This window comes from Ahaetulla prasina, chromosome 1 (genome assembly GCF_028640845.1).
Source record: "Ahaetulla prasina isolate Xishuangbanna chromosome 1, ASM2864084v1, whole genome shotgun sequence".
Lineage (NCBI taxonomy): Eukaryota > Metazoa > Chordata > Lepidosauria > Squamata > Colubridae > Ahaetulla > Ahaetulla prasina.
The window spans coordinates 374871706-375097672 of NC_080539.1; the positions used below are offsets into that span (position 1 = coordinate 374871706).

The 225967-nt window shown below is 41.9% G+C and overlaps 6 protein-coding genes and 1 long non-coding RNA gene across 7 annotated transcripts; 5 read left to right on the forward strand and 2 right to left on the reverse strand.

The window, feature by feature from the left end:
- The first annotated feature begins 69137 nt into the window (after positions 1-69137).
- Positions 69138-85676, forward strand: LOC131188316 (vomeronasal type-2 receptor 26-like). The gene is made up of 5 exons (XM_058163520.1): positions 69138-69157; positions 70196-70487; positions 74668-74778; positions 79254-79383; positions 84775-85676. Exons 1-5 carry the CDS (start codon positions 69138-69140, stop codon positions 85674-85676), a joined length of 1455 nt encoding a protein of 484 aa, XP_058019503.1.
- A 4367-nt stretch (positions 85677-90043) lies between these two features.
- LOC131188405 (uncharacterized) lies at positions 90044-95238 on the reverse strand. Its single transcript, XR_009152775.1, has 3 exons — positions 95058-95238; positions 92108-92222; positions 90044-90240 (listed from the first exon to the last, which is right to left on the reverse strand). It is a non-coding gene; the product is annotated as an uncharacterized LOC131188405 (long non-coding RNA).
- A 9495-nt stretch (positions 95239-104733) lies between these two features.
- Positions 104734-127048, reverse strand: LOC131188324 (vomeronasal type-2 receptor 26-like). The gene is made up of 7 exons (XM_058163532.1): positions 126813-127048; positions 124443-124737; positions 116732-116989; positions 115048-115305; positions 111149-111367; positions 110499-110628; positions 104734-105638 (listed from the first exon to the last, which is right to left on the reverse strand). Exons 1-7 carry the CDS (start codon positions 127046-127048, stop codon positions 104734-104736), a joined length of 2301 nt encoding a protein of 766 aa, XP_058019515.1.
- An 8521-nt stretch (positions 127049-135569) lies between these two features.
- On the forward strand, positions 135570-143771 carry LOC131188328 (vomeronasal type-2 receptor 26-like). Its single transcript, XM_058163544.1, has 6 exons — positions 135570-135730; positions 138624-138915; positions 139839-140696; positions 141013-141231; positions 141408-141545; positions 142890-143771. The coding sequence occupies exons 1-6, from the start codon at positions 135570-135572 to the stop codon at positions 143769-143771; spliced, it is 2550 nt and encodes an 849-aa protein (XP_058019527.1).
- A 4026-nt stretch (positions 143772-147797) lies between these two features.
- LOC131188336 (vomeronasal type-2 receptor 26-like) lies at positions 147798-158296 on the forward strand. Its single transcript, XM_058163555.1, has 5 exons — positions 147798-147817; positions 151362-151653; positions 153040-153222; positions 156819-156948; positions 157392-158296. The coding sequence occupies exons 1-5, from the start codon at positions 147798-147800 to the stop codon at positions 158294-158296; spliced, it is 1530 nt and encodes a 509-aa protein (XP_058019538.1).
- Positions 158297-169360: 11064 nt separating this feature from the next.
- LOC131188344 (vomeronasal type-2 receptor 26-like) lies at positions 169361-180460 on the forward strand. The gene is made up of 6 exons (XM_058163568.1): positions 169361-169521; positions 171976-172267; positions 175822-176682; positions 178586-178804; positions 178981-179107; positions 179568-180460. Exons 1-6 carry the CDS (start codon positions 169361-169363, stop codon positions 180458-180460), a joined length of 2553 nt encoding a protein of 850 aa, XP_058019551.1.
- Positions 180461-185119: 4659 nt separating this feature from the next.
- Positions 185120-219736, forward strand: LOC131188352 (vomeronasal type-2 receptor 26-like). The gene is made up of 6 exons (XM_058163580.1): positions 185120-185385; positions 191209-191500; positions 194507-194974; positions 201873-202091; positions 202260-202386; positions 218715-219736. Exons 1-6 carry the CDS (start codon positions 185120-185122, stop codon positions 219617-219619), a joined length of 2277 nt encoding a protein of 758 aa, XP_058019563.1. The 3' UTR covers positions 219620-219736.
- Positions 219737-225967: the final 6231 nt, after the last annotated feature.

Sequence of the window (225967 nt, forward strand, 5' to 3'; positions counted from 1 at the left end):
TTATCTGACTATAAATCCATTATTTTGGTCTCAGCATTATTTCCTTTCTATATAAAGTTTCCGTGGCTCATATTGTCAGCGTTTCAGAAAACCCTTCTTGCAGAAAAGACTACGAAGCAAACATCTTTCAAAGTTCTTTTACTAGCATAGGTAATTTGGCACAGTTGGTTGAAATCCGAATCTGGGGTTCCGGGTTCCTCCCTCAGTAATACAAACTCCAAAATCCCCACCCTAATGACCCCTTTTCTGGTCACATGCTCCGATCTTCAACCGTCCCATCTCGAGACATCACTCCGGCCACTCCTTCTCCAGATGTGAGCCCAGCCTGACCTTAACCGCCAGGAAGAATGTTGTTATGTCTAATAAACCCTTGTACCAACACCCCCCTCCTACTTTCCCAGACAGGAGAAAGTGGCAGCGTGTGGAAGCCTTTGGCCTAGTATGGCTTCTGTTGCGACCCAGGTTCCCGGATTCGGACTCCTGGAGGAGGAGGATTCAGAGAGTGAGGAGGAGGAGCTGGCAAGGCCTACTTCCCCTGTGCCCTCTCTCTCCCTGGCACCGATCCAGGAGGAGGAGGAGGGGCTGGCAAGGCCTGATTCCCCCGGGCCTTCTTCTGATTTGGCAGTGCCCCAAGAACAATCTTGGCTCGATGCGAGACTGCGCAGATATGACCGGTGCACGCAGCAGAGGAAGCTTTGGGATAAAGTCAAAGAATGATGAGTCACAGAGTGACACCCACAGGGGATAAAAGCAAGAGGCGGAGCTCCTTGGCTTTTTGTGTTGGACAAAGAAGTGAATTTGCACAGGCAAACTGTTTCATGGATAGAAGAATCTGTTCGTGAATGACTCTTGCTTTATCTATAATTTCCTAGTTATCTTCAGAGATTTTGGCAGGCACATGGGAAGACGTGGCCAGAACATCTCTGTGCCAGAAGGAATCCAGCCAAGTGTAAATAAATTTGAAGAAGGCCTTTGACTGACCTTTTGCTGGGAGTATTGGGAGGGGAAACAGAACAGCTTCCAAAGCTGACATATATCTTATTTTGACGGGCCACCCAGTCATTCACCCAGATCAAACAACAAGCATCAAAATATGGTTTTAAACCTGGCTACTCAAACCTTCCTCTTTCTTTAGCATCTTGCAACAATTCATATTCCATATTTTTATGGCCTTTGCCATGTAAACTTAGAAATAGCCTTTTGCCATTGTTTCAAGGAAATATCAGTAGTGTCTGGAATAAAAAACATCTTTGGTAAAACCTTCGTCATAATTACACTCGAAAATGTGCAAATGTTGCCATTGTAAGAGTCACTTCCAGGTATTTGACCTTTGACCTTTTACGTCACCTTAAAATATGATGCCCTTATCAAAATTTCATAATCTTTAGTCATATTTTAAACCAGCGTTATTTTCTGTTCATTTATTTTAAAACTGGCTCAGTTCTAATATTGGGAGGAACAAGCATCTACAGGTCTTTTGTTTTGGTTTTTGCTAGGATTAAATATGGGAGTTTCTTCATATCCAACAACCTTCGGGCACTGGGACAAAATTTCTTTATCAGCAAAAAATAGCAGAACACATTTTCTGGCTCTGGCTACTTTAAATTAGTGTAACATCTTGTGAGATCTTGCTACCCATTTTTAACTTCTATGGGAGAAATTAATTTCTAATTTTAGAATAGAAGAATAGAATAGAATAGAATTTATTGGCCAAGTGTGATTGGACACACAAGGAATTTGTCTTGGTGCATATGCTCTCAGTGTACATAAAAGAAAAGATACGTTCATCAAGGTACAACATTTACAACACAATTGATGATCAATATATCAATATAAATCATAAAGATTGCCAGCAACAAAACAAAAACAACTTTGCTAGAGTCTTTGAGGAGGGTATTTTTGAACATGGAATAAAATGGACTTGTTTGGAGAAAAGGTCAGTCACTACCCATATAACAGTATTGCCGGAACTTTCAGGTAATTCCACTATGAAATCCATGGATATTTCTTTCCATGGGGTTCCTGGTCTGGCTACCGTTTGTAGTAGTCCAGGAGGTTTTCCCGGAGGTCTTTTGGATGATGCACAGACCGGGCAACTTGCGACATATGCTTGAATGTCTTTTTTAAGACTTGGCCACCAAAATTGTCTTTTAAGAAGATGCAAAGTTTTCACAAATCCAAAATGCCCCGCCATCTTGGCATCATGGCATCGTTGTAGGATGGTTTCTCTGAGTGATAGAGGAACATATAGTTTTGTTCCAATCCAAGCTAGTCCATCACGGAGTGTGCATTCATGGGAATGCGTTAAGTACCAGTCATCGGTGTTTAAAGCTTCTTTAAACGATTTGGTTAGTTCATCTGGGAGTGAGGGGTCAGCTTTGGAGTGGCTTCTAGTTATTGCTGGGGCCGCCAACTGTTGCACGGGAAGTATTGGTTGAACCACCTCGGAGCGAGTGCAATTGTATTGGGGTAAACGTGAAAGAGCATCTGCTAAGAAGTTTTCCTCCAGGAATATACTGTAAAGTAAAATTAAAGCGGTTAAAATATTGAGTCCAACGGGCTTGTTTAGGAAAGTTTTCTAGGAGTCTTTAGCTTCTAGATTTTTGTGATCAGTCCAAACTTCAAAAGGATGATTTGAACCTTCTAAGAATTGTCTCCATGTCCGTAGAGCCCAATGAACTGCAAACGCTTCTTTTCCCAAATAGCCCATCGTCTTTCGGTTTCAGTCAATTTTCGAGAAGTGAAAGCACAGGGTTGTAAATTACCATCAGCATTGTTTTGGAGCAAGACGGCTCCGACTGCTACATCACTTGCATCAGCTTGTATTACAAAAGGAACATCCATGTCAGGGTGCTTTAAAATAGGTTCGGCAAAGAGTCGTTTCAATTTTTCAAATGCTGCTTGACATTCCATTGTCCATTCGAGGGGTAATGATGGTTTGGGTTTCGTGTCTCCTTTAGTTTTTAAGAGGTTAGTGATTGGTAAAGCAATTTGAGCAAAGGAGGGGATGAATTGACGATAGAAATTTGCAAATCCCAAAAAACTTTGGAGCTGTTTGCGTGTGCGTGGGGGGGCCCATTCCAAAACAGCTTTCACTTTTCCTGGATCCATTTCTAACCCATCAGCCGAGATGCGATATCCTAGGTAGTCTATTTTGGTTTGATGGAAATCACATTTGGATAGCTTGCAATACAGTTCAGCAGATAATAGCTTTTGAGAACTGCTCTTACTAGTTTAATGTGTTCTTCCATAGTTTCTGTATAGATGAGTATGTCGTCAAGGTAGACAAGAACTCCTTTGAACAAATGCTGATGGAGTATTTCATTTATCAGTTGCATAAAAACTGCAGGCGCCCCCTGCAGACCAAAAGGCAGTACTCGAAACTGGAAACACCCTAGTGGACAGTTGAAAGCGGTTTTCCATTCATCCCCCTCCTTTATACGGACTCTGTAATAAGCTTCATGAGGTCCAATTTGGTGAAGAACTTCCTTCGCTAAGTGTGCTAACATATCTTTCATGAGTGGCATGGGGTATATGTTTTCGGCGCACACTGCGTTCAAATTTCTATAGTCAACTATAAGACGAAATGAGCCATCTTTCTTTTCCCGGAACATCACAGGCGCGCCACGCGAGGCCTAGCTGGTTGGATAAAGCCCGCTCTAGGTTTTTGTCTATGAATTTCGTAGCTCTCCCAATTCTTTTGGGTCATGGGGTAAGCTTTTGGTTTTGGAAGTTTTCCCCGGTAGGATGTCGATGGCACAATCAATAGGCCTATGGGAGGTAGAACGTCTGATGCTTTCTCACTAAAGACTTCCGCAGGTCCCAGTACTCCTTAGGTATCCTTTCCTCCCATCTATCCGTTCAACCATTGCCCCCATTTATCTTGGAGCATGGCCATAGTCTGACTCTTCTTGAACCCCTTTTCCTCCTTTTAACGCTCTTGAGCGGAACCGTAAGACTCCCGTTCTCCAGTTAATATGGGGGTTCCATTTCCGCAACCATGACAGTCCTAGTACCAAAGGTTGGTCCATTCCAGGGGCTACTATGAAGTTTAAAATCTCGCGATGGTCTCCAATTTCCATTTCTATGGGTTCTGTCACGAAATGGGCGGGTCCTCCCCCTGCCACAGAGCCATCCAACTGGGCAAATGCTATGGGCCTGCTTAGGGTTCTCAACCTTAGTTCCATTTTTTCTACTAGTTCGGGACTGATCATGCATCTAGTACATCCCGAATCTAATAATGCTAACATTTCCCCCTTGTTGCCCGAGGAGGGAACATGCAGGTTAACTGGAATGTCCAAGGGGCCCCGTGCCCAACTCACCAGAAAGTCTTCGTCGGACTCCGATGTGGTTTTGCTGTCATCAGTGTCGGTCGACGCTTCGCGGTCCTCTTGGATGGGCGTGCCCTTCTTGGCAATGCCGTCCTCCACTTTTGCCGGTTTTCGCGCCTTAGCAGTTGGTTTCACTGCTTCCTTCCCACCACCAGGGGTCGTGCTTGGAACCAACTTCACTCGACAGTCGGCTGCCCGATGGCCCTCTTTTCCGCATCTGTAGCACGCAGTCGATCGTTGTCTCCCTCCCTCTGGTCTAGGCATGTCCCTTGAGGGCCACCCAGGAGAATGGGCCGGGTAAGGTCTTCCAGTGCGCTGCTTTCTGCTATGGTCCTTCGCTAGTTCAATTTCCATCTCTGCTGCCAGGGTATACCAGCCATACAATGTGGTTGGAGACGCTCGTGCCCGGCACAGTTCATAGAGATCTCCATTCAGGCCCTCTTTGTAAAAGTCGACCAGGATCACCTCCGACCACCCTCTCATCAAGGGGACTAGATCACTGAATTCCTGGGTATAATCAGCCACCGGTCTCCTCCCTTGCCTGATGGTTTTCATTCGACCTTTGGCCTTTGCTCTGCCAGGGGTCCTCAAACCTCCTCCTTAGTGCCGTAATAAAATGCTCGTAATTTTGCAGTAGGGGGGAGTGGTTTTTATACAGCGACACAAACCATGCAGCTGCTCTTCCGGTCAAATTGTGGGTCACAGCTCTAACTTGTGCTGCCTGTGACCAATAATCTCCCCCCCAGTCTAACATGTGGTCATTCACTATCGCCAGGAACAATTCCAGCTCCTTCGCATCTCCATCAAATTTTTCTAATATGGGAGGAATTTTTGGCCTTTTCCTTCCCCTGCGCGGCCTTGCATGGTCAGCAGGTGGCGCCGGGCCCCATCCAATTCAGCTTCCTCTGGGGAGAGAGTTTCCGTCTCTTCAGGAATCTCACCACCCTGGAAATCACCTCTAACGGGCCTCTTTGTAATTTCTTCTTCCTCTTCCCCTCCCCCCTTGGAGGACTGAACAGGGGATTCATACCTTTGGCGAACAGCTAGCCTTACTTTCACCTCACGGAAAAGACGAAAGGCTTCCTCCAGCTGGCGTCTGTCTCTTATCTCTCTCTCTCTCCTTGCCAATCCGAAAGGCTCACCGTCCTTTTTTTTCTCTTTTGTTACTCCAGGCTGAAACTCTTGGCACTTGGTTCCCACCTTCCTCTTCCAGCTTTAATTGCCCAATCCACCGAGCCCTGCAAACTTCCAGCTCGGGGTTAAAAGTGTCAGCAAAAATTCCTCCGGACGCCTCCCCCAGCTCAGCCGGCGGCAGTCCTTCCATCACATTTGGGTTTTCTTCCCCCCCGGTATTGCGCTTGCCACCCTGGTTGCTAGACATGATGGGGGTTCCAACTTAATGTCAGGCTACCCCGACGGCAAATAGGAAAGAATTCACCTTGACTCCATTTGGAATGAAACAAGTACTTTTACTTTTACAGTCTGGTTAGCAGCCAAGCAAAGCTGGAACTGAGACAAAATATGGCAAACATATCATATCCCCCCAATTGTCCCTCCTCCTCCAGGAGGTCAGGCTGGTCTGGTCCAATGCCAACTCCTTCACGGCCCCTCGTGGTAATCTTCTTCCACAAGTCTCTGGATGTCAGTCAACTCAGGAATGCAGTGTCGGTTAGGAAAGCGCGCGCTGATAACACTCAATCATTAATCACCCCTCCTCCCAGTTATGTCAGCCGACACTAATAATAAGCTCTTTTCCCTTACCCCGGATGGTGGTATGATTCATCTCATGATCCTAAGAGTTTATAATACAGAAATAAACATTTTACATTCTATCTACTGATATAATCATTTAAAAGTAAATGAAGAGTGGAGTGGAGGCTGACATATAGTCATACAGTCATAAGTAGAAAGAGATTGGTGATGGGAACTATGAAACGATTAATAGTAGTGCAGATTCAGTAAATAGTCTGACAGTGTTGAGGGAATTATTTGTTTAGCAGAGTGATGGCCTTCGGGAAAAAACTGTTCTTGTGTCTAGTTGTTCTGGTGTGCAGTGCTCTATAGCGTCGTTTTGAGGGTAGGAGTTGAAACAGTTTATGTCCAGGATGCGAGGGATCTGCAAATATTTTCACGGCCCTCTTCTTGATTCGTGCAGTATACAGGTCCTCAATGGAAGGCAAGTTGGTAGCAATTATTTTTTCTGCAGTTCTAATTATCCTCTGAAGTCTGTGTTTTTCTTGTTGGGTTGCAGAACCGAACCAGACAGTTATAGAGGTGCAAATGACAGACTCAATAATTCCTCTGTAGAATTGGATCAGCAGCTCCTTGGGCAGTTTGAGCTTACTTATACTCTTTACCCGTAAAGAGTATAAGTAAACCAGATATTTGGTTTAAATTTTGGAATGATTGTTCAAATTTACTAGAATACCACTGATTGTCCTCAGCCACTATGCCCCATTAGCACTCAATACTATCCAAAAAACTGTGGCTCAGACCAAACTCCATCTTGTTTTCAAGGGTTCAATTTCATGTAGGTCAAAAACCCAACTTCACCTTGACTCCCAAGTCTACCTGCACTAAGGATTAACAACAAGAGACACAAACATGTTTTTCCTCATTCTGGTGTTTAAATAAAATCTATTTCTAAGTGGATAGGAGGATTCCTTTCCTTTGCAATTATCAGAAGACTCGTTCTTAATGTATCCCTCTGGATTTCTGTCCCCCAAGTTATTCCAGGATAAAACCTGCTTTGAAAACATGTTCCAAAGTCTTCCACTAGGGGCAGGATATGTCATCTTGTCTTGAAAAGAGTTATTCTTTTCTCTTTGTTCATTCATGCAATTCAGCTTCTGCACGAAGCTCGATTTCTGATTTAGGAGGGACAAGAATGGCTGGATGGCCTCTCCTGCTGCTGCTCTTCTGCCTCTTTCCTCCAACCTCTGCTAAGAGGAAGCAAACCGTATGTGTGTTGAGGAATTTGTTCAAGCCTTACGGAAGATGGACCTATTACAGGCCTGGTGATCTCATGATTGGTGGGAACTTACCCTTGGCAACTCTTATGTCTTCCAGAGTCCCATATTTTCAGACGGAACCATTCCGGCTTCCTATTAATATTTTGTAAGTTTCACTTGGCAGGGTGAAAAATGCATGATTTTTTTTGTTGTGTTCTGGATTCAGGGATTTCTTTCAGAAATCCTTGTTCTAGCGTTCTAATGTCCAAGTGTAGTTCTTGACTTTGATCACAAAACACGCTACAATACTCAATCATTCTAGAACTCTATATCAGGAAGATGCTAGACCTCGTAAAAAGTGAGGAAGGTACAACACATTTGAAACTGTGCTGGCCTAAAAAAAAAGTTGACATAATGTTAATTTGGACAGAAAAGCATAATAGAAAACTCAAAGGGAAGTTTATTCATTTTTCATTGCATGGTACTGTAATAAGATCAATTTTGTATTGTGGTGAGCAGTCTCAAAAAGATTTTGAGACTCGGGAAAGCCTGCAGAGAAGAGCCACAAAGATGATTACGGGACTGAAGGCTAACACGTACAAAGAACAGTTACAGGAATTGGGTTATGTCTAGTCTAATGAAAAGAAGGAGTAGGGGGGGACATGCTAGCACTGCTCCAATATTTGAAGGGCTTCTACAAAGACAAAGGGCTCAAACTGTTTTCCAAAGCACCAAGATAAAAAACAATGGTTGGAAACTAACAAGGAGAGAAACAACTTAGAACTAAAGAAAAATTACCTAATTAAATAATGGAACAGCTTGCCTATCTCCTGTGTCACTAAGCCATACAATTTTAATCAAATGGCATCTATGAAAAAAACACAACTCAATGAAATCTGGGAATTGCTCCTTGAAACAACATTAAAAATTTTGACTAGGCAAATTTTAGCAGCACACACATTTTCCCCTGTAATGTTCTCAATGTTTTCTTTACTATAGACCCATACTCAAGAAATACCAGCAGTTCCTGGCTTTAGTGTTTGCAGTCACACAGATCAACAAAGAGTTGGCTCTCCTCCCCAATATCACCCTTGGCTTCCAGATTTGTGACAATGTTCGGATGGAGAGGAAGATTTCTTTAATCAGCCTCTCCTTTCTCTCCACACGAGGCCAAATGGTTCCAGGTTATAAATGCGACAGGCAGGACCGTCTGCTCTCTGTCATTGGAGGTGACAACCCCAAATCCTCAAGGCTGATGGCCTCCATCTTCAACATCTACAAGGTCCCACAGGTATGGGGGATCCATTGGATACAATATGGTGTAGACCAGTGATGGGTTTCAAATTTGTTTACTACCGGTTCTGTGGGTGTGGCTTGGTGGGCATGGCGTGGCTTGGTGGGCGTGGCAGGGGAAGGATAAAATCTCCATTTCCACCCCCTCCAGGGGAAAGATACTGTAAAACCTCCATTCCCTCCCCAATCCAGGGGAAGGTTACTGCAAAATCCCCATTTCCTCCCGATCAGCTGGGACTTGGGAGGCAGAGAATAGATGGCGGGTAGGGCCAGTCAGAATTTTTACTACCAGTTCTCCAGTCTACTCAAAATTTCCACTACTGGTTCTCCAGAACTGGTCAGAACCTGCTGAAACCCACCTCTGGTGTAGACAAAGAAGAGAAACACACAGAGAAGACAAGGATGAAGGTGAAGTTGTTGAGGGGGATATTCTATAGTTGAATTCATTTCTGTATTTTTTGTGTTTCAAGTTCTATAATCCTAGCAGACCAATAATGAAAAAATTCTGAAATGCTGTACTTTTTTTTTTATTATTTGTATTTATATCCCGCCCTTCTCCGAAGACTCAGGGCGGCTTACACTATGTTAGCAATAGTCTTCATCCTATTTGTATATTTATATACAAAGTCAACTTATTGCCCCCAACAATCTGGGTCCTCATTTTACCTACCTTATAAAGGATGGAAGGCTGAGTCAACCTTGGGCCTGGTGGGACTAGAACCTGCAGTAATTGCAAGCAGCTGTGTTAATAACAGACTGCATTAGTCTTTTGAGCCACAAGAGGCTGAGAAGAATTAATTTCTAACTTTCATAAAAGCTTATTTCATTTCAAAACCGTTTCATTTGCAATTTATTACCTGTATCAGGTTAACAATTTCTTGGCTTCTGACATGTTACAACCAGACAAAGTATGTAACTAGCAGCTCTTCCTAGGAAGAGAAGCAGCTTAAACTTACTTTAATCAAAAGTAAGTCTGCTTGACTGGTAGGCAAAAAAGCAGGCAATAGAGACCCCTAAAGTAAGCACAAATCTGTAGTATGTCTTTGAAAGAGGAATCTCTGTCTCTCCAGCTCGGTGTTGGCTTTGAGTTCCCTCAGGAATATAGACCAGTTTATCCTTCCTTTTTCTGGATTAATCCCAGTGACTTTCCTGAATGTGTGGGTTTAGTTCAGCTGCTCCTGCATTTCCAGTGGAACTGGGTTGGGCTGGTGGCCTCTGAAGATGACAGTGGAGAACGTTTCATCTCGACTCTGGTGCCAATGCTGAAGGAGAAGGAGATCTGCCTGGCCTTCACTGAAAAGTGGAAATCCGATGAATTTACTCTTTTGCTAAATGAATTAAGGTTCAACGTTTTGTTTAAAGCTGAAGTCATGATTCTGTTTGGAGACTCCACTGATATTGCAAATTTTTTGACAGTTCTGAAACTTTGTGTAAAATATAGAAAGGTCGAGAACGTTTGGATCCTAACATCTCATTGGAAATTTACTCTGGTTGGAGATGTTTTTCAAGGTGTAAAGGTCTTGCATGGGGCTTTGCAGTTTAGGGACCAGACTGGCGATGTCTCAGAATTCAGCCACTTCCTTCTGTCTTTAGAACATTTGATCAAAGAAGGGGACGTCTTTCTCCTGCATTGGTGGGAAATGCTCTTTGACTGCATTATTCCAAAACCAGGCAAGGTCCTTCCAAAAGGGGAACAACCATGTACAGGAAAGGAAAATTTACAGGATCTTCCAGATTTAATTTTTGAAATGAGCATGACAGGTGAAAGTTACAATATCTACAACGCCATTTATGCTGTGGCACATGCGTTGCATACAATTTATGGCTCAGGAGCGCAACCAGCTATGCGGAAGCTTGGAAAGAGGATCTCAAATGTCCAGCCATGGCAGGTAATCTCTGCAACATTTTATCCAGTCCAATGATCCATAGAGAAGGAAGCTTCTCATATGCATTTCTTGATATCGTATCAAAGGGTATCATATCATTGCAACTCTGAACAGATTAAAACAGCCATTAAATTAAAAAAACAATAATATGAATTAAATATAATGTTTTGTTGAAAGAGAGGGTTAACAGGTTTAATTAAAAAGATTTAATTAACAGAGGTGTTAATGCCTGGAATGCACTACCTGACTCTGTGGTCTCTTCCCAAAATCCCCAAAGCTTTAACCAAAAACTATCTACTTTTGACCTCACCCCATTCCTAAGAGGTCTGTAAGGGGCGTGCATAAGAGCACCCACGTGCCTACCATTCCTGTCCTAATGTTCCCTTTGATTGTATCAAATTCGTATAGTTATTTCATGCTTATGCTTATATATATGCTTTGTATAGTATAAAGGTAAAGGTTTCCCTTGCACTTAGTGCTAGTTGTTGCCGACTCTAGGGGGCGGTGCTCATCTCCGTTTCAAAGCCGAAGAGCCAGCGCTGTCCGAAGACGTCTCCATGGTCATGTGGCTGGCATGACTCAATGCTTTAAGACTGAAGCTTAATGTGAACCGCTCCAATCTCAATTGCAGAAAATATGACTTCAGCAGCAGAGTTGTTAATGCCTGGAATGCACTACCAGACTCTGTGGTCTCTTCCCAAAATCCCCAAAACTTTAACCAAAGACTATATACTATTGACCTCACCCCATTCCTAAGAGGTCTGTAAGGGGCGTGCATAAGAGCACCAATGTTCCTACCGTCCCTGTCCTAATGTTCCCTTTGATTGTATCAAATTCGTATAGTTATTTCATGCTTATGCTTATATATACTGTTGTGACAAAATAAATAAATAAAAGAAAAGAAATAAAAGAAATATATAAAAGAAAAGTCACATAAACCATTTGTCCATCAAGGAAAGCTTCTCATATATGGTTCTGAAAGGTTTTCTTTCTTTCTTTATTATTTATAATTTAATTTTTATACCGCCCTTCTCCTGAAGGACTCAGGGCGGTTTACATCCATATTAAAAACACAGAATATACAAAATATAAATAACAAAAACGAATTTAAAACGAAATATTTAATAGGCCTAATTAGCTGAAATGGTCATAGACTGATATAAAACCCTTTAAAATTTAAAATTATAAATAAATTAATTAAAACACACTTAGGCTAGTCCTGCACGATTAAATAATAGAGTCTTCAATTCCCGCTTGAAGGTTCGGAGGTTGGGGAGTTGGCGTAACCCCGGAGGTAACTCGTTCCAAAGGGCCGGTGCTGCCACAGAGAAGGCTCTCCCCCTGGGGGCCACCAACCAACATTTTTTGGATGATGGCACCCGGAGCAGGCCCACTCTGTGGGAGCGCACAGGTCGTTGGGAGGCTATCGGTGGCAGAAGGCGGTTTCGTAGGTATCCCGGTCTTGAACTTCAAGGGTGACCAGGGAGGAGGTGCTGCAGATCTTCCTATTAGGACTTCAATTATCCTGCTGAAGAATTTTGCACAAACGCATGAAGTCCTAACAGGCATTAACTGCAGCACCTCCTCAGTTTCCCTCAGTATGTACCTGAATCCAACCTGTCAAAAGATAATTCAACTCAATTCATTTCAACCTTGATTTATGTTTCTATTAGTTATTATCCTGTGTGACTCCGCCCCAAATGCTATTTTTTTGTAGCGTTCAAATTCTTAAAAGAACAAGAGAATTGGACAGGACCTTGGAGGTCTTCTAGTCCAACCCCCTACTCAAGCAGCAAGCTTTATACCATTTCAGACAAAAGTTGCCCAATCTCTTCTTAAAAATTTGCAGTGATGGAGTACCCACAACTTCTGGAAGCAAGTTGTTCCTGTAAGTCTGTCATTTGATTAAAACTGGAGTTGTGGAAGCCAAAATACAGATGCCCAGTGATAAAGAAAATATTTTATATTGTTGAGAATTGAGTCAAATATTGGATGTTACTCCTGGTTTGTTCTGTCCCCCCGCAACTCTCCTAAGAAAACACGCCAGCCGAAGGCCGTCTGCCAGCAATTTATTTACAATTGGCCGGGTTTTCTTTGGCAGAGAAAAGTTCTGGCAACGTTTCTCCACATGCCTGCCAAGTCTCTTACCAAGTAGCAGCATGCTGACAGTCCGTTGCTGGAGCAACCAGGAGTCTGCAGGATTATCAAAAGTTACTCATGAAGAAATCCCAGCCTTCAATCCAAAAGTTGTCTGAAGCTCACACGAAGCAGTTCACCCTAGTAGCTTGTAGCTTTGTCCGACACAAGAGCCTACAGAGCAACTCCACCTGCTTTTTTCCCCTGTGGGTTGTGGCTCCATGACTCAGCACTTCCTGGGCCTGCCCCACCTCTTCTTCTGCTGCGCACGCCTATCTCGGCATCGCTGTCTCGGATCGAGCCAAGATTGATCCTCAGCAGCTGGCACTTGGGGCATTGCCATGGAGGAGGAGGAGGGGTCGGGGGAAAGAGGCCTTGTCAGCTCCTCCTCCTCCTGGCCTGCAGCTGGCACCTGGGACAGTGCCAGGGTGGGGGAAAGCCCAGGAGAAGGAGGCCTTGTCTGCTCCTCCTCCTCCTCACTCCCCGAGTCATCCTGCTCCAGGAGGCCAAGCTCAAGGGCTGGAGTCACAATATGGTTGCTCATATCTCAACCAAGGTGCCAACTCTACCTTCTCAGATATACAGCTGTTTACTAAGATGATGATCATCACAAAATGATAGTAGCCACGATATAGAGGGAACTGCTCATGGCTCCCTTATAACACCAATCCTGCGCAAGCTGCACTGGCTGCCTGTGGTCTTCTGGGTGCACTTCAAGGTGTTGGTTACCACCTTTAAAGCGCTCCATGGCTTAGGACCGGGTTATTTACGGGACCGCCTACTGCCACCGTTTCCCTCCCAGCGACCCGTGCGCTCTCACAGAAAGGGACTCCTTAGGATGCTGTCAGCCAAGCAATGTCGGTTGGCAGCCCCCAGGGGAAGGGCCTTCTCTGTGGGGGCTCCCACCCTGTGGAACGAGCTTCCCTCTGAATTCCGACAACTCCCTGACCTTCGGACCTTCCGCCGCGAGCTGAAGACGTACCTATTTTTCCGCGCAGGACTGGCATAGAATTTTTAGATGTTATTATTGGGTTTTTAATTTTTAATTGGGTTTTATGGTTTTTTTAAAATGTATTTTAAATTGGGGCCAAATTTGAATAAGTTTTTTAGTTATTGTTTTATTTGTATTGTGTTATTGATTGTTGTTTTTACTTGGCTGTAAACTGCCCTGAGTCCTTCGGGAGAAGGTCGGTATAAAAATTAAATAATAATAATAATAATAATAATAATAATAATAATAATAATAATAATAATAATAATAATAATAATAATAATTAATATAATAATTAATTAATTAATATTATAATAATATAATAATAATAATTATTATTATTATTATTATTATTATTATTATTATTATTATTATTATTATTATATGATTTCTGAATTTCATCCTATTGCTCCGATTTCTGAAGATCTCTTTTTCTTTCAGATACTTGCCAATTTGAGGAATCTGCACTTCAACAACAGTGCCGGAGATCTTGTCTCCTTCTCACAAAATGGACTGAGAATTGCTCGTTACGATATCTTCAACTGGGTTGCCCACCCCAATAAGTCTTTATTCTCTGTGAAAGTTGGGCAAAAAGATCCCAGGGCTGCCCCAGGCCAGGATTTCACCATTAACTCTGATGCGATCATCTGGGCCTCAAAGGTGAGCTGGGAAGAAAAGTTGTAAATTCAGAAAAAGCATCACTGTCTCTTGGGGATGCTGAACATCTTTGGAACTGAAAACAGTTCTATAGCTTTAGAAAATACTAAAATTTTAATCCCAAATGTTGGGAATGTGGACAAAAGATAGGTACCTTCTTTCATATATGGTGGTTATGCTCCGAAACTAAAAAAAATATTGGATGAGGACTTCCGGTATGGCTCCGCTGCGTTGAAAAGCAGTCTTTTTTAGACTTCTAACGCCGTAGTCTGTAGAGCTGTCAGGACCTTTTAAAAGCATTTTTTTTAAAAAACCTCTTTGGCCAAAGCGGTTGCAGAAAAAATGCTTTTAAAAGGCTCTGGCGATCCCAGCTGAGTTGCCTGATCGTCAGAGGCTTTTAAAAGCATTTTTTACAACCTCTTCGGCCGAAGAGGTTGTAGAAAAAATGGTTTTAAAAGTAAAAAAAAAAACTTGGCCACACCCACAGAACCGGTAGCAACAAATTTTACCTTTCACCCCCGTTAGCATCCTTTGGTGAGTCACTAGTGCCACTGGCCTAATTCTCCCAGGAGCTTTTCCTTTTCCTTCTTTTTCTATGAGACCGTGATGAACAATTTCTTATGCAGACATTCTCAAGAGGTAAATGGGAATGTGGAAATAAATAAATGAAGAATGTTATGGTCACCTCAAATATTTCTCTTTTCTCTCTTAGAAGGTGCCCTTTGCCAGGTGTGGCAAGAAGAGGTGCCAGGCAGGAGAGAGGAGAAGAGTTCCAGAGGGTGAGCCGGTTTGCTGCTACCAATGTGTTCCTTGTCCAGAAGGAACCATCTCAAATCAGACAGGTAGAACACTTTTCAAATGCAGATCTTGGAGGAGCTAGGATGAACCTTTGATGGTGAACCTTTGACGTTCCTGCGTGCCGGCCTGCATGCCAGAAGTGTCACACGAAACCATCCCGTGAGGTATGCATGGCCCCGATGACCTTTGCGCGCAGAGAAGCACCAGTACCCGGAAGGGCAGCGATCGGTTATGCATGCGTGATCCAGCACCCAAACACCCAGATACCGGCATGGAAGCACGCCCAATGAACAGCTGGTCTTCGCCCATGCACGCAATGTCTACTGGGAAGGTCGTGTGCTGGCCTGCACATGTGTGCTGGAGCGCCGGTTTTCCAGGTTCCGCCGCTCCCCACGCGATGGACCGCCGGCCTTTTGGGTATTGGCGCTCCCATACACTCATGTGATCACAGGAACGCAGAAGAGGAACCAGCAAGGCCACACATTCTTTGCGGGATGGTTTCGCATGCTGCTTCCGGCATGTGTACCATGGATTCACTGATCTAAGAAGTCATTGAGTAGATAAAGATATTTTGTCATTGCTGTTAGGATTGAACTATATCAGAGTAGTTTTACTTTTGCGCAGAAACTGTGTTGTGCCTCGCCTGTCCTCCTCTCCTCAGCCGGGCCCCTCCCATCTCCTGCTATCTGAGTCAGAGTCTGATAATGAAGAGGAACGGCCTGGCATGCCTCCAGCCCCCAGCCCTGGCACCATGCCCAGACAGAATGTCGGGAATGAGCAAACAAACCTCCCTCCTACAGCGTGTGAGCACGAAGCCAGCCACGTGCTAAAATTGCCAGCAGCAGATCAGGAGGACGGAAAGTCACAGTGGACGGATCCCCGCTTCCGGAGATCTGAGAGGCGACGTCAGCAAAAGGAAGGGAGGGGCAGGCCTGGATAAGTGCTGAGTCATGGAGCCACACCCCATGGCCTATATAAAGGATCTGCTTTTTGGCATTCCTTGAGTCAAGCAAAGTCTCATCTGGTTTGCTGAAGTCACACCTTGGATTCCTGCCTGTCCTGAGAACTCTGAAAGGAATTTGGCAATGCTGCAGAGGCTTTGTGGCCACGCTTGATACGGACTTCCCAGACCCGGCTGTCGGAGGGGGAGGGGGACATGACAAACTGTCAGTTTATGGTTCTGAGCTATCCTGCCCCGGCAGGCCACTTTTCTGCTCCTCCATAATGTTATGTAGGACAGTTTTAGGGCAGACAGTATGGCTCCCCTACTAATCATATCTACTGTCATATCCCATCAGAATAACTATCATCGTTTGTGGGTTGGCCAGAGGAGAAAAAGGATAGTCATGTCACCCTTGGGGATGGAGAATGCTCATGGCAGACGTCCCTACAATCCTGACACAAATATTCTTAATTTCAGATGCAGCTCGCTGTGACCTTTGCCCAGAAGACCAATATCCCAATAAGGAGAAGGACCACTGCATTTCCAAGAAGATCCACTTCCTTTCCTATCAAGAGACTCTGGGATACACTTTAGCTTCTTTAGCTCTTTTCCTTTCGCTGATTGCAACTGGTGTCCTGGTGATTGTCCGTAAACATCATGACACACCAATTGTCAAGGCCAACAACCGAGATCTCACCTACATCCTCCTGACTTCCCTCCTGCTCTGCTTCCTCTGCTCCTTCCTCTTCATTGGTCAACCTGGGAAGCTCACCTGTCTCTTCCGACAAACTACCTTTGCCATTCTCTTTTCCCTGGCAGTTTCCTCTGTTTTGGCAAAAACAGTCATGGTGGTTCTGGCCTTCATGGCCACCAAGCCAGGGAACAAGACAAGGAAACTCTTGGGAAAACCACTGACCAACTCCATTGTCTTATCCTGTCCTCTGGTCCAAGCAGTTCTTTGTGCCACCTGGCTGGGAACCTCTCCCCCATTTCCCAACATGGACTTCCACTCCTTGGTAGGAGAGGCCATCTTGGAATGCAAGGAAGGTTCAGCTTTAATGTTCTACATTGTCCTTGCCTATCTGGGTTTCCTGGCTCTCATCAGTTTCATGGTAGCCTTTCTAGCTAGGAAATTGCCTGACAGCTTTAATGAAGCCAAGTTCATTACATTTAGCATGCTGGTCTTTTCCTGTGTTTGGGTCACCTTCCTTCCTGCCTACCTGAGCACCAAAGGGAAGTCCATGGTGGCTGTGGAGATCTTCTCCATCTTGGCTTCTGGAGCTGCTCTCCTGGCCTGTATTTTTTTCCCCAAGTGTTACATTATTCTACTAAGACCAAATCTGAATTGTAGAGAGAATATAATGAGGAACAAGAATCTCTGATTTATTTTGCAGAATTGAGAACTTTTATTTTGGTTTTGGGAATCCCCTGCCTTTTTCACCTAATTCCAGATTTTCCCACTGAGGTCCCAGTGATTAACTTGGAAAATGCGCATAGATATTAAAGAGATGGCTATTTACATCTCTTTCCACCTGGGCAGTTTCACACTTTTAAGAGAGAAGATCACAAGAATGACTGGGCTGCTAATGTACAGGCTAAATGTTGGAGATGCGATTGTGAAGATGCCACTTATTACCATATATGGTGGACTTGTAAAAAAGTTAAAGCATTTTGGATTAAAGTATGGTGGATCATGCAGAATATTTTGAAAAAGAAGATTAAGTTTACCCCGCAGTTCTTTTTACTAGGAATAATTATGGATTGTACAGCTATAGAGACTAAATTGATTTTGAACTTAATAACAGCCGCAAGACTTTTGATTGCTCAATATTGGAAGAAAGAAGAATTACCTACAATTGAAGAATGGACACTTAAAGTATCAAATCTGGCAGAAATGGCAAAAATCTCTGCTTACTTGAAAGACTATACACAAGAAAAATATATTTTAGAATGGAAAATGTGGATTGATTATATTCAAAATAAGTATCAGATAAAAAAATATCGAATAGCATATGAGTAAATTTAGGAAATATTTTGTATTAGATATATTTCTGAAGGAGAGGGGAATTGAGAGTGTGATTAAGTGTGGAGAGACTAGAGATTATAATTTAGGAATTATTTTAGATTATGATTGTTAGTTTTGATACCCTGCATTTTGTTCTGGGAAGTCGGGGTGGGGGGTGGGGGGTAAGGGGGAGGGGAATTGGGGGGTTGAGGCTAGAGATGGAGTGATGGTTAATGTACAGGGATTATTGAAGATGTATAAATATAATTAATGTAGGGTCGGGTCTGCCCAGTTACCATTTTAGAATGGTGGGGAGGGAGAAAAGAGAGAGTAGGAGGTAGGAAAGAGGAGAAGAGGAAGGAAGAGGGGTAGAAGAGGGAGAAGGAAGGTGTAGGGTGGAGGGAGGAGAGGATGTAGATAAGAGAAGGAAAGGAAGGTCTGGAAAGTAGAAGGTAGAAGAGGGAAGAGTGTTAAAAAGGGGGGTGGTGACTGGGCAGGCCCGACTAATTGTATATAACTGTACATTGAATGAGTTGTTTGACATGATTGTAAAAATAAAACTTTTTTATGGTGAAAAAAAAAAAAAAGAATGACTGGGCTGCCTCCCCTGGGCTGCTGCTCTGCTGGGACCTGCTAACCACTAAATGGATAAAAGCTGCATGTGTGTTGAGGGGCCCCTATGGAAGAGCCCCTCACTTTTCCTACCTCCAGAGGTGGGTTTCAGCAGGTTCTGACCAGTTCTGGAGAACTGGTAGTGGAAATTTTGAGTAGTTCGGAGAACCGGTAGTAAAAATTCTGATTGACTCCGCCCCCATCTATTCTCTGCCTCCCAAGTCCCAGCTGATCGGGAGGAAATGGAGATTTTGCAGTAACCTTCCCTCGGAGTGGGGTAGGAATGGAGATTTTACAGTATTCTTCCCTGCCACGCCCACCAAACCACACCTACAGAACGGGTAGTAAAAATATTTGAAACCCACCACTCCCTATCTCCCATGTCTCTGCCGTTATGTCAACCGGCAAGGTAGACCAGACTAGGAAACCAGAGTTAGGAATGATAATTCTGATTTTATTGCAAGGTTTTATCGTCACAATTTTCCAAGTTTAAATATAGTTCCCCTTCCCTCCTTTCCTTTTTCTTCATAAGAACTAGAGGGTAAAAATAAGTATTCAATCTAGTCAATACAAGAAGCTATGGATGGAAACTGAACAAAGAGAGAAGCGACCTAGAACTAAGGAGAAATTTCCTGATAGTGAGAACAATTAATCAGTGGAACAACTTGCCCAGAAGTTGTGGAAAGTTTTTTAAGAAGAAATTGGACATCCCATTTGTCCAGAAAGGTAACAAGGCCTCCTGCTGAGCAGAGGGGTTGGACTAAAATAGAGGTCTCCAACCTTGGCAACTTTAAGCCTGGAGGACTTCAACTCCCAGAATACTGGGACAGCTTTGCTGGCTGGGGATTTCTGGAAGTTGAAGTCCACCAGGCTTAAAGTTGATAAGTTTGAGGACCCCTGGACTAGAAGACTTCCAAAGTCCCTTCCAGCTCTATCATTCTGTTCTGATAAATGAGCTGGCATTGAGGCTGAGTTCCAGACATAAATATGGAACCAGTTATTTCATCCAAAATGAGACATTGCCCACATTTACTGATTTTCATGTGCCACTAGGTGCTTATACTATCTGAGCAGGGGGTTAGACTAGAAGACCTCCAAGGTCCCTTCCCATTCTGCTATTCTGAACAAACTAGGGCACCGGCTAAATGTCCTGTCGCATGCTTCCTGTAGTCCACCTACCAAGCTTCACCTTGACTTTCACGTCCATTGTTCTGTGGATTAACAACAAGAGACACAAACATGTTTTTCAGCTTCTGGTAAAGGAAGAAAAGCCAGTGTCCTAACTAGATTAGGGCAATTGCTTTTCCTTGCAATTATCAGAAGAACAATAATTCTCAAGGTATTGTTCTTCTTCCCCAAGTCACAGGCTCTATTTGGCACTTATATAGACCCTTCATGAGTTAAGCTTGCATCAATTCTCATTTCTCCATGGTGAAATGATCCTTCCCTAGAACAAAGAGTTGGTCAACCACATTACAGGTACCATGCAGAAAGTTAAAGACCATGAGCTTAGTAATGTCCACTCACCTCTCAAGTCTCTTGAGAGATTTGGAAACCACTTCTTGGTTTGTTTTTGTTTTCTGTCACCTGATGAATTTTCCTGCTGTGGTTCAGTTATATTAGATACGTCCACTATCACTAAAATGGACATGAAAATGTTTAAAGATAAATCAGCTAAATGTTGGAAATGTCACAAGTTACCAGGATCTTACTATCACATGTGGTGGACATGCCCAGAAGCTAAAAACTATTGGAATAAAATTAAGATATGGCTAGAAGAAATGATACCACAACATGTTGATTTAAAACCGGAGCTGTTCCTATTGGGTATCCTCCCAGAAAAAAATTAGTAAAGGAAATATTTATTTGATTATATGTGTTATAACAGCTGCAAGGATTATTTTTGCACAAAATTGGAAAGTAGAGAAAATACCTTTAGAAGAAGAAGTAATTTAAAAAAAGCTTAGAACGTGCAGAAATGGATAGATTGATAATTAAAGAAAGAGGGAATTCAGAATATTTTAAAATATGGGTTCAATTTTACCATTGGCTGGAAAAGAGATATAGATAAACAAATTAATAGTTATGTAAGAGAATGGTATAATTAGAATAGTGTATTTTTGGAGAAATGTTGTAATAGATTAAGTGTGAATGAAGACAGAATAAAACAACAAAAAGTCGAAGATATGGAGAAAACACCAAGATGTCACATGGAAGGAATGACTGATTTATTATGTGTTTGTTTGTGTATAAAATAAAATTTTAAAAAATTCCCCCAAAAAATGGACATGAAAACCAAAAACAATACTATTTGTCACATGAATATCCAAGAAGCATTGTGATTCAAGTTATCTTTTCTAGTTTTTTGTTGTTGTTTTAATTGCTCATAAGTTTTATTAAACACCAGGACACCTCAAACGTCAAGCCAACCAAGTTTGGAGAATGTTTTCTTTTAAAACAAACCCTCCTTTCGCCTTCTACAAAAAAGTTCTTAAAATAAGAACCCCCGACTATGATTCCCCACTCTGATTTTATTCAAGAAACCTCAATGCCAGGCGTGTGACTATGGATTTACTCAGAGAAAACATTTCTCATAGTTTATAAACTCTTCAGAGGTGGTATTCAGCCGGTTCAAACCAGTTCAGGTCAGCAGTCACCAACTGGTGGTCCACGAGAAAATTTTGGTGGTCCGCAGAAAAATTATTTGCATTTTTTTATATTGCACTAAACCAGGGGTCCTCAAACCCGGCCCCTGGGACAGATACGTGCAATGAATGTTTGTGTTGCTGCAGAGAGTCTCCCACTTTTTGTGGGAGGTGAGAGGGGGACAGTAATTCCGACTTCGGCCTCCTGGTTCAGGGCTTTGGGCAAAGGCTGGAGGGAAGCGCTGCTGGTAGCGAAGACCCAGTTCAAGTGGGACTACCTCAGTGGTGGGATTCAGCCAGTTCGCACCCCTTCGGGAGAACCGGTTGTTAACTTTCTGAGCAGTTTGGTGAACTGGTGGTTGGAAGAAATCATTAGGGCAGAGAACCGGTTGTTAAATTAATTGAATCCCACCACTGGACTGCCTCATGGTCTGGAACTGGCTGACCATCTCAGCCCGCTGAGCCTCCAGGCGCCAGTATCTGGCCTTGCACTCTCGCAGGTCTTCCCTCTGCTTGGAAAGCCTATGCTCCTAGTCCTCAGTGAGGTGCTTCTGCTGAGCCTCCTTCTTGGTCAGATCCAATCTGAACTGAGCTGTTTTGCCAACTCTTTCTCATGGTGGCTGCTTAGCTCCAGCAACTGCTTCCTGTTTATTTATTTATTTTATTTATTTATTTTATCACATTTATATACCGCCCTATCTCCCTAGGGACTCAGGGCGGTTCACAGGCAAGTAAAAAGCACATATAAATACAGACTAAAATAACAGTTAAAAAACTTATTCTACATGGCCGAATTATTAAAAAGCAATATAAATAATAAAACCCATTTAAAACTAGTATAAATTTAAAATCTAATCCAGTCCTGCGCAGATGAATAAATGCGTTTTAAGCTCGCGACGGAAGGTTGGGACCCTAAGGAGCCCAGGCGGGCAGGAGAGGAGGGGCTGGGAGGGGAGGGGTGAGTAGAGGCTGGCAAAGTGCCCCTCAATGTGACATTGAGCTGGCCCTGCCCACCCAGTCCCATGACTACCTAGCCACGCCCGCCCAGGCGGTCATTAGGCAGATCGTATTAGTGGTCCGCGGGATTTAAAATTATGAATTTAGTGGTCCCTGAGGTCCGAAAGGTTGGTGACCCCTGGAATAGACGACCTCTAAGGTCTCATCCAACTCTGTTATTCTGTTATCCTTGGGGGAATATTTTATTTTGGGTAGGATATTTTATTCTGGGGAGGGGGGTTCTCTTTACACCTGTATCTGAGCAAACTCTGGCACAGGACAGACTCCATCTTGAGTGCAGGTGCTCAGTTTCAGGTAGGCCAAGTGCCACCTCTACCGTGACCTCGAGTCCATCTGCTTCAAAAGACATAGACTTTCCCCCACTTCTGATGTGTAAAGATAACCTATTACTAAATGTGTACGATGGTACTGTTCCTTGCAATTATCAGAAGAACAGTAATTCTTCATGTATCCCCCATAGATTTCTACCCACAAAAGTCTTTCGAGATACAACCTGCTTAAATGAAGGAAGGTCTAAGCCCTCCCAAGAGGAGCGGGACATGTCACCTTAGGTTCCTTTGCAAAGCAATAGTTTCTTGCAATCAACGAAACTTAAGTGGCTTCAATTTTCTCTTCAGTGACAAGTGAAGCCAGGTAAGAGAAAGCACACTTGATATTAATTTTTTTCTTCCTCCCAAGCCCATCCCAGGTGAAGGAACGTCCTCCTTCTGTGCCAAAGCTTTGTTGAAATTGCATGAGAGACACTGGAGTTCAACTTCTAACTAAGCCTTGGTTTTTGGTCTCGGAAGGAAGGTGAGAATAATGAATGGGCTGCCTCTCCTGATGCTTCTCTTTTGGATCCTGCCTTCAACATCTCATAAGATAACACAAACTGTGTGTGTACCGAGGAATCATTTGCAAATGGTGGAAGTTTACAATAGGTCTGGTGATCTCATTATTGGAGGGAATTTGCTCCTGGAAGAATTTTGGGAGTTTGCAGTGTTGAAATTTGACCGTGAGCCATCAAAAGGGTTAATTTCACTAAGGTACGATTCACCTGGAAGGGACAGTGGCTAGAGGATTGCCTGCTGTGTTTGAGATATATGTTTATATGTGTATATACTATATAATCTTTTTGTATGATGTTGTGACAAAATAAATAAAATAAAAATAAAGATCCTGAAACTCCTTTCAGAAATTCTCAGGATACTTGCAGGTTCTCCTGCAGTTCGGATGCTTTGGTGCTTTCCTAGCTAAAGGGCTCTAAAATAGCCCAGAATTTTCCAGTTTCATCAGGAATGGAATAGGAATAGGATAGAATAATAGAATAATGGAACAGAACAGAACAGAATGCAGAACAGAACAAAACGCAGAACAGAACAGAATGCAGAATAGAATAGAATAGAATAGAATAGAATAGAATAGAATAGAATGGAATGGAATGGAATGGAATGGAATAGAATGCAGAACAGAATAGAATGCAGAATAGAATAAAAGGGAATAGAATAGAACACAATGCAGAATAGAATAGAATAGAATAGAATAGAATAGAATACAATACAATACAATGCAATACAATACAATACAATACAATGCAGAATAGAATAGAATAGAATAGAATAGAATAGAATAGAATGCAGAACAGAACAGAATGCAGAATAGAATAGAATAGAATAGAATGCAGAACAGAATAGAATGCAGAATAGAATAGAATGGAATAGAATAGAATAGAACAGAATGCAGAATAGAATAGAATAGAACAGAATGCAGAACAGAATAGAATAGAATAGAATAGAATAGAATAGAATAGAATAGAATAGAATGCAGAATATAATTTTTTTTGGTCAAATGTGATCGGACACACAAGGAATTTGTCTCTGGTGCATAAGCCCACAGTGTATATATAAACATCAAGTCATAGGTCATAGCTCATAAGCATAGTCTCAATGATTTAGCATAAGTCTCAATGATTTAGCATAAGTTACAAACAACAATTAATAAATCATAAGAAACGAAAAGGAGAAGATGAGAGGATGTGAAAAAATTAGAAATGAGACAGTGTTGTTCGGGATTAGTGTTCAGCAGAGTGATGGCAGGGGAGAAAATAAACAGCATACAAAGTGAGGAAGGTGGGGAAACATGTTAGAAACTGTGGTCCTAGCAAAGAAGACAATAATAATATTAATTAGGACCGAAAACCAGAGTGTGACACTCCAGGAAAAGGTCCAATCCATTTACAATGTGGAAGTATTGCAAAAGAAAAAACACACAAACTCAGTTTTGGAGTCATTGCTGGGCTTTTGTAATGGTCTTTTAGCAAATCTCATGGCTTCCAGGGTTGCATTCTGAACAACAATGATTCCCAGAGTTGAAATAGTTTTCAAAAGGACAATCAGAGTGCACAAAAACTCACAAAGGAAATACAAGAAAAAGAGGAAGCAGAATATTATATAGTGTGGGAGAAATGGTATCAGGGGTTAGAGGAGAGATATAAAAGGCAAGGACAGATCAAATAAGAAAGATATAGGAGTAGAAATGTAACAACAAATAAGAGGAAACAGAAAAAAATGAAGATTATAGAAATGAAATTGTGTACACTGTTATTTATATGTAAATATGTAAATAAATTAATATTAGAATTATATGTGTAAAGGATACATTGAAATAAGGGAGAAAAAATGGATCAATAAATGTTTTACCGATGCGAAATTGTTGGAAAGAAAAAAATTGTTAAAGATTCTTTTTTGTTTTTAAAAAATGTTTAATTTTTTTTTTTAAAAGAACAATCAAAGTGCAAAAGCTACTTTGGATATTTCTCCCATGGATGAGCCATGACTGATTGCCAATGTGGTACTTCCCAGTCCCTCTCTACATTGACTATGGTTTCAGTACCATCCACATAATCTTTTTAATCATATTTCCTTGTCCAGTGGCTCACAGCAATAGATTCACCATCTCAAAGTCCAGGCGAACACACACACACAGAGAGAAAGACACTCAAGGAAAAGCAAACTTCACAGCGCACAATAGCTTTCCTATAATATTCCCAAATGTGTTTTTCATTATAGTGTTGCACTCAAGAATTACCACCTGTTTCTTGCCTTGGTACATGCAGTAACTAACATCAACAAGGATCTGGTTCTGCTTCCCAACATCACCCTCGGCTTCCACATTTATGACAATAAAAACTCTGTTAGGAGGACTTCCTGGAACAGCCTCTCTCTTCTGTCTACACGGGGTCAAATGGTTCCAGTTTACAAATGTGACCAGCAGGACACTCTGCTGTCGGTCATTGGAGGTCTCAGCTCCCAATCCTCAAGGCAGATGGCCTCCATCTTCAGCATCTTCAAGGTCCCACAGGTAAGGGGGTTCCATAGGATAGTGGTATGGAGCAGACACAAATCATAATCACACACACACAGAGAAGTGAAAAATGAAGCCAGAGTTAACTGGGCAAAATCAGGAGTACATGATTTGGAGAATTCGTGCTACAGTTGAATTCTTTGCGGGTTATGATAATTTTCTTTGCACCCACATTGCAAAGAGATAATAAAGTATTTCTGAAAAGCTTTTTCTGGATGAATTGGTTCCTAACTGATTCTGTTGCAGTCTGTTATTAACAGCAGCTGCCTGCAATTACTGCAGGTTCAAGTGCCACCAGGCCCAAGGTTGACTCAGCCTTCCATCCTTTATAAGGTAGGTAAAATGAGGACCCAGATTGTTGGGGGCAATAAAGTTGACTTTGTATGTAATATACAAAATGGATGAAGACTATTGCTTAACACAATGTAAGCCGCCCTGAGTCTTCGGAGAAGGGCGGGGTATAAATGCAAATAAAAAAAATATATAACCACACTTCAGTGTGGTTTACTGTGTGAATCAGGGTGAAATCCAGCAGGTTCTGGAGAACCGGTAGCAGAAATTTTGAGTAGTTCAGAGAACCGGCAAATACCACCTCTGGCTGGCCCCAGAATGGAGTGGGAATGGAGATTTTGCAGTAACCTTCCCCTGCCATGCCCACCAAGCCACACCTACCATTCCACACCCCGCCCACCAAGCCACACCCACAGAACCGGTAGCAAAAAAAAATTGGATTTCACCACTGGTTTATTCCCTTGATTTCTCACATGCCAGTCCCATTCAAACTATGTCAGCTGTGCTCTTCATAAGGAGGAAGGAAAATTGTCTTTGCCACATTTGGAAGGAAAGACTTGGAGCTGCTGGTGTGAGTTTTCCTTTCTTGTGGATTACTGTCTTGGGACATTAAGAGACCAAAAGATCACACCTATAGTCATCAACCTCTTTTAATGACTCCATAATCCCTCGTGGGGTAGAGTCTGGGTAACTGAATGGAGCTGAGTGTTTACTGGCCAGATCCCCTTCCTGTCGCCAATGCAGAGTTTTATTCAGCAGATATATTCGCACTGTGCCCAGAGAGAGAAATATCTGCTTCTACCTAGGATCGAACTCCCAGCCTCCTGGTTGTGAGGCGAGAGCTCCACCTTTAGGCCACCACACCACGGACGGAAGGAAGGAAGGAAGGAAGGAAGGAAGGAAGGAAGGAAGGAAGGAAGGAAGGAAGGAAGGAAGGAAAGAAGGGGCAATAGGCTGACTCCGTAAACAGAGAGGGTTGTAAAGCACTGTGAAGCGGTATCTAAGTCTAAGTGCTGTTGCTATTACACACAGATAAACAGAAATGTAAGGATTAGTTGTCAGAATGTTCATGACTGGAAAGACATGGTAACAAGGTCACCCAGTTGGGAGCTGAGACAGACTGGAGCCAGGGCGTGTCTTAGTCTGTAGCTTCTGATTCTGTGTAGAGAATTGAAACTGAAACTATTTAGTGTGTGTGTGTGTGTTAAGGTCTCTCTGTTGTATTCTGTGAGTGAACATGTCTGCTGATCTGAGCTGAAGAATCAACTGTTGGTATTGTAAATATACTTCATGTGTTATTATGTATATAAAGAAGTTAATGAATTCAGCGGATTCAGTTATCTGTGTGCGCTTCTGGATTTGATTTTTGCCAGAAACTCTGACATGAGCACATTCGGAGAGTACATTTTGTAGAATAAACCAATTTTGTTTATGCAGCACATAGCTAAGTAAAAAAAACATTCAAATGCTCGGTCTTCGGTTTGTACCGTAATGTAACCGGAAGCCTCTCACTCTACTCAGTGAATCGGTGTGAGTGGCAGGGCAAAAAGCCACAGGATGGTGACCCATAGCATCAGCATAAAATATGACCTTGTTATGAAAAAAAAACATTTGTAAAACAAGATTCTCCCTTTCGGCAGCTCGGTTTTGACTACCTCAAGCTCACTCAGGGAGACAGAATTGTTTTTCCTTCCTTCTTCCGGATCAGCCCCAATGAATTTCCTCAGTATGTGGGTTTAGTCCGGCTGCTCCTGTATTTCCAGTGGAATTGGGTTGGTCTGGTGGCCCCTGAAAGTGACAACGGAGAACTTTTCGTCTCAACCCTGATGCCGATGCTCCAGGAGAAGGAGATCTGCCTGGCCTTCACTCACCTGTTGGAATCTGTATCTGCTGCCTTTTCAGTGAATAAATGTCTTTCTTTAATCCCAACGTGGGATAAAGCTGAGGTGATTATTGTGTTTGGAGAATCCAAATGTATTAAAACTATATATATGTCTCTCTATCATTTGGAAACCAAAAGTAATTTTGCAGTTAAAATTGTTTGGATCCTGACTTCCCATTGGGAGATAAGCGCATCTCACAAAACATTGAAATTTCTAAAGCCCTTCCATGGTGCTTTGCATTTCAGGGATCATAGCTACGATATCCCAAAATTCAGGCACTTACTTCTGTCTTTAGACCCCTTGAAACCCCAAGGAGATATCTTTCTCCCTATATGGTGGGAAAGGCTCTTTGGCTGCAAGATCTACAAACCAGGAATGATCCTTCAAAAGGGGGAAAAACAATGTACCGGACAAGAGAATTTACAGAGCCTGCCATCTTACATGTTTGAAACTGGCATGACAGGTGAAAGTTACAATATCTACAATGCCATTTATGCTGTGGCCCACGCATTGCATACCATGCATGGATCAGGAGCACGACCAGCTGTGATGAGGCTTGGAGAGTGGATCTCCACTATACAGTCATGGCGGGTAATTCTGGAATTTTCTTTGCAGTTTTATCCTTACACGTTCCCATGGGTGTTGAGACTGGACAATCATTTATCTAAAAAGGTATAGGGTCTCCTGCCCAATTTGTCATTTATAATACCTGGGGGCTAAGGGAAACATTTGTAAAAGTAGCCAAGAATTAGAAGCATCCAAGCTAAACAATAATATTGGAAGAGTGGCATGAGAGTTGACTTCGCCAACTCTCGGACCTTAGAACCTTCCGTCGTGAACTTAAAACACACTTATTCAGGTGCGCAGGACTGGATTAGATTTTTTAGCTTTTAAATTTTAAATTTTATACTGATTTTAATTGGTTTTATTATTTTTAGTTCAATTGGCCGGCTAAATATTTCATTTTAAAATTATTTTAAATTCATTGTCTATCTATGTATTTTAATATGGCTGTACACCGCCCTGAGTCCTTCGGGAGAAGGGCGGTCTAGAAATTTGATTAATAAATAAATAAATAAATAAATAATCTGTGTAAGGATTATTCTACAGAATGTTGTGTCTGCGCCCCCCGAGCCGGGCCCCCTGCCAGAAAGTGACTCGGAAAGTGAGGGGGAAGGGCCATCAGGACTTACCTCTGGAGCACCGGCTTCCCTGGCTCAACTGCAGGAGCCAGAGGCAGACCAGGTGGAGGATATAACAAGACCTCCATCCCCTGACTCTCCCCCCACAGGCCATGCCTCCAGACCCGGCTGATGGCAACTAGGCTTGGCTAGATCCCAGGTTTCGGAGATATGAAAGGCGGCTACAACAAAGGAAGGGGTGGGGCAGGCCTAGAGAGTGCTGAGTCACCGAGCCACACCCCACAGAGTATAAAAGCAGCCCTGGCTGCTCTTCTGCTCTGTGACGATCAAAAATTGAGCTGAACTCTTTGACTCGTGGGGAATTGAGCTGAACATTCGACCTGGATTGCTGACTTCCTGGCTGCCCGGCAACCCCAAGATAAGGGAGATTTTGGCAGGCAGCTGCAGATTCCCTGCCAGGACTGATAGCAGCCGTGAACTCAATTACTGGCTCATTTAGCCAGCTCACGTGGCTGAGGCCGGGAGGGGACAGAACACAGAAATTGAAATTGAAGAAACCAAGATACTCTTTTTTTGCAGTGGGGGTGACTCTGTCATGCCCCATGAAACTTCCTTGTGATTTGATGCTGCTCCTAATCACTCAGATATCCACGAATTTAACATATCTAGATTTACAGACTTGCAACTATCTCCTAAAACAATGGTTACCATAAAATGCTAGAAGCCATGTTTCTCATTTCTAATTACCACAGTTATTAAGGATCTATTTTTCTTTCAGATTCTTGCCTATTTGAAGACTGTCCAATTCAACAACAGTGCTGGGGAGGAAGTCTCCTTCTCAGATAATGGACTGGGATCTGCTCGTTATGATCTTCTCAACTGGGTTTTCCTCCCCAATAAATCTTTTATCCTTGTGAAAGTTGGGCAAATGGATCACTGCTTTTCCACAGGCCAGGATTTTACCATCAACGCCGATTCAATCATCTGGGCCAAAAAGGTGGGCTAGAAGAAAAGGTTCTGAATTCAGAGCAAGATTCATTTTCTCCTGGGGATGGAGAATTCCCTTCACACTAGAACAGGGGTCTGCAAACTTGGCTCTTTTAAGACTTGTGGACTTCAGGAAGGACTAGGGGAGACTTGATAGCAGTGTTCCAATATCTCAGAGGTTGTCATGAACAAGAGGAAATCAAGCTATTCTCCAAAGCACCTGAGGGTAGAACAAGAAGCAATGGGTGGAAACTGATCAAGGAGAAAAGCAACTTAGAACTAAGGAGAAATTTCCTGACAGTGAGAACAATTAATCAGAGGAAAAACTTGCCTCTAGAAGTTGTGAATGCTCCAACACTGGAGGTTTTTAAGAAGAGATTGGACAATCATTTATCTGAAATGAATATGTTGTGGCTCCAGCCCCCCCACCCGGGCCTGGCCCCCTGCCAAAGAGTGACTCAGAGAGTCAGGGGGAAGGGCCATCAGGGCTCCCTTCTGCAGGGCCGGCTTCCTTGGCTCAGCTTCAGGAGCCAGAGGCAGGCCAGGTGGAAGAAATAACGAGGCCTTTGTCTCCTGTATCTCCCCCCACCCAGGCAATGCTCCCAGACCCAGCTGAGGACAATCAGTCCTGTTTGGACCCTAGGTTTCATAGACAGGAGAGGCGGGAACAACAGAAGCAGGGGTGGGGCAGGCCTAGGAAGTGCTGAATCATGGAGCCACACCCCACAGGGTATAAAAGCAGCAGGGGCTGCTAAACTACTCCATGGCAAACAAAACAACTGCTTAGAGAGAACTTGAGCTGAAGTACTGTTTGTTCCTGGTTTCCTGGTTGACTCGCCGGCATCAAGAAAAGATAACAGAGAAACTTGGCATACGCTCGCTAGTTTGCTGCCAGAGCTGATAGCTGCCATGGACTGAATTGCCAGCTAATTAAGTCATCATTCGTGCCTCCCGGATTGAGGTGGGGGGGAGGACAGAACAGTATAGGGTTTCCTACCTGAGCAGAGGGTCAGACTAGAAGACCTCCAAGATCCCTTCCAATGATTCTATTCTATTCTATTCTATTCTATTCTATTCTATTCTATTCTATCCTATCCTATCCTATCCTATCCTATCCTATCCTATCCTATCCTATCCTATCCTATCCTATTCTTTCTATTCCTCTACTAACGCAACCTAGGCTTTTGGGGATGCTGCTGCACATTGTTGGCTCATATTTAGATGGTTGTCCACCAGGATCCCAAGATCCCTCTTGCAATTTACCATGGAATTCTTGGTGCCAATTTGGGTTGTTGAATGACGACTACCTATGACTGCCTTAGCATAACATAACATAACATAACATAACATAACATAACATAACATAACATAACATAACATAACATAACATAACATAACATAACATAACATAACATAACATAACATAACAACAGAGTTGGAAGGGACCTTGGAGGCCTTCTAGTCCAACCTCCTGCCCAGGCAGGAAACCCTACACCATCTCAGTCAGATGGTTATCCAACATTTTCTTAAAAATTTCCAGTGTTGGAGCATTCACAACTTCTGCAGGCAAGTCATTCCACTTATTAATTGTTTCTGACTGCCAGGAAATTTCTCCTTAGTTCTAAGTTGCTTCTTTCCTTGATCAGTTTCCACCCATTGCTTCTTGTTCTACCCTCAGGTGCTTTGGAGAACAGCCCGACTCCCTCTTCTCTGTGGCAACCCCTGAGATATTGGAAGACTGTCTCCCCTAGTCCTTCTTTTCATTAAACTAGGCATACCGAGTTCCTGCAACCATTCTTCATATGTTTTATCCTCCAGTCCCCTAATCATCTTTGTTGCTCTTCTCTGCACTCTTTCTAGAGTCTCAACATCTTTTTTTACATCGTGGCGACCAAAACTGAATGCAGTATTCCAAGTATGGCCTTACCAAGGCATTATAAAGTCCTTCGGAGAAGGGCGGTATAAAAATCTAAATAATACATAAATAAATAAATAAATAAAGTGGCACTAACACTTCACGTGATCTTGATTCTATCCCTCTGTTGATGCAGCCCAGAACTGTGTTGGCTTTTTAATTTTTTTACATAAGGAAAGCGCCAACCTCCAGCATGAATTAGCTAGCTGGCAATACCACTGGTCTTAATTCCCCAGAAACTGTTCCCAGTTGACATTGCACAATGGTGAACCAGCTTTTCTCCAAAGACCTTTTGTAGAAGGCAACCTCAGTGTGGAAATTAAATGATCGGTCAACTCGCAAAAGCATTTCTAGTCTGCTCTTGAGTTGCCATTAGAAGCAAGGGGGGGACCACATTCCACGCAGGCCTTCTTCCAACGGTGAATCTCAGATTACCAAAGATAGGGTTTGAGGCATGTCTCTCTACAGCCCACGGGAGTGCCTCGTTGGAGAATGTGATTTATGACACAGACTGAAAGGAGGGGGGAGAACAGGGTCAAAGGCAGGGGTGAAATCCAGCAGGTTCGGACAGGTTCTGGAGAACTGGTAGTGGAATTTTTGAGCAGTTGGGAGAACTGGTAGCAAAAATTTTGAGTAGTTTGGAGAACTGGAAAATACCACCTCTGGCTGGTCCCAGGGTTGGGTGGGAATGGAGATTTTGCAATATCCTTCCCCCAGGAGTGGGGTGGGAATGGAGATTTTGCAATATCCTTCCCCCAGGAGTGGGGTGGGAATGGGGATTTTGCAATATCCTTCCCCCCAGGAGTGGGGTGGGAATGGGGATTTTGCAATATCCTTCTCCTAGGAGTGGGGAGGGAATGGAGATTTTGCAATATCCTTCCCCCAGGAGTGGGGTGGGAATGGAGATTTTGCAATACCCTTCCCCAGGAGTGGGGAGGGAATGGGGATTTTCCAATATCCTTCCCCTGCCACATCTACCAAGTCTCACCACACCCACCAAGCCACAGAACCGGTAGTAAAAAAAATTTGGATTTCACCAATGGTTTATTCCCTTGATTTCTCACATGCCAGGCCCATTCAGACTATGTCAGCTGTGCTCTTCATAAGGAGGAAGGAATATTGTCATTAGAGAATGTAATTTATGAAAACAGACTGAAAGGAGGGGGGAGAACAGGGTCAAAGATGGGCCTTAACTTACGTGTGGCAGAGCAAACCTCACTCGAGTAGATGCCAACATGTGCTCTTAATAAATCATTGGATTCCTTTTTCAAACTTGGCTTGAGACTCATGAGTTAATTAGGGCATCTGGTCGGAACCTTCACATGATGCATGATCATTAAATAGACCTTCTTGAGTGTTTCTTTTTTCTCTTTCAGAAGGTGCCCTTTGCCAGGTGTGGCATGAAGAGGTGCCAGGCAGGAGAGAGGAGAAGAGTTCCAGAGGGTGAGCCGGTTTGCTGCTACCAATGTGACCCTTGTCCAGAAGGGACCATTTCTAATCACACAGGTAGAACACACTTCAAATGTAGATCTTTCAGGATCAAGGAGGTTTTCTGCTATCAATGTGGCCCTTGTCTAGAAGGGAGCATTTCTAATCAGACAGGTAGAACCACCTTCGAATGTAGATTATCCAGGATCAAGGACACAGGTGAGTTTCAGCAGATTCTGACCAGTTCTGGAGAACAGGTAGAGGAAATTTTGAGTAGTTCGGACAACCAGTAAATACCACCTCTGACTGGCCCCACCCCCTGTCTATTCTCTGCCTCCTGAGTCCCAGCTGATCAGCAGGAAGTGGGGATTTTGCAGTAACCTTCCCCTGGAGTGAGGTGGAAATGGGGATTTTGTAGTAACCGTCCCCTGGAGTGGGGACGGAATGGAGATTTTACAGTATCCTTTTCCTGGCATGCCCATCAAGCCATGCCCACAGAACCGGTAGTAAAAAAAATTGAAACCCACCATTGATCAAGGACACTATTCAGTAGAGAATAGAATAGAATAGAATAGAATTTTTATTGGCCAAGTGTGATTGGACACACAAGGAATTTGTCTTGGTGCATATGCTCTCAGTGTACATAAAAGAAAAGATACGTTCATCAAGGTACAACATTTACAACACAATTGATGGTCAATATATCAATATAAATCATAAGGATTGCCAGCAACAAGTTATAGTCATACAGTCATAAATGGAAAGATTTAGTAAATAGTTTGACAGTGTTGAGGGAATTATTTGTTTAGCAGGGTGATGGCCTTCGGGAAAAAACTGTTCTTGTGTCTGGGGTTCTTTTGAAAAGAAATCTTATGAATTCTTTTGAATTTGAATTCTTTTGAAAAGAAATCTTATTGGCAAGTGCAACATTTTAGAATTATCCATCCATTTGGGGTTGAAGTAGACCCCCTAAAGTTAAGGGTACCCCTATACCCTATATCCTCAATGGAAGGCAGGTTGGTAGCAATTATTTAGATCAAAATAGTAATAGATTTTTGGTAATTTGTGGTAGTTTTGACATGCTTCATGATACAAATGCAAATTGTCCTGCCCCACCCCACCCCAATCTAACTTTCCAACTCTGAGGAATGAGGGTGGACAAGATTGCTCTCCTCACAAAATACATTGTAAGCCGCCCTGAGTCTTCGGAGAAGGGCGGGGTATAAATGTAAACAAAAAAAAAAATCTGCCACATGGGGCATTCCAGGCAGCAGTTTGCAGATTTCTTGCTGTTACCTTTCCATTTCTCTTAACACATACCAATGGGAAAACATGTTACTTGTAATGTGCTACTTCTGTCAAGATTATTAGTCTCCCTTGACACTTACAGGCCTGTCAGAGAAGTAGATAAATGTACCCATGTCTTCTATTTACTCCCTGCAGAAAAGCCTGACCAGATGATGGGAGATACTGATTTGAAATAAGAATTTCAAATAGAGGGAAGAATAGAAGAATTCCCCTCTCCCACCTCCCATTGCATATTTGTGTGTCAGTGTGTTTGTGTGTAAGTGTGTGTATCAGCTTATGATCTCATAACACCCCAAATGCTAACATAATTAAAGCAGAATTTCTAACTGAGAGATCCATCAATTGCCTTTGGCTTTCATTATAAACTAAAAAGAAAAAAGAAAGGGAAAGAGAGAGAGAAGAGAGGGAGGGAGGGAGGAAGGAAAGAAGGGGTGAGGGTGGGAGGGAGAAAAAAAGACAAAGAAAGAGAAAAGGAAGGAGAAAAGGAAGGAAGGAAGGAAGGAACAAAGGAAGGAAGGAAGGGGTGAGGGAGGGAGGGAGAAAGAAAGAAAGACAAAGAAAGAGAAAAAGAGGGAGAAGAAAGAAAGGAAGGAAGGAAGGAAGGAAGGAAGGAAGGAAGGAAGGAAGGAAAGAAGGAAGGGGGAGGGAAGGAGGGAGGGAGGGAGAAAGACAAAGAAAGAGAAAAAGAGGGGGAAAGAAAGAAAGATACAAAGAAAGAGGAAGGAAGGAAGGAAGCAGAAAGAGTCAAAATAATTATGTAAGTGCCCAGCGATTGGAAAGGGAGAGATCCCAATCACTGAGCAAATGATCCCCAGGCTCATTTAAAACTTTTTGGAAAGAAGTCACAGCTGAAATCTAAGGCAGGAGGGATAATTCTTATTGTGGATCCCCATTAATTACTTACTGTTCATTTCAGATGCAGCTCTCTGTGATTCCTGCCCAGAAGACCAATATCCCAACAAGGACAAGGACCAATGCATTGCCAAGAAACTCCACTTCCTTTCCTATCAAGACACCCTGGGATACATTTTAGCATCTCTTACTCTTGCTCTCTCTTTGATCACATTGGCAGTCCTGGCAATTTTCCATAAGCATTGTGACACACCGATTGTCAAGGCCAACAACCGCGATCTCACCTACATCCTCCTGGTCTCCCTCCTGCTCTGCTTCCTCTGCTCCTTCCTTTTCATTGGTCAACCTGGGAAGATCACCTGCCTCTTGCAACAATCGGCCTTTGCCATTCTCTTTTCCCTGGCGGTTTCCTCTGTGTTGGCAAAAACTGTCATGGTGGTTCTGGCCTTCATGGCCAGCAAGCCAGGGAACAAGTCAAGGAAACTCTTAGGAAAACCACTCACCAACTCCATTGTTATAGCCTGTCCCCTGGTCCAAGTGGTTCTTTGTGTCATCTGGCTGGCAACCTCTCCCCCATTTCTCAACTTAGACTTCCACTCCATGGTAGGAGAGACCATCTTGGAATGTAATGAAGGCTCAGCTTCAATGTTTTATGCTGCCCTTGCCTACCTGGGTTTCCTGGCCCTTGTGAGTTTTATCATTGCCTTTCTGGCTAGGAAATTGCCTGACAGCTTTAATGAAGCCAAGTTCATTACTTTTAGCATGTTGGTCTTTTGCAGTGTTTGGATCACCTTCCTCCCCTCCTACCTGAGCACCAAAGGGAAGTCCATGGTGGCCGTGGAGATCTTCTCCATCTTGGCCTCTGGAGCTTCTCTCTTGGCTTGCATCTTTTTCCCAAAATGCTACATTATCATATTAAGGCCCCATCTTAATAGTAGAGAAAATTTGATAAGGAACAAACATCTCTAATTCATGCACGTTTGGGAAACATTTATATTCATCTTTGAGGCATATTTACTACCTTATATTTTGAAATCATGATGACAGAGAAGAAGTCTGGTCCATTAAATAATGCCTTTTCAAGGGCAATAACCGATTACAGTAAGATTTTCTTGCTTGAGGTGGGCAGATATAGAAATTATATGAAAGGAAGGAAGGAAGGAAGGAAGGAAGGAAGGAAGGAAGGAAGGAAGGAAGGAAGGAAGGAAGGACCTTTTGTCAGCAACAATTATGCAGTCATTCTCATTCCATCTCTTCCAGTTGTCCCCAGTGAAGCCCAGTGCCCTAAGTGCTGTCAAAAATGTTCATTATTTCAAGAAGGATATTTTCTAATTTTATTCCTTTTAATTAGATATTTTACTATTTTACTGTTTTAAAGTGTTAGGTTCCATCTCAGGTTAAGTATATATGTTTGTTTCCATAATCTCCTGAGGTTTTATAGAATTTCCTGCTTCTGTTCCTTTCTTTTATGGCAGAGATTAAATTCTCAACTTTCTACTCATTTCTGCTGTGTGGCCTCATCAATGTGGTGGAATTTCATGGTTAGGATTAGAAGATAGTATCACTATGCGCACATTGCTTTAACTATCCCTTGTGCCACATCATATCTCGGAATATCTTAGTAAAACCATGTTGCTCCAAACACAGCTAGGGGATCTATAAATGATCTTCAGTTCATTCAGGATCATTCAGTTCACAGGAATTCATTTCAGATAATCATTACTTTTTTGTGCAGCAGCTGCTAAAAAAGCCAACACAGTTTTGGGCTGCATAAACAGAGGGATAGAACACATGAAGGGTTAATACCACTTTATAAGGCCTTGGTAAGGCCACACTTGGAATATTGCATTCAGTTTTGGTCACCACGATGTAAAAAAGATGCTGAGACTCTAGAAAGAGTGCAGAGAAGAGCAACAAAGATGATTAGGGGACTGGAGGATAAAACATATGAAGAACGGTTGCAGGAACTGGGTATGTCTAGTTTAATGAAAAGAAGGACTAGGGGAGACATGATAGCAGTGTTCCAATATCTCAGGGGCTGCCACAAAGAAGAGGGAGTCAAACTATTCTCCAAAGCACCTGAGGGTAGAACAAGAAGCAATGGGTGGAAACTGATCAAGGAAAGAAGCAACTTAGAACTAAGGAGAAATTTCCTGACAGTTAGAACAATCAATAAGTGGAACGACTTGCCTGCAGAAGTTGTGAATGCTCCAACACTGGAAGTTTTTAAGAAAATGTTGGATAACCATTTGTCTGAGATGGTATAGGGTTTCCTGCCTGGGCAGGGGATTGGACTAGAAGATCTCCAAGGTCCCTTCCAACTCTGTTATTATGAATATCTTAGAGTATCTTAGTAAACCAAACACATAAATGTAAACCAAACACAAATGTTAGTAAACCAAACACAAATGTTGCTCCAAACACAGCTAGGGGATCTATAAATGATCTTCAGTTCATTCAGGATCATTCAGTTCACATAAATTCATTTCAGAGATTATAATCATTACCTATATGCTGAACTTAATGTTGGGAAAAAAACCTTTTACACAGGGGTGGGTTCTACTTACCTTTACTACTGGTTCACAACAGGAGCGTGTGTGCACATGGGCAGAAGCTTCTGCGCATGCACAGTTCGTCCATGATGACATCTAGGTAGGTGGGCGGAGTGTCCCGCCGGTTTTACTACCGGTTTGCAAGAACCGGACCGGACTGGGAGCAACCCATCACTGCCTTTGCATTCAGTTTCACAGATTATAATTGTCAGAACTGCTACCTCACTGCCAGTCTGCCATGAACCATGGAGGGAAGCGGGAAGGGAAGGTGAGGGCAGCGGTGGGTTTTTGAACTGTCAAATTGCAGGCAGCCAGCAGGCAGCAGAAGTAGCCTACAATATTTATTTATTTATTTATTTAATCACATTTATATACTGCCCTATCTCCCAGGGGACTCAGGGCGGTTTACAGCCTAATAAAATATGCATATAAATACAGAATAAAACACCAATTTAAAAAACTTATTAAATAAGACCAAATGTTAAAAATTGCAATAAAAATATAAAACCCCATTAAAACCAAATTAAAATTTAAAATTCTAGTCCAGTCCTGCACAAATAAATAGATGTGTCTTAAGCTCGCGGAGAAAGGTTTGAAGGTCGGAAAGTTGACGAAGACCTGGGGTAAGTTCGTTCCAGAGGGTGGGAGCCCCCACAGAAAAGGCTCTCACTCTGGGCGTCGCCAGTCGGCACTGCCTGGCTGACGGCACCCTAAGGAGTCCCTCCCTGTGAGAGTGCATGGGTCGGTGGGAGGCAATCGGTGGCAGTAGATGGTCCCGTAGATAGCCCGGCCCTATGCCATGGAGTGCTTTGAAGATAGTTACCAAAACCTTGAAGCGCACCCGAAAGGCCACAGGTAGCCAGTGCAGTCTGCGCAGGAGAGGTGTCACATGGGAGCCACGAGGGGCTCCCTCTATCACCCACGTAGCCGCATTCTGGACTAACTGGAGCCTCCGGGTGCTCTTCAGGGGGAGCCCCATGTAGAGAGCATTGCAGTAATCCAGACGAGATGTCACAAGAGCATGAGTGACCGTGCATAGGGCATCCCGGTCTAGAAAGGGGCGCAACTGGCGAACCAGGCGAACCTGATAAAAAGCTCTCCTGGAGATGGCTGTCAAATGGTCTTCAAAAGACAGCCGTCCATCCAGGAGAACGCCCAAGTTGCGCACCCTACAGTACTGCACTCTAACCACTGCGCCACTGAGGCTCTATAGCATGTAAGTAACCAGAGCTATGGGGGCGCAGTGGTTAGAATGCAGTAAAAAGGTAAAGGTTCCCCTCGCACGTATGTGCAAGTCGTTCCCGACTCTAGGGGGCAGTGCTTATCTCCGTTTCAAAGCCGAAGAGCCAGTGCTGTCCGAAGACATCTCCGTGGTCATGTGGCCGGTATGACTAAATGCCAAAGGCGCACGGAATGCTGTTACCTTCCCACCAAAGGTGGTCCCTATTTTTCTGCTTGCATTTTTTACGTGCTTTTGAACTGCTAGGTTGGCAGAAGCTGAAACAAGGAACAGGGGCTCACCCCGTTATGTGGCACTAGGGATTCGAACCGCTGAACTGCCAACCTTTCAATCGACAAGCTTTCAACTGACAAGCTTCTTAGCCACTGAGCAACCACGTCCCTAGAATGCAGTACTGCAGACTAACTCTGCTCACTGCCAGGAGTTCAATTCCTTCAGTTCTGAATGGCTCAAGGTCGACTCATCCATCCATCCTTCGGAGGTCAGTTAAAAAAAAAGCACCCAGATTTACAATGTAAATAATTAATTAATTAATATATATAATTAATAATAATAATTAATAATATAATTAATAATGAAAAAGGGAAATAACCTGTATGTACATAGGAGATATACTGATACCGAAGTGCGGTAAAGATGAAAATTGTGATAGAAAACGGAAAAATTGTTTAATAAAAAATATTTTTTTTATTTAAAATTTTTTTTAAAAAAAATTATGTAGGTCAACTATCTAGGTTCACCTTGACTCTCGAGTCCATCTGCTCTGTGGATTAGTGGCAAGAGGCACAAACATATTTTTCTCTTCCAAAGCAATATTATAAGATATGGGATATATTTTATCAATGGCTAGAAGGAAAGTTATGTTTGTAAAGATTAGAGAAAGAATATTATTAATTGAAACATTAAATTGAATAGTTTAGAATGATAGAATGAATGATGTTACCAGATAAAATATTTACTAGTGGATGGATAAACCATATGGAATGAGAGAAATAAAGGCTGTAGCCATTGATTAATTAAAAGTCTAGATACTAGATGGAGATAATATAACTCTAGATAAATTAAGGATATATTTAAGTTGAAGGTGCACAAGAGATATGTAACCACCCCACCGACATACAATAATTGGATTGAAAATATGTTTATGTTTATGTGTTTTGTTTTAAAGGGAAATTAAAAAAAATATATGCAAAAAAACCAACATGTTTTTCTCTTCCGATGTATGAAGAGCAACTATTGCTAACTAGATGGAACAATTGCTTTCCTTTGCAATTATCGAAAGAAGAGCCACTCTCGATGTATCCTCTATGGATTTCTAGCCACAAATATCTTCCAAGATAAAATCTGCTTCAAACAATATATTGAGTTTGTCATTTGCACCTCTATAACTGTCTGGTTCGGTTCTGCAACCCAACAAGAAAGACACAGACTTCAGAGGATAATTAGAACTGCAGAAAAAATAATTGCTAACAACCTGCCTTCCATTGAGGACCTGTATACTGCATGAATCAAGAAGAGGGCCGTGAAAATATTTGCAGATCCTTCGCATCCTGGACATAAACTGTTTCAACGCCTACCCTCAAAACGACGCTATAGAGCACTGCACACCAGAACAACTAGACACAAGAACAGTTTTTCCCCGAAGGCCATCACTCTGCTAAACAAATAATTCCCTCAACACTGTCAGACTATTTACTGAATCTGCACTACTATTAATCTTTCATCGTTCCTATCACCAATCTCTTTCCACTTATGTCTGTATGACTGTAACTTTGTTGATGGCAATCCTTATGATTTATATTGATATATTGATCATCAATTGGTTTTGTAAATGTTGTACCTTGATGAACGTATCTTTTCTTTTATGTACACTGAGAGCATATGCACCAAGACAAATTCCTTGTGTGTCTAATCACACTTGGCCAATAAAAATTCTATTCTATTCTATTCTATTCTATTCTATTCTATTCTATTCTATTCTATTTACGTTTGGTTCTCAAAGTGAAGGCAGGACATGTCACCTCAGAATGTATTGCAAAGAATTGCATTAATTCCTGGCTTTGCTGAGACCCAGCTGGCCTTAATTTTCTCCTTGGTCACAGATCACACGCAGGTAAGAAGCATGGTTGATATACTGTAAATTTGCCCTGGGGCCACCCAGGTGACACAGTTTCTCTCTATGGTTCTAAAGCTCTAGTGACATTTTAAGTGCTACCTGCAATTCAGTTTCTGCACAACCAGTGGTGGGATTCAGCCAGTTCGCACCACTTTGATGAAGACTATTGCTTGACATAGTGTAAGCCGCCCTGAGTCTTCGGACAAGGGCGGGATATAAATGCAAATAATAAAAAAATAGAATAGAATAGAATAGAATTTTATTGGCCAAGTGTGATTGGACACACAAGGAATTTGTCTTGTGAAGGCAGGCAAGCGGAAGGCCATGTGGAAGGCAGAAACCGAAAAAAGCATGGCAGGGCTGCAGGGAGAGGATCTATAAGGTAAGCCAATGCTGGCAGTGGGATGGGGAGAGGCAGACCCACTGTGCTCAGCCTCAGGGGGCACCTGCAAGGCTTGCTTGCCTTTTGGGCGTGGCGTGCTTGGCTTTTGCGCTTGGCTTCTGCGGAGCCTTTGGCCGACTGCTGCCCACTTGCCTTCGCCCCCGCACCCCCCACCCCGCATCCAGCCCATGATGGAGAACGCGCTGCTTCTGGGCCAGGCCACCCACCTTCGGGTCCCTGAAGGGCAGGGTGTGCTCTGCCACCACCATTGGCACTGTGGCCGTACAGGAAAACTCCACGGCGTGGCGCAGTTCTGGGATTGTGGGGGGGAGCCCAGGCAAGCTCTGCTGCTGCCGCCGCTGCCACTGTTGCTGCTGCCAGGAGCGCCCCGGCAGGAAAACTCCCCGGGAAGGGCTCTGTTTAGACCAGGTTTTGTGTGTGTGTGTGTGTGTGTGTGTGCATGTGTGTGTGTTTGCGTGTGTGTGAGAGAGTGAGAGACAGACAGAAAGAGAAGGAAAGAGGAAGGGAGAGAGAGAGAGAGAGAGAGAGAGAGAGAGAGAGAGAGAAAGAAAGAATAGAATAGAATAGAATAGAATAGAATAGAATAGAATAGAATAGAATAGAATAGAATAGAATAGAATAGAATAGAATAGAATAGAATAGAATTTTATTGGCCAAGTGTGATTGGACACACAAGGAATTTGTCTTGGTGCATATGCTCTCAGTGTACATAAAAGAAAAGATACGTTCATCAAGGTACAACATTTACAACACAATTGATGATCAATATATCAATATAAATCATAAGGATTGCCAGCAACAAGTTATAGTCATACAGTCATAAGTGGAAAGAGATTGGTGATGGGAACTATGAAACGATTAATAGTAGTGCAGATTCAGTAAATAGTTTGACAGTGTTGAGGGAATTATTTGTTTAGCAGAGTGATGGCCTTCGGGAAAAAACTGTTCTTGTGTCTAGTTGTTCTGGTGTGCAGTGCTCTATAGCGTCGTTTGAGGGTAGGAGTTGAAACAGTTTATGTCCAGGATGGGAGGGATCTGCAAATATTTTCATGGCCCTCTTCTTGATTCGTGCAGTATGCAGGTCCTCAATGGAAGGCAAGTTGGTAGCAATTATTTTTTCTGCAGTTCTAATTATCATCTGAAGTCTGTGTTTTTCTTGTTGGGTTGCAGAACCGAACCAGACAGTTCTAGAGGTGCAAATGACAGAAAGAGGAAGAAAGGAAAGAAATGAAATGAAAGAGGAAAGAAAGGAAAGAAAGAGGAAGAAGGAAGGAAGGAAGGAAGGAAGGAAGGAAGGAAGGAAGGAAGGAAGGAAAGAAGGAAGAAAGAAAGAAAGAAAGAAAGAAAGAAAGAAAGCTTATGACCACAATTGTGCCCCAAATTTTGGTTGCTAAGCAAGTTTCACCACATTTTACAAGTTGGCCACACCTACCCTGTCACATGACCACCAGGCCACGCCACCAGGCCATGCCCACCAGACCGGTAACAAAAGAAATTAGATTTCATCCTGGAAATCATGGAGCCACACCCCACAGGATATAAAAGGCAGCGAGAGCTGCTGTGTCCCTTTGTAACACTGATTGACTAAGAGCTGAAGTTTGTTCTTGGGTGACTCACCAGCATCGTGGAAGATAACAGAAGCTCTTGGCAGATGCTGGCTCTTCTGCTGCCAGAGCTGATAGTGCCGGCTAATTAAGCCATCACTCGGATGGAAGCGAAGGAGGACAGGACAGGCCCGGTCTTTCTTAATGGGCACAAAATATCTGCTGGGGGCTGGGAGCTGGAGTTCTGAGCTTCTGTCTCCCTTAAGATTTTTATTTCTCTTTTAGGGGAAATATTTTATCGTGCATTTTTAAATATTTCTCAAAATATTTCATTCTTCTAGGAGAGGAGTGGCATTGGAGAAGTTAGAAACAAACTTTTCATCCCTTGCCATGTGCATTGGGTTTTCAGGCCTTCCAAATTTCCTACTGTGGGAAACTGGGAGGAGGGATTGTATGGAGCCAGGGTGATATGTAGTCATACTAACATTCCTTTCTCAGAGAGTCAAGGACATCTTGCCCTGCACCTGGAGGGCTGGTACTGGAAAGCATCTCAAGATGGGATGGTGATTGATTGGATTATGTGATGGACATTTTTTTAAATTTGCATTTATATCCCGCCCTTCTCCGAAGACTCAGGGTGGCTTACACTATGTTAGCAATAGTCTTCATCCTATTTGTATATTTATATACAAAGTCAACTTATTGCCCCCAACAATCTGGGTCCTCATTTTACCTACCTTATAAAGGATGAAAGGCTGAGTCAACCTTGGGCCTGGTGGGACTAGAACCTGCAGTAATTGCAGGCAGCTGTGTTAATAACAGACTGTTTTACCAGTCTGAGCCACAGAGGCCCATGGATCATGTGATGGACATGTGGGTGTTGGGCCAGAATTTGGACTTTCCTTTGGCTGGGGAAAACCTGGAAGCTTTCAGATTCGGGTTTTCCCAGATGTGCCAATAGGACATCTCTAATAAAATGGATCTTTGAGGAAACTCAAGCCTCAGAGTCTCCTTTCATTGGGGGTGTTACTTGGAACCCTGACACACACTTACAAAAGTACAACTGACTCCCATGATTAGCTGACCATGATTAGCACTACCTGAAGAAACTATGGAACAGGCCAAACTTCACCTTTATTTATTTATTTATTTATTTTGTCACAACAATATATGTAACTATCGTACAGAAAGGTTATATAGTATATAAAGGTATAGAAGAAAAGAAAAACAATAGGACAGGAACGGTAGGCACGTTTGTGCTCTTATGCACGCCCCTTATGGTCCTCTTAGGAATGGGGTGAGGTCAATAGTAGAAAGTTTTTGGTTAAAGCTTTTAGGATTATGAGAAGAGACCACAGAGTCAGGTAAAGTATTCCAAGTACTGATGATTCTGCTACAGAAGTCATATTTTCTGCAATCTAGATTAAAGCGGTTGACATTAAGTTTAAATCTATTGGTTGCTCTTGTATTATTGCAATTAAAGCTGAAGTAGTCTTTGACAGGAAGGACATTACAATAGATGATTCTATGAGTTAAACTTAGGTCTTGTCAAAGGCGATGGAGTTCCAAGTTTTCCAAGCCCAGGATTTCAAGTCTAGTGGGATAAGGTATTTTGTTGTTTACAGAGGACTGGAGAACTCTTCTTGTAAAATATTTCTGGACTCGCTCAATTGTATTGATGTCAGAGATATAGTGAGGGTTCCAAACAGGTGAGCTGTATTCTAGAATTGGTCTAGCAAATGTGTTAGTAGTGTAGTGTTTTTGGAAAAGAAGCTACGCAAGCTACCTTGAGTGCAGGTGTTCAGTTTCATTTAAGAGAATTACTCATTTAAGATAATTCTTAAGAGAATTGCTCCTGTTGACTCTCAAGTCCAGCTGCTTTGTGGATTGGCAGCAAAAGACACAAACATGTTTTCTTTTTTCTGGTGCACAAGCAAAATGGAGTACTAAGTAAGTGGAACAATCACTTTTCCTTGCAATTATCAGGAGAACATTAGTTGTTAATATATCCACTGTGGATTTCAAGCCACAACAATCTTCCAAGATAAAACCTACTTTAAAAAAATATGTTTGGAGTTGTCCAGATGGGGGCAGGCAATGCCACATCACCTTGTCTGCAAAGAGCTAATTCTTGGGTTTGAAGAGACTCAGATGCTCTTAATTTTCTCTTTGCTCACAGCCCAAACACAGGTAAGTGGAAGCATATCTGATATATTTCCCCCCCCCCCCAATCCATCCAGGTGGCAGGTCCTGGGTTTATCTGTTAAAATTTAAAGTGATGCCTGCAATTCAGCTTCTGCACAATCTTTATTTTCTGATCTAGGAGGGAAAGTGCCAAGAATGATTTGGCTGCCTCTCCTGCTACTGCTGTTCTTCTGGCTCCTGCCTCCAATTATAGCTAAGAAGACGCAAACCCTTTGTGTGTTGCCACAACATTACAAGATTGAGGAGCACTATTACAGGCCTGGTGATCTCATTATTGGTGGGAATTTGCACTTGGGGAACTATTGGGACCCTTACTTAGACTTTAACAAAGACCCATATCCATTTTCTCTCCCATATTTGTAAGTTTTACCTGGAGCACAAATATCTAGGGGATTATTTGCCGTGTTTTCTCAGAAATATTTCTTCTTGTGCTATTTGAACTTCCCACTGTAGTTGGAACATCTTTGATGAACGTATCTTTTCTTTTATGTACACTGAGAGCATATGCACCAAGACAAATTCCTTGTGTGTCCAATCACACTTGGCCAATAAAATTCTATTCTATTCTATTCTATTCCTCTCTAAAGAGCCAAACTGATAACATCAGTTAGATTTTTGATCTTTCCAAAACTCTTCATCAGGAAGACAATAATCCACATAAAGGGTGAGGAGGGACAACACTTTAAGAAGGTCTTCACCTTTGTGAAGAAGTTGAGTTACAATGTTAATCTGGGCAGAAAGTCATGAATATGTGTATCAAATAAAAGGTGGTAAACGTTGAATATGATGGCACAAAATTTTGTACTCAGATGACACATTGATTGGATAATGATGTCCTGGTTGTTTAAAAATAAAAACCTTTTTTTTTAAAAAAGTAAATATTTTCTGTGTTTCCCACTGGAGTCTTGTGTTCAGCAATGGTTGCTAGATGTGAAGAAGCTGCTCTTAAGACAACAAAATTAGCATAGTTTACTAGAGGAGAAATTGGATAGAATTGCAAACACTGAAACAAAGTGAAGGAGTGGGTAACGACAGAGGGATATAAAATGATCCATTATATGAATAGATGGACTTTTCTTCTTTCGCACAAAGCTATTCAGGTTTAATCAAGAAATTAAAAAAGCCATTAATATTTGGGTCTTTCTGCTCCAAACAAAACCCACAAAGAACCCAACCCCCCCCACGAGCTTAGGTTTAATGTTTCACAATGTTTCTCTAACTAAAAAGAAATTTCCTGACAGGACAATTAATCAGTGGAACAACTTGCCTGCAGAAGTTGTGAATGCTCCAACACTGGAAGTTTTTAAGAAGATGTTGGATAACCATTTGTCTGAAGTGGAGTAGGGTTTCCTGCCTGAGCAGGGGGTTGGACTAGAAGACCTCCAAGGTCCCTTCCAACTCTGTTATTCTATTCTATTTGGAATTTCTTGCTTCAAAAACAACCCACAAAGAAAGAAAACAAGGCAAACTTCTCCAGGACACACAAGCTTTGCGTTAATATTTTATTCATTTTTATTTATTTATTTTTTGTCATAACAGTATATATAAGCATAAGCATGAAATAACTATGCGATATATAAGCATATATATAAGCATAAGTATGTAATAACTATACGAAATTTGGATACAATTAAAGGGAGCATTAGGACAGGAACGGTAGGCACGTTGGTGCTCTTATGCACGATGTTTCTCTCACTGTAGACCCACACCCAACAACTACCAGCAGTTCATGGCCTTAGTATTTGCAGTGACAGAGATCAACAAGGATCTGGTTCTCCTCCCCAACATCACCCTTGGTTTCAACATGTATGACAATGCCAACTGGAACAAGAGAGTTTCTTTGATCAATATTTTTCTCCTCTCCACGCGTGACCGAATGGTTCTAGGTTATAAATGTGACCAGCGGGACACTCTCTTCTCTGTCATTGGAGGTGACGACCCCAAATTCTCAATGCCGATGGCCTCCATCCTCAGCATCTTCAAGGTCCCACAGGTAAGGGAGCTCCTTCAGATACAGATATGGAATAGACAAGCTACAGAAGCAAACACAGATATCCAAGATGACACCAAAAGGAGGGGGACATGAATACCATACGACTTACAGAATTAATGCTACAGTTGCATACATTTTATATTTTAGGTGTCAATATTTTTTATAAAATCCCTAAGTGATTGATTGATTGATTGATTGATTGATTGATTGATTTATTTATTTATTTATTTATTTATTTATTTATTTATTTATTTATTTAATAAAAATTTTATACCGCCCTTCTCCCGAAGGACTCAGGGCGGTTTACAGCCAGATAAAAACAGAACAACAAAATAAATACAGAATAAAACAATATTTAAATACTTGTCCAATTTGGCCCAGATTAAAATATCTTTAAAACAATAAAACCCACTAAAATTAAAACCAGATAAAATCTAAAATCCTATGCCAGTCCTGCGCGGATGAATAAATATGTCTTCAGCTCACGGCGAAAGGTTCGAAGGTCCGGAAGTTGGCGAAGTCCTGGGGGAAGTTCATTCCAGAGGGTGGGAGCCCCCACAGAGAAGGCCCTTCCCCTGGGGGCCGCCAGCTGACATTGTTTGGCGGACGGCATCCTGAGGAGTCCCTCTCTGTGAGAGCACACGGGTCTTTGAGTGGCAATCGGTAGTAGTAGGCAGTCCCGTAAGTAACCCGGTCCTAAGCCATGGAGCGCTTTAAAGGTAGTAACCAGCACCTTGAAGTGCACCCGGAAGACCACCGGAAGCCAGTGCAGCCTGCGCAGGAGTGGTGTCACATGGGAGCCACGAGCGGCTCCCTCTATCACCCGCGCAGCTGCATTCTGAACCAACTGGAGCCTCCGGGTGCTCTTCAAGGGGAGCATATAATGTAATATTTCAAGAGGAATTCCTTCCTAAACTATTATTCACAGAAGTGTAGGTGCTCTTTCATTGCAGTTTATTCCCTGTACCAGATTTATGGTTTGTTTCCTTGAATTCTGACATCACAACCACGGAAAATATGTTAATTGCTGGCTCTTCCTAAGAAAAGAAGAAACTTACCAGTATCTCTCAAAATGACTCATCTCGGGGTCGGTAAAATACACTATGGGGACCCCTAAAGTCACCACTGATCTTTACTTTTGTCTTTTGAAGAAGATTCTCACTTTTTTCAGCTCAGTATTGGCTTTGAGTTCATTCAGGGAGACCGAAGAGTTTACCCTTCCTCCTTCCGGATTAATCCCAAGGAATTTCCTCAGTATGTGGGTTTAGTCCGGATGCTCCTGCATTTCCAGTGGAATTGGATTGGATTCATTGTCTCTGAAAATGAGAACGGAGAACGTTTCCTCTCAACTCTGAGGCCAATGCTCATGGAGAAGGAGATCTGCCTGGCCTTCACTCAACTGGTGAAACATGATTTTTCTCACGCAGACGTGTTCAAATTCACTTTACATTAGAAAATATGGGCTAATGTTGAAGTTATTCTTTCCTTTGCAGAACCTGACACTTTTGAAATGTTTCTTTTGACTCTGAACTATTATTTAATTGGTCAAAGACCACGTCCAAAAGTTTGGATTCTTACTTCGTACTGGAAGCCATACACAAGCCATCTTCACGATAGATGGAAAGCTTTAAAGCATTTGCATGGTTCTCTGCATTTTAGGGACCACAGCAGAAATATTTCCAAATTCAGCAATTTCCTCTTCTCTTTAGACCCTTTGAACCCTCAAGGAGATATGATCCTCCCCTTATGGTGGGAAAAGGTCTTTGACTGTGAATTCCACAAACCAGGTCACTCTTTTATAAAATGGAATAATTACTGTACAGGAAAAGAGAATTTACAGAATCTGTCCACCTATAAGTTTCAAACAAAGATGACAGGTGAAAGTTACAATGTCTACAATGCCATATATGCTCTGGCACATGCTTTACATGCAATGCATGGATCTGGATCACAACCGGTTCTTGGAAAGAGAATATCAACTGTTCAATCCTGGCAGGCAATTTGTGTCACTTTTTAAAAAAAATTTGCATTTATATCCTGCCCTTCTCCGAAGACTCAGGGCGGCTTACACTATGTTAGCAATAGTCTTCATCCTATTTGTATATTTAATAATAATAATAATAATAATAATAATAATAATAATAATAATAATAATAATAATAATAATAATAATAATAATAACAGTATTTATATAGTCTCCTGAAGGACTCAGGGTGGTGAACAGGCAGATAAAATACAAACAGAAACATACACCATAATTAAAATAACCCTTAAAAAACTGATTCAAATTCGCCAGAAATTTAAAAGAACATTACACCCCATAAAAAAATTACAGAAATTTAAAACCCACAATTAAAATTTAAAATTTAAAATCAGGCCAGTCAACTTATTTATTTATTTATATATATATATATATATATATATATATATATATATATATATATATATATATATATATATATAGGTCTTTGGTTGTTCGGGTTTTCTCCCGTGTAAAATTGTAAGTGTCTTGACGTTTTCGATAAGTCTCATTCGTCATCTTCAGGCTTCAGCTAGTTTCTGGAGCAATGTGTGATCGCAGCTGTTTCTTCCTTTTAACTGCTAGTGGGGTTTGAACTGATTGGGTGGGAGCTTGGCTGTGCTCTGATTGGATGGGGTTTTCTGTGCTCTGATTGGCTGCGGGTGTGTCCTGTGTTGGTGGGGGCTTGGTTGTGCTCAGTCTAATCTGTGCTGCAGGGGGATTTGAGCTGGTGAGCTGCACTGCTGCTGTTTGGCTTCGTGGTCGTGCTACATCTTCGTAGTGGGTGTCAGTCTGCTGCATGTATGGATTGGAGGGGTTTGAAGTGGCTAATGTTGCAGCTGCGGTCTGGCTTCTGGTCCTTGGTCGTGCTTCCTGATCAGTGTGGGTTTGGGTGTGCTTTCTGGGTGGATGTGGTGGTGACATCCTGTGTGGACCTCGTGAGTGGGTCTGGTGTCATTCCTCGTGTTAGGGACACGTTTGTCAATAAGGGCAGGTTTCCAAATGGCTGGTAGGCGGAGGTATCATCTCGCTTTGTTCATGCTGTGTGGGCGTCTATCTCGATGGCTTCTCTGATTATTCTGTTGTTAAAGTGTTCAGTTTTGGCGATAGTTCTGGTCTTTTAAAGTCAATATCGTGTCCTGTGACTTTAAAGTGTTGGACCAGGGAAGAAGTTGGTTCCTCTTTTTTGAATGAGTTCTTGTGTTCTTCAATGCGTGCACTTATTCTTCTGTTGGTTTGTCCAATGTATGTGGTGGGGCAGGCGGTGCATGGGATTTCATATACTCCTTGATTTTCTAACTCAATTTTGTCTTTGGGGTTTCTTAGGATGGTGGATATTTTTGGTTTGTGCAGAATGCTGTCTTGATGTTATGTTTGTGGAGGATCTTGCTGATTCTGTCTGTGGTGCCTTTTATATATGGGAGGAGGCCTGTGCCATTTTCTTGCTCTCTGTCTTGGGTTTTAGTGGGGGGTTCTTTTTGGATTAGTTTGGTAATCTTATTTCTCTGGAATCCATTGGATGTTAAATGCGTTTGTGAGAGTGTAGTTCTTTTTAGGTGTTGTTCAGCTAAGCATTTTGTTCTAGAGATGAGTGTCTTGGCCACTGGAGTTGATCTGTGCTGGGTGGTGGTGTGAGAGTGCATGCAGATAGCGGTTTGTGTGTGTTTTCTTCTGGTAGATGGTGTGTCCTAGGGAGCCATTGGGTTTCTTGTAGACTAAGACATCTAGGAAGGAAGTTGGTTGTTAACTTCTGTTTCCATGGTGAACTGTATTTTGGGGTGTAGGCTATTGAGGTGTGTGAGGAAGTTTTCAAGTTTTCTTTCCGTGTGGCCAGATTATGAAGGTGTCGTCTCATATCTGAGCCAGAGTTTGGGTTTGTGATCAGATTTTTCTAGTGCTTGGGTTTCAAAGTGTTCCATGTAGAGGTTGGCAATGACAGGTGAGAGGGTGATCCATGGTGCGCCTTCTATTTGTTGTATTTTTGTCCGTTATAGATGAAGTATGTGTTGGATAGGCAGTGGTTGGTCAGATCTAGTATGTGCTTGGGGGTTATATTTGTTTTGGATAGCTGTCAAGGCTTCTTTGATTGGCACTTGGGTGAAGAGGATATGACATCAAAGCTCACGGGTGTCGCTGGGCTGTAAGTTTTGTTTCTTTATGATCTCTATGAACTGGAATGAGTTTTTCGTGTGAGCGATGGATTCTGCATAGGGCTGTAGTTGTTTGGCGAGAAATTTGGCTAGGTTTTGTAGAGGTGAGCCTATGGAGCTGACTATGGGTCTGAGTGGGGGTTCCTTCTTTGTGTATCTTGGGAGGCCGTAGAGCTTAGGGCATCTGGATGATTTCTCTCTGGGAATGATTCTTTGTTGGATTTCTTCGCTGATGGGGAGGCTTTTATTTTGGATCTAGTGGTTTTTCTAGGTAGGTGGTGGGGTCTGTTTTAGGGCTTGTATGCAGGGTCTTGGAGTAGGTTGGTTAATTTGGTTTGGTAGTCAGATGTGTTCATAACCACCGTGGCGTTGCCCTTGTCTGCTGGTAGGATTATTATGCTGGTATCTTTTTCAGGTTAAGTAGTGCTGTCTGTTCCTCTTTGGGTAAGTTGCTTTTGGGTGGCTTGCTGCTGCAGAGGATGTTGGTGATTTGAGTCTGATTTTGTTAGCGTCATGGGGTTGATTTTGGTCAGGCTGGTTTCAACTCCATATAATGGTCTCAGTGGGGATGTATTTGGGAGTGACTGCAAAGTTGAATCCTTTGGAAAGGACATCGGTTTCAGCTTTGGTGAGGATCCTATCTGAGATGTTATGCACTGTTTGTTTCATGTGTTGCTGTGAGGGTGGAGGGTTTGTTTCTGGCGTTCTTGTAGTCTTGAGTTTGTTGGTGTGTGTCTGTCTTGAGGGTGGTCTGTGTTTGGCTCTCAGGCAAGTTGTTTGGTTGTCCCAAAGTGCGGGTGCATCTTGTTGCTGAGTTTGAGGTGAAGTGTGAGGAGATCTTTGTTGATTTGATCTAGGAGGAATCTTTTGTGTGAAGTTCATTTCTGATTAAGGCCAATTCTGTTCTTTTTAGGATCGTTTGGTGGCTGCAGAGTTGGAGTGGAATTTCAATTGGAAGCATTTGGGATTAAATTTTCATCAGCAGTTTCTAAAGATCAGAGGTCACATAAAATGGAAGCTCTTTGGACTTCTAGTTTTCATAGGTCCTGGTCAGATGGTGGATTTCCTCCCGTAGAGGTGCAATATTTGTTTTCTGAGGTTTTCACGGTGTTTGTATATAGGTCTTTGGTTGTTGGGTTTTCTCCGTGTAAAATTGGAAGTGTCTTGGCGTGACATTAAGTCATCTTCAGGCTTCAGCTTGCTTCTGGGAGCAATGTGTGATAGCTGTTTCTTCCTTTTAACTGCTAGTGGGGTTTGAACTGATTGGGTGGGAGCTTGGCTGTGCTCTGATTGGATGGGGGTTTTTTGTCTGATTGGCTGGGGTGTGTCCTGTGTTGGTGGGGGCTTGGTTGTGCTCAGTCTAATCTGTGCTGCAGGGGATTTGAGCTGGTGAGCTGCACTGTCTGTTTGGCTTCGTGGTGGTGCTACATCTTCATAGTGGTGTCAGTCTGCTGCATGTATGGATTGGAGGGTTTGAAATGGCTAATGTTGCAGCTGCGGTCTGGCTTCTGGTCCTTGGTCGTTCCTGGTGTGGGTTTTGCTTTCTGGGTGGATGTGTGGTGGTGACATCCTGTGTGGACCTCGTGAGTGTGGGTCTGGTGTCATTCCTCGTGTTAGGTTTGTCAATAAGGGCAGAAATAAGATTACCAAACTAATCCAAAAGAACCCCCACTAAAACCCAAGACAGAGACAAGAAAATGGCACAGCCCTCCTCCCATATATAAAGGCACCACAGACAGAATCAGCAAGATCCTCCACAAACATAACATCAAGACAGCATTCTGCACAAACCAAAAATATCCACCATCCTAAGAAACCCCAAAGACAAAATTGAGTTAGAAAATCAAGGAGTATATGAAATCATGCACCGCCTGCCCCACCACATACATTGGACAAACCAACAGAAGAATAAGTGCACGCATTGAAGAACACAAGAACTCATTCAAAAGAGGAACCAACTTCTTCCCTGGTCCAACACTTTAAAGTCACAGGACACGATATTGACTTTAAAAGACCAGAACTATCGCCAAAACTGAACACTTTAACAACAGAATAATCAGAGAAGCCATCGAGATAGAAAACGCCCACACAGCATGAACAAACGAGATGATACCTCGCCTACCAGCCATTTGGAAACCTGCCTTATTGACAAACGTGTCCCTAACACGAGGAATGACACCAGACCCACACTCACGAGGTCCACACAGGATGTCACCACCACATCCACCCAGAAAGCAGACCCAAACCCACACTGATCAGGAAGCACGACCAAGGACCAGAAGCCAGACCGCAGCTGCAACATTAGCCATTTCAAACCCTCCAATCCATACATGCAGCAGACTGACACCCACTATGAAGATGTAACCACGACACAAGCCAAACAACAGCTATGCAGCTCACCAGCTCAAATCCCCTGCAACACAGACTAGACTGAGCACAACCAAGCCCCCACCAACACAGGACACACCCCAGCCAATCAGAGCACAAAAACCCCATCCAATCAGAGCACAGCCAAGCTCCCACCCAATCAGTTCAAACCCCACTAGCAGTTAAAAGGAAGAAACAGCTGCATCACACATTGCTCCCAGAAGCACAAGCTGAAGCCTGAAGATGACGAATGAGACTTCAAACGTCGCCAAGACACTTCCAATTTTACGGAGAAAACCCGAATAACCAAAGACCTATATACAAACATATCAGAATATATATATATATATATATATATATATATATATATATATATATATATATATATACATATATATATATACATATATATATATATATATATATATATATATATATATATATATACACAAACACATACATACATACATACATACATACATACATACATACATACATATATATGTATATATATAACCAAAGACCTACATATATATATATATATATATATATATAAATTTATATACAAAGTCAACTTATTGCCCCCAACAATCTGGGTCCTCATTTTACCTACCTTATAAAGGATGGAAGGCTGAGTCAACCTTGGGCCTGGTGGGACTAGAACCTGCAGTAATTGCAAGCAGCTGTGTTAATAACAAACTGTCTTAGCAGTCTGAGCCACAGAGGCCCCTCCTTTTATTCAGTCCATAGATCTTAGAGTGGAAACTTCCCATATGTATTACCTGAAATATTCATGAAATATCTGTATGCTACTTTATCAGTGTTCTTCAGAACAAATTGCAATAATAAATGAAAGAAAATCTGAATTTAGTATAATCGGTTGAAAATGGGCAGAGGGGGGGAAACGAGAACTGCAAAGCAGTTGTCTCTAAAGATCCATTGAAGAAATATCTTTATACAACATCCTGAAAGACCTTCAAAGGTTGCCTGAGTTTCATTGAGAAGATGTCACCCTGTCACCTCAGAACAAGATGACAATCTGGGATTTGTTGGTGCAAGATGCTTCAGAGAGGCAATTGAAGTCCTAGGGGGCAAATTTCCAGAACTGTCTCAGTTTCCGAATCCAATGTTTGAAGGTCTCTTTTGTTTCAGCTTCTTCCTTACTTGAGGAATGTCCAGTTCAACAATGGTGTTGGAGAAGAACTCTCCTTCTCAGAAAAAGGATTAGGATCTGCTCGTTATGACCTTCTCAGTTGGGCTCGCCTCCCCAATCGATCGGTTGTCCTTCTGAAAGTTGGGCAAATAAATCCCGAGGCTCCCCCAGGTCAGGATGTCACCATTCACGTTTTAGTGGGGGTTCTTTTGGATTAGTTTGGTAATCTTATTTCTCTGGAATCCATTGGATGTTAGTACGTTTGTGAGAGTGTAGTCGGTTTTAGGTGTTGTTGTCAGCTAAGCATTTTGTTCTAGAGATGAGTGTCTTGGCTACGGAGTTGATCTGTGCTGGGTGGTGGTGTGAGAGTGCATGCAGATAGCGGTTTGTGTGTGTTTTCTGGTAGATGGTGTGTCCTAGGGAGCCATTGGGTTTCTTGTAGACTAAGACATCTAGGAAGGAAGTTGGTTGTTAACTTCTGTTTCCATGGTGAACTGTATTTTGGGGTGTAGGCTATTGAGGTGTGTGAGGAAGTTTTCAAGTTTTCTTTCCGTGTGGCCAGATTATGAAGGTGTCGTCACGTATCTGAGCCAGAGTTTGGGTTTGTGATCAGATTTTTCTAGTGCTTGGGTTTCAAAGTGTTCCATGTAGAGGTTGGCAATGACAGGTGAGAGGGGTGATCCCATGGGTGCGCCTTCTATTTGTTTGTATTTTTGTCCGTTATAGATGAAGTATGTGTTGGATAGGCAGTGGTTGGTCAGATCTAGTATGTGCTTGGGGGTTATATTTGTTTTGGATAGCTGTCAAGGCTTCTTTGATTGGCACTTGGGTGAAGAGGATATGACATCAAAGCTCACGAGTAGGTCGCTGGGCTGTAATGTTTGTTTCTTTATGATCTCTATGAACTGGAATGAGTTTTTTACGTGTGAGGCGATGGATTCTGCATAGGGCTGTAGTTGTTTGGCAGAAATTTGGCTAGGTTTTGTAGAGGTGAGCCTATGGAGCTGACTATGGGTCTGAGTGGGGTTCCTTCTTTGTGTATCTTGGGAGGCCGAGAGCTTAGGGCATCTGGATGATTTCTCTCTGGGAATGATTCTTTGTTGGATTTCTTCGCTGATGGGGAGGCTTTTATTTTGGATCTAGTGGTTTTTCTAGGTAGGTGGTGGGGTCTGTTTTAGGGGCTTGTATGCAGGGTCTTGGAGTAGGTTGGTTAATTTGGTTTGGTAGTCAGATGTGTTATAACCACCGTGGCGTTGCCCTTGTCTGCTGGTAGGATTATTATGCTGGTATCTTTTTCAGGTTAAGTAGTGCTGTCTGTTCCTCTTTGGGTAAGTTGCTTTTGGGTGGCTTGCTGCAGAGGATGTTGGTGATTTCGAGTCTGATTTTGTTAGCGCATCGGGGTTGATTTTGGTCAGGCTGGTTTCAACTCCGCATATAATGGTCTCAGTGGGGATGTATTTGGGAGTGACTGCAAAGTTGAACTTTGGAAAGGACATCGGTTTCAGCTTTGGTGAGGATCCTATCTGAGATGTTATGCACTGTTTGTTTCATGTGTTGCTGTGAGGGTGGAGGGGTTTGTTTCTGGCATTCTTGTAGTCTTCGGAGTTTGTTGGTGTGCGTGTCTGTCTTGAGGGTGGTCTGTGTTTCGCCTCCAGACGGCAAGTTGTTTTGGATTTGTCCCAAAGTGCAGGGCATCTTGTTGCTGAGTTTGAGGTGAAGTGTGAGGAGATCTTTGTTGATTTGATCTAGGAGGAATCTTTTTGTGTGAAGTTCATTTCTGATTAAGGCCAATTCTGTTCTTTTTAGGATGCGTTTGGTGGCTGCAGAGTTGGAGTGGAATTTCAATTGGAAGCATTTGGGGATTAAATTTTCATCGCGGCAGTTTCAGAGAATGCGAGGTCACATAAAATGGAAGCTCTTTGGACTTCTAGTTTTCATAGGTCCTGGTCAGATGGTGGATTTCTCCCGTAGAGGTGCAATATTTGTTTTCTGAGGTTTTCACGGGTGTTTGTATATAGGTCTTTGGTTGTTCGGGTTTTCTCCGTGTAAAATTGAAGTGTCTTGGCGACGTTTCGTGAAGTCTCATTCGTCATCTTCAGGCTTCAGCTTGTGCTTCTGGGAGCAATGTGTGATCGCAGCTGTTTCTTCCTTTAACTGCTAGTGGGGTTTGAACTGATTGGGTGGGAGCTTGGCTGTGCTCTGATTGGATGGGGGTTTTTCTGTGCTCTGATTGGCTGGGGGTGTGTCCTGTGTTGGTGGGGGCTTGGTTGTGCTCAGTCTAATCTGTGCTGCAGGGGGATTTGAGCTGGTGAGCTGCACTGCTGCTGTTTGGCTTCGTGGTGGTCGTGCTACATCTTCGTAGTGGGTGTCAGTCTGCTGCATGTATGGATTGGAGGGTTTGAAGTGGCTAATGTTGCAGCTGCGGTCTGGCTTCTGGTCCTTGGTCGTGCTTCCTGATCAGTGTGGGTTTGGGTGTGCTTTCTGGGTGGATGTGTGGTGGTGACATCCTGTGTGGACCTCGTGAGTGTGGGTCTGGTGTCATTCCTCGTGTTAGGGACACGTTTGTCAATAAGGGCAGGTTTCCAAATGGCTGGTAGGCGGGAGGTATCATCTCGTTTGTTCATGCTGTGTGGGCGTTTTTCTATCTCGATGGCTTCTCTGATTATTCTGTTGTTAAAGTGTTCAGTTTTGGCGATAGTTCTGGTCTTTTTAAAGTCAATATCGTGTCCTGTGACTTTAAAGTGTTGGACCAGGGAAGAAGTTGGTTCCTCTTTTTTGAATGAGTTCTTGTGTTCTTCAATGCGTGCACTTATTCTTCTGTTGGTTTGTCCAATGTATGTGGTGGGGCAGGCGGTGCATGGGATTTCATATACTCCTTGATTTTCTAACTCAATTTTGTCTTTGGGGTTTCTTAGGATGGTGGATATTTTTTGGTTTGTGCAGATATATATATATATATATATATTTGTTTTCTGAGGTTTTCACGGGTGTTTGTATATAGGTCTTTGGTTGTTTGGGTTTTCTCCCGTGTAAAATTGGAAGTGTCTTGGCGACGTTTCGACGAAGTCTCATTCGTCATCTTCAGGCTTCAACGTGCTTCTAGCAATGTGTGATCGCAGCTGTTTCTTCCTTTAACTGCTAGTGGGGTTTGAACTGATTGGGTGGGAGCTTGGCTGTGCTCTGATTGGATGGGGGTTTCTGTGCTCTGATTGGCTGGGGTGTGTCCTGTGTTGGTGGGCTGTGCTCAGTTTAGTCTGTGTTGCAGGGGATTTGAGCTGGTGAGCTGCACTGCTGCTGTTTGGCTTCGTGGTCGTGCTACATCTTCAAGATCTGAAGATGTAGCACGACCACAAAGCCACAACCACAAAGCCACGACCACAAAGCCACGACCACAAAGCCAAACAACAGCTATGCAGCTCACCAGCTCAAATCCCCCTGCAACACAGACTAAACTGAGCACAAACAAGCCCCACCAACACAGGACACACCCCAGCCAATCAGAGCACAAACCCATCCTGTTGATCACGTACCTGGCTCCTTGCTGCGTGACTACAGCCCTGCCTGAGCTGTTGGAGTTGCTGGCGGGTTGGCAGTTGAAACCCCAGACTGTTGGTCATGGGGATTTCAATTTGCCATCAGCGGCGTAGCATCTTCGGCAGCTCAGGAGTTCATGGCTTCCATGACGGCCATGGACCTGATTCAGTTAATTGACGGCCCTACCCACGCCGGGGAGGTACCCTAGATCTGATTTTTATCTCTGGCCAGTGGTCTAATGATCTGGTTTTAAATGATTTAGTTGTTGAACCTTTGTCATGGTCAGATCATTTTCTCCTTCGTCTAGACTTTCTGACCGCTACCCACCACCGCGGGAGGCGGAACCAATGCGCTGGTTCCGTCCCAGGCGCCTGATGGACCCGGAGAGGTTCCTGACGGAGCTTGGGCGTTCCCGAGCACCTGGCCCACGACTCGACTGAAGAGCTAGTTGCGGCCTGGGAGCGGGCGCGGCTGGGCTTTGGACCGTGTCGTGCCTTTGCGGCCTCTGACCCGGCGTCGGTCTCAACCAGCTCCTTGGTTCTCCGAGGCTGAGGAGATGAAGTGCCGGAGAAGACGCCTAGAGTGCCTGGAGATCCAGCCGCTCTGAGGCTGACGGACACTAGTTAGGTCCTATAGTAGGACCTACCTAGTGGCAATGAGGGTGTGGCGTTCCTCGTTCCTCCCTCATTGCGTCGGCAGATAACCGCCCGGCCGCCCTGTTTGGTGACCGCTCTCTCCTTCAACAGGAGGGGCGGAGGACCCCTACAGGCGTGCCGAGGAGTTCTTGATTATCTATCGACAAAATCGTTCAACCGGACGGATTGGATCAAAATTGGGTAGATCCAGGCGAGGTTCTGAGGCCCGTCTTGTTGAGGTGGTTTGGGATGACTTTGATCCTGTGACTCCCGAGGACATGGACAGGTTGCTGGGTAGGCTGAACGCCACCACATGTTTACTGGATCCGTGCCCCTCCTGGTTAGTACTGGCTACTCAGGAGGTGACGAGGCTGGCTCAGGGATTACAAATGCTTCTTTGCGGGAGGGGTCTTTCCGCGGCCTTGAAAGAGGCAGTGGTGAGACCCTCCTCAAAGCCTTCCCTGGACCCAGCTGTTTTAGGGAACTACCGGCCAGTCTCCAATCTTCGCTTCACGGCGAAGGTTGTTGAGAGTGTGGTGGCATGTCAGCTACCCCAGTACCTGGATGAAGCTGTCTATCTAGACCCGTTCCAGTCCGGCTTCCGGCCCGGATACAATCTGGAGACAGCTTTGGTCGCACTGGTGGATGATCTCTGGAGGGCCAGGGATGGGGTTATTCCTCTGCCCTGGTCCTATTAGACCTCTCAGCGGCTTTTGATACCATCGACCATGGTATCCTGCTGCGCCGGTTGGAGGGTTGGGAGTGGAGGCACCGTTTATCGGTGGTTCTCCTCCTACCTCTCTGATCGGCATGAGCGGTGTTGACAGGGGGCAGAGATCGACTCAAGGTGCCTCATGTGTGGGGTGCCGCGGTCGATTCTCTCACCCTCCTGTTCAACATCTATGAAACCGCTGGGTGAGATCATCAGTGGCTTTGGGGTGAGATATCAACTGTACGCTGATGATACCCAGCTGTACTTTTCCACCCCGGGCCACCCCAGTGAAGCTGTCGAAGTGCTGTCCCGGTGTCTGGAGGCCGTATGGGTCTGGATGGGGAGGAACAGGCTCAAACTTAATCCCTCCAAGACGGAGTGGCTGTGGATGCCGGCACCTCGGTACAGTCAGCTGCAGATGCGGCTGTCTGTCGGGGTGAATCATTGGCCCGATGGAGAAGGTACGCAACTTGGGCGTGCTCCTGGATGGTCGGTTGTCCTTTGAAGACCATTTGGCGACCGTCTCCAGGAGAGCATTTTACCAGGTTCGCCTGATCCGCCAGTTCGTCCTTCCTGGACCGGGATGCCTTATGCACAGTCACTCATGCTCTCGTTACCTCTCGCCTGGACTACTGCAATGCTCTCTACATGGGGCTCCCTTGAAGAGCACCCAGAGACTTCAGCTAGTTCAGAACGCTGCGCGCTGGTTATTGAGGAGCGCCTCGAGCTCCCATATAACACCTATCCCGCGCAGACTGCACTGGCTACCTGTTGTTTTCCGGTGCGCTTCAAGGTATTGGTTACCACCTTTAAAGCGCCCATGGCTTAGGACCGGCTATCTACGGGACCGTCTACTGCCGGCTTCTATCTCCCATCGTCCGCACGCTCCCACAGAGAGGGACTCCTCAGGTGCCGCCAGCCAAACAGTGTCGACTGGCCCCAGGGGAGGGCCTTCTGTGGGGCTCACCCTGTGGAACGAACTTCCCTCGGACTTCGACAATTACCTGACCTTAGGACCTTTCACGAACTTAAAACTTATTTATTCCGTATGGCTGGACTAGCCTGATTCTTATTTTTATTGGATGGGTTTTAAAATTCTGTGATTTTATGGGAAATCGTTTTTAATATTTTGGGCATTTAAATTAGTTTTTTAAGGGATGTTTTTTAATTATTGTGTGTATGTATATTTTATTTGCCTGTTCACCGCCCTGAGTCCTTCGGGAGAAGGGCGGTATACAAATTAAAATATTATTATTATTATTATTATTATTATTATTATTATTATTATTATTATTATTATTATTATTATTATTATTATTATTATTATTATTATTAACTCCCAGAGTTCCTCAGCCAGCTTTGTTGAAGCTTTGTTGAAGGAGTTGAAGTCTAGGAGTTGAAGTCCACAAGTCTTAAAGGAACCAAGGTTGGAGAGCCTTGCTTTGGATCAATAAAAGAGACCATTCCCTCCCGTGATATTCAATGCACTTTTTTATGTCTTCCTTTGTTGCATTATGGACATTCTCAGCACACACGACAACATAATGGATACACAAACACAAAATAAGAGCAAGATTTCTGGCTGATAGATATATTAGTCTTTTTGTAGTTCCAGTATGAAGTGGTTTACTATAGTCATGCAAGTGTCCAGTGAATAGACAGGGCCTTTTTTCCACAGCAAACTGTCCAGACCAACTGGAGATGAATAGATTCATGTCTCTGACTAAACTAACATAGCATCATTAATAAAGAAGGAGGGTTGGCCTTTGTTTGATCCACGATGAAATTCATAGTAGGTCATTCCATCACTTCTTTGGGGATTGACCATAACATAAAGGGGACAGTCATGACACCCCTGAGAGTGAGATAATGCTCATGGCAGAGGGTTCTTAAATCCTTACATAATAACTCTTGATTTCAGATGCAGCTCAATGTGATCCTTGCCCAGAAGACCAATACCCCAACAAGCACAAGGACCAATGCATTGCCAAGAAGATCCACTTCCTTGCCTATCAAGATCCCCTGGGATATGCTTTAGCTTCTCTAGCACTTTTACTTTCTCTGATCACATCTTCAGTTCTGATGATTTTCCATAAACATCACAACACACCGATTGTCAAGGCCAACAACCGAGATCTCACCTACATCCTCTTGGTCTCCCTCCTGCTCTGCTTCCTCTGCTCCTTCCTCTTCATTGGAAAACCCGGAAAGTTCACCTGTCTCTTCCGACAAACTGCCTTTGCCATTCTGTTTTCCCTGGCAGTTTCCTCTGTTTTGGCAAAAACTGTCATGGTGGTTCTGGCCTTCATGGCCACCAAACCAGGAAACAAAACAAGGAAACTTAGGAAAACCACTGACTATCTCCATTGTCTTAGCCTGTCCTCTGGTCCAAGCAATTTTGTGTGTCACATGGCTGGCAGCCTCCCCCCCATTTCTGAACATGGATTTCCATTCCTTGTTTGAAGAGGCCATCATAGAATGTAAGGAAGGTTCAAATTCAATGTTTTATGCTGTCCTTGCCTACCTGGGTTTCCTGGCTCTTATGAGTTTCACGGTGGCCTTTATGGCCAGGAAATTGCCTGACAGCTTTAATGAAGCCAAGTTCATTACTTTCAGCATGCTGGTCTTTTGCAGTGTTTGGATCACCTTCCTCCCCACCTACCTGAGCACCAAAGGGAAGTCCATGGTGGCCGTGGAGATCTTCTCCATCTTGGCCTCAGGAGCTGCTCTCTTGGCTTGTATCTTTTTCCCCAAATGCTTCATTATCTTATTTAAGCCAATCTAAATCGTAAAGAGAATATAATGAGGCAGAAGAATTGCTGATTTATGTGGAGATTGGGCGCTGTGATTTTGGGATACTTTTGTATTTGATCTGATTTTTAAAATAAATCATGAAATGCAAGAAAATGTTGCCCAATAAATAATAAGAAATAACTTTATGTGACTAATCACAAAATATTTTTTTAATCAGCAACAATCACCCATCCTTTTATTCTTCATTCTTTCTTGTCGTATCCAGTGAGACCCCAGTAATCAAGGTAGAAGTAAAAAAATTTATGAACTCACATGAGGATATTAGCTCCCAACTGGACTGTTCCTCACTTCATTTATTTTAATCCAAAGAGTCTTTAAAATTTTGCTGGTTGTGTTCATCATCCATGTTTATAAGCATGTTCCCTAGGGATGTTCTGAATAAAACACTGAACTGAATTGATTAATTGATTGATTGATTGATTGATTGATTGAATGAATGAATGAATATAGCATACAAAGTTCAAGTGGGAGGAAAGGAAAAGGGTAGAACTACCTGGAAACTTAACTGAATGTTAGCAAACAAAACATTTATATTTTGCCCATTTCAGCAAGAGAAAATCAAAATTATTTTATTTTGTATTTTATTTTCTCATATACACTGTATTCCAAAAATCACTCCCCTTATAAAATTTGTCATGTAATTTACGTAACAAATTATCTACGGGGCCTGACTTTGGAACTGCACACACAGAATTGCATACACATAAAGACACACTGTATGTGTGGCATTCTAAATTTCTATTCTGTTTATATTCTCCCCTTCCTTTCAATACATCAAGTTCACCCTGTTTGTTCCTGAAACTTTGAGCATTACATTATAAGTATTGGAGTCCTTTATGGCTGATCCTGCCTGTGCTTCCTGTATCTCTTATTTTATATCAGGGTTTTATTTCCTTCTCATCACTTTATACCTCATTGTATGATTGATTGTCTTGGAGTTTGTGCTTGGAATTAAATCCTAAAGATTTTAAAAATTAATCACCCTTGTATTCATTTTTAGTTTTAAAGACATCCTGACGAGTTGAACCAGTCACTTTTTGAAAACATTCTGCCTGGTTCTTGTGAGGTGCAGCCCATCCTTTGCCAAAAATCCTTCATGTAGTTAATGTCGACCTTTTTCATTTTTCTGAAGCTCAGGTGAGACTAACCTGACTGCATCTGTGTTTGGAGATAGAGGCCAAGGGAGGCCACTGAAATTGTGTATCTCTTATGTGGCAAAATCCATTCCAACTTGAGTGCAATCAATCAAATCAAACTGAATGTCAGCTTTGGAAGCCATACTAGGCCGAAGGATTCAGCGCTGCCACTTTCCAATGTGTGGGAAAGTAGGAAACGGGGGAGGGGGTGTTTAGTAGAAGGGACTATAGTTAGTAGACATAATGGTTTCAGATTTTTAAATTTCAAATATTGTGTTTTAATTTTTGTATATGTCTCTTTAACTTGGCTGTAAACTGCCCTGAGTCTTCGGAGAAGGGCGGTATAGAAATGTAAATAATAAATAAATAAATAATAACATTCTTCCTGCCAGTCAAGGTCAGGCCGAGCCTACATCTGGAGAAGGAGTGACCGGAGTGATGTCTCGAGATGGGACGGTTGGAGATTGGAGCATGTGATTGGCAGAGGGATCATGATGGTTGGGATTTTGGAGTTTGTCTTACTGAGGGAGAAACCCGGATCCCCAGATTTGCCAATTTACCTATGCTAGTAAAAGATCTTTGAAAGATGGTTGCTTCGGAGTCTTTTCTGCAGGAGGGGGTTTTCTGGAACACTGACACTGAAATGTAGAGACATAATGCCACAGACTCTTATCTTAGTACAATAGTCCCATGGATATGCAATTGATTTTTTGAAACAACTTTTGGTGTCTGGCATTCTGCTTCCTCCTCTTGATTTATGGAAGATGATTTTTCTCCCTGCCCTATTGTTGTTGTTTTTATTTATTTATTTATTCCTCACTTTGGGCTTCTGAAGGAAAACTGGCACAGGAAGTAAGCTGAGCTCCAATAGTTATATTCAAAATGACTGACCTATGAATATGTATGCTTACACCTTCTGTTGCATAGTCTCTCCTGCCTTTCTTAAATGTATAAATATGAGCACTTAGTTTGGTGGGATCTTTCTCAGTGCTTGGAATGAGCCCTGCCAGCACATGCTGGTTAATAAACACTTGATTATTTGGGTTATCTATTTGATTCCACACTACTAGTTACCCTCCCAGTCCAGAGTTTTATGAGGAGTGATGGTAAATTTCCCACAACAGTCAACAATGAAGAAAGCCCACTTCATAAGAAATGCACAGCAAACAAACTTTTCTAGCTCTAACTAGTTGTTAGACAATATTCCTGTGGAATTTAAGGTAGCCTAACATCTTGAGAAATGTTCCTTTCTATTGTTAAGAACCATTGGAGAAGTTGGGAAGTAACTTTTGATCCCCTGCCACGTGGGGACAAATAAACCAGCTATTCTATCCAAACATTCACGCTTACTAAAGTACAACTGACTGTCATTGCCACCATGACCTGTTAGCACTCATACTACCTGAACAAACTATGGAACAGGACAAACTCCACCTTGTGTGTAGGTACTCAATTTCATTTAAGTGAATCACTCACTTTCCCTTGACTCTCAAGTTCATCTGCTCTCTAGCAACAAGAGACACAAATGTGTTTTTCCCTTTCTGGTGCGCAAACAAAATGGAATGCTAAGCAGGTGAGACAATTGCTTTTCCTTGTAATTATCAGAAGAACAGTAATTAATATATCCCCTGTGGATTTCAAGCCACAAAAATCTTCCAAGATAAAAGAATAGAATAGAATTCCTTATTGTGTGATTGGACACACAAGGAATTTGTCTTGGTGCATACGCTCTCAGAATACATAAAAGAAAAGATACCTTCATCAAGAATCATAAGGTACAACATTTTATGATAGTGATAGGGAACAGTCAATATAAATCTTAAGGATACCAGCAACAAAGTTACAGTCATACAGTCATAAGTGGAAACAGATTGGTGATGGGAACGATGAGAAGATTAATAGTAATGCAGACTTAGTAACTAGTTTGACAGTGTTGAGGGAAATATTTGTTTAGCAGAGTGATGGCCTTCGGGGAAAAACTGTTCTTGTGTCTAGTTGTTCTGTTGTGCAGGGCTCTATAGCATCATTTTGAGGGTAGGAGTTGAAAGAGTTTATGTCCAGGATGTGAGGGATCTGTAAATATTTTCACGGCCCTCTTCTTGATTCGTGCAGTATACAGGTCCTCAATGGAAGGCAGGTTGGTAGCAATTATTTTTTCTGCAGTTCTAATTATCCTCTGAAGTCTGTGTTTTTCTTGTTGGGTTGCAGAACCGAACCAGACAGTTATAGAGGTGCAAATGACAGACTCAATAATTCCTCTGTAGAATTGGATCAGCAGCTCCTTGGGCAGTTTGAACTTACTGAGTTGGCACAGAAAGAACATTCTTCGTTGTGCTTTTTTGATGATGTTTTTGATGTTGGGTGTCCATTTTAGGTCTTGAGATATGATAGAACCTAGAAATTTGAAGGTATCTACTGTTGATACTGTGTTGTCTAGTATTGTGAGAGGTGATAGTAAACAGTAAAACCGTTCTCCAGGTGGGGGCAAGCAATGCCACCTCACCTTGTCTTGCAAAGAGGTAACCTCAGTGGTGGGATTCAGCCGGTTCGCACCACTTCGGGAGAACCGGTTGTTAACATTCTGAACAGTTTGGTGAACTGGTTGTTGGAAGAAATCATTAGGGCAGAGAACCAGTTGTTAAAATTATTTGAATCCCACCACTGGGTAACCTCCTGTGTTTGAAGAGACTCAGCTGCCCTAAATTTTCTCTTTGGTCACAGCCCAAATGCAGGTAAAATGTTTCAATCAGAATAGAGCTGGAAGGGACCTTGGAGATCTTTTAGATCAACCCTCTGCTCAAGCAGGAGACCCTATACCGTTTCAGATAGGTGGCTGTCCAGTTTTCTTTTTAAAGCATCCAGTGATGAAGTGTCCATAATCTCCTGTGGCCTGCTGTTCCACTGGTTAATTGTTCTCACTGTTAGGAAGTTTCTCCTCCAGATTGCTTCTCTACTTGATTAGTTTCCATCCATTGTTATTTGTCTTGCCTTATGGTGCTTTGGAGAATAAGTTGAGCCCCTCTTCTTTGTCGTAGCCCCTCAATTACTAGAATAATGCTATTATGTCACCCCTAGTCCTTTTTTCCCTAGATTGGCATAACCAATTGATGCAACCGTTCTTCATAAGTTCTTGTCTCTAGGCCTTTAATCATCTTAGTTGTACTTCTTTGTACTTTGTCCAAAGTTTCAACATCTTTTTTTTGTTTTTTGTAATATGGTGAGCAAAACTGGATGCAGTATTCCAGGTGCAGCTTTATTAAGGCTTTATAAAGTGGTACCAATACTCCATGTGATTTTGATATTATGCCTCTGTTTATACAAACAAGGATTGTATTAGCTTTTTGTTTGGTGCCACGCCAAACATGATTCATGTTTAAGTGATCGTCCACAAAGACTCCCAAGGTCCCTCTCACAGTTACTGTTTCTGAGCCACGTTTCACATACTCTGTACCTGTGCCTTTGGTTTTTTTCCCTGCCCAAGTGAAAACCTTGCTTTTCTCCACATTAAATCCCATATTATCAGATACGGCCCATTGTTCAAGTTTGTCAAGATCTTTTTGGATCCTGAGCTTGTCTTCTGCGGTGTTGGCTATTCCTGCCAGCTTAGTGTCATCTACAAATTTGATGAGTTCCCCATCCATTCACTCAACTAATTCATTGATGAAGATGTTGAAGAATACTGGCCCTAAGATGGAACCTTGCAGTACCCCACTGCTTACTTCCCTCTATGTGGATGTAGTACCATTAAGGACTACTCGTTGAGTTGAGTTTATCAGCAGCTACAAATCCATCTAGTGTTGCTGTTGTCTATCCCGCATTTTTCTAGTTTATTTATTTTATTTATTTATTTTTTATTTATTTATTTTGTCACAACATCATATAAAAAGATTATATAGTATATATAAGAAGTAGATTGTGGTCTACTTTGTCAAATGCCTTGCTGAAGTCTAAGTATATTATGTCCATAGCATTTTGCTGGTCTACTAATTTAGTCGATTTGTCAAAGAATTAAATAAGATTGGTTTGGCATGATCAGTTTTAAACAAACCCATGCTGGCTACTAATTTTGTTTCTAGCCATTTAGTGTTTTTTTTAAATCGTTTTTTATATGAAGCCATCCAGGTGGCATGTTCTGTGTTTATCCTGTTAATGCTCTAGTAAAATTTAAAGTGAAGCCTGCAATTCAGCTTCTGTACAATCTTGATTTCTGATCTAGGAGGGAAGGTGACAAGAATGACTGGGCTTCCTCTCCTGCTGCTGCTGTTCTTCTGGCTCCTGCCTCCAATTATTGCTCAGAAGATACAAACCTTTTGTGTGTTGCCACAACCTTACAAGATTCAGGAACGCTATTACAGGCCTGGTGATCTCATTATTGGTGGGAATTTGCCCTTGGGGAACTATTGGGACACTTATTTAAATTTTAATAGAGACCCATACTGGTTTTCTCTCCCATATTTGTAAGTTTTACCTGGAGTTCAAATATCTAGGTTATTGTGCTGTGTTTGCTCAGAAAGATTTGTTCTCATGATGTTTCAGTTTCCTAGTATAGTTCAAATCTTTGTGCCTTTCTCAATAAAGTGCCAAACTAATTAAATAGGCTAGATTTGATTTCTAAACTCTTTAACAGGAAGATGATAAATTACATAAAGCGTGAGGAGGGATAACATTTTAGGAAGTTTATTGGCCTCCTGAAGAACTTGACTTACATTTTTAATTTGGACACAAAATCATGACTGAAGTCTCAGGTACCAGTTGAAAGCTTTTCCAGTGTGGACTACTGTAAAAAACTCAAAACTCGGTTTTGCAATCAGCAGTGCTTATGAATAATGGTAAATCTTTGCTGAGACCTCACTTGAGTCTTGTGCTCAGCAAAGGTTGCCTGTCTTGAAGAAATGGTCCATGATACAGAAAAATAGGCTTGTCTCCTTTCTCAAAAATCCAACCAACTTTTGACCCCTGCTCTAAGCTGCGTCTTCTTCTGAGCAAAGCTAGCTGTAATTTCATGTCCCAAATTTTATTTATTTATTTATTTTGTCACAACATCATACAAAAAGATTATATAGTATATACACATATAAACATATATAGGAAGAAGAAAAGAAAAACAATAAGACAGGAACGGTAGGCACGTTTATTAACGCTTATACACTATGGTCCTCTTAGGAATGGGGTGAGGTCAATAATAGAAAGTTTTTGGTTGAAGCTTTTAGGATTATGGGAAGAGACCACAGAGTCAGGTAAAGTATTCCAAGCACTGATGATTCTGTTAAGAAGTCATATTTTCTGCAATCTAAATTAAAGCGGATTACATTAAGTTTAAATCTATTGGTTGCCCTTGTATTATTGCAATTAAAGCTGAAGTAGTCTTTGACAGGAAGGACATTACAAATTGACGCTTGTCTGTAACACACAAGCAGGCTGAGGTGGCCTCAATGAAGACGGTAGAGTGTAAGGCAGGGGGAATATTACTGTCGTACAGTGGCCATGCTAACAAGCAATTCCTGAAGGGAAATGTCTAGCAGTGGCTCCAATCTATATCTTCTTGTGCAGGTAGTCCTTGACATGCAACTTATAAGTGAGCCCAAAATTTCCACAAGGGTTGTTAAGTGAATTTTAACCCCGTTTGATGACCTTTTCCTGCCACCGTTGTTAAGTGAATCGTAGCAGTTGTTAAGTTAGTAACCTGGTTGTTAAGTGAATCTGGATTCCCTACTGATTTTGCTTTGCCAGAAGACTGCAAAAGATAATCCCATAACTCTGAGATACTGCAACGATCATAAATACATGCCAGTTGCCAAGCTCCTGAATTTTGATCACATGATCTATGGAGATGTTGCAACGGTCACTAAACAAATGGTTGTAAGTCAAAGACTACCTGTGCTTTGGGCACAAGCCTGAAGTGGTACATATGTTATCATCTCAGATCTCATTTCTTTGAATGTGGTGTGGTGTGACCTTAGGAGAAAGGAAGTTGTGGTCATTCTCAGAATTGTTAAAAGGAAGTTTCATCTCCAGGTGAATATTCATTCCTCTACTCCGTTTTTCAAAGCTTACATAATATACGTAATATGCCTGTGTATTTAAATTCAAAGTATTTTAATCAAGAAACATCTTCCCCAAAAACAACCCATTAAAGAAGACAAGGCAAACTCCACCAACACACACACCTGTGCTGCTGTGACATTTCACAATGTTTCTCTCACTGTAGACCCACACCTAATAACTACCAGCTGTTCATGGCCTTGGTGTTTGCAGTGAGGGAGATCAACAAGGATCTGGTTCTCCTTCCCAATATCACTCTGGGCGTCAACATGTATGACAATGCCTATTGGAGGAAAAGGGTTTCTTTGATCAGCCTCTTTCTCCTCTCCACACGTGATCAAATGGTTCCAGGTTATAAATGTGACCAGGAGGACACTCTGCTCTCGGTCATTGGAGGAGACAATCCCAAATTGTCAATGCTGATGTCCTCCATCTTCAGCATCTTCAAGGTCCCACAGGTAAGGGGGCTCCTTCAGATATAGTTATGGAGTAGACAAACCGCAGAAGCACACACAGAAGTCCAAGATGACACCAAAAGGGAGGGGGGAACATCAATAGCATATGACTTAGACAATTAATGCTATAGTTGGATTCATTTTTATATTTCATGTGTCAAGCTATATTTTACATAACCACTGAGAGATAGTGTACGTAGTGCAATGTTTTTGTACTTGCCAAGTGGAAGTCCTTTGTAATTTATTATTTATTAAATGGTAGCCATACTTCCATTGCAGTTTAATTCCTACACAAATTGATTACTTGTTTCCTTAGATTCTGACATGTCACAACAGTGGAAAATCTGTTAATTGTTGGTTCTTCCTCTAAGAGATACATAAAGTAATATGTCTGTACCTGTCAGAAGGAATTCCTTCCTAAATTATTACTCACACAAGACTTACTCCTCTTTCACTGCAGTTTATTCCCTGTACCAGCTTTATGGATTTTTTTCCTTGGATTTTGACATGTCATAACCAGGGAAAATATGTTAATTGCTGGCTCTTCCTAAAAAAGGAAGAAGTTTATCTCTCAAAATGACTCAGCTTGACTGTTGGGGTCAATAAACTACACAATGGGGACCCCTAGGCTAGGCTAGGCTAGGCTAGGCTAGGCTAGGCTAGGCTAGGCTAGAATAGAATAGAATAGAATAGAATAGAATAGAATAGAATAGAATAGAATAGAATAGAATAGAATAGAATAGAATAGAATAGAATTTTTTATTGGCCAAGTGTGATTGGACACACAAGGAATCTGTCTTGGTGCATAGGCTCTCAGTGTACATAAAAGAAAAGATACGTTCATCAAGAATTCTAAGCTACAACACTTAATGATAGTCATAGGGTACAAATAAGCAATCAGGAACCAATCAATATCAATATAAATCATAAGGATTACCAGCAACAAAGTTACAGTCATACAGTCATAAGTGGAAAGAGATGGGTGATGGGGACGATGAGAAGATTAATAGTAGTGCAGATTTAGTAAATAGTTTGACAGTGTTGAGGGAATTATTTGTTTAGCAGAGTGATGGTCTTCGGGGAAAAACTGTTCTTGTGTCTATTTTTTATTTATTTATTTATTAATTAAATTTCTAGACCGCCCTTCTCCCGAAGGACTCAGGGCGGTGTACAGCCTTATTAAAATACATAGATAGACAATAAATTTAAAATAATTTTAAAATGAAATATTTAACGGCCAATTTAACTAAAAATAATAAAACCAATTAAAATCAGTAAAATTTAAAATTTAAAATTTAAAAACTAAAAATCTAATCCAGTCCTCGCACCTGAATAAGTGTGTTTTAAGTTCACGACGGAAGGTTCTAAGGTCCGAGAGTTGGCGAAGTCCTGGGGAGCTCGTTCCAGAGGCGGGAGCCCCCAGAGAAGGCCCTTCCTGGGTGTCGCCAGGCGACACTGCCTAGCTGACGGCACCCTGAGGTCCCTCTCTGTGAGGCGCAGGTCGGTGAGAGGTATTCGGTAGCAGAAGGCGGTCCCGTAAATAGCCCGGCCCTATGCCATGGGCGCTTTAAAGGTGATCACCAACACCTTGAGCGCACCGGAAGGCCACAGGTAGCCAGTGCAGTCTCGCAGGATAGGTGTCACCCGGGAGCCACGAGGGCTCCTTCTATCACCAGCAGCCGCATTCTGGACTAACTGCAGTCTCGGATGCCCTTCAAGGGAGCCCCATGTAGAGAGCATTGCAGTAGTCTAGGCGAGGCGTCACGAGGCGTGGTGACCGTGCATAGGGCATCCCGGTCTAGAAAGGCGCAACTGGCGCACCAGGCGAACCTGGTAAAAGCTCTCCTGGAGCGGCCGCCAAATGATCTTCAAAGGACAGCCGTTCATCAGGAGGGCGCCCAAGTTGCGCACCCTCTCCATCGGGGCCAATGACTCGCCCCAACAGTCAGCAGCGGCTGCAGCTGACTATGCGGGATGCCGGCATCCACAGCCACTCTGTCTTGGAGGATTGAGCTTGAGCCTGTTTCTCCCCATCCAGACCCGTCGGCTTCCAGACACCGGGACAGCACTTGATAGCTTCATTGGGGTGGCCGGTGTGGAAAAATACAACTGGGTGTCATCAGCGTACAGCTGGTACCTCACACGAAGCCACTGATGATCTCACCCAGCGGCTTCATATAGATGTTGAACAAGAGGCGAGAGAATCGCCCTGCGGCACCCACAAGTGAGGCGCCTCGGGCCGACCTCTGCCCCCGTCAACACCGTCTGCGACCGATCGGAGAGATGGGAGAGAACCACCGATAAGCGGTGCCTCCCACTCCCAATCCTCAACGGCGCAGCAGGATACCATGGTCGATGGTATCAAAAGCCGCTGAGAGGTCTAATAGGACCAGGGCAGAGGAACAACCCCTATCCTGGCCCTCAGAGATCATCCACCAACGCGACCAAAGCCGTCTCAGTGCTGTAACGGGCGGAAACCGGACTGGAGCAGGTCTAGATAGACAGTTTCATCCAGGTGTAAGAAACTGATATGCCACCATACTCTCTACAACCTTCGCCGTGGCGAAGGTTGGAACGACGATAATTGCCTAAAACAGCGGGTCCAAGGCAGGCTTCTTGAGGAGGGTCTCACCACCGCCTCTTTCAAGGCGGCGGAAGACTCCCTCCACCAAGGAAGCACTCGTAATTGCCTGGAGCCAGCCTCGTGTCACCTCCTGGGTGGCCAGCACCAACCAGGAGGGCACGGGTCCAGTAAACATGTGGTGGCATTCAACCTGCCCAACAACCTGTCCATGTCCTCGGAGCCACAGGGTCAAACTCATCCCATAAAATATCACCAAGACCACCCTCGGACGCCTCCCTGAGTCACTGCAATTTTGGTCCAGACCGTCCCGAGCTGAGCGATTTTATCGTATAGATAACCGTTAAACTCCTCAGCACGTCCTGCAGCGGGTCATCCCGCTCCCCTGGTGAAGGAGGAGCAGTCACCGAAACAGGGCGGCTGGGCGGTTATCTGCCGGCGCAATGAGGAGGCGTAGCGCCTCGCATCCCTCAATGCCACTAGGTAAGTCCTAGTATAGGACTTCACTAGTGTCCGATCAGCCTCGGGCAGCTAGACCTCAAGAACTCTCCAGGCGTCTTCTCTGGCGCTTCATCCCCTCAGCTCCTCGGAGAACCAAGGAGTCGTTTGGGACCTGCGCCGGGTCAGAGGCCGCAAAGGCACGACACGATCTAAGGCCCCCGCCGCGGCCCGTTCCCAGGCCGCAACCAGTTCCTCAGCCGTGTCGTGGGCCAGACCTTCAGGAAATGGCCCAAGCTCCGTCCGGAACCTCTCCGGGTCCATCAGGCGCCTGGGGCGGAACCAACGTAATGGCTCCGTCTCCCTGCGGTGTTGAATGGCGGTCAGAAAGTCCAGGCGAAGAAGAGAGTGATCTGACCATGACAAAGGTTCAATAGCTAATTCCTTCAAATCCAGATCTCTCAACCACTGACCAGAGATAAAAATCAGATCCAGAGTGCCACCCCCAATGTGAGTAGGGCCATCAACTACTTGAGTCAGGTCCAAGGCCGTCATGGAAGCCATGAACTCCCGAGCAACTGTCGATGACGAGCCGGAAGATGGCAAGTTAAAGTCCCCCATGACTAAAAGTCTGGGGGTCTCAACTGCCACCCCAGCAAGCACCTCCAGGAGCTCGGGCAGGGCAGCTGTCACGTAGCAAGGAGCCAGGTACACGACCAGCAAGCCCATCTGACTAGTTGTTCTGGTGTGCAGTGCTCTATAGCGTCGTTTTGAGGGTAGAAGTTGAAACAATTTATGGCCAGGATGTGAGGGGTCTGTAAATATTTTCACAGCCCTCTTCTTGATTCGTGTAGTATACAGGTCCTCCATGGAAGGCAGGTTGTAGCAATTATTTTTTCTGCCGTTCTAATTATCCTCTGAAGTCTGTGTCTGTCTTGTTGGGTTGCAGAACCAAACCAAACAGTTATAGAGGTGCAAATGACAGACTAAAGTCACCATCAATCTTTACTTTTGTCTTCTAAAGAAGATTCTCACTTTTTCCAGCTCAGTGTTGGCTTTGAGTTCATTCAGGGAGACCGAAGAGTTTATCCTTCCTCCTTCCGGATTAATCCCAAGGAATTGCCACTATTTGTGGGTTTAATCCAACTGCTTCTGTATTTCCAGTGGAACTGGGTTGGGTTTATTGCCTCTGATCGTGAGAATGGAGAACGTTTCCTCTCAACTCTGAGGCCAATGCTCATGGAGAAGGAGATCTGCCTGGCCTTCACTCAAATGGTGAAACATGATACTTCTGTTGAAGAAGTGCAAAAATTCACTTTACATTCAAAAATATGGGCTAATATTGAAGTCATTCTTTCTTTTGGAGAATCTGAAATTATTAAAAAATTTCTTCGGGCTGTCAACTTTTATATGTTTCCTGAAAGGAGACCATGTGAGAAAGTTTGGATCCTAACTTCCTATTGGAAACCACATGCAAACGATTTTCATCATGATCGGCATGCTTTAAAGAACTTGCAGGGGTCTCTGCATTTTAGGGATCACAGCAGAGATATCTCAGAATTCAGAAATTTCCTCCTCTCTTTACACCCTTTGTCCCCACAAGGAGATAGGATCCTCCCATTGTGGTGGAAAAAGGTATTTTGTTGCGAATTCCACAAACCAGGTCACTATTTGATAAAATGGAAAAAATACTGTACAGGAAAAGAGAATTTACAAAATCTGCCAAGCTACATGTTTCAAACAAGCATGACCGGTGAAAGTTACAATGTCTACAATGCCATTTATGCTGTGGCACACGCGTTACATGCAATGTGTGGATCTGAATCACGACTATCCAGGATGAGGTTTGGAAAAAAGATCTCCCGTGTTCAGTCGTGGCAGGTAATCTCTGTCACTTTGTATCCGGTCTATAGATCTTAGAGAGCAAACTTCCCATATGTATTATTTGAAATATTCTTTAAAATAATTGGATGCTGTTATATCAATAGGGACACGGTGGCTCAGTGACTAAAACGCTGAGCTTGTCGATCGAAAGGTCGGCAGTTCAGCGGTTCGAATCCCTAGTGCTGCCATGTAACGGGGTGAGCTCCTGTTACTTGTCCCAGCTTCTGCCAACCTAGCAGTTTCGAAAGCACGTAAAAAATGCAAGTAGAAAAATAGGGACCACCTTTGGTGGGAAGGTAACAGTGTTCCGTGCGCCTTCAGCATTCAGTCATGCTGGCCACATGACCACTGAGACATCTTCGGACAGCGCTGGCTCTTTGGCTTTGAATGGAGATGAGCACCGCCCCCTAGAGTCAAGAACAACTAGCACATATATGCGAGGGGAACCTTTACCTTTACTTTACTGTATGTATGTATGTATGTATGTATGTATGTATGTATGTATTTATTTATTTATTTATTTATTTATTTATTTATTTATTTATTTTGTCACATAGTATATATAAGCGTAAGCATGAAATGCACAGTATATATAAGCATAAGCATGAATAACTATACAATATATGAGCATATATATAAGTATGAGTATGTAATAACTATATTAATTGGATATAACGAAATAAAACAATAATTGGATATAACGAAAGAAAACAATAGGACAGGAACCGTAGGCACTCTTCTGCTCTTATGCACGCCCCATATATATATATATATATATATATATATATATATATATATATATATAAATATATATATATATATATATATATATATATATATATATATATATATATGTTTTCTGAGGTTTTCACGGGTGTTTGTATGTAGGTCTTTGGTTGTTCGGGTTTTCTCCCGTGTAAAAGACATTTCCAATTTTACACGGGAGAAAACCTGAACAATCAAAGACCTACATATATATATATATATATATATATATATAGCCGCCTTCCCGCCTAGACTACTGCAATGCTCTCTACATGGGGCTCCCCTTGAAGAGCACCAGGAGGCTCCAGCTGGTCCAGAATGCGGCTGCGCGAGTAATAGAGGGAGCACCACGATGCTCCCATGTAACACCTCTCCTGCGCAGCTTGCACTGGCTGCCGGTGGTCTTCCGGGTGCAATTCAAGGTGTTGGTTATCACCTTTAAAGTGCTCCATGGCTCAGGACCGGGTTACTTACAGGACCGCCTTCTGCCACCGATAGCCGCCCATAGGCCTGTGCGCTCCCATAGGGAGGGCCTCCTCAGGGTGCCGTCAGTCAAACAATGCCGACTGGCGGCCCCCAGGGGGAGAGCCTTCTCTGTGGGGGCTCCTGCCCTTTGGAATGAGTTGCCTCCAGGGTTGCGTCAACTCCCCGACCTCCGGTCTTTTAAACGCGAGCTCAAGACCTTTTTATTCCACTGTGCGGGGCTAGCCTAACGAAATTTTAATGGGGGTTTTATGATGGTTTTATGTTAGTTTTAATCTTTGGCCAAATCTTAGAATAAGTTTTTTAATATGTTTTTAATTTTTGTTTATGTTTATGTTGTTTTTATTTTGGCTGTAAACCGCTCTGAGTCCTTCGGGAGAAGGGCGGTATAAAAATTGAATAAATAAATAAATAAATATAGCCCCTTACTATATCAATGAACTTCGGAACAAACTAAAACAGCAAATAAATGAAAGAAAATCTGAATTTAGTATAATATTCTGTTGAAGCAGAGGGGGGAAAAGAAAACTGTGATGGGTTCATGGGTTTCATCCCACTAAGTTTCCATAATGGCAACAATATCATGCCTTCCATCATACATTTGGAATGATAGATCACCGTGTTTAGTCCTCAAACTTTGTGGTTAGTGTATAGTCATTTGTGTCCTTTTTGACTGACCCTGTGTTTGCTTTCTACATAATCTGTTTTGTATCTGAGAAGCCACCAAATGATAGAAGCCACAATGCCTTATGCGTGGCTTTCAACCAACTACTCCAATTTCTGAAGGTCACTTTTGTTTCAGCTTCTTCCTCATTTGATGAATGTCCAGTTCAATAACAGCGCTGGAGAGGAAGTCTCCTTCTCAGAAGATGGACTGGGATCTGCTCGTTATGATCTTCTCAATTGGGTTCTCCTCTCCAATCGATCAGTTGTCCTTAGGAATGTTGGGCAAATAAACCCTGGGGCTCCCCCAGGCCAGGATTTCACCATTCGCTCTGATACAATTGTCTGGCCTACAAAGGTGAGCTAGAAGATTCATTCATTCGGCTTCAATTGCAACAATACACGAGCACACAATAGATTTAAGCTTAATGTTAACCGCTCCAATCTTGATTGCAAAAAATATGACTTCAGTAACAGAGTTGTTAATGCTTGGAATACACAACCTGACTCTGTGGTCTCTTCCCATAATCCCCAAAGCTTCAACCAAAAACTTTTACAACTTCTGCAGGCAAGTTGTTCCACTGATTAGAACAATTAATCAGTGGAACAACTTGCCTGCAGAAGTTGTAAATGCTCCAACACTGGGAATTTTAAAGAAAATGTTGGATAACCATTTGTCTGAAATGGTGTAGGGTTTCCCGCTTGGGCAGGGGGTTGTACTAGAAGACCTCCAAGGTCCCTTCCAACTCGGTTATTATTATTATAAACTGTCTACTATTGACCTCACCCCATTCCTAAGAGGTCTGTAAGGGGCGTGCATAAGAGCACAAATGTGCCTACCGTTCCTGTCCTATGGTTTCCTTTCGTTATATCCAATTAATATAGATATTACATACTCATACCTATATATATGCTTATATATTATATAGTTATTTCATGCTTATGCTTATATATACTGTGTGACGAAAGAAAGAAAGAAAGAAAGAAAGAAAGAAAGAAAGAAAGAAAGAAAGAAAGAAAGAAAGAAAGAAAGAAAGAAAGAAAGAAAGAAAGAAAGATTCATTCTCTCCTGTTAGGATGCAGAACCTCTTAACTAAATTATTCAATCAGGAAATATGACAGCCATTTGGTGAAACACCTGTTATGCATTTAAGGCATTTGAGGTCTGATTTGTGTCAAGATTAGAAAGAACTTCTTGTAACTGAGTTGGCCATTAGAGCAGGCAACAGTGATTTATAAAGGACCATTCCCACTGTAGAATCCAAGACAGGACCCAAACCCAATAATTAAGGCTCATTGCAATGGATTATTTTTAATTAAATAGTATGCTCTGGAGGAATTTCCTCTGGGAAGCAATAGGGGTCACTCATATTTAAACATTTCAAGAGAGATGGAATAAATGATACATTCTTACCTGTGGACAGGTAATAGAAGTGACAGTGTAATTCATATATATTCAAAATTTCTAAAACTCAAATCAATTCCCAACTCTTCTACCATTACTATCCTCAATAAAAAAATATTGTATTAATAAAAAAAACCAGTTACATGGAAACAGAAACATTGATAAATCATACTGAGAATCAAGTTCTTCATGGCTGCCTCAGTTTCCACAAATTTCTTCTCTTTCTGTTCAGCTAACACACGCTGACTCCTCAAAGAATTTCTTTTCTTCACACCGTTCAGTTGGATTCTCATGTTTTATTGTGTCATAAAAACTGCAGCTCAATGTCACAAGTCTTCCTTTGCATGCCAAAATCTGAGCTCCAATCTCCAATCTCCAGCATCCACAGGTAGATCTTTAATGTCATGGAACTGAATCCCTCAGGAACTGTTCCAGATTTCTGATAGACACTGGTGAACCATATCTGAAGATGGACACAGAACGTGGAAGTGGATAAATGAAGCATGTCCATTGTTTCGGTCATCTCAAGTATTTCTCTTTTCTCTTTCAGAAGGTGCCCTTTGCCAGGTGTGGCATGAAGAGGTGCCAGGCAGGAGAGAGGAAAAGTGTCCCAGAGGGTGAGCAGGTTTGCTGCTACCTATGTACTCCTTGTTCAGATGGGAGCATTTCTGATCTGACAGGTAAAACATATTTCAAATATAGACTGTAATGTATTACTGTAAGTTTTGGCGGGAGTTTTAGGCGGGAAATATCTCGTTCCTGATTGGTTGCAGCCTCAGGCTGAAGTGTATATAAGGAGAGGTTTTTCTCCAGAGTTTTGCTGGGTCACACTATATTAAAGAGCTGTTGTCACTAACCTGGTCTCCTGCCTCGTCAATACCCGAACTTAACATTGGCGACGAAGGTGGGATCTTGAGGCAGAGCACCAGAACAGAGCTGAACTCACTACGAGAATCAAACCCAGCAAGGTGATAGCGAATGCAGCGATGACCGGCTACACGCCACCCACTCCGTTTGACCCTGCCCAGGAAACATGGGGAATATATATGACCCGTTTCGAAAGTTTCCTGGAGGCAAACGAGTTACAGGGAGTCTCCGACAACCGCAAACGGGCTTACTTCATAAGCCACTGTGGGTCCGCAGTCATCGCCGTCGCAGAAGCCCTAGCGGAGCCAACACCGCTACACTCCGTGTCGTGGCAGACCCTTCAGACCCTCCTGAAGAATCACTGCACCGCCCCGCCCAAATACGCTCGACGGTACGAGTTTGGGGAGCGAGGCAACAAGAAGGCGAGTCTATCAGCGACTACATGGCAGCCCTGAGACAAGCCTCCAAGCATTGCGAGTACCGCGATCTGGACGAAGAGCTGCTGGAACAACTTATACGGGGGTCAGAGACATCCGTTTGAGGAGACGGTTGCAGCCAAGAGCAACCTGACATTGGCAAACGCCTGGACGAAGCCAGAGCCCATGAGATGTCCAACCATGCAGCAGACACCTTACAAAGCGACTCACGCCGATGGCGGGCGCAAAGCCGAGCACAGTCCACCACGAAGAAACCTATCGTGAGTCAACCAGCGAAGAGGAGGAAGAAGTCCACTACACCGGAAAATCGACAAGGGAAGACCCGGGGGGATGCGGAAGCTGCAGGGGCGACATCAGCGCCAAAGATGTAAGTTCAGGGACGCCATTTGCTCATGTGAAAGGAAGGGCACCTGGCCCAAGTCTGCCGAGCACCCCAACCTTCCCGCCAAAAATTCAAATCGGCCAATCAGAGCGGCTCTGAGTCAGAGATGCAAACCCCACATTCCGCCGAATTTCAAACCAGCCAATCAGAGCGAAATCGGCAAGGCGACCAAGGACACAGGAAAGAAAGAGCGCAAGTCAAACCGAATGACTGTTACCATAGACCACGCAGCTACCCGCATCAAGAAAAGATCTTCACTAACCCAACAATTGAAGGCGCATCGTGCCGACTGGAAGTAGACACAGGATCAGCTATCACAATCATGTCCTGGGACACTTTTGTGAAAGCCTTGCCGCGACATCGCAAAGCGCAAGCTACAGAAACAACGGCCCGGTGCAGGATTACCAGGGCAACCGCATCCCTGTTCGAGGGACAACGACCGTCGAGGTCAAGCACGAACATACGAAAAGACCCTGCCCATCACGTTAGTCGAGGGAACCTTGCCAAGTTTGCTGGGGCTAGACTGGTTCCGGGCGTTGGGAATGGGGTGACTGGCGCCCACCGAGCGGATGCAACCTGCAAACGCCCTAATGGAGGAATTCGCAGACGATTCGAGGACCGTTTAGGCAAGTATAAGGGGACCCCTATCTCCTTCAATTTAGACCCCAAATAGCTCCCATTAGGTTAAAGGCAAGGAGGGTTCCTTTGCACTCAAACCTAAAATCGACAAAGAGTTAGATAAATTAGTCAGCCAGGGATACTAGTGCCAGTTGACCATGCCAAATGGGAGGCATAATCGTCACCCCTATGAAACCAGACGGGTCCATAAGAATTTGTGCCGATTACAAGGCTACCTTGAACAAAGCATTGCAAAAGAGCGCCTACCCAGTTCCAGTAGTGCAACACTTATTGCACTCACTAGGGCACGGACAAGTTTTCGCCAAATTAGACTTGGCACAAGCTACCAACAGCTACCCGTAGATGCTAGCACAGCTGAAGCCCAGACCATTGTAACGCACCGGGTGCCTTTAAGTCCCCCCGGTTACAGTTTGGGGTGAGTGTGGCCCCGGGGCTATTCCAAAATTTGATGGAGCGACTCCTACAAGGGTTACCGGGAGTCGTGCCCTATTTCGATGATGTGTTGGTATCAGGGGAAGATTTAAGAGAACTGGGGAAGCGATTAAGGAAAGTTTTGGCAATTTTAGGCGGCAGGATTAAAAGTTAAAGCAAGCAAGTGTCAGATAGGGGTCGAATCTGTTGAATTTCTGGGTTATAGAATAGACAAAAGGATTCACCCCACTGAGAGCAAAGTCAAGGCGATAAAGAGAGCCCCAGCACCCAAAAACAAGACAGAACTCCAGGCTTTCCTGGGTCTGGTAAACTTTACGCCGTGTTTTTAAAAGACAAGGCAACCGTTGCTGAACCGTTGCATAAATTGCTTGGAAAAACACAGTTTGGTCGTGGGGAAGTCAGAGAATAGGGCATTTGAGGCAGTAAAAGTTTGCTATCAAGCGATAGCCTGTTAATACAATACAACAACAGACTGCCGTTAGTATTGGTTTGTGATGCGTCCCCTATGGAGTAGGAGCTGTACTTAGCCACAGACTCCCAAACGGCACTGAAGCCCCTATAGCGTTCTATTCACGAACGATGTCCCCGGCTGAGAGAATTACAGCCAGCTAGATAGGAGGCTCTCGCAATAGTGTCAGGGGTGAAAAATTTCACGAATACGTTTTGGAGAGACTTTGACATTATCACTGACCACAGACCGCTATTGGGCTTACTGGCTGGCGACCGCCCAACGCCAGTGGCACTATCACCCGGACTGACCAGATGGACTATCTTTTGGCCGCCTACTCTACAAACTGCAGCATCGACCTGGAAAGAGCTGGGGCATGCGGACGCACTGAGCAGATGCCCATTGCCGGGAAATCGAGGACCCTACTCCGGCACCCCGTTCTACTAATTGACTCTTGGGACTCTGGGCCAGTCACATCGCAGGAAGTGGCTCGGGCCTCCTACCGGGACGTTGTTTTAAGAACTGTAATCGGTTGGGTTCAAGGGATGGCCAGCGCCGACGTTTAGAGAATTTGTAAAGAAAAGAGGGAATTGTCTGTGCAAGGGGTGCCTGCTCTGGGGGATAGGGTGGTAGTTCCAGAGAAGCTGAGGAAAAAGTCCTGGAACTACTGCATGAGGGTCACCCAGGAATTGTAAGGATGAAGGGCTAGCCAGGAGCTATGTCTGGTGGCCCCTAATGGACAGGAAATCAGTGACAGGGTTGGCCGATGCCAGGTATGTCAGGAATCCAGACCACTACCACCCACGGCCCCAGTGTTGGAGTGGGAGAAACCCCAAGGCCCTTGGTCCCGCATTCACATTGATTTTGCCGCCCTTCCACGGCCAAACATTTCTAATTGTGGTGGATGCATTCTCCAAATGGCTGGAGATCATCCTAATGAAATCCACAACCGCTGGAGCCGTCATTTCAGCACTAAAACACCTTTTCGCCACGCACGGGCTACCGGACACCCTCGTGTCCGATAACGCCCACAGTTCACCGCAGCATTATTTGAAGGGTACCTGGCTGAAGAGGGCATCCGACATGCCCTCTCAGCGCCTGCTCCACCCCGCGCCGAACGGCCTTGCTGAACGCTTTGTTCGGAGTGCAAAGAAGCGCTATCACGGCAGCCCCGGAGACTGGCAGGCACAAATCGACGATTCCTAACCGTCCAACACAGGACCCCTGTGTGGCCACCGCCGCAGCCCAGCCGAGCTATTAATGGGGCGGAAGCTACGGTGCCCGCTAGACCGGCTACACCCGAACTACGTGCAGGACGGGTTCAAAACAAAACCAGATAGAATCCGGGAATTAAACATAGGAGACTCAGTGTGGGCACATAATTACAGCGACGGCCCAAACTGGAAGAGGGGGATAGTCATAGACAAAACGGGCCCCAAATCTTACCTAGTGGAAATAGACGATGGCAGAGTTTGGAGGCGCCACATAGATCAATTAAGAAACAGATTGAGCGATAAGGCAGAATTAGGCGAGACCAGCCCTGACTATGATTTAATTAACCCCACAGCTGACTGGAGCCGAGAACAAACAGAAAGCGTAGAACCAAACAGAGACTTATCTGAGTCAGGCGAGGTCCAGCGACACCCTCAGGTCCCTCTAGAGGACAGCAGGTCCGAGCCGGCGAATAATCCAGGACCGGATGGCCGGGAGGAGGAGCTCAGAGGAACGAAAAGTCCCTCCGGCAAGCTCGACTCAACTCCAGAAAGTGAACTGCGCAGGTCCGGGAGAGTCAGGAGACGCCCCACGTACCTGCAGGACTACGTAGAGAAGTAATATGCAAATATTGGCAAAGTGCCTTCTGGGAGGGAAGGAGTGTAATGTATTACTGTAAGTTTTGGCGGGAGTTTTAGGCGGAAATATCTCGCTCTGATTGGTTGCAGCCTCAGGCTGAAGTGTATATAAGGAGAGGTTTTTCTCCAGAGTTTTGCTGGGTCACACTATATTAAAGAGCTGTTGTCACTAACCTGGTCTCCTGCCTCGTCAATACCCGAACTTAACATAGACCTTCCAGGATCAGTGAACCATTTTGTGAATCAAAAGATTGATTTCTTTTTATTATTGTTCATAGCATTGATAGGCTTCAAAGTTTCAGGATACAGAGATTGTCCCTGTAAATCCCTCCTTTCCCTTTTCAGAATTCTTGGCGCACAATTCTAGATCCTTCTCCTTGTAACTAATTTCTCTATAAATCACTTTGGATCAGGGGTCTCCAACCTTGGTCCCTTTAAGACTTGTGGACTTCAACTCCCAGAGTTCTCTGGGACTCTGGGACTCTGGGAGTTGAAGTCCACAAGTCTTAAAGGAACCAAGGTTAGAGAGCCCTGCTTTGGATCAATAAAAGAGACCATTCCCACCTGTGATATTCAGTCCACTTTTTTATGTCTTCCTCTGTTGCATTGTGGACATTCTCAGCACACACAACAACATAATGGACACACAAACACAAAATAAGAGCAAGATTTCTGGCTGAGAGATATATCAGTCTTTTTGTAGTTCCAGTATGAAGTGGTTTATTATAGTCATGCAAGTGTCCAGTGAACAGACAGGGCCTTTTTTCCACAGCAAACTGTCCAGACCAACTGGAGATGAATAGATCCATGTCTCTGACTAAACTAACATAGCATCATTAATAAAGAAGGAGGGTTGGCCTTTGTTTGATCCACGATGAAATTCATAGTAGGTCATTCCATCACTTCCTTTGGGGATTGACCATAACATAAAGGGGACAGTCATGACATCCCTGAGAGTGAGATAATGCTCATGGCAGAGGGTTCTTAAATCCTTACATAATGACTCTTGATTTCAGATGCAGCTCAATGTGATCCTTGCCCAGAAGACCAATACCCCAACAAGCACAAGGACCAATGCATTGCCAAGAAGATCCACTTCCTTGCCTATCAAGATCCCCTGGGATATGCTTTAGCTTCTCTAGCACTTTTACTTTCTCTGATTACATCTTCAGTTCTGATGATTTTCTATAAACATCACAACACACCGATTGTCAAGGCCAACAACCGAGATCTCACCTACATCCTCTTGGTCTCCCTCCTGCTCTGCTTCCTCTGCTCTTTCCTCTTCATTGGAAAACCCGGAAAATTCACCTGTCTCTTCCGACAAACTGCCTTTGCCATTCTGTTTTCCCTGGCAGTTTCCTCTGTTTTGGCAAAAACTGTCATGGTGGTTCTGGCCTTCATGGCCACCAAACCAGGAAACAAAACAAGGAAACTCTTAGGAAAACCACTGACTATCTCCATTGTCTTAGCCTGTCCTCTGGTCCAAGCAATTTTGTGTGTCACATGGCTGGCAGCCTCCCCCCCATTTCTGAACATGGATTTCCATTCCTTGTTTGAAGAGGCCATCATAGAATGTAAGGAAGGTATGATTTCAATGCTTTATGCTGTCCTTACCTACCTGGGTTTCCTGGCTCTTATGAGTTTCACAGTGGCCTTTATGGCCAGGAAATTGCCTGACAGCTTTAATGAAGCCAAGTTCATAACTTTCAGCATGCTGGTCTTTTGCAGTGTTTGGATCACTTTCATCCCCACCTACCTGAGCACCAAAGGGAAGTCCATGGTGGCTGTGGAGATCTTCTCCATCTTGGCCTCTGGGGCTGGTCTCTTGGCTTGTATCTTTTTCCCCAAATGCTACATTATCCTATTGAGGCCAAATCTGAATTGTAAAGAGAATATAATGAGACAGAATTGCTGATTTATGTGGAGATTGGGCACTGTGATTTTGGGATGTTTCTGTATTCAATCTGATTTCTAAAATAAATCATGAAATGCAAGAAAATGTTGTCCATTATATAATTGGAAATAAACATGATGTGACTATTCACAAAGTGTTTTAACTGCATGTTAGCAAGCCAAACAGATGTTGCCCATTTTAGCAAGACAATGATGAATCTGCATACAGACGGAAGGTTGAACAACTAGCCTTGTGGTATAACCAGAAGAATCTTTTTTTTTTCATTTATTTGTCACAACAGTATATATAAGCATAAGCATGAAATAACTATATGAATTTGATACAATCATAGGGAACACTAGGACAGGAACGATAGGCACACTGGTGCTCTTATGCATGCCCCTTACAGACCTCTTAGGAATGGGGTGAGGTCAATAGTAGATAGTTTTTGGTTAAAGATTTGGAGATTTTGGGAAGAGACCACAGAGTCAGGTAGTGCATTCCAGACATTAACAACTCTGTTACTGAAGTCATATTTTCTGCAATCAAGATTGGAGCGGTTCACTTTAAGTTTTGTGTGCTCGTGTATTGTTGCGATTGAAGCTGAAGTAGTCTTCAACAGGAAGGACATTGCAATAGATGATTTTATGAGTTAAACACAGGTCGTGCAGAAGGCGGCGGAGTTCTAAATTTTCTAAACCCAGGATTTCAAGTCTGGTGGCATAAGGTATTTTGTTGTGGAGAACTCTTCTTGTAAAATATTTCTGGATGTGTTCAATTGTATTAATGTCTGAAATAAGGTGTGGGTTCCAGACAGGCAAGCTGTATTCAAGAATTGGTCTAGCAAATGTTTTGTATGCTTTGGTTAGTATTGTAATCTTTCTGGAGAAGAAGCTACGCAAGATTAGGTTTACAACTCTTAAAGCCTTTTTTGCGATGTAGTTGCTGTGGGCTTTGGTACTTAAACCATTTGATATGAAAACTCCAAGGTCTTTCGGAACTCCCATATAACACCAATCCTGCGCAAGCTGCACTGGCTGCCTGTGGTCTTCCGGGTGCACTTCAAGGTGTTGGTTATCACCTTTAAAGCGCTCCATGGCTTAGGACCGGGTTACTTACGGGACTGCCTACTGCCACTGTTTGCCTCCCACTGACCCGTGCGCTCTCACAGAGAGGGACTCCTTAGGGTACCGTCAGCCAAGCAATGTCGGCTGGCGGCCCCCAGGGGAAGGGCCTTCTCTGTGGGGGCTCCTACCCTATGGAACGAACTTCCCCCTTTACTTCGACAACTTCCTGACCTTTGGACCTTTCGCCGCAAGCTTAAGACATACCTATTCTTCCGCGCAGGACTGGCATAGAATTTTTAGATGTTTTTATGGGTTTTTTAATTTTTAATTAGTTTTTTAGGATTTCTAAATGTATTTTAAATTATGGGCCAAATTTGAATTGTTTGGTCGACGGCACCCTGAGGCCCACTCTGTGGGAGCGTAGGTGTTGGGAGGCAATCGGCAGAAGGCGGTCTCAAGGTATCGGTCCTAATTATTATTATTATTATTATTATTATTATTATTATTATTATTATTATTATTATTATTATTATTATTATTATTATTATTATTATTATTATTATTATTATTATTATTATTATTAAACAGGGTGAGGGTCATCTACAAGGTAATATCCATCGAGTTTGTATTTAGTGTTCTGATTCTTTTTACCAATGTGTAAGACAGAGCATTTGCTGGTTGAGATTTTGAGTTGCCAAATTTTTGACCATTCCGACACAAAGTTAAGGTCTTTTGGAGGGTAGCTGTATTGTTGGTAGTATTAAATAGTTTAACATCATCAGCGAAGAGAACACAATTACTTATAATATGGTCACAGAGGTTGTTAATGTATAATATGAAGAGTGTTGGTCCTAGAACACTGCCTTGGGGAACACCCACTATTGACAGGAACAGGATTTGATAGGGCACTGCCTATTTTGACCACTTGTTGTCTGTTTGACAGGAAAGCTGTTATCCAATTGTGGAGAGGTCTGGAGATGCCGTAGGATTTTAGTTTTAGAAGAAGTTTGTCAGGTACCACTGAGTCAAAAGCTTTACAGAAGTCTATGTAAATTGCATCTATTGCTTTGCCCTGATCAAGATTTGTAGTCCATATGTTTTTGCAGTGAAGAAGTTGTAAATTACAGGATAATTTTTTTCTGAAACCAAATTGTTTATTAGAGAGTAGGTTGTTTGCTTCTAGGTGGAGAGTGATGGATTGGTTGATGATTGATTCCATTACTTTGCAGGTGAGGCAGCATAAAGAAATTGATCTGTAATTTTCAACTAGGCTGGGGTCTCCTTTTTTGAAGATTGGGATGACCATGGCTAGTGACCATAGAATGGGAAGGGAGTGGTCCTGAAAGCTTTTTCAAAGATTATGCTTAGGGGTTCTGCTATATTAATGGAAAGTTTTTTTAAGAAGTATGCACATAGGCCATCAGATCCAGTTAGATAGAGATGGTTTCAGTCTGCGAAATGCCTTTTCAACATTATCTTCTGTGAAATCTATTTGTGTTAGGTCATTGTAATCATTGTTGATACGACTGGGGAATGTTGGGTATGAGCCATTGTTGTTAACAATGATTGTTCAAGATTGTTAACAATCTTGAACTAAATGCACTCAAAACTGTAGAAATGTTGGTGGATTTTAGAAGAAAACCTCCTATACTACCACCTCTTACAATACTAGACAACACTGTATCAACAGTAGAGATCTTCAGGTTTCTAGGCTCTCATATCTCAAGACCTAAAATGAATACCTAACATCAAAAACTTCATCAAAAAAACACAACAAAGAATATTTTTTCTGCACCAGCTCAGAAAGCTCAAACTATCCAACTACTGATTCAGTTCTACAGAGCAATTATTGAGTCTGTCATCTGCACCTCCATAACTGTCTGGTTTGGCTCTGCAACCCAACAAGACAGACACAAACTTCAATGGATAGTTAGAACTGCAGAAAAAACAATTGCTACCAACCTGCAATTGAGGATCTGTATACTGCACGAGTCAAAAAGAGGCCTGTGAAAATATCTACAGACTAGTGGTGGGTTTCAAATTTTTTCTACCGGTTCTGTGGGTGTGGCTTGGTGGGCATAGCAGGGGAAGGATACTGCAAAATCCCCATTTCCTCCCAATCAGTTGGGACTCAGGAGGCAGAGAACAGATGGGGGTGAGGCCAGTTAGAATTGTACTACCGGATCTTCGAACTACTCAAAATTTCCGCTACTGGTTCTCCAGAACTGGTCAGAACCTGCTGAAACCCACCTCTGGAACAGCCCAGTGCACACATTCTGGAGAGAGAGAGAAGTTCCCTGAAGATGAGTTCCAGCATGAGTCAAAATGTTTGAAAGACTATTCAAAGTGTATTTATGTTTGTATTTGCATTTTTAAATGGCTTTTTAATTCATCTGTGATAAATACATCTCCAGTTTTTAATAAATTAATAAATAACCGGCTAATAAAAATGAATGTGATTAATATTACATTTCAATCTTCCACATTGAAATGTAAAAAAAAAAAAAGCCGGATACTTGTGTATTTGAGGGGCTGCCACAAAAGAAAAGGGGGTCGACTTATTCTTCAAAGCACCAGAAGGCAGGACAAGAAACAGTGGATGGAAACTAAAGGAGAGAAGCAACCTGGAACTAAGGAGAAATTTCTCCATGACTCAGCACTCATTAAGGCCTGCCCCTCCCTTCCTTCTGTTGCCTCCGCCTATCCAGTCTTCTGATGCGAGGGTCACTCCAATCAGCAGCTGTTGGAAATAAACTTTCCTCAGGCTCACATGCTGTGGAGGAGGGGGAGGGGTCTAGCTGCTCCGTTTGCCTGGGCATGGAGCCAGGGCTGGGGCCGGGGGGTGCTCCCTCCTCTTCAGCTTGTCTGGGCATGGAGCCAGGACTGGGGCCGGGAGGCATACATTCCTCCGTGTTCGGGAGCAGATAAGCAGACCCCGGCTGCGGTGAGAGCGGGCAAGACACAACACTGGGGATGTTTTAAGAAAAGACTGGACAGTGTGAACTGGTCTCGGGCAGAGCTGTCAAGCTCCTGGCCGACGGGCTGGATGCGTCACACGCTGGCCAGGCCCACGACCGGTTTAGCGAAGTGGGGAAAAGTTCTGATACATCACGTGATGCCACCATGACATGAGTTTGACCCTCTGGTCTAGGGTCTCCTGCTTGAGCCATGGGTTGGCTCAGAAGACCACCAAGGTCCCTTCCAGCTTTATTCTGATTGATGTGAGCACCCATTTACACACACACACACACACACACACACACAATGTGTGAATATACTGCCCCGACCGAACCCCTGTTACAATAATCATACAACAACTGCAATGCTCACTTAGCTGTATTTCAAGGAAAAGGTGCCAAATCTTCCTTCAATGCATACATGTGTTAGCGTCCGATAGATAGTAATTTGGATTTATATAAAGGTAGATAAAGCAATAGCAAGTAGTGATCTCAGGTCATTGGCCAGATCTTGAAGACATGCTGGACAGTAGAGGGAGATGGCATTATTCTTAGCTGCGTCTAAGAAATGAGATAAAACAATTTGTTGGTCGAAGTGAGGTCAATGTTTCTTCTGACCCCTGAATCCCAAAACCTATTCTCTCCTCCCTTCCTTTCTGTACAGAGCTTTCCTGGAAACCCACATCATGTCCATGTCTGTATCTTACAACGCTTTGTAAATAGAAACAATATCAGGTAGATTATCCCACTCTTGTAGGAGATGACGAGGCTGAGCTCAAAGGATGGGTCAACACGTCATAATTCATGGGTTCCTATGTGTCTGCAAGCAATTTAACTCTTGCGCACCTTGAATGACTTTCTTATCTCCTGCCCATTTCCCTTGACTGTTAGTCGGTCAGATTCAGTGGTGGGATCCAAAAAATTTTTTACTACTGGTTCTGTGGGCATGGCTTGGTGGATGTGGTGTGGCTTGGTGTGCGTGGCTTGGTGGGCATGGCATGGGAAGGATACTGCAAAATCCCCATTCCCTCCCCACTCCAGGGGAAGGATACTGCAAAATCTCCATTCCCTCCCCACTCCAGGGGAAGGATACTGCAAAATCTCCATTACCAATCCACTCCAGAGGAAGAATACTGCAAACAGGGGAAGGATGTTGCAAAATCTCCATTCCCACCCCACTCCAGGGGAAGGATACTGCAAAATCCCCATTCCCTCCCCACCCCACTAACCTGTTTTCCAGCTCTGTTCTCCTGTGCAGGGCAACAAAAGAAGACCCAGCCGATCGGTTAAGACTCGATCAACTGAGAATCTGAGACTTGATCAGCTGGGACTCAGGAGGCAGCAAATAGATCAGGGTGGGGCCAGCCAGAGGTGGTATTTGCCGGTTCTCCGAACTACTCAAAATTTCCACTATTGGTTCACCAGAACTGGCTGAATACCACCTCTGGTCAGATTCTTGTAGAGAGCCTAAGTTTGCAATAAATCTTTATACTTATTTGAACTGCCTGGATCTCCTGATCACCTCTCACAGTACTAGACAACACAGTATCAACAGTAGAAGCCTTTAAATTTCTAGGTTCTATCATATCACAAGATCTAAAATGGACAGCTAACATCAAAAACGTCATCAAAAAAGGTCAACAAAGAATGTTCTTTCTGCACCAACTCAGTAAGCTCAAACTGCCCAAGGAGCTGCTGATTCAGTTCTACAGAGGAATTATTGAGTCTGTCATTTGCAACTCTATAACTGTCTGGTTCGGTTATGCAACCCAACAAGAAAGACACAGACTTCAGAGGATCATTAGAACTGCGGAAAAAACAATGGCTACCAACCTGCCTTCCATTGAGGACCTGTATACTGCACGAATCAAGAAGAGGGCCGTGAAAATATTTACAGACCCCTCGCATCCTGGACATAAATTGTTTCAATTCCTACCCTCAAAACGACGCTATAGAGCACTGCACACCAGAACAACTAGACACAAGGACAGTTTTTCCCCGAAGGCCATCACTCTGCTAAACAAATAATTCCCTCAACATTGTCAAACTATTTACTAAATCTGCACTATTAATCTTCTCATCATTCCCATTACCCATCTCCTTCCACTTATGACTTTGTTGCTTGTATCCTTACCATTTATATTGATACTGTTTCCTGATTGGTTATTTGTAGCCTATGACTATCATTAAATGTTGTATCATTAAGTGTTAAATTTGTATCCTATGACTATCATTAAGTGTTGTAAGTGTTGTACCTTGATGAAGGTATCTTTTCTTTTATGTACAGTGAGAGCGTATGCACCAGAGACAAATTCCTTGTGTGTCCAATCACACTTGGCCAATAAAAATTCTAATCCTAATTCTAATTTATCTGGCACTTGACAAATCTACAACCGTGGCATCTCTATTAGGGAACTTTTTTTCTTACGGTAAACAGCACACTTTTCTCAAGCAATCCATTTTTCCAATGTAAGTATAGCCTGCATTACAGGGAAAGTTCATGCAGTATCCTCCTCGTTTCCGGCACTGGGCAACGGCATTCCCTATGAAAAGGAAGAGAGGAGAGAAGTAATTGATGAGTAAAGCTACTTTGATATTGCCATATATTTCTCATTCCAAGATACCACTACCAATGCAGAATTCTTGTGGCTTCAGGCAGTTTCATCTCACCAGGCGGATCTGTTTCTCCTTGCAGTAGGACCAAATAAATCCATCTGGTTTGTTTGTTTGTTTGTTTGTTTGTTTGTTTGTTTGTTTATTTATTTATTTATTTATTTACAACAGTATATATAAGCATAAGCATGAAAAAACTATACAACACATAAGCGTATATATGAGTATGAGTATGTAATAACTATATTAATTGGATATAATGAAGGAAAACATTAGGACAGGAACGGTAGGCACGCTGGTGCTCTTATGCACGCCCCTTACAGACCTCTTAGGAATGGGGTGAGGTCAATAGTAGATAGTCTTTGGTTAAAGCTTTGGGGATTTTGGGAAGAGACCACAGAGTCAGGTAGTGTGTTCCAAGTATTTACAACTCTGTTACTGAAGTCATATTTTCTGCAATCAAGATTGGAGCGGTTAACATTAAGTTTAAATCTATTGTGTCCTCGTGTATTGTTGCAGTTGAAGCTGAAGTAGTCTTCGACAGGAAGGACATTGTAGCAGATGATTCTATGAGTTAAACTCAGGTCATGTCGAAGGCGGCAGAGTTCTAAGTTTTCTAAACCCAGGATTTCAAGTCTGGTGGCATACCAGATAGCAACAGCAGTAGCAACAGCACTTAGACTTATATACTTTTTCTTTTTTAAAAAAAATAATATTTATTGAATTTCCAAAAGTTAAAATACACAATACACACACAGAGAAAGCACAATACACAAAAACAAACATATATATATATAAAACACACAAAGACAAGCGCGTCAAAATTACATTACTCATAACAGCTTTTCCTACATCTCGTATCCTATTTAACCTCTATATACAGATTCTACTTCTAAGTATCTCTATAAACCAACATCCTTATTTACATGATCTTAACCTCTATTCAGAATTCAGTCTCATAACAAAAGTTTTATGCTTAATCTCCAGCCAGGAATACCATCTATTCCATATTCAATAGTACTCAGTATCTTCCCTCTCCTTCATTTCCATCGATAATCTGTCCATTTCTGCACATTCGTATATTGTTTTATTATACTTTGATCCAGTAGGATATCCGGATGTTTCCAATTCTGTGTGCTATATACTTTTATGTACTTTTTCATAGTGCTTTTACAGCCCCCTCTAAGCAGTTTACAGAGTCAGCCTCTTGCCCCCAACAATCTGCTAATGCAGTCTGTTATTAACAGCAGCTGCCTGCAATTACTGCAGGTTCTAGTCCCACTAGGCCCAAGGTTGACTCAGCCTTCCATCCTTTATAAGGTAGGTAAAATGAGGACCCAGATTGTTGGGGGGAATAAGTTGATTTTGTATATAAATATACAAATAGAATGAAGACTATTGCTAACATAGTGTAAGCCACCCTGAGTCTTCGGAGAAGGGCGGGATATAAATGCAAATTAAAAAAAACATATATCTGGGTCTTCATTTTACCCACCTCGGAAGGATCGAAGGCTGAATCAACCTTGAGTCAGTCAGGATCAAACTGCTTGCAGTTGGCAGTCAACAGAAATAATATAATATAATATAATATAATATAATATAATATAATATAATATAATATAATATAATATAATATAATATAATATAATATAATATAATATAATATAATATAATATAATATAATATAATATAATATAATATAATATAATATAATATAATATAATATAATATAATATAATATAATATAATATAATATAATATAATATAATATAATATCAGAGTTGGAAGGGACCTTGGAGGTCTTCTAGTCCAACCCCCTGCCCAGGCAGGAAACCCTACACCATTTCAGACAGATGGTTATCCAACCCCTTGTTAAAAATTTCCAGTGTTGGAGCATTCACAACTTCTGCAGGCAAGTCGTTCCACTTAACTGTTCTAACTTGGCATGGCATAGGGCCGGGCTATTTACGGGACCGCCTGCTGCTACCGAATACCTCTCACCGACCCGTGCGCTCTCACAGAGAGGGACTCCTCAGGGTGCCGTCAGCCAGGCAGTGCCGTCTGGCGACACCCAGGGGAAGGGCCTTCTCTGTGGGGGCTCACACCCTCTGGAACGAACTTCCCCCAGGACTTCGTCAACTGCCTGACGTCTGGACCTTCCGCCGCGAGCTTAAAACACATCTATTCATTTGCGCAGGACTAGACTAGATTTTAAATTTATACGGGTTTTAATGGGTTTTATTATGTATATTAGTATTTTTAACTATTTGGCTTTGTGGAATAAGTTTTTTAATTGATGTTTTATTTTGTATTTATATGTACATTTTATCTGCCTGTGAACCACCCTGAGTCCCTAGGGAGATAGGGCGTATAAAAATACGAAAAATAAATAAATAAATAAATAAATAAATAAATAAATAAATAAATAAATAAATAACTGTCAGGAAATTTCTCCTTAGTTCTAAGTTGGTTCTTTCCTTGATCAGTTTCCACCCATTGCTTCTTGTTCTTCCCTCAGGTGCTTTGAAGGATAGTTTGACTCCCTCTTCTTTGTGGCAGCCTCTGAGATATTGGAAGACTATCATGTCTCCCCTAGTCCTTCTTTTCATTAAACTAGACATACCCAGTTCCTCCAACCGTTCTTCATATGTTTTAGCCTCCAGAAATAAATTACCCTGCTTTCAAAGTTAGTCATACTTGTTTAGAAAGGAGTGAGCTATCAATTTTTTCTTCTTCTTTGAATTATCAGGCATTTAGTTTCTTACCTGGTCCAGGCAGGAATGCAAGGAAAAGGAATGTGAAGAGCAGGTAAAATATCTTCATGTTGCGATTGGTTCTCGATGGAATGTTACTCCTGAAACAGGACACAGTATTATAGAGCTCTGATGATTTGTTGCTCCACTTCAGTAAAATATTGCAAATATTTTTAGGAGTTATTTTTACTCTTCTTACATAAGACGTGTTTACACCTTCCTGCTGTTAAAATAATCCCTGTGAGTTTCCGTGTGCAAAAGTCCTTGGGAAAGCAAACGACTTAGAACAGAGTAGAATGAGCTGGAAGGACATTGGAGGTTTTCTAGTCCAGCCCCCTGCTCAAGCAGGAGAACCCATGCCATCTCAGACAAGTGACTGTCTAGTCCAGGGGTCTCCAACCTTGGTCCCTTTAAGACTTGTGGACTTCAACTCCCAGAGTCCCTCAGCCAGCAAAGCTGGCTGAGGAACTCTGGGAGTTGAAATCCACAAGTCTTAAAGGGACCAAGGTTGGAGACCCCTGGTCTAGTCTTTTCTTAAAAACATCCAGTGATGGAGCACCCACAACTTCTGGTGGCAAGCTGTTCCACTGGTTAATTGTTCTCACTGTTAGGAAGTTTCTCCTTAATTCCCGGTTGCTTCTCTCCTTGATTAGTTTCCATCGATTGTTTCTTGTCCTGCCCTCAGGTGCTTTGGAGAATAATTTGACCCCCAAAACCCCAAAAGTACAAAAAAAAAAACCAAAAGTACACAGGCTAAATAGCAATAACTGAGAAAGGGACTTTGGATTCTTAGTGGACAACCAGCTAAATATGAGCCAGCAGTGTGCAGCAACAAGCCAAAAAAGCCAATGCAATCCTAAACTGCATTAACAGAGGGATACAATCAAGATCTAGTGAGGTACTCATACCACTCTATAAAGCCTTAGTAAAACCACACCTAGAGTCCTGCCTCCAGTTTTGGTCACCACACTGGAAAAAAAGATGTTGGGACTCTAGAAAAGTGCAGAGAAGAGGAACCAAGATGATTTCGCCACTCCTCTGAATACAACAAAATACCTTATGCCACCAGACTTGAAATCCTGAGTTTAGAAAATTTAGAACTCCGCCACCTTCGAAACCTTTGTTTCTGGGTTCAGTTCAATTTGGCATTTTGTTATATCCTGTAACCCTCCCTTGATTTTGCACATTCTAACAGCGGCAAGGATTGTGTTCGCGCAATATTGGAAACTCAGTAACATACCACCAGAGAGTCAGATTATCCAAAAAGTATAGGATTGCGCAGAAATGGATGGGCTTACCATAGAACTACAAGAACAAGAAGATTCAGAATACTATGCGGTCTGGGAAAATTGGTACACATGGACAATCAATAGAAATAGAAAACAAAATATACATAAGGCTATTGATGATAATGTATATAAAAATTATATGGAAGGTAGATCCGAAACACACAATAATGTCATGGTTCTGTTGAATATGTACAATTGTTATGAAAAAAGAAAATCGTAATAAAAATAAAATTTTAAAAAAAGAAATAGGAAATATTTATATGTTATATGTTGTGTGTTTGTCAGATTGTGTATCACATTAAAACAAAAAAAACATTTAAAAAAGAGTTGGAAGGGACCTTGGAGGTCTTCTAGTCCATCCCCCTGCTCAGGCAAAAAACCCGATAGCATTTCAGACAGGTGGCTGTCCCGTCTCTTCTTCTTTTTTTTAATCTTTTTAGTTTTAAATAATTTTTATTTCCATTTTCCAACATCATATTTATGTACAAACTATTATCCATCATTAATCATTAATTTTTATTTATTACTGATTCAGGCCTGCCCGACTGCCACTTCCTTTCTTCACAACCACCCTCTCTATCCTCTACTACTTTCACATCCTTCATCTCCTTCACTTTACTACTTCCTCTCCTCCTTCTCCACTCCTCCCTTCTTCCACCCTTTCTAACCTTCTTATTCTCCTCCTCCTTCTCAACTCTTTCCTACCTACTTTCTTCCCTCCTTCTACTCCTCTCTCCTTTTCTTTCTGAAATGGCAGTCGGGCAGCCCCAATATCATTTTAAATTTTAATTTCATATCTTCAAACATTACTGTACATTAATAATCAATCCATGTATCATTTTCCCCACTTTCCCCCCCCCTCCCCCCCCTGGACTTCCCAGAGCAAATACCGGGTATTATGACCAACAATCACAAGCTAAAGTATGCAAAATATACATAACCTCCCACCTTTAAAAAATTTAAAACTTTAAATCCCCTCACAATAAAGATAAAGAGATAGGAAAGAATAATAAAAAGGAAAAAAGAAAAGAAGCAATACCAACTTCACATATTACTTCTTACAGTCCCTTTGTCCCGTCTCTTCTTAAAACACAACTTTCTGAAGGAAAGCTGTTCCGCTGGTTAATTGTTCTCACTTTTTAGGAAGTTCTTCCTTCCTTCTAGATTGCTTCTCTCCTTGGTTAGTTTCCATCAATTGTTTCTTGCCTTGCCTTCAGGTGTTTTGGAAAATAGATTGACCTCCTGGTCTTTGTGTGCAGACATTAAGTGATTATTAAAAAGGAAGAAGAATAGACCAGGAGTTTTATTTATTATTTATGGTTATTGGCTTTTTGTAACTTGGGACAAAAGCAGTGGTGAGATCCATTTTTTTTTAGTACTGGTTCTGTGGGCGTAGCTTGGTGGGCGTGGTGTGGCTTGGTGGGTGTGGCTTGGTGGGCATGGCAGGGGAAAGATACTGCAAAATCTCCATTCCCACCCTACTTCACGGAAGGATCCCCATTCCTTCCCCACTCCTGGGAGAAGGATATTGCAAAATGGGCCTCTGGTGGCGCAACAGGCTAATGCAGCCTATTATTAAAAGCAACTGCTTGCAATATTGCAGGTTCAAGTCCCACCAGGCCCAAGGTTGACTCAGCCTTCCATCCTTTATAAGGTAGGTAAAATGAGGACCCAGATTGTTGGGGGGCAATAAGTTGACTTTGTATATAGTATACAAATGGATGAAGAATATTGCTTGACATAGTGTAAGCCGTCCTGAGTCTTCGGAGAAGGGCAGGATATAAATGCAAATAAAAAAAAAAATCTTTTTATATCTACCGCCCACTTTTGTATCTCTGTTAGTAGTAAAATTTTCTAACCACCCACCGGTTCCACAGTAAAGGGAAGGATACTGCAAAATCTCCATTCCGACCCCATTCTGGGGCCAGCCAGAGGTGGTATCTGCTGGTTCTCTGAACTACTCAAAATTTCCTCTACCGGTTCTCCAGAACCTGTCAGAACCTGCGGGATTTCACCCCTGGATAAAAGGCTAGACTTTGGAGGATGAAACTTTAAAGTTCAGTTGTCTCAGACAACCTGCCACATGGAAACTGATGTTATGATAAAACAGGCTGTAATATTTGGATGGTTTCCTTCTATTCCAAGCACCAGGGTTCCATACATTTGACAACAGAGATGGGTGGCTTAATACTGGGAATCGAATGGAATGGTAGAGTAGAGTAGAGTAGAGTAGAGTAGAGTAGAGTAGAACGGAAGAGAAGAGAAGGGAAGAGATGTCGTGTCCCACTCCTCCGCTGACGGCCGGGTCAGGGAAATCCGAATCAGGCGTGCCTCTGCAGCTCTGCCAAAGTCCTAGCAAAGTCCTCAGGGCAGGCAGGAGACCAGAAAGTGACTTCAGCAAGATATGGTAGACTTTGCCTGACTCAGAGAATGCCAGACAGCAGATCCTTTATATAGGCCATGGGGTGTGGCTCCATGACTCAGCACTTATCCAGGCCTGCCCCTCCCTTCCTTCTGTTGCCTCCGCCTATCCAATCTTCTGATGCGAGGGTCACTCCAATCAGCTGTTGGAAGTAAACTTTCCTCAGGCTCACATGCTGTGGAGGAGGGGGAGGGGTCTAGCTACTCCGTTTGCCTGGGCATGGAGCCAGGGCTGGGGCCGGGGGGTGCTCCCTCCTCTGCAGCTTGTCTGGGCATGGAGCCAGGGCCGGGGGGTGCTCCCTCCTCTTCAGCTTGTCTGGGCATGGAGCCAGGACTGGGGCCGGGAGACATACATTTCTCCGTGTTCGGGAGCAGATAAGCAGACCCCGGCTGCGGTGAGAGCGGGCAAGACACAACACTGGGATGTTTTAAGAAAAGACTGGACAGTGTGAACTGGTCTCGGGCAGAGCTGTCAAGCTCCTGGCTGATGGGCCGGATGTGTCACACACCGGCCAGGCCCATGCCCGGTTTAGCGAAGTGGGGAAAAGTTCTGATACATCACGTGATGCCACCATGACATGAGTTTGACCCTCTGGTCTAGGGTCTCCTGCTTGAGCCATGGGTTGGCTCAGAAGACCACCAAGGTCCCTTCCAGCTTTATTCTGATTGATGTGAGCACCCATTTACACACACACACACACACACACACACACACACACACACACACAATGTGTGAATATACTGCCCCGACCGAACCCCTGTTACAATAATCATACAACAACTGCAGTGCTCACTTAGCTGCTCCATGACTCAGCACTTATCCCAGCCTGCCCCTCCCTTCCTTCTGTTGCCTCCGCCTATCAATTCTTCTGAAGCGAGGGTCACTCCAGTCTGCAGCTGTTGGTAATTGACCTTCCTCAGGCTCACATGCTGTGGGGGAGGGGGAGGGGTCTAGTTTCTCCCTGGCTTCTCGGGCATGGAGCCAGAGCTGGGGGCTGGAGGTACTTCTTCCTCCTCAGCCTGTCTGGGCATGGAGCCAGGGCTGGGGGCTGGAGGTACTTCTTCCTCCTCAGCCTGTCTGGGCATGGAGCCAGGGCTGGGGCCAGGAGGCATACTAGGACATTCCTCAGCGTTCGGAAGCAGATAAGAAGGCCCCGGCTGCGGTGAAAGCGGACGAGACACAACAAGAGAAAAGAGAAGAGAGTAGAGTAGAGTAGAGTAGAGTAGAGTAGAGTAGAATAGAATAGAATAGAATAGAATAGAATAGAATAGAATAGAATAGAATAGAATAGAATATAGAAATGGAATGGAATGGAGAGTAGAGTAGAGTAGAGGTAGAGTAGAGTAGAGTAGAGTAGAAGAAGAGAAGAGAAGAGAAGAGAAGAGAAGAGAAGAGAAGAGAAGAGAAGAGAAGAGAAGAGAAGAGAAGAGAAGAGAAGAGAACTGGAAGGGACCTTGGAGATCTTCTAGTCTAGCCCCCTGCTCAAGCAGCACAATCTAGACCCATAATGGCGAACCTATGGCACACCCTCTATGGCACAGATGGCATGTGGGGCCCTTTCTGCAGGCATGCAAACCATCGCCCATCTCAGCTCTACCGCGCACGCACAAGTGCCCCCCACCAGCCAGCTGATTTTCAGGATGCGTGGGGGGGGGTTGCATGCAGGAGATGGTGCGCATATGCGGGGGGGGGGGTCCTGTGCTCGTGCAAAGTGGGGTGGGGCTGCGTGTGCATGTACAGGGGGGGTGGGGGGAGCACGGAGGGGTGGCGTGCCCCCCTCTGTGGCCTGTCTTTGGCCTCATGAGACTGCAGGGAGGCCTACTAGGGCCAAAATGGCGGGGGTCGCGTGCGCATGCACAGTGGCCGGTGGGAGCATAAAGGAGCATGGGAGGGTCACATGCGCATGTATGGGGGGGCAGGGGAGCATGGGGGGGTCGTGCGTGCATGCGCAAGGGGGGCATTGTATTATGAGTGCCGTCAGGTGCAAAAGCACTTTTGGTACACAAGAAAAAAGTCTATACTGTTTCAGAGTTTCAAAAATTTCCTGACAGTTAGAACAATCAATAAGTGGAACAACTTGCCTGCAGAAGTTGTGAATGCTCCAACACTGGGAGTTTTTAAGAAAAGATTGGATAACCATTTGTCTGAAATGGTGTAGGGTTTCCTGCCTGGGCAGGGGGTTGGACTAGAAGACCTCCAAGGCTCCCTTCCAACTCTGTTATTGTTATTAGATAAGTGACTGTCTAGTCTCCTTTTAAAAACCGCCAGTGATGGACTGCCCAAGGTTTCTGAAGACAGAAGGTTCCTTTTTTAACCCTTTCCTAGGGCATCTAGTAACACTGCTGATGTCAGGAGCCAATTGGGTCTCTTGAGAAAAGTAGCAGCCAAGACGTCAGGAGTCTATACGTCCTTGGGAACTGAACTGTCTGCTAGCAAGAACAATATTTAGATGTTTCCCATTCCAGCAGGAGAAAATGAAAATTATTTTTTGTATTTTATTTTTTCATTTACAGGGTATATACCAAAAGCCCCTTTCCTTATAAATTGAATAATCTAGTTTATATAATAAATTATTTATGGGGACTGGCTTTTGTTCTACGCACCTACACGCTGTATATGTGGCATCCCACATTTCTATTCTATTCTTTTCTCCCCTTCCTCTGATAATTTATTGAGTTTTAAAACTCATCAGCAGTCTCCCCACAGAATGCCAAAAGCGTCATTCTCAGAGCTGCCATGACACACTCAGAGTGATTATCAAAACGACCTTCTGTTCTGCCATCAGCTCATCTGTTATAACAAGACATTATACCGTATTTTTTTGGGAGTAAAAGACATACCTTTCCCCCCTAAAAGTGGGGGGAAATTTAGTTGAGTCTTATAGACCGAATACAGGCATTTTTGGCCTCCCAAACCCTCCATGCAACATGTTTTCACCCTCCCCGGCCCCCAGAAGCACTCTGCAGTGTTCTGCATGGCCTGTTTTTGCCAAAAATGCACCTGTTTTTGCCAAAAACATGCCCGCCACGCATCACTACCAGTGTTGTGACTCCAGCCCCAGAACCTGGCCCCATGCCCAAAATTGATTCTGAGAGTGACGGGGAAGGGTTACCTCGGGAGCACAGATTCCTTTGGCCCGGCTCCAGGAGCCAGAACCAGACCAGTCAGAGGACGTAATGAGGCCGTCATCCCCTGATTCCTCCCTTCCCCAGGCTACGCCTTCAGACCCAGCTGATAATAATAATCAAGCTTGGCTTGACCCGCGCTTCAGAAGAGAGGCGGTGTCATCAAAAGGAAAAGGATATATAAGGAGCTTTGGGACGGCTCTCACTCCACGGGAAGCAAAAGTTTAGCTGAACCATTTCAAAAAGAGCTGAAAGTCTTGGTACGTGAGTCATTTGTTTGAACTTTGGCAGACAGCTGCGATTTCTCTGCCAGGACTGATAAGAGCTGTGAATCCGCTGGCTGAAGGCCAGCTCGTGGGTCTGAAGTGGGGAAGGAGACAGAACAACCGGATCGCCAAACTACCAGCCACGATTGCTACTGAATTACTTGATACGGTCCAATCCAGGAGCATTTCACCCCTGAAATAAACCTATTATTCCATCTAAACATTGTTATGATTGTTAGCTGGAAACTAATTAAGGAGAGAAGCAACTTTCTTGACAAGAGAGGAAGTGGAGCTTCTTGGCAATGCAGTAGTCCTTGTCCTTGTTGGAAGATTGGTCTTCTGGGCAGGGATCACAGTGGGCTGCATCTCAAATCAAGAGTCCTTGAAGACCCCCATTGCTTCCTAAAAACACACACACCACATAATAGTTCTCTTTTTATCAGATTTGTTTGATTGTCTCCATGTTTGATTTTTTATCAAGGCTCACAACAGATTATGCACCATATTTTTATATCCATTTGCACACCTTATCATTAGTCATCTCTTTTCCCCATCCTTATTGTATACTCTATCATGACACACAAATTCTTACACCTGTTGTTAAGGTGTGAATTGTTCCAGATGATCATTTGAAAAAAGAAAGAGGTTCTGGGGTTCTCTAACAAGCACTTCTTTTAATTTCTTCACTCCATTTCTATGTCACTCACAACTATCTTGGTGTTTGTTGTTTTATTTTTCAAATACATATTCACAATCAGTAGATTTGTATAATCAATGGAACATTTGTTGCAAATGATTTGAGACTTTAGATAACATATCATAGTCTCAATATAATATAATATAATATAATATATAATATAATATAATATAATATAATATAATATAATATAATATAATATAATATAATATAATATAATATAATATAATATAATATAATATATATAATATAATATAATATAATATAATATAATATAATATAATATAATATAATATAATATAATATAATATAATATAATATAATATAATATAATATAATATAATATAATATAATATAATATAATATAATATAATATAATATAATATAATATAATATAATATAATATAATATAATATAATATAACAACAGAGTTGGAGGGGACCTTGGAGGCCTTCTAGTCCAACCCCCTGCCCAGGCAGGAAACCCTACACCATCTCAGTCAGATGGTTATCCAACATTTTCTTTAAAACTTCCAGTGTTGGAGCATTCACAACTTCTGGAGGCAAGTTGTTCCACTGATTAATTGTTCTAACTGTCAGGAAATTTCTCCTTAGTTCTAAGTTGCTTCTTTCCTTGATTAGTTTCCACCCATTGCTTCTTGTTCTGCCCTCAGGTGCTTTGGAGAATAGTTTGACTCCCTCTTCTTTGTGGCAACCCCTGAGATATTGGAACACTGCTATCATGTCTGCCCTGGTCCTTCTTTTCATTAAACTAGGCATACCCAGTTCCTGCAACCGTTCTTCATATGTTTTAGCCTCCAGTCCCCTAATCATCTTTGTTGCTCTTCTCTGCACTCTTTCTAGAGTCTATATATATGGAATATATATATATATATATTTGTTTGTTTTCTCAGGTTTTCACGGGTGTTAGTATGTAGGTCTTTGGTTGTTCGGGTTTTCTCCCGTGTAAAATTGGAAGTGTCTTGCCGACGTTTCGACGAAGTCTCATTCGTCATCTTCAGGCTTCAGCTTTGAAGCACAAAGCTGAAGCCTGAAGATGACAAATGAGACTTCATCGAAATGTCGCCAAGACACTTCCAATTTTACACGGGTGAAAACCCAAACAACCAAAGACCTATATATATATATATATATATATTTGTTTTCTGAGGTTTTCACGGGTGTTTGTATATAGGTCTTTGGTTGTTCGGGTCTTCTCCCGTGTAAAATTGGAAGTGTCTTGGCGACGTTTCGACGAAGTCTCATTCGTCATCTTCAGGCTTCAGCTTCGTGCTTCTTGCTCCCAGAATATATATATGGAAGTACAAAGAAATTATATATATGGAAGTACAAAGAAATTTGGCTTACCAAATAACCAGTTTTAAGCATCTGCTGCTGTAAATTCATTAAACAAGAGAAAATCATCCACTCTATTTAACAATGAATGATGAATCATGTATTCCATTTATTTTCACCCTTCCTTCCTTCCTTCCTTCCTTTCTTCCTTCCTTCCTTCCTTCCTTCCTTCCTTCCTCTGCCCATCCTTCCTTCATCATAATTGGAACTCAGCAAAGTCACAGGTGCCTAGGGAAACAGAACCCAAGACATTTCTAACGACTCTTTTGATAAAAATAAATAAACTTGGGATCCTGCTGTAAACTAAAATTCATATTTTTTATATCAAGGTTTATTTTCAAGATGAACGGGGCCTCACTGGGGACAACAGGAGTAAAGGAAAAATAAAATGGTAAGAGATTATTTATGACAAACTGGTATGTTGCTACCAGCTAAATATTTTATTACCAATTATTTAATATTCATATTTTTAAGAAATCAGATGAAATATAAAAATACCCCAAAGTTAAAATAAAAGTTTCCAATCCCTGCATATCAGAGATTCTTATGCCTCATTATGTTTTCCCTACAATTCAAATTGGGCCTAAATAGGATAATGAAGCATTTGGGGGAAAAGATGCAAGCCAAGAGACCAGCCCCAGAGGCTAAGATGGAGAAGATCTCCACAGCCACCATGGACTTCCCTTTGGTGCTCAGGTAGGTGGGGAGGAAAGTGATCCAAACACTGCAAAAGACCAGCATGCTAAAAGTAATGAACTTGGCTTCATTAAAGCTGTCAGGCAATTTCCTAGCTAGAAAGGCCACCGTGAAACTGACAAGGGCCAAAAGACCTAGGTAGGCAAGGACAATGTAAAACATGAAAGCTGAGCCGTCTTTACATTCCAAGATGATCTCTCCAAACAAGGAATGGAAGTCCATGTTGGGAAACGGGGGAGAGATTCCCAACCAGGTGGCACAAAGAAGAGCTTGGACCAGAGGACAGGCTATGACAATGGAGTTGGTCAGTGGTTTACCTAAGAGTTTCCTTGACCTGTTTCCAGGCTTGGTGGCTATGAAAGCCAGAACCACCATGATGGTTTTTGCCAAAACAGAGGAAACTGCGAGGGAAAAGAGAATGGCAAAGGCAGATTGTTGAAAGAGACAGGTGAATTTCCTGGGTCGACCAATGAAGAGGAAGGAGCAGAGGAAGCAGAGCAGGAGGGAGACCAGGAGGAGGTAAGTGAGATCTCGGTTGTTGGCCTTGACAATTGGTGTGTCACAATGTTTAAGGAAAATTGCCAGGACTCCCAATGTGATCGCGGAGACAAAAAGGGTGAGCAAAGCTAAAGTATATCCCAGGGCATCTTCATAGGCAAGGAAGTGGATCTTCTTGGCAATGCAGTGGTCCTGGTCCTTGTTGGGATATTGGTCTTCTGAGCAGGGATCACAGGAAGCTGCATCTGAAATCAAAAGTCATTTTGATTGATTTGATTTGATTTGATTTATTGGATTTTTATACCGTCCTTCTCCCGAAGGACTCAGGGCGGTTTACAGCCAAGATAAAATGACAATAATATACAAATAAAACAATGAATTAAAAAAACTTATTAAACATATGGCCAAATTAAAACATTAAAATGATAAAACCCCATAAAATTTATATCAGATATTAAAACTATTAAAAATCCTGTGCCAGTCCTGCGCGAATAAACAGATAGGTCTTCAGCTCATGGCGGAAGATCCAAAGGTCCAGCAGTTGATGAAGTCCAGGGGGAAGTTCGTTCCAGAGGGTAGGAGCCCCCATAGAGAAGGCCCTTCCCCTGGGGGCCGCCAGCCGACATTGCTTGGCGAACGGCACCCTGAGGAGTCCCTCTCTGTGCGAGCGTATGGGTCGGTGGGAGGTATTCGGTAACAGTAGGCAGTCCCGTAAGTACCCTGGCCCTAAGCCATGGAGTGCTTTAAAGGTAGTCACCAAAACCTTGACGTGCACCTGAAAGACCACAGGTAGCCATGTAACACCACTTCAGCCTGTGCAGGAGTGGTGTTACATGGGAGCCACGTGCGGCTCCCTCTATCACCCGCGCAGCTGCATTCTGAACCAACTGGAGCCTCCAGGTGCTCTTCAAGGGGAGCCCCATGTAGAGAGCATTGCAGTAATCCAAGCGAAACGTAACAAGAGCATGAGTGACCGTGCAAAGGGCATCCTGGTCAAGGAAGGGGCGCAACTGGCGAACCAGGCGAACCTGATAAAAAGCTCTCCTGGAGACGGTCGTCAGGTGATCTTCAAAAGACAACCACCCATCCAGGAGAACGCCCAAGTTGCGCACCCTTTCCACTGGGGCCAATGATTCGCCCCCAACAGTCAGCCGCAGCTGCAGCTGACTGTACCGGGGTGCCGGCATCCACAGCCACTCCGTCTTGGAGGGATTGAGCTTGAGCCTGTTTCTCCCCATCCAGACCCGTACGGCTTCCAGACACCGGGACAGCACTTCGATAGCTTCGTTGGGGTGGCCATGGGTGGAGAAGTACAGCTGCGTGTCGTCAGTGTACAGTTGGTACCTCACCCCAAAGCCATTGATGATCTCACCCAGCGGCTTCATATAGATGTTGAACAGGAGAGGCGAGAGAATCGACCCCTGCGGCACCCCACACATGAGGGGCCTTGCGGTCGATCTCTGCCCCCCTGCCAACACCGTCTGTGACCAGTCAGAGAGATAGGAGGAGAACCACCGATAAACGGTGCCTCCCACTCCCAAACTCCCTAACCGGTGCAGCAGGATACCATGGTCGATGGTATCAAAAGCCTCTGAGAGATCTAATAGGACCAGGGCAGAGGAATAACCCTGTCCCTGGCCCTCCAGAGATCATCAACCAACGTGACCAAAACCGTCTCCGTACTGTATCCAGGCCGAAAGCCGGACTGGAACGGGTCTAGATAGACAGATTCATCCAGGTATTGGGGTAATTGACGTGCCACCACACTCTCTACAACCTTCGCCACAAAGCGAAGGTTGGAGACTGGACAATAATTTCCCAAGACAGCTGGGTCCAGGGAAGGCTTCTTGAGGAGGGGTCTCACCCCCGCCTCTTTCAAGGCGGCAGGGAAAACCCCTTCCATCAAAGAAGCGTTAATGATCCCCTGGAGCCAGCCTCATGTCACCTCCTGCGTGGCCAGCACCAACCAGGAGGGGCACGGGTCCAGTAAACATGTGGTGACATTCAACCACCCCAACAACCTGTCCATGTCCTCGGGAGTCACAGGGTCAAATCCATCCCCAAAAGTCTCAACTAGACGAGTCTCCGACCTCTCACCTGGATCTACCCAATTTTGATCCAATCCATCCCGAAGCTGAACGATTTTATCATATAGATAACCACTAAACTCCTCGGCACGGCCCTGTAAGGGGTCATCCCGCACCTCCTGTTGAAGGAGAGAGCGGGTCACCCGAAACAGGGCAGCCGGGCGGTTATCTGCTGATGCAATGAGGGAGGAAACGTAGAAACACTTCGCTTCCCTCAATGCCACTAGGTAGGTCCTACTATAAGACCTAACTAGCGTCCGGTCAGCCTCGGAACAGCTGGATCTCCAGGCACTCTCTAGGCGTCTTCTCCGGCGTTTCATCTCCCTCAGCCCCTCAGAAAACCAAGGAGCTGGTTGAGATCTACGCCGGGTTAGAGGCCGCAAAGGCGCGACATGGTCTAAAGCACCAGTCGCAGCCAGTTCCCAGGCCGCAACTAGTTCTTCAGCCGTGCCGTGGGCCAGATCCTCAGGGAATGGCCCAAGCTCTGTCAGGAACCTCTCCGGGTCCATCAGGCGCCTGGGACGGAACCAACGTATTGGTCCTGTCTCCCTGCGGTGTTGAGTGGCTGTCCGAAAGTCTAGGAGAAGGAGAAAATGATCTGACCATGACAACGGCTCGGTAACTAAATCTCCTAAATCCAGATCATTTAACTACTGTCCAGAGATAAAAATCAGATCCAGTGTGCCTCCCCCAATATGAGTAGGGCCATCAACTATTTGTGTCAGGTCCAAGGCGTCATGGAGGCCATGAACTCCTGGGCCACCGTCGATGACAGGCCAGTCGATGGCAAGTTGAAATCCCCCATGACCATAAGTCTGGGGGTCTCAACTACCACCCCGGCAAGCACCTCCAACAGCTCGGGCAGGGCTGTAGTCACGCAGCAAGGAGCCAGGTACATGATCAACAAGCCCACTTGAACCCTATGACCCCACTTCACAAAGAGGGATTCACAACCGGCTATCTGAGGTACAGTGGTCTCCCTCGGTTCTAGGCTTTCCTTAATAACAACCGCCACCCCCCCACCCCTACCTTGGGCCCTCGGTTGATGGAACACTCGGAAACCCGGTGGGCACATTTCGACAAGGGGAACTCCCCCTTCCGTGCCCAGCCAGGTCTCTGTAATGCCCATAAGGTCCGCGGATCCCCCCTGTATAAGATCACAAAGTAGGGGGGCTTTGTTAACCACGGACCGTGCATTGCACAGCATCAACCGATGGGCCAAGCTCTGAGGATCCTGGCCGCCCAGGGAACGGAAAAAGTCTGAAGGGCCGGGGCGCGCGATCGTTTTAAACAGCGAGCACGCGCCCCCAAAGATTGATACGGCCCCTCACTTCCGCCATATCTGCCCTTCCATCTGTCTGGTGGTTCCAGACAGATGGAACCACCCTCACCACCAGGAACATCACCCTCACCCGATGCCTTCGGACCTGTTGAAACCACGCCGCAAGCACGTGCAGTGACTTCCCCCCCCCCGGCGGGCTACCCCCGACACCCGCCCTTTCCCTCCCTCCCCTTAAAAATTCCCTATCTAAAAATCCCCACATGTTCTTTCTAAATGCATGCCACCTCTGTGGATGCCAAGACCCGTCATTGAGGCCAGCCCTCGGTAATGTAGGGGGCTATTCCTGCGAGGCGGGGGCACCTCGCAGGCGCAAGAGTTCATATGAGGAATACCGCATAAGAATAAAAATTGGCAAAAGATGGCTCCATCTCCAGATTGGCTAGGATGGTAATACTAAAATAGTTCTCAGTTAAGGACGGGCATATGATGAAAAAACAATGGACAATCTCGATGGTATTATCCTGGTCAATTTCTGGACCAAGGTCTTAATTAGGTCCAATAATTATAAGCTCTTAAATCCAGGGTAAAAAGAAAATACTATGCGTCTGTCCAGAGCCAAGTCCAAAAACATGAAGGAAAGGGTGGGGTTGGTGCTTCCGTTGCCGCCATCGATGTCATTCTGCTGTCCCCAGACAAGTCTCCCATCTGTTCCTAATAGTCCACAAAGGACTAGAGAGGGCCATAAGAGTCACAAAAGGCCAGAGGAAACTGCCGATGGTATCGCAGCATCAGGGAAAAAGACAGGCCGAGAACAGACCGGGGTACATCTGTCGTCTTACTCTCTGCAGTCCTCCAGCAGTCCTCCAGCAACCGTCTCCAAACTCGACCAGGACACGCCAGCCAGGGGCCACCTTCATCTCTGCAACCATCACCCCTGGAATGTCCGGGTCGCTCCAGGGACCAAGTCTCTCCAGGTCTCTACAAGCCCCTCCAAGAGGCCTCCCAAAGGGGCCAGGCCTCCCCCGAGGGGCTGAAAGGCTGAAGGGATCGAGAACGCCATGATGAAAATTGAGGCCGCAACAGGCTGCAACAGGCCGCAACAGGCCGCCGAGATGAAAAGTTGAGGCCGCAACAGAGAAAATCCAGAAATCTCGTGGCCGAAAACCTCATGGCAAAAGCTGGCAAAAGCTGGCAAAACACCACAAACTGCCACTTCACCACTTCACCCCCGCTGCAGCTCGACTCGCAGCTGAGGGAGCCGAGGGACAAGGGCCCAAAACGGCGCGGCCAAAAGCAGGCCGGCTCACCACCCCACTGGCGCCACAAACATGGCCGCCGCTATCTGCCGCTCGCCTTCCCGGATCGTTCCCAGCAGCCGTGGGACCAAGAAGATCCGAAGACCTCTCCCACGGCTGCCCAAAAGATAGTTCACCAGATCGGGGGGCATGAGCGGCTAAGCAAGCGACTGGGGCACTGCCATCCTGAAGAAGCCGAGGAATCGCCGACGCCAGATCCTCAGGGCGCCGCCATCTTGCGCATGCGCAGAACCTTGTTGGGTTTTTTTGTATTTTGTATTTGTATTTGATGGTCTATCAAAAAGGACAAATCATCCTTCAATATTGATTATCCTGAGGATAAATTAACCTGATACAAGGTGATACAAAATGACAACAAAGTTTGTTCCTATCGAATGGTTTCCTTGATCCTGGAAGACCTACAAGTAAAATGAGCTCTACCTGTCTGATTAGAGATGGTCCCTTCTGGACAAGGGTCACATTGATAGCAGCAAACCTGCTCACCCTCCGGAACTCTTCTCCTCTCTCCTGCCTGGCACCTCTTCATGCCACACCTGGCAAAGGGCACCTTCTGAAAGACAAAAGGGCAATGCTTAAAAGGTCCTAGGCAATTACTATGCTTCATTTATTCATTTGTACATTTCTGTTTCCATTGTCAGAATGTCTTCAAAAGCAAAGGTTAACAGAAACCAGGAAAAGCTCCTGGGGGATTAAGGCTAGTGCCACTGTAAACCGCCAACTGATTCTGTAGATTGGAACTGGAGCTTGACATGCAAAAGAAGGGTTGTGAATTGAGCTATTGCTTTTCTGAAGGAAACAGTGATGGAGATCCAACTGAACGGGAATGGTCCATGGAAACCACTCTTGGCTGCTCCATCTGCATCCTGGGTTTCAACCAGAATTTCTTCCTGATCTCCACCCTGTCTGATCTGTCACAAATCAGACCTCAAATATGTCACATGCAAAACAGGTTTTTCATCAAATGGTTGCTAAAGTTTTGATTCGGTAACCTGTTTTCATGTAAGGAGGATATCTTGAATCCCTAGGAGAGAATGAGTCCTTTGCTGAATTTATTTAATTTTCCAGCTCACCTTTCTTGCCCAGACAATTGAATCGGAGTTGATAGTGAAATCTTGGCCTGGGGGAGCCCCAGGATCAATGTGCCCAACTTTCACAGGGATAAAAGATAAATTGGGGAGGAAAACCCAATTGAGAAGATCAAAACGAGCAGATCCCAGTCCATCTTCTGAGAAGGAGACCTCATCTCCAGCACTGTTGTTGAACTGGACGTTCCTCAAATAGGGAATAATCTGAGAGAAAAGAGACTGTCAGGGTTTCATATAACAGATCCAGTGCAATCAAAACTCTGAGTTTCCTCAAAGTAAGAATTTATTAGGAAGAAGCTGACTGTGAAGGACCTGAGGTTTTCCCCACCCAAATCAAAACCCAAAGTTCTTGCCTCAGTTATCTCTATCTCCCCCCCACCTTAATTTCCCACAGTTGCAACCAGCCTTGCTGTGGCAGCCCTGAAGATTTCCAAAATGATTCCAGGGCTGAAAGAGACCATCAGAGTTTGGAATAATTGGTTGTAAGGCACAAATGAGACATCATGGCTTCTATGAAGAAAATTTGGTAAAACAAATTAGAAATCAAACCCAGGGGCATATAAAGAGATTGTATAATGTGTTGGTAGAAATAGATTCTGAAAGGGACTTGATAAAAGATTGTATGATAAAGTGGGCACAGAATATTCAGGAACCAATAATGTTTGGAAACTTGGGAGAGAATTTGGGTTAGAAATGTTAAATTTACGCAAGCGCAGAATTTAAGGGAAAACTTTTATAAGATGTTTTATAGATGGCATTTAGATCCTAAGAAACTATCATGTATGTATCCAGATATGCAAGCGAAATGTTGGAGATGCAATTGTGATGATGCTACATATTTTCATGTATGGTGGACTTGTAAGAAAATTAAGTCTTTCTGGATAAAAATTTGGTGGATTATGCAGAATATTTTGAAGAAGAAGATTAAGTTTCAACCACAATTTTTCCTTTTAGGGATTATGATGGATCATACAGTAACTGATACTAAATTGATATTGAACTTGATAACAGCAGCAAGATTACTGATTGGACAGTACTGGAAGAAAAAAGAACTACCCACAATAGAAGAATGGATATTGAAAGTTTCTAATTTGGCAGAGATGGCCAAAATCTCAGCCTTTTTGAAAGACAATACTCAAGAAAAAATATTTAAACGAATGGAAGAAATGGATTGACTATATTCAAAATAGATATCAGACTAAGAGATATCAGACTGCCTTTGAATGAAGGACGTAATTTTTTATTTTAAAGGAGGAAATCAGGATATGCAAAAGAGAAGAATTATAATTGTGTTAGACTTAAAAAGTTTAATGTATGAATGTTAGTTTTTTGAACTATACCTTGTGTTTGCTCCGGGAAGTCTGGGGGGGAGGGGAGGGTTTGAGGGAGAGGGGGGGAAGGGGGATGGGGGGGAGAAAAACTTATTTCTTTTTGTAAAACTTTTCAAATAAAAAAAAAGAGACATCATGGCTTCTATCATTTTGTGATGGCCATCAGGAGGTTTGTACATAGAGATAGTTGGTCAATCATCAGGAACTGATTTTAAATAGGCCTGGGATAAAGATGTCTTTCATTTGATGAAAATTAAAAATAAAATAAAAATAAATCAATAATAATAATAATAACAATAATAATTAAAGAACAATTAAATAATTAAACAACAACAAAAATTAAAAAGAAACGAACAGTGAATAAACTCAAAGGGCACACTCAATGGATGACTGCTGTTAGTTTTCTCTGTTTCCAAGTATTCTAACTGTCATGAAATTTTTCCCTTAATTCCATATTCGATCTCCCTTCGATAATCTTTCATCTTTTACTACTTGTCTTGCTTTCAGTTGCTTTAGCATATAGGCTAAGTCCAGTGGTGGGATTCAAATAATTTAGCAACTGGTTCTCTGCCCTAATAATTTCTTCCAACAATCAGTTCACCAAACTGCTCAGAAAGTTAACAACCGGTTCTCCCGAAGTGGTGCGAACTGGCTGAATCCCACCACTGGGTGAGTCCCTCTTCTCTGTGACAGCACCTCAAATATTGGAAGATTGCTATCACGTCAGCCCTGATCTTCCTATTTCATGAGACTAGATACCTGCAAAACTACGAAAACAAAACCCTACACCAAAGACACAGGGGACTGGTGGAAGAGGGAAAGGACATGGTGGCGGAGAACTAAAAGGCGGAGGAAGTGTTCGGTGGACTGAGCAAGCGGACATTGCATTTACCACAGCTACGTAAGTAAGGTGTATCAGCTCATAGAATTGTTTCCTCCCAAGAATTGTGTGATGGAGAAGGAACTCAACCAAATGGAACATTAGAAAGCTACTAGAGTATCAAGGCTGGAAGGGAGAGGACAATATATGGCTAAATGTATGATAAAAGGAGGTTAAGGGATGCGGTGGCTCAGGGGCTAGGATGTTGAGCTTGTCGATTGAAAGGTCGGCAGTTCAGCGGTTCGAATCCCTAGTGCTGCCATGTAACGGGGTGAGCTCCCGTTACTTATCCCAGCTTCTGCCAACCTAGCAGTTTCGAAAGCACGTAAAAAATGCAAGTAGAAAAAATAGGGACCACCTTTGGTGGGAAGGTAACAACGTTCCGTGCGCCTTTGGCATTGAGTCATGCCGGCCACATGACCACAGAGACGTTTTCGGACAGCGCTGGCTCTTCGTCTCATCTTGAAACGAAGATGAGCACAGCCCCCTAGAATCGGCAGCGACTAGCACATATGTGCGAGGGGAACCTTTACCTTTACCTTATGATAAAAAGAGGTTAAGTCCTGGCAAATGGACCAAAATTCCCAATCCTTAAAAGCGAAGGCTAGCAAGGAATGGTGGTTATGCTGCCTCCATGGCTAGAAAAAGTGGGCAACCAAAGCAACACGGAATGAATGGGTAATTGGTAACTTGTTTAGGTATTGTTATGGAATCAAAATGCAGCAATTAATGCTAGGAAAGTGCAAATTTGCCTACTAGGACAGCTGAAGCTTCTGGCAGAGTTGCCATCTTGCTTTATTTCCTCTCTTGCTCTGGGATGATGTGACCTCCCTTGGATGACCACTTTATAAAACTCAGACAACCATTGAAGACTTTTCTTCATGAATCTTATGGACAACTGGTTTGGTTTATTTCTTCCCCACCCCCAACTCCCGACCCCTTTTCAACAAAATATACTTATTTTGTTTGATTGTTTTTTAAAAAATAATTGCCATTTTAATCTGCCATACAGATATTTATTTCAAGAAATACACATAGGGAGCTTCATCTCTAAAGATCTGAGGAATGGATTAAAAAAAAATCAGAGAGATTACCTGCCATGACTGGACATTTGATAACCTCTTTCCTAGTCTTAGCATGGCTGGTCGCCCTCTGGATCCATACATTGCACGTAGTCCATGTGCCACAGCGTAAATGGCATTGTAGATATTGTAACTTTCACCTGTCATGCTTGTTTCAAACATGTAAGATGGCAGATTCTGTAAATTCTCCTTTCCTGTACATGGCTTTCTCCCCTTTGGAGGCATCTTGCCTGGCTTGTGGATCTTGCAGCGAAAGACATATTCCCACCACAGCGGGAGAAAGAAATTCCCTCGTGGGTTCAAAGGGTCTAAAGACATGAGAAAACGGCTGAATTCGGAGACATTCCCGGAGTGGTCCCTGAAATGCAAAGCCCCATGGAAGGGCTTTATACCTTGCAATATATGTTGAGAGTTCAACACATTAAGTTTCCAATTGGATGTAAAGATCCAAATGTTCTGAAGTGATTTTTTTCTCCATTTTTCATGAACAAACAGAATCGTTTGTACATTTGAAATAGTACTGATGTCTCCAAATAGAATAATCACTTCACCTTTAGACCAAGTGTCGAAAATATGAACTAACTTCGATACTGGAATATCAGAAAAATCAACTCTCAACATGATAGCGAAGGCCAGGCAGATCTCCTTCTCCTTCAGCATTGGCATCAGAGCTGAGGTAAAATGTTCCCCATCGTCATCGTCAGCGGCCACCAGGCCAACCCAGTTCCACTGGAAGTACAGGAGCAGCTGGACTAAACCCACATACTGAGCAAATTCACTGGGATTAATCCTGAAGAAGGAAGGATAAACTCTTCTGTCTCCTTGAGTGAACTCAAAGCCAACACCAAGCTGGAGAAAGCGAGAATCTTCTTTAAGAGCGAAAGTCCAGTTTAATGGTGACTTCAAGGGTCCCCATTATGTGGTCTAATTACCCCACCCGTCACTTTTATCCACTTTGAGTGGGAAGGTTAATCTTTCTCCCTTATTAGGAAGAGCCACCAGTTATCTATTTGGCCTGGTTGTGATAGATCAGAAGTCAAAGGAACAAACCATCAATCTGATACAGACAATAAACTGCACTGAAAGGTTCAGAAAGATGATAAACTTTTATGGAAGTCAGAAAGTGATTTCTCTCAAGGAATGGCGAAGCAGCTGTCCAGATGAAGTCAGAGACCCTGACACAAAGTTGTAATCTTTTATGTAAATATAAATATATTTGACATTCAGATTTTCAGCAGTCTTTGTCATCATCCAGAAAGAAAAAAACACAAGATAGTCAGGAACAAAGGAACACCATGAGGTAAATCTAAACAGTATACAGAACCCACGGAAGAAAAAGAAGGGGGGAAAAGGGAAATGCTCCCTTTATACTTATAGCAACCAATTATAATGCAGATTACCTCACGAATGAGTTGGCGCTAACTAATCAACTTATTAACCTATTGTATACTACTAAATTCACTATTCTAACACTTTCTTCATGAATCTTATGGACAACTGGTTTGGTTTATTTCTTCCCCACCCCCAACTCGACCCCTTTTCAACAAAATATACTTATTTTGTTTGATTGTTTTTTAAAAAATAATTGCCATTTTAATCTGCCATACAGATATTTATTTCAAGAAATACACATAGGGAGCTTCATCTCTAAAGATCTGAGGAATGGATTAAAAAAAATCAGAGAGATTACCTGCCATGACTGGACATTTGATAACCTCTTTCCTAGTCTTAGCATGGCTGGTCGCCCTCTGGATCCATACATTGCACGTAGTCCATGTGCCACAGCGTAAATGGCATTGTAGATATTGTAACTTTCACCTGTCATGCTTGTTTCAAACATGTAAGATGGCAGATTCTGTAAATTCTCCTTTCTCCTTTCCTGTACATGGCTTTCTCCCCTTTGGGAGAGAAAGCCTGGCTTGTGGATCTTGCAGCGAAAGACATATTCCCACCACAGCGGGAGAAAGAAATTCCCTCGTGGGTTCAAAGGGTCTAAAGACATGAGAAAACGGCTGAATTCGGAGACATTCCCGGAGTGGTCCCTGAAATGCAAAGCCCCATGGAAGGGCTTTATACCTTGCAATATATGTTGAGAGTTCAACACATTAAGTTTCCAATTGGATGTAAAGATCCAAATGTTCTGAAGTGATTTTTTTCTCCATTTTTCATGAACAAACAGAATCGTTTGTACATTTGAAATAGTACTGATGTCTCCAAATAGAATAATCACTTCACCTTTAGACCAAGTGTCGAAAATATGAACTAACTTCGATACTGGAATATCAGAAAAATCAACTCTCAACATGATAGCGAAGGCCAGGCAGATCTCCTTCTCCTTCAGCATTGGCATCAGAGCTGAGGTAAAATGTTCCCCATCGTCATCGTCAGCGGCCACCAGGCCAACCCAGTTCCACTGGAAGTACAGGAGCAGCTGGACTAAACCCACATACTGAGCAAATTCACTGGGATTAATCCTGAAGAAGGAAGGATAAACTCTTCTGTCTCCTTGAGTGAACTCAAAGCCAACACCAAGCTGGAGAAAGCGAGAATCTTCTTTAAGAGCGAAAGTCCAGTTTAATGGTGACTTCAAGGGTCCCCATTATGTGGTCTAATTACCCCACCCGTCACTTTTATCCACTTTGAGTGGGAAGGTTAATCTTTCTCCCTTATTAGGAAGAGCCACCAGTTATCTATTTGGCCTGGTTGTGATAGATCAGAAGTCAAAGGAACAAACCATCAATCTGATACAGACAATAAACTGCACTGAAAGGTTCAGAAAGATGATAAACTTTTATGGAAGTCAGAAAGTGATTTCTCTCAAGGAATGGCGAAGCAGCTGTCCAGATGAAGTCAGAGACCCTGACACAAAGTTGTAATCTTTTATGTAAATATAAATATATTTGACATTCAGATTTTCAGCAGTCTTTGTCATCATCCAGAAAGAAAAAAACACAAGATAGTCAGGAACAAAGGAACACCATGAGGTAAATCTAAACAGTATACAGAACCCACGGAAGAAAAAGAAGGGGGGAAAAGGGAAATGCTCCCTTTATACTTATAGCAACCAATTATAATGCAGATTACCTCACGAATGAGTTGGCGCTAACTAATCAACTTATTAACCTATTGTATACTACTAAATTCACTATTCTAACACTTTCTCTTTCAAAAGTATATCAATATATTAATATATTACCGTATATACTCGAATATAAGCCGATCCGAGTATAAGCCGAGGTCCCCAATTTTACCCCAAAAACTGGGGTAAACTGGGACCAGTATGCCGAGGTGGAAATGAGGCACCTACCGGTTGGGGAAACCCTCCTCCTCAGCTGAGAAGGCTGGCTCCCCCGCCCGCCTTCACTGCACCGGCAGGGCTTCCCAGCCCGTCCGCAAAATGTGAAGCTCGAGTATAAGCCGTATATGTCAGTATAACCGAGGCTTAAAAAAAACTCGAGTATAAGCCGTATAGACCCGAGTATAAGCCGAGGGGACGTTTTTCAGCACAAAAAACGTGCTGAAAAACTCGGCTTATACTCGAGTATATACGGTAATATAAAATATATAACATAACATAACATAACATAACATAACATAACATAACATAACATAACATAACATAACATAACATAACATAACATAACAACAGAGTTGGAAGGGACCTTGGAGGCCTTCTAGTCCACCCCCTGCCCAGGCAGGAAACCCTACACCATCTCAGTCAGATGGTTATCCAACATTTTCTTAAAAATTTCCAGTGTTGGAGCATTCACAACTTCTGAAGGCAAGTCGTTCCACTTATTAATTGTTCTAACTGTCAGGAAATTTCTCCTTGTTTTCTAGGTTGCTTCTCTCCTTGATTAGTTTCCACCCATTGCTTCTTGTTCTACCCTCAGGTGCTTTGGAGAACAGCCCAACTCCCTCTTCTTTGTGGCAGCCCCTGAGATATTGGAACACAGCTATCCTGTCTCCCCTAGTCCTTCTTTTTGTTAAACTAGACATACCCAGTTCCTGCAACCGTTCTTCATATGTTTTATCCTCCAGTTCCCTAATCATCTTTGTTGCTCTGCACTCTTTCTAGAGCCTCAACATCTTTTTTACATCGTGGCGACCAAAACTGAATGCAATATTCCAAGTGTGGCCTTACCAAGGCATTATAAAGTGGCACTAACACTTCACGTGATCTTCATTCTATCCCTCTGTTTATGCAGCCCAGAACTGTGTTGGCTTTTTTGGCAGCTGCTGCACACGGCTGGCTCATCTCTAAATGGTTGTCCACTAGGACTCCAAGATCCCTCTCACAGGTACTACTATTGAGCAAGGTACCACATATACGGTACCTGTGCATTTTGTTTTTTTGGCCTAAATGTAGAACCTTACTTTTTTCACAGTTGAATTTCATTTTGTTAGATAGCGCCCAATGTTCAAGTCTGTCAAGATCTTTCTGTAACTTGAGCCTATCTTCTGGAGTGTTGGCTATATATATATTAATAATATATTAATATTATTTATATTATTTATATAATATTATATATATATATATATATATATATATATATATGTTTTCTGAGGTTTTCACGGGTGTTTGTATATAGGTCTTTGGTTGTTTTTTCTCCCGTGTAAAATTGGAAGTGTCTTGGCGACGTTCGAGAAGTCTCATTCGTCATCTTCAGGCTTCAGTCAGTGGGGAGTAAAGCCGAACAACCAAAGACCTATATATATATATATATATATATAGGTCTTACGGTTGTTCTTTTCTCCCGTGTAAAATTGGAAGTGTCTTGGCGACGCTTTGACGAAGTCTCATTCGTCATCTTCAGGCTTCAGCTTCGTGCTTCTGGGAGCAATGTGTGATCGCAGCTATTTCTTCCTTTAACTGCTAGTGGGGTTTGAACTGATTGGGTGGGAGCTTGGCTGTGCTCTGATTGGCTGGGGGGTTTTCTGTGCTCTGATTGGCTGGGGGTGTGTCCTGTGTTGGTGGGGGCTTGGTTGTGCTCAGTCTAATCTGTGCTGCAGGGGGATTTGAGCTGGTGAGCTGCACTGCTGCTGTTTGGCTTCGTGTTCGTGGTCGTGCTACATCTTCGTAGTGGGTGTCAGTCTGCTGCATGTATGGATTGGAGGGGTTTGAAGTGGCTAATGTTGCAGCTGCGGTCTGGCTTCTGGTCCTTGGTCGTGCTTCCTGATCAGTGTGGGTTTGGGTGTGCTTTCTGGGTGGATGTGTGGTGGTGACATCCTGAGTGGACCTCGTGAGTGTGGGTCTGGTGTCATTCCTCGTGTTAGGGACACGTTTGTCAATAAGGGCAGGTTTCCAAATGGCTGGTAGGCGGGAGGTATCATCTCGTTTGTTCATGCTGTGTGGGCGTATTTCTATCTCGATGGCTTCTCTGATTATTCTGTTGTTAAAGAGGTCAGTTTTGGCGGTAGTTCTGGGCCTTTTAAAGTCTAAATAGTGTCCTGTGACTTTAAAGTGTTGGACCAGGGAAGAAGTTGGTTCCTCTTTTGAATGAGTTCTTGTGTTCTTCAATGCTGCCTTATTCTTCTGTTGGTTTGTCCAATGTATGTGGTGGGGCAGGCGGTGCATGGGATTTCATATACTCCTTGATTTTCTAACTCAATTTTGTCTTTGGGGTTTCTTAGGATGGTGGATATTTTTGGTTTGTGCAGAATGCTGTCTTGATGTTATGTTTGTGGAGGATCTTGCTGATTCTGTCTGTGGTGCCTTTTATATATGGGAGGAGGGCTGTGCCATTTTCTTGCTCTCTGTCTTGGGTTTTAGTGGGGGGTTCTTTTTGGATTAGTTTGGTAATTTTATTTCTCTGGAATCCATTGGATGTTAGTACGTTTGTGAGAGTGTGTAGTTCGGTTTTTAGGTGTTGTTCGTCAGCTAAGCATTTTGTTCTAGAGATGAGTGTCTTGGCTACGGAGTTGATCTGTGCTGGGTGGTGGTGTGAGAGTGCATGCAGATAGCGGTTTGTGTGTGTTTTCTTCTGGTAGATGGTGTGTCCTAGGGAGCCATTGGGTTTCTTGTAGACTAAGACATCTAGGAAGGGAAGTTGGTTGTTAACTTCTGTTTCCATGGTGAACTGTATTTTGGGGTGTAGGCTATTGAGGTGTGTGAGGAAGTTTTCAAGTTTTTCTTTCCCGTGTGGCCAGATTATGAAGGTGTCGTCTACGTATCTGAGCCAGAGTTTGGGTTTGTGATCAGATTTTTCTAGTGCTTGGGTTTCAAAGTGTTCCATGTAGAGGTTGGCAATGACAGGTGAGAGGGGTGATCCCATGGGTGCGCCTTCTATTTGTTTGTATTTTTGTCCGTTATAGATGAAGTATGTGTTGGATAGGCAGTGGTTGGTCAGATCTAGTATGTGCTTGGGGGGGTTATATTTGTTATATTTGAAGCACGAAGCTGAAGCCTGAAGATGACGAATGAGACTTCGTCGAAACGTCGCCAAGACACTTCCAATTTTACACGGGAGAAAACCCGAACAACCAAAGACCTATATACAAACACCCGTGAAAACCTCAGAAAACAAATATTGCACCTCTACGGGGAGGAAATCCACCATCTGACCAGGACCTATGAAAAACTAGAAGTCCAAAGAGCTTCCATTTTATGTGACCTCGCATTCCTACGAAACTGCCGCGATGAAAATTTAATCCCCAAATGCTTCCAATTGAAATTCCACTCCAACTCTGCAGCCACCAAACGCATCCTAAAAGAACAGAATTGGCCTTAATCAGAAATGAACTTCACACAAAAGATTCCTCCTAGATCAAATCAACAAAGATCTCCTCACACTTCACCTCAAACTCAGCAACAAGATGCACCCGCACTTTGGGACAAATCCAAACAACTTGCCGTCTGAGAACACAGACCACCCTCAAGACAGACACGCACACCAACAAACTCCGAAGACTACAAGAACGCCAGAAAACAAACCCCTCCACCCTCACAGCAACACATGAAACAAACAGTGCATAACATCTCAGATAGGATCCTCACCAAAGCTGAAACCGATGTCCTTTCCAAAGGATTCAACTTTGCAGTCACTCCCAAACACATCCCCACTGAGACCATTATATGCGGAGTTGAAACCAGCCTGACCAAAATCAACCCCGATGACGCTAACAAAATCAGACTCGAAATCACCAACATCCTCTGCAGCAGCAAGCCACCCAAAAGCAACTTACCCAAAGAGGAACAGACAGCACTACTTAACCTGAAAAAAGACACCAGCATAATAATCCTACCAGCAGACAAGGGCAATGCCACGGTGGTTATGAACACATCTGACTACCAAACCAAATTAACCAACCTACTCCAAGACCCTGCATACAAGCCCCTAAAAACAGACCCCACCACCTACCTAGAAAAAACCACTAGATCCAAAATAAAAGCCTCCCCCATCAGCGAAGAAATCCAACAAAGAATCATTCCCAGAGAGAAATCATCCAGATGCCCTAAGCTCTATGGCCTCCCCAAGATACACAAAGAAGGAACCCCACTCAGACCCATAGTCAGCTCCATAGGCTCACCTCTACAAAACCTAGCCAAATTTCTGCCAAACAACTACAGCCCTATCCAGAATCCATCACCTCACACGTAACAAACTCATTCCAGTTCATAGAGATCATAAAGAAACAAAACTTACAGCCCAGCGACCTACTCGTGAGCTTTGATGTCATATCCCTCTTCACCCAAGTGCCAATCAAAGAAGCCTTGACAGCTATCCAAAACAAATATAACCCCCCCAAGCACATCCTAGATCTGACCAACCACTGCCTATCCAACACATACTTCATCTATAACGGACAAAAATACAAACAAATAGAAGGCGCACCCATGGGATCACCCTCTCACCTGTCATTGCCAACCTCTACATGGAACACTTTGAAACCCAAGCACTAGAAAAATCTGATCACAACCCAAACTCTGGCTCAGATAGTAGATTACACCTTCATAATCTGGCCACACGGAAAGAAAACTTGACAACTTCCTCACACACCTCAATAGCCTACACCCCAAAATACAGTTCACCATGGAAACAGAAGTTAACAACCAACTTCCCTTCCTAGATGTCTTAGTCTACAAGAAACCCAATGGCTCCCTAGGACACACCATCTACCAGAAGAAAACACACACAAACCGCTATCTGCACGCACTCTCACACCACCACCCAGCACAGATCAACTCCCTAGCCAAGACACTCATCTCTAGAACAAAATGCTTAGCTGACGAACAACACCTAAAAACCGAACTACACACTCTCACAAACGTATTAACATCCAATGGATTCCAGAGAAATAAGATTACCAAACTAATCCAAAAAAAACCCCCCACTAAAATCCAAGACAGAGAACAAGAAAACGGCACAGCCCTCCTCCCATATATAAAAGGCACCACAGACAGAATCAGCAAGATCCTCCACAAACACAACATCAAGACAGCATTCTGCACAAACAGAAAAGTATCCACCATCCTAAGAAACCCCAAAGACAAAATTGAGTTAGAAAATCAAGGAGTATATGAAATCCCATGCACCGCCTGCCCCACCACATACATTGGACAAACCAACAGAAGAATAAGTGCACGATTGAAGAACACAAGAACTCATTCAAAAGAGGAACCAACTTCTTCCCTGGTCCAACACTTTAAAGTCACAGGACATGATATTGACTTTAAAAGACCAGAACTATCGCCAAAACTGAACACTTTAACAACAGAATAATCAGAGAAGCCATTGAGATAGAAAACGCCCACACAGCATGAACAAACGAGATGACACCTCCGCCTACCAGCCATTTGAAACCCGCCTTATTGACAAACGAGCCCCTAACACGAGGAATGACACCAGACCCACACTCACAAGGTCCACACAGGATGTCACCACCACACATCCACCCAGAAAGCAGACCCAAACCCACACTGATCATGAAGCACGACCAAGGACCAGAAGCCAGACCGCAGCTGCAACATTAGCCATTTCAAACCCTCCAATCCATACATGCAGCAGACCCACTATGAAGATGTAGCACCACCACAAAGCCAAACAACAGCTATGCAGCTCACCAGCTCAAATCCCCTGCAGCACAGACTAGACTGAGCACAACCAAGCCCCCACCAACACAGGACACACCCCAGCCAATCAGAGCACAGAAAACCCCATCCAATCAGAGCACAGCCAAGCTCCCACCCAATCAGTTCAAACCCCACTAGCAGTTAAAAGGAAGAAACAGCTGCGATCACACATTGCTCCCAGAAGCACGCTGAAGCCTGAAGATGACGAATGAGACTTCGAAACGTCGCCAAGACACTTCCAATTTTACACGGAGAAAACCCAACAACCAAAGACCTACATACAAACACCCGCGAAAACTTCAGAAAACAAATATATATATATATATGTATGTATATGTGTATATATATATATATATATATTATTATATAATATATATAAAATTATATATATATATATATATATATATATATATATATAATATATAATATAATATATATTTATATTATTTATATTATTTATATAATATTATTTATATAATTTATATTAATATATTAATATAAAAGTATATCAATATATTAATCTTCTCACAGTTCCCATCACCAGTCTCTTTCCACTTATGACTGTATGACTGTAACTTTGTTGCTGGCAATCCTTATGATTTATATTGATATATTGACCATCATTTGTGTTGTAAATGTTGTACCTTGATGAACGTATCTTTTCTTTCATGTACACTGAGAGCATATGCACCAAAGACAAATTCCTTGTGTGTCCAATCACACTTGGCCAATAAAAATTCTATTCTATTCTATTTATTTGTGGTAATATAAAATATATCTTGATATATAAACTATAAAAATAAATTCAACTATAGGAAGGATTATGTAAGTCATATTGTCAGAACTTCATGTTCAACCTTGGCTTCTGTGTGTCTTTCTGTTGTTTGTCCATTCCTTATTGTATTGCCCTTACCTGTGGGACCTTGAAGATGCTGAAGATGGAGGCCATCTGCCTTGAGGATTTGGCATTGTCACCCGCAATGACAGAGAGCAGGTTGTCCTGCTGGTCACATTTATAACCTGGAATCATTTGGCCCCGTGTGGAGATCAGGGAGAGGCTGAATAAAGAACTATTCCTCTCAGTCTGGTGATTGTCATAGATGTGGAAGCCAAGGGTGATGTTGGGGAGGAGATCCAGATCCTTGTTGACTTCTTTCACTGCAAACATCAAGGCCAGGAACTTCTCAAAGTTCTTCGGTTGTATGACGCTACGGTGAAAGAAAAAAAATCATTGGGGAACATTAAAGGAAGCTAGTGTCTGCTGGTAGAGTTTGCGTCACCATATTTTTGGTTTAGTTTGCAACAGCAAAAATTCCAAGTTCCATTGAGTTTTTTTCTCAAGCTTTTCTTTGATTATTTGTATAGCTTAGTGAAAGAGGAGAAAAGCTCCATCTCCAATATCATGGACAATTTTATATGATTCTATCACCCCCACCAGCTTTCTTCCCTTTGCTTTAGTGATTGTGTCATTCTTGGAGCTGCTTCTTCAGGTCTGGTCATTGCTGACCACAAGACTCCAGTGGGGGATGGGTGGGTGTCACAACACAGATTTACTGAAGATATTATTCATGAGAAATGCTGGTTCCAAAATTGAGGGGTTTTGGCTGTATCCCACATTGGAAAAGGGTTGCGATTTGAGATTTTTCTTTACCATGATATTGTGTCCAAATTAATATTATAAAGCAACTTTATGGACTGAGAAGGCAAAGTTAAAGCTACAGGCTTGCTTTGACTGCACTGATTGGAATATTTTTGAAGATACCTCTGCAGACCTGGATGAACTCACAGATACTGTAACAACATATGTCAGCTTCTGTGAAGACCTCTGTGTACCAACCAGGAACCTGCAAATATACAGTAAGAACAAGTGGCGAAAAAGTTTACCATCAAGGAACATCATTGTTCACTTAGCCAGCAGAGTCTTTAAGGTGCTGCCCTCCCTACTTTTAGATGCATTATAATCATCCTGATGAGAAAGACTTCTGGAAAGACTCAGAATCCTAGCCCATTTCTTGAGTTTGGTTCTTTTTCGAGAAAGGGACAAAGATCTGAATTTTACAAAGACATTGCAGACATCACTAGAACAATAATTTGTTTATTATTTATTATTTGTCTGGAACCCATACCACATCTCTGACATAAATACAATAGAACGAGTCCAGAAATATTTTACTGGAAGAGTTCTTCGCTCCTCCGAAAACAACTAAATACCTTATACCACCAGGCTTGAAATCTTGGGATTAGAAAACTTACAACTCCGTCGACTTCGACATGACCTGTGTTTAACACACAAAATCATCTATTGCAATATCCTTCCTGTAAAATATTGCAATATCCTTCCTGTTCTCCACTCCTCCGTAACCAATAAAATACCTTATTCCACCAGACTTGATATCCTGGGTCTAGAAAACCTGGAACTTCGTCGCCTTCGACAGGACCTGGGTTTAGCTCATAGAATCATCCGTTGTAATGTCCTTCCTGCCAATGACTACTTCAGTTTCAACTACAATAACACAAGAGCTACCGACAGATTTAAACTTAATGTCTACCGCTCCAGTTTAGATTGCAGAAAACACGATTTCTGTAACAGAATTATCTATGTTTGGAATGCATTACCTGACTTTGTAGTCTCGTCTCATAACCCCAAAAGCTTTATTCAAAATCTATCCACTGTTGACCTCACCACATTCCTAAGAGGACTCTAAGGGGCGTGCATAAGAGCACAAACATGCCTACCGTTCCTGTCCTATTGTTTCTTCCCCTAGATATATATATGCTTATACTACCTTGTTTCTCCTCATATATATGCTTATATATTATATAATCTTTTGTGTTATGCTTGTGTATATTGTTATGACAAAATTAAATAAATAAATAAATAAATAAATAAATAAATAAATAAATAAATAAATAAAAGACTACTTCAGCTTCAATCGCAATATTACAAGAGCAAAAACTAGATTCAAACTTAATGTCAACCACTTCAAACTTGATTGCAGAAAATATGATTTCTGCAACAGAGTTGTTAATGCTTGGAACTCATTACCTGACTCCATAGTCTCTACTCAAAATCCCAAAATCTTCAACCAAAAACTGTCTTACCGTTGACCTCACCCCATTCTTAAGAGGACTATAAGGGGCATGCATAAGAGCACAAAAGTGCCTACCGTTCCTGTCCTATTGTTCCCTTCATTATATCATTATTATAATTTCTGAAAGAAGTCCCTGAATCCAAAACAAAGAAAACAGTCACACAAATATTTTGCCTCCAGGTGAAACTTACAAGAATTTATCAATAAGCAGGAGTGGGTCCTTTTGAAAATCTGGGTCAAGGAAGAGCGAAGGAGCTGACAGGGGTAAATTCCCCCCAATAATTAGATCACCAGCTCTGTACTGTTCCCACGGATTCTGAAAGTTGAAACCCTCTGGTGGCACACATGTGGTTTGAATCTTCTTAGCAGAAGTTGGAGGCAGGAACCAGAAAAGCAGCAGCTGCAGCAGGAGAGGAAGCCCAGCCATTCTTGTCACCTTCCTTCCTACATCAGAAATCAGAGTTTGTGCCGAAGCAGAATTTTTTTTTAAATTTGCATTTATATCCCGCCCTTCTCCGAAGACTCAGGGCAGCTTACACTGTGTCAAGCAATAGTCTTCACCCATTTGCATATTATATACAAAGTCAACTTTTATTGCCCCCAACAATCTGGGTCCTCATTTTACCTACCTTATAAAGGATGGAAGGCTGAGTCAACCTTGGGCCTGGTGGGACTAGAACCTGCGGTAATTGCAAGCAGCTGTGTTAATAACAGACTGTCTTAGCAGTCTGAGCCACCAGAGGCCCCCGTAGGTAGCCCTTGAAATCTCAGCAGATTAACATAGTTAACACAGAGCGAATGTATCTGATGTCTCTTTGAATTAACACATTTTATTTTATCACTTTATTATCTCTTATCTTTCTTAATCTGAAACTAGACTATGCATTGTATTTTATTTTATTTTAATGATAAAGTCGAAAGACTAATCTATCAATAAGCTAATATTATATCAACATGTGTTCTCTTATCTGTGTTTGGGCTCTGATATGATCAGATAAGTCTCACCAAACGCAGGCCTTAGCTCTTTGAAAGAGAAGGGAAGGTCTTCTGCCAAGGGAGAATCCAGAATAGGTTTTTCCTTGGAAGATCTTTGTGGGTTGAAATCCACAGGGGACACTTTAAGAATTACTGTTCTGATAATCACAGAGAAGCTATCATCCTACTCTCTTAGCAATAGATGTTGTCCGAACATCAGATCGTGAAAAACATGTTTGTGTCTCTTGTTGCTAATCTACAGAGTAGATGGACTTGAGAATCAAGGTGAATGTCAGCATCCACTCCAATCCTCACATATTTTTTGTACAATTTAAATTCAGTAGTTAGAATGTAATGGGTTCTTTCTGTAATATAAAATAGTTAAGGATGTAAGCTGTATCACTGCCCTATACAGGGTAAGGGAAGAGGGCCCTTTAAGAGTGTCGTCTGACATAACAGAAGGGGAGGGGTGATCAACGGTTGAATGTTAGAGCGCGGGCTTTTTCAACAGAGACTGCATTCCTGAGATGATTAACAGAATAGAATAGAATAGAATAGAATAGAATTTTATTGGCCAAGTGTGATTCGACACACAAGGATTGGACAACAGCTAGAGACCTGCAGAAGAAGATTACCACAGGGGCCAAGAAGGAGCTGGCAATGGACCAGACCAGCCTGACCTCCTGAGGAGAGGAGGGACAAATGGGGGGGATATGGAATGTTAGCCATATTGTGTCTCAGATTCAACTTTATACTGCTGCAGTCATGATGTATTTAGTAAAAGTACTTTTCTTTATTTGCAAATGAAGTCAAGGTGTATTCTTTCCTAGATATAATCAGAGGCAGCCTGACAGTGAAGTTGAGTTTTTGGCACACTTGATCCTCAAGCTAAGCTGTGAGTCTAGGAGGACAGCCAGATTGCACACTGGGTCTGTGCTACCCCATCTAGCACCATAGATGGTATAGTCCTAGAACTAGAAGGCCCCAAAACCCAAAGCCACTCAGTCTTCCCAGGGTTCAACTGAACCTATTTTTCCCCATGACAAGGGCTTCTCGTAAATAGTTCATACCATTCCGCTGTCAAACACAACTATTGTGGTTTTTGATATCATATATAAAAATTCCCCTCTAACCCCCCTGGATGGCCTGTATCTTCCTTAATTTATTTATTTTTTTATTTTATTTGTCACAACAGTATATATAAGCATAAGCCTGAAAATAACTATATAATATATAAGCATATATATAAGCATAAGTATGTAATAACTATATTAATTGGATATAATGAAAGGAAACAATAGGACAGGAATGGTAGGCACTCTTGTGCTCTTATGCACGTCCCTTACAGACCTCTTAGGAATGGGGTGAGGTCAACAGTAGAGAGTTTTTGGTTGAAGCTTTGGGGATTTTGAGAAGAGAGACGAGAGATGAAAATTTAGAAAACATAGGAGTGGGGCACTGATTTACAGGGCAGGAGATAGCCATTCTGAGGCAGATTCCCAGACAGGTACGTGAAAAAGAAAGAAATATTATTTTTGTCAAGCAAATTGTACCAGAAGGATTTCAGATGGCTGATGCCAGAGGGATTGATGACAGGCATGAAAAAATCAGTACAGCGGAGGCTACGGCCTATGTGGAGGAAGCCTTCCTGGAATCAGATGACCCAGGAATTGAAGAAGGGAGGTTATAGATCATGCTGAAGCGGCCGCTGTTGCTGCCCTGAGTTGGGAGGAACCCAGAGTTCTGAGATCCAAAACTAGGAAGTGATAAAGATATTTGGGATTGTGTTGGTTTTCCTTATTCTCTTTGTACGATATTCTGTTTATTCTTGACTCTTCTTTATTACGTATTAAAATTTGCAAACTTAGCTACTGTCACCTGCTTGCCTTATGGCTGTTGTATGTGTTAAAATTTGAGTAAAATTTTATTTTAGATAAGAAAATGAAAATTTACCATACCTGATATGTATTTGTATAAACCTTTGACTAATAAAAACTGAATAAAAAAATTTAATCCCAAATGCTTCCAATTGAAATTCCACTCCAACTCTGCAGCCACCAAACCATCCTAAAAAGAACAGAATTGGCCTTAATCAGAAATGAACTTCACACAAAAAGATTCCTCCTAGATCAAATCAACAAAGATCTCCTCACACTTCACCTCAAACTCAGCAACAAGATGCTCCCTGCACTTTGGGACAACTAAACAACTTGCCGCCTGAGAGAAACACAGACCACCCTCAAGACAGACACGACACCAACAAACTCAAGACTACAAGAACAGAAAACAAACTCCACCCTCACAGCAACACATGAAACAAACAGTGCATAACATCTCAGATAGGATCCTCACCAAAGCTGAAACCGATGTCCTTTCCAAAGGATTCAACTTTGCAGTCACTCCCAAAATACATCCCCACTGAGATTATATGGAGTTGAAACCAGCCTGACCAAAATCAATCATGACGCTAACAAAATCAGACTCGAGATCTCCAACATCCTCTGCACCAGCAAGCCACCCAAAAGCAACTTACCCAAAGAGGAACAGACAGCACTACTTAACCTGAAAAAAGATACCAGCATAATAATCCTACCAGCAGACAAGGGCAACGCCACGGTGGTTATGAACACATCTGACTACCAAACCAAATTAACCTACTCCAAGACCCTGCATACAAGCCCCAAAACAGACCCCACCACCTACCTAGAAGAAACCACTAGATCCAAAATAAAAGCCTCCCCCATCAGCGAAGAAATCCAACAAAGAATCATTCCCAGAGAGAAATCATCCAGATGCCCTAAGCTCTATGGCCTCCCCAAGATACACAAAGAAGGAACCCCACTCAGACCCATAGTCAGCTCCATAGGCTCACCTCTACAAAACCTAGCCAAAATTCTCGACAAACAACTACAGACCTATGCAGAATCCATCACCTCACACGTAAAAAACTCATTCCAGTTCATAGAGATCATAAAGAAACAAAACTTACAGCCCAGCGACCTACTCGTGAGCTTTGATGTCATATCCCTCTTCACCCAAGTGCCAATCAAAGAAGCCTTGACAGCTATCCAAAACAAATATAACCCCCCCAAGCACATCCTAGATCTGACCAACCACTGCCTATCCAACACATACTTCATCTATAATGGACAAAATACAAACAAGTAGAAGGAGCACCCATGGGATCACCCTCTCACCTGTCATTGCCAATCTCTACATGGAACACTTTGAAACCCAAGCTCTAGAAAATCTGATCACAAACCCAAACTCTGGCTCAGATATGTAGACGACACCTTCATAATCTGGCCACACGGAAAGAAAACTTGACAACTTCCTCACACACCTCAATAGCCTACACCCCAAAATACAGTTCACCATGGAAACAGAAGTTAATAACCAACTTCCTTCCTAGATGTCTTAGTCTACAGAAACCCAATGGCTCCCTAGGACACACCATCTACCAGAAGAAAACACACACAAACCGCTATCTGCACGCACTCTCACACCACCACCCAGCACAGATCAACTCCGTAGCCAAGACACTCATCTCAGAACAAAATGCTTAGCTGATGAACAACACCTAAAACCGAACTAGACACTCTCACTAACGTACTAACATCCAATGGATTCCAAAGAAATAAGATTACCAAGCTAATCCAAAAGAACCCCCACTAAAATCCAAGACAGAGAACAAGAAAACGGCACAGCCCTCCTCCCATATATAAAAGGCACCACAGACAGAATCAGCAAGATCCTCCACAAACACAACATCAAGACAGCATTCTGCACAAACAGAAAAATATCCACCATCCTAAGAAACCCCAAAGACAAAATTGAGTTAGAAAATCAAGGAGTATATGAAATCCCATGCACCGCCTGCCCCACCACATACATTGGACAAACCAACAGAAGAATAAGTGCACGCATTGAAGAACACAAGAACTCATTCAAAAAAGAGGAACCAACTTCTTCCCTGGTCCAACACTTTAAAGTCACAGGACATGATATTGACTTTAAAAAGACCAGAACTATCGCCAAAACTGAACACTTTAACAACAGAATAATCAGAGAAGCCATTGAGATAGAAAAACGCCCACACAGCATGAACAAACGAGATGACACCTCCCGCCTACCAGCCATTTGGAAACCCACCCTTATTGACAAACGAGTCCCTAACACGAGGAATGACACCAGACCCACACTCACAAGGTCCACACAGGATGTCACCACCGCACATCCACCCAGAAAGCAGACCCAAACCCACACTGATCATGAAGCACGACCAAGGACCAGAAGCCAGACCGCAGCTGCAACATTAGCCATTTCAAACCCCTCCAATCCATTCATGCAGCAGACTGACACCCACTATGAAGATGTAGCACGACCACAAAGCCAAACAACAGCTATGCAGCTCACCAGCTCAAAACACCCAACAGCACAGACTAAACTGAGCACAACCAAGCCCCCACCAACACAGGACACACCCCAGCCAATCAGAGCACAGAAAAACCCCCATCCAATCAGAGCACAGCCAAGCTCCCACCCAATCAGTTCAAACCCCCACTAGCAGTTAAAAGGAAGAAACAGCTGCGATCACACATTGCTCCCAGAAGCACGAAGCTGAAGCCTGAAGATGACGAATGAGACTTCGTCGAAACGTCGCCAAGACACTTCACAACCAAAGACATATATATATATGAAGAAGAAAAAGAAAAACAATAGGACAGGAACGGTAGGCACATTTGTGTGCTTATGCACGCCCCTTATGGTCCTCTTAGGAATGGGGTGAGGTCAATAGTAGAAAGTTTTTGGTTAAAGCTTTGGGGATTATGGGAAGAGACCACAGAGTCAGGTAAAGTGTTCCAAGCACTGATGATTCTGTTACAGAAGTCATATTTTCTGCAATCTAGATTAAAGCGGTTAGCATTAAGTTTAAATCTATTGGTTGCTCTTGTATTATTGCAATTAAAGCTGAAGTAGTCTTTGACAGGAAGGACATTGCAATAAAAAAACAATAAAATTTTTATTCCTTTTGTATCCCAAATTCCATTTCTATATTTAACAGTGTGTTTTCTAAGTATCCAAAGTGTTAAAATATAACTGAAAAAATAATTGCTACCAACTTGCCTTCCATTGAGGACCTGTATACTGCACGAATCAAGAAGAGGGCCGTGAAAATATTTGCAGATCCCTCACATCCTGGACATAAACTGTTTCAACTCCTACCCTCAAAACGACGCTATAGAGCACTGCACACCAGAACAACTAGACACAAGAACAGTTTTTTCTCGAAGGCCATCACTCTGCTAAACAAATAATTCCCTCAACACTGTCAAACTATTTACTGAATCTGCACTACTATTAATCGTTTCATAGTTCCCATCACCAATCTCTTTCCACTTATGACTGTATGACTATAACTTGTTGCTGGCAATCTTTATGATTTATATTGATATATTGATCATCAATTGTGTTGTAAATGTTGTACCTTGATGAACGTATCTTTTCTTTTATGTACACTGAGAGCATATGCACCGAGACAAATTCCTTGTGTGTCCAATCACACTTGGCCAATAAATTCTATTCTATTCTATTCTATTCTATTCTATTCTATAAGCATCATGTCAGGATAATGAATATTTAAAGCTGGCCAGCCGCTGTAAGGTTGTAAATCAAGATCATGAAATGAGAAATGATGAAATGGTGCTAGAGTGTGCAGAATCAGATAAGTTAATGATGGAACTTAAAGACAGAGAGGAAATGATTTACTATGAAACATGGAACAGATGGTATAATTGGCTGGAAAAGAAATCTAAAATTAATGTATAATGTATGGTATAAGAGAAGATACTGTATTATAGTGAAATGCAATCTTTAATGTGTAGTAGGTATGTATATTACGTAGTGATTATATGAATATGTAAGTAAGAAACAAAATGTACATGTATATAGTTGGTCGAAAGATAAAATGGATACTACTAAACAGCTGAAAAAAGCTGTTGTGTTGTATCTGCATTGTAGTTCTCTGTGTAGAGTTGAAGACTGATTGCTTGCCTAGTATGTGCCTACCATATATATTTCTGTATATGGAAGTCTTGTATATAAACCACAGTTTGTAATGACAAATTCTCTGTGTCCTGTATTTTGCTCCTGGTTGTCTCAAAAACAAATTAGATAATATCGATCGTTATTAAAAAGTATACAATCTTCCATATTGATATCAATTATATAACCATCAAAGCAGTGGTGAAATTCAATTTTTTTTACTACTGGTTCTGTGGGTGTGACTTGGTGGGCATGGTGTGGCTTGGTAGCTATGGTTTGGCGGGCATGGCAGGGGAAGGATACTGCAAAATCTCCATTCCCACCCCACTCTGTGGCCAGCGAGAGGTGGTATTTGCTGGTTCTCTGAACTGCTCAAAATTTCCACTAGCGGTTCTCCAGAACCTGTCAGAACCTGGTGGATTTCACCCCTGCATCAAAGTATTTACTAATCAGATTTTCTTTCCCATGTAGTCCATATTTTCACATAAATCCACTCATCTAACCTCTGTCTCTAGCAACTAGCCATTTGTAAAAAAATCCCAAGTCATAAAATATTCCAAGTCTTCTTCTTCTTCTTCTTCTTCTTCTTCTTCTTCTTCTTCTTCTTCTTCTTCTTCTTCTTCTTCTTCTTCTTCTTCTTCTTCTTCTTTTCTTCTCCTTCTCCTTCTCCTTCTCCTTCTCCAACTTCTTTTTAGGGTTAACCTATCCATTTCTGCACATTCCAGTATTTTTTGGATTATATCAGTAGGGTTCTTCATTTTTCCAATATTGTGTGTATAGAATCCTGGCTGCTGTTAAAATACATAGAATTAAATATGTATTTTAACAATGTTATTCTCCACAACTTTGTATGGAATATCACATCTGGGCTTGGAGAGGTTTAACTCATACACTATGTACAACACCAACTACTTGGTCGTGCCATTCAGTGTATGCTATCCCTGCCTGCCACTATGTGTTGAATTGTCTCTGAGGCAGGGGTGAAATCCAGAAGGTTCTGACAGGTTCTGGAGAACTAGTAGCAGAAATTATGAGTAGTTCAAAGAACTGGCAGTGGAAATTTTAAGTAGTTTGGAGAACCGGTAGCAGAAATTTTGAGTAGTTCAAAGAACCAGCAAATACCACCTCTGGCTGAGGTGGGAATGGAGATTTTGCAGTATCTTTCCCCCAGGAGTAAGGAAATGACCCCATAATACCTTGTGGGGTGGAGTCTGGGCAACTGAATGCAGCTGAGTGTTTACTGGCTGGATGTTGTGAGTCCCAGGGAGTTTTTTAATCTGGAAAGAGTTTGGTGGTGGCAGCAGAAACAATCAATTCCATAGAGATCTCAGAAAATTAAAAGAGTTTGCCTCGTGTGTATCCTACATTACGGGGATCAGACTAGGTGACCCCAAATTCTTGTCCAATTCTAAAGCTCCAATCACAGTTTGTCTCTTCGGTTTGTTCCTTGAGGCCCTTCTTCATTTTTCTCTTCTGGCTCTCGGCTCCATCTGAGAAAGCATCTGGAACAACATTTACCTCAGTCAGTTGTCCAATTGACAGAATTGTGGTTTCAGAAATCCTGTCAAAATGACAAAATTACTCCAGTGTTATGGGGATAATTTCCCTCTCCCGGGATTCCTCAAATGCTAGTAATTCTTGCTTCGTCTCAGTGGATTTCCACATATTAATCTACCCTAAACAGGTTACATGGTGAAAACATGTTTATCTACAAGCTCCGAATGCTATAGCAGGGTCCCTTTACAGTTGGTGCTTAGATGAATGCTTATCATGAAGAATGAAAACTCCACATGAACCGTCTGAAGTCACCAGAGCATCACAGTTCCTGCAAGACCCTCCTCTGACTTGCTCTAGGAAAAAAAAGGCTCCTTCAGAGACCAATGATTTTACTCTTAGTGTTGCTTTGGACCTTGCCTGCAGCTGTCCAGATGGACCTGAGGCCAAACTGCTTCTGGAGGAGACCTTTCCAAGAACAAAAAGACTATTACAAACCTGGAGATCTTACTATCGGTGGGAACCTACCTCTCTCCCTCACTATAGTTCTACAGCTCCCACATGAGCCTCCTAGAGATTGGGATAGCCTTTCTCTGTAAGTGTTTCCTTGATTGTCTTTTTTCCTTGGGGCAATGTGGAAAGGGCAGACTTAAAGATGGGGCAGATTTAAATCCCACCCAGCCTCTGTTGATATGAAGTCTTCCTATTTAGGGCAAATTGATTCCCTTTGATCAATCAATCTCCCTCTTATCCCTTCTCAAGCCCTCAAGCCCTCTGGTGAAGAATCGCTTGTCACACAAGGGAGTCAACCTTTTTCTCCATGTTCCTCTAAAGAAAAGTGCACTTTGCGTAGAAGACAATTTGGGCTGAACTTGGGGAGAAATAATGCTAAGGTCCTCTTATCTTATTGCTGCATTGAATTTCATCTTCCCATCCCACTACTCTGACGATTTGTAACTCCATCCTTCATGCTTAAAAGTCTGTGGAGATTCTCAGTTATCTGGGTCAGGGTTGTCCCAAAACAACCCTACTTTTTTCAGGAGGCAACTGGACTTTCTTGTTATTTTTTTTCCTTTTGAAGAAGTTTTCTTCTTCAGCTGTGACAGGATAGTGGGGAATGGAAGGGTTTCTAGTCCTTGCAGACAGCTGGTCATTTGCATCCTTTTTAGAGGGTCGTTGAAGCACTTGGAGGCTTTATCTGTGTCCTCAGGGTCACTTGAGCGGTGCTCCTGGTTCCTGTGGTCTGCATTTTTTTCCAAGTGCTTCAACAATCCTCTAAATGACCAGCTGTCTGCAAGAAGTTGAAATCCTTCCATTCCCCACTATCTTCTTAGAGCTGAAGAAGCTTCTTGGATGAGAAGTGAAATGTCTTGATAGCTGTGTTCCAATATCTCAGGGGTTGCCACAAAGAAGAGAGAGTCGGGCTGTTCTCCAAAGCACCTGAGGGTAGAACAAGAAGCAATGGGTGGAAACTCATCAAGGAAAGAAGCAACTTAGAACTAAGGAGAAATTTCCTGACAGTTAGAACAATTAATAAGTGGAACGACTTGCCTGCAGAAGTTGTGAATGCTCCAACACTGGAAATTTTTAAGAAAATGTTGGATAACCATCTGTCTGAGATGGTGTAGGGTTCCTGCCTAGGCAGGGGGTTGGACTAGAAGGCCTCCAAGGTCCCTTCCAACTCTGTTGTTATGTTATGTTATGTTATGTCTTCAAAAGAAAATCCAGTCACCTCCTGAAAAAAAGCACCTTTGAGATCCTTCATGCCTATGTTACATTTCACGTAATGAGGGTCTGTCTTTTGTCCCACCAAGTCTGCCTTCCCACCAATCTCTTGTTAAACCTAGTACTTCTAGGTCAGTGGAGCGATCTTCTTTGGAGAACCCCAACAGAAAGAGTTTTATGTTCTGAGACACTAAAACTGTTTTTTTCTAACTCGAGCCATCCTGATATATTGGCATCATCATTTCTAGCCAGAAAAAGGCAACCTGATCAGACATTCAATTTAACATAATTTATTGGGTTTATAAAGCCAAAACCTAATTCAGAAGGAGTCTGAGAACATGATAGGGTGCCAGATTGGGGGGAAATGTTTGGGGACATAGGACAGAAGACGTCAGCTTTTAATATTTCCATGACTGGATATAATAAAATGTGTGGTTTTATCAAGAGGATCAGCCACATTTCCTCGACTGGACTGAAAAGTTCATTTTGAAAAAGTCAATACTGACTTGAATTTTTTTGAAAATTTTCTTTTTTATTTTATACACAAATATTTAATACATCAGTCATTTCTTCCATGTGACATCTCGTTGTTTTCTCCTTGGCTTCATCTTTTTATTGCTTCTTCTATCTTCATTTTCAGTTAATCTGTTACAATTTTTTCTACAAGTACAATATTCTGATTATACCATTTTCTTACATAACTTGTTAGTTTGCTTATCTATATCTTTTTTCTAACTAATGGTAAAATTGATCCCATGTCTTAAAATATTCTGAGTTCTCTCTTTCTTTTATCATCAAAGTTAATCTATTCATTTCTGCACAGTCTAATTTTTTTTTATAACTTCCCCTTCCAGAGGTATTTTCTCTGCTTTCCAATTTAGTGCAAAAACAATCCTTACTGCTGTTATTACATGTATAATCAAGTAAATATTTTCTTTACTAATTTTCTCTGGGAGGATACCCAATAGGAACAGCTCCGGTTTTAAATCAATATGTTGTGTAATTTCTTCTAACCGTGTCTTAATTTTATTCCAATAGTTTTTAGCTTCTGGGCGTGTCCACCACATACGATAATAAGATCCTGGTAACTTGTGACATTTCCAACATTTAGCTGAAATATCTTTAAACATTTTTGCCAGTTTCTCAGGGGGCATATGCCATCTATAAAACATTTTATATTGGTTTTCTTTATATGCAGCGGACATTGTTAATTTATAGCTCCTTTCCCATAACTGTTGCCATTTGTCTAGATCAACTGAATATCCAAAATTCTTTGCCCAAGTGATCATTGTTTCCTTTACTTGTTCTTTAACTTAATGCCAAGTAGAAAATTGTCAATTTTTAAAATTAATTTATCCTCTGTTCCCGTGAGTATCCTATCCAACTCTGTTTTTTTCTAAGTAAAAACCATATAGTTTAGCATCTTTTTCATATCTTGTTTGTATTTGCATATACTATATGAATCCAACTCTATCCCCAGTTCTTCCAGCTAATACTGACTTGAACTGAGCTCATGCTATAAATTATAACTCACTTAAATGTCCTGCAGAGAGAGGGAGAAGAGGATTTGCCATACACTGTTGACAGTAAGAACAGGATCAACTGATTGACAGCAACCCTGTTTTCTGACACCAGTAACATAAATCAACTAATTTGTATAGATCTGTTCTGAGATTAACCACTAGAGTCCTGATAATGCTTTCTTAACTAAAACCTCCCTCCTGCTCCTGTCTAATTTTTGTCCTCTAACACTTGCAACAAAGACCTGTTCCCAAGAACTACCAACACGTCCTGGCCTTGGCATTTGCAATTCAGGAGATCAACAAAGACCCACAACTTCTCCCCAACATCACCCTGGGCTTCCGCATCTATGAAGAGAACCATTATGCAAGCATGACTCCAGATGTCAGCCTGTCTCTGCTCTCCAGCCGGGGAAAATTGTTTCCTAACTATAAGTGTGACACAGAGGACGATCTTCTCTCTGTCCTTGGGGGTCTCAGCTCCAGAACTTCATACCAGATGGCCACTGTGTTTGGCAATTTCAAGGTTTCTCAGGTACTTAGACACACAACATGATGAAAGGGGGAATGCTGTAAATTCTGCCTTGTGTGATTCCTGCCAACAACTCGCACACTCAATTCTGTGACCGGAAGGAAACAACAACCAATTTTGTTGTATATAGGATGTACAATGACAATAAAGACTATACTATACTATCTCATGAAGATGCAAAGTTGTGGGGATTGGGATCTAGAATAGGATACCTGCCAGTCTAGTTAGTTTGAGGTTAGTAATAAAAAATAAGATACCTGTTGTGACTCTGGCTCCTGAGCCTGTCCTCACAGAGGAAGATGACTCTGAAAGTGATGGGGAGGAGCTGACAAGGCCTCCCTCTCCAGGACCCTCCTTTCTGGCAACACCTCAGGTTCCAGCTGAAGTCCAGGAGGAAGGCATGTCGGAGCACCCACTAATAAGGAGTTGATGAAGATCAGTCTTGGATTGATCCCAGGCAGCGTCAGAGGGAGAGGTGTGCGCAGCAAAGGAAGAGGTGGGGAAGGGCCAGAGATTGTTGAATCATTGAGCCATGCCCCAAAGGGGATAAAAGTGGGTGGGGTTGCTCTGCAGGCCCTGTGATGGACAAAAATTGCATATCGTGAGCTTCGGATGGGATATTTTTCAGAATTAAGGCTAGGACTTTGTGGATGACTTCTGACTACTCTTTGAACCCTTGGTTGCCCCAGCAATAGACTACAGATACGCTGACTCCTGTTTCTAGAGGTGATAAGAAACTTGGCAGGCATTTGGAAACTAGCTGCCAGAACTTTTATCTGCTAAAGGGATTCAGGTCGGCTTGTAAAAATAAATTACTGGTAGACGTCGTTTGCTTGTGTGTCTTGCTATGTGAGGTGGGGGGACAGAAGAATACCAATGTCCTTCCTTAACCTCTTCTTTTTCCTTCAACTCCACCCTCCCTTCAGCTAGGTTACCGCTTCTCTGACCCTGTTTTGAGGGATAAGACTCAGTTCCCCACCTTCTACCAGATTGATCCCCAGTATCACCTACAGAATGCAGCCATTGTCCGGCTCCTTCTCTATTTCCACTGGAACTGGATTGGGATCATTGTTCAAAAGTCAGAGAGCAGTGACCATTTCATCCGGATTTTTGACGCCACCCTCGCCCAGAATGACATCTGCATACAATTTGTAAAACAGATCTTGCCCCAGATCTTAATATTCAATGAATTGAACAGCAGACAAATAGATGTGCTTTGGACAATTTTGAAGAGTGATGCTCAGGTTGTGATTATCTCCGGGGTTTCAAGTGCTCTGCAAAGCCTTTTAATATCCCTCTCCTATTATGAAGAAGAAAACCACACTTCTTCTGGGAAGGTTTGGATCCTGACCACCCAATGGGAATTTTCAGCGATTGGCTACCACTACGAGTGGGGGAAATTAAAATCCTTCCATGGCGCTTTGTCTTTCACGGTTCACACAAACCCGGTGCCAGGATTCAAAGATTATCTCTGGGCTCTGAATCCACACGAACCCCATGGAGACGTCTTTCTGCCCAGCTGGTGGGAAATTGTATTTGACTGTCAGGTTTTGAAGGCAGGTCTGTCCTCAAATGATGGCCGAAGGGTTTGCGCAGGAGAAGAGAACCTGGACACCCTCCCAGCCTCCGTCTTTGATGGAAAGATGACCGGTTTCAGCTACAGTGTCTACAATGCTGCCTATTCTGTGGCACACGCATTACATGTTGTGTATATGTTGGAATCACGATGGGCACTGAAGAGGGGCAGAAAGAAGCCCCACCTGCTCTCTGTGAAGCCATGGCAGGTAACCAGATGTGGGCTGCAGTTACTTTAACAAAGGGTTCACAGGTTGTGAGCGCGTGCATCTTCTTCTTAAAATTTCCAGTGTTGGAGCATTCACAACTTCTGCAGGTAAGTCATTTGGCACCAGAGTTTGACTCATTTATATTTCCAAGCACCTAGTTTTCCTCAGGAATAAGTTGTAGCTTCAGTCCTTGAAGTTGAATATCTAGCAGTTCCAGAAATAGAGTTTTGCCTCAATCTACAGCTTAATTGTAACTTTGATATAAAATCTCTTCACTTCCATGGACTTTGTTTGTTTGGTTGTTTTGCCATTCCAGATGCATGCCTTCTTGAGAAACGTCCTTTTCAACAACTCCGCTGGGGAGGAAGTCTCCTTTACAGAAACTGGGATGAAATATGCAGGATTTGATATCCTCAACTGGGTCGTCTTTGCAAACATGACCATCCTTCGACAGAAAGTCGGATGGGTCAATCTGAAGGGTCCTTCAGCTGGAGGTTTCAGCATCAACCCCGATGCCATTGTGTGGGCCAACCAGGTGGGAAGTAGATGTTGTTTCCAGGGTTCAGGAAAGCTGAGAGGAAGGATCAGGTTGTTGTGATGGAAATGCTATTCTGACGAATGAAGAAGAGGGGCTCCTTTTACGCAGATCCCGAAGCCAAGCTGAACATTTTTAACCCCTCCATCTCAAAGCTAATCTCACTCTCCTTTCAGACAAAGCCTTTCTCCCGATGTGTGAAGAGCTGCCTTCCAGGACAAGCCAGGAAAGTTGCAGAGGGGAAGCATTCTTGTTGCTACGGATGTGTTTCTTGCCCAGAAGGGACCATTTCTAATCAAACAGGCAAGTTAGTGGTCAATGCCTGGAATGCACTACCTGACTCTGTTGTTACATCCTCAAACCCCCCCCCCCAATAACTTTAACCTTAAACTGTCTACTGTGGACCTCACCCCATTCCTAAGAGGTCTGTAAGGGGGCCTGCATAAGCACACCAGCGTGCCTTCCATCCCTGTCCTAATGTCCCCATTTATTTGTCCCCATTTCCTGTATTAATATCCATGTTTATACTTATTCCTGTTATCTCATACGTGTTTGACAAACTAAATAAATAAATGAATAAAAATAAAAATAAATAATCAGGAATGAAGAGTTCTGGCGTGGCTGCCTGGGAAGGAATGATAGACAATATGAGGTGGCAAATCAGTTGAACAAATCAACATGGACGTCATTCAGAACTTTAAAGTTGAATGGATCCTTTAATTTGTTAGCAGCAGTTTTAGTTTTTATGAAGGGGTGAAATGCTACTGGTTCACACTGGTTCGGGAAAACCGGTAGCGGCGGCAACATGAGAGTCCACCCACCCACCTGGACATCGGTGGAATTCTGGATAATAACTAAATTAGAACCGCCATCATCTCTTATCGTTGGCCAAGCTTCCTAGGGCTGCTGGGAGTTGTCGTTTATTAATTTATTTATTATAATTATTGTTAGCCTGCCTACTCAAAACACTCTAGGGGTGGTTTACTATAGTTTTATTAAAATCATCCATTAAGTCATTGCAAATTTGCTTCTGCCTTCTACTAAAACCCATTCCCCAAAAGTCCAGAAGAGTATTTTTAACCTGTTTCCTAAAGCAGCGGTCCGTAACCTTCTTGGGTCCAGTGGGACGGGGGAGGATGAGATGGTTGCGCACATGCAACCTAATCCTGTGCATATGCAAATAAAGTTTGGTTTTAACCCGGAAGTAACCTGTTTTTTACCCTCTGCACATGCGCAGAAGGCTTTGCGCATGTGCAGAGGGTCCAAAATCGCATGTGATGCATGTCCCCACGCGCAAGCAAAGCAAGAGGATGGGCATGGCACACGCACTTCCAAACCGGTAGGGAAGGTATTTCACCCCTGGTTTATATGTTTTAATATTTTATTGAACACTGCCCAGAGTCCCTCGATGTGGGAGATGGGAATTTCAAAATGTAATAATGAAATAAAACAAATCAATTAATTCATTATATAATTACTCCTGAGAAGTTCTTAGTTGCTGATTCCACTGGATCCTTCTGTGTTGTGTGCAGCAGAAGTAAAGAGATGGGGCATGTAAGGCATTTCACTTCTTTCATTGGAAAAACAATTCCCTCAAAGATAATCCCTGGTTCTCCGTCTAATGTCAGCTGGTGCCTGTTTTTCCAGATGCGGCTCAGTGCATCCCCTGCCCAGAAGACCAACACCCCAGCAAGAACCACGTCCTGTGCATTCCCAAGACCAGGAACTATCTCTCCTATGAGGAAACACTTGGCTTCATTTTAGTTTGTCTAGCTCTTGTCTTCTCTTTGATCACAATCCTTGTGTTGGCAGCCTTCATCAAACACCGCAACACACCCATCGTCAAGGCCAACAACCGTAATCTCACCTACATCCTCCTGGTTTCACTCCTGCTCTGCTTCCTCTGCTCCTTCCTCTTCATCGGGCAGCCAAGGAACCTCACCTGTCTCCTCCGACAGACCACTTTCGGCATCGTCTTCTCCACGGCCATTTCCTCTGTGTTGGCAAAAACTCTGACTGTAGTTCTGGCCTTCATGGCTACTAAGCCAGGAAACAGTGCGAGAAAACTCTTGGGGAAGCAGCTGATTGTAGTCCTGGCCTGTCCCCTTGTGCAAGCAGCTCTTTGTGCCTCCTGGCTGTCAATCTCCCCCCCATTTACTAATTTGGACTTTCATTCTGTGAAGGGAGAAATCGTGTTTGAATGCAATGAAGGTTCAGCCATCATGTTTTATGCTGTCCTGGGCTACATGGGTTTGCTGAGTCTCATCAGCTTCATAGTGGCTTTTCTGGCCAGGAAGCTACCGGACAGCTTTAATGAAGCCAAGTTCATTACTTTTAGCATGCTGGTCTTCTGCAGCGTTTGGGTCTCCTTTCTCCCCACCTATCTGAGCACCAAAGGGAAGTTCATGGTGGCCGTGGAGATCTTCTCCATCTTGGCCTCTGCAGCTGGTCTACTGAGTTGTATCTTTCTCCCCAAATGCTGCGTTATAGTGCTGAGGCCAGATCTGAACAATAGAAGTCACCTCATGAGGAAAATTTAGTAGGAAAGGAAGAAAACATATGGTCACTTCCGTACAAGTTAATATAGACAGGGGTCTGCAACCTTAAACTCTCAGAGAGACATTTGGACCCATGTCCCACAGAAAAAAAAACACTGGGAACTACAAAGCCTGGGTGGGCATGGCCAACTCAACATCACTCACACCCATCTAGTCACATGATCCCCACTCATGCCTACCCAGGGTTTGTGACTCCTAGTTTTTCTTTTCTATGGGAAATCTCCCCCCTCCCTCTCTCCCTCCCTCCCTCCCTCCCTCTCTCTCTCTCTCTCTCAAAATATCCACAATAGCACTGAATCCTGGACAGGCAGATGTTTATATACCCTTATAAGGGTTGGGGAAATGTTTCATTTTAAAAAAATTATCCAAGATACAAAATTGAAAGATAGAAACATAAATCTATGAGTTCTTTCCGCATATATTGTCTTATATTTCTACTACTATTGATAATGCCTGTGAACCGCCCTTTGGGAGATAGGGCGGTATACAAATTTAAATAATAAATAAATAAAATAAATAAATAAATATATTACTATTATCTCAGTGTTATATTATACACTGTATATTACCACATTTCCCCCACAAATAAGACCTGTTCTTATATATTTTTGCCACCAAAAAATGCACCAGGTCTTATTTTCGGGGTTGTCTAATTACTGACTCACCTCAGGTGGCAGCACCCACAGCCCCATCCAGCAGGATTCGCTGCCAGCTCACTTTTTCGGTGGCTGCTTGCTGCCACTTACACGCATTGCTCCTGGCCTCCATTTCACCATCAGAGGCCTTCCAGAAAGCCTTCTGCAGCTGAGAAAGGGACTCCAGATAGATGTACGTGGCACATACCCCCTCCCAGCTTCCGTTTTGCTGTCAGAGACCTTCCAGAAGGCCCTCTGCAGCTGATAACAGAGCTCCAGATCAAGTTGGAGCTCTGTTATTGGCTGCGGAGGCCTTTCCAGAAGGCCCTCTGATGGCAAAATGGAGGCCAAGGGCAACGCATGTGAGTGGCGGCAAGCAGTCACAGAAATGAGCCTGCAAGGCAAGGCAGGTATCAGGATGAGAAGTGCAACATCTTCAAAGAAAAACCTAAAAGTCCAGTTGCCTCTTGAAAAAAAGGACAACCTGGGACAACCTGGATGACTGGGAATCTCCATAGATACTTCATGGAGCAGCTGTGTAACATGCTGTGTTCTAGAAGCACATAGAACTGCCTGCAACTGCCCCATTTTGCACCAGTTGAAACTTTCAAATGCTGTTCAGGGCAGCCCCATGTAGAGGGCATTACAGTAGTCCATTAATTATTATTTATTATTATTATTAATTATTTATTAAATTTTTATACCGCCCTTCTCCCGAAGGACTCAGGGCAGTGTACAGCCGGAGATAAAATGCAAAATATGTACAATTAAAACAAATTAAAACATAGCAAAATTACAAAAACGGCTAATAATTAAAATTAAATTTAAAATATTTAAGAATATTAATAAAATCCCAATTTAAAATCAAACTATTATGCCAGTCCCGCTTGAATAAATAAGTATGTTCTTAGCTCACGACGAAAGGTCCGAAGATCAGGCACTTGATGTAAGCCAGGGGGGAGTTCATTCCAGAGCGTCGATGCTCCCACAGAGAAGGCCCTACTCCTGGGGGCCGCCAGCCGACACTGTTTGGCGGACGGCACCCTGAGGAGACCCTCTCTATGAGAGCGTACGGGTCGGTGGGAGGCATAGGGTAACAGCAGGTGGTCTCGTAAGTATCCGGGTCCTAAGCCATGGAGCGCTTTAAAGGTGGTAACCAAAATCTTGAAGCGCACCTGAAAGACCACAGGAAGCCAGTGCAGACTACGGAGCAGTGGTGTTACGTGGGAGCCACGAGCGGCTCCCATTACTACTGCAGTCAAGATTCTGACTAACTGCAGCCTCCGGGTGCACTTCAAGGGCAGCCCCATGTAGAGAGCATTGCAGTAATCCAACCGAGACGTAACCAGAGCGTGAGTGACTGTGCATAAGACATCCCGGTCAAGGAAGGGATGCAACTGGCGGACCAAGCGGACTTGGTAAAAGGCCCTCCTGGAGATGGCCGCCAGATGTTCATCAAAGGACAGCCGTCCATCCAGGAGGACGCCAAGTTGCGAACCACCTCCTTTGGGGCCATGTGGTGAAAAGGCAGTGAATAACTGTGAGCAGAGCAGGGACACAACACAAACCTCTGCAAAGGACCCCCCTAGTCACAGCTGCCATCTACTCTGTAAATAAAGGGAGCCCAGGAGGCAGGTGAACTCATGAGCTTGCTCTGTCACTATTAAGATCCCTCCGTCTATCATTCTCTTTTCTGGTTTTAGTTCTGCTCTTGTAACATCTAATTCTTTTTAATTATTATATAAAGGTTTTAAACAATCACTGTCTTCCTTATTGACAGCTTTTATTGCTTTGTTGTATGCTGCCCAGAATGACTTTGCATGGGGTGGTCATATAAATTTGATCAATCAATCAATCAATCAATCAACCCCTGTCTTGTGGGTTTAACTAAACTGGTTATTCCACATTGGTATGATTGCTCACACTTCCAAGGGTACAGCTGACTGCGACCATGCCACATTAGCACCCATTCTGCCTGAACATACTATGCCGCAGACCAAGCTTGTCTGAGCCACAGGGGCCTCTGTGGCTCAGACTGCTAATGCAGTCTGTTATTAACAGCAGCTGCTTGCAATTACTGCAGGTTCTAGTCCCACCAGGCCCAAGGTTGACTCAGCCTTCCATCCTTTATAAGGTAGGTAAAATGGGGACCCAGATTGTTGGGGGCAATAAGGGGGAGGGCCTTCTCTGTGGTGGCACCAGCCCTGTGGAACGAGCTTCCTCCGGGATTACGACAACTCCCCGACCTCTGGACCTTCAGACGTGAACTGAAGACTTTATAATTTCAGCGCGCTGGACTATTCTAAGAATAAAATGTTTTAACTAAATTTTAAGGGTTTTTTAATGGGCTTTTTATCGTTTTTAGTGATTTGGCTATGATAATATTTAGTTTTAACTGGTTTTTAACGCTTATTTATTATATTGTTTTTAATATGCCTGTGAACCGCCCTGAGTCCTACGGGAGATGGTGCGGTATAAAAGTATGATTAATAAATAAATAATAAATAAATAAATAAGTTGACTTTGTATATAAATATACAAATAGGATGAAGACTATTGCTAACTTAGTGTAAGCCGCCCTGAGTCTTCGGAGAAGGGCGGGATATAAATGCAAATTTAAAAAAAAACAACTCTGTCTTGTGTACAGGTATTCACTTTTAGGTAGGTCGAAAGCTCAACTTCAGTTTAACTGTAAACTCCATCTGTTCTGTGGATTAGCAACAAGAGACACAAACCTGCTTTTCCCCCCATTGGATGTTCAAACAACATCTGTTGCTGAGTGGGTAGGAGAATTGCTTTCCCCTGCAATTTTCAGGAGAACTATTCCCTACGCAAATCTTCCAAGGTTAACCCTGCTTTCCAAAATATTGGTTCTCCCAGTGAAGATTACCGTATATACTCGAGTATAAGCCGAGTTTTTCAGCACGTTTTTTGTGCTGAAAAACGTCCCCTCGGCTTATACTCCGGTCTATACGGCTTATACTCGAGGTTGGTTTTTAAGCCTCGCTTATACTCGAGTATATACGGCTTATACTGAGTTTTTTTCTTTCTTTTTCACATTTTACCGGACGAAGCCCTGCCGGTGCAGTGAGAGGCGGGCGGGGAGCCGCCAGCCTTCTCAGCTGAGGGAGGAGGGTTTCAACCGGTAGGTGCCTCATTTCCACCTCGGCTTATACTCGAGTCCCCAGTTTACCCCAGTTTTTGGGGTAAAATTGGGGACCTCGGCTTATACTCGGATCGGCTTATATTCGAGTATATACGGTAGATTAGAAGATTAGAATTCTTTATTGGCCAAGTGCGATTGGACACACAAGGAATTTGTTTTTGGTCATGAGAGCTAACTCCAGGGTTTGGTGAGACTCAGCTGGCCTTTATGTCAAAGCACAAACGCAGGTAAGAGAAAGCATGATTGATGTAATTGTAGTTTATTGATTGATTAATCTTGTGACCTTATCATTAAAATAAAATATAGCAGGTAGTCTGATTTCAGAATAAGAAAGATACGAAATAAAACAATATAATACAAATGTTTTAATGCAAAGAGACATCAGGTAAACATGCCCTGAGGCCATCCAGCTGGCAAGTCAGTCTCAGTTATGTAAATCTGCTAAGATTTCAAGTGCTGCCTGCAATTCAGCTTCTGCACAAACTTTGATTTCTGATCCAGGAAGGAAGGTGACAAGAATGTTTTGGCTGCCTCTCCTGTTGCTGCTCCTCTGGCTCCTTCCCCCAATTGCTGCTAAGAAGATTCAAAGCATGTGTACATTGCAAAAAATCTTAAACTTGCAGAATCCATGGGAATTTTACAGGCCTGGTGATGTGATTATTGGTGCGAATTTTCCCCTGGCAATTGTTGTGAACTCCATTGTCCCAGATTTTCACAATTACCCATTAGTGCTGACTGGTAAAATATCGTAAGTTTCGCCTAGAGGGGAAATATTTATATGATTGTTTTCTCTGTTTTGGATTCAGGGCCTCTTTTTTTTTTTAAAAAAAAATTGCTTGCTCTAGTGATGTTCAGATCATTGTTCTTTTCTCAATAAAAAGTTCAAGGAATGGGCTGGAATTCTCAATTATTTCCAAAAGTTTTCATCAGGATGATTACGCATATAAAAGTGGGGAAGGGCAGCACCTTAGAGACTCTGCTGGCCTAGTGAAGAAGCTGACTTATAACAGGGTAGGACAAGAAACAATGGGTGGAAACAAATCAAGGAGAGAAGCAACTTAGAACTAAGGAGAAATTTCCTGACAGTGAGAACAATTAATCAGTGAAACAGCTTGCCTCCAGAAGTTGTGAATGCTCCAACACTGGAAGATGTTGGACAACTATTTGTCTGAAGTGATGTAGGGTTTCCTGCTTAAGCAGGGGGTTGGACTACAAGACCTCCAAGGTCCCTTCCAACTCTATTATTCTATTCTAATATTAATTTGGATGTAAAATCATGGTGAAAGAAACCCGAAAGCTCCCTCCTTTTCCAATGTGAGGTACTGCCAAAATCCCTCAGTGTTGGAATCAGCATTTAGAATAGAATAGAATTTTTTTTTTATTGGCCAAGTGTGATTGGACACACAAGGAATTTGTCTTGGTGCATCTGCTCTCAGTGTACATAAAAGAAAAGATACGTCCATCAAGGTACAACATTTACAACACAATTGATGATCAATATATCAATATAATTCATAAGGATTGCCAGCAACAAGTTATAGTCATACAGTCATAAGTGGAAAGAGATTGGTGATGGGAACTATGAAACGATTAATAGTAGTGCAGATTCAGTAAATAGTCTGACAGTGTTGAGGGAACTATTTGTTTAGCAGAGTGATTTCTCATGAATAATGGACTTCAGTAAATCTGTGCTGTGACCCACCCACTGGAGTCTAGTGGTCAGCAATGGTGACCAGACCTGAAGAAGCTGCCCCGAGAGAAACTCAATTACAAACACTAGAGAAAAGTGAAGAAGGGAGTATGATGGAATTGTAGAAAAGTGGTCCATGATATGGAGAGAGAGCTTTTGTCCCTTCTCACTAAAACCACAGAAGTTTAATCAAGGAATATTTATTTTAAAAACTCAATGAAACTTGGGACTTGCTGTTGCAAACTCAACCCGAAATATGGCAACGCAAGTTCTACCAGCAGACTCTAACTTCCTTCTCATGTTCCCCAATGTTTCCCCGCTCTAACTCAGCAATATCCTACTCTAAGTAAAGGCAAAGGTTCCCCTCGCACATACTGTATGTGCTAGTCATTGCCGACTCTAGCGGGCAGTGCTCATCTCCGTTTCAAAGCCGCAGAGCCAGCGCTGTCCGAAGATGTCTCCGTGGTCATGTGGCCGGCATGACTCAACGCCAAAGGCGCATGGAACACTGTTACCTTCCCACCAAGGTGGTCCCTATTTTTTCTACTTGCATTTTTTACGTGCTTTTGAAACTGCTAGGTTGGCAGAAGCTGGGACAAGTAACGGGAGCTCACCCCGTTACACGGCAGCACTAGGGATTCGAACCGCTGAACTGCCGACCTTTCGATCGACAAGCTCAACATCCTAGCCCCTGAGCCACCACATCCCTTATCCTACTCTATGTTTGTGCTTTTCACAATAAAAAGCCAAGCTCATAAAATAGTGTGTTCATGAGATAGGCGGCATGTGAATTTGGTCGACACATTTTTTTAAAAATAGGATACAGTTCTCAATCTTTTCAGAACTCATCATCGGGAAGATGATAAATCTAAAAAGGGAAGAGGGACAACAGAACAGAAACTGCTGGCTTAGGGGAGAAGTTGACTTATAATATTAATTTAGTCAGAAAGTCAGAATAAGACTTGTGAAATTTAAGAATTTAAGAGATAATAGAATGATTACTTATGATGTTTTGGGGAATTAAGAGAACCAAGTTAAATATGAAATTGAAACTGAAACGGTATGTAAGAGAAATTTTATGTTGCTGTTTCCTTTTTGTATTTGTATTTTTTGTTCTTGTTGCTTCTTTTTGGGTATTGGGCTATGTAATAAAAAAATTTTAAGAAATTGTTTTATTTTAAAAATAAAAATGTTTAAGAAAATGTTGGATAACCATCTGTCTGAGATGGTGTAGGGTTTCCTGCCTTGGCAGGGGGTTGGACTAGAAGGCCTCCAAGGTCCCTTCCAACTCTGTTGTTGTTGTTGTTGTTGTTGTTGTTATTATTAATTGTTTTTATGAGATTAAATTACTCTTATATTTGGAATAAAGAAGGGTAGAAGGAGTTTAAAATATGGGGACTAGACTTGATTTAAATATTGATTTCAGAATGGGGGGATGGAATAGAATTTTGTGCTAGATATGTGCAAATAAAAATAATTTTAAGATGGAGAAGAAAATATATTGGATTTAATGCGATGGGGGGGGGTGAAATTTGAAAATTTGTTTAATGATTAACCTGACTGATATCCTGTTCAAAAGGTTTTTTTTTAATGTTTTATCAAACATAAAAAATTTCTTGGGGAAAAAAAAAGAAAGTCGTGGTGAAAAACTCAAAGGCTCAATCCTTTTCCAGGGTGGCAGATTAAAAAAAGTGATAATAATGAGTTTGGGAATCACCAGTGCTCATGAATAATGGCCTTCAGGAAATCTGTGTGGTGACTCCAGCTGAAGTCCTCTGTTTTAACAACTGTCACCAGACCTGAAGAAGCTCCACCAAGACAGAACCAAATTGATGTGGGTTGTAGAAGAGCAACTGGGGAGAATTTCAGCCACTGGACCAAAGTGTTGAAGGGAGGGACAATAATGGGTATAAAAAGATCTGTGGTATGGACAGACAGGTTTTTCTTCTTTGTAGGAAAACCATGCAAGTTTCATCATGGGCTTTCCATTAAAAAAAAACAAAATCCCATAAAATATGGGACGGGCAAACTACACCACAGAAGTTGTTCTGAAATGAGCCTCAATGATTTTCTCACTATAGGCCCATCCCCAAGAACTACCAGCAGTTCCTGGCCTTGATGTTTGCAGTGAAAGAAGTCAACAAGGATCTGGATCTCCTCCCCAACATCACCCTTGGCTTCCACATCTATGAAAATCATCAGACGGAGAGGAATAATACTTTATTCAGCCTCTCCCTGCTCTCCACACGAGGCCAAATGGTTCCAGGTTATAAATGTGACAGGCGGGACATTCTGCTCTCTGTCATTGGAGGTCTCAACCCCAAATCTTCAAGGCTGATGGCCTCCATCTTCAGCATCTTCAAGGTCCTACAGGTAAGGAAGTTCCATTAGATACACCATGCAGTAGACAAATAATACTACAACAACAGAGGTCAAAGGTGAAAGCAGAGGTGTTTGCCGGGGGGGGGGAAACACAGCAGAGGTATATCACTTAGATAATCCATGGTATAATTCAACTGATTTTTATATTTTACATGTCAAGATGCATTTTTAAGTAACCACAAAGAGATAGTGATATAACTCATGAATGAAGGCAAATATGCATGTCTCTGGATAATATAGTTTCATAGTTCCCATCACCAATCTCTTTCCACTTATGACTGTATGACTATAACTTGTTGCTGGCAATCCTTATGATTTATATCATTTGTGTTGTAAATGTTGTACCTTGATGAACGTATCTTTTCTTTTATGTACACTGAGAGCATATGCACCAAGACAAATTCCTTGTGTGTCCAATCACACTTGGCCAATAAATTCTATTCTAAATTCTAAATTCTAAATTCTAAATATTACAGGATCTAATAAACTTTTTCAACTCCTACCCTCAAAATGACGCTATAGAGCACTGCACACCAGAACAACTAGACACAAGAACAGTTTTTTCCCGAAGGCCATCACTCTGCTAAACAAATAATTCCCTCAACACTGTCAAACTATTGACTAAATCTGCACTACTATTAATCTTCTCATCGTTCCCATCACCCATCTCCTTCCACTTATGACTGTATGACTGTAACTTTGTTGCTGGCAATCCTTTTGATTTATATTGATATATTGACCATCATTTGTGTTGTAAATGTTGTACCTTGATGAAGGTATCTTTTCTTTTATGTACACTGAGAGCATATGCACCAAGACAAATTCCTTGTGTGTCCAATCACACTTGGCCAATAAAAAAATTCTATTCTATTCTAATCACTGGGACCAATTTTGTCTTCCGAGTTTTGGATTCGTGCTGTAGCCCATCTTCAGGGAACTTCTGTCTGTGAGAAAATATTGATACAATACTAAAAGAGGAATTACTTCCTGACTTCTATAAAAGTTTATCATTTTTCTATACCTTTCAGTGCAGTTTATTCTGCGTATCAGGTTGATGGTTTGTTTCTTTAACTTTGATCTATCAGAAGCAGGCAAAATATGTAATTGGTGAGTCTTCCTAAGAAGGGAGGAAGATGAAGCCGGACACTCACAATGAGTAAATCTTTCTGGTGGGGTAAGAAACCACACAGTGGGGGCCTCCTAAAGGTCATAAACAACTTTACTTTCTCTTTTAAAGAAGATTCTCACTTTCTCCAGCTTGGTGTTGGCTTTGAGTTCTCTCAGGGAGAGAGAAGAGTTTATCCTTCCTTCTTCCGGATTAATTCCAAGGAATCTCCTCAGTATGTGGGTTTAGTCCAGCTGCTCCTGCATTTCCAGTGGAACTGGGTTGGCCTGGTGGCTCCTGAAAATGACAACGGAGAACGTTTCGTCTCATCTCTGATGCCGATGCTGAAGGAGAAGGAGATCTGCTTGGCCTTCGCTGAAATAATGAAAACCGATTTTTATAATATTCCAGCGGCGAAATTAAACCATATTTTCAATACTTGGTCAAAAGGTGAAGTAATTATTTTGTTTGGAGACTCCAATACTATTGGAAATGTGCAGGCGGTTATGTATTTTTATGAAGCACAGAGAAAAGCACCTTTTCAAAAAGTTTGGATCCTTACATCCACTTGGAAACTTATTGGAATAAGATCTGAATATATATTGCAATTTGTAAAGCCCTTCCATGGGGCTTTGCATTTCAGGGACCACACAAGGGAAGTCTCAGAATTCAGCCGTTTTCTCATGTCTTTAGACCCTTTGAACCCACGAGGGGATGTCTTTCTCCCTCCGTGGTGGGAAGGGGTCTTTCACTGCAGGATCTACAAACTAGGCAGGATGCCTCCAAAGAGGCTCCAAGATGCCTCCAAACCATGTACAGGAAAGGAGAATACGCAGAATCTACCATCTTACTTGTTTGAAACAAGCATGACAGGAGAAAGTTACAATATCTACAATGCCGTTTATGCTGTGGCACACGCCTTACATGCAATGCATGGATCCGGAGAGCGACTAGCCGTGTTAAGACTTGGAAAGAGGACCTCAAATGTCCAGTCATGGCAGGTAATTTCTATGATGGTGTTACTCCAGAATGATCGAAGCCATGATGTCTCCTTTGTGGCTTTCACCCAGTTAGTCCAATTTCTTGATGTCTCTTTTGATTCAGCTTCTTTCCTACTTGAGGAATGTCCACTTCAACAACAGTGCAGGAGACGAAGTCTCCTTCTCAGAAAATGGACTGGGATCTGGTCGTTATGATCTTCTCAACTGGGTTTTCCTCATCAATCGATTTTTTTTTCCTGTGAAAGTTGGACAAATAGATCCAGGGGCTCCTCGAGGCCAGGATTTCACTATTAACTCCAGTGCAATTGTCTGGGCAAAAAAGGTGAGCTGGAAGGTAAAGTAAATTCTCTAGACTCGAGACTCTAGAAAGAGTGCAGAGAAGAGCAAGAAAGATGATTAGGGGACTGGAGGCTAAAACATATGAAGAACGGTTGCAGGAACTCGGTATGTCTAGTTTAATGAAAAGAAGGACTAGGGGAGACAGGATAGCAGTCTTCCAATATCTCAGGGGTTGCCACAAAGAAGAGGGAGTCAAACTATTCTCCAAAGCACCTGAGGGAAGAACAAGAAGCAATGGGTGGAAACTAATCAAGGAGAGAAGCAACTTAGAACTTAGGAGAAACTTCCTGACAGTTAGAACAATCAATAAGTGGAACAACTTGCCTGCAGAAGTTGTAAAAGCATCAACACTGGAAATTTTTAAGAAAATGTTGGATAACCATTTGTCTGAAATGGTGTAGGGTTTCCTGCCTGGGCAGGGGGTTGGATTAGAAGACCTCCAAGGTCCCTTCCAACTCTGTTATTATGTCATGTTAAATTCAGCAAAAGACTTGTTGCCTTCTAGGGATTCAACACGTCCTCCTTACCGGAGAACAACTTACTGAATCAAAACTTCATCAACCAGTTGACAGAGGACCTGTTTTGATTAGTGACAGCTCAAAAAGGGTTGAGATTAGGAAGAAATTCTACTTGAAATCCAAGATGCCCTTAGAGCAGCCAACATTGGTTTCTGTGGACCATTCCTGTTCCGTTGGATCTTCATGATTGTTTGTTTTAGAAAAGGTGTCAGCTTTGGAAGCCATATTAGGCCGAAGGCTTCCACACGCTGCCATTTTCTCCTGTGTGGGAAAGTAGGGGAGGGGGCTGGTGGTACAAGGGATTATTAGACATAACAACATTCTTCCTGCTGGTCAAGGTCAGGCTGGGTTTGCATCTGGAGAAGGAGTGGCCGGAGTGATGTCTCGAGATGGGACGGTTGAAGATTGGAGCCTGTGATCGGCAGAGGGGTCATGAGGGTGGGGATTTTGGAGTTTGTATTACTGAGGGAGGAAGCCGGAACCCCAGATTCGGATTTCAACCAACTCTGCCAGTTTACCTATGCTAGAAGAAGAACTGTGAAAGATGTTGGCTTTGGAGTCTTTTCTGCAAGGAGGGTTTTCTGGAACGCTGACAAAAGATATAGCTCAATTCATAAGGCTTCTTTTGCATGCCAAGGTCCTCTTCCAATCGCCAGCATGGGTAATGTGAGAATGGCACTGGCCTTAACCACCCTGTAGTTTTTCCTGGTTTCTGACAGACCAGTGATGGCTAACCTCTTGGTCCTTGCGTGCCAAAAGCGCGTGCACACAAATGAAAGTGTGCGTGTGGGTGCCCACATCCATAATACAATGCAACCACGACACCCTCCCTTTGCATGCGCATGGTCCAGTGGTGGGTTTCAAATTTTTTGACTACCAGTTCTGTGGGCGTGGCTTGGTGGGCGTGGCATGGTGGGCGTGGCAGGGCAAAGATACTGCAAAATCCCCATTTCCTCCCGATCAGCTAGGACTCGGGAGGCAGAGAATAGATGGGGGCGGGGCTAGTCAGAATTTTTACTACCAGTTCTCCGAGCTACTCAAAATTTCCACTACCGGTTCACCAGAACCGGTCAGAACCTGCTGAAACCCACCTCTGGCATGGTCCCGCTGTGCGTGCTCCCCCACGAATGCACGCATGGCCCCCCTGCACTCTGTTTTGGGCCTAGCAGGCCTCCCTGAGACTAAAAATGGGGCATGGGGGGGTGCTGCACCCCCGTGCTCCCCCCGCCCCACCCCGCCCCCACATGCTTTCACTGCTATGGGTGTTATGTTGGCCTTGTATGCAGCTTTATTCCTCTCTAGCATTCATCTCCATTGTTCAGTAATGCATATAGTGACCAGACGTCCCGCTTTTGGCGGGACAGTCCCGCTTTTTAATAATTTGTCCCGCGTCCCACGGCAATTCCAAAAAGTCCCAATTTTTTTTTTTTGTTTCACTCCCATTCTGAAAATGGGAGGTGGCAACGCAAGAAGAGGAGGCGGAGAAGGGGGCGCGAGAGGGAGGAGAGACGCCGCTTGACTTCACCCAAGAGGAAGAGAAGAGCCGAGAGGAGAGCCGAGCCTGCCTGGAAGAGCGGAGAAGCAGCAGCCGCTCCTCCTCCTTCAGGCAGGTGGCAAGACTCAGCGCGCATGCACAGCCCCCCCCCCTTTCCCCCCCCCCCCCGGTCAATGGTGTCCCGCTTTGCCATCACTGAAACCTGGTCACTTTAGTAATGCATTTTCTGCCTATCTAGGATTTACCTCTATCTGCTCCTGTTGAATGTATATGGTTATATTCTTGGTGGGTTGTATAGTTTTTTTAACTGCAATTTTGATTAAACAACAGCGCTGCAGAGACCTGAAAATCAGGTGACCAGCGGAAGGCACGGGCGCAGGGCTCAGCTGGGGTGAGGGCTCACGTGTCATAGGTTCGCCATCACGGTGAAAGACCCTACTTCACCATTTCTTTTGAAGACATTCTGAAGATATAAACAGAAATGTACAAAACAATAAAAGAAGCATATTCAATAATTTTTTTATTTTATTTTATTTGCATTTATATCCCGCCCTTCTCCGAAGACTCAGGGCGGCTTACACTATGTTAGCAATAGTCTTCATTCTATTTGTATATTTATATACAAAGTCAACTTATTGCCCCCAACAATCTGGGTCAACAATCTGGGCCATCTACAGTGTTTCTCTTTTCCTTTTTAGGAGGTGCCCTTTGCCAGGTGTGGCATGAAGAGGTGCCAGGCAGGAGAGAGGAGAAGAGTTCCAGAGGAGAAGCCGGTGTGCTGCTACCAATGTGCCCTTTGTCCAAAAGGGACCATCTCAAATCAGACAGGTAGAGAATGTTTTACATGTATTTCTTCCAGGATCAAGGAAACCATTCAGTAGAAGCAAATATGAACATTTTTGGTACATTGATATTTCTCAAAATATTCAACCTCTGAGTTGATGGATCTAAACTGTCCTGTCCACGGACAACCTTTGCAGATTAATGCAAGGTCGTTTCAGGGAAGGATTCATGTGATCCATATTATACTTTATATTCCAAATCTTACATCTGGCTACAACCAGAAAAACCAGCTACCAAATGTTTCGTGAAGAGCATGAGCTTCAAGCTTTAATTTTCATTATTTAGGGTATGCTTCTTCTATCAGCACTATCAATCTCCCAGGATATTGGTAGACCTCTTGGAGAAAGGGCCTGTAGGAGGTGACCATATTGAAGGATGACTTACCCTTTTTAATACACTATGAAATGCAAACTGACTTTTGCTTTCAGATTCTGCAAGCTGTAACCTCTGCCCAGAAGACCAATATCCCAACAAGGACAAGAACCACTGCATTGCCAAGAAGATCCACTTCCTTTCCTATCAAGACACCCTGGGATATGCTTTAATTTCTCTCATTCTTTCTCTCTTCGTGACCACATCTGCAGTTCTGGCAATTTTCCTTAAACATCACGACACACCAATTGTCAAGGCCAACAACCGAGATCTCACCTACATCCTCCTGGTCTCCCTCCTGCTCTGCTTCCTCTGCTCCTTCCTCTTCATTGGTCAACCAGGGAAGCTCACCTGTCTCTTCCGACAATCTGCCTTTGCCATTCTCTTCTCTCTTGCAGTTTCCTCTGTGTTGGCAAAAACAGTCATGGTGGTTCTGGCTTTCATGGCCACCAAGCCAGGGAACAAGACAAGGAAACTCTTAGGAAAACCACTCACCAACTCCATTGTCTTAGGTTGTCCTCTGGTCCAAGCACTTCTTTGTGCCACCTGGCTGGGAAGCTCTCCACCATTTCCCAACATGGACTTCCACTCCTTGTATGGAGAGGCCATCTTGGAATGTAAGGAAGGCTCAGCTTCAATGTTTTACACTGTCCTTGCCTACCTAGGTTTTTTGGCCTTCATCAGTTTCACAGTGGCATTTCTAGCTAGGAAATTGCCTGATAGCTTTAATGAAGCCAAGTTCATTACTTTCAGCATGCTGGTCTTTTGCAGCGTTTGGATCACTTTCCTCCCCACCTACTTGAGCACCAAAGGGAAGTCCATGGTGGCTGTGGAGATCTTCTCCATTTTGACCTCTGGAGCTGCTCTCTTGGCTTGTATCTTTTCCCCCAAATGCTACATTATGTTACTGAGACCTGATCTCAATTGCAGGGAGAATATAATGAGGCACAAGAATCTCTGACTTATAAAGGGACTGAGATTTTTTTGGTGCATTTTTATAAATCTGATTTCTTAAATTTCTTGAAAATAGTGAAATAGGAGAGGTGCTTTTCCGTTAAATATTTGTAAATCAAGCAATATGATTAAGGACAAATTATCAGTTATTCAGCAACAGTCACTTCCTCCCTCTTTAATTTTTCATTAATTTCAGTTGTTCCCAGTGAGTCCTCATATGACCAACTTGGAAAAAAACTTTTATATCAATGATGTGGATAATAATTTCCACTTTACATTTATTTATTTTAATTAAAAGAGTCATTAAAAATGTATCTGTTTGGTTTCTTCTCAGTGTTTTAAGCACTTTTGTTTCCATAGATCCTGTCAGGGATCCAAGTAACATCCCCAGTGAAAGAAGACTCCAAAGCTTGAGTTTCCTCAAAGTTCCACTTTATTAGAGATGTCATATTGGCACATCTGGGAAAACCTGAATCTGAAAGCTTCCATGTTTTCCCCACCCAAAAGGAAGTGCAAGTCTCTGCCCAGCACCCACATATCCATCACATGGTCCAATCAAAGCCCCATCCCAACTGGAGGTGCCTCCCACTTCCAGCCATCCAGGTGTCCTTGACTCTCTGAGAAAGGAATGTTATAATGACTATATAATCACCCTTGCTCCATACAATCCCCCCTCCCAGTTTCCCACAGCAGTAAATGTGGCAGGCCTGAAGGCCCAACAAAAAAGATGGCTTCCAGGCCTGACAGATCCCTGAGGTGGTGCTCAGTTCCTTATTATTATTATTATTATTTTTCAGTAGACCAGTAGAGTTTTGGGGCCAAGGACCTCTCACTCCCAATTTAACACTGACTGGTGTGTGCCGTGTAGAAAGGAAAAGGCCAGCTCCTTACAGGGCTACCAGGTCCCATTCCCTGGCACCAAAACCAGAAGGAGACTACAGTCAATTGTGATATTGAAGGCCACTGAGGGGTCAAGTAGAGCCAGGATGAATGCAGTACCCCAATCTCACTCATGTGAATCAGCATCTAAAAGTGCAACTGATGCTTCTTCCCTCCCCCCATACCCAGACCTGAATCCTGACTGAGGAAGGGTCTAGACCAGTGGTAGTCAACCTGGTCCCTACCACCCATTAGTGGGCATTCCAGCTTTCATGGTGGGCGGTAGGGATTTTGTCCGATACTGAAGCACTTTCCTTTTTAAAAAAAATGTAATTGAGTTTTTTTAAAAAAATCATAGCATTATTTAAAAACATTTTCATTAGGTTTTCATAAAATTCCCCGTGACAATTTAAATTTTTGAAAATATACTATTTGTATCGCCCGCGCATAAGTTTACTTCATGTTATCCAAGTGAAACTAAATGGCGCTATAGTGCGACCGCAAACAAAAAAGCCTCATCCCAGAATAGCTCGCGCATCTCCCCCCCCCACACCACCCAGCTGTAACAGATAAGGAGAGCTGGTAGCCGGTGTCCCCCCCCCCCCAACCCAATCCATGATGCGCGAGAGGCATGCGCAGACGATGATACATGGCGCATTACTGTGGAACCGGTGGGCGGTTAGAAAATTTTACTACTAACAGAGATAGAAAAGTGGGCGGTAGGTGTAAAAAGGCTGACTACCCCGGTCTAGGCAATCTATCGCATCCACTAAAACAGCTGCATGACCACCTTCTCCAGAACATTCCCCAAAAAGGGGAGATTGGATACTGGATGACAATTGTCTAGTATGGTGGGGGTCCAGCATGTTTTTTGAGGAAAGGGCAAACCAGGTAGGAAAATAACCCCCTGGTCTCAATGATGAATTTTTTTTTTTTTTTTTATTCAAAAAGTTTTACAAAATTTTTTTTTCCCCTTTCCTCCTCCCCTTCCTTCGCAACCCTCCCCGACTTCCCGGAACGAGCACAAGGTATAGTTAAAAGTAAAACAAACATATGCTAAAAGGTTTTCGTCCCAACTTAATTATACCCCTACAATCATCAATTCCTAACTTCCCCCAAAAGCTATCAAAAATAATACATCATAATCATTCAAAAACAGTCTGATAACTCTTAGTCTGATATCTACGTTGAATATAGTCAATCCATTTTTTCCATTCCTTTAAGTATCTTTCTTGCGTATTGTCTTTCAAAAAGGCTGATATCTTCGCCATCTCAGCCAAATTGGCAACTTTCAATATCCATTCTTGTATTGTTGGTACTTCTTTTTTCTTCCAATATTGTCCTATTAGTAATCTTGCACAGACTGTTTAAAATTCCATTCGTCATTTTCACTCCCGTTCAGGCGCCATCTTAGAGTCAATTAGAACAAAGAAGAAAAAAAAAAATTCTCTTTTTTAGAAAGTAGAAGTAAATCAAAATACTTGCAATCCAATAATCGTCCGCTTGCACTCATTCCGTCTGCTTAAAGAGATCCATAAAGATAAGACAATTAGCAGAGATGGACACCTTCTTCTTTTCCTGCTTTTGCAGACACGCACTGAAGTCGGAGATGGCAGAAATATTTATGGGACCCATCGACCCTTCGAAGCTCTGCTTAATTAAAACAAAGCCTCTGGGGAGGTCTACCAACATTCCTGCGCTCTTATCTTTCCTCTTTCATCCAGAGAAAAAGATTAAAGCCGGCTTTTCCTGGCTTTTACGATGTTCAGTGCGGAGCCCCTTTAATTAGGGCTCAGCGAAGAGGTGGAGCCACCCGGAAGTCTCTCTCAATGATGAATTTATGTTGGCTCCAGTTCCACTACTGCATCTGATCCCATAACTGTCCCATAACATATGCTCGACTGTCTGGAACCCATACCACATTTCTGACATCAATACAATTGAACATGTCCAGAAATATTTTACAAGAAGAGTTCTCCACTCCTCTGAATACAACAAAATACCTTATGCCACCAGACTTGAAATCCTGGGATTAGAAAACTTAGAATTCCGCCGCCTTCGACATGACCTGAGTTTAACTCATAGAATCATCTGTTACAATGTCCTTCCTGTCGAAGACTACTTCAGCTTCAATCGCAACAATCCATGATGCGCGAGAGGCATGCGCAGACGATGATACATGGCGCATTACTGTGGAACCGGTGGGCGGTTAGAAAATTTTACTACTAACAGAGATAGAAAAGAGGGCAGTAGGTGTAAAAAGGCTGACTACCCCTGGTCTAGGCAATCTATCGCATCCACTAAAACAGCTGCATGAGCACCTTCTCCAGAACATTCCCCAAAAAGGGGAGATTGGATACTGGATGACAATTGTCTAGTATGGTGGGGGTCCAGCATGTTTTTTGAGGAAGGGGCAAACCAGGTAGGAAAATAACCCCCTGGTCTCAATGATGAATTTTTTTTTTTTTTTTTTATTCAAAAAGTTTTACAAAATTTTTTTTTCCCCCTTTCCCCCCCTCCTCCCCCTTCCCTTCGCAACCCCCCTCCCCCCCCCCCGACTTCCCGGAACGAGCACAAGGTATAGTTAAAAGTAAAACAAACATATGCTAAAAGGTTTTCGTCCCAACTTAATTATACCCCTACAATCATCAATTCCTAACTTCCCCCAAAAGCTATCAAAAATAATACATCATAATCATTCAAAAACAGTCTGATAACTCTTAGTCTGATATCTACGTTGAATATAGTCAATCCATTTTTTCCATTCCTTTAAGTATCTTTCTTGCGTATTGTCTTTCAAAAAGGCTGATATCTTCGCCATCTCAGCCAAATTGGCAACTTTCAATATCCATTCTTGTATTGTTGGTACTTCTTTTTTCTTCCAATATTGTCCTATTAGTAATCTTGCACAGACTGTTTAAAATTCCATTCGTCATTTTCACTCCCGTTCAGGCGCCATCTTAGAGTCAATTAGAACAAAGAAGAAAAAAAAAAAATTCTCTTTTTTAGAAAGTAGAAGTCAGGAAATCAAAAATACTTGCAATCCAATAATCGTCCGCTTGCACTCATTCCGTCTGCTTAAAGAGATCCATAAAGATAAGACAATTAGCAGAGATGGACACCTTCTTCTTTTCCTGCTTTTGCAGACACGCACTGAAGTCGGAGATGGCAGAAATATTTATGGGACCCATCGACCCTTCGAAGCTCTGCTTAATTAAAACAAAGCCTCTGGGGAGGTCTACCAACATTCCTGCGCTCTTATCTTTCCTCTTTCATCCAGAGAAAAAGATTAAAGCCGGCTTTTCCTGGCTTTTACGATGTTCAGTGCGGAGCCCCTTTAATTAGGGCTCAGCGAAGAGGTGGAGCCACCCGGAAGTCTCTCTCAATGATGAATTTATGTTGGCTCCAGTTCCACTACTGCATCTGATCCCATAACTGTCCCATAACATATGCTCGACTGTCTGGAACCCATACCACATTTCTGACATCAATACAATTGAACATGTCCAGAAATATTTTACAAGAAGAGTTCTCCACTCCTCTGAATACAACAAAATACCTTATGCCACCAGACTTGAAATCCTGGGATTAGAAAACTTAGAACTCCGCCGCCTTCGACATGACCTGAGTTTAACTCATAGAATCATCTGTTACAATGTCCTTCCTGTCGAAGACTACTTCAGCTTCAATCGCAACAATACATGAGCACACAATAGATTTAAACTTAATGTGAACCGCTCCAATCTTGATTGCAGAAAATATGACTTCAGTAACAGAGTTGTTAATGCTTGGAATGCACTACCTGACTCTGTGGTCTCATCCCCAAACCCCCAAAACTTTAACCTAAGACTGTCTACTGCTGACCTCACCCCATTCCTAAGAGGTCTGTAAGGGGCGTGCATAAGAGCACCAGCGTGCCTACCCTTCCTGTCCTATTGTTTCCTTTCGTTAAAAGGGGGTGAGATTTCTGTGTAGACTTTTAAAAATATTTTCCCTTGTCCTCGCTGGTTTTTAACTGAAAGACCTTTTGGAGAAGCAACAGCAGCAGATAAGGGGGTGGGTGGGGAGTGAGGTTTTTCTGCTTGTTTTAAACCTTTTGTTCTTTATCTTACCTCCTCTCTCTGCTGAGCCTCTCTGAGAAAGGCGGGGCAAATGGGTGACCTGCTCATGCAACTTTGCCTTTCACTGTTTTGGTCTCTTTCATCTGCATATAAAACTTATGCAGATATATTTTCTTTTCTGCTCTGAATACAATTTTGATTTTATTTTTTCTGGAAATTTTTGGAAGTTTCATTAATTATGCTTTATGCTTAATTAAACCTATATAAAAGAAATTAGTTTGACTTTGCTTATATTGGTAAATGTTTTAACCCATTCAGTGAGAATCTGACTCACATTCCACTAAAATCAGAGAATTAACACTAAAGTTTAACCCAATATAGATTTCAGACCATTGACCCAAAATACCCTATTTAGATTGTTTGTTTTATTCTTGAAGCTGTTTTCTTACCTCCATTTTTTTTTTTATTTCTCAAGGTCTGTGTGCTTAGGAGTCACGATGCCCCATCCTATGGCATTGTTTGTTGATTAGCAGCACAAGTTGTTGCTCTTTTAGGAATGTTACAGAGATGGGTTAGAAATTACAATATGTAGAAAGAGGGAAGGTTTACCAAGAATTGAATAAATGGCAAAATGGTTAGAAAATATGTACAGGAACTGTCCAGATGTTTTTTCACTTTTGCGACAGAAAGGCATGTTTGCACAAACACCACCCTTGGACTTTATGATAATAATAATATCAGAGTTGGAAGGGACCTTGGAGGTCTTCTAGTCCAACCCCCTGCCCAGGCAGGAAACCCTACACCATTTCAGACAAATGGCTATCCAACATTTTCTTAAAAATTTCCAGTGTTGAAGCATTCACAACTTTTGCAGGCAAGTTGTTCCACTGATTAATTGTTCTAACTGTCAGGAAATTTCTCCTTAGTTCTAGGTTGCTTCTCTCCTTGATTAGCTTCCACCTGTTGCTTCTTGTCTTGCCTTCAGGTGCTTTGGAGAATAGCTTGACTCCCTCTTCTTTGTGGCAACCCCTGAGATATTGGAAGACTGCTATCATGTCTCCCCTAGTCCTTCTTTTCATTAAACTAGACATACCCAGTTCCTGCAACCGTTCTTTGTATGTTTTATCCTCCAGTCCCCTAATCATCTTTGTTGCTCTTCTCTGCAATCTTTCTAGAGTCTCAACATCCTTTTTACATCGTGGCGACCAAAACCGAATGCAGTATTCCAAGTGTGGCCTTACCAAGGAATTATAAAGTGGTATCAACACTTCACGTGATCTTGATTCTATCCCTCTGTTTATGCAGCCCAGAACTGCACAACTTTGCTGTACACCAATATAAAGCAGGATCGTGGGTACTGATAAAGGCCTGGAAGGACGAGAAACTGATTCCAATTTGGGAAGGACTTTTCATCCTCTTGTTGACCACTGAGACTGTAATTCGGACTGCTGAAAAAAGTTGGACTCATTACTCCCGAGTGAAAAGACCCATGCCAGCTCCAAAGGAGTAGAAGGTAGAATCTCACCAAGAAGATCCCCTGAAGTTGACGATCCGACGAACCCAATGGACTGGTGGGCAGTACCATTACCAGTGGGAATAGTGTGCTTCATTATCAGGGCTATTTTTGTATTTTTCCTTTTTAGGACTGAATGGTTGCATATGCTGTTTCCCCAGCTGAGCTCTTTGAGAAATTAGAATTTCCTGAATTACCTAAGAATACAGTGAACATGTTTGTACAAATAGCTGAAGAAATTGCCAAAACGCTTATTGTGAAGAACCTCTTCTGTGTGTGGGGGAACAACTATGGGAGAACAATGGCCTTGGGAAGCTCAGGAATTAAGTCACAGTATAGTTGTTGATATGTGGAAAAATAAAACTCTAAAATTCACAAAAGGAAAGGAAAGGACATGGGCCCTGACAACGAGTTTGGTAGGGAAAGTATGTTATGAAAGTAAGAGTGGCAGCAGGAGACATGATTTCTTTTCTTTTTTTTTTATAAAAAGTTTTATTTTTACAATCATATCAAATAATTCATCCAATGTACAGTTATATACAATTAGTCGGGCCTGCCCAGTCACCACCCCCCTTTTTAACACTCTTCCCTCTTCTACCTTCTTCTACTTTCCAGACCTTCCTCTCCTTCTCTTATCTACATCCTCTCCTCCCTCCACCCTACACCTTCCTTCTCCCTCTTCTACCCCTCTTCCTTCCTCTTCTCCTCTTTCCTACCTCCTACTCTCTCTTTTCTCCCTCCCCACCGTTCTAAAATGGCAACTGGTCAGACCCGACCCTGCATTAATTATATTTATACATCTTCAATAATCCCTGTACATTAACCATCACTCCATCTCTAGCCTCAACCCCCCAATTCCCCTCCCCCTTACCCCCCACTCCCCACCCCGACTTCCCAGAACAAAATGCAGGGTATCAAAACTAGCAATCATAATCCAAAATAATTCCTAAATTATAATCTCTAGTCACACCACACTTAGTCACACTCTCAATTCCCCTCTCCTTCAAAAATATATCTAATACAAATTATTTCCTAAATTTACTCATATGCTATTTGATATTTTTTTATCTGATACTTATTTTGAATATAATCAATCCACATTTTCCATTCTAAAATATATTTTTCTTGTGTATAGTCTTTCAAGTAAGCGGAGATTTTTGCCATCTCTGCCAGATTTGATACTTTGAGTGTCCATTCTTCAATTGTAGGTAATTCTTCTTTCTTCCAATACTGAGCAATCAAAAGTCTTATGCTGTTATTAAGTTCAAATTCAATTTAGTCTCTATAGCTGTACAGTCCATAATAATTCCTAGTAGAAAGAACTGCGGAGTAAACTTAATCTTCTTTTTCAAAATATTCTGCATGATCCACCATACTTTAATCCAAAATGCTTTAACTTTTTTACAAGTCCACCATATATGGTAATAAGTGGCATCTTCACAATCGCATCTCCAACATTTAGCCTGTACATTAGGATACATACATGACAACTTTTTGGGGTCTAAATGCCATCTATAAAACATCTTATAAAAATTTTCTCTCATATTTTGCGCTTGTGTAAATTTAACATTCCTCACCCAAATTCTTTCCCAAGTTTCCCACATTATTGGTTGCTGAAAATTTTGTGCCCACTTAACCATACAATCCTTAACTAGTTCGGACTCTGAGTCTATTTCTACTAATACATTATACAACCTCTTAATATGCTGTTGGCCTTGATCTCTCATTTGTTTTAACAAATTATCCTCAGTTTGCTTAACACCTATTTTTTGATCTAATTTCCATCTAGCTTGTAATTGTCCATATTGGAACCATGTATAATTTTTCCCTTCTTCCCCCAGGAGACATGATTTCTTGACTGTATGGAACAACAGCAGTTGGTGGGGAGAAAGTGGAACCTCAAAGGAGGAAGCATTAAGCAAAAAAGGGGCCCTCTGGTGGCTCAGGCTGCTAAGACAGTCTGTTATTAACACAGCTGCTTGCAATTACTGCAGGTTCTAGTCCCACCAGGTCCACGGTTGACTCAGCCTTCCATCCTTTATAAGGTAGGTAAAATGAGGACCCAGATTGTTGGGGGCAATAAGTTGACTTTGTATATAATATACAAATGGATGAAGACTATTGCTTGACACAGTGTAAGCCCCCCTGAGTTTTCGGAGAAGGGCGGGATATAAATGCAAATAAAAAAATATATAACTGAGGTGGATTATTTAAAGGATCCTGAAAGTGACACCCTGGATTGTGTAGCTCCGGAAGGTATGTATTGAATATGTGGAAAGTATGCCTATAGATATCTACCCAAGGGGTGGTATCAGGGGTGAAATCTAAAAATTTTCCCTACTGGTTCTGTGGGCGTGGCTTAATTGGTGGGCATGGCTTGGTGGTCAGATGACTGGGGGGGCAATAACAATAAATAATCGTTAATAATTAACAAAGTATACAAAACAATAAGAGGTACCAAAACCCAACTTTCACACTTTACACACACACAACACAACACAACACAACACAACTGACTCACACGCAATGTAAAAGCAGCTGCACTTCACCCAAAATGGCCCCTGCAACAGCAGGAACCTCACACTTTCACATTTTACACACACACAACACAACACAACTGACTCACACACACAAAAAATGCCACATACAGCTTTGTGAGATTTTGTGTGTTTGTGTAGTTAGAGTGAAACACTACAGGAACACACCAAATCTCAGAAAGCTGCACAAATATTTTATTTTATTTTATTTTATTTTATTTTATTTTATTTTATTTTATTTTATTTTATTTTATTTTATTTTATTTTATTTTATTTTATTTTATTTTATTTTATTTTATTTTATTTTATTTTATTTTATTTTATTTTAGACTTCAAATCCCAGAGTTCCTCAGCCAGCAAAGCAGGAAGTCAAAGCAAGCTTCTTCTTTTTTTCTTCAGTAGCTGAAGTAAGCATTGTGTTGCCAGCCCGAAAGGAGCAGTAATTATAGGTAAGTGAGGAGGGGGCATTGGGTGGGCATGGCTGGGGGCTCTTGTAAGTGGGGGCTGTTAAAAAGTGAGTTTAAAAGCCTGCTAGGATCAGGAAACTCCTCTGGGATTGCCAGAGGGGAAAAAAGTTTTAAAGTCAGCTCCTCTGATGATCTCAGCTGAAGCTTCCTCATAGCAGCCCAGAACCTCTTAAAATAATTGTTTTAACATGTAGAAAACATGTTTTTTAAGGTTCTGGTGATGAGGAACTAAGCTGGGATGGCCAGAGGAGCCTTTTAAAGCCCCCCCCCCTTTTCCTTTTTTTCCCCTTTGGCTGAAGAGGGTTTTTTTTTAAAAAAAAACTTTTAAAGTGTTCTGATGATCTCTGCTCAGCCCCGCGATCATCAGAGGTTTTTTGTTTTTTTACTTTTAAAGGTATGTTTTCGGCTGAAGAAAAACTTTTAAAAGTAAAAAAAAAAACCTTCTGCTGATGGTGCGGCTCAGCAGAGGCAGGGGGGCGGGGCCAGGGATTTTTGCTACCGGTCCTCCGAACCAGCAGCTGCCATCGCTACCTAATCGGGCGAGCCGGTGCAAACCGGGAGCATTTCACCCCTGGGTGGTATGGATCTTGCATATTAGGAATAATAAAGCCAAGTTCTTTCCTCCTCCCCGTTGAGCAGAAACAACTGCTGGGACTAAGTATATACTTCCACAAGAACCTAGAGGGAAAGTATGAAATTATGAATTGTTGTAAATATAAAAGTGTAAGTCAGGTAGAAAAGAAAAAGGGTGGATTTGAAGGAAATGAACAATAAGTTACCCTTTTCTAAAAGTGTTTCATGTATTAAAAAGCTTCTTACTGTTGCAAACTGACCACAAATTGTAATTAGTAGAGACAATGTGTTATGACTTGCTAAAAGCTCCCTTGGAGACAGGAACATACCTTGTCTTGGGCAAGACCACTATCAGTAAGAAAGGAACATCTGCTCAAGGTGAAAATTAAAAGTAAGCATGATAAGATAGTTGTTGTTAGGCAGGAAATGTCAAGATGACCCTTGAAAGTGTAAAACGATGTGGAGAATGACATAGGAGAATAAAGGGGACTTGGGAGGGCTTCTTAGGCATGATGTGCATTGTGTAGGAGTATAAAATGTGTAGCTTGAAAACTGTTTCTTGCGCTCTTTGAACTCAACCCATTTGGGAAGGGTCTAAGCTTGCAACTGCTTCTTATTTTTCTTCATTTTATCTCCAATCAGCCTTTGATTTTGTGAACCAGACTTATTTATGAATGGTGAGGATTAAAATATTTGGGTCATATACCTCACAATCTGGGCATTTCCCTCTCCTGAGATTCATCAGACAATAGTAATTCTTACTTTGTCTCAGTGGATTTCCACAGATTAACCCACCCTAAGCCTAAAGAGGTTATGGTGAAAACATGTTTATCTACAAGCTCCGAATACTATAGCTGGGTCCTTTTACAGTTGGAGCTTAGATTAATGCTTATGTGAAACTCCACTTGAACCTCTGAAGTCACCAGAGCATCACAGTTCCTGCAAGACCCTCCTCTGACTCGCTCTAGGAAAAAAAGTCTCCTTCAGAGACCAATGATTTCACTCTTAGTGTTGCTATGGACCTTGCCTGCAGCTGTCCAGATGGACCTGAGGCCAAACTGCTTCTGGAGCAGGCCTTTCCAAGAACAAAAAGACTATTACAAACCTGGTGATCTTACTATCGGTGGGAACCTACCTCTCTCCTTTAATATAGTTATACAGCTCCCACATGAGCCTCCTGGCGATTGGGATAGCCTTTCTCTGTAAGTATATCTTGATTGGTTTTTTTCTCGGGGCAATGTGGAAAGAGGGCAGTCTTGAAGATAGAATAGAATTTTTAGAATATATAGATGATAGATAGATAGATAGATAGATAGATAGATAGATAGATAGATAGATAGATAGATAGATATAGATATAGATATAGATATAGATATAGATATAGATATAGATATAGATATAGATGTTTTCTGAGGTTTTCACGGGTGTTTGTATATAGGTCTTTGGTTGTTCGGGTTTTCTCCCGTGTAAAATTGGAAGTGTCTTGGCGACGTTTCGACGAAGTCTCATTCGTCATCTTCAGGCTTCAGCTTCGTGCTCCCAGAAGCACGAAGCTGAAGCCTGAAGATGACGAATGAGACTTCGTCGAAACGTCGCCAAGACACTTCCAATTTTACACGGGAGAAAACCCGAACAACCAAAGACCTATATAGATATAGATATAGATATAGATATAGATATAGATATAGATATAGATATAGATATAGATATAGATATAGATATAGATATAGATATAGATATAGATAGGATAGATTTTTTTTTATTGGCCAAGTGTGATTGGACACACAAGGAATTTGTCTTTGGTGCATAGGCTCTCAGTGTACATAAAACAAAAGATACCTTCATCAAGAATTCTAAGCTACAACACTTAATGATAGTCGTAGGGTAAAAAATAAGCAATCAGGAAACAATCAATATCAATATGGGGCAGATAGATAGGACAGATTTAAATCCCACCCATCCTATGTTGATGTGGAGCTTTCCTATTTAGGGCAAATTGATTCCTTTTGATCAATCAATCTCCCTCTAATTGTTTCTCAAACCATCTGACTCTTCATTGGTGAAGAATAGCTTGTCACACAAAAGAGACAACCTTTTCGCCATGTTCCTCTAAAGAAAATTGTGTCTTCTACTTTGCGTAGAAGACACTTTGCATAGAAGACAATTTGGGCTGAACTTGGGGAGAAATAATGCTAAGGTCCTCTATCTTATTGCTGCATTGAATTTCATCTTCCCATCTCATTAATCTGATTATTTGTAACACCATCCTTCATGCTTAAAAGTCTGTGGAGATTCTCAGTCATCCGGGTCAGGGTTGTCCCAAAACAACCCTACTTTTTTCAGGAGGCAACTGGACTTTCTTGTTCTCTTTTTTCCTTTTGAAGAAGTTTTCTTCTTCAGCTGTGACAGGATAGTGGGGAATGGAAGGGTTTATAGTCCTTGCAGACAGCTGGTCATTTGAATTCTTTTTAGAGGGTCGTTGAAGCACTTGGAGGGTTTATCTGTATCCTCAGGGTCACCTGAGCGATGCTCCTGGTTCCTGTGGTCTGCATTTTTTTCCAAGTGCTTCAACAATCCTCTAAATGACCAGCTGTCTGCAAGGAGTATAAATCCTTCCATTCCCCACTATCCTCTCAGAGATGAAGAAGCTTCTTGGATGAGAAGTGAAATGTCTTCAAAAGAAAAACAAGGCAGTCCAATCACCTCCTGGAAAAAGCACCTTTGGGATCCTTCATGCCTATGTTACATTTCACGTAACGAGGGTCTGTCTTTTGTCCCACCAAGTCTGCCTTCCCACCAATCTCTTGTTAAACCTAATACTTCTAGGTCAGTGGAGCGATCTTCTTTGGAGAACCCCAACAGAAAGAGTTCCACGTTGTGAGACACTAAAACTGTTTTTTCTAACTCGAGCCATCCAGATATATTGGCATCACCATTTCTAGCCAGAAAAACTTTCTACTATTGACCTCACCCCATTCCTAAGAGGACCATAAGGGGCGTGCATAAGCGCACAAACGTGCCTACCGTTCCTGTCCTATTGTTTTTCTTTTCTTCTTCCTATATATGTTTATATGTGTATATACTATATAATCTTTTTGTATGATGTTGTGACAAAATAAATAAATAAATAAATAAATAAAAAAGGCAACCTGATCAGACATTCAATTTAACATAATTTATTGGGTTTATAAAGCCAAAACCTAATTCAGAAGGAGTCTGAGAACATGATAGGGTGCCAGATTGGGGGAAAGTGTTTGGGAACCTAGGACAGAAGATGTCAGCTTTTAATATTTCCATGACTGGATATAATAAAATGTATAGTTTTATCAAGAGGATCAGCCACATTTCCTCGACTGGACTGAAAAGTTCATTTTGGAAAAGTCAATACTGACCTGAACTGAGCTCAAGCTGAAAATTATAACTCACTTATATATCCTGCAGAGAGAGGGAGAAGAGGATTTGCCATGCACTGTTGACAGTAAGAACAGGATCAACTGATTGACAGCAACCCTGTTTTCTGACACCAGTAACATAAATCAACTAATTTGTATAGATCTGTTCTGAGATTAACCACTAGAGTCCTGATAATGCTTTCTTAACAAAATAAGAAAGTCTTGCTCCTGTCTAATTTTTGTCCTCTAACACTTGCAACAAAGACCTGTTCCCAAGAACTACCAACACATTCTGGCTTTGACATTTGCCATCCAGGAGGTCAACAGAGACCCACAGCTTCTCCCCAACATCACCCTGGGCTTCCGCATCTATGAAGAGAACCATTATGCAAGCATGACTCCAGATGTCAGCCTGTCTCTGCTCTCCAGCCGGGGAAAATTGTTTCCTAACTATAAGTGTGACACAGAGGACAACCTTCTCTCTGTCCTTGGGGGTCTCAACTCCAGAACTTCATACCAGATGGCCACTGTGTTTGGCAATTTCAAGGTTTCTCAGGTACTTAGACACACAACATGATGAAAGGGGGAATGCTGTAAATTCTGCCTTGTGTGGTTACGGCCAACAACTAGCAGAGCCAAGTCTGTGACCAGAAGAACAGAACAGAACAGAACAGAACAGAACAGAACAGAACAGAACAGAATAGAATGCTGAAGTCCAAGCAAATTATATCAACAGTATTCCTCTGGTCCACTAATTTTGTCACTTTGTCAAAGAACGCAATAAGATTAGTCTGGCATGATCTGTTTTTGACAAACCCATGTTGGCTTTTGGTTATTACTTTGTTTGCTTCTAGGTGTACAGTGATTTGTTGCTTAATTATCTTTTCCAGAATCTTCCCTGGTATTGAGGTCAGGCTGATAGGTCTGTAGTTTCCTGGATCTATTTTTTTTTCCTTTTTTGGAGATGAGAACAACATCAGCTCTTTTCCAACCCTTTGGCAGCTCCCTGTTGCTCCAGCATCTTTGAAAGATATAGCTCGGTGGTTCTGAGATCTTATCTGTCAGTTCCTTCAGAACTTTGGTGATCTGAACTTGTCTAGGGTAGACAGGTGTTCACTTACCATTTTCTTCCCTATTTTAACTTGTGTTCCTAATCTATTTTTTGTGGTGCTGTTTTTGATAGGTTGGACTGTTTTTTTCCCTTTGTGTAAAGACAGATGCAAAAAATGAGTTAAGTAGATCTGCTTCCTCCATTGCTTGTCACCTTCTTGCCACTTTCACCCAGCAATGGACCAATTGTTTCCTTGACTTTTTTCTTGTTTTTAACATATTGGAAGAAGCCTTTTTTTGTTGTTATTTTTTACTTTTGTCATAATCCTTTGTTTTTTGTGAGCCTTAGCTTTCCTCACTTCATCTTTGCAGGCTCGGGCTATTTGCTGATATTTTGCCTTAGTTATGTGCCCCTCTTCCCACTTTTTATACTTGTCCTTTTTGTCTTTCAATTTATCAGAGAGTTCTTTATGCAACTATGCTGGTTTCTTTTGAGAGCTGTTATTTTTCTTCTTCGTTGGTATTATGCTAGACTGGGCTTTTATAATCTCACTTTTCAAAATTGGAGGCAAATCCCATCCAAACTCTCTCTAAGTTTATTGAAATTAGGTCTCTTAAAGCCCAAGACTCTAGTTTTGCTTTGTTCTATTGCTTGTGCTTGCATAATGTTGAATTCCAATATTGCATGATCACTCCCACCAAGGTTCCTGTAGAATAGAATAGAATAGAATAGAATAGAATAGAATAGAATAGAATAGAATAGAATAGAATTTTATTGGCCAAGTGTGATTGGACACACAAGGAATTTGTCTTGGTGCATATGCTCTCAGTGTACATAAAAGAAAAGATACGTTCATCAAGGTACAACATTTACAACACAATTGATGATCAATATATCAATATAAATCATAAGGATTGCCAGCAACAAGTTATAGTCATACAGTCATAAGTGGAAAGAGATTGGTGATGGGAACTATGAAACGATTAATAGTAGTGCAGATTCAGTAAATAGTCTGACAGTGTTGAGGGAATTATTTGTTTAGCAGAGTGATGGCCTTCAGGAAAAAACTGTTCTTGTGTCTAGTTGTTCTGGTGTGCAGTGCTCTATAGCGTCGTTTTGAGGGTAGGAGTTGAAACAGTTGATGTCCAGGATGCGAGGGATCTGCAAATATTTTCACGGCCCTCTTCTTGATTCGTGCAGTATACAGGTCCTCAATGGAAGGCAAGTTGGTAGCAATTATTTTTTCTGCAGTTCTAATTATCCTCTGAAGTCTGTGTAGCTTCAACACCTTCTATCATTTCATCTCTGTTAGTGAGAATTAGATCCAATATGGCTGATTCCTTTGTTCCCTTCTCTACCTTTTGGGAGACAAAGTTGTCTGCTAGGTTTATCAGGAACCTGCTTGATCTTCTGCATGGTGCAGAGTTTGTCTTCCAGTTGATGTCAGGGAATTAAATCCCCCATTACTATTGTGGTGTGCTTCTTACATACCTTAGTTATCTGACTAGCAAAAAGTTCACCTATTTCCTCTGTTTGGTTGGGTGGCCTATAGTGTACACCTATGGCTGTAATGGCAAACCTATGGCATGCATGCCCAAAGTGGCACACGGATCCATGTCACCTGGCACATGCAGCATCGCCTGTTTCTCCTCCAGGTTTCTGGCATCATGCGTATGTGATGATCAGCTGGCCTTTTTGCGTGCGGCAGTGCCGGAAACTGGAATAGCTGATCTTCCATTTTCCTGCATAAGCACGGGTGCCGGCCAGCTGATCGTTGTGAATGCATCCACTCCAGAAACCCGGAAGACTAGCTGGCCAAGCGACGGAATTCAGAAGTTCAAGCATTCAAGCGACGGAAACCAGAAGTTCAATTTCGGGGACATGCATGCGCCCTGAGCAGCTCCTCTTCCAGGTTGTGGCCCAGACGTGCGCGCTTCCTTTTTGGCACTTGGTGCTGAAAAGGTTCGCTATCAGTGACATATGGACTATTGCAATGCTCTCTACATGGGGCTTCCCTTGAAGAGCACCCGAAGACTCCAATTAGTTCAGAATGCGGCCACGCGGGTGATAGAGGGAGCGACTTGTTGCTCCCATATAACACCTCTCCTGCGCAGGCTGCACTGGCTCCCGGTGGTCTTTCGGGTGCAATTCAAGGTGTTAGTTACCACCTTCAAAGCGCTCCATGGCATAGGACCGGGTTACTTACGGGACCACCTGCTGCTACCGGCGACCTCCCATCGACCAGTGCGCTCCCATAGAGAGGTTCTCCTCAGGGTGCCGTTGGCCAGTCAATGTCGGCTGGCGGCGCCCAAGGGGAGGGCCTTCTCTGTGGGGGCACCAACACTCTGGAACAAGTTACCACCAGGTATCTGTCAACTCCCTGATCTTTGGACCTTTCGACGCGAGCTGAAAACATTTTTGTTTCACCGTGCAGGACTGGCCTAGTGGGGTTTTATTGGTTTTAAGTTCTTCAACCAACTCTAAATTTTCCTTTTAAACTGGTCTTAAAAATTGTACTAATTGTCTTTACTTTGGCTGCAAACCGCCCTGAGTCCTTTGGGAGAAGGGCGGTATAGAATAGAATATTTTATTTATTTATTTTTTAGAATTTTTAGAAATTGAATATAGAAATTGAGTATAGAATATACTCAATATAGAGAATATAGAGTATAGAAATTGAGACAATAAATAAATAAATAAATAAATAAATAAATAAATAAATAAATAAATATGGCAATGTCATTCCCCCTCCCCCCCTTTTACATTGAGTCAAATGCATTCCAGGCAGGAAGACAAATTCCTTGTGTGTCCAATCACACTTGGCCAATAAAAATTCTATTCTATTCATCATTGTTGTGCCTTATGTGGTTACTGCCAGCAACTGGCAGAGCCAATTCTGTGACCAGAAGAAAACATCTTATGAAGGTGTAAAGTTGTGGGGATCTGCGTCTAGAATAGGATAACCTGCTAGTCTAGATGATCTGAGGTTAGTAACAAAAAACACAGATACCGTTTTCCTTGTTTAACTTCTTTTTCCTCCATCTCCACACTCCTTTCAGCTAGGTTACCGCTTCTCTGATCCTTTTTTGAGGGATAAGACTCAGTTCCCCACCTTCTACCAGATCGATCCTCAGTATCACCTCCAGAATGCAGCCATTGTCCGTCTCTTTCTATATTTCCACTGGAACTGGATTGGGATCGTTGTTCAGAAGTCAGAGAGCAGTGACCATTTCATCCGGATTTTTGACGCCACCCTCGCCCAGAATGACATCTGCATACACTTTGTAAAACAAATCATGCCCCAAATCTCGATATTAAACGCACTGAACAGCGGACAAATAGATGTGCTTTGGACAATTTTGAGTAGTGATGCTCAGGTTGTGGTTATCTCCGGGGTTTCAAGTGTTCTGCAAAGCCTTTTGCTATCCCTCTCCTTCTATGAAGAAGAGAACCACACTTCTTCTGGGAAGGTTTGGATCCTGACCACCCAATGGGAATTTTCAGCGATTGGCTACCACTACAATTGGGGGAAACTAAAATCCTTCCATGGCGCTTTGTCTTTCACGGTTCACACAAACCCGGTGCCAGGATTCAAAGACTATCTCTGGGCTCTGAATCCACACGAACTCCATGGAGACGTCTTTCTCCCCGAATGGTGGGAAGTTGTATTTGACTGTCAGGTTTTGAAGGCAGGTCTGACCTCACCTGGAGGCCGAAGGGTTTGCACAGGAGAAGAGAACCTGGACACCCTCCCAGCCTCCGTCTTTGATGGAAAGATGACCGGTTTCAGCTACAGTGTCTACAATGCTGCCTATTCTGTGGCACATGCATTACATGCTGCGTATACTTTGGAATCAAAGTGGGCATTGAAGAGGGACATAAAGAAGTCACACCTTCACCTCTCTATGAAGTCCTGGCAGGTAACTCTCATCTTCAGAACTTCCCTTCTGGTCAAGGAAACAACTTTACACTGTTTAAAGATTCATAAACATTTCCCTGGATCTCCACCATTTTGTCTTTTCCCTAATATTTTTCTCCTTTATTTAAATGTCTACCAATCTTGAAATTTCTATTTTAGGTTATCACAGCTGGAAGAGCAAAAAAAAGAGTCTTAAAACTGTTTTTCCCTAATTATGCCAGTTGAGTTTTCTATTGAATTTCCATTGTTTTATTATGATAGTTCAATCCACACTGTGTAATCAATCAATCAATCAATTAATTAATTAATTAAGACTTCAGAGGATAATTAGAACTGCAGAAAAAATAATTGCTACCAACCTGCCTTCCATTGAGGACCTGTATACTGCACGAATCAAGAAGAGGGCCGTGAAAATAATTACAGACTCCTTGCATCCTACACACCAGAACAACTAGACATAAGGACAGTTTTTTCCCGAAGGCCATCACTCTGCTAAACAAATAATTCCCTCAACACTGTCAAACTATTTACTGAATCTGCACTACTATTAGTTTTCTCATAGTTCCCATCACCAATCTCTTTCCACTTATGACTGTATGACTATAACTTGTTGCTGGCAATCCTTATGATTTATATTGATATACTGACCATCAATTGTGTTGTAAATGTTGTACCTTGATGAAGGTATCTTTTCTTTTATGTACACTGAGAGCATAGGCACGAAGACAAATTCCTTGTGTGACCAATCACACTTGGCCAATAAAAATTCTATTCTATTCTATTCTAATCATCCAATCTTCACCTTGGACAGATTTTCAATAATGTTTCCTATAAATTTATAAATTTGGATCCTAATACAGACCTAGCCCCCCCCCTTTTTAATTTGCATTTATATCCCACCCTTCTCCGAAGACTCAGGGTGGCTAACACTATGTTAGCAATAGTCTTCATTCTATTTGTATATTTATATACAAAGTCAACTTATTGCCCCCAACAATCTGGCATTAGCAGTCTGAGCTATAGAGGCCCTTATATATCTTGATACATATCAATATATTTTATATCTTGAACAGGAGGTTGGACTCCAAAATCCCTTCCAACACTGTTATTCAGAATAACCATGTTGGAAGGGACCTTGGAGGTCTTCTAGTCTAACCCCCTTCTTCGGCAGGAAACCCTACACCACTTCAGACAAATGGTTATCCAAAAATCTTCTTAAAAACTTCCAGTATTGGAGCATTCACAACTTCTGGAGATAAGTTGTTCCGCTGATTAATTGTTCTAATTGTCAGGAAATTTCTCCTTAGTTCTAGGTTGAATCTCTCCTTGATCACTTAATTAATTAATAGGATTCATACCCACTTTAGTCAATAGGGTAAAGTGTATATTAAAGGCCCCTGTAATTTCTGTTACGTTTGTAGTGAGTACATGCTTAAGCCTCAAGGACAAGACTGGACTGGACTTGTTAAGAAAGCATCTGAACTGAAATAGTCAATATAAATAAACAAACAAACAAATAAACATACTGTACTTTGCTTGTAAGATTGGTGACCAAGACAAGAGTTAGAGGTTTGGATCAGGGGCAATAGAAACTATACCTATGAAGGGCATCAATGCCTCTTGCCAAAAACTGGATCGACATGCAATATCGGTGCATCTCATTCATTATTTCAGTTAACAAAGAATATTTTGCAGAGAAGTCATTTGGAACCAGAGTTTGACTTGTTTATATTTCCAAGCACCTAGTTTTCCTTGGGAATAATTTGTAGTTTCAGTCCTTGAAGCTGAACATTTAGCAGCTCCAGAAATAGAACTTTGCCTCAATCTACAGCTTAGTTGTAACTCTGATATAAAATCTCTTCACTTCCATGGATTTTGTTTCTTTGGTTGTTTTGCCATTCCAGATGCATGCCTTCTTGAGAAACGTCCTTTTCAACAACTCCGCTGGGGAGGAAGTCTCCTTTAAAGAAACTGGGATGAAATACGCAGGATTTGATATCCTCAACTGGGTCGTCTTTGCAAACATGACCATCCTTCGACAGAAAGTCGGATGGGTCAATCCGGAGGCTCCTTCAGCTGGAGGTTTCAGCATTAACCCCGATGCCATTGTGTGGGCCAACCAGGTGGGAAGTAGATGTTGTTTCCAGGGTTCAGGAAAGCTGAGATGAAGGACCAGGTTGTTGTGATGGAAATGCTATTCTGAGGAATAAAGAAGAGGGGCTGCTTTTACACAGATCCCGAAGCCAAGCTGAATATTTCTAACCTCTCCATCTCAAAGCTAATCTCACTCTCCTTTCAGACAAAGCCTTTCTCCCGATGTGTGAAGAGCTGCCTTCCAGGAAAAGCCAGGAAAGTTGCAGAGGAGAAGCGTTCTTGTTGCTACGGATGTGTTTCTTGCCCAGAAGGGACCATTTCTAATCAAACAGGCAAGTTGCTTGAGGAGACCCTCAAGGAGGAATGGGGACGTCTGGCATGGCTGCTTGGGGAGGTGTGAGATACAATTTGAGGTGGCAAATCAATTGAGCAAATCAACATGAAAGTCATTCAGAACTTTTAAGTTGAATGGATCCTTTAAGTTGTTAGCAGTAGTTTTAGCTTTTATGTACCGTTTATATGTTTTAATATTTTATTGAACACTGCCCAGAGTCCCTCGATGTGGGAGATGGGAATTTCAAAATGTAATAATGAAATAAAACAAATCAATTAATTCATTATATGATTACTCCTGGGAAGTGTTTAGCTGCTGATTCCACTGGATCCTTCTGTGCAGCAGAAGTAAAGAGATGGGGCATGTGAGGCATTTCACTTCCTTCACTGGGAAAACAGTTCTCCCCAAGGATAATCCCTGGTTCTCTGTCTAATGTCAGCTGGCTCCTGTTCTTCCAGATGTGGCTCAGTGCATCCCCTGCCCAGAAGACCAACACCCCAGCAAGAACCACGTCCTGTGCATTCCCAAGACCATGAACTTTCTCTCCTATGAGGAAACACTTGGCTTCATTTTAGTTTCTCTAGCTTTTGTCTTCTCTTTGATCACAATCCTCATGTTGGCAGCCTTCATCAAACACTGCAACACACCGATTGTCAAGGCCAACAACCGCAACCTCACCTACATCCTCCTGGTTTCACTCCTGCTCTGCTTCCTCTGCTCCTTCCTCTTCATCGGGCAGCCAACGAACCTCACCTGTCTCCTCCGACAAACCGCTTTTGGCATCGTCTTCTCCACGGCCATTTCCTCTGTGTTGGCAAAAACTCTGACTGTAGTTCTGGCCTTCATGGCTACTAAGCCAGGAAACAGGGTGAGAAAACTCTTGGGGAAGCAGCTGATCGTAGTCCTGGCCTGTACCCTTGTGCAAGCAGTTCTTTGTGCCTCCTGGCTGTCAATCTCCCCCCCATTTACTAATTTGGACTTTCATTCTGTGAAGGGAGAAATTGTGATGGAATGCAATGAAGGTTCAGCCACCATGTTTTATGCTGTCCTGGGCTACATGGGTTTGCTGAGTCTCATCAGCTTTTTAGTGGCTTTTCTGGCTAGGAAGTTGCCTGACAGCTTTAATGAAGCCAAGTTCATTACTTTCAGCATGCTGGTCTTCTGCAGCGTTTGGGTCTCCTTTCTCCCCACCTATCTGAGCACCAAAGGGAAGTTCATGGTGGCCGTGGAGATCTTCTCCATCTTGGCCTCTGCGGCTGGTCTGCTGAGTTGTATCTTTCTCCCCAAATGCTACGTTATAGTGCTGAGGCCAGATCTGAACAATAGAAGTCACCTCATGAGGAAAATTTAGTAGGAAAGGAAGAAAACATCTGTACAGGTTAATATAGACATTTCCACTCCAATTATTATTATTATTTTTTTATTCAAAAAGTTTTACAGAAAAAAAATTTTTCCCCTTTCCCCCCAACCCCCCTCCCTTCACTAATACCCTCCCCCCTGGCTTCCCGGAACAAGCACAAGGTATAGTTAAAAATAAGACAAACATATGCTAAGAAAATTTTCTCCCAAAACTATTATACCAATTTTCCTTCTCTAGCTCTGACTTCCTCCTAACATAACCAAAATCCTTCAAAAAAATAAAAAAAATAAAAATAAAAATTAAGAATTAACAATAGTAAAATATATAAATCAATAGAACAAATTAATCCTAAAGTATTTAAAACCAACTAAAGCATAAAAATCCAATCCAATTCAAAAAATATGTCCCTTATAACTTCTATAACCATATAATTTCCCCCCCCATGTCTTTCTTACATAAGATCTTTTGAAAATATTCTATTTAAAATTTAGTGCAACACCTTATAAAATTTCAATACAGAAAATTACAATATCTATTCAACTTTAGTCCTTCCTCATCAAAATCCAGTATAGATCCAAATATCTAGTCTTTTATGATAGATATAAAACATATAATCAACCCATTTCTTCCAGATTCCTCACAAATTGTCTTTCCGGAACACTAATATTTTTGTCTATTAATATTTTAAAAAAATCTTGTTTCAAGAATAATACTTTTGTCTCTTTCCATTTTTTTGGTGCATTAATCTCTGTCTTTCCTTCGTTATTCCTTTTAAAAAGTCAATCACAATATTTCCTAGTAATTCCTTATGTCCAAGAATCCAAAAATTACTGCCGTATATTCCATCAGTCCAAAAAGAGAACTCTTGGGAAACATTAAGCTTGTGAGTCTTTTCCATTTGAGGGACAATCTCCTGTAGCACAAATTCAGGCAGTTCATCCAAACTATTTAAAGAAAACTTCTTTACATCACCTTGTTTCTTCACGATCAAATCTTCATATTTATCCACTTTTATTTGTATCTCCTGGATTCCATTTTCCGAATGGTTGCACTGGTTAATTTGCTCCAAGCTCTCATCCCAAACCTCCCCCTTTTTATCAATTCGTATTTTTGAATAATTAAATACATACTTTCTGTGTAGTCCTGTATAAAGTCACAAATCCATTCTTCTGAAAGAACCTCCATGACAAAGTTCCTGCTGAGAATCCCCTTGTAAAGTACTTAAACAACATAATATAATCCAACAGTCCACAGTCAAACACAATAAGATAAAATCTCCATTCAGTTTCGATTCAACAGCAGAGCTCCCTTTGATGTATCGCTCTGCTTTCAGTTTCTCTAAAACGAAACTGAAGGGGGGGCAGAAATTTCTCTTTTTAAAAAAAAAAAAAGGTAGAAGTCAGAAAATCAAAAATACTTGCAAACCAATAATTGTTCACTCACGCTTGTTCCGCCTGCTTTTAGTAACCACAAAAAGAAATCAATTGCTAGCAGAAGTGGACACCTTCCTCTTTTCCTGCTTTTTCAGGAGCGCAGTGAATACTGGAGGTTGGGGGAGGGGTAAGGGGATTCGACCTTTCAGGACTTTGCATTACAAAAACAAAGCCCCTAGGGGAATCTACCACAGTTCCCCCCCCCCTTGCTCTTTCTCTCTCTTTCAACCAGAAAGAGAAATTAAGCCGGGATCAGTTGTTATGTCCAGCTTTTACCATATTCAATGCAGAGTGCCATAAATTAGCACCCAGCGAGAAAGGTGGCGCCACCCAGAAGCCATTTCCACTCCAATTATTGTCATAGTTCTGACTAATGAACTCTCGGAATTCAGGACTCTGACACATTGTTCAGGTTTAAGAAACCCTTTAATGAGTACATCATATTGGCACTTAGAAAGGTGAAACTAGCTCTGAATTATTCCCATGCATAGGGATAGTTAAAAGAATAGGACTTCCCCATCCCCCTCTCAGGTCACAAGTGCCAATCAATCCAGTCTTAGGTTCTTGCTTGGCTTTGACAGGTGTCCATTGACATGACCATGGTTCACATGCTGGTTGGTAAATGTTATGACTAGCCATCTGAGGCACCACATTTCTAAGGTTCCCCCCTCCCACCCCTTGAATGGCAACCAAGAAACCAAGCAGAAATAAGCATAGATTCAGTTGAAGTTGTTTTGCAGGTTGACAACTATGTCGAGACACAACAAGCAGATTCTAACTCTGTCACCTACTTAGAAAAGTCTGTAAGAAGTTTTTATTCAAACATACAAATACTTTAACCAGAAAGAGCTTCGTTTAGCCTTATACCTCCCTCCCTTTTATCCTGTAAAGATCAACCTTTAATTGTTGTGCTTTGTAGCATTGTCTTAAATTTTCATCATTTGCAATTTTTCTTATCGTGAGCAACTGAGCTGAAATTCTTACCATTTAACGTAAATGCTGCTAACAGTTCTGTCAGAGTATGTTCATAGACTGGCATAGACATGGCAACAAGTCAGTCAATGGGGACTGTTTGGATAGACATGGTAACGGGTCAGCCAATGAGGACTGTTTGGAAACTGAAAATTAGTATTTATTTGTATGGGACCATAAAAGAAAGTTTAGAGTTTGGGTGTGGCTTAGACCTGCTGAACATATAAGAACATAGAACATAGAATAACAGAGTTGGAAGGGACCTTGGAGGACTTCTAGTCCAACCTCCTGCCTAGGCAGGAAACCGTACACCACAAATGGTTTCCTGCCTAGGCAGGAAACCCTAGACTACAACATCTTCTTTAAAAATTCCACTGTTGGAGCATTCGCAACTTCTGGAGGCAAGTTGTTCCACTGGTTAATTGTTCTAACTGTCAGGAAATTTCTCCTTAGTTCTAAGTTGCTTCTCTCCTTGATGAATTTCCACCCATTGCTTCTTGTTCTACCCTCAGGTGCTTTGGATAATAGTTTGACTTCCTCTTCTTTGTGGCAACCCCTGAGATATTGGAACACTGCTATCATGTCTCCCCTAGTCCTTCTTTTCCTTAAACTAGACATACCAAGTTCCTGCAACTGTTCTTCATATGTTTTAGCCTCCCGTCCCCTAATCATCTTTGTTGCTCTTCTCTGCACTCTTTCCAGAGTTTCCACATCTTTTTTACTTAGTTTATACTTTTACTTCCTCCATGTGGGTATAAATAATAAATAAATAAAATATAATCCATCTGTTCCGTCCAAGCATTGGTATGATGACCCAGACTTAGTAGAGTACAACCGATTGTCATATGCCCTCAGTCACATTATACTATCATACTATTCCCCAAAAAACCTATAGCCCAGGCCAAATTCCATCCTGTGTATGAAGACCATTGTAGCAAAATAAAAAGATGGAAGGAATGTGTTCAAATTGGGCAACCTTGAAGTCCCTGCTCCTCCAGTAAGCTTTGTCAGCATTTCCGTGGCAACTTAACTGATATGTTTCTTCCAGTTATGATAATTCTTTTTTGAAGACAGTAACAGATGGGCAAAAAGTGACCTGAGATCTGTTATTACTTATGAATATGTATCCTGGCATCGTTTTCCCTTTGTTCTAAAATGCATAAATATGAGTGCATGTAGTCTCCAGGATATATTTCTCATTATTCTTTTCAAGGACACCCCCTCCAGTATTTATTTTCTAATAAATTACTGCAGTGAGCTGGATTACTTGCTTTAGGTCCTACAGTTCTGCTAATCCAACCCACTGTTTAAAGAGACCTTGTATCAGCCTCTGCATGCTACATTTATTGTTTTATTACTGTTAGTTAATTAGTTTATTGCTGTCTTTTATTGCTAGGCATATGGAATGGGTAATGTATCCCTGATTTAGGGGCTAGCTGCTTCAGCTGTCATAAAATGGACGGAGAGGGGGGAGTTTAAACAGAAATGAAACTTAATATGCTGGGGATTATTAGAATGTATTCGAAGGCTAGAATGCGGGCTGATAACACTCACAGCTAACGGCCCGTGCATACCAGAGAGATGAAGCCATCTGGAGATGATCCTCACATGGCACCTGAGAAGAAGGTGGATTGGACAAGACTGCCTGATCTTTGTGGGGGGGAGGGATTAATGTGTGAACTTGTATGTGAAAACCGCACCTATTGTCCAGAGCTTGCTTTACTTTTGTTGCATTCAGTTCATTTTCAGTAAAAGGTACCTTTCTCTACAAACAATGAAGTTGGGGGTTTTCTTTCTTGAGTTTTGAAAGGAGGCATGCCTGACACCCTGTATTATTTCAGACAAATGGCAGTCCAGTCTTTTCTTAAAATCCTCCAGTGTTGGAGCCGCCGCACCTTCTGGAGGGAAGTCATCCCACTGATTTATTGTCCTCAATGTTTGGAAATGTCTTAGTTCTAGCGTGGTTCTTTCCTTAATTAATTTCCATCCATTGATTTTAGTTCTACCTTCAGGTGCTCTGGGGAATAAGTGGTCCCCCTCTTCTTTGTGACAGGCCCTTAAATACGGCACAGGCCAAACTCCATTTTGTGTATGGAGGTCATGGAGGTCAAATACCCAACTTCACCTTGACTATGTTTTTTCTTGCCATGGTCTAGGTTACAAATAGATCTAACTGGCCTGTTCCGGGGGTGAAACCTATTAATAGTTGTGGATGCCTATTCTAAATGGCTAGAGGTCATTCCCCATGGCGTCCACCACATCCGAAACCATAATAAAGGCCCTACAAAGTATATTCACCACCCATGGTTTACTTGACTTATTGGTCTCTGATAATGGGCCACAGTTCACATCTGCCCCCTTTGAGTTGTTCCTGGCAAATCAAGGGATCCACCACGCCTTGAAGCCCCCTTTCCACCCATCAAGCAATGGCCTGGCAGAAAGAATGATGCAGACTGCCAAGGACATCCTGGGGAAGATGGGCACAGATGACTGGCAGGCTAAGATAACCCAGTATCTATTGATACAACATGCCACCCCATGCCCTATGACCAATCACAGCCCAGGCGAACTCTTGATGGGCTGATGATTGAGAACCACCTTGGATAGACTTCATCCAAATTATGCTCTGGAAAAACCCCTAGATTCCAGATGGAAAATAAGGTCTTTTAGCATAGGGGCCGATGTCTACACAAAGAACTATGCTGGCAGCCCATTATAGTTTCCTAGCAAGATTATAGGGGTGACCGGATCCTACTCCTATGAGGTAGAATTAGAGGATGTTAGATCTTGGAGGCATCATATTGATTAATTATGAGGACGAGAAGGGCCTACAATGGGCCAAACATTAGTTCAGGGCCCGCCCAAAGACCTTTCGCACTCAACACTAACGAAGACCTCAGACGCAGACACACTATGAGACATGACAACAAACAACCGCAATCAAGAAGTAGACCTACTGTTAGAATCCAGCCAGTCACCACTGAGCCTGACTCTAGCCTCCAAAGTGATGCTGCCTGCAAATGATCCAGGAATAGAGAAGGTCCATCCTTCTGCTCCGCTGAAGTCATACTAAGAAGATCCAGGTGACTCTGGCACTGGCCGGAATACTTTAAAGACCATGCATGCATACCTCTAGGTGGGAAGCAGTGCTATGTATGGAGTTTCCACTCTGTCTCCTAGAGGGTGCTCCATTGTTTCCTGATTGGCTGTTCCATTTGACAGCACGGTATAAAAAGAGCCACTTGGCACAAACTCAGCTGTTGTCAACAGCTGTGCGGGCATTGTGTTAGCTGCCACTCTGGCAACCCTTGTTATCAATAAACAAGCTGTTAGCCTGATTAGTTCCATCTCACCTCCATTCTTACCCCCTTGTTCTCAGTACAGAACACTAATATTGACAGCATATGTCAGGGGTGTCAAACCCACGAGCCAAATGCATCATGCGCTGCCCATGCCCATCCCTGTTTTAGCAAAGGGGGGAAAAGTTGTGATACATCACATCACAACAATGGAATGATGTGAGTTTGATACCCCTGGCATACCTGTACACAGAGAGTCTTGGGGTGTTGCAGAATATTAATGTTTTCCTTCAAGTATTTCTCATTGTATATTTTGAATGCAAAACATTACATTGCATCGAGTGTTCTCTTCATAATGTCTAGATAAACATGAACAAGACCATGTGAAGAGATGAGGAGGAGAAGGAGGATGTACAATGGGGCATCTATCATCTCTCTGGGACACTGCAAATGCAGGATTTGTTTCGTAGGGTGACTATTGGATATTATACTTATCACTCAAGGAAAGGTAACCCTTCCTGGTTCAAAGTGCATAGGGTGGGGACTGAAGAATAGTGTAGAGCAGACTGGTGCACCTGAGAGAAGCTCTTGATCTTGTCCTCAGAAAATCCTCCATCAGTCAGAATGATTGGTTTTGAAATATTTATTTAAAATATAAATGATTTGCTAAAGTGACAGGGAGATTGGGCAGAATGCATCTAAGTCATAAAGAAAAGAAGAGGGCATGTGATTATTTAAAACGATCTAGGTATTCCATAGTTGAAACACATTGATCTGTTAGGAAAATTCCATTTGGATAAAAACCATGGTGAATTGCTCCAGGAAATATCAGTGAGTTTCTTAATCTGGGAAGAGTTTGGTAGTGGCAATGGAAACATTCAATTCCAAACAGATCTTGGAGATTTAAAAGTGATTGCTCCATGTATATCCTAACATAAGGGGATTGGACTAGGTGACCCCACATGTTCTCCTCCAATTCTAATTTCTGCATCACTCTTCAATCACAGTTCCCCAATTTACAGACTGAGAGACACAATTTTGGGTTCACAAATAAGTTTTCCTCTTGCTAAAATGTCACAGACTCCAGAATTATGGGGATAATGTGGATATTAATCTCTCCTGGGATTCATCAAACACTAGCAATTCTTACTTCATCTCAGTAGAGTTCCAGAGATTAACACCCACCCACCCCCTCTGCTTCCTGAGCATAAAGAAGATGGTGTCCAGTCAAAAAAGGGGAAAAAAACAGATCCAGGAAACTACAGACCTATCAGCCTAACCTCAATACCAGGGAAGATTCTGGAAAAGATAATCAAGCAACGAATCACCAAACACCTAGAAGCAAACAAAATAATAACCAAAAGCCAACATGGGTTTGTCAAAAACAGATCATGCCAGACTAATCTTATTGCATTCTTTGACAAAATGACAAAATTAGTAGACCAGAGGAATGCTGTTGATATAATTTACTTGGACTTCAGTAAAGCATTTGATAAAGTAGACCATAACCTACTACTAGATAAAGTAGAAAAATGTGGGTTAGACAGCACCACCACCAGATGGATTCGTAACTGGCTGACCAACCGCACTCAACGTGTAGTCCTCAACGGAACTACATCCACATGGAGGGAAGTATGCAGTGGAGTACCCCAAGGCTCTGTTTTAGGCCCAGTACTCTTCAACATCTTCATCAATGACTTGGACGAGGGGATAGATGGGGAACTCATCAAATTTGCAGATGACACCAAGCTGGCAGGAATAGCCAACACTTCAGAAGATAGGCTCAAGTTACAGAAAGATCTTGACAGACTTGAACATTGGGCGCTATCTAACAAAATGAAATTCAACAGTGAAAAAAGTAAGGTTCTACATTTAGGCAAAAAAACCCAAAATGCACAGGTACCATATATGTGGTACCTTGCTCAATAGTAGTACCTGTGAGAGGGATCTTGGAGTCCTAGTGGATAACCATTTAGATATGAGCCAGCAGTGTGCAGGAGCTGCCAAAAAGCCAATACAGTTCTGGGCTCCATAACCAGAGGGAGAGAATCAAGATCACGTGACGTGTTAATACCACTTTATAATGCCTTGGTAAGGCCACACTTGGAATATTGCATCCAGTTTTGGTCGCCACGATGTAAAAAAAGATGTTGAGACTCTAGAAAGAGTGCAGAGAAGAGCAACAAAGATGATGAGGGGACTGGAGGCTAAAACATATGAAGAATGATTGCAGGAACTCGGTATGCCTAGTTTAATGAAAAGAAGGGTTAGGGGAGACATGATAGCAGAGTTCCAATATCTCAGCGGTTGCCACAAAGAAGAGGGAGTCAAGCTATTCTCCAAAGCACCTGAGGGTAGAACAAGAAGCAATGGGTGGAAACTAATCAAGAAGAGAAGCAACTTAGAACTAAGGAGAAATTTCCTGACAGTGAGGACAATTAATCAGTGAACAAGTTGCTTCCAGAAGCTGTGAATCCTCCAACACTGGAAGCTTTTAAGAAAATGTTGGATACCCATTTGTCTGAAATGGTGTAGGGTTTCCTGCCTGGGCAGGGGGTTGGACTCGAAGGCCTCCAAGGTCCCTTCCAACTCTGTTATTATTATTATAAAACATGTTTACTTAGCATGCTCTGAATAACATGGCTGGGTCCCTTTAGAGTTGGAGCTCAGTTCAATGCTTATCTTGAAGACTTAAAATCCTACTTGAGCCCTCTGAAGTCATCACAGCACCAGACTCCCTACATCATCCTCCGTTGACTGTCCTCTAGGAAGAAGGTCCCTTTCTGTAGACAATGAGTTGGCTTCTCATGTTGCTATGGACTTTGCCTACAGCCATCCAGATGGACCTGAGGCCAAACTGCTTCTGGAAGAGACCTTTCCAAGTACAAAAAGACTATTACAGACCTGGAGATCTCATCATCGGTGGAAACCTGCCTCTCTCCATTACTTTAGTCGCACTGCTTCCTTTACAGGAGCCTCCTGGTAATTGGGATGCCTATTCTCTGTAAGTGTTTCTTTGATTGTCTTTTGTCTCAGGGCAACACGGAAAGGGCAGTCTTGAAGATGGGGCAGATTTAAATCCCACCCAGCTTCTGTTGATGTGGAGCCTTCCTATTTAGGACACATTGATTCTATCTGATGATTCAATTTCCCTCTAATCCCCTTCTTAAACCCTCTGACTCTTCAGTGGTGAAGAACAGTTTGTCACACAAGGGAGTCAACCTTTTGCTCCATGTTCTCCAAGGTTCACTTTGCAGAGAACATAACTTGGACTGAACTTGGGAAGAAATAATGCTAGGGTCCCCTATCTTATAGCTGGGCTGATTCTAGAATACAGCTGTATTCTAGAATAACTCTAGAATAAATAAATAAATAAATAAATAAATAAATAAATAAATAAATAAATAAATAAATAAATAAATAAATAGAATAATTCTAGAATAAAGCTGTATTCTAGAATACAGCTCGCCTGTTTTGTTTTGTTTTTTGTTTACATTTATACCCCGCCCTTCTCCGAAGACTCAGGGCGGCTTACAGTGTTTGGAACCCTCACCACATCTCTGACATCAATACAACTGAACGTGTCCAGAAATATTTTACAAGAAGAGTTCTCCACTCCTCTGAAAACAACAAAATACCTTATCCCACCAGACTTGAAATCCTAGGCTTAGAAAACTTAGAACTCCGTCACCTTCGACAAGACCTAAGCTTAACTCACAGAATCATCTATTGTAATGTCCTTCCTATTAAAGACTACTTCAGCTTTAATTGCAATAATACTAGAGCAACTAATAGATTTAAACTTAACGTCAACCGCTTTAATCTAGATTCCAGAAAATATGACTTCTGTAACAGAATCATCAGTGCTTGGAATACTTTACCTGACTCTGTGGTCTCTTCCCATAATCCTAAAAGCTTTATCCAAAAACTTTCCACTATTGACCTCACCCCATTCCTAAGAGGACTATAAGGCGTGCATAAGCGCACAAAGCGTGCCTACCGTTCCAGTCCTATTGTTTTTTTTTCTTTTCTTCTTCCTATATATATGCTTATACCTCATTATATTTACTCATATATGTGTTTATATACTATATAATCTTTTTGTATGATACCTACATATATTGTTGTGACAAAATAAATAAATAAATAAATAAATTATAAATAAATTATTTTTCATCTCATTATTCTGATGATTTCTAACACCATCCTCCATGCTTGCATTATAGTCCACATAGAAGGTCTTTATTTTGTCCCATCAAGTCTGGCTTCTCAAAATCTCTGGTTAATCCTGGGCACTTCTAGATCAGTGGGCGATCTCAACAAGAAAGAATTCCACATTCTGAGACATTTTTAACCGGGGCCATCCAGATATACCAGATTAATTGTTGCTAGCTAGCAAAATCAAGACATTCAATTTAATTCAGTTTAATCTAATTTACTGGATTTATAAAAGGATTCTGAGAACATGATAGGGTGCCAGATTGGAGGAAAGTGCTTGGGAAGGTAGGACACAAGATGTCAGCTTTTAATATTTCCATGACTGGATATAATAAAATGTGTACATTTATCAAGATAATAATAATAATAACAGAGTTGGAAGGGACCTTAGAGGCCTTCTAATCCAATCCCCTGCCCAGGCAGGAAACCCTACACCATTTCAGACAAATGGTTATCCAACATTTTCTTTAAAATTTCCAGTGTTGGAGATGATCAGCCAGATCTCTGTAACTGGACTGAAAAGTATGTTTTGGAAAAGTCAATACTGACTTCAGCTGAGCTCATGCTGTAAATTCTAATGTATGCATCATCTCACTTAAATTTGCTGTGGAGTGAGGGAAAGGAGGCTTTGTCATACACCGCTGACAATAATAAAAATATCTTACTGATTGACAGCAACCCTGTCTTTTGATAGCAGTAAAAGAAATTATATCAATCTGTTTTATGATTAAACTCCTAGAATCCTGATAATGCTTTCTTAACAAAAATCTCCCTCCTGCTCCTGTCTAATTTTTGTCCTCTAACACTTGCAACAAAGACCTGTTCCTAAGAACTACCAACACGTCCTGGCTTTGGCATTTGCCATTCAGGAGATCAACAAAGACCCACAACTTCTCCCCAACATCACCCTGGGCTTCCGCATCTACGAAGAGAACCAGTATGCAAGTATGGTCCAAGATGTCAGCCTGTCTCTGCTCTCCAGCCGGGAAAAATTGTTTCCTAACTATAAGTGTGACACACAGGACGACCTTCTCTCTGTCCTTGGAGGTCTCAACTCCAGAACTTCATACCAGATGGCAACCATGTTTGGCAATTTCAAGATTTCTCAGGTACGTGGACACTCAACATGATGAAAGAGGGAATGTTGTAAGCTCTACCTTGTATAATTACTGCCAAACAACTCACACAGCCAATTCTGTGACCAGTAGAAAACATCTCATGAAGATACAAGTTTGTGGGGATTGGTATCTAGACTGGATACCCAGCTAGTTTAGATGGTCTGAGGTTAGTAACAAAAAATACAGGTTCCATTTTCCTTGCTTAACTTCTTCCTTTTAAATAGAATAGAATAGAATAGAATAGAATAGAATAGAATAGAATAGAATAGAATAGAATAGAATAGAATAGAATAGAATAGAATAGAATAGAATTTTATTGGCCAAGTGTGATTGGACACACAAGGAATTTGTCTTGGTGCATATGCTCTCAGTGTACATAAAAGAAAAGATACGTTCATCAAGGTACAACATTTACAACACAATTGATGGTCAATATATCAATATAAATCATAAGGATTGCCAGCAACAAGTTACAGTCATAGAATAGAATAGAATAGAATTTTTTTTTTTTTTTTGGCAGAAGGTATGGAAAGAAATGGAGAGTTGGAAGAAGTTACAACTATCTTTGCTGGGAAGAATAGCGGCTATAAAAATGAATGTTTTGCCCAGGTTTTTATTTTTGTTTCAAATGATACTGGTGCTTAAGAATGATATTAAATTACAGGAATGGCAAAAGGGGATTAATAAATTTGTATGGATGGGCAAAAAACCAAGAATAAAATTAAAAATAATGCAGGATACAAGGGAAAGGGGGGGTCTTAAAATGCCTAACTTAAAATTGTATTATGAAGCAGTTGTCTTATCATTAATTACTGATTGGATTAATTTAACTGAGGAAAGAGTTTTGAATATAGAAGGTTATGGTTTGTTATATGGGTGGCATGCCTATTTATTATATGATAAGAAAGTAGATAAAATATTTAAAAATAATATAATTAGAAATGCATTATTGAGGGTTTGGAGGAAATATCAATATAAATTAGATGGAAAGATTCCAATATGGGCAATCCCGAGACACATGATAGAAAATATAAATATATATCAAAAGATGGAGGTAGTTACCTATAAAGAACTTCTTTGTATGGAAAAGGGGGAATTACAATTAAAATCTAGAGAAAAGATGGGGGAAGAAGGGAAAAATTATACATGGTTCCAATATGGACAATTACAAGCTAGATGGAAATTAGATCAAAAAATAGGTGTTAGGCAAATTGAGGATAATTTGTTAAAACAAATGAGAGATCAAGGCCAACAGCATATTAAGAGGTTGTATAATGTATTAGTAGAAATAGACTCAGAGACTGAATTGGTTAAGGATTGTATGATTAAGTGGGCACAAAATTTTCAGCAACCAATAATGTTGGAAACTTGGGAAAGAATTTGGGTGAGGAATGTTAAATTTACACAAGCGCAAAATATGAGAGAAAATTTTTATAAGATGTTTTATAGATGGCATATAGACCCAAAAAAATTGTCATGTATGTATCCTAATGTACAGGCTAAATGTTGGAGATGCGATTGTGAAGATGCCACTTATTACCATATATGGTGGACTTGTAAAAAAGTTAAAGCATTTTGGATTAAAGTATGGTGGATCATGCAGAATATTTTGAAAAGAAGATTAAGTTTACTCCGCAGTTCTTTTTACTAGGAATAATTATGGATTGTACAGCTATAGAGACTAAATTGATTTTGAACTTAATAACAGCATAAGACTTTTGATTGCTCGATATTCGAAGAAAGAAGATTAACCTACAATTGAAGAATGGACACTTAAAGTATCAAATCTGGCAGAAATGGCAAAATCTCTGCTTATTTGAAAGACTATACACAAGAAAAATATATTTTAGAATGGAAAATGTGGATTGATTATATTCAAAATAAGTATCAGATAAAAATATCGAATAGCATATGAGTAAATTTAGGAAATATTTTGTATTAGATATATTTCTGAAGGAGAGGGGAATTGAGAGTGTGATTAAGTGTGGAGAGACTAGAGATTATAATTTAGGAATTATTTTAGATTATGATTGTTAGTTTTGATACTGCATTTTGTTCTGGGAAGTCGGGGTGGGGGCGGGGGTATGGGGAGGGAATTGGGGGTTGAGGCTAGAGATGGAGTGATGGTGAATGTACAGGGATTATTGAAGATGTATAAATATAATTAATGTAGGGTCGGGTCTGCCCAGTTACCATTTTAGAACGGTGGGGAGGAGAAAAGAGAGTAGGAGGTAGGAAAGAGGAGAAGAGGAAGGAAGAGGGTAGAAGAGGGAGAAGGAAGGTGTAGGGTGGAGGGAGGAGAGGATGTAGATAAGAGAAGGAGAGGAAGGTTTGGATAGTAAAAGAAGGTAGAAGAGGGGAGTGTTACAAAGGGGGGTAGTGACTGGGCAGGCCTGACTAAATGTATATAACTGTACATTGAATGAATTGTTTGACATGATTGTAAAAATAAAACTTTTTTATTAAAGAATAGAATAGAATTTTTATTGGCCAAGTGTGATTGGACACACAAGGAATTTGTCTTGGTGCATATGCTCTCAGTGTACATAAAAGAAAAGATACGTTCATCAAGGTACAACATTTACAACACAATTGATGGTCAATATATCAATATAAATCATAAGGATTGCCAGCAACAAGTTATAGTCATACAGTCATAAATGGAAAGAGATTGGTGATGGGAACGATGAGAAGATTAATAGTAGTGCAGATTCAGTAAATAGTTTGACAGTGTTGAGGGAATTATTTGTTTAGCAGAGTGATGGCCTTCAGGAAAAAACTGTTCTTGTGTCTAGTTGTTCTGGTGTGCAGTGCTCTATAGCGTCGTTTTGAGGGTAGGAGTTGAAACAGTTTATGTCCAGGATGTGAGGGGTCTGTAAATATTTTCACGGCCCTCTTCTTGATTCGTGCAGTATACAGGTCCTCAATGGAAGGCAGGTTGGTAGCAATTATTTTTTCAGCAGTTCTAATTATCCTCCATCTCCAACCTCCTTTCAGCTGGGTTACCGCTTCTCTGACCCTGTTTTGAGGGATAAGACTCAGTTCCCCACCTTCTACCAGATCGATCCCCAGTATCACCTACAGAATGCAGCCATCGTCCGACTCCTTCTCTATTTCCGGTGGAACTGGATTGGGGTGGTTGTTCCGAAGTCAGAGAGCAGTGACCATTTTATCCGGATTTTTGAAGCCACCCTCGCCCAGCATGACATCTGCATACAATTTGTGAAACAGATGCTTTGCCAAATCTCACTGTTCAATGAATTGCACAATGATCAAATAGATGTGGTTTGGACCATTTGGAACCATAATGCTCAAGTTGTAATTGTCTCAGGGGACTCAAATACCCTGCAAAGCCTTATAGCAGCCCTTTATATTTATGAAGAAGAGACCCACACTACTTCTGGGAAAGCCTGGATCCTGACCACCCAATGGGAATTTTCAGCGATTGGCTATCACTACGATTGGGTGAAATTAAAATCCGTCCATGGAGCTTTGTCTTTCACGGTTCACACAAACCCGGTGCCAGGATTCAAAGACTATCTCTGGGCTCTGAATCCACACGAACCCCATGGAGACGTCTTTCTCCCCGAATGGTGGGAAGTTGTATTTGACTGTCAGGTTTTAAAGGCAGGTCTCCTCACCTGATGGACGAAGGGTTTGCACAGGGGAGGAGAACCTGGACACCCTCCCACTATCACTCTTTGATGGAAAGATGACCGGTTTCAGCTACAGCGTCTACAACGCTGCCTATTCTGTGGCACACGCATTACATGCTGCTTATATGTCGGAATCACGATGGGCATTGAAGAGGGGAAGAAAGAAACCACACTTGCTCTCTGTGGAGCCTTGGCAGGTAACTCTTGAAATCTTCCCTTCTGCTCAACGAATCCTCCCTTCTCTTGGTTACCTCCATGTTACACCGTTTTAGGATTTATAAACTTTTGCTTGCAATGTCCGGTATCTTGTCTATGTACTTTTTCCCTCTTTTTAAAAAATCTCATATCTTGGCATTTACCAAAATTTCAGCAAAAGATTCATAAGGGAAACAATAAAGTAAGCAAGAATGAGAAATAAGATATATAGTAAGATAACAAAATAATCTTGAGTCCTTGAGTGGGTCCTTGAGTGGCTCAAACTGCTAAGGCAGTCTGTTATTAACAGCAGCTGCTTGCAATTACTGCAGGTTCAAGTCCCACCAGGCCCAAGGTTGACTCAGCCTTCCATCCTTTATAAGGTAGGTAAAATGAGGACCCAGATTGTTGGGGGCAATAAGTTGACTTTGTATATAATATACAAATGGATGAAGACTATTGCTTAACATAGTGTAAGCCGCCCTGAGTCTTCGGAGAAGGGCGGGATATAAATGCAAATTTTAAAAAAAAATCTCATTTCAATGTAGGGGGAAAATAATCTCTTGTGGGTCCCCAATTCTAGCCTTCTAGGTTGTCATTTTAGACTGGACTGGACTGGACTAGAATAGAATAGAATAGAATAGAATAGAATAGAATAGAATAGAATAGAATAGAATAGAATGGAATGGAATGGAATGGAATGGAATGGAATGGAATGGAATGGAATGGAATGGAATGGAATGGAATGGACTGGACTAGAATAGAATAAAATAGAGTAGAGTAGAGCAGAGCAGAGCAGAGCAGAGCAGAACAGAACAGAACAGAACAGAACAGAACAGAATAGAATAGAATAGAATAGAATAGAATAACAGAATTGGAAGGGACTTTGGAGGTCTTCTAGTCCAACCCCCTGCTTAGGCAGGAAACCCTACACCATTTCAGACAAATGGTTATCCAATCTTTTCTTAAAAACTTCCAGTGTTGGAGCATTCACAACTTCTTCAGGCAAGTTGTTCCACTGATTAATAGTTCTCACTGTCAGGAAATTTCTCCTTAGTTCCAGGTTCCTTCTCTCCTTGATTAGTTTCCATCTGTGTCCTTCTTGCCTTGTCTTCGGCTGCTTTGGAGGATAGGTCGACATCCACTTCTTTGTGGCAGCCCCTCTAATATCGGAACTTACTATTATATCTTCCCTCAGATTCCTCTCACAGTTACTGCTGTTGGGCCGATATAACCTATTCTACTGTATATCTCTGTGTTAGGTTTTTCTGACCTAAATGTAGAACTTTATTTTTCTCTTATTCTCTTAAAAACCGAATTGCATTTTGTTGGATAGGGCCCAGTGTTCAAGTCTGTCAACATTCTTCTCAATTTTTTAAGCCTATCGTTCAAAGTGTTGGCTATTCCCCCAGTTTAGTGTCGTTTGCAAATTTGATGAGTTCCCTGTCTATTCTGTTATTTAAATGACATATGAAGATGTTGAAGAGTACTGAGACTAACATAACATACATAGAATAGAATAGAATAGAATAGAATAGAATAGAATAGAATAGAATAGAATAGAATAGAATAGAATAGAATTTATTGGCCAAGTGTGATTGGCCACACAAGGAATTTGTTTTGGTGCATATGCTCTGAGTGTAAAAGAAAGATCGTTCATCAAGGTACAACATTTACAATACAATTGATGGTCAATATATCAATATAAATCATAAGGATTGCCAGCAACAAGTTACAGGCATACAGTCATAAGTGGAAAGAGATTGGTGATGGGAACTATGAAACGATTAATAGTAGTGCAGATTCAGTAAATAGTCTGACAGTGTTGAGGGAATTATTTGTTTAGCAGAGTGATGGCCTTCGGGAAAAAACTGTTCTTGTGTCTAGTTGGTCTGGTGTGCAGTGCTCTATAGCGTCGTTTTGAGGGTAGGAGTTGAAACAGTTTATGTCCAGGATGTGAGGGATCTGCAAATATTTTCACGGCCCTCTTCTTGATTCGTGCAGTACATAACATAATAACAGAGTTGGAAGGGACCTTGGAGGTCTTCTAGTCCAACCCCTGCCCAGGCAGGAAACCCTACACCATTTCAGACAAATGGTTATCCAACATTTTCTTAAAAACTTCCAGTGTTGGAGCATTCACAACTTCTGGAGGCAAGTTGTTCCACTTGTTGATTGTTCTGTCAGGAAATTTCTCCTTAGTTCTAGTTGCTTCTCTCCTTGATGAGTTTCTGCCCATTGCTTCTTCTTCTTTTTTCCTTTTTTTTTTTGTCACAACATTATATACAAGCACATACAATGGTAGGTACATTTGTGCACTTATGCACGCCCCTTATAGTCCTCTTAGGAATGGGTGAAGTCAATGGTAGACAGTTTTTGGTTAAAACTTTTGGTTAAAGCTTTCTTGTCCTGCCTTCAGGTGCTTTGGAGAATAGCTTGACTCCCTCTTCTTTGTGGCAGCCCCTGAGATATTGGAACACTGCAATCATGTCACTAAAACAGTAGCTTGGGGTACCCTGCTTCATGCTTCCCTCCATGTAGCTCTAGCTTCATTGAGGTCTACATTTGAGTGTGGTTGGTCAGCAGTTGTGAATCCACATTTTCTCATTTTCACAAGGTTTCTACATTTTCACAAGGTTCTACATTTAGGCCAAAAAAACAAAATGCACCAGTACCGTATATGTGGTACCTTGCTCAATAGTAGTACCTGTGAGAGGGATCTTGGAGTCCTAGTGGATAACCATTTAGATATGAGCCAGCAGTGTGCAGCAGCTGTTAAAAAAGCCAACACAGTTCTGGGCTGCATAAACAGAGGGATAGAATCAAGATCACGTGAAGTGTTAATACCACTTTATAATGCCTTAGTAAGGCCACACTTGGAATATTGCATCCAGTTTTGGTCGCCACGATGTAAAAAAGATGTTGAGACTCTAGAAAGAGTGCAGAGAAGAGCAACAAAGATGATTAGGGGACTGGAGGATAAAACATATGAAGAACGGTTGCTGGAACTGGGTATGTCTAGTTTAATAAAAAGAAGGACTAGGGGAGACATGATAGCTGTGTTCCAATATCTCAGGGGTTGCCACAAAGAAGAGGGAGTCGGGCTGTTCTCCAAAGCACCTGAGGGTAGAACAAGAAGCAATGGGTGGAAACTGATCAAGGAAAGAAGCAACTTAGAACTAAGGAGAAATTTCCTGACAGTTAGAACAATTAATAAGTGGAACGACTTGCCTTCAGAAGTTGTGAATGCTCCAACACTGGAAATTTTTAAGAAAATGTTGGATAACCATCTGACTGAGATGGTGTAGGGTTTCCTGCCTGGGCAGGGGGTTGGACTAGAAGGCCTCCAAGGTCCCTTCCAACTCTGATGTTATGTTATTTTGGCGGTCCTGTCTACCTCACATTTTTCTATCTTACCAAGATTGCAGCAACATACAATATTTTTTCTTTTTTTTTTCAAAAAAGTTTTTATTTTTTATTTTTAAACTTTTTTATTAATACATCATTAATTATTCAGTGTGTCATCTGAGTACAAATTTTATGTCATCATATTCCTCATTTACCATCATTTTCTTGCTACATTTCTATCTTGTTTTACATTTTAATTTAATTCCTTAGATTACGTTGATTTTTACTTGTATCTCATCTCTATCCATTGATAAAATTGCCCCCGTATCCTTTAATACTGTGATTCTTCCTTTCCTTTAATTGCCAATGTTAATCTATTCATTTCTGCACATTCCAATATTTTCTTAATTACCTCTCCCTCTGTAGGGATTTTTTCTGCTTTCCAATTTTGTGCAAATACAGTCCTCGCTGCAGTTATTATGTGTATAATCATTTTCTTTACTATGGATCTCATCCATCCCTTGGATTAACTGACTAATCACTAAGATTTTGCAGAGACGTTATCTGGCACAGGAGTTTCTTTTATTAATTTCCTCTTCCAAGCACCTATATTTTTTTTTCCTTTACAGTAGCATGTGGGTCCAATCCTTGAAGCTGAAGATCTAGTCACTCCAGAAATGAAAATTTGCCTCAATTTACAGCTCAGTTGGGATTATGGTGTAACAACAGATCATATTTTACAAACTAAATTAACTCTCATTTTAGCACAGGCATATTTTTCTCCCTCCACACTATCATTTGTGGGGAAAATAATTTTCTTCTTTTCCTTAAGGTGAAATATATTTGCCCTCTTATTCATCAAAGGTTGCTTTTTCCATCAGCTAACAGCACACTTGCTATTGTAGTTCTGCAGCAGTGTAGAATAGAATAGAATAGAATAGAATAGAATAGAATAGAATAGAATAGAATAGAATAGAATAGAATAGAATAGAATAGAATAGAATTTTTATTGGCCAAGTGTGATTGGACACACAAGGAATTTGTCTTGGTGCATATGCTCTCAGTGTACATAAAAGAAAAGATACGTTCATCAAGGTACAACATTTACAACACAAATGATGGTCAATATATCAATATAAATCATAAGGATTGCCAGCAACAAAGTTACAGTCATACAGTCATAAGTGGAAAGAGATGGGTGATGGGAACGATGAGAAGATTAATAGTAGTGCAGATTCAGTAAATAGTCTGACAGTGTTGAGGGAATTATTTGTTTAGCAGAGTGATGGCCTTCGGGAAAAAACTGTTCTTGTGTCTAGTTGTTCTGATGTGCAATGCTCTATAGCGTCGTTTTGAGGGTAGGAGTTGAAACAGTTTATGTCCAGGATGCGAGGGGTCTGTAAATATTTTCACGGCCCTCTTCTTGATTCGTGCAGTATACAGGTCCTCAATGGAAGGCAGGTTGGTAGCAATTATTTTTTCTGAAATTCTAATTATCCTCTGAAGTCTGTGTTTTTCTTGTTGGGATGCAGAACCGAACCAGACAGTTCCGCATATAGACGAGAGGTCGAACGACTAGCCTTGTGGTGCAACCAAAACAATCTGGAACTGAACACACTCAAAACCGTAGAAATGGTGGTAGACTTTAGGAGAAACCTGTTGTGTCTTGCCCGCCCTCAGAGCAGCCGGGGCCTTCTTACCTGCTCCCAAACACTGAGGAATGTATGCCTCCCGGCCCAAGTCCTGGCTCCATGCCCACACAAACTGCAGAAGAAGGAGCATCTCCCGGCCCCAGCCCTGACTCCATGCCCAGGCAAACGGAGCAGCTAGACCCTTCCCCCTCCTCCACAGCAGGTGAGCCTGAGGAGGTTTACTCTAACAACAGCTGATTGGAGTGACCTCGCATCAGAAGACTGGATAGGCGGAGGCAACAGAAGGAAGGAGGCAGGCCTTAATGAGTGCTGAGTCATGGAGCCACACCCCATGGCCTATATAAAGGATCTGCTTTCTGGCAGTCTCTGAGTCAGGCAAAAGTCGAACTTATCTTGCTGAAGTCACTTACTGGTCTCCTGCCTGCTCTGAGGACTTTGCTAGGACTTTGGGCAGAGCTGCAGAGGCAAGCCTGATTCGGATTTCCCTGACCCAGCTGTCAGCGGAGGAGTGGGACACGACAAAACCCTTCCATACTTCCACCTCTCACAATACTAGACAACATAGTATCAACAGTAGAAACCTTTAAATTTCTAGGTTCTATCATATCGCAAGATCTAAAATGGACAGCTAACATCAAAAACATCATCAAAAAAGGACAACAAAGAATAGAATAGAATTTTTTATTGGCCAAGTGTAATTGGACACACAAGGAATTTGTCTTGGTGCATATGCTCTCAGTGTACATAAAAAGAAAAGATACCTTCATCAAGGTACAACATTTACAACACAAATGATGGTCAATATATCAATATTGACTAAAGGAATGAATGAACTAAAAGGAATGAATGAACTAAAAGGAATAAACAGATTGCCTGTAAAGGGCCTATTGGGGAAATGCTGGCTAACCCCATCTCTGTTTCATTTCCGGCATTCAGAATAATATTCCTTCCACATATTGCAATTTTCAAAAAGTGGTATGGTGGCCTAGAGGTGGAACTCTCACCTCACAATCAGGAGGTTGTGAGTTCCATCCTTGGTAGAGGCAGATATTTCTCTCTCTGGGCACTCTGAGAATATATCTGCTGAACAAAACTCTGCATTGGTGACAGGAAGGGCCTCTGGCCAGTAAACACTCTGCTATCTTTATTCAGTTGCCCAGACTCCATCCCTCAAGGCAGTGGTGGGTTTCTACTGGTTCACCCCAGTTTGCACGAACCGGAAGCAGCAGTGGTGGGAGGCTCCGCCCACCCACCCGGATGTCACCGTGGATGGTCTGCACATATGCAGAAGGTTCTCTGCATGCGCAGAAGCACTGTGCATGCCGAAGCACACAAATGGGTGGGCACAGTCACGATAGCGAATCAGTAGCGGTAAATGGAACCTACCACTGCCACAAGGGATTATGGGGTCATTAAAAGAGGATGATATTGCAGTCTTCAAAGAAATCTCTTTATTATCGATTCTTTTCCTTTTATGGACTTGTTGTTTCTTTGCTTGTTTTACAATTTCAGATCAATGTTTTCTTGAGAAACATGGTTTTTAACAACACCGCTGGGGAGGAAGTCTCCTTTTCGGAAACTGGAATGAAATATGCAGGATTTGACATCCTAAACTGGATCGTCTTTGCAAATATGACGATCCTTCGACAGAAAGTCGGATGGGTCGATACCGAGGCTCCTTCAGCTGCAGGTTTCAGCATTGATCCTGATGTCATTGTCTGGGCCAACCAGGTGGAGACCATCTGCTGCTTCCAGGGTTAAGGAAAACTGAAGGAAGGGGAAGGGGCTGTTGAGATAGAAGCTCTAATCAGAATGGAGGAAAAAGAGGCCACTTTTATACAGATCCTATAGCCAAGATGAATGTTTCTAACCTCTCAACGTTAAAATCTCTCGTTACAGACAAAGCCTTTCTCCCGATGTGTGAATTACTGCCTTCCAGGACAGGTCAGGAAAATCGCAGAGAAGAGGTCCACTTGCTGCTACAATTGTGATTCTTGCCCAGAAGGGACCATCTCTAATCAAACAGGCAAGTTGCTCAAGACATTCCTCAAAGTGGAATGAAGAGATCTGGCATGGCTCAATGGATGGAGAGGGTCAAAAGAGAAGCTGAGGGAGAAAATCAGTTGAGCAAAATCAGCTGAGCCCTTTGAACTCGGCCTCCTTTAAGGGTCCTCCGAGGTCCTTTCTAACTCAGCTATTCTGTAAATTACTAGCAGCAATTTTTCAGGATTATGGGAGTGGATTTTTCCATGTCTTTTAGGACAGTGGGAGTTAATAAAAACGGAGCTGGAAGGGACCTTGAAGGTTTATTACTCCAACCCCCTGATCAGCTGGAGACTCTATACCAGTGATGTTTTTTTTAAAATTTTTATTTTTATTTATTTATTTGCATTTATATCCCGCCCTTCTCCGAAGACTCAGGGCGGCTTATACTATGTCAAGCAATAGTCTTCATCCATTTGTATATTATATACAAAGTCAACTTTTATTGCCCCCAACAATCTGGGTCCTCATTTTACCTACCTTATAAAGGATGGAAGGCTGAGTCAACCTTGGGCCTGGTGGGGCTTGAACCTGCAGTAATTGCAAGCAGCTGTGTTAATAACAGATTGCATTAGTCTGAAGAGCCACCAGAGGCCCTTTGTGATTAACCTCTGTGGTGCCGAGTGCCCAAAATGCGCATGCGCGCATGCGAATGCCCAAACCCCCCAAATGCAATGTGAGCGCCCCCCATGCATGGGCCCTGCCCCCATGCATGCACATGCGTCCCCTGTGCATGCACCCCCACACATGTACGCCGCCCCCCCTGCACATCATTTTGGCTTCCAGGTTGGTGCAGGAAGCTTTCCAGGCCCAAAACGGGACGCAGGGGGAACAGTGTGAACCCCCAAAATGCAAATTGAGCACTGCATGTGGGCGCAAGTCCCCTGCACGTGCCATGCTTCCCCACACGTGTGGCAGAGACCCAAAGACCAGCTGGCCAGTGGGAGACGCGCACCACACATGTGTGGTGGAGCTGGGCTGGGACAAAGGCTGGTGTGCCCATTGAGAGGCCTCTGTGTGCCAACATTTCAAATAGATAGCTGTCCAGTCTTTTCTTAAGTTGCGGCTTTGTGGCAGCCCCTCAAATACTGGAACACTGCAATAATAATAATAATAATAATAATAATAATAATAATAATAATAATAATAATAATAATAATAATAATAATAATAATAATAATAATAATAATAATAATAATAATATCAGAGTTGGAAGGGACCTTAGAGGTCTTCTAGTCCAACCCCCTGCCCAGGTAGGAAAACCTACACCATCTCAGACAGATGGTTATCCAACATTTTCTTAAAAATTTCCAGTGTTGGAGCATTTACAACTTCTGCAGGCAAGTTGTTCCACTTATTGATTGTTCTAACTGTCAGGAAATTTCTCCTTAGTTCTAGGTTGCTTCTCTCCTTGATTAGTTTCCACCCATTGCTTCTTGTTCTACCCTCAGGTGCTTTGGAGAACAGCCCGACTCCCTCTTCTTTGTGGCAACCCCTGAGATATTGGAACACAGCTATCATGTCTCCCCTAGTCCTTCTTTTCATTAAACTAGGCATACCCAGTTTCTGTAACCGTTCTTCATATGTTTTAGCCTCCAGTCCCCTAATCATCTTTGTTGCTCTTCTCTGCACTCTTTCCAGAGTCTCAACATCCTTTTTACATCGTGGCGACCAAAACTGGATGCAATATTCCAAGTGTGGCCTTACCAAGGCCAAGTGGTATTAACATTTCACGTGATCTTGATTCTATCCCTCTGTTTATGCAGCCCAGAATTGTGTTGGCTTTTTTGGCAGATGCTGCACACGGCTGGCTCATCTCTAAATGGTTATCCACTAGGACTCCAAGATCCCTCTCACAGGTACTACTATTGAGCAAGGTACCACATATCCAGTCACCCCTATCATGTCACCCCTAGTCTTTCTTTTCTCTAGATTAGCCATGCCCAAATCCCGCAACCGTTCTTCATATGTTTTAGTCTCCAGGCCTTTAATCATCTTAGTTGCTCTTCTTGGCACTTTTTCCAAAGTCTCCATGTCTTTTTTTTTTTGTAATGCGGGGATCAAAACTGGATGCAGTCATTCCAGGTATGGCCTTACTAAGGCTTTACAAAGCGGTACTAAGACTCCATGTGATTTTGATTCTATACCTGTGTTTGTACCACCAAGGATTGCATTCGCTTTTTTTGGCGGCTGCTGCACATGTTCGAATCTGTCAAAGATCTTTTTGGATCCTGAGCTTGTCTTCTGGGATGTTGGCTATTCCTGCCAGCTTACTATCGTCTGCAAAATTCATGAGTCACCTTCTATTCCCTCATCTAAGTCATTTAACAGTGAGGACAGTTAACCAGTGGAACAACTTGCCACCAGAAGTTGTGGGTGCTTCATCACTGGAGGTTTTTAAGAAGAGACTGGACAGTCACTTGTCTGAAATAGTATAGGATCTCCTGCTTGAGCAGGGAGTTGAACTAGAGGATTTCCAAGGAGTGAAATCCAGCAGGTTCTGAAAGGTTCTGGAGAACCGGTAGTGGAATTTTTGAGAAGTTCAGAGAACCGGTAGATGAAATTTTGAGCAGTTTGGAGAACCTGCAAATACCACCTCTGTCTGGCCCCAGAGTGGGGTGGGAACGAAGATTTTGCAATATCTTTCCCCCAGGAGTGGGGAGGGAATGGGGATTTTGCAGTATCCTTCCCCTGGTGTGGGGTGGGAATGGAGATTTTGCAGTATCCTTCCCTGCCACGCCCACCAAGCCACGCCCACCAAGCCACAACCACAGAACCGGTAGTAAAAAAAAAATTGGATTTCACCATTGATGAAGACTGATGCAAAGAATGAGTTAAGCAGCTTTGCTTTCTCTTTACTGCCTGTTACATCCTAGCCATCGTCTCTCTTTAGTGGATTGGCTGTTTCCTTGACTTTTTTCTTGTTATTTATATGACATTCCATATTTATATGGAATTTATATGGAGTTTCAAATCTTAGCCCGTCTTCCTAATATAGCCGTGTATTTATGAAAATTTTAAAGTTCTTTTTTTTTTTTCCAAAAAAGTTTTATTTTAACATTCTTATCCAATAACATATCCCATAACATATTTAATGTACCTTCATATCCAATTAATCGGATCTGCCCGGTCACCACCCCCTTCCTTTTACTCTCCTTCTCTACCTTCTTCTACTTTCCACAACCATCCTCCCTCTCTCTTATCTACATCCTCTCCTCCTTCCTCCCTACTCCTTTCTTCTCCCTCTTCTATCCCTTTTCCTTCCTTTCCTCTTCCTCCTCTTCTCTTTCCTACCTCCTTCTCTCTTCTACTTCCTTCTTTCCCATCATTCTAAAGTAGTAGCCAGGCAGCTCCGATCTTACATTAATTATACATCTTCAATCATCTTTGTACATTAACTATCAATCCATTTTCTACCCCTCCCCTTTCTTCCCTTCCTCCCCACCCCCAGGACTTCCGAGAACCGAATACAGGGTATAAAACTAACAACAAAAATTAAAATATAGCACAAATCATAATCCATAATCATTCCTTAAAACCTCACTCCTTCCAGAGACAAAGAAGATACTTTTCTTCCAATCCATTATATATCAGACCATTCCACTCCTAGAGTTCTCAGAAATTTCCGATTGAGTTAGTGTTTGTTCTTGAATAAAGTACATAGTTTTTAATATCCAACCTTCATCAATCAATATCAAAACAACGTTCCATCTTCCAATATTCACCAAGGGTTCTTCTAAAATGTCTTTCTTCCTTAAGCAGTCTCTCAAGAATAGTTCATATTTCCAACTTAATTTCTTTAATTTTCCTGTCCAACCTTCAAGGGTAAACAATAGTCCATCTTTTCACATCTTTAACATTTATATACAACAAATAATATTACAAATATCCAATATATCAATTGTAATAATTAAAATCTTCACTTTACCTTACTTATATCAAATAACATTATTAAAATTACACCTATAACTTATCCAAAATATATCTATTATAACAATTACATTCTAATTAGCCATATAACAACATTACATCCATCTCTTAAATATAATATTTAATCCTAAATTTTACTATCTATCCTCCAAAGTTAAACAATATTCCATCTTCCTATTCCTTTATACCTTAAATATATCAAATAGTACCCCTAAAATTACACATTTATATCCACAATAAATCATTTACAAAAATTAACCATAATCATATATAATAAAGTTAAACATTCTCCCTCCCCTTCTTCTGTCTTACATTTCCCACCATTTTTTCACCATTCAACTTAACATCTATTAATAAAGAATTCCCAATCTTTAATACATTAGTATAAAAATCTCGTGCTTTACAAATTGTATTGATAAAATACTTTCTTCCTTTATAATTCACTGTTAAACCAGCTGGAACCTCCCATCTAAAATATATCTGATGTTTCTTAAACTCATCCATCAGAAAAGCAAATTCTTTTCTCTTTCTTAACATTTTAGGAGGAATTTCCTTCATCATTATTATATCTTGTCCTAATATTTGAAATTTATTTTCATAAAATGCTTGCAAAATTCCATACCTAATCCTCTTATTTGTAAAATAAATAACCACATCTCTCGGTAAACACTTCTGCCTTGCCCACCAAGAATTAACACGATAATTTTTTTCAATATTAACTTCAAAATCTTCTGGTTCCACTCCTTCTATCTGAGCAAAGGCCTGAATAAAAATCTCTTTCAAATTTTCTTCCTTACACTCTCTTAATCCTCTCACCCTTATAGCATATTCCATTAATTTATATTGTAATATAACCCTTTCTTCATCTGCCTTATCAACCTTAACCTGAATATCTTCTATTTTATTTTCTAAATTCAGATTAATTTGAACTTCATCTATTTTCTTTTGCAAATCTAAATTAATTTGGTTAATTTCATCCAGTCTTTCTTCTGTCTGTGTGCTAGATAACAATAATGGGGTAATAGATTCCTTTAATTTTTCCATCTCCCTCCTCTGCTCTTCCACCAGATCTTTAAATTCCAGTATTTCTTTCTCCATTTCATTAAATTTTTGATCTATTTCTGAAAGATGAGCCTCCATGAGCTCCTGTAAAAAATTCCTTAGACTTTCTTTAATATCCTCTCTCAATTTCTGTACCTGAAGTGAAGAAATTTCCAATATTTTAGAAGTGGTTAAATCTCTTTGCTTAAAGGCCATTTTTAAACTAAGTAATATCAAGAAGAAGAAGAAAAAAAGGAATAAAAAGAAGAAAAAATCAATAAACTTTTCTTCTTAAACACTATAAGAAAAAGATAATAAAAAAAAGAGATTTTAAAAAAAGAAAGAATTCCATAAAAATTTTTTTAAAAAAATCTTGTTATATTCTTCTTAAAGGTTCCACGCCAGCAATTGTAATCAGCATTTCCTTAGCTTTCGCTTATCTTAGCTTTCACTTTCAAGAACGCCATCTTCCATCATCTCCACTCTTAAATACAAATACCTTCTCTGTCAGGGAGTTAAAATCATCTTACAATCAAATGCCAGCTCTCCTATTTTCGGCTCTTTCCGTGTTGACAATCTATCAATAATCCTTTTCAGTCACGGAGATGGACGCTGCGTTTTGTTCTGCTTTTGCAGAAGCGTTCTGGATTCTGGAGCTTTTTTCGAGCTATAGAAGGAGCGTTCCCAGCAAACCACCAAAAATCATTCTGGGGCCTTTCTTGGGGGCTCTACCTCAGCTCAAATGCTCATCTCTCCCTTTTTGCCTGAGGGCAGAGATTTTACGAGCTGTTGACAGCAGATTAACGCTGTCTAAGCAGCTCTACAGAATCACACAGAACTGGCGGACTGAGATCGCCCGCCATTAACGAAGCGGAGCCACCCGGAAGCCCCGAAAATTTTAAAGTTCTAAGAACAAAGGAAGATTAAGATTCTACCTTGACAGAATGAATGAACCACTTAGAATAACTTCATTGTCACTTTGAATGTACACTAACTGGCATACATTAAAATGCAATTTTGTTTTCTAATCTAGTTCAATCTTACATAAAAGCAATTATAATAATTTAATAATAATTTAATAATAATAATAATAATAATAATTTAATTTTTATGTTCTGAAGGACTCAGAGTGAACAGGCAGATAAAATAATACAATATATTACAATAAAACACTATTTAAAAACTTATTCAATATGGCCTAAATTTAAAATACAGTACAAAATATAAAATAAACCCCAATAAAATCCATGTTTAAAACCCTATTTAAGCCAGTCCTGCTCAGAAGAATAGATATGTCTTCAGAGTGAAATCCATCAGGAAGTTGTCAGAAGTCCTGGGGAAGCTCATTAGAGGTTACAGAAATCTGCCCTGGGGTCAGCCTGCACTCTTTATGATCATGAGAAGATTCTTGGCTGGCCTAGGCATGGTAGAATCTTGATTCTAACAATTGGAAGAATTGTATTGCTCTTTCTCATTTTCTGACTCTTGCAAAAATTAATTCCTAACCAAAAAAAAAAAAAACCACAACAACAATTAAGACCATCTTGCGAAAGGGAAAGAGATGAGAAAGTTATAAACAGCTTATGATAGTTTCAAGGGTTTGCACAGTAGCGTTTGGAAAGTATTCATAATGGCATTGATCGAACTTAATCAACCTTAATCAACCTGTTCACAGGTCTCAGCAGAACTTTTATTTTATGGAAATGACCTGTCTTGACCCTATGGGCCTCTTTCCCAACTTTCAGCAATTTATATGGAGTAGTTTCATGGCATGAAAGTTTCATGATAGTTTTCCTTCTAGAATTTCCACTCCTGTTGTCACATCAAATTGAAAAATTCAACTACTCTGTTGTGACTCCAGCCCCCGAACCTGGCCCCATGCCCGAAAGTGACTCTGAGAGTGAGGGGGAAGGGCTGGTAAGGCTTACCTCGGGAGCACCAATTCCTTTGGCTCGGCTCCAGGAGCCAGAACCAGACCAGTCGGAGGACGTAATGAGGCCTTCAGACCCAGCTGATAATAATAATCAAGCTTGGCTTGACCCGCGCTTCAGAAGAATAGAGAGGCGGCGTCATCAAAGGGAAGGGTGGGGCAGGAGCCCCACCCCACAGGATATATAAGGAGCTTTGGGACTGCTCTTACTCCACGGGAAGCAAAAGTTTCGCTGAATCGTTTCGAAAAGAGCTGAAAGTCTTACTCTGTGAGTCATTTGTTTGAACTTTGGCAGGCAGCTGCGATTTCTCTGCCAGGACTGATAAGAGCCGTGAATCCACTGGCTGAAGGCCAGCTCATTAATCCGAAGTGGGGAAGGAGACAGAACATACTCATCATTTCCTGAAGGGGTGTGGCATGTGGCTCAAGTTTTTTTGGTGGGGGGAGGTGGGGAGGGTCAGGGTTGCTTGTTCTTTCAGCATTATCAATCTGCTAGGAAACTGATATAACTTTTGGAGAAAATTGAAACTCCCACTATCTATGTCCGCTAAACTTCCCTGCAAAAAATGTCTGAATGAGCGGGCCTGAATTACAAAGCAAAGAAGGTAAACCAGATAATGCACATATAACGCATCTTTTCTTTTATGTACACTGAGAGCATACGCACCAAGACAAATTCCTTGTGTGTCCAATCACACTTGACCAATAAAAAATTCTATCCTATCCTAGCCTAGCCTAGCCTAGCCAAGCCTAGCCTAGCCTAGCCTAGCCTAGCCTATAAACAAATTAACAGGGCCCTGACTGAGAAGAACTATGAGTCTTTTGGGGATTGCAGAATAATTTTTTGGGGAAAATAGTAGCTAATCTGTCCAGTGGCGAAATCCAAATTTTTTTACTACTGGTTCTGTGGGCGTGGCTTGGTGGTTGTAGCAGGGGAAGGATACTGCAAAATCTCCATTCCAATCCTAAGGATACTGCAAATCCATTCTATAGAAGGTGCAAATCATTATTCTGGGACCAGTCATGGTATTTTCTCAAATACTCAAAATTTCTCTTGGTTATCCAGAACCTGTTGAACCTGCTAGATTTCACCCTGAATCTCTCTCACAGTAAAGTCATAGTCATCATGGAATGCCTAAGACTGAAGATCTTTTTCTCCTAACATTGAAAGATGGACTTATAGATTTGTCTCTAAACTATCCTCAGGGACATTTTCAATGAAGGATATTTTGTCTAGGGTTTGTTTTTTTTTTTTTTTTTATTGAAGAGTTTTAAAAACAAAACAAAACATTTTCCCCTTTTTCCCCTCCTCCCAAAACAAAACAAAACACCCCTCCTCCCCCACCCCGGCTTCCCGGGTCAATCCTGAGGTAAGTTATACATAAACCAAACATAGAATAAAATTTTCCTTCAATCCAAATAACCACATCCAAAGCTTTTCGTCTCCCAACCCCTCCCATTACATAAAATAACTTTCTAATTATTCAAAGGCAATCTGATATTTCTTAATCTGATATCTGTTTTGTAGATAATCAATCCATTTTTCCATTCAATTAAATATCTTTCCTGCGTATTGTCTTTTAAAAGCTGAGATTTTAGCCATCTCAGCCAAATTAATAACTTTCAATATCCATTCTTCTATTGTAGGTATCTCTTCTTTCTTCCAGTATTGTCCAATCAACAGTCTTGCTGCTGTTATTAAGTTCAAAATCAATTTAGTCTCAATCCCTGTACAATCCATTATAATTCCCAAAAGGAAAAATTGTGGCAGGAACTTTATCTTCTTCTTCAGTACATTTTGAATAATCCACCAAATTCTTATCCAAAAGACCTTAATTTTCTTGCAAGTCCACCAAATATGAAAATATGTAGCATCATCACAATCACACCTCCAACATTTCGCTTGGATATTAGGATACATACATGATAATTTTTTGGGATCTAAATGCCATCTATAAAACATCTAATAAAAATTTTCCTTAAATTCTGTGCTTGTGTAAACTTAACATTTCTTAAATTTTCTCCCATGTTTCCAACATTATTGGTTCCTGAATATTCTGTGCCCATTTTATCATACAATCCTTTACCAAATCCTTTTCGAATCTATTTCAAGCAACACATTATACAATCTCTTTATATGCTCCTGGGTCTGATTTCTAATTTGCTTTATTAAATTTTCCTCCTTTGCATTATACCAATTTTTGATCTTCTTTCCATCTAGCACTTATTTGCCCATATTGAAACCAAGTATAATTCCTCCTTCTTCATTTAATACCTGTAATGATTTTAATTGCAATCTACCTCCTTCAGCATACAAAAGTTCTTTATATGTAATCATTTCCTGTTTCTGTTCTATATTTATATTCTCTATTGCATGTCTAGGGCTCGCCCATATAGGAAGCCTGTAATCTAATTTACAGGAATAGTTATTCCAGACCATAAAGAGCACTTCTCAACACATGATTCTTAAAAGCCCTATCCACTTTTTCCATAAAATAAAATATCGCATACCATCCATATAACAAGTCATAACCTTCTATATTCAAAATTCTTTCCTCTGTTAAGTTAAACCAGTCACTTATTACTGAAAGGGTTACTGCTTCATAATATAGTTTAAAGTTAGGCATTCTTAAACCACCTCTTTCCCGTGAATCCTGTATTATTTTCATTTTAACCTCGCCTTTTTACCCTGCCATATAAATTTATTAATCCACTCTGCCAATCTTCCAAATTTTTTACTACTGGTTCTGTGGGCGTGGCTTGGTGGTTGTAGCAGGGGAAGGATACTGCAAAATCTCCATTCCCACCCCACTCCTGGGGAAGGATACTGCAAAATCCCCATTCCCTCCCCACTCCAGGGGAAGGATACTGCAAAATCCCCATTCCCACTCCACTCTGGGACCAGTCAGAGGTGGTATTTTCTGGTTCTCCAAACTACTCAAAATTTCCGCTACTGGTTCTCCAGAACCTGTTAGAACCTGCTAGATTTCACCCCTGAATCTCTCTCACAGTAAAAGTCATAGTCATCATGGAAGTGCCTAAAGACTGGAGAAGATCTTTTCTCCTCCACCACATTGACCAAGCCAGGTGGACTTAAATAGACCTTTGTCTCTGCCCAAACTATCCTCAGGGACATTTTCAATGAAGGATGATTTGTCTAGGGTTTGTTTTTGTTTTTTTTGTTTTTTATTGAAAGAGTTTTAAAAAAACAAAACAAAAACATTTTTCCCCCTTTTTTCCCCCTCCCTCCCAAAACAAAACAAAACACCCCCCTCCCTCCCCCACCCCCCGGCTTCCCGGGTCAATCACAAGGTAAAGTTATACATAAACCAAACATAGAATAAAATTTTCCTTCCAATCCAAATAACCACATCCAAAGCTTTTCATCCCAACCCCTCCCCATTACATAAAATAACTTTCTAATTATTCAAAGGCAATCTGATATTTCTTAATCTGATATCTGTTTTGTAGATAATCAATCCATTTTTCCATTCAATTAAATATCTTTCCTGCGTATTGTCTTTTAAAAGCGCTGAGATTTTAGCCATCTCAGCCAAATTAATAACTTTCAATATCCATTCTTCTATTGTAGGTATCTCTTCTTTCTTCCAGTATTGTCCAATCAACAGTCTTGCTGCTGTTATTAAGTTCAAAATCAATTTAGTCTCAATCCCTGTACAATCCATTATAATTCCCAAAAGGAAAAATTGTGGCAGGAACTTTATCTTCTTCTTCAGTACATTTTGAATAATCCACCAAATTCTTATCCAAAAGACCTTAATTTTCTTGCAAGTCCACCAAATATGAAAATATGTAGCATCATCACAATCACACCTCCAACATTTCGCTTGGATATTAGGATACATACATGATAATTTTTTGGGATCTAAATGCCATCTATAAAACATCTTATAAAATTTTCCTTAAATTCTGTGCTTGTGTAAACTTAACATTTCTAACCCAAATTTTCTCCCATGTTTCCAACATTATTGGTTCCTGAATATTCTGTGCCCATTTTATCATACAATCCTTTACCAAATCCTTTTCGAATCTATTTCAAGCAACACATTATACAATCTCTTTATATGCTCCTGGGTCTGATTTCTAATTTGCTTTATTAAATTTTCCTCCTTTGCATTATACCAATTTTTTGATCTTCTTTCCATCTAGCACTTATTTGCCCATATTGAAACCAAGTATAATTCCTCCCTTCTTCATTTAATACCTGTAATGATTTTAATTGCAATCTACCTCCTTCAGCATACAAAAGTTCTTTATATGTAATCATTTCCTGTTTCTGTTCTATATTTATATTCTCTATTGCATGTCTAGGGCTCGCCCATATAGGAATCTTGTAATCTAATTTATAGGAATATTTATTCCAGGCCATAAAGAGCACTTCTCAACACATGATTCTTAAAAGCCCTATCCACTTTTTCCATAAAATAATGCATGCCATCCATATAACAAGTCATAACCTTCTATATTCAAAATTCTTTCCTCTGTTAAGTTAAACCAGTCACTTATTACTGAAAGGGTTACTGCTTCATAATATAGTTTAAAGTTAGGCATTCTTAAACCACCTCTTTCCCGTGAATCCTGTATTATTTTCATTTTAACCCTCGCCTTTTTACCCTGCCATATAAATTTATTAATCCCACTCTGCCAATCTTCCAAATTTTTATCCTTTTTAATTATAGGTATCATCTGGAACAGAAACAAAAATCTAGGTAACACATTCATTTTAATAGCCAATCCTTCCCAATAGGGATAACTGCAATTTCTTCCAGCCACTCATATCATTCTGAACTTTTGCCATAGCAAGTCATAATTATTCTTATAAAGTTTCTTGTTCGATGAGCTAATATAGACCCTAAATATTTAACCTTTTTACTACCTCAAATCCTGTCATTTCCTCTAGTTTTTGTTTCTGTTGTATAGACATATTTTTAATTATCACTTTTGTTTTATTCTGATTTATTTAAATCCTGATACCTTTCCATATTTATCAATTACTTCCAACAAATCTACTTGAATTTATAGGATTTGTTAACGTAACCACTACATCATCTGCAAAAGCTCTAACTTTGTACTCATATTGTCTAATCTTAATTCCCTCTATTTTCATTAATTCTCGTATTTTATCTAATAATGGTTCCAGAGTCAAAACAACAATAATGGTGATAAGGGACATCCCTGTCTTGTTCCTTTCGCAATCTTAATAACTTCTGTCAAACTACCATTTACTATAATCTGTGCTGTTTGCTCTCCATAAATCGCTTTAATTATTCTAATAAAACAGTCTCAAATTGCATTTTCTCTATTAATTTAAATAAAAATCCCAATGCAATCGATCAAAGGCTTTCTCTGCATCCAAAAAATAAGTGGCTGAAGTATTCTTCTTTTTCCAAATATTCCAATATATTAATAATCTGTCTAACATTATTCCTCATCTGCCTCCCTTTTATAAAACCAGATTGATCAGTATGAATTCTTTGTTGTAAAACTAACATTAATCTATTTGCTATTATTTTACAAAATCTTATAATCATTATTTAAAAGTGAAATCGGCCTATAGTTACCAGGTTTAGAGCAGTCTTGCTCCTCTTTGGTATCAGTGAAATAAAAGATGTTTTCCATGACGGGGTATTCCACTCCTAATTGTATCTGATTAAATAATTCTTTAAGTGGGCCTAATATTTCATCCTGTGTTTTTATAATAAGTTGCTGTAAGACCATCTGTACCAGGGTTTTCCCATTTTAATTGTTTAATTGCCTCCACTATTTCTCCAGTAGCTATCGGCGGTTCAGCTCCTCCTCTGTTCTAATGTTAGAATATTCACCTTATAATCTTTCAAATAATCATAAATGTCCCTATCAATATTTTGTCTTTTGCATATAGTGCAGTATAAAATTCTGAGAATGCCTTTTAATTTTATCCTGTTGGTATATCTCTTTACCTTTATATTCTATTTTGTATGACACGTGCTTTCTGTTTCTTCCTTAAATTATATGCCAACCATCTCCCAGGTTTATTTGCATTACAAAAGGTATTATGTTTAGCATATTGTATATTCGTTGCCACCTGGTCTGCCATTAACATATTAAATTGACTCTGTAATATTTTATAGCCTCTTTAAGTTTATGATCTTGTGGGTTTTGAATTAATAACTGTTGCTTCCTTTGAATTTCTTCTTCCAAATATCTCGCTGCCTTTGTTTATTATTCCTTTGCCTGTTGTCCAATAAAATCAATATCCCTCTAATAAACGCTTTGCTCGCTTCCCACACAGTTCCTATAGGTGTCCCTTTGTACATATTAAAATCAAAAAATTCTTTTAACTGTTTCTTACAATAAGTTACATTATCCTCATATCTAAACAGATTTTCATTCAACCTCCATGTTCTACCACCTTTTTTCCCTTGTAATAATTCCATCCATACTGGGCTATGGTCAGTTAAACACCTCGGAAATATCTTCGTTTTCTTCACCCTAGAAGCAAGTCATTAGAAATTAAAATAAAATAAAATCAATGCGTGAAAAGATTGATGCCTATCAGAAAAAAGTAAAATCTCTCTCATCTGGATTCCGTAACCTCCATATATCTCTAAACTCAAAGTCTTCCATCATTTCAAAAGGATTTTGGTAATTTTGCATGTATAGGTATCTTCTTGGAGGAGGTTCTCTTATCCTTCTTGTATCAATTACTCCATTCCAGTCTCCTAATAAAATAAAGCGAACTATAATCCCAGAGGTCAACCTCTCATGTAACATTTTGTAAAACTTTTCTTGTTGCTGATTAGGTGCATAAATACCTATCAACAAAGTCTTTTTGCATCTATCACCAGTTCAATAGCAATAAATCTTCCTTGAATATCTGCCTCAATTAACTTAGCTGGTATATCCTTCCTGATATATACAACAATTCCATGCTTCTTTTTCCAAAGCTGATGCAACAAAATGGTTACCCAATTTTGAATTAATTAAATATTTTTGGTCTGATAATTTTATATGTGTCTCTTGCAAACAAATCACATCATTTTAAATTGTTTCAAGTAGTGAAATATTTTCCTTCTTTTCTGAGCTGAATTCAAGCCATTAACATTCCATGACAAGATTCTATTTGCCATTACTGGCCTCCTGAAGCTTTGAAGCAGACAACAGGCTCCTCCTCCGGTATCTTCCGTCTAGCTCCTCCACAGCTTCCATAATGGGATCCTGACTTTTACTTTGAGACTGTTGCTCTTCTTTACGCTTAAGGGCTCCTCTTGTCACCCTTTGCTCTTGTGGTTCCTCTAATACTGGCAGCAATAAAGGCTCTTGGGGCACCACGCCTTCTTGAGTCTCTTGGAGTGTTTCTATCACTTCTATTTCGACTTTCAAAACTGTAGAAAGAAAATCCTTTGCCTTTAAAACAGTGTCAATTCTATATCTCCTTCCTTGATAGAATAGTGTCAGTCCAACTGGCACCTCCCATCTGAATTGAATCTGATGTTTTTAAGTTCTTGTGTAAAAAGCAAATTCCTTCCTGTCTCTTAACATCTTTGAAGGAATCTCTTTCAACACCTTCAACTCCTGTTCTCCAATTTTAAAGTTGTCTGATATGAAACTTGCAGAATTTGATTTCTCATAGTCCTTTTCACAAATAAACCACAATGTCGAGGAAGCTTTCTCTGTCTTGCAATCCAAGAATTAACTCTATATATTTTATCAATTTGGTAAGCTACCTCTTGGGGTCCGCTTCAATAAATTCAGCCAATGCTTCTGATATAATTTTCTTAAGTCTTCTCCTCTTCTTGCATACCACGAATTCTAAGAGCTCCTTCCATAAGTTTATATTGTAATATCACAACCTGATCTTCATTTGGATCCACTTTTTTCTGAACACCTTTCATTTTGTCTTCTAAATGCTTATTTGACTGAGAGATCTGTTGCATTTCCACTTCCAATCCTTCAATTTTTTTACTCAGTCCTTGAACTGCCATAAGAATATCTTCTCTTATTTTTGCATTAAAATTCCATCATCTTTTTTTTTTCCTATCTTCAGAAAGTTTTAATTGTTCTTTCAATATTTCCTCAAGACTTGGTTCAGATCCTTCTTCCAGAAGGCTTTAAAGGTTTAGCTGCCAGTCTGTCTTCAAAAGAATCAGGAATTCAAACTTAATAACTCTCCTTCCCTCCTTTCAGTATAAAAACTCCGCTTTGTAACAATCCACAAGTAGCACTGCTATCGTTACTAAAATTTTACTTTCACTTTAGACGCCATTTTAAAAGTCAATTAATCAAAGACAAAGAAAGGTTTCAAGTTTCAAAAGGAGTCGGTACTTGCCGTGCTGATTCTGCATCAAAGATCAAAGACGCTGTGAAATTCCGTCTGCTTGGAATATCAATCAATTTAATAAGTCCTCTAGAGCAGAAGCGACATTCCTCTCCTTTTCCCTGATAAAAACAGGGGCGTGCTGAAGTTGGAAGGAGTGGAATTCGGTGGGGTCATAAATCCAGGAAAATTCGCTCTTGAGAGCAAACCCCCTGTCAGACCTGCCACTCTTCCACAATTCTGATAACCTCTTTCACCCAGAGATTATGCTAAGCTCAGTGAACAGTGATTTATTTTCTGTTTCACTGACTTTTACAATCTTCTAACACGGAGTGCTCTGTTAGAGCACCCAGCAGGAGGGTGACGTCACTGGAGCCGCGGGTTTTTTTTTTTTTTTTTATGTTGTTTTGTTTTTAGGATTTTGGATTCAGAGGTTTATTTAAGATTTGGAGCATTCCAATGTGGACTAACCAGACAAGCAGTCAGAAGGGACAGCTTCAGGCCAATTGGCCCCGAGTGACCACCCATCATTATATTATATACCTTCACTTTCATGAGCACATGACTTTCGAAATCTTTCCACCTTTCTTCTCCCGTTTAGCACAATTTTTCAACATTGAGCTCAGCTACTTTGCTCCTCTGCACTTTCTCTCAGTCCCCCTTAACTCACAACTAATAGCTCTTCCCAGCAGCCTCTGGGAAGTTCAAATGCAATGGAGATGCAGGAAATAGTAGGATCCCTAACTCACAGAACCATCCATCTTCCTGGGCTTCCAGTATGATGTGCAAAAGAAGAGCAGGTTCCAATTTCTCCCCGGGAAAGGAAAATGAAACAATCATACAAGTGCTGAATAACTGGAAAACGGAGACCCTGATCTCTAAGCAAGTTATCCTTGGGCTCATTTTGAACCTAGGATTCTTTTCACTTTTTACGGCACCTAAAGCTGCCCAGGAATTCTTTTCACCACTTCCTTTTTGAGTTGCACTCACCAGAAAGGAGTCGCATTGGGATGCTAGGAGGTGTGGGTGGGTCGGGGGGCTAAAGCTCATTTGGATGACCCTGAAAACCTAATACAAAGACTCTTAATTTCAGATGCACCTCGCTGTGATCCCTGCCCTGAAGACCAACACCCCAACAAGGAAAAGGACCATTGCATTGCCAAGAAGATCCACTTCCTTGCCTATCAAGACACGCTAGGATACACTTTAGTTTCTCTCACTCTTTCTCTCTCTATGATCACAATGGCAGTTCTGACAATTTTCCTTAAGCATCGAAACACTCCGATCGTCAAGGCCAACAACCGAGATCTCACCTACATCCTCATCATCTCCCTCCTGCTCTGCTTCCTCTGCTCCTTCCTTTTCATTGGTCAACCAGGGAAGATCACCTGTCTCTTCCGACAAATGACCTTTGCCATTCTCTTCTCCCTTGCAGTTTCCTCTGTGTTGGCAAAAACTGTCATGGTGGTTCTGGCCTTCATGGCCACCAAGCCAGGGAACAAGACAAGGAAACTCTTAGGAAAACCACTCACCAACTCCATTGTCATAGCCTGTCCCCTGGTCCAAGCCCTTCTTTGTGCCTCCTGGTTGGCAACCTCTCCTCCGTTTCCCAACTTCAATTTCCACTCTTTGGTAGGAGAGACCATTTTGGAATGTAATGAAGGCTCAGCTATAATGTTTTACAGTGTCCTCTCTTACCTAGGACTTTTGGCCCTTGTTAGTTTCACAGTGGCCTTTCTGGCTAGGAAATTGCCTGACAGCTTTAATGAAGCCAAGTTCATTACTTTCAGCATGCTGGTCTTTTGCAGTGTTTGGATCTCCTTTCTCCCTACCTACCTGAGCACCAAAGGGAAGTCCATGGTGGCTGTGGAGATCTTCTCCATTTTGGCCTCTGGAGCTGCTCTCTTGGCTTGTATCTTTTTCCCCAAATGCTTCATTATCCTATTAAGACCCCATCTTAACTGTAGGGAAAATATGATAAGGACCAAACATCTGTAACTGATGCATGCTTGGTAACTTTTAATGTTTTTCTTTGAGACATATTTAGTGTCTTATGTCATTTTAAAAACATGATGACAGAGAAAGAGGAATATGTCCATTAAATAATGCCTTACCAAGTGGTATAAGTGAATACAATAAGAATCACTTGTCTGAGGTGGGCAGATATAGGAATTGAATGAACCAGTGAATGAATGAATGAATGAATGAATGAATAAATAAACCTGCTATCAGCAATAGTCATGCAGCCCTTTTTATCCCATATCCCAGTTGTCCATAGTGAGGTCCAGTGCCCTATGTTGGAAGAAGCATAATGCTGTTACATAGAAATTCATTATTCCAAGAAGGATATTCTCTAATTTTTGTTTCTTTTAATTAGATCTTTCACTATTTTAGTGTTTTAAAAGGTTAAGTTCCATATCAGTGTTTCTCTGTGTATATAGTTGTTTCCATAGTCTTCTGAAACTTTGTAGAATTTCCTGTTTCAATTCATTTCATTATTTTTATAGCAGAGATTAAATTCCCAACTTCCTATCCAATTCTGCTGGGCTGTCTCATCAATTGTGGTGGAGTTTTGTGGTTGCGATTGGAAAATTACATTACTACACACATGTTATTTTAACAATCCCTTGTGCCATGTCATGTCTCAGAACTTCTTGGTAAAGATTATGTTTTATGATAATTGCATCCCCTTAGAGGAAAAGGAAATGCACTGATATTCATACATTTCAGAAAGGAGAAAATGATGTAAGAAAGGAAAGGGAAATGATTCATGCACACATATTCATAAATAATACTGTAATGGATCTCAGGTTTCTTCCTACTCTTTTGTTACCTAGCTAAAATAAATATTTACATCCAGGGATTCTGTAAGAATGTTCTGAGAAGAATTACAATGGGCTTCAGCGAGATACAAGAACACATTTTTTTAAAAAAAAAAAATCTCAATTTGTATATTACATACTTTCATTAAACTGAAAACTGATGTTCCCCACTGTCTGTTTTTCCTTTGGACCTCTTAGAGGCCAACTTCCTCCTAGCCATGGCCCATTTTAAATAAGGCAAAGTCAACCACCAACTAGTTTTGCAAGACTGCCATTCTTGGATATTCCTGCCGCTCATTTAAAAAAAGTTGTAGTGTTTGAAGTCTTATGTATACGTTCCGTAACTATAAAAGCCATATTTTTATATATATTACGAAAGGCACAGGCTGCAAAAGCTGGTGCACCAACTATGGAAATAGCAGGCCCATAAATATCTTTGACATTTAACATTCCAATGAGGTAATCGTATCTACTGTGAAGTGGGGAGCGCTCAGTAGTTGTACCGACTTCTGGGCAGTGTTTTGGACTTACAATAAGTGTAGTTTTTGACAACTGGAACTGCATGAATTGTAGTGAGATTCCCAATTGCAGATGGACCTTCTGAGGCTGGAAAATATGAAAAGACACTTCCCACACAATAAATATACCATCCCTTTGGTAACTACGTGGGAATTTGGAACACAGCCAAGCTCGACCTGTTGCTCTGCCCGAGTCTTCTCCATCTTCTTCAATGTTTTCTTCAGCTTTGACTGGCTTGGGGATTTCGGCACTGATACAGACTGGAGGGCTAGGCAGTTAGCAGCCCAATGGCCCTCCTTTCTGCATCAGAAGCAGGCCTCAATGGGGTGACACTGGCTCTCTCTAGTGTTCAACGGACGGGTTCTTCCCTTTGACAGGCATCGCTCCTGGCCTCAGCGGGGTTGGCTCTGTTGCACTGTGTGATGCCTGTATTCCAACAGATCCAGTTCTACTGTGGTAGCCAGTTGATACTACACATGGAGGTCATCCGGGAACCTCCCTCCCAGGCAATTCTGATACAGTTACCATATTTCTCAGAGTATAAGACTCACCTTTTTTCCCCCAAAAGAGGCTGAAAATTTGGGTGCATCTTATACTCTGCACCTTTTTGAAGCTTTTTTTCAGCCCTAACGAGGCGCTAGCGAGTGAAGCGATCTTCCAAGCTTTACCTGCTCCCACGACTTTCTGCTATGCTTTAACAAGGCACTAGCAAATAAAGTGATCTTCATGCACTGCCTGCTCCCTCTGAAACTCAGCTGTTCTTTAGAAGCTTTTTTTCAGCCCTAACTAGGCACAAACGGGTGAAGCGATTTCCCGTGCTTTGCCTGCTTTTCTCATTGCTGCTTCCTCTCAGCTAAGCCTTAGAAGCTGTTATTATCCTCAAGCAGGGATAAAATACCAGCAAACTAATGTGCTGAAGCTGGCCAGACTAAGGACACTTGCCAGATGAATACCAGGTAGGCAGATTTTTTTTCTATTTTCCTCCCCAAAAACTAAGCTGCGTCTTATACTCTGGTGCATTTTATACTCTGAAAAATACGGTAATCTGTCTCAGAAATGGTAGACAACTAAGTGCTCTGGCTACCCTCTTAGTCTTCCAGCCAGGCTGCAGAACTCCTGAATGTACTCAGCCACTGATCGTCTTCCCTGCCTTATAGAATGGATTCCAGACTCTGCCTGACAGGCTTGCGGGGGTCTTTGAATCTGGCCTGGAGCCCCTCCAGGAAGGCATCTATATCTCCCACTTCCATAGCTTCCTTCTCATGAAATGCCACCACCCACTCAGCGGCCTCTTCCTCCAGCTTTGTGGTGGTGGAGTTCGCTATGGCCCCCTTCATCAGGGAAGATTGCTCCATTCCAATCCAGGTAGTTCCACACCTGGTTTAGGAAGTAGGTGAGCTTCTCTGGCCAACTGCCAAATGTGGCTTTCAAAGACAGGGGCTCACGGACTTCCCAGAACAAGACGTAACCTGACAGCACCCTACCACCTGCAGGGTGGCATGAACATGGGCTCCTTCCACCACAGGGACCAGTAGGGGTTGCCCAGCAGCTGCTGGAGGGCAGCCCCAGGTTCCTGCTACCCCCTGACACACACACACCCAAGTAGCATGAGATGGAGCAGGGATGGAGACTATGTTTGCGACTTCACTGATGCCCCTCCCCACGTCTCCATCCCACTAAACTTCTCATTCAGTTGCTCGACTAAAGGGCTGTGAGCTGTGGTTGGGGGCTTCCACTCTATTGGCTCTTCCCACTTGGCAGCCCTCCTGGCATTCTGTTGACTGACTGCCATCATGCCCCGTTAGCACCCATTTTATCTGAACATAACTATGGCCCAGGCCAAACTCCATCTTGTGTGCAGGTGTTCACTTTCAGGTAGTTCAAAAAGTCAACTTCACTTTGACCCTCAAGTCCATCTGCTCTGTGGATTAGCAACAAGAGACACAAATTTGTTTTTCTCCTGTCTGGTGTGCAAACAACATCCATTGCCCAACACCTGCTTTCCCCTCCAATTGTTAGAATAACAGTAATTCTTATTCTATTCCCTCTGGATTTCAACCCACAAAAATATTCCAAGGTTAAACCTGCCTTAAAAGATATTCTGTTAGTTCTCCTAGTGGTGGAGGATTTTGCCTTTGATACAGTATTTTATTGATGGATTAGCCTTGTGACCTTATTAAAATAAAATAAAATTTTGTTTTATTTTTTTATTCATATAAAGAACAGTTGCTGGAACTGGGTATGTCTAGTCTGATGAAAAGAAGGATAAGGGGTGACATAGATAGATAGATGACTGATAGATAGATAGATAGATAGATAGATAGATAGATAGATAGATAGATAGATATAGATATGATAGAGAAAGAAAGAAAAGAAAAGAAAAGAAAAGAAAAGAAAGAAGAAAAGAAAAGAAAAGAAAAGAAAAGAAAAGAAAAGAAAAGAAAAGAAAAGAAAAGAAAAGAAAAGAAAAGAAAAGAAAGAGAATTTTTATTGGCTAAATGTGATTGGACACACAAGGAATTTGCCTTGCTGCATATGCTCTCAATGTACATACTGTAAAAGAAACAATCAATATCAATATAAATCGTAAGGATACAAGCAACAAAGTTAGAGTCATACAGTCATAAGTGGGAGGAGATGGGTGATGGGAACGATGACAAGATTAATAGTAGTGCAGTTTTAGTCAATCGTTTGACAGTTTTGAGGGAATTATTTGTTTAACAGAGCATTCGGGAAAAACTAGTTGTTCTGGTGTGCAGTGCTCTGTAGCGTTGTTTTGAGGATAAGAGTTGAAACAATTTCTGTCCAGGATGTGAGGGATCTGTAAATATTTTCACAGCCCTCTTTTTGACTTATGCAGTATATAGGAAGGCAGGTTGGTAGCCATTGTTTTTTCTGCAGTTCTAATGATCCTCTGAAGTCTGTGTCTGTCTTGTTGGGTTACAGAACCAAACCAGACAGTTATAGAGGTGCAGATGACAGACTGAATAATTCCTCTGTAGAACTGGATCAGTAGATCTTTGGGCAGTTTGAGCTTTCTGATAGCAGTCTTCCAATATCTCAGGGGCTGCCACAAAGAAGAGGGAGTGAAGCTATTCTCCAAAGCACCTGAAGGCAGGACAAGAAGCAATGGGTGGAAACTAATCAAGGAGAGAAGCAACCTAGAACTAAGGAGAAATTTCCTGACAGTGAGAACAATTAATCAGTGGAACGACTTGCCTCCAGACATTGTGAATGCTCCAACACTGGAAGTTTTTTAGAAAATGTTGGATAACCATCTGTCTGAAGTGGGGTAGGTTTTCCTGCCTAAGCAGAGGGTTGGAGTAGAAGACCTCTAAGGTCCCTTTCAACTCTGTTATTCTATGAAATAAAACACGCCGCATAGTCTAATTTATTTATTTATTTATTTATTTTTGTCACAACATCATATAAAAAGGATTATATAGTATATAAACATATATATGAGTAAATATTAGGAGGTATAAGCACCAATATATATATAGGAAGAAGAAAAGAAAAGAAAAGAAAACAATAGGACAGGAACGGTAGGCACGTTTGTGCGTTTATGCACGCCCCTTATGGTCCTCTTAGGAATGGGGTGAGGTCAATAGTAGAAAGTTTTTGATTAAAGCTTTTAGGATTATGGGAAGAGACCACAGAGTCAGGTAAAGTATTCCAAGCACTGATGATTCTGTTACAGAAGTCATATTTTCTGCAATCTAGATTAAAGTGGTTAACATTAAGTTTAAATCTGTTGGTTGCTCTTGTATTGTTGCAATTAAAGCTGAAGAAGTCTTTAACAGGAAGGACGTTACAATAGATGATTCTATGAGTTAAACTTAGGTCTTGTCGAAGGAGATGGAGTTCCAAGTTTTCTAAGCCTAGGATTTCAAGTCTGGTGGGATAAGGTATTTTGTTGTTTTCAGAGGAGTGGAGAACTCTTTTTGTAAAATACTTCTGGACTCGCTCAATTGTATTGATGTCAGAGATGTGGTGAGGGTTCCAAACAGGCGAGCTGTATTTAAGAATTGGTCTAGCAAATGTTTTATATGCTCTGATTAGTAGTGTAGTGTTTTTGAAAAAGAAGCTACAGAGGATTAGGTTTACAACTCTTAGAGCCTTTTTTGCTATGTAGTTGCAGTGGGCTTTGGCACTTAGATCATTTGACATGAAAACTCCAAGGTCTTTAACGGGGTGGGGGTCATCTGTAAGGTAATGTCCATCAAGTATGTACTTCCTAACAAACAGGAAGCAGCAGGTGAAGCTAAGCAAGATCACATCAAATACTTGTACAATTAGCACAGGGGCCCCCCAAAGCTGTGTGCTCTCCCCACTTCTCTTCTCTCTGTATACCAATGACTGCATCTCCAATGATCCATTTGTTAAGCTACTGAAGTTCGCAGATGACACAACAGTGATTGGTCTCATTCGAGACAATGACGAATCCGCATATAGACGAGAGGTCGAACGACTAGCCTTGTGGTGCAACCAAAACAATCTGGAACTGAACACACTCAAAACCGTAGAAATGGTGGTAGACTTTAGGAAAAACCCTTCCATACTTCCACCTCTCACAATACTTGACAACACAGTATCAACAGTAGAAACCTTCAAATTTCTGGGTTCTATCATATCGCAAGATCTCAAATGGACAGCTAACATCAAAAACATCATTAAAAAGGACAACAAAGAATGTTCTTTCTGCGCCAACTCAGTAAGCTCAAACTGCCGAAGGAGCTGCTGATCCAATTCTACAGAGGAATTATTGAGTCTGTCATTTGCACCTCTATAACTGTCTGGTTCGGTTCTGCAACCCAACAAGAAAACACAGACTTCAGAGGATAATTAGAACTGCAGAAAATAATTGCTACCAACCTGCCTTCCATTGAGGACCTGTATACTGCACGAATCAAGAAGAGGGCCGTGAAAATATTTGCAGATCCCTCGCATCCTGGACATAAACTGTTTCAACTCCTATCCTCAAAGCAGCTATAGAGCACTGCAC

What these genes read in the sequence shown, in the direction of transcription:
- LOC131188316 (XM_058163520.1), top strand. Translation starts at nt 69,138, where the DNA reads ATGGTCCTCTTAGGAATGGG. An exon ending in GCCTGGCCTTCACTCAAATG is followed by an intron (nt 74,779 to 79,253) that starts GTGAAACATGAT and finishes TTTCTCTTTCAG; the next exon opens with AAGGTGCCCTTTGCCAGGTG. An exon ending in GAGCATTTCTGATCTGACAG is followed by an intron (nt 79,384 to 84,774) that starts GTAAAACATATT and finishes TCTTGATTTCAG; the next exon opens with ATGCAGCTCAATGTGATCCT.
- LOC131188352 (XM_058163580.1), top strand. Translation starts at nt 185,120, where the DNA reads ATGGCGTCCACCACATCCGAAACCATAATAAAGGCCCTACAAAGTATA. An exon ending in TTGGCTATCACTACGATTGG is followed by an intron (nt 194,975 to 201,872) that starts GTGAAATTAAAA and finishes TTACAATTTCAG; the next exon opens with ATCAATGTTTTCTTGAGAAA. An exon ending in TCATTGTCTGGGCCAACCAG is followed by an intron (nt 202,092 to 202,259) that starts GTGGAGACCATC and finishes CTCTCGTTACAG; the next exon opens with ACAAAGCCTTTCTCCCGATG.
- LOC131188328 (XM_058163544.1), top strand. Translation starts at nt 135,570, where the DNA reads ATGGACCTGAGGCCAAACTGCTTCTGGAGGAGACCTTTCCAAGAACAA. An exon ending in GATTGGGATAGCCTTTCTCT is followed by an intron (nt 135,731 to 138,623) that starts GTAAGTGTTTCC and finishes CTTGCAACAAAG; the next exon opens with ACCTGTTCCCAAGAACTACC. An exon ending in GCAATTTCAAGGTTTCTCAG is followed by an intron (nt 138,916 to 139,838) that starts GTACTTAGACAC and finishes CCCTCCCTTCAG; the next exon opens with CTAGGTTACCGCTTCTCTGA.
- LOC131188324 (XM_058163532.1), bottom strand. Translation starts at nt 127,048, where the DNA reads ATGGCTGGGCTTCCTCTCCTGCTGCAGCTGCTGCTTTTCTGGTTCCTG. An exon ending in TTGATTTTTCTGATATTCCA is followed by an intron (nt 115,306 to 116,731) that starts GTATCGAAGTTA and finishes CGCTTTCTCCAG; the next exon opens with CTTGGTGTTGGCTTTGAGTT. An exon ending in TTGATTTTTCTGATATTCCA is followed by an intron (nt 111,368 to 115,047) that starts GTATCGAAGTTA and finishes CTTTTCTCTCAG; the next exon opens with ATTATTCCCTATTTGAGGAA.
- LOC131188336 (XM_058163555.1), top strand. Translation starts at nt 147,798, where the DNA reads ATGTCAAAGCACAAACGCAG. An exon ending in ATGTCAAAGCACAAACGCAG is followed by an intron (nt 147,818 to 151,361) that starts GTAAGAGAAAGC and finishes TTCTCACTATAG; the next exon opens with GCCCATCCCCAAGAACTACC. An exon ending in ATACTTGGTCAAAAGGTGAA is followed by an intron (nt 153,223 to 156,818) that starts GTAATTATTTTG and finishes TTTCCTTTTTAG; the next exon opens with GAGGTGCCCTTTGCCAGGTG.
- LOC131188344 (XM_058163568.1), top strand. Translation starts at nt 169,361, where the DNA reads ATGGACCTGAGGCCAAACTGCTTCTGGAGCAGGCCTTTCCAAGAACAA. An exon ending in GATTGGGATAGCCTTTCTCT is followed by an intron (nt 169,522 to 171,975) that starts GTAAGTATATCT and finishes CTTGCAACAAAG; the next exon opens with ACCTGTTCCCAAGAACTACC. An exon ending in GACCATTTCTAATCAAACAG is followed by an intron (nt 179,108 to 179,567) that starts GCAAGTTGCTTG and finishes CTGTTCTTCCAG; the next exon opens with ATGTGGCTCAGTGCATCCCC.